At 39.0% G+C, this 247,767-nt stretch overlaps 2 protein-coding genes and 1 long non-coding RNA gene across 13 annotated transcripts; 1 reads left to right on the top strand and 2 right to left on the bottom strand.

Moving 5' to 3' along the window:
- Positions 1-103,119: 103,119 nt before the first annotated feature.
- EFR3A (EFR3 homolog A) lies at positions 103,120-205,662 on the top strand. 11 transcript variants are annotated; one of them, XM_073999462.1, is made up of 24 exons: positions 103,120-103,595; positions 135,692-135,837; positions 139,903-140,030; positions 141,648-141,798; positions 145,152-145,273; positions 148,990-149,139; positions 151,188-151,325; positions 155,007-155,085; positions 158,350-158,485; positions 160,510-160,677; positions 166,072-166,186; positions 167,104-167,155; positions 169,453-169,625; positions 169,949-170,024; positions 175,386-175,547; positions 176,197-176,328; positions 177,452-177,519; positions 178,805-178,932; positions 179,911-179,961; positions 187,898-187,989; positions 192,941-192,989; positions 193,806-193,909; positions 194,440-194,489; positions 202,565-205,662. In XM_073999462.1, the coding sequence occupies exons 3-24, from the start codon at positions 139,924-139,926 to the stop codon at positions 202,668-202,670; spliced, it is 2,409 nt and encodes an 802-aa protein (XP_073855563.1). In that variant the 5' UTR covers positions 103,120-103,595; positions 135,692-135,837; positions 139,903-139,923; the 3' UTR covers positions 202,671-205,662. The 11 variants fall into 11 exon arrangements, with proteins under 11 accessions (XP_073855563.1, XP_045254646.1, XP_045254645.1 ...); XM_045398711.3 differs by having other exon boundaries at positions 103,120-103,335; XM_045398710.3 differs by having other exon boundaries at positions 103,120-103,335; positions 135,692-135,768.
- Positions 109,750-128,593, bottom strand: LOC123575271 (uncharacterized). Its single transcript, XR_006700524.2, has 2 exons — positions 128,361-128,593; positions 109,750-109,869 (listed from the first exon to the last, which is right to left on the bottom strand). It is a non-coding gene; the product is annotated as an uncharacterized lncRNA (long non-coding RNA).
- Positions 205,663-216,215: 10,553 nt separating the features above from the next.
- OC90 (otoconin 90) lies at positions 216,216-241,656 on the bottom strand. The gene is made up of 13 exons (XM_073999933.1): positions 241,593-241,656; positions 237,573-237,638; positions 236,182-236,238; positions 233,311-233,560; positions 232,832-232,944; positions 230,447-230,575; positions 230,242-230,283; positions 228,903-228,953; positions 226,269-226,322; positions 224,521-224,646; positions 223,362-223,533; positions 220,587-220,693; positions 216,216-216,774 (listed from the first exon to the last, which is right to left on the bottom strand). The coding sequence occupies exons 1-13, from the start codon at positions 241,654-241,656 to the stop codon at positions 216,479-216,481; spliced, it is 1,527 nt and encodes a 508-aa protein (XP_073856034.1). The 3' UTR covers positions 216,216-216,478.
- Between the last annotated feature and the right edge of the window lie 6,111 nt (positions 241,657-247,767).

Below are 247,767 nucleotides of genomic sequence, written 5' to 3' on the forward strand. Positions count from 1 at the left end.
ATGCAGGAGGCCTTGGGCAGGTTAAATATCCCATGATTTCTTATCCTGGGAACTAGAGTTGGAGCCGAAGGTATCACATTCTCTGTTAATGGAAAGAAAACTTAACCTCTGATGTGTGGAGAAGGGCTAAGCCAGTCTTGACCTCCTTGAAGTTAAGGATATTCCCCTGCCTGTATGCCTGCAGGTAGCCAGCCAATGCCCCTGTGAGACTTAGAGCCTTTGTGCTAGACTAACTAAGGGCAAGAGAGAATTGGGTCTGAGATGGCTCTTTCTGTGAAAAACAAAAAGAAAAAAAAATAAGTTGGAGAGTGTATATAAATTTGGAACAACAAAACTAGAGCAAATGAAACAAAATAGCTACCATTTACTAAGAGCCTGCTGTGTTCTTGGAACTATATTAACTGTTTCCCATATATTATTTTCATGTAACTGAATTCTCAAAGCAACCCAATGAGGTGGGTAATGTCGCACTCATTTGGCATTTGAGGAAACAGGCTCAGAGAGGTTAAGTGACTTTCCCAAGGCCACAAAGCTAACAATTAAGATAATTAGGGAAAGATCCTGTTCTTCACATTTTCCACTTTCCTTTTTGATGCTATATGGTAGGCTGAAAATGCCCCCTACCCCAAATATCCACATGGTACACCAAAACTTGAAAATGCTACTATATATGGCAAAGGGGACTTGAAGATGTGATTAAATTAAGGATTTGGAGATAGAGCTATTATCCTGTATTATCCAGGTAAACCCTAAGTCATTACAGAGGTCCTGCAAGGTAAGAATGTCAAAGGAAGAAATAGGAGATGTGACAACAAGAGTGATTTAAGGAAGGCGTCGTGAGACAAGGAAGGCAGGCAGCCTTCTGAAGCTAGTAAAAAAAAAAAAACACACACAGATCCTCTCCAAGAGCCTCCAGAAGGAACCAGCCCTGCCACCACCTTGATTTTGACCTAGTGGGGCTGATACTGCACTTCTGGCCTCCAGAATTGTTAGTAAATAAATTTCTATTGCTTTAAGCCACCAAGGTTATAGTAATTTGTTACAGTAGCCATAGGAAACTAATACAAATAATAAGATTTAAAAATTAAAAGACAAATGCTATAATGTGTTTGAGATAATGTTATCTAAAGAGAATTTTTAAAAAGCAAGAAAAATCTCAAGTGATTTAGTGATATTATAGAAGACGTAGAGTAAATGACCTCTGACTTCAGTTGACAAATGAAGGGCATACTTGCCACCTCCCTCTCCTCCTAAATCCATAGTACAACTGTTTCAACTCGATCAAGGTGTTCTTCCCACTGAATTTTCACATATTCTTGCAATCTACCTCATCTCAACATTCCAAAATATCATGACAGATTATTCCAACATGGCGCAAGAAGTGAAATTGAATCACCATCCTGGTTTAGATGGTGGGTAGCTGAAAAGTCATAAGACCATTTATTTTGTGGCCACTTAGCCTGGGTGAGATAGATGCATATAGGAGAATTTTTCACAGACTTGATCCACTTTCACTCTCACCAGCAACCTCGTGTAATATGCAGAAAAATGACTATTACTAACCATGTTTTTCAGAAGGGAAAAACTGAAACTCAAAGAAATCTAGTGGTTTTCTTAATGTTATGCAAGGAGGCAGGATGTAAATGCTAGGTCCCTGTCTTAGTTTGCTAGGGCTGCCATAGCAACATACCACAAACTGGGTGGCTTAAGCAACAGAAATTTATTTTCTCACAATTCTGGAGGCTGGAAGTCCAAGATCAAGGTGTTGGCAGGTTTGGTTTATTCTAAGGCCTTCTCCTTGGCTTGCAGATGGCTGTCTTCTCCCTATATCTTCCATGGCATTCCCTCTGCACATCTGTGTCCCAGTTTCCTCTTCTTATGAGCACACCAGTCATATTGGGTTAGGGACATCCTAATAACCTTATTTTTAACTTAATTACCTCCTTGAAGATTCTATATGCAAATATAGTCACTTCCTGAGTTACTGAGGGTTAAAACTTCAACATATGAATTTGGGAGAATGAGAGGACACAATGCAGTCCATAAGAATCTTTAAGATTCTAGACTTATGTTCCTTTTTTTCTCTATCCATCTCACGGAATGGCACAATTATTCCTCTGCCAACACCATCAACTAACATGAGCCTTCCCAATGTTATTATCCCAGGGTTCTGGGTTTCTGCTGGGGGAAATGCTATGACCCATTTACATAGATCAGCTTCAAGAAGGAGATAGGAGGGAAGAGTCTGGGCTAGCAGGGCCAGAGTCTCCCAACGAAAATCAAGTTCTTACATAACCAGTGACACAGCACGAGCCCTCTTCGAAAGCAGTGAAACCTCGATTGTCTAACAAACAATTCAAACTCTAAAAGCAGAAAATCTGCAATGAAATCAAAAGGGACCTATTTTGGTGCTTCCCCAGTTAGGGCTTGCTCTCTGCTTCTCTGACAGGTGACCTTTCAGCAAATACAGTGCAGCTAGACTGAGGGGGCTCCCTCGCAGCAGGGACATTGAATGATGGGACAATGGCGCCAGACCCTGTCGTGGTTGAGGGATAAACAGACATCTCTTTATGAATGTGACCGCAGCTGGTCAAGCAATTTCTCAGTTTGATTACGTTTTCAATTAAGTTTTATTCTGAACACTATTTGGAATGGATAACTGTAGTTCTTGTATATGAAAAATGAAATTGCTTTGGCAGATTCAGATATTTCCTTTGCAGGCAGAAAACGAAGGAAAATGAAACAAGATTCATGCTCTGGATGTCATAACCATTATGGCCCTGGGCAAAGACATTTTATAGTTCTTCCCACACCTTCTCCACACTCTTATTCCCCATACACGCTGACACACAAACATCTTTTTGTGAACTTAAAGTTATGTTTCTGATAATGGCAAACAATTATTTTTTTTCTTGAAAAATTGGTCCAAGTTTTTTAAATTGAAAAAAGAACCATAGTAGGCCAGTTCATCCCAAAGACAGTGTCTAGACTTTTATTAGAAGAACAAAATGAGTAGAATGGAAAGCCATTCTTTAACTCTCTATTTGGCCTCTATCCCCATGTAACCTACGGAGGGGATTACTACACAGGAACTCATCATTATCATCATCATCCTATCTATAATTTAATGAGCACTTACTATGTCCCACCAATTGTGCTAAATACTGCATAAGTGTTTTCACATTTAATCTTCATGACAATTCTATGATTGTGATGCTATTATAAGGCCCGTTTTGCAAATGGGAAAACTTGGGCTTAGTAACTTCCGCAAGGGAGCACAGATGGTGATAATGCCTGTGGGAGGCAGAGTAGTAGCTCTCCAAAGATGCCCACGTCATAATCCTCAGAACCTGTGAATGCATCAACTGAGAATATATTAATTTATAGGGCAAAAAATACTTTACAGATGTGATTAAGAATCTTAAAATAGGAGGATTATCCTGGATTACCCAGGTAGACTCGATGTACCTCAAGGGGCCTTAAAAAGGAAAGAGGAAATAGACAAAGTAGATGAGTCAGAAAAGAAAATGTGACAGAGGTGAAAGGAATGCAATTGTTGACTTCAGAGATGGAGGAAGAGGCCACAACAGAAGCTCTATGGGCAGCCTCTAGAAGTTAGAAACGCAAGGAAATAGATTTTTCTCAGATGTCTTCCCGAGGAACACAGCCCTGCCAACACCCTGATGCTCTTGTCAGAGCTATTTTGTACTTTTTACCTCCAATTGCAAGACAATAAAGTTGTGGTCTTTTTAAGCAACTAAATTTGTGGTAATTTGTTGTAGAAACAATAAGAAACTAATATAGTGCCTGCCCTGTTCTCTCCTTTCACAGTTCTGAAAGTTGAGCAAAGAACAACCTTCTGAGTTTGCTTAGGGCCTTAGGGTACTGAAGATTTTCCACATCTTTTATCTCATTTTATCCCCATAACAAGCCTGAGTGTCAGTGGGAGAATTTGCTGAGTCTTCAAACCAGCAGTGACCTCATTACTTAGTTGGCATGGAAGAAGATGAAGGTCTCTTGGGGGTAAGGAGCAAAAAAGTTCAAAATTTGCTAGACTGTGGTCTACCTAGACCAGGCTTGATACAGAAGACACATTCAAGTAATGATGAATGTTTTGATGAATAGATAGATGATAGAAGATAGATAGATAGATAGATAGATAGATAGATAGATAGATAGATAGATAGATAGGAAGGCCAGATGGATGGACTCAAAGGTCAGATGAATGGATGGATGGATGGATGGATGGATGGATGGATGGATGGATGGATACAGATAGATGGATGATGCATCTAAGTTTACTTTGGTAGATGAATAAATAATGTATGTAAAGCACTTAGTACATGCCTAACATGCAGAAGATACTTAATGATAATAGCTACTGTCGGGCATTCTAGGTAAGGGTTGATGGCATTAAGGTCAAGGCATTAGGAATGATATATATACTGTCCTTCCTATCATTTTGACCTACCTTAGAGTTCTGAAGGCCATAAATACACACTCAAGTAATAGCAAGTGTGAATTTAAGTACTATTTCATTGTGGGCTGCACAAGTGCCTGAAGCCCATTTCAGGGCTCTCTGTAGCAGAGACACATGACTCACATTCCTACAGGACCTATTACTCTGGTTATTCTTCCCTTAACACCACCACTGTCACTACCACCACCACTTTCCTACCTCAGAAAGTAAGCCTTAGAACCACTCACTCAGGGATGATAATGCAAATGAGTCTGTGACCTAAACAATTAGACTCTGTGTTCCACTACCCACACAGCTACCAGTGAGATGGATGGAACCATAAGGGGACTTATGCAACTGAGGCAAGGAGTGGAGCTGAGAGGCTGTTCCAAAGAGTGACTCAGCCCAGTAGACCTATACACCATCAGTGTCATGAAGAACCCTAACCTACCTAATCAAATCAGCAGCTTTTCCTATATTGAAGAATCAAAAGGCTGGGGAAGAGATAGACCAGGCAGAAGAAAGGGCAGAATTATTGCCCTTTTTATAATTATTATTTGTTATAATAGATGAATGCATGGATGGATCTTCTGATATCACTAACGTGATAACAAAGAGAAAGCATGGGCAAAATTGATGAAAACAGTTTCTCTGGGGTAGCCTAAGTACACACATGGTGCAACAAGCTCAAGTATGGGTCAGAAAGGAAGAGAGAACTAACATGAACTGAATACCTACTATGTGCTAGGACCCATAGATGGTACAATTTAAACCTCAAAACAAATGCTGGGAAAAAAGCATTATCATTCCCATTTTAAGAAGAGAAGTTTAAGGATCATAGATGTTAAGCAACTTACCCAAGATCACTCAGCCAGGAACTGGGAAAGCAAAGATTCAAACAGATTTGCTAACTACAAAACCGTATTCCTTTCACTGTTTTCCAGTGGGGTAAGTTTAGGGTTAAATTTAGGTACGAGGGACCAGTCAGAAGCAGGTCATGCAATACATAGATATTCTTTTAGTAACCTCAGATGCAGAATTTCCTTTTCTTATATAAACCTTAATTTTCCTACGGGGGATTCCATCTCCTCATCTCTGGTCCTGTGATTTGCCTGGGGCTGACCTCTGCCTCTCCTCCAGAGATAATTATATCCCACAGGCCTGCTCCATCGTCCTGTGCTCCATCTCCTTGGTCACAGCGACTGATTCAAGGATAGACATGCAATTCACATCAGCACGATGGATGTCAATCGCGAAACATGTGTGGGAATGATTGGGAAATCTTTCTGTCTCATCTGGAGCTGCTGAGAAGACAGGGAATAAGACTGATAGAGCAGGGGCCACCATTAGGACTCACAGAGAAGGCACCACAGAAGAGAATTAGCCAGGAGATGGAGAGATTTTCCAGTGATGAAAGTATGAACACCTAGATGCAGCCAAGCTCAAAGCTGGTAACCCCCAGACTTCCTTTAGTTGTGTGAGCTTATAGTATATTTTCTTTAACTGGATCTGAACGCAGTTTTTACCACATATGACAAAAAGAGTCCTGACCAACACACTGCACTGGCATCATAATTTGGGGTTATTTTGTACATTTACTTAGGTTTCTAGGTGGTAACTTATGTCATAAAAAGAAGGGTCTAGACCTCTGGAATAGGGGACTGGCTGTGCAGGACATCAGTTTCCAGAAGGTATCCAGTTTGAGCCAGAAACTGGATTGCCAGGCTTTGAGAGAGAGGCAGATACCAGGGCTTGTAGATGGTACCATATGCCAAAGGCAGGAAAGGCTGCATCCTAAAGTTTAGTCTTTCCATAGGTGTACTGTGTTCAATAGCAGAAAGACTTATTTCAACAGATAGTTGGACAGAAGCAGCTGATATACCTTCTCCCCCTGTTGGGCTTGGCTCAAGAACTCAAACAACCTAAGATAGCAGATGGTGCGCAGCCACAAGCCTCATGGTGGAAAGACAGAGGCAGAAGGGGATGGATGCTGGCACTGAGACAGCCAAACAGCACAAGTAAGAAGGAACAAAAAGTGACTTTAGGGCCAACATACCCTCAACAGCCCCTGCCAGTCATAAATGACATGGTGGTAACAGATAGGAAGTGACAAGTGAGATTGTAAAGGAAAGCTGAGATCACCCTCAGGTAAATTAGCGAGATAAGGTGGTGATGCTGATAATGACGATGATGGTGGTTATTGTAGTAGTGGTGGTAGTTATGATGGTGATGGTGGTACTGATTGTAATAAAGATGGTGACTGTGCCAGTAGTAGCAGCAATGACGGTGGTAGAAGTGGTGGTGGTAGTGGAGTGACAGTCACCATTTATCAAACGCTTACTATGATGCAGCATTGTACTAGACCATTATTTTAATTAATCCTCACAAGAATGCTATGAAATAGGTATGAGAAGCCCTATATTACAAATGAGACAACATACTAAGAAAGATTACGTAATTTGCTTAAGAGCACACAGATAGTAAGTGGGAACGGAGAAATCTAAACCCAAGAGTGCCTGACCTCAAAACCAGTGCTTTTTACCATTATGCTTAAACTCAACTAAAGTAGCGCCCAGAAGCCTATACTCCCTTTCTCTCTCTACTACAATGTGCTTCTAACTCATCCTGGGCATTACAAACAATTTCGCACCTGTGTTTTCCTAAGTTCACAGCAGTTTTCAACACATCATCTCCTACCCATGTGGTTTCCAATCTTGCAAATAAGATAACTCTTTTTTAAAATCAAAATATTTTGCTTATGCCTATATGATTATACTCATTTTTTTAAATATAACTGACCAAGAAAATATATGAAAAAGAGCTGTTCTAATAGTATACAGTTTATTAAACTCTATTTGAATAATTACAACAGCTTCTACTTGTCCTCAAAAGCACTCAGTTATGCACTTAAGTCAGAAACATTACTTATTTGGGCCATAATTGAGACTCCATGCGTATGGGAACTGACTAACAACTTAGGGCTGGGAGGAAGCCATCATGGGGCATTATCTCATAGTTCCTTGGGAAATTTTATGAAGAATGTAAAAGCAAATTGTGTTGAACATCAGAGAACACCAGTGGATGGATGCTTGACCAGCTCAGCAACATTCACAGACCTGGAAGCTTTTTCTCCTCCATTCTCACCCTTGGAGCTTTTTGGAGGGGCTCTAATATTCAGCAAATGTTTGGCTGATATGGCCAAGCATCAGGATTTTTATCCTGGCCCATTTATTATTGGTGCGTGACCATGGTCTAGACACTAAATCTCCCAGGAGCTCAGTTTCCTCACTTTAAAACGAGAACCTTGATCTACACATCTACGGACCCTTTCAAGGACAATGTCTGATGCTATTTATGTTTTCACATCCAGTGTATTTCCCTAACCCTGCTTCTTCATAAGTTCCTGCTATTTGTCATCAGAAAATGGCCCGTATGTTAAAGTGCAACCACAAAAAATCTCAAAATAAGATTTTTCAAAATACAGAATTCTAGTGGAGAACTTGTCAAAAATACCACTGCCTTGGTGAATAAGTCAAACAGTTCATCATTTCTTTCCAAAAGCCAATTTGAGCATGAAAGAGCAATATATTCTTTTTAAATAGTAGTTTGAACTGTTTTAAGTCCTGGCCTAATTTTCCTCTCCAACTGCAGGAAGACATCGTCAAATGGCATCAAGGATGCAAATTTTGCCTAGCTCCCCAACCCCCCGCCCCATCTCACCCCACACTCCCTGCTTCAGTCCTGTGTACAGAACCACCTGCTGGTGGATAAAATGCTTCCTTTCACACAGAAACCCAAGCAGGGATCTACCCGCGGGTAAAAATTCATAAGGTTTGCAGCTTTCCATTCTTCTTCATTAAAAACCCTCAGTCAAATAATCCGGATCCATTCTGCAATCCATCTTCAACACATGTCTATTCCAAGCTGGCAGAGCAATGCTATACAAAGATGGTCCACAACGCATTAAGGACAGAAACTGAGAGTAAATATTTAGAAACATTAAAAGCAATTCAATAGAGTCACAATATCTGAGTGCATGATCGTTTTTCTAGTAATTCAGTTTTCATTGTATTGTACAAAAGTATTTGTCCACAAAAGATGGAAGTTTAACAACACCCAAGTCCTTCACTACAAGCAGTTTAAAAAGCACTGAGTAGATGATACGCATGCACAACTATAATATGATGGAACGATTTTTGTAATGCTCAATCCAGTCACTCAGCATAAGCCTATTCGCCATTACAATGGAGAGTATGCAGGATGGTAAGGGCACTGACTCAGGAACCAGATGGCATGGGTTCAAACCTTGGCTCTGACACTTACCAGGTAACCTTGAATGAGGTCTTTAACTGCTCTCAGGCTCAGTTTCTACATCAGTAAAATTAATACACTAATGAGAGTTATATAATTGCTGTGAAGATCAGATGAGATAAGATACACAAACTTGACCTGATGTTTTGTCTGTGGTAAGCACTCAGTGGTTGATGATAAGGAGGAGAGCTGAGTGATTGAATAGATTGTAGTCCCTATTCTCTGGAGGTAGACAACGTATGCAAATAAATGCTAGTAGTAGGGAGAGAGCTGGGACAACAGTAAGTGGGTGTATGGAGGTGGGACGGAGGAAAGAGAAGGGTGACTGCGTGGAGTATTCAGGGTGGGCTTTATAGAAAACGTGCCACCTGAGTAGGGATGGGAAAATTAAGTACAGTCTTCCAGGGAGACAACTGGGGATAAAAAAAAAAAATCAAGGAGGGGGAAGAGCATCTTCAAAGATACAGGAGTTGGAACATAATCGCGAGTTCTGAGATCCTCAGCAATTCAGCATGGCAGTATTGTAGGGAAGGGGCAGAAAGAGTGAGTCTCTTTAGAAAAGGAATTGTAGTCCTTTCTTGTAGTCTTTCCATTATTTAACACAATCCCGGCAAGAGTACTTAATTAATGCCTACAAAATGAATGAGGCTGTATGTCACGTGCATGATATAGGAGGTTTAGACTGTATCTTGAGGTCAATAAGAAGCCATTAAACGGTGGAGAAGGAGTAAAATAAATGACCGCTCTGCTCATTTGAAGTATGTATCAAGGGTGGGAGAAAGCGGGTCAGGGAGCCCAATTGCAAAACCTCTTTGAGATGGAGTTGTCCTTTTCTGGCTCCAATTTACAAGTGAGGAAACTAAAGTTACAAAATTCAATGACCTGCCTAGGGAAGGACTTATAGACTTCATAGGTGCCAGGTCTGCCTGACCCTAAATCCCATGTCCATCCTCACTTAGCCCACACAGGCCATCAACTGTTCTAACTATTCCTAATGAAAATTCTATTTGCACCAAATAGATTCAGATCTGGTGATTTAGTCTTCAATTCACTCTCAATACAGGTAGCTAAAAATGCCAAAAAGGATAAAAGGGTGGTGAAGCATTTTCAGTTACTAGAGTGCGTGTGTGCACGCACATGTGTGTGTCTATGCTGCTTTGTGTTTGAACATTAGCTACATCTCCAAAACACCCTGGCAAAGTGAATGGCACCTGGAGGCACACATTGCAGCATACATGCAGAGGAGACTTCGAAACTCAGAGACATGACTCAGGGCAGATGCATCTGAGCTGTTTGTTTCTCCATGAGGATGGAAACTCCAGTGTTCCCAGAAGAAGCTGAGAAGAGGTGCAGATTTGGAAAAGGGTGAGAAGGAGATGGGAGATGGCAAAATTCGGTGAGGAGAAAGTTGAGTAGGCTGTGACAAGGGTAATTACCAGTATCTGGAGGCAACAGAAAATTGCTGAAAGCTGGGACCAGTGGAGATTCTGGATTCTAAGCTCATCTCTGGTCCTAATTCACTGTGTGACCTTTGGGATGTGCCTTCACTTCTATAAGATGCAGTGACTGTTCCAAGTGAATTAAGGAGATGGAATAAGACTCATGGTAAACTGATAAGCTGTCTGGTCATGACTATAAAATCAGTACAAGGATTTAAAGAAGGTAGAGACAATTTGGGGCAGAGGTTATCACTTCCTGGAGGCAGTGGCATTTGCAGGACTGAAAGGACTTTGCTATGCAGAATAGAGAAATGATGTTCTATGTGGAGATAACTGCAAAAGGAAAGCCATGGAGAGTGAAGTGTACACAGAAAGCAGAGAAGATCTGTACTGTATAGGAACAAAGGGTGTGGGCTGGGAAAGATCCAAGAGAGGAAGGGATAGATGGGGTGGTACCAAATGACAGGCAACATCAAAAAGGGCAGACAGAGATATTCGGACTCAAATAGAAGCAACACTCTTGTGAATGAGATGTGCGTAAAGGAAACAGTGGAACCATTCCCCATAGTTGTGCAACAGAGGCCTAAATAGAATCCCTACAGAATCCCTACAGAATCCTTGGGTTTCACTGATCACCCACTCTACACAGCACTATCAGCGAGGCACCTGTTCCAGAACCTGGGCAACTTTCAGGCACCTGCTACTGCTGCACCCATAGGGGAAATGCACGCTTAGTTCCACCCCTTTCCCACCCTGGCTAATTCTCCTCCCTTCCTTCTCTGCTCTCAGATGTGGCTTATTTTCCTCCAGAAAGCTTTACCTGACTCCCAGGCTGGGTTTATTCACTCAATCATTTAATGTAGTTTCATTGTACCGCCTAGTACATGTACTTTTATTGTACAAGTACTTAGTACTATGTACTGTAATTGTACATATACTTAGTATTATGTACTGTGTTCTTTGCTTTTTGTTTTTGAGACAGGGTGTCACCTGTTGTCCCCCAGGCTGGAGTGCAGTGGTGCAATCAGGATTCACTGTAGCCTCAACCTCCTGGGCTCAAGCGATCCTCCCACCTCAGCCTCCCAAGTAGCTGAAACTATAAGAGCATGCCACCATCCCCAGCTAATTTTTGTACTTTTTGCAGAGATGGTATTTTGCCATGTTGCCCAGGCTAGTCTCAGACTCCTGGGCTCAAGCAATCCACCCACCTCAGCTTCCCAAAGTGCTGGGATTACAGGTGTGAGTCACTACACCTGGCCAAGGGCCATATCACATTGTGATAAGTGGCAGATTGAATGGTCTGTCTGTTCCACTGGACTGTGAGCTCCTTGAGATCAGGGATTCTATTTTATTAAACTCTGCCTCTCTAGAACAGTGCTTGGCACATAGCATATGTTCATTAAATGTTAGCTGATGTGATTAACGAATGAAGGGCTGAATGAATAAATGGATAACAGATGAGCATACAAGCTACCAAAAGACATAGATGTGCACACTAATACTGGGAATGAGTGGAGCAGGGGAAGCAGGGGTAAAAGCGGAGGCACCACCTCCTCAGTCTCAAGAATCCAGATGTGAACACTCGTGATGCTGTAGGGAGGGGTCATTTTGACATCCTGTGTCTCAGTGCTCAGACTGTGGTGTGGAAAAAAGGTCAGCAGTTCTTAGCTGAATATGGAGGAGGAGGGATTATGTTTGTAACTATGAACCTTAAAAATCAAACAACACAATGTAACAGAAAAAGTGCAGTACTTTATGGTTGAGGAAGACTGAACTAGTATCAAGTTTTTACTCTACCATTTATTACTCTTGAAAAATTGCATTATCCCTCCAAGGCTCAATTTCCTCATTTGCAAAAGGAGGACAATGATAGAACCCAACAAAGAAGCTTGGTGGAAAGATGAAATGAAATCGTGTATGAGAGGGCTCGGGCTGGTGCCAGGCGCATAGTAAGTCCTCAGTCGATGATGGTTTCAATGGTAATGAGGAAAATCAAGATGGCAGGAGGAGGGACCAGGAAAAGAGGGAGGGAGAGGGGCAGGGTTAGAGGTGGAGGGGGACTGCAGAGTTGTGTGGACTGAAGAAGATTTTGTATACCGATGTGCCTTGCACATGCCTGGTACAAACAAGCATCTCAACACCTGTTAGTCCTCTTTCCCCTTCTTCCTCCCTGCACAGGTTACGATTCATCATCTCTGAGACTGAGGTCCCCAGAGCAGAGAAGAAACAAATTTGTCAAAGGGTTTGTCAACCTCAGAAAGTTCTGAGACAGAGGCAAGAGCGCCACCTACTGCACAGCAAAGGCATTTCCCAGCTCCTCAAAGGGTCATTTCTAAACCAGCCTTGCCTCCTTCATCAAACTGGCCTGACTTACCTGTCTTTATCAGTGGGGCAGCAGAAGGAACAACAGACTGAAGAGTAGGGGTGGAGTTAGTTGTGGATGGGAAGGTGCCACACAAAACATCACCTTGGGAATACCCTGCTGTTTCCTTCTCTCACTCCCACTTCTCTATCCCTAAAACATAAGTGAAGCTGACAACTGTCGCATAAATTTGGTTATCTCAGCAGAATCCCACTTTTCAGATCAATGCATGCAAGGAGAGGGCTAGGGAAAGGACAGAAGCCATACCCAATGGCGTGCCTGAGCTAGGGGTCCAGTTTCATGTTTGTTTACTAACCCACAGTCATGGTAATCCACCAACACTCTCTGGCCTTGAGGCGATTCCTGGGCTGTTCTCCCAGGAATGCACTGCCTCACTCCCCCACTGTTTTCCCCTGTCTTTTCCTGTTGGCAGCCTACTCATCTCTGAAGCTCTCACTGGCTTCCCATTGCTGTTAAGACAGTGCTCAATGTCTTTTGTTTTGTTTTGTTGTTTGAGGCAGAGTCTAGCTCTGTCACCCAGGCTGGATTGCAATGGCATGATCTCGGCTTACTCTATTGTAAGAATGCAGTATACAATACATATTAACATACAAAATGTGTGTTAATCAACTTTATGTTAGTGGTGAGGCTTCCAGTCAAGAGTACGCTAGTAGTAGTAAAGTTTGGAGACAGTCAAAAGTTATACACAAATTTTCAACTGCAGGGAGTGTCAGCACTCCTAACTCCTGTGTTGTTTTAGGGCCAATTGTAATGACAGCTACTCCCAAGTATAGCAGTGAACTATATCCTTCATAGAAGTAAAGTTCCTCCTTTAAGAACTCACAGTCTAGAGTGATGGGGAGGGACAGAAAATTAACAAGCATTTACAATACAGGATAAATTTGAAAGCACAGAGTAGGAGCTTCCAAACCATTCTAGAATAAGGGACATGACAAGTAAATATATGGAATGACAAATGGTGAATAAATATAGGGCAAGAAAGCAAAGCAGGGCAAAAGGCATGGGGAATTTCATTTTGGAGAGGCTGGTGATGTCACATAAGATGGTCAGAAATAGTCTCTCATAAGGAAATGAGAATGCAATACTGCAATTAGTTGAGGAAAAGGAATCCAAGGCAGAAAGGACAGCAAGTGCAAAGTATGAAGCCAGCCCAGGTGAGGGTGTCTGAGGGAGACCCTTCTCTTCTTATGCTTTTTCTCTTGCATTCGCTTCCCCAGGGGAGGACCCCAGAAGCTCCTACCAAATGTATCCACTGCATCTGAAAGCAACTTCTGCCTTCAGTATCTGATGTGTTCCTACGTGCTAGCTGGGTTGAAAATCAGTTACCTGCAGGTCTTCTTAGCCTATTCTCATTTGACCGAGGAGCCTGGGCAGCAAGTTTCCTGCCTCTTGCCTTCTGGTCTTCATGATCTTCATCACTGAAAATCCTTTAAGATAATGATCTTCTAAGGACAGTGATCCCAAGGCAATGGGAGCCAATGATGGAGAGGCATTATCAAATCTTCATTTTATAAAAATAAAACATATCAGTTTGTCTGCAGTATGAACCACACATTGGAGAGAGCAAGCTAGCATAGGAAAACCAGTTAGAAGGTTGTTGCATCAGTCCAGTGAGCGATGATGGGAACCTAAATCTAAGTAACAGCAGTAAGGATAAAAGGTACTAGGATGGTAGGACGGATGGGGCTTGGCAACTGATTAAATGTGGGCCCATGTGGAAACGGGAGCGCTCCAGGGTGACTTCTGACTGTTACTTTGGCAACCAGAGTTTGGGAGTGCCACTCACTGAGACAGAGAAGAGAAGCAGAAGCAGGGTAGAGAAAGATGATGTTCTTAACCACATCCCAGGCTATCTTAGGATTTGTTAAAGAGCAATCAACAAGGATATCAGGGAATCCATATGTATGTAGTTGAACAGATGAAACTTACAAGTGTAAATAATTAGGGGATATTTTGAAGCAGGACATAATTAGTTGCAAAAATATATGCTTAGGACTGCCAACTGGTGTAAAGGATGCGGGAAGGCTTGAGGTCGTGGGGCAGTAGTAAGGAAAGCAGATGAGAGAATGATTGAGTTTTGAAGATTTAAATGAGTGGAGAGAAATAAGTGATGAGGAAATGGTGACCAGGCTTATTACCTAAACAAAGCCACAGCTGCTGCAGGAGTGAGGGAGCTGTGTTTGAGAAGCACTGACTCATAGGAATATGTAAAAATTCCCCATAGCTATAGTCCAGGGTGCACTGAAATTAATGAAGAAATCCTAATACTGGTGAACAAATATTCTGAGAATATAAGTTGTACAAGGTGGGCACTGGTAGATCTCCTGTGAGGTTTGGTTGAAGGGCGTGAGTTGTGAAGTTAGATATGATTCTGTTCGCGTCCTGGAACCACTGCTAATGAACTTTATGGTTTGGGCAAGTGAACTCATCTTTGTAAGTCTTAAGTCTTCTGTGTGAAAATGAGAACAGTAATACCTTGCTATACTCTAACAAATAAATGAGATGGTATGGAGTAAACACTCAACATATGTTCATTCCTTTCTACCACTCATTTTGAGTTCTGCTTCATCATGAGATATCTGAACAGGGTCCCCTGATATCATGCTGTATGGAATTGACCTCAGCATCAGTTGACACCGAAGGAGTTCTTTAAGCTCATGGTCGCATAAAGAAACCACTATAAACTAATTGCTTATAGGGCGAGTTGTAACCGTAAGCCTGAACATACTGAATATGCTCAATAAATTGCAAATAACTTACAGGCGTCAATGCCATGTGAGTGTGGTATCAACTGGCTGCTGGTCTGCCCTCATGGCTTGATCAACCTATCTACTTAGCCAGTAGGAGCATGGCACAGTTAGTTCCATGTTCCCATTCATTTCTGCTGCTGCCCTGGCCCTCCTTCCCTGCTTCCATGTCCAGGCATCTGTGCTGACTTCAGCTCCCTCAGATTTAGTCCTGAAAGTTACAAGCTTTGTGCAATTGGAAGACTAAATGCTATTCTGCTGCTGTTGCTCATAAACTGCAATGTTTGCATGACATGCTTGTTTTTCATTAATATGTATTTTTCTTTTTCTCCTTTTCTAAAAATTAATGTATTTATTTAATTATTTCCTTTATTTCCACACCTACTTATATGTGTTCGTTCCACTCCAGTTTCACATTTCTACAAGGAAGCATCAAGCATCTGACTGGCTCTGCTTTGATTACTATATGCAATAGACTGAATGTTTATGTCCCCACCCCAAATTCATCTGCTGAAGTCGAATCCCCAGTGTAATGGCATTTGGACATGGAGCCTTTGGGAGGTGACTGGGTCATGAGGGTAGAGTCCTCATCAACAGCATTAGTGCCCTGATAAAAGAGGTCCCAGAGAGCGCCTTTGCTCCTTCTACCATGTGAAGACACAGAAAAAAGACAGTTGTCTATAAACCAGGAATCAGGCCCTCACCAGATAAACCAAATCTGCTTGCACCTTGATCTTGGACTTCCAGGCTTCAAGACTGTGAGGAGCAAATCTCTGTTGTTTGTAAGCCACCCAGTCTATAGCATTCCAAATGAATTAAGGCACTCTCTTTCCCTAAACGGGTCAGCTTTGGCTCAAGGATATTTGGGTTGGGATGAGGAGAGTAAAAGGAACCTCCCAGCATGACAACTGGGGCAATCACTATGGGTGAAGAATGAATGACAGGAAGCACTTAGCTCACTGTCAGACACATAATAGGCCCTCAGTGCAGCGTTGCTGTGTGATGGCATTTTGCAAAATGTGAGATCCTTATTTTCCTACATGACTGTCAGGTTGCTGACACTGTACTACATTCCACAGGGCAGAGAGAAGTGTAAGAAATGGACCTGCCTTCCAGAATCTTACAGTCTAGATGAGAAAAATAACAATGCATAATTATAGGCTTGATTTTATAATACAGATTACAAGTACAAAAGGACAAGGCGGAGCACCTTAACAGAGGGAGGGGTGATGGCAAATGAAAAAAAAAAAAAATTCCAAGAGACAAATAGAAGTGTTGTAAGAAAAATAATTTGGAAAAAATTGATTTTGAGGCCAGACTAGAAAGTAATTTTCTATTCCATTTCCTGAGCAGTCTCATACCCATAACAAAAACAGACTTATTTATAACACCATTGATTGCTTTGTATATAGAGTTAAGAATATAAAATAGGAGGGGGCACATTCCATTTTGACAGATACAGAAATAATAAGAAAAACGCAGTCATCATTCCTCCACTGCTCCCTCTGGATCTTTTCTGTTTTCTCTGACTCCCTGCCTTGCCAAGCAATTTAGTTTTATCCCTACGAATGAAGCAATTTACATGATTTGAGTTTGGCTTTGTTTGTGTATTACTGAGAAATGTCCTATACCTCCACCATCAATTACCTTGAACAATATTGTGAGGATTTATTCAAAAATAGATTTAAGCAAAATGTATCTTTCATACACACAGAGAATCAGACTATAGCGTTAGAAGATAAATTAACATTTCCACTAATCTAATCCAGGCTGTCTGTGAAACATTTCTTAATAAGATAGACGAAAGGGCTGCATTTTGCTTATGTACCAGCCTGTGGATTTTCACTAGGGCTCTGCCTCGCACCTCCACTTTATGTTCTTTCTCACACAGGCATTTCAATATTGCCGCATTCTGATTTCCTGCAGTGAGAGGTGATTTCATAATGAATGGTCCTGCAGTGCAGCAAGGCCAGGGATAGCTTGGACATGACACCTTCAAAGGAAGTCTCTGTTCTAGAGCTTAGAGACTGGAGGGTGTGTGTGTGTGTGTGTGTGTCTGTGTGTGTGTGTGTGTGTGTGTGTGTGTGTGTGTGTGTGTGTGTTATGCTGAGGCTTCCTTCAAAGAGCTAGCTGGTCCAGGAAGGAAGAATAATTCTGATCTTGTCTCTTCCTTATTCCACAGGAAAGTAAAAATAGCCAACATTTTTCATGCTGTGTTCTGGAATTTGTATACCTATTAATACTCATTAAAGCTTCAAAATAACTGAGTAAGGCCCATAGGATTATTATCACCATTTTATAGATAAGGAAACTAAGGCACAGAGAGGTTAAGAAAGCTGGCCAGATGGACGAACTGGTGGTACCCTCTGGAGGCAGGTTTTGAACAGAGGTAATTTGACTCTAGAGCTTATACTCCTTTTCACTGTTTACAAGATTTATGAGTTCCTTGTGCATGTTTGCTATATGGCTGTTTTGCATAATGGTGAGGTTTGGTCTTCTACGGTACCCGTCATCTGAATAGTGAACATTGTACCCAAGCTCAGTATACAGAAATAATAATATTACAGTATACGAAAATATTATAATGTACAGAAATAATATTCTGTATATTCTTTTTACCCAACCTTCCCCCTTTTGGAGTTCCCAGTGTCTACTATTTCCCTCTGTAAACCCATGTGTACCCATTGTTCACCTCTCACTTCTAAGTGGGAACATGTGGCATTTGATTTTCTGTTTCTGAGTTATTTCACTTGGGATAATGGCCTCCAGTTCCATCCATGATGTTACAAAATGATTTTATTCTTTTTATGGCTGTATAGTATTCCACAGTTTATGCTCTTAATCCCTTAATTATACTACCAGAAGACATTTTGAAGACCCTCGTACACATACACCATCACCCAGAATATGATCCTGAAAAAAAAATAATTTAAAATGTAGTCACTAATCGAAATATTCCATTTCAGATCCTTGGCTCCAAACAAAATGGCTATACAGATCAACTTGATCTGGAATCATAACTCTGCCCTTTTATTTCCCCTCTGTCCCACTTACTGTCAATGATTTTCCATTCCCATTCCCACCAATGAATACTACTATGCTGTACAGATAGGAGAGCTGCCAACCCCTGTACTCTGCAGAAGTGACCCCATTTAGGGTATAATGGCCTGTTGTGGGTGCCATGGTTATTATTATTGTTACTATTATATATTTATGAAGTTGTTATTACTGTTATTATTATATATTTATGAAATGCTCATTATATTCTAGTACTCATATTCTAAGCACTTCATACACATTATATTACTTAAACCACATCCCAACTTCATATGGGTTACTACTGCCATCCCCACATTTTCAGTTTGAGAATTAAACGAGATTTTGCGTTTAAAGCCCATTGCTTATTTCACTTAGCATAATGTCCTCTAGGTTCACCCATGTTGTCACAAGTCATAAGATTTCCTTCTTTTTGAAGGCTGTATAGTGTTTCATTGTGTTTTTATATCACATTTTATCAGTTGATCGCTTGATGGACACTTGCGTTGCTTCCCTGTCTTGCCTATGTGAATAATGCTACAGTGTACATGGGAGTATGGCTACCTCAATTATTATTTGTCAATTAAAAATAACATATTTTTAAGCCCATTGATCAGTAACTAGTTCATAGGAAGCACCCAAAAATGTCAGCTGTTGTCATTACCATCATCTTTATCTTTTATTATTATTGTACTTTTCACTATTGCTTTAACACAGCCCATAGGGAACACAGTACATGTTAGAACTTGGATCTGTGTGCCTCCAAAGCCTATCCTTTCATCATTCCCATAAAGTCTCTGTGTGGAAATCAGCAACCAAAATGGCGAGAGGGCTATGAGCCAGCACATCTGGAATGGTTAAGAGACAGGGTGTTTTCAGTGGGGTGTAGCTAAGGCCCAGGGAAGTGGAAATAATATTCTGTATATTTTTTGCCACTCAAGGGCTTAAGTGGGGCCAATAGTTAGACTTCAGAGAGGCGATGTTTAACTCTACCTGCGGAGCATTGTCACAATCTTTCCTTACTCACAATGAAATAAGATTTTCTGCATGGTAGCTGGTATTTTTATCCCTGGGAATACTAACTTAGAAGATTTACAGCTATCTATCAGAGACTGTGAAAAGAATATCTTGAGGTAGTGTCATGAGTTAATTTCAACTACCCCCTACAAATGAAATTCTGTGATTTATACCGAAGCCTGGCAGTCTAGGAAATTTCCCTCCCTTATCCCAACCCAGACACAAGTTGCAAGCCTTCTATTCTATCCATTTCAAATGTCTGATAAAATAATGGTTTTATTGTTACTTATCTGATAAAATAATGGTTTTAATGTGTCTCATTTTCAGTGGATCAATATGTTACTCCTTCTAGTGAATTTGTTTTAAAAACAACCAAAAATATTAATTACATAAATAAAATAAGTATATTAAGGAAAATTAGAAAATATTTTAAAAGATAATTATGAAACAAAATTAGAAAATCTAAGAAAAAGAAAAAAGATAATTTATCTATAGTCTCTATCAATATGTTGATACTTATTTTCCCAACCCCTTTTTAACTTTTTGCAACTTGAAAGAGGAATTCTGAAAACACAGATATGGCTCTAAATATAGAAGTGTTCTGAAGAGTGGAAATTATACATATTTTCATTGCAGTAGACCAAATATTGAGCACTTAACCATATGCCAAACATTGTGTAAGTTACTAACAATACACAATCAAGTAAGTCAGGATCCCTTCTCTCAAGACTCTCACAGTCTAGGGTAGGAAACAGCACATAAATAAACATTAATAAAAGTATGTGTGTAATAAGAGTTGCTGTAAAAATAAGCATATATAGGTTTATTCGTGCTCCTAAAAATAATAATGGCCATAATCACAGTAACTAACAGTGATCAAAATTTTACATTTACTTTAGCTAGTTTTAACCTTAAGACAACCTCGGGAGTTGGCACCCACTTTTATCTTAATCTCCATTTTAAAGTAAACAGAGAAATATAATGGAAAAACTGTGGGCGTTAGAACAAAGGAGGTTTACATTCAACTCTAGATTCCAGTTCTGACTAGCCACATAGCCCTAAACTGTCACTTAACATATTCAACCACCTCTCACGGTTGCTTTCAGGTTTAGAATTGTCATCTGTAATGCGCCTGACAGTGGCAGGTAATCCCTAAAATGCAGCTTTTGTTACTAACCAAACCTCAGAATAAGTCAGTGATTTGTCCAAGTTCACACAAGCAGTGAACAGAGTAGGAACTCTAAAACAAAGTGTCTGATTCTAATCCTGTCTTCCTCCGCAGCACCACTTATAGCACGTAGGCAATCATCTATTGTAGGCAATGGGACGGTGTTGAAAATAGAGCAGGTGCTACATAAATATCTCCATGTATCTATATATATATATGCATTTTACATATTTTTCTCAGTTTTCTTTTTCTTCTTAAGTGACCAAAAAAAAGAAAAGGTCAAATAAAAGTTGGGGGTTTTTTTTCCACTAAAAATCTGCTGCCCAAATTCCCAGTTCACAGTCCCCAATGTCAATAGTACAGGCTGCAATTAAAAGAGGAAATGAGAGGGACTCATTATGCCTGTGGAGAAATGCATCCCACAACTGCAAAACCTACAAAGTAACTCTGCTCGTAGGATGTGGGCCATTTACCTTCTAGGCTATGATTCCACTGTCCTGTGGACTGGGCTGAAAAGCCCACCTGAGACCTCTCAAGATACCAGTTTAGTTTCCATTTTAATTTAATGGGTAATGAGTTCCCTTTATGGAAGATACTCACCTTCCTTAGTTCTCTATAATAATGAAACAGGGCTGCTAAAGAAAACACAGAGCAGTGGTGAGAACCCCAGTCAACCAGGCCACTGCCTGCTGACCATGAGTCAGCAGGTAGCAGTGTTATGTAACATGAATGCTGAAATGAGCTGCACGATCTGAGAACAACCACAGAAGCTGGAGGTGTAAGAAACCTTAGAGCATTCTTTGTCAAAACAAATTTTTGTCAAAACAAATCAGAAATACATTTTACAATTACAAGCTAACACACATGTATAAATACATATAACAAAAAACTTTCATAAAACAATTTTTATCTTTACCACATGGGATGCAGTCCAATATTGTCTATTCTGACCCATTCTCTTCTTTACTACTTGACAGTAAGTTAATTTCTCAACATGCTAATAATCACCACATGTGGTTTGGTTGAAAAAAGAAAAAAGCTGCTTTGAAGAGTATCTCATTCAATCCTCTATGCAATGTCCATGCAATTTCTGATTCATGCCAGCATGGGGTACTCTTTAAGAATGTCAAAATCATTCAAGACACGTGAGTTTACAGAAAATGATGAAAGAAGAATAATAATCTTCACCTACCATTGTGAACACTTACTAGGTACTAGGCTCCGTGCTGGTGCTCCAAATCTATATACTATTCCATCCTTACAGCAAGCCCTTTAGATGGTTCTGTTATCAGCTCTGTTTTACAGATGAGGAAATTAAGGCCTCCACTGAAGGCTAGCTATTTCTCACAAAGGGTCACTTGGAGCTCAGTTATTTGCAGTTAATCCACTAATCATCATCTAGTCCATTTAATCTTCTAATCCATTTGGTACTCTGTCATGGGCAGGAGAGACGATATTAGAGACTAAAGCTTTTGTTACATTTGCTTTTCCTCTTGGATGTTACTTGACCCCGGCACTTGAGCCCTTTTTGATCTTGCCCTACTTTCTGTAACAGGAAGTTCACTGGTGTGTACAGCAGAGTTAGTCCTGGAATGACAACATGGAATTCAACAAATCATCCCTGGAATTCTATCTGTATGCATTTCTTCCCTCCATCTTCAGCCTGTTCACTTTCATTATGAGGGCAAAAGGCTGCAACGGCTCCAGGCATCACAGTCTCACTTGACTGCAGCCAAAGCAGAGAGACAAGGGAGGAAAAGGGCTTTCTCCTATTTTTATTTTTGGTTGCTGTTGTTGGGTTTTGGTTTTGTTTTTGTTTTTTTTTTTGTTTTTGAGACAGAGTCTCGCTCTATTGCCCAGGCTGGAGTGCAGTGGTGCGATCTCGGCTCACTGCAACCTCTGCCTCCCGGGTTCAAGCGATTCACCCTCCTCAATCCCCCAAGTAGCTGGGATTATAGGCACCTTCCATCGGGGGGCTAATTTTTGTAGAGATGGGGTTTCACCATGTTGGCAAGGCTAGTCTTGAACTCCTGACCTTAGGTGATCTGCCTGCCTCGGCCTCCCAAAGTGCTGGGATTACAGTCATGAGCCACTGTACCTGAATCTCCTATTTTTGGATTGGAAAACTTTTTTCTTAAAGACCTCAAAATTCTTTCATTGGCCAGATCCCAATCACTAGCTCACCTCAGACCAATCACTGATATATCTGCTGCTTTCCCTAAGGTGGGCATTTTGCCAGGTGTACAAAATCATGATTCTGTTCTTGAGAAAGGGGGTTGTGACTGTTGGGTAAGCAGCTAACACTAGCTGCTCCATTGGCCTTTTAGAATCTGTATCATGTTCACCTTCCCAGCCATATCTCTCTCCACCTTCTCCCAACATTGAACTCCCACTCAAACTTTACTGACCTTTTTTTCTTTAGTTCTTTCAGTGTACAATGACTTACTAATCTTAGAACTTTTACTCTTGTTCTTTCCTTTGCCTGAAACATTCCTTACCTGACTTTCATCCTCTTCTACTTGTTAATCCCTGTGCTTGCTTAAGGTCTTGAATTAAATGTCCTCTCCTTCAGTAAACCATGTCTGAGTAAGGTCTGGGTTAGATCCCTCTCATACCTACTCTCTACTTGGCTGAAATGAAATTTAGAGGCCACGTCTGTCATTACTTTTCTTGTACCCTCAGTCCCTATTAAGGTTCCTTCAATGGTCTTTTGCTAAATATTTATTGAGTAAATGAGTAAAAGCCACAGTTATTCAGTTGAAAGGGCACTGTATTTTAATATAATCTATTTTGAGTACACATCAGAGACATTATCAAATTTTTATAAACCACATAACAAAATTGCAGACTGTGTTCATCCCAATTTTACTCAATAGGAAATGAGACTCAAAGGGATCATGTTCAAGGCCACACAGCTTGTGGATGACAAAGACAAGGTTCAAAACCTTGTCTGATTCTAGAGCCCAGGGATTTTCCGCTCCACCATGCTGCTGTCCAGTAAGAGACACATCAACTCAAAGTCCTCCTCAAGCCCTAGTTTTTGATATGACCTAACAAACATTTTCTGTAAAGGGACAGATAGTGAATATTTTAGGCTTTAAAGGACATATAGTTTCTGTTGCAACTAATCTACTCTGTTGTACTTTGAAAGCAGCCATGGATAATACGTAAACAAATGAGCTTTGTTGTATTCCAATACAACTTTATTTGCAAAAACAAGTGACAAGCCAAATTTGGCTCATAGGCCATAGTTCGCAAACCCTCTAACCTAGAGCAATTCAGTTCCCCAATCTTAGCTTTGTAGTTTTCATCCATAAACTGGGTGGTTTGGATTTGATACCTACTAAGGTGACTTTGTACTCTGAAACTCAAGTATTAATTACTGTTCTCAAGTAATTAATATCATCCCAAAATCTTGTTATGTTTATTCTATTAGTGATAAGAAAGCCACAATGTAAGTGTTATTCAATAAAAATGTTAACACAAATAACATGTGTGTTCAGAAAAAAACTATTAAAAAGAAACACACAATGCATACAGTGAAAAATGTAGCCAATATAAACTAAAGCACAAAAAAGGAAAAACTTTAGCCATGTATTATCATACGAGTTTTTTGCTTTATCATTTCTACTGTATAAAATAATCTAACACTTCTTTAAAAATAGGCTTTTAATTTTAGCTTGTGCTATCTCTTAAAATGTAGGTGCCATCATTCCCCTTTAAACATTTTAAATATTGATTCTTGCTTTTAGAAGGTTATAATTAACACATACGGAAATAATTTTAAATAGACTTACCCATTATAAACCTTTAGAGATCCATAAATAAATATTTACTCTTATAGCATACAGTTGTTGTAAGCATTGAATAAAATTGTGTACCTGGCAAAAACCTGACCAAAAGGAGGTGTTTCATCCATTTTAATTGTTGTGGTTATCAGTTTTACTGACTTCTATTTAATGTTGATGTCAGAAGCAATGTTTTGTACATTAGAACTGTGATCCTCAACTGGGGGCAATTTTGACCTCCAGGAGACATTCAGTGATGTCAAAGATATTTTTGGTTGACACAACTAGGTGCTGCTTCTAGCACCCAGTAGGTAGAGACGAGGGATGCTGCTAAACACCCTCCAATTCACAGACTAGCTCCTCACAACAAAGAGTTATCCAGCCTAAATGTCAATAGTGTTAAGGTAGAGAAACACTGCATTAGACCCAGTAACCCCTATTGCTAGTATGGTTCCAAACAGAACACAAAGTATTGTCAACAAATGTTTGTGATTGAATAAATGAACAAGTGGATGAATAAAAGTAGTCACCATCATGACGGGGTTTTGCTTTTGCCTTACACTTTGCTAAGGAGACTGAGTCTATCGATTTCATAGTATTGAATTGTTATACACATTAGATTATAAACTTCATATCATCTGTGACCCTATACACAGTGTTCAAGGTTAAACCTCCCATGTATGGCATAGCAATGACATGTAATAGGTGCTCAATATATAGTGACTGAATACATAGGTCATCAAAGAATAATCGGGGGTATTTCCTTTTGCCTATTGTACTAAATTAATTCATTCAGCCATTATTATTATTATTGCAGAGTCTTGCTGCATCTCACCTCTATCCTTGGTATAGGGATGACGGGGATTTCCCTCTCACCCTCCCTCTTACCCCCCCAAAAGTAGGTTTGCATGTATACATAAAATTTCATGTAACTCTCAGTTTTTCCACAAACTAGGGTAAGAAATCTGTGCAGCAAACCCTGGCAGCAAAGCACAGCCCTGCTTGCTTAACACTGACAAGTTGTATGCATTTTGATGGGGTAGAAATAACACAGAGATAATTACGCTGAAGGAGCTGAGGCAGAAAATGCAAGAATGGCTGCTGAACATGTAAGTACACAATAACAGGAGAATTCCACTGAGCCCCAGGCAGCAAAGGAGACTGCAGGTCCCCAAGGGATAAAATAAGTGTTGTTAGTTTGTTAGCTGATGGAAGAGGTTGTTATTGCAGAAGGTTTTTTGTTTTGTGTTATGTTTTTGTTTTTGTTTTAAGCCATTGCCTTAAAGGAAGAAAAAGAAACATTTAAAGAATCATCAATTTTAAAATCTCCCATCTGGGAGAGTCTATCCTTCACGGGAAATATTAACCTTGGCTTTATTAACCCTTGGATGCCCACACATGTCTGAATCCATAAGGCCTCAGAAGTTTATGTAAGATTGGTTTTCAGATTTCTGTTTTCCTCTGGACATCTCTTATCAGATTCATCACCTCCCAAAAAGAGTGACCACTGAACCACCGCTCTTGAACCCTTTAACTCTATCAATTAATGCTTTTTATTAGTTAGTATGTGCCAAGTACTATGCTTAAGAATTGTATGCATATATTCTCCTTTAATTGTAAAAATAACCCTATGAATTGCATAAAGAAAATGTGGTACATACACACCATGGAATGCTATGCAGCCATAAAAAAGAATGAGATCATGTCTTTTACAGGGACATGGATGGAGCTGGAGTCGATTACCCTTAGCAACTAACACAGGAACAGAAAATCAAATACCACATGTTCTCACTTATAAGTGGGAGCTAATTGATGAGAACACATGGACACATAGAGGGGAACAACACACACTGGGGCCTTTCAGAGGGCGGAGGGTGGGAGGAGGGAGAGGATCAGGAAAGATAACTAATGGGTACTGGGCTTAATACCTGGTGATGAAATAATCTGTACAACAAACCCCATGACACAAGTTTACCTATGTAACAAACCTGCACATGTACCCCTGAACTTAAAATAAAAGCTAAAAAACGAAAATGTAATTCTTTTACTAAGTGATAATTTATCTGTGACACTTTTTAAACGGCCTATGATGATATTTACTCCTGGCTCTGAAAGAACATTCTATCTAGTTTAGTGTCTAAGTTGCCAAAAAATAACAATAATGATCGTATGAGGTAGGCACTTTTATTGTTAACATTTTCTGGGTGAGACAGCTGAGGCTTAGAGAGGTTATAGTACTTGACTATGTGTGGAGGTCAAATTCTGACCTCAGTGGTTTCAACCCTAAATCCCACAACTCAATCATGACAATGTTGGAGTGGGCGAATTCCATTCAGATAACTATATGCCTTGGGGTGATTATTTAACTCCTCTGATCCTCTAATTCTTAATCTATAAAATTGAGTTTTATAAATAATAATAACCATTTCATCAGGTTGTCATGAGGATTTAACTAAAAAGAGTTTAGCAGAGTGTGTGTCTGTCATAAGCAATGCATTGTAAAGCAGGCAATACATTGTCAGTAAGCACAATTACATAGCCCCGAGACCTAGTTTCTCATGACTACATTTCAGATAAGGAAACCAAAGCCTCAAGAGGGCTGGTGACTTGCCACAAGGCCAGAGAGTGATCATTTAGGGAATAGATGTTAAGTCTCCCACTTAATAAATCAGGGTGATTTCTGCTATGCCAAATCTCATCCAACATCAGGGAGAACCCCCTTGTTCCCCAGCCAGATGAAAGCTACATAAAAGAAAGCAAATCCCAAGGCAGTAGGCAAAGGTGATCCCCAATTGACACATCACAACAGATATTTGTAAACCACTTAAAATGGCATTAAGCAGCTATGCTTCTTCTGTGTTTTCTTTCGCTTGTTCACTGAGATTGATCTGAGTGAAATGATAAAAGGAAAGGGAAGTTAGTAAGGCAGACATTGAATTGGAGTTCATCTCTCTATAAGAAAATCCTGACTGAATTCCTACCTAAATCATTCTCTCTCCTCAGAAGAGCTTGGAAGGATAGAGCAGTCACAGGTTCCGAAATCAGACAAATCCTAGCTCTGAACTGAGTAGGCGGTATTCTAGCTGCTCTGACACTCGTGACACTCAAGGGTAAAATGAAAGAAAATGCCCCCTTTCCAGTGTGGGCAGAAGAGTTCAATGACATCATAAGACAATTTGAAAATAAGGAAGTTCAGGCTCTGAAGTTCAACAGACATGAGTTCATTCTGACTCTAACACTTATGAGCTGTATAACTGAGAAAGGTACTTCACCTCTGTAAACCTCATAGTGTTCATCTCTGAAATAGGAACAATAATGATACCTATCTTGTAGAGTTGTTGTGATTAAGAAAGTTGATATGAATGTAAAGAAGTTGATAAATTACCTGGCAAAAAGTAAGGTTTTCAATAAATGCTAACTAATAACTATAATAAATTATTGTCCTTCATATTTTTGTACTGAGTAGAAACCAGCGTGATGGCCTCTGAATTGATCTGTGCATTCACTCATCAGACATACCTCGACTAATCACTATACACCATGTTTCGTGCAAGATTTTGCATACCACCTTTAGAAGATCAGAACTAAAACTCAAAAAAAAAAAAACACACAAAATTCAAGTGGACATAAAAAGTATCTTAAATATTTGAAAGGGTATGACCAAAAAAGGGATTAATTTTCATCTTAGCACATCCAGAGAGAAAAATGAGGGCCAAGTAGTAAAAAGTTTCAAGATGAAACATTTTCATTTTGCATAAAAAAAGACTTCTCCTTCTTAGAGATATTTAACAATGAGATAATTAACCTTGAAAGGTATCGAGCTTCCTCTTATTCAAAACAATACAGTTTTATTTTCCTCCATTTCCCTGCCACATGAATATCTTGGTTTTCCAAACATACCATGCCATTTCACATCTCTGTGACTCTGTGCATGCTGTTCCTTGTGCCTGGAAAGATTGTCTTCCACCATGTCGACACAGTCATTTTCTAGTCAAGGTTGGAAGTCCTCAAGATCCTTCCCCAGTGTTACCCTGTTCTCTGTGGTCCACTAGCAAGTTGTACACCCTCCACGAAAGCATTTCCATTGTTTTAATTTTGATAACCAATGCCATTCTTGCTTGACTGCTTTGGGGATTAGGACTGTGTCCCTCTCAATTTTGTGTTCCTTTAGGGTCTGGGACTCTACCTGAATATAAAATCCCCAATCAATATATCCTGAAAACATCCACAAAGAAATGCTCTAACCCATGTTAGACACTGCCATAGGTGGTCTGTAAGAGTCCACAGGATAGGCTAGCCCTATGTTGAGAAATGCAAAGTTCAAAAACTTCAGGTGTTAACTCATTTATTTCTCACTCATGCTGTGACTCAGAAATCAAGGCTGCTTCATTTTGTGATGTCATTATCTCAACCAAGACCTCTATAATCTACATGGAACAAAAGAAAAACTGGAAATGCTTAAAGGTAATTTTTCCTACCCAGTCAGAAGAGACACACTTCATTTCCACTCACGCTTCTGGCCAGAAGCCGTTCCATGTCTTCACCTAACTTCAAGGGGAACTAGGAAGCATAGTATTCCATAGGCCCAAAAGGGAGGGAAAAAAATTGAATTTTTTGAACTTATTTATAAGTATCATCTTTGTCACATGGTCATTGGGAGTTAGTATAAAATATTTTTAGAACGCAACTAATGTTTGCCATGCTACAAAAATAATGTTTCTGAGCCATTTAAAATATCTACGGAATTTTATTCCAATTATAATAGTATATCCATATACCTACATATTACATAAAAATTAAAGCTTACATTAGAGAAAAGACATAAAATATTAATGCAAAATAGTAATAAATAACATATATACCATGTCTTCAATTTTGCTAAAAAGGAATATGTGCTTACATATACATAAAAAAGACTAGAGGAATAGGAACCAATGAGCTAAGTCTGGTTATTTCCAAAAGGCGATAATATATATTTTTTTTCACTTTCTTCATTGTGCTTTTTAAAATTTCCTTTTTTTTTTCTCAAGAAAGAACTATTACTTTTGTTATCAGAAAAAAGAAAGTTTTTCTTCCTAATTTACCAAAACAATATACCTGCTGAGCCAAGAAACTATTAAATCACTCAAGGGTGGAATTACCTTTTAGTGCTTTGTGTTCTGAATACTCCTGAGGATTCGTAAAATCTGCCCAAAGAGAGCAGGGCCTTCTCCTAAAAGAATAGGTCTAAAATTAACACCCTGCAGATTTTAGACTTCACATCTGAGAAAAGTCAACCCTAAATTTAAAATGAAAAACCACCAGGTTGTAAAAACATGACAAGCACGGGCCGGGCTGGGCCAGGTGTTGGGTGATGGGGCAGGGACCCAGCAGAGACACAAGCCCTAGCTAGAGAGGGTATCAAATTCATCCAAGAAAGCACTCTGAGGGTTTTCCACAGGGTCAGGAGCTCAGGAGCATTTTGAGAAAAGGGTAACTAATTCAGAAGAAGGTGGGAGAGAAATAGGAAGAGAGACAAGGGAGGGAGTCTAGGGTAGAATGATGAGAGAGAATGAGTGATAGAATGTGGGGGAAGAAGGGGAAGTAAAGGTGAAAAAAGAGAGAGGGGAACAAGAGGGAGGAGGAAGAGATGAACAGTTTTGGTTTTTCATACTCAAATGAGATACTCTCAAGGTTACAAAGGTGTTTGTCAGACCTGACAGAAACAAGGAATGGAGAAAGTATTCCCTATTTAATAAATGATGTTGGGAAAACTGGCTAGCCATATGCAGAAAACTGAAACTGGACCCCTTCCTTACACCTCATACAAAAATTAACTCAAGATGGATTAAAGACTTAAACATAAGGCCTAAAACCATAAAAACCCAAGAAGAAAACCTAGGTAGTACCATTCAGGACATAGTCATGGGCAAAGACTTCATGACTAAAACACCAAAAGCAATGGCAACAAAAGCCAAAATTGACAAATGGGTCTAATTAAACTAAAGAGCTTCTGCACAGCAAAAGAAACTATCATCAGACTGAACAGGCAACCTACAGAATGGGAGAAAAATTTTGCAATCTACCCATATGACAAAGGGCAATATCCAGAATCTACAGGAACTTAAACAAATTTACAAGAAAAAAACAAACCCATCAAAAAGTGGGCAAAGGATATGAACAGACACTTCTCAAAAGAAGACATTTATGCGGCCAACAAACATGAAAAAAAGCTCATCATCACTGGTCATTGGAAAAATGCATATCAAAACCACAATGAGATAACATCTCAAGCCAGTTAGAATAGCGATCATTAAAAAGTCAGGAAACAACAGATGCTGGAGTGGATGTGGAGAAATAGGAATGATTTTACACTGTTGGTGGGAGTGTAAATTAGTTCAACCATTGTGGAAGATAGTGTGGCCTTTCCTCAAGGATCTAGAACCAGAAATACCATTTGACCCAGCCATCCCATTACTGGGTATATACCCAAAGGATTATAAATCATTCTACTGTAAAGAGACCTGCACACATATGCTTGTTGCAGCACTATTCACAATAGCAGAAACTTGGAACCAACCCAAATGCTCATCAATGATAGACTGGATAAAGAAAATGGGGCACATATACACCATGGAATACTATACACCCAAAAAAAGGATGAGTTCACGTCCTTTGCAGGGACATGGATGAAGCTGAAAACCATCATTCTCAGCAAACTAACACAGGAACAGAAAACCAAACACCTCATGTTGTCACTCATAAGTGGGAGTTGAACTATGAGAACACATGGACACAGGGAGAGGAACATCACACACTAGGGCCTGTCAAGGGGTAGGGGGCTAGGGGAGGGATAACATTAGGAGAAATACCTAATGTAGATGAGACGGGTTGATAGGTGCAGCAAACCACCATGGCACATGTATACCTGTGTAACAAACCTGCACATTCTGCACATGTATCCCGGACTTAAAGTATAATAACAAAAAAAGAATAGAATCTTTTTATTTTCTAGCTATTTTTGGCTATTTGTTAGCATGTTATTGATATAAATGTATTCAGTTTTATTCATTTTTTATATTTATACCTTAGTTTTATGCTGTTTCAGTTGATTTTCTTGGATTCCCAATAAATAATTATATTTTAAGTTAAAAAAAAAAAAAAAAAAAAAACAAGAAAAAGAAAAAAGGGACCTCAGAGAGCTGCCTTGCCTCTTCCAATCTGTGAGGCCACAGCAAGAAGGTGCCACCTACCAGGAAGCAGGCCCTCACCAGACTTCAAACTTGCCAATGTCTTGATCTTGGACTTCCAGTCTTCAGAACTGTGACAAATAAATTTCTGTTGTCTGTAAGGCACCTACTTTGTGGCATTTTGTTATAGCAGCCCAAAAGGATTAAAGACTGAAGGGGAGAAAGGGAGGAAGAGAGAGAGGGATGAAGGCTATAAGCATTCCTATAATTTTTTATTTCCCTCAGACAAATAATGCTAGTCTGGTCAGGGTGCTATCCATACCTGAAACAACCTGATTAATAGCACCATTACCTGGATATGCTGTAAGCCAAAGAGCTAAGTCAAAGTAGTGACATGCTGCTAAACTGAAACACTTCTTCATTGTTATAAACTTAGTTCTTCATGACTTCTTGCCTCGGGCCACCCCTGTAGTATCCAGCTGACACACACCTTCTAGTGCTAGAAGAAAAGGCTCACTTTGCAAACTTTTGCTCTGAGTATGTGGTTGTCCAACACAAGCTTCCCAGGGGCTGTGGCAAATAATCACGTGTCTCAGAAGATTCCTCAATCCTTGTAAACCACCCTCTTCTCGTGGGGCCTCGCAGGAGCTCTGTTAAAGTCTGGTTCACTGAGTGAGGATTAGAATGTGGAATTATACATTTCTTCACTTTGGTTCTTCACTTTGGTTCCTCTTTGACGTAATCTTGCCAAATACTTAGGGTTGTATAACTTTCATTAGTCATCCTTTAATTTTTTTTCTTCTGAATTCTATTCCCAAATATTGTTCCATTAACTCTCTCTAATTTAACTTTCATGAATATGCTTCATACAATTTGTCTTACTCTTGGTGAAATAATCTTTCACACATTTCTTTAGCAATATAGTTTAACAACATTTTAACACCATTATAGGTATATAAACACGGTCTATTTTAAGCAGTGTTAAAATATCATGTACACTTTATCTAACGAGTATTATTTTATGAGCCAATAAATGTGTATAGGCCCATGGCCACAAACCCGACAGTTAAAATGATTAAAATTGAGTTTCTAATTTAAGAACGTGTCAGTTTGACCCTCCAAGAAGCAAGGATGAGACAGAGTTAGGAGTGCAAGAAGTTTTCTGATGGTAATATTCATAAAAGAGTAAAGGGGTGGAGAAGACAGAATTGGGCAGGAAAAATATAAGATTCATGATGTAGATCTGATAAAATTTCAGCCAACTCAACAAGACATTTCAGAGCAAAGATTTTCCATTCTAGGAGGCCCTAGTACCCCTGCTTTGCTAGATTATTGGCTGCAGCTGCCTGAGAAGAATGTAGAGTTGGCTCCAGAGCTGAGGCAGATCCTAATCAGGTTGACAGCTGGTGAACATCTACATGCCAAGAAGAATACAAAGGTACATGTGTGTTTAAAGTATAATTTTAACACCATTAATTTATTTGGATTTTTAATTAAACTATTTTTATAGTCCTAATAAGCCCTTTCTTATGTTGCCCTGATATGAAAACTTCGTACATACAATCCACTCTAATCAACCTCAGGGCTCACCTGGGAAACACAGTAACGTCAAATCACTGAAGAGAGAGAAAAAGAAAAACCACTTGAAGTGGTTTTTATTGGATCAAGGTTTTCCTGACCTGAGGCTTGATCTCTAAAGAGTGGGTCACTTCCACCAGCAGACGCAGATCCAGATAACAGATGGCTTCCTGAGAACAATTAAAGTTTCTTCCCTGGCCAGTGCACCATTCTCAATGTATTTCTTGAATACATGTATACAACCTGCACCTTATCATATTTGCCTTTTTTCCTGATCAAAGAGTATGTAGTGGGTTTAAGGGTTGCCCCCAAAAATAAATGTCCATGCCCCATAAACCTCCAGAAAATAGAATAATTTTTGTTCTCCCTTGACAGTGGAATCAGTGAGTCATTGAGTCAATATTCATTGAGCATTTATTTAGCACTCAGTTCGATATTAATTGAAAAGAATAAACTTACACTTGGCATAACCTGGGAGTGTGACCTTATTTAGAAAAAGAACCTTTGAAATGTAATTAAGCATCTTGAAATGAGATTATCCTGGATTATCTGGGTGGTCCCTAAATCCACCAAGATATGCATCCTTAGAACAGCTAAAAGAGGAGAAGACACAGAGGAGAAGGCCACGTAAAGACAGAAGCAGAAATCAGAATTATGCTGTCACAAGCCCTGTCAGGCCGTTCCTGCATTGCTGTAAAGAAATACCTGAGGGGGCACGCCCAAGATGACCGAATAGGAACAGCTCCAGCCTCCAGCTCCCAGCTTGAGCGACACAGAAGACGGGTGATTTCTGCATTTTCAACTGAGGTACCGGGTTCATCTCACTGGGGCGCGTCGTGTCAGACAGTCGGTGCTGGTCCATGGGTGCAGCCCAACCAGCCAGAGCTGAAGCAGGGCGAGGCACTGCCTCACCTGGGAAGCACAGGGGGGAAGGGAATTCCTTTTCCTAGCCAAAGGAAATTGAGACACACAACACCTGGTAACTCCCACCCTAATACTGAGCTTTACCAAGGGTCTTAGCAAAGGGCACACCTGGAGATTATATCCCACACCTGGCCCAGAGGGTCCCACGCCCACAGAGCCTCCCTCATTGCTAGCACAGCAGTCTGAGATCTAACTGCAAGGCAGCAACGAGGCTGGGGGAGGGGCGCCCGCCATTGCTGAGGCTTAAATAGGTAAACAACCCCCCCCCCCCCCCCCGCCCGGGAAGCTCGAATTGGGTGGAGCCCACCACAGATCAAGGAGGCTGGCCTGCCTCTGTAGACTCCTTCTCTGGGGACAGGGCATAGCTAAACAGAAAGAAGTAGAAACCTCCACAGAGGTAAATGCCCCTGTCTGACAGCTTTGAAGAGAGCTCTGGATCTCCCAGCACGGAGGTTGAGATCTGAGAACGGACAGACTGCCTGCTTAAGTGGCTCCCTGATCCCTGAGTAGCCTAACTGGGAGACATCCCCCACTAGGTGCATACTGACACCTCACATCTCACATGGTGAGGTACACCCCTGAGATGAAGCTTCCACAGTGAGAATCAGACAGCAACACTCACCGTTCAGCAATATTCTATCTTCTGCAGCCTCTGCTGCTGATACCCAGGCAAACAGGGTCTGGAGTGGACCTCAAGCATACTCCAACAGACCTGCAGCTGAGGGTCCTGACTGTTAGAAGGAAAACTAACAAACAGAAAGGACACCCACACCAAAACCCCATCAGTAGGTCACCATCATGAAAGACCAAAGGCAGATAAAACCACAAAGATGGGGAAAAAGCAAGGCAGAAAAGCTGGAAGTTCAAAAAATCAGGGTGCATCTCCCCCTCCAAAGGAACGCAGCTCATCGCCAGCAATGGAACAAAGTTGGACAGAGAATGACTTTGACGAGTTGAGAGAAGGCTTCAGTCGATCAAATTTCTCAGAGCTAAAGGAGGAATTACGTAACCAGTGCGAAGAAATTTAAAATCTTGAAAAAAGATTTGACAAATGGCTAACTAGAATAATCAATGTAGAGAAGTCCTTAAAAGAGCTGATAGAGATGAAAACCGTAACACGAGAACTACGTGACAAATGCACAAGCTTCAGTAACCAACTCAATCAACTGGAAGACAGAGTATCAGCGATTGAAGATCAAATGAATGAAATGAAGCGAGAAGAGAAGTGTAGAGAAAAAAGAGTAAAAAGAAATGAACAAAGTCTCCAAAAAATATGGGATCATGTGAAAAGACCAAATCTACATCTGATTGGAGTGCCTGAAAGTGACAGGGAAAATGGAACCAAGTTGGAAAACACTCTGCAGATATCATCCAGGAGAACTTCCCCAACCTAGTAAGGCAAAATGGGAGAAAATTTTTACAATCTACTCATCTGACAAAGGGCTAATATCCAGAACCTACAAAGAACTCAATCAAATTTACAAGAAAAAACAACCCCATCAAAAAGTGGGCAAAGGATATGAACAGACACTTCTCAAAAGAAGACATTCATACAGCCAACAGACACATGAAAAAATGCTCATCATCACTAGCCATCAGAGAAATGCAAATCAAAACCACAATGAGATACCATCTCACACCAGTTAGAATGGTGATCATTAAAAAGTCAGGAAACAACAGGTGCTGGAGAGGATGTGGAGAAATAGGAACACTTTTACACTGTTGGTGGGACTGTAAACTAGTTCAACCATTGTGGAAAACAGTGTGGCGATTCCTCAAGGATCTAGAACTAGAAATACCATTTGACCCAGCCATCCCATTACTGGGTACATACCCTAAGGATTATAAATCATGCTGCTATAAAGACACATGCACACGTATGTTTATTGCAGCACTATTCACAATAGCAAAGACTTGGAATCAACCCAAATGTCCATCAGTGACAGACTGGATTAAGAAAATGTGGCACATATACACCATGGAATACTATGCAGGGATAAAAAAGGATGAGCTCGTATCCTTTGTAGGGACATGGATGCAGCTGGAAACCATCATTGTCAGCAAACTATCGCAAGAACAGAAAACCAAATACTGCATGTTCTCACTCATAGGTGGGAATTGAACAGTGAGATCACTTGGACACAGGAAGGGGAACATCATACACTGGGTCCTATTGTGGGGAGGGGGTAGAGGGGAGGGATAGCATTGGGAGATATACCTAATGTAAATGACGAGTTAATGGGTGCAGCACACCAACATGGCACATGTATACATATGTAACAAACCTGCACATTGTGCACATGTACCCTAGAACTTAAAGTATAATAATAATAATAAAAAAAAGAATCTGCCTAAGATCCATGAATAGCAACATAAAAAAAAAATGGCAAAAATCACAATTTTTGTACCAACCTTATCTACTTATCTAACATATATACACCTCTGTGTTCATGAGAGATTTCCATCATAAAGCTTTGTTCTACTTCTAAAAAAAAGAAAGAAATACCTGAGACTGGTTAGCTTAAAAGACTGGTTAGCTTAAGCCAGGTTTAATTGGCTTACAATTCTGCTGACTGTCCAGAAAGCATGGCGCCAGTATCTGCTCAGTTTCTGGTGAGGTCTTAGGGAGCTTTCACTCGTGGTGGAAGGCAAAAGGGGAATAGGCGTCTCATATGGCAGGAAAAGGAGCAAGAGGTGTGGTGAGGAGGTGCCACAATTTAAAACGGATCTCGTGAGAACTCACCAACAGCACCAAGCCATGAGGCGTCCACCCTCATGACCCAAACACCTCCCACCAGTCCTCACCTTCGACAATGGGGACTGCAACTCAACATGAGATTTGTCAGGGACATAGATTCAAATTATATCTCAAGCCAAGGAACTCCTGGAGCCACTAAAAGCCAACAGAGGATTCTCTCCTAGAGCCATCAGAGGGAGGATGGCTTGCTGACACCTTGATTTTCAAGTTCTAGCCTCCAGAACCATGAGAGAACAAATTTCTGTTGTTTTAAGCCACCCAGATGATAATTTGTTATGGCAGTCACAAGAAACTAATACAGATCTGGCAGAAAACAGATTAGCAGATAAAGTCTTGTACCAGAGTTAGAAAAATAGACCTTGTCAGCTCCTCATTAAAGCTCCAAAGGGTGTTTCAATGCTTCTTGCCTCTGAGTCTGGCACTTGGGATTTGGCAGGGAGCATTTGTCTCATGGTCCCATGAATGGACACAGTTACTCTGTGTCAAAGCACCAGTCTATGGTTTCTATCAGTGTGAAGTCTAAAAATTAGGCAGTAAGAAATGTCTGCTGCCTCTTTGCCTGGGGAATAAGGGTCTTCTAGCAGGCAGGAGGTGCAGAGAGTAATATCACACAGGTCTCTGAAGTTCTCCCAGAAGGTACAATAAAGGTCTGGCTTTGGAATGAGCAGTCAAATGGACAGTTCTATTAGGGGGAACTAGGCTTTTTCCCTGGAATGTTAGAAAAATAAATCCCTTAGCAAGAGCCTCAGAAAAGCTTATTACTTTCATAAAATATTTTTCTTTCCTTTTCAATGCTTAGTGAAGATTAAAAACAGAAGACAAATTGCACTCCGTTGCTTGTTTTTATGTGTGTGAACAAAAAAATCCTGTAAAGATTCAATTAAAAAAATCAATAATGTTTCCGGAAGAATTGTATGATCTGAAGTTTCCCAGTATAGAACCATAGTTTGGAGGAAGAAGTAACACAGAAGGCTTGCAGAATTGTTAATTAAAGAAATTGGCTAAAGTGGGATCATATTTCCCTGAAATGGCTCTGAATCATCAAGTCTGGGGGTTGGAGAAGGGACGCTAGAGATCACTGTCATCTCCTAGCTCAAACACTAAACTAGAAAAATCCGTATCTGTTATTTTCTATGAGCCTCCAGAAAATAAAAGAATTTTCATTCTCCCTTGATAATGCAGCCAGTCAGTGAGTCACTGAGTCAATATTCATTGAGCATTTATTTAGCACCCAGTTCGATATTAATTGAAAAGAATAAACTTGTTCTTCGCATAACTTGGGCAGTCAGAAAAGAGGAGGCATTCTGGGACTTCAGCCTAGTAGGTTCTCAGGCCTTGATCCTTGTTGTTCCCATCACTTACGGTTTTATTAGCCTCCATTTCTTCACCCCTAACATGAAGATAAAATACTGCCTACTCCACATGATTGATGAGAGGATTACAAAAAAAAGAACACGGGACTTAAAGTCAGACAGGCTTGACCAAGATTTAAATCCTAGCTTTTCCCTTTTATTGGCTTTGTGATATTGTAAGTCTCTTAATACCTCTCGGATCAGTTTCCTCATCTAGAAAGTGAATGAGCGAAATATCATAAAGGGCTGTTGTGGAAATCAGAGCTAATTTACCCAGTTTGGTGGGTACATGTCTAATGAATGAGTTACTGCTATTGTTGAAAGTACTTCATCAACTGTCAAGTACCGTATAAATTTTGGAAATCCCTGACTCCTTCCAAAGCCTTCATTGTAATCCCCATGTAATTGGTGTATTGGACTGCCCCTACTTGGGCATAGACATGAAGGGCTTTCTTTTTCTCTCATTGCTGCTTCTTCCCCCATTCACTGCTGTCACCACCAGTGGAGCATCTCTAAGCCTCTTGCTGCACGTGTCCTCTTGCCTGACTGCTCAAGCCTGAGATGGGGCAGCTCCAGCCCAATTATGATGTGACAAAAACTCACACATCTTTGTTGGCTAAACAGTGGAAGGATGAGGCTGCTGCACCACCAACCCTCTGCTTGGCAGTTCTTTCCTGCTCTCTTTCCACCTGCCTGGGTCTGTTTGTGCCAGATCCACAGGTCCAGTGCCTAAGCAGACATCCAATTAGGGCACACTCTTCCTCTCTTGCCACTGCCTTTGCTTCAACAATGATTCTCTGGAGTTCCATATCCCTTAGATTGGAACAAGGTAGTAGAGTGTAAGCATTCTAATCCCTTCTCCCCTGTTGGCATAGAGGCAATACTTGTTTCACATTCAATATGCTCCTCCTAAAGATTCCAAAGACTCTTTCCTCTTGTAACTATCTTTATTTATAGAGACGGAAGATGATGGGGTTGCAAGGACAATGACTAGCATGGCAGATCCACCTAAGCTACTTCTTAATAAGCCTGAGAGGGATATCTGGACCCAATTTCTCTTGGCTCCTTAGTGCTGCTCTTTTTTTTTTTTTTTTTTTTTTTTTTGTGGTTGTTGTTCTTAGATTTGGGTCTTGGATGCCAGTCCACCCAGCATCCTATGATACTTGACTCACTCTAATTACTCTCAAGAGATGTCAGATCTGTTGAAAGCACCATGGAGCCTAAACACTGTGGCAACATCAATAGTCTGTTTCTTTTTGTTATTCTTTTCCTTCCAATTTTTAGTTTAGGTTCAGGAGGTACATGTGCAGGTTTATTATGTAGGTAGGCTGCACATCTCTGGGGTTTGTTGTAAAAATCATTTCATCCCCTAGGTAATTAGCACTGTACCTGATAGGTAGGTTTCTGCTCCTCACCCTCCTTCCAACCTCCACCCTCAAGGAAACCCCAATGTCTATTTTTTCCCTCTTTGTGTCCTCATGTATCAATGTGTAGCTCCCACTTATAATTGAGAACATGTTTCTGTTCCTGCTTTAATCCACTTGTGATAATGACTGTCAGCTGCATCCATGTTGTTGCAAAGGACATGACTTTTCTTCCTATTTATGGCTGCATAGTATTCCCTGGTATATATGTGCCACATTTTCTTTATCCAGTCCACTGTTGATGGGCATCTAAGTTGATTCCATGTCTTTGCTATTGTGAAAAATACTGTGACGAACATAACGTGTACATGTGTCTTCATAGCAGAACAATTTCTATTCCTATGGGTATATACCAAGTAATGGGATTGCTGGGTTGAATGATAGTTCTGCTTTAAGTTCTCTGAGAAATCTCCAAACTGCTTTCCATAGTGGCCAAACTAACAACTCCCATCAGTGGTGTATAAGATTTCCCTTTTCTCTGCAACCTCACCAACATCTGTTATTTTTTGACTTTTTTCATAGTAGCCATTCTAACTGCTGTGAAAGGGTATTTCACTGTGGTTTTGATTTGCATTTCTCTAATGATTAGTGGTGTCGAGCATGTTTTCATATGATTGTTGGCCATGTGTATGTCTTCTTTTGAAAAGTATCTGTTCATGTCTTTTGCCTGTTTTTACTGGAGTTGTTTATTTTTTGCTTGTAAATTTGTTTAAGCTCCTTATAGACTTTCGTTGGATGCACAGTTTGCAAATATTTTCTCCCATTCTGTAGGTTGTCTGTTTACTCCATTGATAGTTTGTTTTACTGTAACAAAGCTCTGTAGCTTAATTAGGTCTCACTTGTCTATTTTCATTTTGGTTGCAATTGTTTTTGGAGTCTTTGTCATGAAATCTTTGCCAAGGCCTATGTTCAGAATGGTATTTCCTAGGTTTTCATCTAGGGTTTTCATAGTTTTAGGTTTTAAATTTAAGTTTTTAGTCCATGTTGAGTGGATTTTTGTGTACGGTAAAAGGAAAGTGTCCAGTTTCAATCTCCTGTATATGGCTAGCCAGCTATCCCAGCACCATTTATTGAAGAGGGAGTCCTTCCCATTGCTTGTTATTGTCAACTGTCAAAAAACAGATGGTTATAGTTGTGTGGATTTGTTTCTGGGTTCTCTAACCTGTTCCATTGGTCTATATGTCTGTTTTTGTACCAGTACCATGCTGTTTTGGTTACTGTAGCCTTGAGGGATAAATATGAAGGGGAATTTATCCAAGGGTCCTTGTATAGATGTTCTTTTTTTTTTTTTAACAAGGCCAGAATTATAAAGTCAAAATATAATACATTCAGGGCTAACATATATTTAGCTCCCAGTCCACAAAGACACTCAGATTCTTTCCCATCATCTACTCTATCTTTGATCAGCTTCTCTAATTTTAGCTTGAGAAGCCAATTGCTATTAGTCAATAGACTACATGCTTTATCAAATATTAGCTCATTTTTCCTTCACAATTATTCTGTGAAGTAGCCATTGTTATTGTTTCCTTCTTATGAATTAAATAAAAGAGCCTCTGAAAAATTAGAAAGCTAAGTGATCACAAAACTTTCATGTGAAATAGAGCCTTTTCTGATTCCATCATTTATACTCCTTTCACTGAGTGTTAATATGACTGCCTAATTATACTTCCACATTATTCTCAAAATTTGCTTTCTTGAGACAATAAAATATAGGGCAAGAGGCTAAGAATGGTCTTGGGTGGATTTTACTGCTAATATAGATTCAGCTCAGCCACAGAAAGCCACTGATCTCTCTGAAGCAGTTCCTTCATTTAAAATGAATCGGAGGGTGTCTATGTTGAAAGTGGTAGATACTAAATAAAACAACACCTATGAAAAGTGCTCCATGTGAAAGCTTTTTAACTTTGTTGCATCAGGATATTGAGTCCTAGATAGGAGGTTTCTCCACTCTCGGGCTTCAAATAAATTAACCCATGATTTCTTTTAGTACTAAAATGGACTCATTTTGTACATTCAGACACCTGATTCACTTGGAATGTATGGTATAGAATATGGATCTCCCTTTAGCTTTGTTTAAATGTCTATTCATTTCAAATATTTTTAATTAAAATTTGTGTTAATTCAAAAGAATGTATTAAAAACCCTTCCCCCAAAAAAGAAGAAAAGAAAAGTGCTGTGTAAACAGCAAAGCAATTTTTGAAAGTTAGCTACTATTTTCATTGTCGCTGCAGGGTCTCATTAGTAATCTTCACCTTACTCTCCCCACATCATATCTGGTTTTAGAGCTCTTAGATCTCTCCCCAGTCCTGGTCATTAACTGCTTGTATGTCTGTGCCTCTGACTAAACTGAAGGCTTTTTGAGGGTAGACACTTCATTCATTTTTTTCTCCCACAGTTCCCAGAGTACCATCACACACAGAGTATGCACAACAAATGTGCAATAAATTAACTAAAGAATGATTTCTCTCATACACTGCTCTTGGAGCTGTAAAGTACACACCTATTTTGGAAAACAGTTTAGCAGAATCTATTGACATTAAATATACATGTATCCAATAACAAAGCAATTCCATTTCTAGGTGTATATGCAACAGAAATGCTTACATGTATGCAGCAAAAAAAAAAAAAATGCTCTGTCAGTACTACTTACAATAGCCAAAAACTAAACATGAATCAAATATCTATGTATAGTTGAAGAGATAAATAAAATGCAGTATATTTACATAATGGAATCTTATACATTCAGTGACAATAGGTTAACTATAAATACATGCAACAATATGGATAAATCTCACAAACGTAATGTTGAGCAAAAGAAATCAGTCACAAAAGAAAAAATACTGTACACTTTTGTATAAAGTTTATGAACGGGTAAAATCAACCTATGTTGTTAGAAGCCTGGATGATACTTATCTTTGGGGGGAATTAGGAAGGTGCTGCATGGAGTTTTTGGGTACCAATCATGTTCTGTTTCTTCATCTAGATGCTGTTTACATAAATCTATTCAACCTGTGAAAACTTACTGAGTTTTGCAGTTTTCTACATGTATGTTTTGTATCAACAGAGAGGTTTGAGAAAGAAAATGTAGATTATTGAATCAATAAATGAGAAGAATGTGATGGAAAATAGTACGAGTTTTGATAGAGGTGAAGAATTTGAAAAGACCCTGAATAATCTGGTTGTTTTCCACTTTTCTAGCCCCTCACTTCTGCAATATCTTCCATACACTGTTTCTAGCAATACAAAAGTATTTGACAGTGCAACTGTATTGCATTCACTGCAAGTTCACTGCAAATTCTCCAATTATCTTGCATTCCCTGATCCTTTAGCATATGATGTTGAATTCATCCAGGATAGTCCTGCTAAGGAATTAGGTCCAAATCTTTGTTTTAACCTATATTTTCCCTTTTAGAATATGTGGATTTACTTCTCCTTTTATGGGTGAATCAAGAAACAAAAGAACCCCAATAACCTACTACTTAAACTAAAGACAATGTATACTTTTTTGTTGTAACTAGTTATTGTTACAATAAAAATATTAAACATGTAGCAAAGGTATGTACCCAGTTGTCATGACCCAGGAGTCAATATTTATTCCCACCACTTATTCCCCAAAGTGCAGCATGAAAGAAAATGCAGAGGTCAGGGAAATGCAGGTAATATATGCATTTGTGTCTCCTGAAACCATTATCTCCAGTCAGTGGCTTCATCCAAATCTTTTGTGTCATTTCTGAAACCTGGATGGCTGTCATACCAAGTGACCCCTTGCCAGTTATTCCTTGATCAGCTGAAACATGTCATATCATTTTCTTTCCTTTGCTAGCAAGCAAGGAAGGGATAGTCAATCAGAGAGCAGAGAAAGATTTGTATTGGCAGCTACCATCTGTAGAGTTGATTGATTTATTGTGGACTCATAAGATTATAATGGCAATCAAATGATCAAACAGGTCTAGGACTGTATCTTCGTGTGTGTGTGTTTCTTTGTTTTATCTTCTACTACTATTCCCACCTTAATTTTTTGAATTCAGAGCTATGTCCATGTTTCTAGATACAAAGATCTACTTTTTAGGTCCTAGAGGAGAAAGACAATGCACTTCTGGGAGTTTGTGGCAGCTCTTGCATATTTGTGTGAGTGTGCTAGGTACTAGAGATAAATGCTTTTATCCTAACTCCCAAGACCTTATTTCTTGCTCTCTGCCCAGATTCCTAGCTATTACTCAAGTTTTCCTTATTTAACAGAGGTTTCCCAGACCACCCCAGGAAGCTCTAGAGGCTCTAGGTTTGTGCTACTTTTAGTACTTTGCACCCAATTAGGTTAAAGGCTGTTAGCCCTAATTTGTACTTACCAGCCCACATTTATTTCTGCTCTCAAAAGATTCCCTATCTCTCACAGAAAGAGAATGATAATCACAGTATACCTGTTACGTAGCATATGTCCTTGGCATTCCAAAAATATCTGTTGAATTACCCTCCATGTTGAAAAATTCTCATTGAGAAAAATCAAAAGCCTTAGCAAAGTCAAAATATAATGTGTTTCAATTTGTCTATCACTCTGTCACAGAAGGAAAACAGGCCAGTTTGATGTTATTGATTCTCCACAAAGCCCTGCTATTTTTCACCCAAAACCCTGTGCTCTTACGGCTGCTTAGGAATTGATTTCTGGTGAGATATTCAGTTTGTTTGTTTGTTTCACAGTATGACACACTGATGGATCCATATCACAACGCACTATCGTGTCTATGCTTTCATGAGAATGGACTTCAAATTGCTCCTTTCATAGACTTTGATCACCTCTCCCAAGCTTCATGAATCATTTACAATCATTGCTAGTGGTTGTCATGTCCCTATTTGACCTTGGGTAAATTCAACTTTGCCAATTAAAACACATTCCTCTTACTTAAAATGTAACCAAGATTCCCTGAGGACAAATCAGCATAGTGGTTAAAAATAGGATTTTCTTAACACTAATAAAATAGTCTATTTCTGCTTCTTCCTTACACATTCCTATGATTCCCATCTGATGCAAATTCTTCCCCACACAGTATCCCTGGGGGTCACTGAAAATGTCACAGATGTTTGCATACAAATTCTCTTGGCTACCATCTGAGACCCACCATGTTCCTCCTCTCCCGCCCCTCTGCTTTGATGTGTCCTGTTGTTGCCAGCCACGAAAGCGTCATGAAGCTGCCTATGTCCCTGAGGCACTGTTAACACCCACCAAAAAGTGACATCTGCTACCACGTCTTCATGTGAGATACAGGCTAGCTCACCTCGCTCCCAATCCCTCTGCGCCACTTTCTGCCACAGCAGCCAAAAAACAGCACTGCCGTAGGGACTTAGCATCTTATGGTGCTTTTGCTTAAATAGCTCCTTCAGATTTGATGCTCAGTACTCTTTCTCTGTGATCAGACAAGAGTGTGATAATTAAGCCATAAACAAACTGAGTGGCAGACACTAGGTGCTTTTCCAGAATGACCCCAAACTCCTGTACAAACTATTTTTTTCTCTGTCCAAACTGTCTTCTCCAAATGATGCCTTCCTCAAGAGATTCATAGTCCATCATGACAACAGAGCACCAGTGGGTATGTGCAAGTGGCCTTTAGACATACTCCCATATATTTGCATCATAATGTGACTATAACTTAGGGTCAAGCTAAGACTCTCTTCACATTAAATAATAGAAAACTAGTAGCTACAGCTCTATGTTGTGTCTTCCTATTCTCCCATGCTATGTGTTACCCTGTCCATAGATTATAGGTGACATTTAACATTTTTCTGTTTTGGGGACTTCTGTTACCTAGTCAGCTCAATTAAATTTCATAAAAAGTTATTGAGCAATTCCAGTATGCCAGATATTTGCCAGTCCATGCAATATAACAATAAATAAAGCAGAAATTTCTAGACTCTAGGGTTTTCTAGCCTATTGGAAAGACACAAACAAGTATTTACCGTGTAGATTGATGAATTTCATAATAGGGTTAAATATAGATGGGAGCACAGAGGGGAGGAACTTTTGTTAGTTCAGGGATCAAAGAAAACTTCCTGAATGAGGGCATGCCCTAGTGAAGTGCTGAAGGACAAACAGACCTTATCAGATAGGTCAGGACAGAGAACGATGAGGGCAAGAGAGCATCATGAGCCAAGATTCTGAGGCCTGCAGATCTGAGGCACACCAAGCCCTGGTGTTCTTGGGAGAACTCCAAGTAATTGGAGATCATGGGATCATAAGGTGAAGTATTAAAGAAGGGTAGCAGTAGGGGATTGCATCTATTTGTGGCTGCTAAGGCTTATGACCACGTCTTTATATTTAGCTTATTCCTCATTCCAAACCATGAGGATTTGTATCTTCTCTATGGGTTTTGCAAAAAAAAAAAACAAACTTAACAATCCCAAGTATCCATTATTAGTAGTAAAACATTTGTAAGAGAGAAAAGCTAAGAAATAAACAATTCAGTGGGCTAGTATAATAATCACTTTTGCTCGCTCACCTCAGAATCCAATACAGTAGACAGCTGGCTCTATTCCACACAGTCATTCATGTATCCAGGATTCATCCATCTTGTGGCACAACTATCTTCAACAGCTGGCCTTTAAAGTTCCATGAAAGAGCCAGAGAAAGCATGGAGTGTTCCAGGGAAAGGAAGGTATTTGGTTAGGAATGGCATTATCACTTTTGCACACATTCTCGTATTTAGAACTCAGTCACATATCATAAATCTAATTGTAAGAGAAATTTGGAAACATGGTCTTCCCATGTGCCCTCAAAAAAAAAAAAAAGGAAACCATTTAGTGTAAATACATGGCACTGTCTCAGGCATATTTAGGAGCAAGGAAAAACTAGAATTGACCACTGCCTTTTGTAGTATTGATCACTGGTGCAAAGAATCATAGAAAAAACATGGGGTTACCCCACCATTATATCTTTGTATTGAACATTAAGCCATTTCCTTGTAATAAAGTCAGGCTGAACACACCATCCTAGGCACTGAGAATGGCAGATGACTACATTTTGTGCCTCTGTGTCTGGATATATATGTGCAAGACAAAGCTAAACATTTAAATGAGGCCTTGTAAGCTATTAGAGAGAATCAGAGAATGAAGTATGCAGCTTTCTAAGCAAGAAGAGTCTGTGAGTTTCATTAATGAATACTGTAGTCTGAGAACTAGCCCTTAACATTTTCCCTCTGAGTCTATAGTTTTAAGGCCGTTAGCAATTTTTTCCATATAACAAGATGTCACATTCATAAGAACACTTGGCAACGCTGTCTCCTAAGACCATTTCTCATTGGCCATGGTTGCAATAGAATCAAATTAAATTTGAGAGGAAAAAATGTACCTTTTTATCTTCCAGGAGCAAATATCTATCTAATAACACAGCCCATGTAACATTTACACATAGATCTAAAACGTTAGCTTCTTGGGAAAAATGATAGAAAATGAGGAAGGTCATTTTGGCTCATTACATCAGATTCTTGCAAAGCTCCACAGACTTTTGAGCTAATCCTACATTTTTTATGTGTATCATTTCAGTGCCTAGCTGTATTTGTGAGGCTACTTTTTCTAAAGACCTCTCAAAATATCACAAAACATCTTTTTATCAAGATTTAGATGTTATAGAGGAATATAAAGCAATAGAATAGCGTGTGAAAAGGTATTACATTTCAAGAAACACCTTTATAATGCTGGTTTAGGAATGGTATTAAAATACATTTTACAGTGGTTATCATTTCGTGTGAGATATTTGGGTTTCCAAACTTCCTTCACTTTCTACCCTCCTCCTTTCACCCTTTGGGTAATTGCAATCATCAGTATTTTCATAATGAGGATAATGAAAGTCACCTTCTTATAGCGTTGGTATAGGTATGAAATGAGGTAATATGCACATAATCATTTTGTAATAAAACTTTGCATCTGTTATTATCACTTCATCTTGTCCACGCAGAAGTGGCTTTCTCTCCCCTGCTCTGGGTGCATTTCTCCATGACAGTTTTATCCCCTTAAACTGGAATGATTTATTATAAAGTCAGGACTCTGGGATAGGTATAAGTTAGCTTAAGGATAAACTGAATGTATTCGCTCTCAAAATGAAAAGTCTGTGAGACTAGGCTTCAAACAAAACTAAATTTGGGTGCTGAAATTATATGGTCTCTCTCTTTCTCTCCCCACCTCCTTACTTTTTTCCTTCTTTTCCTCTCTCTTTTTCTCGCTCTCCATCTCTAATTACGTTTTCTTTAAGAGCTTTGGAGACTATTTCTGATCAAGAGAAAGCCCATCAAGTCTAAGCTTACATGGTCTTCTGGCTACTAATTTCAGAAGGAGAGAAACATACTCAATCAGTGTTTCTTTTGGTTTCCCCATAATAACTTTAATTGGTTTTCCTGAGTGAGTCACTGTGTCCCAGGGGAATGTGAACATTTGATTACACAGCTTAGTCATCCACTCCAGCAGCAGTGGAGTTGGGGATCCCAAATTGACAGCCCCAGCAGAATCACATAGGCTGGCAAAGGGGTGATTTTCAAATGGTATGAGGGGCAGACACAAAATGGCAGATATTGTATCATATTCTATTCCATATTAGACTGTGATCTTCTGAGGAGAGGCAAGTTGGACAAAACTTAGTACTGAGCAGATAATAGTAACACTTAAAAATATTAGTGGAATAGAAGAACTGTCCATCTCACTTTTGACTAAATGCAGATTAGCATGGCTAATGGAGAAGATAAGTTTGTAAAGCACGGAATGTGTTGGTATGACACATAAGCAACCAAACCTAGGTATTACCATAACCTGATAATAATCTCAGAACCTTTCAATTACCTTAGTAGTACAAAGCAAATTTAGTAAGTAAATTGAAACTATGGAATTTGTATTGAATTCCAGTGGAATAATAAATAAGAGGGAAAAACAAGCAGATTCCTCAAAATCATATTAGATCTCAGCAGTTCAGTTTTTATTTTTGATCTCCAAACCCAAGGCCAGGTGCACTGGCTCACACCTGCAATCCAGCACTTTAGAGGGCTGAGGTGGGCACATCTCTTGAGCTCAGGAGTTTGAGACCAGGCTGGGCACATGGCAAAATCCCATTTCAACAAAAAATACAAAAAAAAAAAAAACTAGCTGGGCATGGTGGTGTGCACCTGTACTCCCAGCTGGCCAGGAGGCTGAGGTGGGAGGATCATTTGAGTGCAGGTGGTTGAGGCTGCAGTGAACCTTGATCATGCCACTGTACTCCAGCCTGGGTGAGAGAGTGAGATCCTGTCTCACAACAACAACAACAACAAGCAATAGTTCTGCTTCTAGTATACAAATGACATCTTCAAGTTAAATTCATTTGAGGTGAATTTATTTGAAGAGGGAGACTAAGAGCAACTTCAGGAGGTCCACCTTTAAGTGGAAATGAGCAATTCTGTAAAAGTTTGAGGGCAATATGTGCATTACAAAACACAGGCTTTAGGGGCAAAACTGTGTCACTAATACAGAGGCATATTAGGTAGACCATGAAAATGAGTTGGAGAAAATTAAGAAGAAACTGATGAGGATAAAACCCAACAAGAAGGATAGAAGCATGAGAAGTCTCATTCCTAATTAGCAAATGAATACTTCAATGAGAGCCTTGGCTTTATTCTCCTCATCTAAGTCAAGAGAAATGAGAAGAACTGTAAGAAATGTTGGACTAGACCTTTGAATCTCTTCCTAGTGTCCAAACTTCTAGGAGAGTAGAGTATTCTGTATTCCCCAGAGGTATTTTCAGATCTTTCTGTTAGAGATGGATTAATGTGGGCTAGTCTGTTTTAGATACAAAGCTCCTATTTTGCAGTGATCACTACATACCTTTCAATTAGAGGCCCACACTATCTTCTTATTTATACTCTAACATCTGTATCCCCATCACTATCATCAACCATCCTCCACGATTCATGTTGTTTACCACCCTGTCTCCGTCAGTAGTGTCAGCCAATTCACATCCACCCTGATGATCCATCTGCTGTGTTGACTTCATGGTCATCTCAATGTCCTCTCAAATAATGTCCTCCTCCTTACTCATTTCATCTAGCTAGTAATGTGCATTTTAATGGGGGCTGTTTGTATGTGATACCTAACACACAAAAAGTGAGTTTTCAGTTCAAGCATACTCAATACTAAGGTAGAGACCATCAGGAAAGATATGTTGAACTTAGGGGATCTTTTAGCACTATCAAATTTGTCATCTTACTTTACCACCCTCATTCAGTCATCTATAAATGCTCACCTCACAGACCCAAACATATAAGCTCTTTTGTACCTTTGTACTTGTCTGCTCATATTATACTTTCAAAGTTAAGACTCATAGACTCTATAAATTAATTATTGTTTTGTTGTGTAACCTTGCCTTCACCTCCCTTTCCAAAACATGAGCTAAATTTAGTACCAAGATCTATTCTTTATCTTCACTCCTTGCCAACCAGGTAAAAACGAATTGTCACAAGATAAATAAAAAGCAAAATGTTATTTCACATATGAAAATTCAAGGAACTCAGAATAGTAAAACAATTTTGAAAAAAAAAAAGTTGGAGGACTCACATTTCCCAATTTCAAAACTTATTACAAAGTTACAGTAATCAACACATTATGGGAAGGATAAACATATACATTAATAGAATTGGATTGAGAGCACAGGAAGAAACCCTCACATTTATAGTCAACTGATTTTTGACAAGGATGTGAAGATGACAATTCAGTGGAAGAAGGAATAGTCTTTTTAACAAATCGTGCTGGAACAACTGAACATCACATTCAAAAGAATTAAGTTGAACCCCTACCTTATACCATATACAAAAATTAACTCAATGAACAAAGACCTAAATGTAAGAGCTAAAACTATAAAACTCTTTGGAGAAAATAAAAGGTAAGTCTTTATAACCTGAGATTTGGCAGTGGTTTCTTAAATATGGCACTAAGTGAGCAAGAAACAAAAGAAAAAATAGATACATTGGATTTTGTCAAAAGTAAAATCTTTTATTCTTCAAAGGACATCATCAAGAAAGTGAAAACACAACTCACAGAGTTGGAGAAATTATTTGCAAATCATATATCTGGTGAAAGGACTTGTATCCAGAATATATAAAGTGCTCTTACAACTCAATAATTAAAAGACAAATAACCTAATTAAATATTGAAAAACAAAGAAAAGGAACAAAATAAATGGAAAAGTATCTGAACAGACCTTCTCCAAAAAGATATACAAATGGCCAATAAAGACATGAAAAGATGGTCAGCATTATTTGCCATCAGAAAAATTCAAATCAAAACTACAATATCACTTCATATCCACTAGGATGGCTAGGATAAAAAAGACAAATAATAAAAAAATGTTGAAAAGGATGTGGAGAGATTAGAACCCTTATATACTGCTTGTGGAAATGTAAAATCATGCAGCCACATTGGAAAACAGTCTGGCAGTTCTTCAAAAGGTTAAACATAGTGTTACCTACCATACGGCCCAGCGATTCCACTCTTACCCAAGAGAAATGAAAATATATGCCCACACAAAAACATGCATATGAATGGTTATAGCAGCTTTACTCATAATAGGTAATAAGTGGGAATAATTCAAATGTCCATCAACTGATGAATAATGACACAAAATGTGGTATACCTATACAATGTAAAATTATTGTACCACAAAATGGAATAAAGTACCAAGACATGCTACAGTATGAATGAATCTTGAAAACATTATGCAAAGTGAAAGAAGACAATCACAAAGGCCCATATACTATATGATTACATTGATAAGAATGCCAAGAATAAGCAAATCTATAGAGACACAAAGTAGGGTCCGTTGTTTTCTAGGGCTTGGAGGAAATGGGGAGTGACTGTTAATAGGTACAAGATTTCTTTTAGAAATGATAAAAATGTTCTAAAATTGATGGTGGCAGTTGCAAAACTGTGTGACTAGACCAAAAACTATTTAATTATATACCTTAAATGGGGGAATTATATGGCATGTGAATTATATCTCAATAAAGCTGTTATGTAAAACAACAACAACAACAACAAAAACAGTGTCCTGTCATTTTTATTAGCCCAGAGGAAATTGAAAACTATCACAAATTTATCAAAAATTTGTCTTTTTGATCCTGGCTTAGTAGTCATTTCAGACTACATGGTTTCCTTTTATTGATATTCTATTGGTGAGGTTTGTTGATGCCATAGTCATCAGGGTTTGAAATTCTTAAAAAAAAAATCACCAAAATACCCTGGTTTGAGGGTCCTTTTTGCAAAACTCTTACAAACCTGTCTGCATATGTCATACTGAATACTCTCTCAATAGATAATTTCTATTACTTGAGAATAGATTTGTAAATTCATTTTTTGTTGTAAAGATAACCATGTACTATGATAACACATGGTGGCTTCTTTATTACTTCAAGTATCAAGAGCTGTTTCTCTTGTTTCTACTACTTGTATCACTGGACTCTCCCACTGAAATTTTTGTGTTATTTAAGAGCTATTTCTACCACGGGGAAGGTGATGAGAGAATAACAAGTTGAGCTTCCTGGTTCTTGAGTTAATTGGGAAAGTATAGCTCTATTCTCTAGAATTTGCCCATCTTATCTTCCTCACTACTTGCCTTTTGGAAGGAGATTGTGATTCTTCATCGAAGACTTCAACCCCACACCAAATCCCTAAGGCGCTATGGCCTAATGTCCAGAAAGCTCCTCCCCACAAATGCAATCTAGAATAAGTCTGACCTTCCTTCACCTCTGAAATTCCGGGAATAAGCCTCATGCTGCCATCTGTCTAGGTCAACAACTTTAACCACTGCCTTTTGATTACTCTTGAGGTCATAGGTTTATTAAAAAGAAGCTCTGACTTCTCACTCTGACTGAAGGTGTCTAAACGAGAAGCTTAAAATTCTGACTAGAATCTAACCACATGACTAACTAGAAATTCTGACTAGATTATTTGACTACATAAACCACCAATGTGTTTGTGGTGGCTTGGGGAGTGCTGTAATAACACTGTGGGCATGCATGGTAAATGGGATAGCCACCAAGTATGTCATCAAGACCAATCCGTATCCCATGTGAAAATAGAAAGTATGTTTTCAATATCTTCCATCCTTAGACAAGAGGACATTAAATACCTCTAAGCCCACTTTCCGGCCTCAGACTATGGACAAGGAGACTTTCACTTTCATCTCAGCTACAGAAATGTTGGAGAGAAAACATCTAATCTGGTCTCTCTTTATCTTTTACTATGCCCCATAAGAGACTGTGAGATTAGAAAGAGTAAGATATGTTTAAGACCATAGCTACCTATTTTCCAACTTTTTCTTTTACCCTCTTTGTTCTTTGCTCTGCGTAAAAATGGGTTGTGAGACAAAATTAACAATTTTCCATATACCTGAATAAATAATGGGGCAGATGCAATCCAGAAGCAGATCTTAATTTCTCAATTTGGAGGAAAGGAGATATTAGGAGAACTTCACTTTAATCTCAGCTTCTAGCCATAATATCTAACCCTTTATTAGAGAGTTATCAGCTATATAATTAAGGTTAATGGTGAGATTATTGTTTGGCTCCTCGTATTTTCTCTTCATTGGTTAGAACCCAGAGAGGAGGATGGGTGAGGAATTGGCTCCAAGCAAAGCAGACCCTATGGTGGAGAGTGTCTGTGATTACACATGTTCAGGGCTGGAAAAGGCAGGGGCTAATAAAACCAACCACAGTGCATTTCTGTCAACTCAACAAACATGCCTCAAGTACCTAAATACGTAGACAAATAACATAATAAGATTATATCTAGCACATTTATTGTAAGATAAATAATTGTAAGAGATATGGCTACAGGGTAAGGAACTTAACTCTTGATACTTTTGGTGTACCATCTAGATGATCCTTCCAACACATTGGCCTCTCAGTTCCTTGCAAAATCTCTCTTCCAATGATCTTGTTCCTCATGCTACCTCAGTTACTCAATCCCATGAGCTTATCCTAGATCTCATCATTACCAGTAATGGCAACTCTAGTCATTTCATGCCTTCAACTCTCTGACTACCACCTTCTAATCTCCACTCACTCTCTTAGTAACCTATCTCCAAAAATCTCCACTTTATGGATCCTTCCATTAACCTACCCCCATGATGCTTTCTCTCCTTCCTAAACCAGCTTAAATGTCATGGTCAATTTGCATTGACCCTTGATGTCCTTGATTCCATTGCCACTCCTTCACTTCATATTACTCACTAGATAATCCACAACTTAGTTCAAATCAACTCTCCACCCACTCATGATTGGCATTGAGCAGCATGTCTAGATATAAACACCCAACCACTGCTGACTAATATCAATTTAAATCTATGACTGGGGACTCAAGAGGGCCCTTAACACAGCTCAGCAATTATCTTACACTTCCCTAGTCTATTCACTCTTCCATGTTCCTAAATCTCTATTGCAAAATATCTCCTCTCTCATCAGATCTTCAATGTTGCCTTTCCTAAATTCATTTTCAATGAATAACTTTGCTTTCTTTGTTGAGAAAATGGAAATAGTCAGATGAGAATCACCACTCCCTCTGACCTATCTGCACTTTCTTCTTATTTGTGCCCACAGATGGACTTTCCACAATCCTAACGCCAATTCTTCCTATGTTCTAGATCCCATCTCTGGTACCTATTCAACAATACTGTTGCAACAATTCCCTTCTGTCTCCTACAGTTTCTCCCTCTGTCCTAGACCACTCCTATCAGCATACATACATGTTAATATATTTTTTATTTGTATTTACTTTAAAAAGAGTAAATAAATCTAGACCCTATATCCCCTAATGGCTAGTGCTTTATTTGCTTGTTTTCTTTTGTAGAAACTCTCTTTTTTAAAAGTTTTATATACTTGCTGCCTCCATTTTCTTTCCTTACAGTCTCTGTAATCCACTCCCATCAAGTTTGCACACTTACTCCCCGTTAGAGGTGTTGTTCTCAAGTTTACACAGAGACACACACATTATTAAATGTAATGGCTCAGTCCTCAGTCCTCTTCTTACTTGACTCATCAGCTAAATGAACCAACCTTTTTTTTTTTTTTTTTTTTTTGAGATGGAGTCTCCCTCTGTTACCCAGGCTAGAGTGCAGTGGCACAATCTCGGCTCACTGCAACCTCTGCCTTGCAAGTTCAAGTAATTCTCCTACCTCAGCCTCCTGAGTAGCTGGGAATACAGGCATGCACCACCACGCCGAGTTAATTTTTGCATTTTTAGTAGCAACAGGGTTTTGCCATGTTGGACAGGTTTCTCTTGAACTCCTGACCTCAGGTGATCCACCCATCTCAGCCTCCCAAAGTACTGGAATTACAGGCATGAGCCACCGTGCCAGGCCTGAACCAACTTTTAACACAGTTGGTTTACTTCTTTCTTCTTGACCTTGATGTTTGCTTCTTTCTTCATTCGGCTTTCAGGATACCACACTCTGTGCTGATGAACAACTTCTTTACAGTCTTCTTTGCTTGTCACTCCCAATTTCTTCTTACTGGAGTGTCCTTGTGCTTGGAGTTTGATATCCTTCTCTCCTCTATATAGACACCTTCCTATGGTGATCTCATCCTATCTCATGACTTTTGATGCCAGCTGTTTCCTATTAACTCACAAGTTCATCTACCCAGCCTAGACTTCTCTTCTAAACACTAGACCTACATATTCAACTTAAAATTTGCAGTGACTTGTCTAATACATTTATCAAATACATGTCTGAAACTCAATTCCTAATCTTCCCCACTCTCCCTAAAAAGTTTGCTCCCACAGAGTGTAAATTAGTTCAACCATTATGGAAGACAGTATGGTGATTTCTCAAGGATCTAGAACCAGAAATACCATTTGACCCAGCAATGCCATTACTGGGTATATACCCAAAGGATTATAAATCATTCTACTGTAAAAACGCATGCACATGTATGTTTATTGCAGCACTATTAACAATAGCAAAGACTTGGAAACAACCCAAATGACCATCAGTGATAGACTGGATAAAGAAAATGTGGCACATATACACCATGGAATACTATGCAGCCATAAAAAAGGATGAGTTCATGTCCTTTGCAGGGACATGGATGAAGCTTGAAACCATCATTCTCAGCAAACTAACACAGGAACAGAAAACCAAACACCACATATTCTCACTCATAAGTGGGAGTTGAACAATGAGAACACATGGACACAGGAAGGGGAACATCACACACTAGCGCCTGTCAGGGATTCAGGGGCTAGGAGAGGGATAGCATTAGGAGAAATATCAGATGTAGATGATGGGTTGATGGGTGCAGCAAACCACCATGGCACGTATGTAACAAACCTGCACGTTCCGCACATGTATCCCAAAACTAAAGTATAATTTAAAAAAAGAAAAAAGTTTGCTCCCACATGTAGCCCCTTTTATCTCAACCAATGGCAACTCCATTATTCCAGTTTATCAGACCAATAACATTGAGGCTGTTCATGACACCTTTCTTTTGCTCTCATATGACATCCAATGTCAGTAAATTATATTAACTCTGCCTTCAGAGTATATCTAATATCTTATCACTTCTCACCAACTTCACTGCTACCATCCTGATCTGTGCCCCCATCTTCACATATCTAGATTGCTGTAATAGCCTCCTGAAATGGTTTGGATATGTGTCCCCACCCAAATTTCACCTTGAACTATAAACTCTAATATTGGAGATGGGGCCTGGTTCGGGGTGATTGGATCATGGGGGAGGATTTTTCATGAATAGCTTAGCACCATCCCCCTTAGTACTGTCCTCACAATTGTGAGTGAGTTCTCCCAAGATCTGGTTGTTTAAAGGTGTGTAGCTCCTCCATCCTCTCTCTCTTGCTTCTGCTCTTCCTATGTAAGACATGTCTGCCCTGGCTTTGCCTTCCACCATGATTGTAAGTGCATTCTGAGGCCTCTCCAGAAGCCAAGCAGATGCCAGCATTATGCTTCCTGAATAAACCTCTTTTCATAGTAAATTATCCAGTCTCAGGTATTTCTTTATAGCAGCATGATAATGGACTAATACATCTCCTAACTCATCTCCTTCTTCTACACTTGATGCCCTAGATTCTGTTCTCGACATGGGAAACAGAGGGATTTTATAAAAAATATTAAGTCAGATTTCAGATTATATTTTTCCTATGCTTAAAAATCTCTTCCAGATCCCAATTTTAGAACTCCTAGTATTCTTTACTATAGCATTCTACAGGTCATACATGATCTGGGCCTCTGTCACTTTCTTGATCTTGTTTCCTTTTTACTCTCATTTTTATTCTTTATATTCCAGTCCCCACAGCCTTTTTACCCCTCTTTAAATATGCCAGACCTACTCTCACCTTGGCCTTTGTACCAGCTGTTCCCTCTATCTGGATTATTCATCTCCAGACAAGTGTGTGGCTCAGATTCTCATTTCCTGGATGTCTTCACTGCAATGCCACTTTCTTTTTTTAAATTTCAACTTTTATCTTAGATACAGCGGATACCTGTGCTGGTTAGTTACATGAGTATACTGTACCCAGGTAAAGAGTACAATACCCAATAGATAGCTTTTCAAGCCCACCCTCTCTAGTAGTCCACAGTGTCCATTATTCCCATGTTAATGTCTATGTGTGCTCAATGTTCAGCTCCCATTTAAAAGTGAGAGCATAGAGGATTTGGTTTCCTACTATGTTAGTTTTCTTAGGATTATGGCCTCCATCTGCATCCATGTTGCTGCAAAGGCTGTGGTTTTATTCTTTTTAGGGCTGTGTAGTATTCCATGGTATATATTTACCACATTTTTTAAATACTGTCTCCCACTGATGGGCACTAGGTTGAGTCTGTGTCTGCTATTGTGAAGAGTGTGGCAATGAACATACAAGTGATGTGTCTTCTTAGTATAATAATCTAGTTTCCTAGCATGGTAGCTCCATTTTTAAGTTCTTTGAGAAATCTCCAAACTGCTTTCAATAGTGGCTGAACTAAATTACATTCTCACCAACAGTCTATTAACGTTCCCATTTCTCCACAGTCTCACCAGACTCTGTGGTTTTTTAACTTTTTAATAATAGCCATTCTGACCAGTGTGAGATGATATCTACCTCACTGCAATGCCACCTTCTTAATGAGTCCTATGCTGGCCACTGTTTAAAATGACATCTGAGCCCCTCACATTTTCTATTCTCTCGCCATGCTCTACATTTCCTTACTTTTATGTAGCACTATCACCTTATACTTTGTAAAATGTACTTATTGCGCTTATTATTTAATTTCCCTCTCACTGGAACATAAGCTCCAAAAAAAAATACGTTTGGTATGTTTTGTTCACTGATGTATCCTAGGAACTTAAAACTGTGTGTAGCATATATTTGGTACTTAATAAACATTTGTTGAATGCAAGATTTGTTCATGCATTGTATTGTTGAATGCAAGAATGAACTCACAGGGGCATGAATGAAAGATAGATAGGAATTTATGTGTAATGAGAACAGCAGTGAGGCAGAAGCCTATGAAGAAAAGTGTCAAGTGAGAAATGCCTGCGAGTAGGGAAGCCAAAGGACTTTTAAAAATAAAGGTATGTGAAATAAAATGTGGTTTGGTTTGCTTCACTACACTGTAGTTCTTTCTCTGGTGGTGTTTTTAAAAACATCCATCAATTATTTAACACTTCTGTTATTGACAGGTGGGAGTCTACGTTCCCTCTCCTTGAATAAATACTCCCCATCCATACAAATAGCAGGAGCGAGGCTGTGAGACTTTTGAGGCTGAGTGAAAACAGATCATTCAGAGGCCAGGCGCGGTGGCTCACATCTGTAATCCAGCACTTTGGGAGGCCGAGGCGGGTGGACCACCTGTGGTTAGGAGTTCGAGAACAGCCTGTCCAACATGGCGAAACCCCGTCTCTACTAAATACAAAATATCAGCCAGGCACAGTGGTGCATGCCTGTAATCCCAGCTACTTGGGAGGCTGAGGTTGGAAAATCACTTGAACTCAGGAGGCAAAGGTTGCAGCAAGCCGAGATTATGCCATTGCACTCGAGTCCAGGCAACAAGAGCGAAACTCTGTCTCACCAAAAAAAAGCATCGTGCAGCTTCTCACTGGTCATCCCGAATGCTTGCTTGGGAGACACTGGCTCTTGGAACCCAGGCACCACTCTGTTCTGTGAGAAGAACAAGTCACCGTGACAGCCCATGGGTAGGTGTCCAGTTGGCAGTCCAAGCTGGGCACAAGCCTCTGAGTCACACATGTGAGTGGAGACTCATTCAGATGATTCAACCTTCTGCTGACTGAGTCATCCCCTGTGGAGGCCCCAGATAGCTAGGAGCAGAGCTGCCATGGCCACAGTGCACTGTTTGAATTCTTGACCAAAAAACAAACAAACAAAAAAAGTGCACTTAATAAAGTGATTGTCTTTTTATATCACTAATTTCCATGTTGAGTTTTTAAATGCGGTGATAATAACTGGAATAACCTCCATCCTCCAAGTCACACATATGACCTGCAAGACTAAGTTATATGTTTGTGGAACTCTAGACCAGGATAGGGCAGACAGTAAAGGGCAAACACAGAAAGTGAAACTCTGATTTAGAGACCAAGCATCTGGCAGGAACAAAAACTCAGAGGCAGAAGCAGCTGAGCAAAAGGTCTCCAGAAAATCTAGGGAAAGCAGACAACTGACCACAGATTGTCAGATGGAGGCTTGAGATAACTTACACCAGATGACTTAAACCTGAGTCTCAGGGGGGAAGTAGAGGACCTTTGCATGTTAATTTCCCTGCTAATTACCAACTAGGATCTAAAATGTAGGATGTCAACTCTAGGCATCAATATCCTAGAATTGTGTCTATCAGCTGACCTTGTGTCTTCAACTTGAAATCTGGATGTTTTTTCCCAACTCTTCTCTTTCCTTCAGCCCCACATCTAATACTGGAAGCCGGGAGATTAGAATTAGATTAAATGAGTGACTTTGGACCTAGCTTTCTGGTTTTGATTCACAGCAACTCCACTTTCTAGCTGTGAATTCTTGGGAAATTTGCGTAACTTCTCCAATATTCTGCTTCCACATCTGTAAGTGGAGATGATAAAAGTGCTAACTTATGGGATATTCCAAGGATTATATAAACTAACATGAGGAAAGCACTTTAAGAGGTGTCTGGGACACAGTAATTCCTCAATAAATTCTAGCTATTCACCTCATCAGTGATCAAACTTCGTTAGCCCCCCTTCTCAACAGTCTTTTAAATGTGCCTCCACTGCTCCGTCCATTCCTTCTTTTTTCCTTCCTTCTTCTCCTCCTCCATCCTACTCTCCAGAAAAGCTCCTGTATTATCCATCTATAAAACAGGTCACCAGCCAAAGTAAAAATAACCAATGACTCCTCATTGCCTTACAATATCACATAGCCCTTCCCAGTGTCACCACCCCAACCTCACCACTATGATGCCTGTAGCCTTTTCTCTTGTAACTGCCTTTTTTTTCCCCCACAAATTTGTTTCCTTCACCAGCAATGACCTTTGCCTGCACTTTCCTCATTGTCTAATGTGGTCCTTTATGACGGAATGTTCTTGGCAAGGCACACTGAAATCTTTATGATAACCACTGACAAAGACTTTAATTCTAAGAATTTTTTTCTGCTTCATTCTGAAGTAAAAGGTGGGGAAAGGAATGTAAGTGAGCTCACTTCAGGGAAACTCCTTTTAATAAATGATTTTCAGGTTCTTCTCTAAGAGCACTTTAGGTTAAACAGTTCCCTAACTACTGCAGGGCTGCGCTGTCACTCTTTCACTTCTACTTCCCAGCATACGGCCAGGAAAAAAAAAAGTGCCCATCTGCAGCTCAGCAATTGCACCCATTCCTCTAATTCACTGGAAGGGAAGAGATAGGAAAGAGGGAAAAACAGCTCAACAAAAGGAATCATGATAATGAGAAACCTTTTAATATTATAATTATTGGTGCACGTTTGTCTTTCTACCCGAACCTCCTTGACACCCACCCAAATAGTGCAAGCACACACACGCACACACATCGTGTGATATTACCACCCCCTGACATACTAAGTATTTGTGCTGCTGTTGTTTCCTGTCTGTCCCTTCCTCCTCATGACACAAAATGCAAACCCCCTAAGACTTAGGTTTTTGTTCACTGTTACATATCTAGTACATAGTAGTAGCAGCACATAGTAGGTTCTCAACAAATATTTGATGAATGAATAAATGATGAGTGAGTGCATATTGGAAAGAACTCACTAAAATTATAATCAGTAAAAGTTTTGTTATTTCTTAACTTCACAACCTTAAGTGAGGTGTTAAACCCAAATGGGTCTCAGTATTCTCATCTGTAAAAAGGCACAACAAGGATTTTAGAAGGAAGTCACAGAAGGAAGAATCCACTCTACCCATGTCTCAAGGATCAGGTCCACACCATCAACCCTATGAAAGATTTGCCCATTTCTCCAGATAGCATCTGGCATCCACTCTTCTAGATTCATTTCCTCTACACTTTATACATATATTTACTGCAATTGATCACTGAGGTCCAATAATGTGCTATAGAGAAGAACAGAGTTTAAAGACTGATTGAGTAGAGACCCCGCCTGGAAAACTAACAAGGGCTAGAGGTAAAAACTGGAAATAAACCAGGGGTATTGTAAGGATTCTGACAAAAATAAGAAATTTTGCAAGAATAAAGGAAAATAGAAAAGGCAGTAAGAAGGAAACAATGATAAATGTGCCCTGACTTCCACAAAATCAGGAAATTATCAGCATGGAGTTAGCAGGTATTTTTAGAGCAAGGAGGTTATATGCTGAGGGCAACTGACAGTTCCACAGACATCAGATCCCCCTGGAAAGGGCCATACCGACGTCGTTCATTGCATCGAGGCAAGGAGGAGATGCCCATTTATCAGTGAGTCACCTTTGTCCCAGCAGATATGCTTACACTTGGAAAGTGAACAAACTAGATGCGATGTTGGAGGTGGATCTCAGGACTTAACACAGTGCTGAATAAGAGGGGCCAGATACATGGTCATTGATGTCATAGCTGAAGAGGAACAGTGCCACCCAGTGTTCTGAAGATTGCTCCTGTCTACATGTAACGTTTTTCATGACTGAAAGAATTTTAGAATTTCTTTCTGTTAAAACATGCTTTGAGCTAAAGTACAGCCAGTTGATTCATTGCCAAGTACAAATGTTGCTGTCACTCATTTCATGCTTTGAGAGAGGAAGGATAAATTAGGAAAGAAAAAAAAAAGAGGTTGTTGGGAGGTCCCAATTATGCATGAGGATACAGCCCTGCTGAAACTGCAAGAGAAGGCAATCAACACAGAGAGCTGGTCTCAAAGACGTCTGCTTCATAGAGGGCTGCCAGTTGACGGGGAAAGGACAAACAGAAGGTACACACTCAACTGATTATGCCAAAGCAGACAGCACAGGGGGAAGCTATGCCATAAACCTACAATAGAAGTGAATGTCCCATCTGTGGGAACAGAGAAGGGTGCAACTAATTTTCCGTGTACAAGAGGAAGACTGAAATGCTGGACCACTGGGGTCCTAATCCCAGCTATCATTTCCTCACCGCAGGTCTTAAGAAAAGCTACCTTAAATCTCTCTGAATCTCGGTTTCCTCTGTGAAAATGGGGATGGTGATAATGACCACACCACACTGCAAGAAGGATTATATAACTTAATGCATTTGAAAGAGCCTAACACAATACCTTTACCGTTGAAGAAAAGACTTCAGGAAAGGTTTCACTGGAAAAGTAACTTCGGAGCTAGACCCCAAAGAACTACCACTTCCACTTTCTTGACTGAAGAATTCTTATCCTCTTTAATTGGGGGAATAGTTCAAACCCCCGGGACTAAGTTTTTTGACAGATGTATATAGAGCAGAAAGGACTGAGGCAGTCTAGCCCTCCAGCCAGCCAGATCAAGTGACTCATTCCAAGAGGTCAGTGGGTGATGGCTATCACAGACAGATCACCCAGATGTCCCAAAGAATGTGCAAGTTATCAACATAGAGAAAGACTGAAAATGGAACAAACTCCCTGTTCCCGAACACCTTTTTCTGCAGAGCTGAGGCTCTTTCCCTGAAGGCTCCTAAGCTGTGGCTGAAAATTGCAGGTCAGGGAGGTATTCGTTAAAGACGGCAAGAAAGGTTATTCTTGTAACTTTATGAGGGTGATCTGCTCCTTTTCAGCTTCTAATGAATTCAGAAGGCTTTGTCCCTGGAGAAGATTAAGCTCATTCTATTCTGAAAATATCAATTCCCAGAAATGCCTATGTTTTCCTGGCTAGTGAGCAACACATGTTTAAATATTTCTCAGCCCTAACACTGAAATTTACAGATTCCTCCAAGTCCCAATCAACAATCACAGCAACACTTCAGGTGAGAGGAAATAGATATCTATTATAAAAATGAAAAGGCTTCATTCCCTACACACAGTTAAGTGGAAGCAAACGCTTCTGTGCATCCTGATGCTTTGCTTACAGCACCACCTAACGTTCTGGATCAAATCCTTTCCTATGCAGGAAAGATCTTTCTTTTAGGACTCTTACAAAACTGATGCTCTTTTACCTTGCATTTGGCAATCACAATAAAATGAAAATCAGCATTGCACAAAGCAACAGAAGTGAAAGTGACACACTCAACCTAACAGGCATTTTTTCTTCCATTTAGAAGGGCAGGAAGAGACATCAGAGCAGAGGAATAAACTTGTGACTATGTGAAAATTAGATGTAATTCAATATGAAAATAATAATTGAATGCCTACTATAGGCCTAGCATTGCAAGGTCCTGATGCTATTGTAGTGCTAAAGAGGGCACAATTTTTACCTTCAAAGAGCTAATTTCAAAATAGACGATTAAAATACAGAGTGATTAAGTATGTGACCAAGTTATAAAGAGGGTCGTAAGGACACCAAGGGGAAGACGCACCTATGAAAGTCTAGAATCGAGCCAGAGGAGTCCATGTTGAATCTTTAAAACGCTAGCCAGATAAAGGCAAAAAGAGGAAAGAGAAGGATTGCTCAGGTTGTGGGGCTTAGAAGATATAGACAAGGGTGTCAGCCAAATCTTGGGGTCACCCAAGAGCTGCCTACTTCACTGATGGGATGGCTCTCCAGTTGCATTGCTTGCATGACATCTCCCCAAGCCCTGCTTATGGCTGAATGGGCACTCTTACCCAACTGGAGCTGGTAAATTTAGAACTGAGATAAGGCAGTCTCTCAGTGGGAAGAAAGTGACATGAAACGTAAGGAGCTATGTGCAATCGACATGCAGATCAGGAGAAAATATAGTTTACCTACTTTTTACCACCCTTCACCACCAGCATCTCTCTCCTGGATTATGTAAGGGCAATCTAATAGAAGTCCCTGGCTTCTGCCCTTCACCCTCTCAGTCGGTTTTATAAGTACACATAGCGGTCAGGGTGATTTAGTTCCCACTTTAGTCAGATCAGGCCACTCACTTCTCTCCTCATCTGTTGGCTTTTGATCTCAGAGTAGAAGCCAAAGCACTTACATTAGCTCACAAAAACCAATATGCTCCCCCTCATGATCATCATTATTTCCCTGATCTAACCCCCTGTTAACTCATCTTCCTTGTCTTGCCCTTGGCTCCCATCTCTCTGGCCTCCTTGCATTTGCTCAGACTTGGACTTGCTGCCCCAGGACCTTTGCTCAGACTTGGACTTGCTGCCCTAGGACTTTTGTTCGAACTTGGACTGGCTGCCTCTGGACCTTTGCACTTGCTGTTCCCTTGGCCTGGAATCTCTCCTTCCAGAGAGCCACATAACTCACTGCCTCCTTTAGGATGCGCTCAAATGTCAACTTTTTGGTGAGGTCTTTCTTGATGACCCAATTAAAAAGTAAAACACTCTACAACATTTCTTACCCCATTCCTGCTGTATCCTTCTCCATAGAATTTATCATTATCCAACATACTGTATATTTTCATTATTTATTTTACTTATTGTCTCTCTTAGACCCTATTGTGACCCCCCACTCTCATTAGAATATAGGAAAGATATTTTAATTGGTTACCTAACTAATTAATGAATGGAGTGGGTCCCTAGTGCCTTTCTAGCTCCTGATCTTGATCTCTTTCCAACCCTAGACATGCCCATCACTGAATTCAGGGAAATACTCCTGCATCCTTTTATGACATTCTTCTCTTGTGGCTTAAGGTTTTAAAACAGCTTTAGTGCATGTTTCTTAGAGATGTTCAAGCTGAATGCTAACTGATACAATGGGAAGACAGCCCCTAAACTTGCTGTGTCTGTAGTTACATTCCCATATATCCTTAGGGCTTGCTTTGTTTCTTCCCTTAGGTCTCTGCATAAGTATCTCTGTATCATTGATCCCTTCCCTGACCACCTTATCTAAAATAGCACGCTGCTCTCTCCCCATCACACTCTATGCCTATCCATAGTTTATTTTCTTCCTAGTACATATGTCTAGCCTAATATATATTGATTTGTTCATGGTCTAGCCTTCTCACTGGAATGCAAACCAGAACAGGAACTTCACGCTTTTATCACTGTATCTTCAGTGTTTAGAATAGTCTAATATATAGTGGATACTCAGTAAATGTGTATTCATCTATTCCACAAACACGTTTAAATGCCAATCACTATTCCAGCTACTGGGGAAATTTGTGCCCTCTTGGAATCTACATTCTTGTGGGAGATTTTTTTTTCTAGAGTATGAATTCAATGAACTCAAAGGTGAGAAACAGATGGAGCCTGCGCTGAAGGTGCTGCTGGACCTGAAGATTCACATGGGAGCTAAAATTAGAAATCACTTCAAGGGGCCTGGTGAGTTGTAGGCTTCGGCTGGTTGCTTCCAAATCATCTCCCTCCAACCCCTGACACAGGATCCGGATTTATGTTTGAAGAATTACCCTTCTTCCATTTTCAGCAAGAGTCTGGACATGAGTGACCTGACCTTCAGCTCTGGGGGGCTGGCCTTGGCTGACATAAGCAATCAGCATGTGACCCTTTGGACACTGACACTGGTTTTCAGAAAAGCCTGTGACTCAGTTAAACCAGGAAGACAGAAGGAGACATTTGTTGGAGTTTAAGGAAAGGAAGTGTCTGTTTTCCATGGAAGGTGAAAGAAAAGACTTCTCTCTTGCTGTGGACAACTGTGTGTTCTACAAATATTGCAGCTAATATTGTTACCATAAATTAAAGGGTTAACAGTATAAGGTGACATGTGGAGGTCAAAGCAACATATAGAGAATGACAGAGTCCAGAGACCTGCCCTGATGAAAATCATGAACCGTGGAAGCACAATGTCTGACTATTACTCCATTTTCATACTGTTATAAACATACTACCTGAGTCTGGGTAATTTATAAAGAAAGGAAATTTAATTGACTCACAGTTCCACATGGCTGGGAGGCCTCCGGAAACTTACCATCATTGCAGAAGGCAAAGGAGAAGCAAGTACCTTCTTCACAAGGCAGCAGGAGAGAAAAAGGGCAAGCAGGGAACTGCCAATCACTTTTAAAGCATCAGATCTCATGAGAACTCACTCACTGTGATGAGAACAGCAAGGGGGAAATCTGCCCTGACGATCCAATTACCTGCCACCAGGTCTCTCCCTTGACACATGGGGATTACAATTGCAGATGAAATTTGGGTGGGGACACAGAACCAAACCATGTCACTGACATTTTCATCTGATGAGGCAATCAACTACCTTTATGGATTAAATTCATTTTATAATTTTCAAGCTGTAAAAGCATACATGTTTGTTGAAACATGACAGACAATAAAAATACTTATAAGACAAAAACTAACCTTTTTTCCATATGGCTTCCCTTCCCACCCTCTGAAATATTTCATATTAATGAATGGATGTTGTTACTGGCTGAATTTCATTCCCCCGACCGCATAACAAAAATTCATATGTTGAAGTGCTAACCCCTTATACCTTAGGATATGATCATATTTGGAGGTAGGGACTTTAAAGAGGCAATTAGGTTAAAATAAGTTCAGTGGGGGTAGTCTTTAATCCCATGTGACTGGTATCCTTGCAAGAAGAGATTAGGGCACAAACACAGAGGAAGGACCACGTGAAGACACAGGGAGAAGATGATCATTACAAATCAAGGAGAGAGGTCTGAGAAAAAACCAACCCTGCCAACACTAGGATTGAACCAGGATTAGATTTGGAGGCTAGAACCTCCAAACCTATAAGAAAATAAAACTCCGTTGTTTAAACCACTGTTACAGACTGAAGGTTTTCATCCCCCAAAATGCATATGTTGAAACCTAATCTCTGATATTATGGTATTTGGAGGTGGGCCTTTGGGAGACAATTAGGTTTAGTTGCGGTCATGAAGGTAGGGCCCTCATGATGGGATTAGGGCCCTTCATATGGGATAATAGCCCAGAGTTCTCTCTCTCCACCATGTGAGTATGCATCCTGAAGACAGCTGTCTGCAAACCAGGAAGTGGAGTCCCACCAAGAACCTGAGCATGCTAGCACCCTGATCTGGGACTTCTAGCCTCCAGAATTATGAGAAATAAATTTCAGGTGTTAAGCCACCCAGTCCACGGTACTTTGTAATGGCAGCCCTAGAAAACTAAGCAGATTTGTATTTTTCTACCCCTTCCTCCTTGCTTTTCCCTATACCTACAATATAGCTACACATAATTAGAGTTCTATGCTTGTTTTTGTCAAAATAGAGTCACACTATACTCATTATTAAGCAATTTTCTCTTGTCAAAAAAGCATGGAAATTGCTAAAAAACAATTTAAACCAATCTAATTATATCTGTTTTCTAATTTTATAATGCATGTACATAAATATAATTTTACACAAATATAATCCTATGCATGCTGAGGTTTTGAAGGTATTTGGGGTTTTGTGGGATTTGTGGGCTTTTTCTTTTGTTTGGAGGTTTTTCTTTACGTGCTATTTTCTTTTTAGTTTATTTTTCTCTGGACTTGTCCCACCGTCTCTTTCCTCACACCCAAGATAAATCAGATTAAAAACTTCAAGTTTGTCCTTTTAGCCATAGTTTTCTCTGTACCTTATTATTATTATTATTATTATTATTATTTTAGAGACAGGCTTTTATTCTATCACTCAGGACAAAGTACAGTGGCATGATTATAGCTCAGTATAACCTCAAACTCCTGGGCTCAAATGATCTTCCCACCTCAACCTCCAGAGTAGCTGAGACTACAGGCCCGTGCCACCACACCCGGCTAATTTTTTATTCTCACTTTTGGTAGGGATGAACCCTATCTTCTTCACTTTGCTTAAGGTGATCTATCTTCAGCAGGGCAAAGACAAAATAGATTAGAGAGACCAGATCCAGAGAAATGCTGTGAAGAAAGCAGTGGACTTGCACACAGGGTGGTCTCCAGATCTATGCCGTTTAGGAAGCAGCTCTGTGGTTGCTGAGTGCACACCGTTTCATGCCACACACCAGCCTGTCATCAGCTTGTATGTGCCCTACCATGCTGTTCTATTTTCCAGAGCCTCTGGTTTCACCTCTTCCTCTGGCTTAGGCACACGTTCAAGACTCAAACATGCTAGAAATATCACGAATCTAAGAAATGGGTCATTTTACAAATCTGTGGGAAAAAGACAATCTCTTCAAAAAGAGATTATAAGTAAAGAATACACACAGGCTCTGCCAGTGCCCTGTAAACAGATGAAAAAAACTAATGTTCATCTTTAAAAGTAATCAATAAATGCAAATCAAAACCATAACTAAATATGTTTTGGACAACCAAAAAGTAAACTAAAAAATACAGTGTTGGTAAGTATGTAGGGAAACTGGATTGTCATACACGGTTGATCAAAGTATAAATTACTACAAGCTTCCTGAAAGGCAATTTGGCAATTAATAAGCAAATAAAAATGTGACTACTTTTGACCCATAATTCTATCTCTATGAATATAAATTATGACATCCAAGTATTTTATTATCATAGAAATCTGTTCACAGTACATGAGATTTTTTAAAAGTATGAATAGAGAAAACGTATTCTAAGAAAAATGTCAGTATACGCATGTGCACACATACATAAAGAAAATGCTGGAAGAATGTACATAAATTTTAACAATGGTTACTTTGGGGCAGTAGACTAATAGATAATTTAATTTTTCTTTTTGCTTATCTATTTTTATATGAGCATGTATTCATTACTTTTTGTTTAAGTTTTTAAAAGGTTAAAATTGCAAAACAGAAATGGGGGTAGCATTCTATTAAACAACATACCTACGTTCAAGGAGGAAAGAAAGAGACTAGCTTTCCCATATGCCTTATGCTTTTTCCAAATTTTCTACAAGAAATATACATAGCATTTGTTTTTAACTAGGAAGGAAGGTTGGGAGGCAGAGCAGAGGAAATATGGCACAGCCCTCACCGCATTCTCAATGATGGTCTCTCCCCAGGTTTTCCTCCCCTCCTGGCTCACCACCTTCCTCCCTCCAAGTCCACAGCCCTCATAACTGGGACCATACGCAATGAACTGGATGGTTGTGTGCCTCTAAAAGTCATATGTTGAAATCCTACCCCCCAGTGCGATGGTATTAGGAGGAGACCTCTTTTGGAGGTAAATTAGGTCATGAGAGTGGAGTCCTCATCAATGGTATTAAAGGGACCCTAGAGAGCTCTTTTGTTCTCTTTACACCATATGAGGATACCACAAAAAGTCAGTAGTCTGCACCCCGGAAGATGGCCCTTAGAGAACCCGACAATGCTGGCATCCTCATCAGGGATGTCTAGCCTCCAGAAGTGTTTGAAATAAATTCCTGTTGTTTATAGGCACCCTGTCTATGGTACTTTGTTATAGCAACCTGAATTGACTGACACCATGCTAGAGATTTCACCTCTATTAACTCTGATTCCTGCTTTTGCATTCTGCCTTATGTGTGAACTCTACTTTGACCTCCAAATTCTCCCTACAGCTAACCCCTTCTCCAGTCATGAGCATTTGGCTCTGATTCAAAATACCTGGTTGACTGAATACAAGCAATACCTTTTTTAAAAGAGCTTAATATAAAACAGTGACCATTCATCAAGCACCTGCTAGATGGCTGATACTATGATAAAACAGATCAGATTGCATCACTCTTCCACCCTAATGTCTACACTAGCCTCCAATCTCATTCATAATCAACCTGTTATCACAATGACCTACCAGGCCTTGTGCTTCATGGCCGTTGGTCACCCTCTAACTGCATTTCTTCCTACTCCTCCCTTTGCTTACTATTCTCCAGCTACCCAGCCTCTCTGCCACTCCAGAGTATACATGGACACTCTGCCTTGAGGGTTTTCTATTGCAATTTCCTCTGCTCTGGAATTTTCCCACAGATATTCACTTGGCTCACACTCTCAGTTCCAAGGCTTTGCTTAAATGTCTCCTTCTTATGAGGCTTTCCCTCATCCTTCAAATTAAAATTGAAACCACCCCGACCTCAGGACCTTGTCCCTTTCTTACTTTTTCTCCATAGCACTCCCCACCACCTAACTCAGTATGCATTTCATTCATTCATTTATTATCTGTCTTCCCCCTAGAACATTGGCTCCCTGAGGACAGAAATTTGTTTCCATTGTTGTATCCCAGACCCTTGAAAAATGTCTGGCATATACTGGGCTCTGAATAGATATACATAAAATGAAGAAATTGGTGATTTATAGACAATATTGTTCATTTTCATAGCCACTTCTGGAGGCAGGCATTCAAAATTCCATTTACAGAAAAGCAAACTGAACCTCAAATTAAGAGTGTGAAAATGTCACTCAGCAAGAAACAGTAAACTAGATTGCAAATCCACAGTCATCAGGCTTCAAGGCCAATCTTCTTTCCACTATGACTGCCTTACAACCACCCTAATGGAACATATTTTCCAAAGGTTGGAGGGACTGGGATCATTCTAGCGCCTATTGTACCTTTCAAAATCCTACTAGCCCTATTGATAACCATATGCCAGGTTTAAGAAGCTTAAATCAACAAGATGATAAATAAACATCTATTCCATTTGTAGGGCATTCGTGCATCTTGCCAGAGCCCGGTACTCTTGCTCCAGATGTTCTTTTTGGCAGTGCTATACCATTGACCCTCATAAAGCAATTGGCTTTGCAATTAGACATATCTGGGCGCCAGCCCCAGACCCAGCGTGCACTATTTGAGTGGCCTGAAGCAATTTTCCTCCCTCTCCTGAGGCCTCAGGTTCTCATCTGTAAAAGAAGGTTAATATTCCAACCTCAGGAGATTCTTGCTAGGATTAACTAAAAGCATGCACAAAACGCCTAGCGCAGTGCTTGGCACTTAGTATTAAATGTGCAATAAACGATCCCTGTCTTCGTCAGATGGCAACAGACAAGAGTAACAGTGAATTTCTTGGGCCCATGGTCAAGGGGCTAAACACACAGGTGAGAGCATAGTGATGACAAAGATGCCCTTAGGCCTTTGTTGTCTACAAAGATGCTCCCATTGAGTTCAAAGACTTTTAGTGAATCATTGAAAGATATGTTGTTGTCTAACTTTTTGCAGTCCCCTCATGAGTGAAGAATGTAATGAAGACAGCATTCTCATGCAGGGGATCAATGGCCATGTCTGATGCTTCCATTTATCCTTTTGTAGCAGATTCTTAACAAATTAGAGTATTTGTATTTTGTCAGAAAAAATGAATTGCACAAATATTATACTTCGTCCACTTTTTGCTTCAGCCTCATGCTAAGGTAATTTGATTATTACGAAGTATGTGTGTGTGTGCATTGATGGCACATTTACTGTGTGTAATTATTCATATACTATGTCTCAATGTTTCATATATATTACCTCATTTAAGAAGGTAGTGAAACACCCATTTACAGATGAGTACACCATGTGATTTTTTTTTTTTACTATGTCACTTAGTATTTGAAATTACCTTATTCACTTATTTAAGTATTTATTATCTTTCTCTCCTAAACTATGAGCTCCTTGAGGGGAAAGACCATGTCTGTTTTTCTTCACTCCTGCGTCGCCAGTGCCTAGATCAGTGTCTAGAACATATGAGGTTGGTTAATTAAAGTTTACTTTTAATGGTGAAAACCTCAATTGCTTTTGCACCAAGCTATAATTGGTGTTGAATACATGTTTGTCAAAGAGAAAATGTAAAATACATTTTCCTGAAAAGAATTCACCAGCCTGAACCAGAAGTAACCATACACGAATCCCCAGCAATACGCTTTTCTGAAAAATTACTTGATTACTTGGTTACATTATGTGATATACTAAAATCCTGAAAATATTTTCTGGAAAATTACTCCACTATTATGAATATTTAAAACCCTAACTTGTACCATAAGCAACTGATACCACTTCTGAATGATGTGTACACCTTCTTCCCACCAACTTTACCCCTACTACCCAGTCTTCCTTAGGAGAACAGAAAGAAACATTTTTAAAACCATCTCTGAAATCCCAACTATATACTCAGCAGATCCTCTTTATTCTTTTTACTAAATTCTTGGAGGTTTATATTGTTAAACCATGGTGAAATTTCATTTGTGTTGTTTATAGTGTAATAATATTATAATGAGATCTACAAATATATAGACAGCCTAAAAATATATTTGTGCATGGCTCGGAGAGGCATCTTCAAGAGTATCCTTTGAGGTATTCTTAAGAGTAAAAATGCTATGGAGTTATACCCTTACTGTTGTTTTCTTTCTTATTATTCCCACACAGGTGAGAACATATTGATGACAAAGATGCCCTTAGGCCTTTGCACTCTACAAAGATGCTCCCATTGAGTTCAATGACTTTCAGCGAATCATTGAAAGACATTTTGTTGTCTACCTTTTTGCAGTGCACTAGGGCAGTAAAAGATTTTCAAAATCTTTTTAATAGTCTAACCAGATCTTACAAAATATGCAAACTGCATTTTGAAGAATACAAAAAAAAAGCTCTAATATGTACTAAAAATTGAAAGAGGAAAAACAGTAACAAGCAAGAACAAATAAAAATTGCTAAAGCCTTCCTTTATTTCCTATAAGGATTTGTTTTAAATTTACTTTTTTATAAGGATTTGTTTTAAATTTGTTTTAAATTTTACTGTATATATTTGAGGTTTCCAAAATGGTGTTATGTGATACACAAAGATAGCAAAATGATGACAATAATGAAGCCGATTAACATATCTATCATCTCACATAGTTCTTCTTGTGTGACAAGAGCAGCTAAAATCTACTTATATAAGAAAAATCTCTAATAGGAAGAGTCCTGTAAGGTTTTAATTAGACCCAATTTTGTTAAGCCTCAAATGGGAAGAGAATAATTAGCTTCTATTTTGGGAGGTTATGATAATCAGAAATTCCAACAATACTGATTTACTGCAAGGCACAAGAAAGGCCTGGTCTTAGATGGTGGAGTGGAAGGGCATGCAATTTCAATCTCTGTGAAAAGGGATTAGGTGCTTGGCCAACACACTAAAGCTGTGTGCAAGAGCTCATGATCACTCCAGTCTATAGGAATGCAGACACTTTTTTCCCATCTTCTTTGATATTAAAAAAATAAATAAATCCTCTCGTTGATACAGTGGGAAAGAATTTCGGAGGACATGCGATTTACATCCTTTTTTCAACCAATGGGGTTGAAGCAAAGAAGGATTTTCTGAAGTCCAATAAATGAAACAGACCCATAAGAAGAAAAATAGCTCTTTTCAACTTTTAGTTGTTGAAACGATAAAACAAATTAGCAAATTATGAAAAAAAATTAAAAATCAAATTCTACTGTCTTAGTAGTTTCATTTCATCTATGTAGGCATAAAGATTTTTGAAGTTGAGATGAGCAAGAAGCATCATCTCTGGATGATTTCCAGAGACTTATTTTATTTTATTTATTCAATTTTATGTTTTATTTTTATGACTACATCGAAGCTTTTATTTTCAATAGAACTGATACGATTTGATCATAAGATTGGATGTGGGGATAGAAGATAGAGATTGAAGATTCCCAAGAATCTGACTTGGGTAACTGGGCAAACACCTTATGTAAACACCATCAGCCAAAGAAACAAAGCAGAATCTCATTTTCACAAACTATTCTTAGTGAATACTTGGCTATGTGAGTCCACCAATAGTTTCTACCAATGGACGCACTGGTTCAAGATGTCTATTCAAAAGTGAACAAGGGGAGGCGGCCACCAGGACATAGAATTCCTTTCCCCAGAGGTTTGGGAGTGAAGTAGCAGAGGTTCAAGTGCATAGAGGTTAGCATCCTGTGTCAGTGTCCGGGCATGGTATCAGTGAGGTCTACTGTATCAGCCTTGCATTGTGGTTTAGGGAACAATTTTTGAAAATGAAGCTTTCAAACCTGATTCTTTTGATTTCCTTAGAGTCCCTAGGTTACTTGTTACTGTAATACATTTCTTTTCTGCTCAAGCTTACTAGAAGGGTATAATAACTGATCCCCAAAGATGGCCCCCCTGTGAGCCTTACCTCTCAGTATCCACAAACTTGTGCTGAACCCTCCTCTTGAATCTGCGTTGGCCCTGTGACACACTCACAGCTGAATGTAGTGCAGTGACACTATGACTTTCACAATCGAGTCATAGGAATTCTTGAACTTCCGCCTGTGCTCCTTGAAATGATGGCTCTTGGGAAGTTCTCATTTGGAACCCAGCTGCCATACTGTCAGAAACTCAAGCCACCATCCTGCTCCCTCCAGCTAGGAGTTGGAATTTTTTAGATTCCATATGTAAGTGTGATCAGAAAGGATATTTGTCTCTCTGTGCCTGGCCTATTTCACTAGTGTAATGTCCTCTAGGTTCATCTATGTTGTCAAAAAGGACATAATTTCCTGTTTTAAAGGCTGAATAGTATTCTATTGTGCATATATATTATATTTTAAATTTCACTCATCCATTGATGAACACTTACGTTGTTTCCATATCTTGACTACTGTGAATAATGCTGCAATGAACATGGATGCAAAACTATTTTCAACACATGCATTTCAATCCCTTTGGGTAGAGACCCAGAAATGAGATTGCTGGATCACGTGGTAATTCTAGTTTTAGTTTTTTGAGGAAGCTACATGCTGTTTTCCAAAATGGCTGTTCTAATTTATAATATCATCAGCATCGTACAAGGATTTCCTTTTCTGTACATCCTCACCAACACTTGTTATCGTTCCTCTTTTTGATATCAAAAGCTGGGAAAGTGAGGTGAACAGGGAGAAGGGAGAAGTTACTCAACTAGTACAAAGTTTCAGATCAAAAGGAGGAATAAATTCTAGTGTTTTACTACACAGCATGGTGACCATAGTAATAATGTATTGTATAATTCAAAATAGCTAAAAGAGAGGATTTAAATGTTCTCACCACAAAGAAATGATAAATATTTGAGATGATGGGTATGCTAATTTACTTGATGTAATCATTCCACAATAGATACATGTATCAAAACATCACATTGTACTCTATAAATACATAGAATTATTATTTGTCAATTAAAATAAAATAAAACTAATGAAAAAGAGAAACAAGCCATACAGAGAAACTATGTATAGTGTCAGGATAAATGCAAATTAAAAGTAAGAGGCTTGATTCTCCCGATGGAAAATAGGGAATAAATTTCCTTCCCCTTCTTTTCATAGCACTTACTTTGGAAAAACCTGTCATTTTAAATGCTTTCTCCTTCTTTGGGGGGAGAAGTCCTTTCTTCTAGATAAATCGTTTTAAAGACTAGGTAGGCCTTTTCTCAGCAGTATGATCCAGTAATGCCTTTCTCTAGGGACTGGGAGCCATCTATTTGAAATGGAACATCAAGGGAGGCAGCACCCTTACCTCCCAATTTCTGTGAGAGAATAGTAATCTAACTTTGGTGGGTATCTTGATCCAAGTTGCAAAACACCTCCTATTACAGAGATATAAGAAGTTAGCTACCACAAACGGTCGCCCAATTACCAGGTAAAGTCAGGATGAACTAAATATGACATATGGTACTGTCAAGTTGTCTTACTTGATGGCTAGTTATTGTTTATCTTGAAAACAAGTATGCAATGGGTGATATTTGCTTGCTATATAAAAGTGTGATTTTTTTTTTCACTCTTTGCAATGTCTTAGTGGATTGTCTGTGATGTACATCGTATTCTGGTTTAATGTTTACTCAATAATAAAACTTTTATTTATCTACTACCTTTGTGGACAGATTTTCTGGGTTGAGAAAATAGATTTGTTTTAAATTATGTTTCCCCAACAGTAGATGCCCTGTGTCAGCCCCAGTGGAGGTCCCAGATGACAGCCAGCATCAACCGTCAGCCATGGAGTGAGCAGTCCTGACACCCAGCCTGGTGAGCCCTCAGATGACTGCAGCCCCAGCCCACATCTGACCATTCAATCATAGAACCATGAAAGATAACAACCAATTATGGTTTTAGGTCACTATGTTATGAGGTCATTTATTACACAGCAAGAGATAACCAAACAAATGACTTGTTCTTGTAATTAAGAACTCTGGCTGATACATATAACCTTGCCTCTCCCTGGTGAAGAGTCCTGAGAAATGAGAGTGCTTTCCACCTCTGAATTCCCCCATTGAAACTGGTGTTATTTTCTTCACAGAGTAGTTGCTAATAATTTTTTTTTTTTTTTTTTTTTTTTTTTTTTTTTTGCTTAAATCTCTTTTTGGACAGATTGGGATTTAAACAAATAAAAACCACAAGTTGGATGCAATGCTTGTCAGTCGAATGGAATATTTTTATCTAACAACTGTCTCTGCAAAGCATTTGCTTCTGTTTGTTTATACACTCTGCAAATAATTTTCCTACAGTTGAAAGCCAATACAGAGGAAATTATGTTTAGAAAGTGCCAACGCGTTTTCAAAACCATTTTCAAGCTCTGCCCTTGGTTCACTGGGCATTTCACGCTTGTGCTCATTTCAGGTGACACCATTTTGGGCTTGTGTGCCCACCTTTCTTCCATTTTAATGGTATAATTAAAAGCTCCCTATTTGTTCACCACAGGGACCTTTTTCATAAGCATCCACCGAACACTGTAAAGACTGAAACGAAATGATTAGGCGCAAAAAAAAAAAAAAAAATGCTCTCTGGAGGGATTCATTGTTCCCTTTCTCTAGAGCGTCAGCCTGTGCATGTAACAATTATTGGATGATGTTTCTGCAGATGCATACTGTCTCCTGCCATTTGACTTTCCCATTCCCCTGACAGATTACTGACTCTGAAGGTTTGAAGATGAAAGCAATTCAGACATAGTCTTCATGCTGTTTTCAGGATTGGCAGATGCCTTTTAGTTGAGATTTAAATTGAACTTTGGAAACTTAAAGCTGCTTTCCTTTGCGGATCTGGATCTTTCCTAATGTGATTAGTCCTCAACTGAGATGCTCTGGAAGCATGGGCTCGAAGCATCGATTGCCCATCCTTCCTCACAACCAGTTTTTAAAAGCTGCACATGACAGGAATCAGCAGACCAGTCATTTACACAGAAAAGACTGTTGTAAAGGAGATGTACTGAATGAAAACCAGACTGCAAAGTCTATTCCAGGCAACTACCTCGTGCCTGGCTTGCTGAAATCTCTGACTTATTTCTGTTATCCATGGAGCCTCAGAAAATGACCTCATGACAGGGAGTAAAAAGTACTTGAGCAATTTAGAAGAGAAAGGTGGGCAAGTGAGGTCAGGTAGAATTCATTCACAGTCTCAGCAACCTCATCTGAAACAAGACAACACGTTAGCATGTATCTCCCAGAGTTGGCAGAAAGTCTAAAAATGATAAGCAAGTAGGTAATAGCCCCAGCATTGTGTCTGGCTCCTTTTAAAGTACTGAATCAATGTTGCCTTTAAGTATTGCCATGTCCAGGGTAACAAATGGGAGCAATGCATTCTGTTTTCGGCACTGTGCTTTTTTTTTTTTTTTTTAAATTATACTTTAAGTTCCAGGGTACATGTGCACAACCTGCAGGCTCCTTACATAAGTATACATATGCCATGCTGGCCCGCTGCATCCACCAACCCGTCATTTACATTAGGTATTTCTCCCAATGCTATCCCTCCCCCCCGCCCCTCACCCCATGACAGGCCCCGGTGTGTGATGTTCCCCACCCTGTGACCAAGTGTTCTTATTGTTCAATTCCCACCTATGAGTGAGAACATGCAGTGTTTGGTTTTCTGTCCTTGTGATAGTTTGCTGAGAATGATGGTTTCCAGCTGCATCCATGTCCCTGCAAAGGACATGAACTCATCCTTTTTTATGGCTGCATAGTATTCCATGGTGTATATGTGCTACATTTTCTTAATCTAGTCTATCATTGATGGACATTTGGGTTGTTTCCAAATCTTTGCTATTGTGAATAGTGCCACAATAAACATATGTGTGCATGTGTTTTCATAGCACCATGATTTATAATCCTTTGGGTATATACCCAGTAATGGGATCGCTGGGTCAAATTGTATTTCTAGCTCTACATCCTTGAGGAATCACCACACTGTCTTCCACAATGGTTAAACTAGTTTACAGTCCCACCAACAGTGTAAAAGTGTTCCTATTTCTCCACATCCTCTCCAGCATCTGTTGTTTCCTGACTTTTTAATGATCGCCATTCTAACTGGTGTGAGATGTTATCTCATTGTTGTTTTGGTTGGCATTTCTCTGATGACCAGTGATGATGAGCATTTTTTCATGTGCCTGTTGGCTGCATAAATGTCTTCTTTTGAGCAGTGTCTGTTCACATCCTTTGCCTACTTTTTGATGGGGTTGTTTGTTTTTTTCTTGTAAATTTGTTTACATTCTTTGTAGATATTGGATATTAGCCCTTTGTCAGATAAGTAGATTGCAAAAATTTTCTCCCATTCTGTAGGTTGCCTGCTCACTCTGATGATAGTTTCTTTTGCTGTATGGAAGCTCTTTAGTTTAATTAGATCCCATTTGTCAATTTTGGCTTTTGTTGCCATTACTTTTGGTGTTTTAGTCATGAAGCCCTTGCCCATGCTTACATCCTGAATGGTATTGCCTAGGTTTTCTTCTAGGGTTTTTATGGTTTTAGGTCTTACATTTAAGTCTTTAATCCATCTTGAATTAATTTTTATGTAAGGTATAAGGAAGGGATCCAGTTTCAGCTTTCTACATATGACTAGCTAGTTTTCCCAGCACCATTTATTAAATAGGGAATCCTTTCCCCATTTCTTGTTTTCATCAGGTTTGTCAAAGATTAGATGGTTGTAGATGTATGGTGTTATTTCTGAGGCCTCTGTTCTGTTCCATCGGTCTATATCTCTGTTTTGGTATCAGTACCATGCTGTTTTGGTTACTGTAGCCTCGTAGTATAGTTTGAGATCAGGTAGCATGATACCTCCAGCTTTGTTCTTTTTACTCAGGATTTACTTGGCAATGCAGGCTCTTTTTTTGTTCCACATGAACTTTAGTTTTTTCCAATTCTGTTAAGAGTCATTGGTAGCTTAATGGGGATGGCATTGAATCTATAAATCACCTTAGGCAGTATGGCCATTTTCATGATATTGATTCTTCCTATCCATGAGCATGGAATGTTCTTCCATTTGTTTTTGTCCTCTTTTATTTCATTCAGCAGTGGTTTGTAGTTCTCCTTGAAGAGGTCCTTCACATCCCTCATAAGTTGGATTCCTAGGTATTTTATTCTATTTGAAGCAACTGTGAATGGGAGTTCACTCATCATTTGGCTGTTTGTCTGTTATTGGTGTATAGGAATGCTTGTGATTTTTGCACGTTGATTTGGTATCCTGAGACTTTACTGAAGTTGCTTATCAGCTTAAGGAGATTTTGGGCTGAGACGATGGGGTTTTCTAAATACGCAATCATGTCATCAGCAAACAGGGACAATTTGACTTCCTCTTTTCCTAATTGAATACCCTTTATTTCTTTCTCCTGCCTGATTGCCCTGGCCAGAACTTCAGAATTTCCAACACTATGTTGAATAGGATTGGTGAAAGAGGGCAACCCTGTCTTGTGCCAGTTTTCAAAGGGAATGCTTCCAGTTTTTGCCCATTCAGTATGATATTGGCTGTGGGTTTGTCATAAGTAGCTCTTATTATTTTGAGATATGCTCCATCAATACCTACTTTATTGAGAGTTTTTAGCATGAAGGGCTGCTGAATTTTGTTGAAGGCCTTTTCTGCATCTATTGAGATAATTATGTGGTTTTTGTCAACAGTTCTGTGATGGATTACGTTTATTGATTTGCGTATGTTGAACCAGCCTTGCATTCCGGGAATGAAGCCAACTTGATCGTGGTGGATAAGCTTTTTAGTATGCTGCTGGACTTGGTTTGCCAGTATTTTATTGAGGATATTCACATCGATGCTCATTAGGGACTAAAATTCTCTTTTTTTGTTGTGTCTCTGCCAGCCTTTGGTATCAGTATGATGTTGGCCTCATAAAATGAGTTACGGAGGATTCCCTCTTGTTCTATTGACTGGAATAATTTCAGAAGGAATGGTACCAACTCCTCTTCATACCTCTGGTAGAATTCGGCTGTGAATCCATCTGGACCTAGACTTTTTTTGGTTGGTGAGCTATTAATTACTGCCTCAATTTCAGAGCCTGTTATTGGTCTATTTGGAGATTCAATTTCTTCCTGCTTTAGTCTTGGAAGGGTGCATGTGTCCAGGAATTTATCCATTTCTTCTAGATTATCTAGTTTATTTGTGTAGAGGTGTTTATAGTATTCTCTGATGGTAGTTTGTATTTCTGTGGGGTCGGTGGTGATATTCCCTTTATCATTTTTTATTGCATCTATTTGATTCTTCTCTCTTTTCTTCTTTATTAGTCTTACTAGCAGTCTATCAATTGTGTTGATCTTTTCCAAAAACCAGCTCCTGGATTCACTGATTTTTTGAAGAGTTTTTTTCTCATTCAGTTCTGCTTTGATCTTAGTTATTTCTTGCTTTCTAGTACCTTTTGAATCTGTTAGCTCTTGCTTCTCTAGTTCTTTTAATTGTGATGTTAAGGTATCGATTTTAGATCTTTCCTGCTTTCTCTTGTGGGCATTTAATGCTATAAATTTCCCTCTATGCACTGTTTTAAATGTGTCCCAGAGATTCTGGTATGTTGTATCTTTGTTCTCATTGGTTTCAAAGAACATCTTTATTTCTGTCTTCATTTCGTTACTTACCCAGTAGTCATTCAGGAGCAGGTTGTTCAGTTTCCATGTAGTTGTGCGGTTTTGAGTGAGTTTCTTAATCCTGAGTTCTAATTTGATTGCACTGTGGTCAGAGAGACAGTTTGTTGTGATTTCTGTTCTTTTATATTTGCTGAGGAGTGCTTTACTTCCAACTATGTGGTCGATTTTGGAATAAGTGTGATGTGGTGCTGAGAAGAATGCATATTCTGTTGATTTGGGGTGGAGAGTTCTGTAGACGTCTATTAGGTCTGCTTGGTGCAGGGCTGAGTTCAAGTCCTGGATATCCTTGTTAACCTTCTTCTCGTTGATCTGTCTAATACTGACAGTGGGGTGTTAAAGTCTCCCATTAATATTGTGTGGGAGTCTAAGTCTCTTTGTAGGTCTCTAAGGACTTGCTTTATGAATCTGGGTGCTCCTGTATTGGATGCACATATATTTAGCATACTTAGCTCCTCTTGTTGAATTGATCCCTTTACCATTATGTAATACCCTTGTCTCTTTTGATCTTTGTTGGTTTAAAGTATGTTTTATCAGAGATCAGGATTGCAACCCCTGCTTTTTTTTTTTTTTTTTTTTTTTTTTCTTTCCATTTGCTTGGTAGATCTTCCTCAGTCCCTTTATTTTGAGCCTATGTGTGTCTCTGCATGTAAGATGGGTCTCCTGAATACAGTACACTGATGGGTCTTGACTCTTTATCCAATTTTCCAGTCTGTGTCTTTTAATTGGGGCATTTAGCCCATTTACATTTAAGGTTAATATTGTTATGTGTGAGATTGATCCTGTCATTATGATATTAGCTGGTTATTTTGCTCCTTAGTTGATGCAGTTTTGTTCCTAGCATCAATAGTCTTTACAATTTGGCATGTTTTTGCAGTGGCTGGTACTGGTTGTTCCTCTCCATGTTTAGTGCTTCCTTCAGGAGCTCTTGTAGGGCAGGCCTGGTGGTGACAAAATCTCTCAGCATTTGCTTCTCTGTAAAGGATTTTATTTCTCCTTCACTTATGAAGCTTAGTTTGACTGAATATGAAACTCTGGGTTAAAAATTCTTTTCTTTAAAAATGTTGAATATTGGCCCCCACTCTCTTTCTGGCTTTTAGAGTATCTGCCAAGAGATCCATTGTTAGTCTGATGGGCTTCCCTTTGTGGGTAACCTGACCTTTCTCTCTGGCTGTTCTTAACATTTTTTCCTTCACTTCAACCTTGGTGAATCTAACAATTATGTGTCTTAGAGTTGCTCTTCTCGAGGAGTATCTTTGTGGTGTTTTCTGTATTTCCTGAATTTGAATGTTGGGGAAGTTCTCGTGGATAATATCCTGAAGAGCATTTTCCAACTTGGTTCCATTCTCCTCATCACTTTCAGGTACACCAATCAAATGTAGATTTGGTCTTTTCACATAGTCCCATATTTCTTGGAAGCTTTGTTCATTTCTTTTTACTCTTTTTTCTCTAAACTTCTCTTCTTGCTTCATTTCATTAATTCGATCTTCAATCACAGATACCCTTTCTTCCACTTGATTGAATTGGCTATTGAAGCTTGTGCACCATGGTTTTCAATTCCATCAGGTAATTTAAGGTCTTCTCTGTAGAAGTGGGAGAACCACTGCTCTCTTCAGAGCTGTCAGACAGGGACGATTAAGTCTGCAGAAGTTTCTGCTGCCTTTTGTTCAGCTATGTCCTGCCCCCAGAGGTGGAATGCACAGAGGCAATAGGCCTTGCTGAGCTGTGGTGGGCTCCGCCCATTCGAGCTTCCCTGGCCACTTTGTTTACCTACTCAAGCCTCACCAATGGCAGACAGCCCTCCCCCAGCCAGGCTGCTGCCTTGCATTTCAATCTCAGACTGCTGCGCTAGCAGTGAGCAAGGCTCCGTGGGCGTGGGACCTGCCAAGCCAGGCGCGGGATATAATCTTCTGGTGTGCCGTTTGCTAAGACCATTCAAAAGGCACAGTATTTGGGTGGGAGTGTCCCAATTTTCCAGGTACAGTCTGTCATGCCTTCCCTTGGCTAGGAAAGGGAAATCCCCCAACCCCATGCACTTCCTGGGTGAGGAAACACCCCAACCTGTTTCGGCTTGCCCTCCGTGGGCTGCACCCACTGTCCAACCAGTCCCAATGAGATGAACCAGGTACCTCAGTTGGAAATACAGAAATCACCCATCTTCTGTATCAATCACGCTGGCAGCTACAGACTGGAGCCATTCCTATTTGGCCATCTTGGAATGGAAGTTGGGCACTATGCTTTAAGGGGGACACTGCAAAGTGTAGTACTACAAGAGAGGGAGGAAAAGGGGAGGAGAGAAAGGAGGAAAAAAAGGTGCAGAGGAAGGATAAGGGGAAGACAGAAAATGGAAAGGAAAAGAAGGGAAAGGAAGATAACCAGAAGGATGAAGGACTTTTTCATAAAGCCCAATGAGAATGTCTGCAGGAAACTAGATACCATGCCTGGAGCATATAAAACACAGAGATCATGAGACTTGAAATGCCTTATGGTTAAGGGAACAGACTTTGTTCATTCAGCAATTACAAATGTAATGCTTACTTTGTGCCCAGTGTGCTATGAAGCAGTGGGGATACAAACATGGTCCCCGCCTTCATGAAAGTGAGAGTACAGCAGAGGAGACAGGTAATTTGAAAGGTTACTGCTATACCATGTATTATAATACTGGGACAGTAGAAGTACAGGTGGCTGTCCTGGAGCACAGCATTTAAGTAATGTTTTGGGGGAAGGGGAAGGTGTGGGTTTTCCAAAAACGCTTCCACTTGGCACTCACTAGGACTAGGATACCTTGGAAATTACTTAACCATTTTAAGTCTCAGATGTGCATCTGTCAAATGGGAATAACAATTCCTGCTGCCTTATATGGGTGTTGTGAAGAATCAATACAGCAACCTGTGTAAAGTGTTTTGACCAGTGCCTGCCACAGGACAGAGTCCCATATTGTAACTCTGTTATTTTCATTTAGGAGGGAGAAGAAACAGAGTACTCCAGGTTCCTCTAGAGCCCTCCTTTCCTAAATGGTCGCCTGTTCCCCAGAACATGGATAATAGGAACATTCATTTCTTCATCCATTTGTTCAGCAAGCATTTGTCCAGCTCCTACAGACCTGGAAAGTTGACAGTATAGCAGAGGAAACAAAGAAGTGAACATTGTCATTCTGAGAGATATGCGATTATTATGGGAATACACGATTACATCTCATTATTATAAGGCAGAGAGTCAGATTTATGCTCAATAATGTAAGTAGACTTGCCCCAAAATAAAATATAATTCACACTATATTTATTATACAGGCTGTGCTTTAGGTTTTCCTGGGGAGCTTTTTAAAATGCAAATACTCAATCCTCAGACCAGAGCAATCGAATTCAAATATTGGACCATGGTATGATTTAAAAGCTACCCCCACTTTCCGAAAATGAAAGGCAATCCAGGTGAGTTCAACACGCATGCAGGGTTATGAACAATTTGTTTAGAATCACTGCCTGCCTTTCAAATGTCAGCATCCTTCAAAGCCGCCCACATTTTCCTCTTTCCTCCTATTACCTACTGCATGTTCTCAGCCTCCTGCAGCTTCAGAAATCTTTCCTTCAGCTCCAGACACACGTGCCTCACGGCATGATGGTCCATTCAGGGAGAAACAGGCAATTCCACCCTCTGCCTTTATCATCTTCCAACCTCTGTCCTCACCCCAGTGAATGGGGCCCGCCATCCACCACATACACCCTTTCCACGCCTGGTCCATCAGCCGGGCAAGTCCATGTCCCCCAGAAGCCTCTCCCTCCAACCAATCTTCTCCATCCCCTCTGCCTCCATTCCCCCTTTGTTCCCTGAAGCCCTGATCATGACACCACATTTTCCCCAACTGCCTTCTGACCGGTCTCCCATCAGCCACACTTCCCAAATGCACATCTGAACATGGCTGCCTCACTGGTAAAAATGCTTTCTTGGCTCCTCATGGTTTTCAGAGTAAAATCCAGGCTCCTGGGACAACCTGCACAATATGCCATGGCCTGAGCAAGGCCCGGCCGGCAGCCTCATCTTTGCCATTCTCTCACCTGTTCCATGAGCTCTGGCCCAGCTCAGCTTCCTCCCACATGCTCCTCTCTATCTGGAATGTCTTTTCCATAGCTGTCACTGGACAACTACTTTGTACCTTTTAAAACTTCTCCAGAACTCTCTTCCTGACAGGCAGGCCCTCTTCACAAGCCAGAGTTGAGGGGGAAGTCTCACTCCACTGTGTCCAGGAGCCCCTGTGCTCACCGCTGCCGTATTCATTCCACTTGGTTCAACTATGACTAGTCTATTGCCTTAGTACATCTGGGCTGCCCCACAAAATACCACAAATTAGGTGGCTCGTAAACAACCAAAATTTCTGTCTCACAGTTCTGTATGCTGGGAGGTCCAGGATCAAGATACTGGAATATTCAAACTCTGGTGAGGGCCCACTTCCTGGTTCATGGATGGTCCTCTTCCCACTGTGTCTTCACCTGGCAGAAGGGATGAGGAATCTCTCTGGGGTCTCCTTTACAAGGACACAAACTCTGTTCCTGGGGGCTCCTTTATGACCTAATCACTACCCAAAAGTCTCACTTCCCAATACCATAACCTTGGGGGTTAGGGTTTCAACAAATACATTTGGGAAAAGAGGGCAGAAATATTTACTCTATGACACCCATAGTAGGTGTTTAGTAAAATTTTAAAGATGCCTGATTGATTTGAACTACAAAGATCTTTAAGAAACAGCTGAAGGTGTTTCTGTTCCTGAACAAATGCAGACAGCCTTGGAGAGCATTCAGGACTCTAAGCCGCCCCATCTGATAATTCTGGAGTATCCACGCAGCATTGCGTGTCCAGGCATAAGATAGGGAAACCAACTAGAACAAAAAAAGAACTGGCCCCAGTCACCAATGCAAATGTGGCACAGTTAACTCTAGCATGAGTCAAGTGTGAATTCATACCAAAACAGTAATTCAGAGGTCTAACACTACAGTCAGACAGACCTGAGTTCAAATCCCAAGTCCATATTTAATAGCTAAAGGGCCTGGTGCAGGTTACCTAACATTTCTAAGCCTCAGTTTTTTGACATATAAAATGGGGGTTAATAAATTAGATGCCTCTATTATAAGACTATTGTGGGGATTTAACGAGATTACTTACCTAGTATCTAGCACATCATAGCCCTGCAAACGACATTATGGGAATGGGACAGCATCAGGCCACCAAGGCAGGAGATTTAGATTTATGAACTTTCTGAAGAAAACAATGCCAGGGTGCCATTTCTAATATGAATGAAAACTGGAAACCAGGAATCAAGGACCGAGCACAAGACCACTTTAGCTGATGGGCCACTGTAGAGTCTCCCCTTCTACTAATTCTAACCCCTTTGTTAAAATGACCCCAACACAATCGAGAAAGGGCAGAAAATGCCTTAAGGACACTATACTGCCACAATTCCTGGTGTATTTGTTTGCAAGGGCTGCCATAACAAAGTACCATAGATAGGATGACTTAACAAACATATATCATCTCACAGTTCTGGAGGCCAGAAGTCCAAGATCAGGGTGTCAACAGGGTTGGTGTATTTTTTGACCTCTCTCCTGGGCTAAAAGACCACCACCTTCTTATTGTGTCTTCACATCGTCCTCCCTCTGCATATCCCTGTGTCATAACATCCTCTTTTGGTAAGAACACCAGTCCTATTGGATTAGGGCCACCCCAATGACCTCATTTTAATTTAATGACTTCTTCCCTTTCCCAAATACAGTTGCATTTTGAGGTACTGAGGGTTAGAGCTTTAACACGTGAATTTTGTGAGAACGCAATTCAGCCCGTAACAGCTGCTTACCAAAATCTTTCCCAAAAGCCATGGATCCTGAATTTCACTCTATTCACGTTGATAATTACACCAGGAGGCTGGTGCTAGAGGGGTACCATACCCAAGAACTTCTAGCTTTCTTAGGCTCAGAATAATCCCTTTTATCTACACCCTAAGTCTCTCCTCTCATGGATTTATCCTTTGTCCACTGCCAACATCTATCCCAAAGTCCTGCCTGCCTTTCTTCCAAGGTAGAAGTTGTTAGACTACGGTTGCTCCATTCTAAATTATTACTTCCTTTATTATTGAGGAGTTTTCTCATTTTAATATCATTAATATGGGGAGAAGGCCTTACAACCAGAGCCAGCAGAAGAGCAGGTCTCCAAACACTGCCCCTGCCAATGTCTCAGTTCTACCTCCCACTTTCTACTTTACCTGTCTTCTCTGATCGCCCTGGGCCTTGGCTGCTACTCAAACGCACAAGCAAGTTCCCACTACAGAGACTTCGAACTTATGTTTCCCTGTGTATCCAACACTCTTGCCCCAAATCGCCACTGAATTCAGTCTTCACTTCATTTGGTTCTCAGCTTAAATGTCACCTTCCCTGAGAGAAGCCTGACTACTCTATTTAACTAGAAAACCACCCATCTCTCCAACAATACTTTTTGAACTTCTATTCTTGATCAGGCTGAGACCAAGGAGCAGAAAATTCACAGAAGCATGAGGCACAACACCAGCCCTGCCCAGAGGATCTTACAGTCAGGTGCAAACATCATGTTAGAATAGTATAATTATATATATAATACTATAATGAATAAGTCCAGCTGGGCACCTGGTGGCTCACTCCTGTAATCCCAGCACTTTGGGAGGCCGAGGTGGGTGAATCACTTGAGGTCTGGAGTTTGAGACCAGCCTGGCCAACATGGTGAAACCCCATCTGTAGTAAAAATACAAAAATTAGCTGGGCATGGTGGCACACACCTGTAATCCCAGCTACTTGGGCGGTTGAGGTGGGAGAATTGCTTGAACCCAGGAGGCGGAGGTTGCAGTGAGCCGAGATCACACCATTGCACTCCAGCCTCAGCGACAAGAATTAAACTCCATCTCAAAAAAATAAATAAATAAATAAAAATCCTGACTAAGTCCTAGTAACAGCCAACATTTGTTGAACACTTCATGTTGAACTAGTTGCATAGTCATAAACGTGAGCACACATCTTAGAGTAGAAAGGGAAAGAGAAGCAAAAAGGTGGAAAATAACCAATTCTCACACTTCCCAAAGATATCGGGTAAATATCCACATCTCCCCAGCTGGCAACATATAGGAAGGAGGAATAATGAGCGCTAAGAATTAGATAGTGATACCTTGACAGACCCCCTTGCAGGACATTTCCTGTCTGGAAATGGGTCCAGGAGCAGCCATGTGTTGGGAGCAGTCATTTGACATAGTTTAATAATTAGATTTCTAGCATCCCAGGACCCCGTGTTAGCTTCCTATCATATAGGTATCTGATACACCCTGGTAAATTGAGTGTGATGGTTAATTTTATGTGTCAACTTGACTGGGTCATAGGTGCCCAGACATCTGGACAAAGACTATTCTGAGTATGCCTGTGAAGATATTTTTGGATGAGATTCACATCTGAATCAGTAGAGAAGTAAAGCAGATTGCCCTTCCCAGTGTGTGTGGGCCTCACCAATCGACTGAAGACCTGAATAGAGCAAAAAGGCTGAGTAGGAAAGAACATGTCCTGTCTGACTGCTTGAGCTGGGATATTGGTCTTCTCCTGCCCTTGCACATCATCGATTCTCCCGGGTTTCTAGCTTGCTGACTCTTTGCAGATTGTGGAGCTTCTCAGCCACGCGTGAGCCAGTTATTATGAGTGAATGAATGAATGAATGAATGAATGAATGAATGAGTACTGTTGGTTCTGTTCTCTGGAGAAAGCTGATACAGCAAGTGTGGAATCTGATCTGACTTCTGTAGCTTCTGTGACCTATTCCCCACAGGAATAAGGGTGGCTGATGAGGGTGATTCTATGAAGCCACATAGGGAGCTACAAGGACTGCCAATGACAGTAGCAACCTCTGCTGTGGGCACAGTAAATCCCAGCCAGCCACTTCACGAGATGACTACAGCCCACTCGGTGCAGGAACTGTTCCACAGTACTTCATACCTGTAATAGCTTGGAGAAGGGGCCCCTAACCACATTTCACTGTGGGAGAAATAAGTCAGGTACTTGTCCAAGGTGTCGCAGACCTATTCCTCGGACAAATTAACACTGAATATTGTAAGTCAAAGTGCTTAACGATTTCCCATAGTCCAGCAAGGAGCTTGACCTGGTGGTCTGTTGGGAGTTTTAACTGACATGCACTGACGTGTGCAATCAGTGACTCAAAAGGAAATGAGGTGATAATGTTTAAAAATTGAGAAATTTCACAAGAAATTTGTATTTCCAGCTTATCATGGAAAATGGGAAAATCCAGCAAATGCTCTCACAGTCTTCGCATAACAGTCGGCTACAAATGAGTAACGGCTGACCTTCTGGGCACAGTTTTGGACCTTCAGTTTGCCATGGGCTCTTATTTCTCTCTGGCCCTGCAGGCTTTTTTTTTTTGTGTGTGTGTGTGTGTGTGTTTGTTTGTGTGTTTGCTTTGAGACAGGCTGTCACTGTTGCCCATGCCAGAGTACGCTGGTGCGATCTCAGCTCACTGCAACTGCCTCCCAAGTTTAAGTGATTCTCCTGCCTCAGCCTCCCAAGTAGCTGGGATTACAGGTGTGCATCACCACGCACAATTAATTTTTGTATCTTTAGTAGAGAGAGGGTTTCACCGTGTTGCCAGGCTGGTCTCAAACTCCTGGCCTCAAGTGATCTGCTCATCTTGACCTCCCAAAGTGCTGGGATTATAGGTGTGAGCCACCATGCATGGACACCCTGCAGGCTTTTGAATTGACTACTCTTTTTCTTGCCTTCTCCCTCTTCATTTTAGCAATACTAATGCATTTCCCTCATGATCTCTGAGAGCTTTTACGCTTTCTCTTGCTGTTCTCTTTGCCTGATGGAGGAAGAAGAAATTAACTCTTGCTGAAGGGGACTCAAATCACATTTTCAAGTGTGGAAGGATTTGGCTGGACAAAGCCGTAGGACAAATGACGCATCATCCTCTGGATAGTTTTAGCCTATTAATTCAAAAGAAAACAAAGGGGGTGGTGGTGCTTACTGTTATTGTTAAAAACGGGAACATTTCTGCTCTTTATGTGTTGTTTCCCTCCAGGTGGAAGGAGCACCATCACAGTAACACACCTGGGGTCTCCCAACTTTCACTTAACTCTTTCAGGGAAGATTGCATTTGGGTGAGTTAAGAAGGAAGACTTGCAAATTCACAGCCCAGCCCCTTTGTCTCCCCTTTTCTGCTATGGGCTAATTTGCCTACAGAAAGCATATGTTTTGTTTTGTCTCTGTCACATAAAGGAACTTACCTCAGGAAAATTTAAAAAAAAAAAAACAAAAAACCCTGCAGGTTCCCAGCCCTCACTGTGTCTAGGAGGGCAAGGCTGCGTGGTAGATTATTCACTAAAATGGCTACAACTACTCCTTGCCCTGTATGCAGCCCAGTTAAATGGTCCACACACCTTCTTGGGGCAGAGAACTCGGGGCAGAGTTGCAGGGGGCGAGGGAGAGATCATGAGGTTTCTGGATATTACCTTTCAATTCTAACCTTATTTCTGCTTGGAGTGATTAGACTCTTCATTCTGAAGAGGACAATCTGTGGTCTTTACCCATCCAACATTTAAGCTCTTCACAGATGAAGCAGCAGCCACCTTCCACTCTGGAATCTGAAATGCCAAAAATTTGCTTTTCCTTCCTTCCCTGGAGCAAGATGGCCCTCCCCACTCCAGAATCTGAAACAAAAGTCTTCTCTGCCCAGAAATGTTCTGCCAGCAGGTCCAAAGAATTTCCAAACACCTACTCATCATCAAACCATTACACTCCACATTGCTTCTGAACAAGAACCGTATTTTACAGTGAAAAAACCAGAGACATTTAAGTCCATGGGATTCACTAATCTTGTCAAATACCCTATTTCCTGAGCTCTCCTGACCTTCTTGGACTACCTTAAAAGACTGAGTTGCAGTTATGCGTATAAAATGTAGTATATGACTATGAGCCAGATAGTAATATATCAGCTGTTTCTTCTACAGTCAGAGTACATTGCATTCCCTTACCACAACTCTGGACATCAATGGTTTAGGAAATTTAGTGTCCAAGGGAAGAATGTTCCCCCTAGGACACATAACACTATTTTATGGGAAGCTGAGCTGCCACCTCCCTATGCAGGTTCCTTCACTGGAGAAGCAAGGGGAAATGAGAGTTAAGGTGTTGGTTAGGGTGATTAATTCTGTCAAGCTAAGCTAGGCGGCACTAATTACCCCACAATGGGAAATGGGCGATCAAAGGCAATAGGAAATGTGTAGCAGAGAAGTCATAAATGCATAAACACCAAGCACAACCTTATAAAGAGTTACAGTAAATAGTTCTCAGCATCTACTGACACTTTTTGCTCGTTTTCTTGCATGTACAGAAATATATTGACTAATTTTCTTCTTTCTTCTCTGTCCTGCTAGTTTTATGAGGTGGATGAGTGATAGTTAACTTCAGCATTTACCTCCATGGAAGGCAGAATATTGAGATGGGATTGTGACTGGACTGGAATAAGAATAAAGAACCTTCAGACACCCTAGACTTGAAGTTGAATTCAGCAACTTAAATGGCATTGTGTTGGCTTTTGCATGGGAGGAGATGAGAATATTGTCAAGTTTATGAGGCATGTTTGCATTATATTAGGTGATATGTTTGTTGACTGGTTTATTTTGTTGTTTTCTCTTGTTGACAGTGAAAATGTAGAGAAAACAAAGTGGATGTGGTATGTTGAGCAGTCAAATGGGTGTGCATTTGTCATAATTTTCTGCTGTCCAGCATGTAAAGCCTCCTTTGTATAGAAAATCTGCCCTGGTAAGGCAGACCCCCTCTCCTGTTAGAATCTTAATATACCATCTGTGTGCTTTCCCACCATTCTTACAGCTAGGTACTTGACTTCAACATTACCTACCAGGTTTAACCACACCAAACTTTGAATTAGAAGGTAGTGGTGCGAAAGAAAAAAAGGGCAGGGCCTCTCTGAATTTCTGCTTGTGGTGGGAGGCAGCAGCAGTAGCAGCAGGCACCCTGAGCAGCCAGAGGCTCTAGGAGCAATGTCCAGTGTCAGTGAACAGTGCTAGTGACAATCGTGTATCCATAAGCAGCAGCCTGGTGATGCTTCACAGCTCAGTCTCATGTAACTTGTCTATAGTCACTGAGCTGAAGTCTCAGGCTTTCCTGACTACTCCAAGAGTTACCCAGTTATCATGTCCTGAATTCCTTTTTTGCTTGAATCAGTCAGACTTGCTTTCTATCGATTGGAATTTAGAACTCTGACTAATACATATCATGTATTTAATGAAGATTAATTGAACTTTTATCATGTGCCAGGCACTAGGGACTATCAGATGCCACAGTTACAATAGTGAACAAACGAAGATGTGGTTGCTGCCTACATGGAACTTATAGGCTAGAGATGGAGATATTAATATAATAATTATGCAAATACATTTGATATTAATTCTGTTGTTTTTTCCACCTTTACAGTTCCTTGAAGTTCATGACATTACTTTCTCTCGGCATTAAAGCAAGAGTATTTAGATCAGAAGGAAAGAGGCAAAATGTTATTCGTGACTAGGGAAGAGGTGAATTAGACATAACTAGTATTTTTAAGAATACTTTTCTGCATTTTGCAGTTTCTGTATAATTGGCATGCATGTCTTCTTAAAACATCATTTCCATTAGACAGATTGGACTTTGCTCTCCAGCTGGAATCACTGAAACCTGCAAAGAGTTTTAGTTAATGCTATCAAAAACTGCTTTCACTAGCCTGCATCATTATAACAGCAATTGGAAACTGTAGTTGGTCTATGTGAGATTATACTAAATTTGTTAACATAATATGTCTTAATATGATTTAGAAGATATGCTTTATTTTCTTGTTAGCACTGTTATAAAACAAGTAAAGCAGGTCAGACTATATTAAGAACAATTTTATTGAATATTGGAATAAATGACCATGGAGAAAAATTACCCTTAAAAGATTTGCAATTAAATTAGATGATTTTAGAACTGACTTATTAAATGTCTAAGCTCTGTCACCTGCTTAGTTATGTAAAATTGTATTATTTTACCTCCATGGTGGGAGAACAGTGATATCAACAGAAATCAATGACATTTTTCTGTCTTCTCTCTCCCCACAGCTCATTCTTCATGCTGTGCTTGTTTATTTGAGTTGTGTAATGATCCCTTATGTTCAGACTTCTGCATCCTACCAAGCTTGCCTGTAGTGGTGCCATTTAAAAGTGTACAAACTTCACTGTGGTTTTGGACAATTAGTTCAAAACTAAGTTTGAGAGCAAAGTGGGAAATTCCACGGGCCATATATTATGAGCTCATAGGGTTTCCTTGAGTCAACTAACCCCTTTGTTGGGAAATTAGATTCCTTTCCACTTTGCTGCTAAACTTCTATTTCTATAGCCTTCTTTCCTTCCTATCTTGTTTCTGTTTCATTTATTTATTGTGAGTTACTCCGTTAAAAAAACTCACTCTGTGGTTACCAGTTATATTTTTTCTCTCTCTTTTTTTTTTCTTTTTTTTTTTTTTGAGATGGAGTCTCATTCTGTTGCCTAGGCTGGAGTGCAGTGGTGCAGCCTCCGCTTATTGAAACCTCCGCCTCCCAGGTTCAAGCGATTCTCATGCATCAGCCTCCTGAGTAGCTGGAACTCAGCCTCCTGAGTAGGTAGTGTGAAGCACACACCACCAAGCCCGTCTAATTTTTATATTATTATTAGAGACGGGGCTTCGCCATATTGGCTAGGCTGTTCTGGAACTCCTGGACCTCAAGTGATCTGCCTGCCTCGGCTTCCCAAAGTGGAGGAATTACAGGCATGAGTCACCACATCTGGCCTCTCAATATCAGTTGGAAGTATTTAGCCATAGAACTCTGGGTGATGAATGGTTGCTTGCTGCATGATTCAGTCACACCATCTCTCCTAGCTTTGAAAATTATCTATTATTATGCTCTATTACCTGTAATCTAAACAGATCTGTGATTTAGGGAAAGTCATTTTTTACTGACTTTAGGCTCATTGCCTGCACACACAATAACTTTTTGTTTAAATGCTGCATTATAGTGTGGTATTTTTGGACCAATTTAAGGAACAATTAGATTTGATTGAATTCAAATTTACATTAAAATTCAATCACGTGTGACGACACTAGCGAAAATAACTGTTGGGACAATTGCCTGGATCTAGGCATGGTTGAGTCAGACAGAGACAGCTACAGTGCTAGGGCACAGAAATTTATACCTTTCCCTCCATAGCTGGCAAGTTTCAGCTGACATCAAATGTCAGGTGTATTCTTATTCCAGAAACATTTAAATGAGAAAAAAAATACATCTTAGAATTGGGCAAATCTGGTGTTTCAATTTTACAACTTAACTCTTTGAGCTCTGAGCATCTCTTGTGCTCACATCAGACATCTCCACAGTAGGATACTGGCTCTCGGATGATTCCATCACTTCCCTGTTACCTCAGTGCATGTTTCTGGATCTAGCAAGGCAGTTCGATTCATGCACTTGTCAAAAACATTGGGAATTTATTTTGCTGTGTTAGGCCTAATTCTTGCTCTTTTAAAACAAATACTTTGTTGAAAATCTAGGACACAAAGAGAAGTGGTCTATAACATAACAATGCCCCTGATTCTCTAATAGAAACAATATGATACAACAACCAGAATTCCACACTAGTGTCAGCAATCTGCTTGTGAGATGTATTTTTTCATATTTCATATTTCCAAGCAGGTCTACCACCTCTCTCCTTTATTTCATTAGGTATAAATAGGATTTGGTTGAACTGGGTTTCTGTTTTAAAGGTATAAAGTGTTCTGGCTTTACTTCTAACTACTTCCTACCCCCATCCCCCAACTACCCCTGCCAGTTCAAGATTCAAGGTAAATATAATTAGTAGTGATAAAGCTAATCATAACTCTATTACCTTATTTGAGGCAAATTTAATAACTCTCCTCCTCCCACTTATCATTTACTAGCTACATTAAAGACCAAGATGGAACAATGTATGGACAAAGATTTCTCATAGGAATGCACAAGTATTGAATGTACAAGTATTGCAATATTTTAAAGTTTATTTCCTGAGAAAGATGAAGGTTGATACAATTAGAACTTGCTTGAAACAATAGTTATAGTCTGAAACCAATAGTCAACAGTCACAATTTCTAATTTCTATCTTTTTCCCAAATGAGAGAAAAACAAACGATTACATGATGATTGTAATTCAGCTTCAAGCCTTTAAAAGGAGACTCAATACAAAACCTACTGGCATTTTTTAAGGAATTAGAAACAGATGGAAAGCATGATTCTTCCTCTGGAGGGTTTGACATTCTTTCTGCAAAACAGATTGGAAAAAAAGACAATAATTGCCTCTAAATCCAACCATTGTAAGTATGCATCTCCTACTGGGCCTTCTAATTTGCTCTTCAGATGACTTTGCATACTGTCTGTGGTGAAGATCTTGGGTTTGCCGGGGGGTGGGTGGGGGGCAGACAGGCCTGAGTTCAAATTCCTGGGTCATGACTGACTTGTGTGACTTTGGGGAAACTAATCTCTCCATGCTTCAGTTTCCTCATATTAAAACAACGGGTATACTGAAGCTTATCCATTCAGTTTTGTGAGGATTATGTCAGAAAATAAAGGTACTTAGCATGATACTTGGCACATACTAACAGCTTGATAAATTACACCACCCACGATTACTTTTATATGCTAATGATTATTAGCGATAGTTATAGTGAAAACTAGTAATAGTGATTAGGGGATACATAACTAACCACTCCAAAACTTAGTGGCTTAAAGTAACAGCTATTTCTTCAGCTCATGCTCCTGTGTGTTGACCATTTGGGCTGGTCTCAGCTGGGTGGTGCTTATCTGGCTTTTGGCTAGGCTGACTTTTGAATCCTTGTTGAGCCGGGTGACCAGCAGGGGCTGGCTGATATATGGTGGCCTCATCTGGGATGGTCAGTAGGATTGGGGCCTCTGCCTTCAAATAGAAAGATCAGGCTTTTTCACCCTTTTGAAGTCTCTGCTCACATCATGTTTGTCACTGTCTCTTTGTCAAAGCAAGTTACAAGGACAATGCAGACTCAGGGATGAGGAAAAAATTATCTCTTCAAGGGAGGTATCCCCAAATCAACTGCAAGAGTGTAGATACAGCCAGAGGTCAACACATTAAAGCCATTTTTCTAATCTACCACAAAGATCTCCTTTCAACACTTCAGTTGACCTCTCTGTACTGCTTGTCTTGATACCCTTTATGTTTTTCCCCTTTCTCCCTTCCTCTCTTCCTCAAATTCCCACTCTTCCTCAAATATTTATTAAATAAAATATTTCACGTACAGGAGATACAGCAATAAATAAGATGTGATTCCAATTGTCATAAAAGTCGTGTAAAAAATCTCACTGCCTAGAACGAGTCCATATTTAGAAAATTTTTTTTCTCTCCTTTTAGCTGCTCCCCTACACTGTGTTAAATGCTAAAGCTAGCTAACATTTTCATAAATAACAATGAGAGCTAACGCTTTCCTCTAACTGTTTAAAATGATAGTGTTTCTAAGGAAGGGTTTCCAGCTGTTTTGTCTGATTTAATCAAGAACTCTTAACCTGATTATCTCAAGATTTTGCTCCACCCATTTGCAATTCTCTTTATAAAGCAGAGATGACTGAGACATTTGGCTCATGGCATGATCAGGAGTGTCTGCCTTGCACAGTGTCCTAGTTGGCACCGAAAAGGTTGGGTAATGACCTTCTGGATTTGAGGCTGTTAAAAAGTAAGCTGGCTGGGCGTGGTGGCTCATGCCTGTAATCCTAGTACTTTGGGAGGCCAAGGCGGGTGGATCACCTGAGGTCAGGAGTTCAAAACCAGCCTGACCAACATGATGAAACCCTGTCTCTACTAAAAATACAAAATTAGCTGGGCACGGTGGCACATGCCTGTAATCCCAGCTAATTGGGAGACTGAGGCAGGATCATTGCCTGAACCTGGGAGACGGAGGTTGCAGTGAGCCGAGATCATGCCATTGTACTCCAGCCTGGGCAACAAGAGCAAAACTCCGTCTAAAAAAAAAAAAAAAAAATGTTAACTGAGGCATAATAAAATTTTAAAGAGTTTATTTGCACAAATAGCGATGCATGAATAGGACAGCTCCGGAACCACTTCTGAAGGAACACCAGGGGAAGGTTTCTATAGGATGGACATAGAAGTAAAGCAAATAAAATATTTGATTTATTTTAATTATACAGTCTCCATACTTGGTTTATTCTGTTAGAAAGTCCCTAGTTACATAAATTTGTTGGTAACTTCTGATTGGTTGAGCTTAAGTTCTGTTTTACTTGAATTTCAGCATTTACAAGAAATAGCTCAAGTTAATTTTTACTTATGTTTGCAAATCAAGCAAGGCTTAGTTCACTTACGAGACCTAACTGGTTTTATCTGCTCAGGGGTTCTTTAGACCTGGTCTGCATCTTAATTTACTTTAGCAAGACTTATCTTTTTCATATGTTTTCATAAGTGTTTCCAATTCCTTTGGGGGGAAAGCAGAATTCAAACTCAGGTTTTCTATGTCTAAAGGGTGTTTTTTATGCCTCATAACAACTGGAAAGCCTTAAGTTACGATTAATCAATGGCAAAATGAAATGGAATGAAATGAAACGAAAAGGGCATATTATTGATATATACTGTGAGAAAAAAACTAAGCAATGAGAGCATCAAATTGCATCATTATGACTTTTTTGGAATAAGCTTTTAGGAGGAGTGAATGTATAGCCTTATTAGTTATTTCCTACAAACTGTAAATTTGCTGGCAATTACCTTTGAAGCACTAAAATGCATGCTAATTAAAAGTGAATTATCTCAGTGCAGGATTTAGAAATTGGAACAAATACTACACTAAACTGGAAACAGAGCTATTTTGGACAATTTGAGCTAAAAGCTAATGCTCTAATAGGATGTCAACAATGACATTTCTAATATTATTTTGACCTCTTATTTTCTGAGAAGGAATAAAAGAAGGGACAAAGAACTTCTATTTTTAATGGCATGTATTCTGAAAATGTGCCAGAAAACATAAAAAAAGAAAGGACTCTCCTATTTAAGTGCTAGTGAATGTCTTTCTTGATTTGAACGCAACATTGGCTTTTGAAGAGTTTAAACAAAATAAACAGGTACTATTAGTAATGATTAATATATAGGTCATGAGGTAACAAATGTTCCAGTCCTGACCAGCCTGTAGGTATAAATAAGGACAAGTTAACGCCCACATTACCTTGGTTCTTTATCCCACCTGCACATGCAGGCCTCGGCAGCCCTCCTTAGGATCCACCCCAGTTACTGGGAGTCCCCACTACCTGCTATGTACCATAAGAAGCACTAGGGCCCTTTGGAGACAAGATGGAGGTATGCAAATTAGCTCTGGATCTTGAAAGAAGCACCTCAAAGCCAACTTAGAGGTCTTGGAAGGTTTTTTTGTACTTAGTGATATTTGAAAATAATTTATTCCTTTTTTTAAAAAATCAGTTGCAAAGACTACAGCAATCACACTCCTTTTTCATTGTACATTGTCATCTTTCTGTTCAAAGCCCTTTTTTTGTTAATTTTATTTCCCTATTCTCACTCCCTTTCCCTTCACCTCCTTATATAGCATTGTTAAGATCCATGTTTTCTATGTGCATGCTTTTTAAAAAATTGACACAAATAGTACCATGCTATAAATATTGATGCCTCTTAATTCTGCCTTTTTTTTTTTTTTTTTTTTTTTTTGAGATGGAGTTTCGCTCTTGTTGCCCAGGCTGGAGTGCAGTGGTGTAGTCTTGGCTTGCTGCAACTTCTGCCTCCTGGGTTCAAGTGATTCTCCTGCCTCAGCCTCCCAAGTAGCTGGGATGACAGGCGCCCACCACCATTCCCAGCTATTTTTTGTAATTTTAGTAGAGACGGGGTTTCACAATGTTGACCAGGCTGGTTTCGAACTCTTGAGCTCAAGTGATCCACCCACCTTGGCTTCCCAAAGTGCTGGGATTACAGGCGTGAGCCACTGAGCCTGGCCAATTCTGCATTTTTAAGATCAAGCCATGTTGCTGATGTGCATCCACAATACGTATGAATCCACCATGTTCTGCAAGTGACAAACGCCTAGGTGGCCTCCAACTCCCCATTAGCATGAAAGACACTTCAATGAACCTTTTATCCATGTTCCTTGTGGACCCTGATGAGAAATTTTCCAGGATATACTCCCAGGAGGATGATCTCCAGGTCATAGGGCATACTTAATTACACTACACACTCACAAGGACTTTGGAAGTTAGCTAGAGCAGGGGAGAGAAAAGCCCACTCCAGCAGGGCAAAGAACATGGACAAAAGAATGGAAGAGTGCTACAGCAGAGTGGTTTCTGAGAATTGTGCACTAATGAGTGTAACTTGTGATGTGGGGGAACTGAAGAGCTCTCAATGTCAGGCCTTGAAAGGCTTCCTGTGCTAAGCTAAGGGGTTTGAATTGTAGATTGAACACTCTACTGAGCCATAGACAAGTGTTAGCAGGTGAGAGGTCATAGTCCATTTCCATTCCTACAAAGGAATACCTGAGGCTGGGTAACTTATAAAGAAAAGAGCTTTATTTGGCCCACAGTTCTGCAGACTGTATAAGAAGCATGGTGCCAGTGTCCGCTTCTGGTGAGGGTTTCAGGGAGTTTCTACTCATGGTGGAAGGGGGAGGCAGGTATCCCATGGCATGAGAGAGGGAAAGGAGGTGCCAGACAATTTTTAGCAATCAGATATTGCAGGAACCGACAGATAACTTATTCATTACTTTAAGGAAGGTACCAAATTGTTCATGAGGGATCCACCCCCATCACCGAAACACCTTCCACCTAGGCCCCACCTCCAATTTGGGGGATCAAATTTCAATATGAGATTTGGAGGGAACAAATATCCAACCATATCAGAGGTATCATTAGGTTTGCATGTTAGAAAGGGCACTCTGCCTGCCCTGCACCCTGACAAAAACATCACCTCAAATACCGAGCTCAAACACTAAAGTGGCTCAAATACCAAGGCAGTGCATCTTCTCTTAAAGGGTGGCTCATCTCCATGTCTACCACACACAAGTCCAGGACAAGAGCTGGGCAGTGTGGGCACCAAGGGAGATGGCTAAATCCTAGTTCCTGCCAGCCCAGACTGGGCTCCAAGAGAGGAGCACTGACACATAGGGGATAGACAGGGGAAGGGTGTTTGCAAAAGGGGACAGAAGAAGGTGCCCCAAGAGGGGCTAAGACCAAGTATCAAAGATGATGGCAGACTCACTGCTCTCAGAAGTAGGGGGTGGAGGGCCAGGCGTGGTGGCTCACACCTGTCATCCTAGCCCTTTGAGAGGCCAAGGCAGGCAGATCACTTGGGGCTGGGAGTTTGAGATCAGCCTGGCCAACATGGCAAAACCCCATCTCTACTAAAAATACAAAAATTAGCCAGGCGTGGTTGCATGCACCTATAGTTCCAGTTACTTGGGAGGCTGAGGTGGGAGAATTATTTGAACCCAGGAGGCGGAGGCTGCAGTGAGCTGAGATCGCACCACTGCACTCCAGCCTGGCCGACAGAGTGAGACTCTGTCTCAAAAAAAAAAAAAAAAAAAAAAAAAAACCCCAAATCAAAAAAGAAGTGGGGGCTGGCTGCAGGGGATACACCGGCAGAACTCTGATCCAGAGAATAGGTTAGGGAAAGGGTATGGTCACATTGCTACCGATGTGCACAAACTAGGGGAAAAAAAACCATGTAGGTACTGTATATATAATCAAAACATTATGACACTATTATTCCTGACATTCAGCTGTCCTTCCTCAGAATCTTTGGCTGCTGATTTTTATTTCTGGCAACAATACAAAACCAAAAGACCAAGAGGATTAAAAACAGGAAAAACAAAAACAAAAAAAAAAACAGTATGTGCAGGACAATTTCAGGGCCTTTGGGATCTGCATCTTTTTCTAGGTAATGTAAGCAGAGATGTCTGCCTTTTGGAGTTGTGCCTTCCTTGGCTCCTGGGGCACTGTGCCCTGTAGATCTCGTCTCTCTCTGTGCCTTCACTGGCTCCACATCCTCCCTAAAAGGGCTCTCTTTGACACCCAGCTTCAGTTCCTGTCCCAGGACCAAATATTTCCAAACCTCCCACCCTGAGATCCCTCAGCCCACCTTCATCCTGGCTTTCCCAGCTGCCTTCAGATTCATTCACTCGGATGTCTCCCTCTGATGTCACGTCAAGCTCAATATGTCAAGGAGAAACTCACATCCTTTCTTAACACCCCTTCCCTAAAACAGCATTTCTTCCTGACTCGTCTACTGCTCTCCAGCACCACCACTTTCCTTGTTCCAACCTTGGAGTTACATAACTAACAGATGCCTCTCTATTACTCCCAAGTCAGCAGCCAACAAATCCCAGGGATTCTTTTCCTACAGTAAGATTCAGTTCTTTCTTTTTCCAGAGCCACCACCAAGACTAAATACCTAACACTCTCTCCTGTATTGAGGCCTTCCGATTTGACTGCCTACCTCCACAGTTTCTCTACCACACACCATTCCCCCTGCAAGGCCCTGTTTCTGATCATTTAATGCTACTGTTACGCTTTTTGTAAAAATTACAGAACAGTTTCTTAAAAGACAAATTTCAAGGTTGAATGTAAAGTTGATTATTAACTAGTTTTATTTACCTGTTTTTGTTTTCACGCTCTTGAATCAAATCCTTTATTTATACAGTTATTGAATTAATATACTCTGGCCCCCGACTGTGTGCCAGCCAAGGATACATAAATATGAACAGAATATGGCTTTTCCCATTTTCTGAAACGCATATAGGCCCATGGTAAAACACAAGCACTCATGACAGTTTATTTAGGATGCAGTGGGAATCAAAGATAATGCCAAAGTCTTAGGGAGAAAACTGGGAGCAGGAAAGATTTTATAGATGATAAAATATGCAACAGGACATTGAAACATGAATAAGTGCTGGCCAAGCACTTGGTAGTTTGGTCTTTACTGTTAACAAGGGACAGTCTCTTTATTTATTTATTTATTTATTTATTTATTTATTTATTTATTTTTGAGAGGAGTCATATTCTGTTGCCCAGGCTGGAGTGCAGAGGCCCGATCTCGGCTCACTGCAACCTCTGTCTCCCGGGTTCAAGCGATTCTCCTGCCTCAGCCTCCCAAGTAGCTGAGTGAGAATGCAGGCATGCGCCACCACGCCCGGCTAATTTTTGTAATTTTAGTAGACACAGGGTTTCGCCATGTTGGCCAGGCTGATCTCGAACTCCCGACCCCAGGTGATCCACCTACCGCCGGCCTCGGTCTCCCAAAGTGTTAGGATTACAGGCGTGAGCCACCGTGCCCCGCTGGGCAGTCTCTTTTATAGGTACAGTACGCACTCTCCTCTCCCCAGCTGCTGTGACTCACTCTAAATTACCCTCCGCCCTCTCGCCAGCCTCTTTCAGGTCTCCCTTAGGCTTTGCTAATTCAAATTCTGCTTTCTTCCAAGTCCACCTCAAGCCAAGACTAATTTCTCCTCAGCGCTTCCTGGCTCTGATCTTCATCTTCTTCATCTTCTCCTCCCAGTACTGCACAATCTCATTTCTTAATCCGAATGTTAGCGCTACTTTTTAGGACAAAATTTCTCAAAATTAAAATTGTATTTAAATCATCTGTATATGTGTTCGTAGGTTTGGTTCAGCACCTAGGAATCTGCTTTACAACAGGTCCCCAGGGGATCCAAGCACAAAACGATCCTGGACCACTTTGAGGAAGGCAGTGTTAGACCTCTGCGGTTGACTTTTATATCTCCATATGGGCTGTCCTCAGCCCACGGCGCCTAGCATAGTGTACGTGCGTTGCTCAGCTCTCTGGCTCCGGGTGTCTGCTCAACTTGGTGACTATTAGATATCTCAATTATTAATGACACCCAGAGTCAAGAAGAGTAGCTCAGCCAAGTGCACAGTACCTGCCCTCTCCAGAGGAGACTAACTCCTGAGGCGTAAGGTCGCTCTGAAAGTCACAAGAGCAAAAGGAAATTACATTTTCTGTCTTCTCAAAAAATGAGCAGCCATCACCCCAAATGACCTTAGTGCATCTCAAATAAACCATGCTTTCAGAGTATGCAATACGCATTGCAAGTTAAACCGATTGCAAAAGAAAAAGCCCACAGATACTCCGTGCGCTCAAAGCCATCATCCTCACAAACGTAAAGTGATGTACTCCAAATAGAGATCAAGGAAAACGAATGCAACTCAGGTCACCAGGCTTTGGCAACAGAAAGCACCCGAAGTTGTTCTACGTGGCTGTCCCCAGTCACTCAGTACACCCGCTAGACAAGGGATCCTGGGCCGAGCCCGGCCGTCCGCGGGGGCGGAGCCGGGACGGCAGCGGCGCGCTGACGTAACGGGCGTGGGTCGTCCGTCGCGTCGCCCGGCGGGGACCGGGCTGGCGGCGGTAGCTGTCGCCCGCTCGGTTGCGTGACCGCGGGGTCCGCGTCCGCTCCCTCCGCCCTTCGCCTCGTCTCGGCCTCCGCGGCCGTGCAACGGCCGTCATGGTGCCGTCGGCGCTCCCTGCGCGACCACGCTGAGCCTCGGTGCCGCGGCGAGCGCGGTCGAGGTCGCCATGCCTACCCGTGAGTGGCCGGCCGAGGGCCGGGGGCGTTAGGAGGCGGCCGCCTGCGCGACGCGCTTCGGCTGGGTCGTCCTCCCGGGGCGGCTGGGGAGGCTGGGCCGCGCTGAGGAGAGCCAGGAAGTGCCTGCGAGCGGCGGAGTTAGTTTCGTTTCCGCTCAGCCTTCCGGGGATGGCGTGAGCCCGTTGCACGGATCGGGAAACTGAGGCCCAAACGTTAAGGCAACTGCTGGGACGCGCTGTTAGGAGACGGCAGAGCTGGTGGTAACCTAGACCCGTGGGATTTCAAAGTTAAAGCCCTTTTCCCACGGCCACACGGCTTCGTGGGACTTTATGGAAATACTGAAAATAACTGCGGTGCCGTTGTCAGTCCCTTCTCACTTCAGGGGCCGGACGTCGCTAGCGGACGCGCCGGCCCCGAGCCCCTTCCCGCGGTCCCCAGACAGACCCCCGACAGCCTAACGGCGTCCGTATCGCGGCCGGGGCGGCTGAAGTCGGCGCCCTCTGTGGAGCTTGTTAGGCGGAGGCGCCTCGAGTGTGGCTTTTTGGACCACACTTCGGGTTCACCTGGGCAGATGATTAAAAATACTGGTTTCGAGCCCCTCCCTAGTCCCATGGAATTAGAGTCTGGAGTTTGGGCCCCGGAGTCTGCACATCTAATAAGCGTCCCTGGGGTTACCAAGGCACCCCAAAGTTTAAAAGTCACTCGGTCTTGGAGGATTTTTAGACAGACGCGATACTACCATACTACTAATGACCTATTTTTAAATGACCCAGATAATCGTAGTGTGACTTTATATCCACTGGTCAATATGGACATGTGCAAACTAGGAAGCTCCTGATCTTGGGTAGAGAGGAAGCAACTTGGTCATTGATTTGAGAATTCAAGTAGGACTCTTTTGACTAAATGTTCAATACCATAGAATCTTTACACACTTGTGAATATATTTCCTAGAATTCATAACTACTTCTAGTTGTCCTTATTTTTGTAGCCATATGGGACACTGAATTTCCAGGTCAGTCTCAAATGCCCTTTTCGTCTAGCGGTGGGAAAAGATGAGTTATTTCTTGATATTAGAAAGATTGATGTTTTCTTGATATTTAAGGATGTTAAATTTAAATTGATACCAAAGATATTTAAATATTTTCTTGAGATTTAAAGATTTTCCTGTGGCAGATCTTTAGTCCTAATGCAGATTACTTTTAACTCCTCATACATACGTGGGTACTGTGAATTTTGTTTTCTTGACACACCACTGTGTGTCCTTAACTCACGTTCTTGGACTTCGTATCCAGTAAATATGTCCAGTTTATATTTGTTTTATTCCTTTTGGCTGGAAGAATATCATTTACAATCATCTTCATTGTTATTGCCGGTTTATTACTTCTAAATTCGTGTTCACGTCATTCAGTGAATATTTGAGACTAGTGCTATGCTAATCTTTTATTTTCTGAGAAACCAAAGGGGAGGAGGTAAGCACCTATTGAAAGTTGAGGCTTCGAGTAGAATTTATTGGTAACATGCCAAAATTATCCTGTGAAATAAAATTTTTAGTTATGTTCTAGGGTTATCTAGCTTCATAGAGTGAATATAGTAAACTTGTTTCTTTTGAAATGTTTAGTTTACTCTGCAAAATGATTTTAGGATGGGCCATGGTGGAGTTTGCATAGTTAAAAATGCAGATTTCACACCCTGACTGGAAGACAAGTTTAATGTTTGCTTTATCTGTCATTGTTAATATTTGTCATGGTACATTTTTTATGACTGAATAGAAGTGTGCTGTGGATTGATTGACTGGGGGTACCCGTGTGAGGTGCATAGTGTTCATATTTGCCTTTTCTCTTCTTTGGCTGTCACAGCTGCCAGAATTGCTGGGATAGTGCAGTGGACAATAATATCTCTTTGAAATTCTGTCTGTAGAATATATATCCAACACAGAGATGGCACAGTTGTTATTCTCTGAGGGAATTTAGGAGGAAGTTCAGAGCTCTTAGGAGGAAAACTATGCTCAGATAAGCTAAGTGTTTTTGTTTGATTGGTTGTTTTAATGTTAAATGGTTGAGAGGCTCAGTGATAAGCCCAGGCCAGTTAATCCCTAAGAGTTTTAATTAAAATCAAAGGGTTGGAGGTGGTCACTGTGGTCTCTCAGACTCTCCAATTCTGAGAGCAACCCTTGCTGTAAGTCATAGAATTATTCTACTTTAGCTATTTTGTTGCTTATTTGGAATATTGGTACTCGTCGAAACTGTTGTTAATAACTAGAATCCAGTGGAGCATGCAGTAACCCCACTGGCTAAGCAATGATATATCTCATGAATATTAACAGCCACTTCACTGGAATTATTTTGGAGATCCATAGACTCTCTGAGAAAGCAACCACCTGGAAGGATGCCTGACAGGAAACTGCCAGGACACAGAAACAATTTTGTGGTCGTGTTACAAGCCTGTAGTCTGAAACAATCCTTAGGCACAGATTTCAAGACTATGTCACTGAATGCTATTTCAAACCTGTAAACCTATAATTTGACACGTCATTTTTCTAGAGGCCTTTATTTCATTCTCCATTCAAAGGACCATTAAGAAGCATTCTCTTTTAAAGATTTTCAAACTCTGAATCGGAATGTGAGTTGGAAGGACTGTTAAAGCTTCTTAATCATTTTATTTTGTGTATCGGTAAGCTGAGCCTTCTGTGAGTTTCCATGGAGTAAAACCATGACTTGAACACAGAACTGGACCCTATAATCAGTAACCACAGCGAGCATAGTAACATTAATTTTTCTCTAGCACTAAATTGATGATAGTTTAGCCTTTTTTTCCCCTTGCGTTACATTAAGACAAATGTAAGCTTGGTCAAAATTTAAATCATTCCGTGAACTTACAAGAATGTCTTTGCTTCCATCCTGTGACAGAAATCTTGGGAAAAGCTGTGGATCCCACTGGTGTGCTAAGTAGATTCTTGTTTACATAGACACAAACTTAAACTTTTAGTAAACTCCTTATGTGAAAGTAGCTCCTGAGTTCACAGATAACTTGCTTCAAAACAGGTCCAGTAAAATGTGCTCTTTTATATTATATGAGAATTTATTCTATATTTTCTAGGGAAAACCAAAACTCTCAAATGTTGTTTGCTGTTAAACTATACTTTGAGTGATTATGTGTGTTGAATGCTTTCTTTTCTTGTTTAGGTACTGACGTTGATGTCTAGGCAAATTTCTCAGGCTGTAGTAATAATATGGTTACTCCATATTTGTTTTTCTTTTGATGACGCTGATTATATTTAACTTATTTTTAAATTCATTTTTATGAAAGAAATGCAGAATGAATTATAAAAGTGCTGACTGAAGTGTTTTCCTTTTAGAGACACATTACATGCAAACTTGGCCTACGCTTTCATATTACTGGATTATTAGCCTTTTGTGTTCATTCATATTCTCATTCTTTCTCTCCTTTTTTCCCCTCTTCCCCCCTTTCCTCATCGTCCCCTTGCTTCCTTCTCCCTTCCCCTCCCATCTCCTTCCTTCCTCCCTTCTTCTGTCCACCACCTGTGTGTCCTGCCAGAGCTGTAGCTGATGAATTTTCTTTTTTGCAGTGACCTTTGGCTTGCCACTGCCCTGTTTGCTGCCCAGATCTCATCTTTCAGTCTGTCCCCACTCATGGGGACATGGAGCTACATTAAAGATTATGTAGGTAGTAGGAGATAATGCTGGAGAAAGAGAAAGCCAGAATTTGAGGTTTTTGTTTCTTTTAAGACGGAGTCTTGCTCTGTCGCCCAGGCTGGAGTGCAGTGGCACGATTTCTGCTCACTGCAACCTCCAAATCCCGGGTTCAAGCCATTCTCCTGCCTCAGCCTCCCAAGTAGCTGGGACTACAGGCATGTGCCACCACGCCTGGCTAATTTTTTGTGTTTTTAGTAGAGATGGGGTTTCACCATGTTAGCCAGGATGGTCTCAATCTCCTGACCTCGTGATCTCCCTGCCTTGGCCTCCCAAAGTGCTGGGATTACAGGCGTGAGCCACCGCTCCCGGCCATTTGAGGGGTTTCTATGCTCTCACAATCACAGTTATAGTGGCTTTTTATAGGCTTAGTAGCAGTTTCCAACTTCTTGATTGCTTTATGAAGACTTACAGTTTGCTATTAGTAATAGGAAGTAATTATTGAATACTGATTGTGTGGTAGGCAGTATGCTTTGTGCTTTACCTGATTTATCTTATTTAACTCTTGCACTTTGAGGGAGGCCCTATTTGACCTGTTTTAGAAGATAGAGAGACTGAAGTTCAGAAAAGGTAAGTAACATTCCTAATGACAGTAAGTGGTAGAGCTGGGATTGCAACTAGATGGGTCTGACCTCTAAGTCCCAGCTCTTTTTTCATACTATAGCGCTCTGAGCCAGGCAGGAGTTGAATGGGATCCCATCAGTTTAGCACTGTTACTTTTGCTTAACACTGTGCCTGGTTATATAATAGGTGCTTGGTAAATGTTGAATAAATTAATAATTGAATCTTTAAAAAATTTTTAAATTGATACATAATATTTTCACATTTATGGGGTAGGGTACATGTGATATTTTGTTATATTCATACAGTGTGTAATAATCAGGTCAGGGTATTTAGGGTATCCATCACTTTGAGTGTTTATCGTTTCTGTGTGTTGGGAACATTTCAAGTCCTCTCTTCTAGCTACTTTGAAATATACAGTACATTGTTGTTAACTATAGTCATCCTCCTCTGTTATCAGATGTTAGAACTTACTCCATCTAACTGTATGATTTACCTATTAACCAACCTCTCTTCATCCGCCTTACTCCCCCACACCCTTCTGGCCTATGTGTAGAATGGATTGAATTGTAACTGGAGTCAGATAAGTTATTCTCTGGATACCATAACTGGAACTTTTTTTTTTTTTTCATAAAGATAGTGTTATAAAAGTTTTATAATTTGGCGAGGCGCAGTGGCTCACGCCTGTGACCCCAGTACTTTGGGAGGCCAAGAAAAGAGGATTGCTTTTGGCCAAGAGTTCTAGACCAACCTGGGCAACACAGACCCTGCCTCTACAGAAAAATGAAAAGTTAGTCAGGTATGGTGTTACATACCTGTAGTCCTAGCTACTTGGAGGCTGAGGCAGGAGGATTGTGTGAGCCGAGGAGGCTGAGGCTGCAATGAGCTATGATCTCACCACTGTACTCCAGCCTGGGCAACAGAGTAAGACCTGTCTCTAAAAAGGAAAAAATATATATATATAGTTTGTGATTATGTTCTTTGCAGGCCTGTCTGTACCATATTTGAGGTCTGCGACAAGAATACAAATGGAGGTCTGCAAATCATAGTTTAAATCAGGGGTTTTCAGTCTTTACACTATTGATGTCTGGGACAGGTTTAGGGGTTTAAGGGACTGTCCTATGCACTGTAGGACATTTAACAGCATCCTTGGCCTCTACCAACTGGAAGCCAGGAGTAACCTTCCTGCCCCAAGCTTGTGACAACCAACAGTGTCTCTAGACATTGCCAAATGTCCTCTGGGGGACAAAATTGTTCCCGGTTGAGAACCACTAGTTTAAATATTTAAATGTTATAGACCATACTATGCCCGCAGCCTGACCTGCTTTCCCATGCAGGGTCCCCAGACTGCTCCACAGACATTGCCTTCTCAGTGCAGAGGTCCAAGTAGCTTGTAGGCTTGATCCAGTCAGTAGCAGTCTGTTGGGGTACAGCAGAGTCTTGCCGGACCCTGACCTGGGATTGACTGTCAGTTTCCTTCAGGAAGCCAGGGTGAGCAGGTTCCCTCCTTTGGTACTGTAGTTTTCCATCTCAGGATTTCTAGATAGTTAGTTCTAAGCACCTCCCAGAACTATACTAGCTGAGTAGCTGGACAGATGGAAGGTGGAAGGAAGCCCAGCTTTCTGGGGAACTCAGTCTGCTTAGACTCCAACTTTAGGTGTCATGGAATGGGAAACTTGAAGCAAAAACAGCTGCAGCCATCTTTCTCTGGTGTTTTGAGATGGATTCTCACTCTAGACCAAGCTGGAGTGCAGTGGTGCGATCTCGGCTCACTGCAACCTCCGCCTTCTGGGCTCAAGCTATTCTCCTGCCTCAGCCTCCTGAATAGCTGGGACTACAGGTGTGTGCCACCACGCCTGGCTAATTGTTTTGTATTTGAGTAGAGATGGGGTTTCGCCATGTTGCCCAGCATGGTCTTGAACTCCTGAGCTCAGGCAGTCTGCACGCCTCGGCCTCCCGAAGTGCTGGGATTACAGGCGTGAGCCACCGCGCCCAGACATTCTCTGGTTTTCTAGGGCAGTGATTTTCAGTTATCACTACCGCATGCACTGTCCCACCCCCACACACCCCTGTAAAAGGAGAGACAGTCCTCTGTGTTTTGCAGGGCAGAGGCCCTTTTTTCATGGGTCAAATAAGATACTGATTTTTAGGATGAAACCACATTTTACTCATTACGTGGCTCGACTCTGGTGTGGAATGATCCAGTTATCATTTGCAGTGTGTCTGTTGTGGTGGGATGGATTGCAGTGAATGAATCTTCATCCTATAGTGAGAGTAGAGAGGTTTTTATTGGTACCATTGAAGGAAAGGAGTCCCAGACAGTCTCAAATAAAGAGGAGGGCACAGAAAACCCCAATATGGTCCCCAACTGCTTCAGAGAAGAAAGAGTGGACCGGAAGATAGGACATGAGTCGTTTGTCTAGGTTAAGGAGTCTTCAGTTTTTTTGCTAAATGAACCCTTTTGAGAATCTGATGAAAGCCATGATTATTCTTCCCCAGAAAAATGCAGATTCTTGCCCAAAGTTTTGCATATAATTTGAAGAAATTCAAAGGCATACTAAGATGGAAAAATGAAGTGAATCACCACAGTGGCAGTTCTCTGAGAAAAGGACCCTAACTGAGGTTGTGGAAGAATATCATTTGCCAAATATATGATGCCAATATAAGTATGTCTTTTTTCTACTTTTTTGTCTGTTTTCCCCCTAACCTTTTAACATTATCTTGTTTTTTCTTACCTTCTCTGTTAGCCTACTGAAATCTTTAAAGTATTATATAGTATATAGATGGATATTCAGTAAGGCTTTTCTAAAATTGATATCTATGAAGAGAGTTAGTTTAAGAATTGCAGGATCACCAGAGAAGGAACTTTAAGAGACGGAAAAATGAAATTGAATAGAATTTGAACTTAAAAGGCCGTTTTATCCAATCATTAAGGGGAAAGTGAAACCAAAGTAATTTTGAGGCCAAGGGAAAAGTTCCCTTTTGCCCTCTGAAGGTTCACTGAAAAATCAACTGACTTAGAAGGCAGATTAATTGGAGAAAAGGCATACAAATTTATGTAATGTATGTATGCACGGGAGCCTTCAGAGTGAAGACCCAAAGATACAGGGGAAAATGCCCATTTTTATGCTTAGGTTCAACAAAGTATGGACATATTGGCCAAAATACGAACGATCTAATGTTAACAGACTGAGTGGGGAAACTCAGCAAGGCCCATCTAGATTTTTCTTGCATTCTCTGAGCATGCATTCTTTTCTTCTGAGTCTGGAGCAGGACCCTCTCTGGCTTGGGGTCTTGTGACCCACAGTCAAACAAGATAGGTCAGGTAATTTCTTTATGATCAGTTTTTACACAGAAAGACCGAGGGAAAGTTAGAGTAATATTTTTCAGTTTTATGACTGGGTTTGGGGAAAAAGGATTCTGGTTTTTGTAACCCACCTTGGGAAAGAGTGATTCTGGTTTCTGTAGCTAGTCCTATTGAAAATAGGACTGAGAGACAGGAAGGCAGGAGAAGATAGAGAAAAACTTGGTTTTGAGGCCTTCAGTTTGGAGTATGTTTTCTGAGGCCCAGCAATAGGTTAACTGTGTCATTCAGCTAGGTAATGGTGTGGTACTAGCACCCAGCTCATCTGAATCCTGGGTGGGTGTGCTCACAGCCACGTACTTCCTACAACCTGCATGGCACATGGAAGGGGTGGGAGATAAGCATGATAGAAACCATGGCTGACAGTATGAAGAAGGATTCAAAATTAATATCAAATAGGAAAGAAATTATTATTTACAGCATTTGTACAGATCTGAAAGCAAAATACTACGAATACTACGAAGTGGTTAGAATGTATTTTTGGTCTCTTAGATTACCAAAAGACTTAACAATAACATGCAGAGGCAGTGAAGTACAGTAGAAAAGGCAGAAGTTTAAATTGGTACAGCATTTTTGGAAAGCAGTATAGCAATATATTATCAAATACTCAAATAATTCTTAAACCATTGACACAGTAATTTCACTTAGGGGATCTATCCTTTTTCTTCCTATAATTTGTGTTTTCCTTCTATAGTTAGCATTCTACAAGCAGAGAAGAAGATTCTTAAGATGTTTTTACAGCTTAACATAATTTTTTCAACATTTTTATAATTCAACATTTTATAAAACTTTTTATAGTTTTTTTCCAAAACCTTGAAATGACATGTTAAAATGCTGCATTGAACTGGTTTTTCTTTAGCCTGTAGAAAAGAACTTTGAGTACCGGTCTAGTGGTTTTGACCATAGTGGGTTAGGAAAACAGTGCATTAGCTGTCTGATTGCTATCATGTAAAAATCTGTGAACGACTTTGAGCAGTCACTGGCGGATTATATTGTTCAGGAATAGGAATGGGGCTTTTTTCTTATCACTTATATTTTTTTTTTTTTAAAGGAAGAGGAAATAATTTCTGCCTTATTAAGTGGTGGTTTAAATCATGAAAACCTGGAAGGTTGAGATGAGTCATGATGTGGGGTTCAGTTTATTGGGAACTGACAGGTTTTTATTTTTCTGTTTTTTTTTTGTTTTTTTTTTTTTTAATGATCTTGTGTTGTAGAGTTGAATTGAATACAGTTCTAGGGGAGTATGATCACGAAATGAATGTTGGCAATTCCTCCTATCATTAATATGTCAGACTTGTCAAAATTCTCTCATCATGTGTATTTGCCAGGTTTATTCAGCTCTTGAAATGAGGCAGCTCTCAAGTATATTCTAAAGCAAACAGGAACTAGTATTTTTCTTCTTTCCATGTAGAGTATCGTCTTCTCCCTTTTGCATATGTATTTCTTGCTCTTTGACTTTAGGTGTTATTAGATAGTGTGATTCTAATTTTTATGGAGGAAGGAAACACTAGTCAGGTTTTTGTTTGTTTGTTTGTTTTTTTAATTTTACTTCTGAATCAAGAGTTTTCTGTATTCTTAAATTAGGCATTAAGCCGTTGCTTTGTGGTCTTTAAGAGGAATTCTGTCCTCCTAAATGCTACTTTTGTTTTTATTCTTAGTTGGTGAGTTATTCAGCTGTACCTTTTTATTGTTATTACCGGAACTCCAGGGTATTTCTGCTGCAGTAGTTTTCTGGATAATGCTAAGTGCTCTTCACATCCCCGCTATTTAATTCGTGTTTTTGAACAGCTGTCTTGGCAATTAACTACCAAGTTCCCTTGCTGTGGTTACAGTTAACTTTAAATGAATTTCACTCCTGATGAGCCCAGTGAAATGTAAGGTGTCCAAGATTGGCATTGTCAATTCCTGGAATCTCGTAAACTTTGCAGAAGGTACTGTGCCAGGCTAAAGGAATGGCCCATTTATGACATCTGACTTAGATTGTTTTATTAATTAAAAATAATTTTATTAGCTTTTTAACCCACTAAATGGAGAAGATTATATCTCCTACGGATATTTAGATACAATAGAATTTGCGTAACTATGCTTTAGAGGTGGAAATGCTTTATGAACATGTTGTTGGAATCAGCAGGTTATCAGTTCTTGCATTATCATCCCACCATCTGCTGCAGCTGGCTCTGGAAGGGCATCTATAGCGGGGAGGACACTCTGGGCAAATGTATATAACACCTAAGATTCTGGCTCTAAGTCCCTATGGCTTCTCCTGTTTTCTTAGCTGGGCTGGAGTATGTGGATTTCAGAGGTCCGATTACTTTTCATTTCACAACTCAAATTGGAAGCAGACTTAAGTGACTTGTCATGACCCCTTTTCCCTTAGTTCCATCTTGCTTCTTTGTTTGGTCTTCCAATAATGGGGGTATCTGCCTCAGGACAGTTCCATCTCTAATACCTATACAGAAGCTCCTTCCCCTGGCACAGCATCCTCATTGTTGGTTCCTGAGGATTCCATGTTGCTCTTGACCCACATTGATGCATACAGTCAGTGAGGGTGGCCCAAGGGAAGCTTGAACTGCCTTTAGAGCCAGATTTTCAAGATTTCTTCCACAAATCATAATAAGGGCTGTTGTATGGGAAGGATCCCGACAAGACTGTGCAGGTGGCCCTCTCTATCTGACCAGCTTCAGCTGGAGCAGCTCTATTTTTTTTTTTTTTAACTTTTATTTTAGGTTCATGGGCACATTTACAGGTTAGTTAATAGGTAAACTCATGTCACAGGGGATTGTTGTAATATTATTATATTGTGGTAATATTATTGCACCCAGGTACTAAGCCTAGCACCCAGTAGTTATTTTTTCTGCTCCTCTCCCTTTTCCCACTCGCTACCCTCAAGTAGGCCCCAGTGTCCATTGTTCCCTTCTTTGGGTCCATGAGTTCTCATCATTTGGCTCCCACTTATAAATAAGAACGTGGTGTTTGGTTTTCTGTTCCTGTGTTAGTTTGCTAATGATAATAGCCTCCAGCTCCATCTGCTTCCACAAAAGATATGATCTTCTTCTTTATTGTGGCTGCATAGTATTCCATGGTATATATACACCATATTTTCTTTACCCAGTCTGTCATTGATAGGTATTTAGGTTGATTCCATGTCTTTGCTGTTGTGAATAGTTAAGCAGCTTTATTTTTATCTCTTTTATTTGTGACATTCTGCATTTGGTTTCAGTAGGGAAATAATGTTGGCTACTTTTAAAAAGTTTGAGGTTTATAGTAGTAGACATTAGAATATGCCCTCTGACAAGAATTTAAGCTGTTTTATAATCAGTAGCTCAGGAACCTAGAGGCAAAAATAAAAGCTATTTAGCTGATAGTGCCTCACCTGTTTTGCTCTCATGCTCTCCAAGATTGGAGATTTTATAGTCTCTTCTTGCAGTCATTTCAGTCATAGGTACTGTCAATATGTTCCTAGATTCACAAATGTTCCTTCAGTTTTTCTTGTTTTCCTATTGGATTTCTCTTAGCAAATATTTTTGGGCCTACATTTGTAAGGCAATGCTGGCTGGAGAATATAGAAGTGAATGAAGCCGTCCCTAGCTTCAACAAGTTTACCTTATTTATAAAAGGGTATAAATTGCTGTAACACAGAGAATGGGAAGCACAATTAGAATGGTGCCATTGGGGGCCCAGGGGAGAGACTGCACCTCTGATTGGAAGAAGAGAGGAAGGGGAAGATGAGTGGAGGACAGCTTTCTAAACCCGGGTACCTTAAAGTATGCTACAGATACAGTGGTCAAAGGAGAAATGCTGGTTTGGGGAAAATGTTTGAGATGAGTTATGCAGGTGGAAATAACCGTTAAGCAGTGTAATGAGACGTAGTGCTAGGGAAGGTGAAGAATTTAAGGCTGTGTATGTGTGCACACATGCGCGTGGTAATTTTGTCTTTTATTCACATGTTTATTGAATACTGTGTGTCATTTATTATGCTGGACACTGAGGATACAGTGGTATCCTCATACAGGACATATGGACACTAACAAGGACGTCATCCCTGCCCTCATGGAGCTTGGTCTGATGGGGAAGAAAGGTGCGCAGCACGTAGTTACACTGATGAGACAGAGAGCTTTAGAGGGCCTGTGGTTTCTTTCCTTTACTGCTGTGTTTGTAGTTTTGGTATAGTGTCTGGACCATGGCACACATTCAATGTATGTTTATAGAGTGAATCAAAGAAATGTAATAGATGTTACTAAAAAAAGAAACACAGGTTGCTATGTAAACATGTAAGTGAGGCTGGAGGGAGAGCAGTTAGAGGTTATTAAAATACAGTAGTCTAATTGGTAGGGTTTGGACTTGGATGGTGGTTGTAGGAAGGACTGCAGTGAACAAATGTTTACACTTTTGAGGAAATACAGTTGATAGGATTACTTGGATCAAAGGATTGAGGGAGAAAGGGGAGTAAGGATTTACTCAGGTTTCTGGCTTTATCATATGGGTGAATGGTTCTGGTTTGCTACAGGGACTTTTTGGAGGCGGAGCAGTTTGGGGAAATTGAGATGGAAGATGAGTCCATTTTAGGATATGATGAGTATAGTGCCTTAAAGACATTCAGGTTATGTTAGTAGGAATAATACTGCATAAAATTACAAAAGGATAAGTTGTATAGAGGCCAAAGAAGCTGAGGGCAAACTCTTAAGGAGCATGCTTATTTCAAGATGGAGTGAGGCACAGGAACCCAAGAGGGAGCAGGTGGGTCATTTTTTAAACAAATACCATTGCATCAAATGTTTGCAGGATGAGAGTTATGCAAGACTCAAATGACTCACACTTATTTTTAGTAGCATTTGAATATTCCAATGTAGCAAGAAACAGAAACACTGGACAGTCTCTTACAGTTTGATCTGCTACGATGACAATAAAGGTAATTTATGAAACAATTTTTTTTAAGCTTTAGGACTTAAGAACAATTGTTGTGTCTCATCCATGGCAGTTCTGTCCTATACGTCTGGCCTTAACTATCTTTTCACAGCTTCCTAGCTGGGGGAGGTGATTGTCAAATTATAATTGGGTGAGAGGATGTAAACTGTAAATTGTGCAGTTTGCAAGTAGAAATTAGGGTGGCTCCACATATGTAAGCTAAAATAAATAATATAGAAGTAAACTGTTAGTAATTTATCAACCCCTTGCCATCTTGAGAATCATAATAATGTATATTTGTGAAACAACTGAATGATTTGCAGGCAGCAGATATAATGCTTATGCAGAGTTGCTGGGAAACTGCTTTATTCACACAAGGAACTGAGGGACATTAGAGACTTGAGCTGTCACCTGAGAGTATCACTCAGCTCTTGGAGTTTTCAGTAAGATTTCTTTCCCCTTATACAGCGAATACTGTTCTCCTTTCCTCCCCATCCATTGATTTCTGGGTATCTACTTGGTCTGACACAGTAAACAGGCTCTATTCTCTTTTCTCAGCAACATAGAAATATTGTTCAGCTTGTCCTGATAGAGTACAGCAACCTGCTGATTAAGGGATGAACAATTTTAAAAGTATTTTGTACAGTGGTTCAGAGAAGATTAGAGAGGATTGAGTATAATAGTGTGGTTTGGATGCTTTGCTTTTGCCAAAATTGGCAGTTGTTTCAACCATTCTTAATTTTTTCATCTAAAATTGCACAGTAATTCAACCCTGCTAAACACTTTTAAGTATTTGCATAGAGGTGAGATAGTTTTCTATTGATTCTTTTAATTTGTAAGAGTAAATTAAGTTTATTTTTATAGTTTCAGTAATAAAATGAATTCTACAAATATATACAGATTTCCAGGTTCTTTGTGTATAATGCTACAGAAAAACTGGTTGGTTTGGTTTTTTTTCCAATGCATCAGTAGTAGTAACCCTTATGTTTGAACTTGAGGTAATTTTGTCGGTTGATAATACATTGAATTCTTAGGGTAGCATCAGATTTTGCTTTATGAGCCATTTAAGAATATTGATTAGAAAAGATTTGATTTTCTTCTTAGAGGCATGTGATTAACATAAAAATACCTTGTTTGTGTTGTGACCACACTGTGTGTTTGTGATAAATTAAAAGAATAGGAGCCTGGTGCAGTGGCTCACTCCTGTAATCCCAGCACTTTGGAAGGCAAAGGGGGGCAGATCACAAGGTCAAGAAGTTGAGACAAGCCTGACCAACATGGTGAAACCCAGTCTCTACTAAAAATACAAAAATTAACTGGGTGTGGTGGCGCGTGCCTGTAATTCCAGCTACTCAGGAGGCTGAAGCAGGAGAATCACATGAACCCAGAAGGTGGAGGTTGCAGTGAGCCGAAATCACACCATTGCACTACAGCCTGGGTGACAGAGTGAGACTCTGTCTCAAAAAAAAAAAAAGAATAGGTTAAAATTTAAAGAAGTCTTAGGCTTTTGACTTTGTGTTATTATAATTTAATGTATAGAGTGAGTATAAAATGTTTAGGGTTTCTTGGTTTTAGTTGGAAGATTGGAGAGAATATATCAGGCATTGAACTTTGAATGTTTACATTAGTAGAATAATTTTTTAATTGAATATTTTACTTAACTAGTCCTGCTCAGCAAATCCTGTGTTATGTGTTGCTATCTTCAAATGTTGGATAGAGAAATCACTTAAAATATATATTTTATTTAGATACGTAATTAGACTGCTACTTATCTTTTCAGTTACTGTTTAATCAGAAAATGTAATCATCTCAGTTCAAATGAAAATCTCTAACATATGGCATAGATGCTGTGGGTGTTATGGAATCTATAAGAAGAATCAATGCTGTTGGTATATTAAATGTATTTCCTCTAAAAATAATTTTGGAAGTTACAAACACTCCTACAGATTTAACACTTTTGTTGCTCTGTGACTAATGAGGAAATAATTTTTTTAAAAAAATTTATGTAGTTAGGGTTTTAGAGCTGTTTTAAATTTTGCCTGAGATAACTCATATCCTATTTGTGAATTATTTAGAGGACTTTTAATTAAAGTAACTCAAACCAACTTGGTTAGCTAAGAAAGATCCTAGTCATGGCCTGTGATAGATTCTTTATGCTCATAATGGTAGCAAACTAATATTTTTTGATTTAGGGGTTTTTCTAAACAGTGGTGTCTTACTTTGTTTAAGCAGACACTGTCCTTTGTCAGTGATTCTTTTTTCTAAAAGCTTAGCTAAAAATCTGCGGAGAGCCCCAAATCTATCTTTTTTTCCCTCTATATTCAGCTTTTCATTTTGGACAACAGGCTAGTAGAATTTTAAACTGTGACCTTAGTATTACTAATGCATATTAAGGTCACAGCAAGTATACAGAAGGAAATGAGTGATTTTTTTAAAAAGCTTTATTGATATATAATTTGCATATCATAAAATGTACCTGTTTTGCTGGGCGCGGTGGCTCACGCCTGTAATCCCAGCACTTTGGGAGGTCAAGGCAGGCAGATCATGAGGTCAGGAAATAGAGACCATCCTGGCTAAACAGTGAAACCCCGTCTCTACTAAAAATACAAAAAATTAGCTGGGCGTGGTGGCAGGCGCCTATAGTCCCAGCTACTTGGAAGGCTGAGGCAGGAGAATGGCCTGAACCCGGGAGGCAGAGCTTGCAGTGAGCGGAGATCGCCCTCCAGCCTGGGCAACAGAGCAAGACTCCGTCTCAAAAAAAAAAAAAGAAAAACAAAATTACCTGTTTTAAGGATATGGAGATACTTGATTTTTACGTTAAACAAAATCCCTGGGAAATCACCTAGACGGTTACTTTTAACAAATGCGAATTTTCAGATGCTCCACCTTTTCTTCTCCCTAGATTTTGGTTCATTAGGACTCACACTTTTCTAAGTATTAGGAGACTTGTGAAAACGAAAGTCTCTGAAATCCCCGTCCTTTTTAACCTTTTAATTGTAAGGAATTATTTCTGGATTATATATATATATGATATTTCAGTTTAAAAACCTGAAAGCTTCCAGTATCAGATTACTGTAGTGAGAAGCATTTTAATCTGTGCAGGAAAGTGTAAATGGACTTTTCTGCATGCTGAAGTTACAGTACAACAGAGGATTCTCACTGTAGTTTTACAAAATAAAAATTGGCCTTAGCTTTAAAACCGGATTTTGCTTGGGGATGGATTTACTGCTAGAATTTTGTAAAAGGTTATGTAAAAATATTTCCATTATTTTCCTTGTCAGTTTTGTGATACTTGTACCGGAGTGCTTTGTTATTGTAAGCTGAAACTTCAGTGCACAGTGCACTGTGGGTGGAAAAGCTTTAAGACATTCTAGACCCTAAACAGCCATGGCCATTTGACTGTTGAGTTTGTAAACAAAAAACGTTCTCTCCCCTTTTTCCTAAGGTGTGCCTGTAGCAAGGACAGCAGAGTCCTCCCTGTAGCTCTTGCTTGTGGTCTTGGTATGCGGGGAGTTTACCAGGAACTTCTTATGTGGACCCTCTAACGGCATAAAAGCTTCTTTTTTCTTTCTCACATGTTCTTGTATTCTTAGGGACATTTTTTAGCTCAGAGTAACCTATGATAGGAAAAGAAGATAACTTCTAGAAGTGGGAAGTTTTGTAATATGACAAATTCTCAAGCAGGGTGTCACTTCCTCATTCTCTACCATCTGATTTAAGTTTTGTACCTCTGGAGAACAGTGGCAGTAATTGTATAATTTTTTGGCAGCTGCACAATGTTTTGACTACGTTGCTTTAGTCTCCAAAGTAGACAGTTCAGATTTTTTTTGAAAAGAACTTTCTCAGAAAGGCAGTATAGTGTATAAAGTGTTGAGAGTACAGGCTTAGAGGCCCTTAAAGAGGTCTGTGCTCCATGCTTCTCATTGTATGGTCTTGGGGATGTTATTGTCTTTCTGATTCTCTATTCGTAAAGTCTAAATATCAATACCTACCTCATAGGGTCATTCTGAGGATTAAATAAGACCAAACCTAGAATTTAGTGGAGGCTCAAATATTTGCTAAATACATTTTGAAAGAATCAGACTGGTAGATGAGGGATAGATAGGAGCAGGGAATTCCTGGAGTAGATTGGATCTTGTTGCCATTTGGTTAAGTCTTCTGGTTTCCCACTGTATTTGCACAATATCCATGAAGCCAGATTTTGTGCCTTTGAAAAACACTTGGATTAGAATTTGGTGTATAAGTTTGCTGAAATGCTGTAACAAAGTGCAACTAACTGGATGATTTATACAACAGATATTTATTGTCTCACTGTTCTGGAGGGCAGACCTCTGAAATCAAGGTGTTGGCAGGGTGGATTCTTTGTGAGGGCTGTGAAGGAAGGATCTGTTCCAGGCATCTTCCTGACTTTTAGATAGCCATCTACCTGGAGTTCTGACTCTAGGTGCGTCTGTCTCTAAATTTCTCCTTTTTATAAGAATACTTGTCGTACTGGATTAGGACCTACCCCAATGGCCTTATCCTAACTTGATTGCTACTACAAAGACCCCCCCCCTCTCTAGATATGGTCACTTTCTGAGGCACTGGAAATTATGACTTTCACATATGAATTTTGAAGGGACACAATGTAATCCATAATAGATATATATCAGACGTGAAAATGAAACAGACTTTTACTTCCAACATTTTCATTTTTTAAATTGTGCTTATTTATTAAACTTTGATGTAAATTAATGGTATAATCTTTTTTCTTTTACTGAGACCAGACATTCATTTACCTAAACTTAAGTGAAGTATATGTAGCACTTGAAAAAAATTGGTGTAATTGAACAAAAATTCCTTATTTCCTTGTCTTAGTTACTTTGTATGTTACTATTGAGAAGGGAGGAATGTTTGAGTTTGAGTGACTGAAGTATCAAGGAAGGAGTTGAATTCTCTGGAGGCTGACTTAAAGTCATTTTGGCATTTAAACTGGTTTCAGGAATGGTACATATATGCTAAATATAGAATTTACTGGTATACATGTTGTGTGAAATCTTACGTGTATTAGTTTTCTAGGGCTACCATAACAAGGTAGCACAAACTGGGTGGCTTAAGATAACAGAATATTTTTCTCTCACAGTTCTGGAGTCCAGAAATCCAAAATCAAGATTCGGGCAGGATCACGCTTGTGAAAGCTCTGGGGAAGAGTACTTTTTTGCCTTTTCCAGTTTCTGGTATTTACTGTAGTCCTTGGAATTCATTGGCTTGTGCAAAATAATTCCCGTCTCTTCCGCTGTCTTCATGCAGCCTTCTGGTGTGTATCCATATCTTTCTTTTTCTTATATAAGGATACCAGTCACTGGATTTAGGGCTTAACCCTAATCTAGTATGACCTCATCTTGATTATATCTGCAAAGACCCCATATCCAAATAAAGTCACAATGGCAGGTATAGGTTGAGTATTCCTAACCTGAAAATCTAAAATGCCCCCAAATTTGAAACTTTTCAGCTCCTTTTTGAGCTCTCAAAAGAAATGCACTTTGGAGCAATTTGAATGTCAGATTTTTTGATTAGGGTTGCTCAACTAGTATGTATTTTGCAAGTACCCTTAAATAAAAAAATGAATGAAAATTCTGAAACACTTCCTGTCTCAAGCATTTTTAATAAGGTAAATTCAGCCTTTACTCGGGTTAGGACTTAAACATATTTTTGGGGGAACATAATTCAACCCACAACACTTGTCCATTGCTTCTTAAAATCACATTTACTCTTAATTTCTCTCTTAAATTCTCCAGTTGTTCTGACTAGTAAATGGACAGCCTTGTTCCCACACATCAATGTACTTGAGTGTGACAACTGAGAACTCTCCCACTTTCCTGTATGTTAGCCTGTTGGCTTGGTTTTCCAGGTACATAATCATGCTTCATGTTTTCACTCTTTGTCCTTCTGTTCCAACAGTTTGTTGGAAATTCTTAGGTTGTTTTTGGTTTCTTGTTTTCTTTACCAACTCAGTATCATAAGTTGTATTTAAAATTATTGAACTTCCTATTTTATGACTTATAACAGATTTTATCTCCAGGAACTTTTTTGTAATTGGAATGCATATTGACTTACTACTGAATACTTATTACTAATACCACTTTCTGTTGAGACAACAATATTCTCCACAGAATGAATGGTATGAGCAAATGCATTGGAATAAAAATGTTTGAGACTTGATTTGAAAGCGTATTCACAGCTTTTGCTGGCTGTGAAAAATGTTATGCTTTATTGGGAAGTAAGGCTGAAAAGGTAGAGATTTTGCATAGGTTCACCTCCAAGACCGGCCTGTCAATGAAACATAAATAAATTGGGGAGATCGTTATTTTGACAAAGTATTACGTGACTTTACTGTTTAAAATATGTTGGCGTGTGTGTATAAAGCGAAAATAAGCTATTGATCATGTATACTTTTTAAAATAAGTGATTTGAGTTTTCGTGGGTATGCACTGAAGGAACTATCTTTTAAATTGTCTAATTGTGGATATTAATTACCTTTTCCATTCTCAATATTTGTGTGACATATAATAAAATGTTTTGTTCTCATTTTTTTCTAACGTGTTCATTTTGCTCTATAAACTTCATGGCCTTTTAAAAGGCATCTGGGAAAATGTCAGGGTTGTTTCTTTTTCTTTTTCTTTTTCTTTTTTTTTTTTTTTTTGACAAATTGGAAATGCCACATGCAGATGCTTCTTAGGAAGAATAAAACGTTGTTATTCTGAGTCTAGGTTTGAACTTTAAACATTCATCTCGTTTTAGTATAAAGTGTTTTATTTACCAAGAACTTCAGGAGGCTTTCTTGTCACCTGAATGGCAAGTTAATTCGGAAGGAACATATCAAAATATTAAAATGAGAAAAGTTGGGAACCAGCATTAGCTGAGTCACAATCTCCTGCTTAACCTCATTTGCCAGTGCGCACTGAGAAGAACTGCTTCTTGCCAAAACATCTCTTCAGCTTTCAGTAGGAAGCAGTGTCCTTTGGCTTACAAAGAAGTGGTAACAGAACTAAGTGAAGATGAATGAAGCAATTTGAAATTGGCATTAGTAGATTTAGTTTCCTCTTTTTTTAAGCAATTAAAATTTAAAAACCCGCAGCACTGTGATTGGCATTTTTGACATTTAGCTTGTGCTAAACTAAGTATCAGGGACTTAATGTAATTGCTGTATCTTGCTAAGACCTGCTGTACAGATACTTCTTAGGTCATAAAATGAATGCTTATTAGATTGTTTCTCATGAACACTAAGGACCAGTGTAGAGATCATTTATTACCAAAGTATGATTATTAGCATTTTATGCCAAAGGAATTATTTCTGCATACCCCCTTCAGTATTTTTATATACTCAGAAATGACATTAATAAATATCTAATTAAACAGATGAAGGCAATTTCAATAGAAATCTGAAAAGCTGGTTATATTTTATAAAGTTTACTCTTTATGCTGTATTAAGTATAGTAAATCCTTTTAGGTAAAGTTGTCTTAAAAGAGATTTTTAATAGAAAGATCTCCTTGGCCGGGCGCGGTGGCTCAAGCCTGTAATCCCAGCACTTTGGGAGGCCGAGACGGGCGGATCACTAGGTCAGGAGATCGAGACCATCCTGGCGAACACGGTGAAACCCCGTCTCTACTAAAAAATACAAAAAACTAGCCGGGCGAGGCGGCGGGCGCCTGTAGTCCTAGCTACTCGGGAGGCTGAGGCAGGAGAATGGCGTAAACCCGGGGGGCGGAGCTTGCAGTGAGCTGAGATCCGGCCACTGCACTCTAGCCCGGGCGACAGAGCCAGACTCCGTCTCAAAAAAAAAAAAAAAAAAAAAAAGAAAGATCTCCTTACTGTACTTTGTCCTTGACTCTGCATTTTTCTTCATAGTTATTGATATAATTATCTTTAATTTTTTCACAAAGTAATTTTTTATCCTTTGACACGTGAAAAGACTAATCACATAATTACAGTGTTTTCATCATGCTACTGCCCTACTCTAACATTTTGAGTTGTTTACAGTGCCTACAAAGTCCAAGCTTAACATCCATATATGTACAAGGTTGTCTAAAGTTTTGAGGAGAGAGAAGTATATGTTATCATATATGCTTGTACAGCTACTGCTAATTTATCTTTCTGTTTCTTCTTCTCTAGGCTCCAGAGCTAAATCTGCAGTTCAGCTGGGCTAGTCATTTTATTACAGCAGAACATCCTGTTTCCCTCAGCCTTTCTAGAATACCCTGTTCCCTCTGTTTGTTTTCTTCCTTTCTTCAAAGGCTAACTCAAAGCTCAGGTTTCTTGAAAGGAGAAATTTGTCCTAATCAGTCCAACTCAGAAAAGTCTTTTCATCTTCTGGTCTCTAAGAAATAATCTGTTCTACTCATTTCGTGTTCATGCTTGGCTGAGCTCATCTTTTACATCCTCTAAGAAGCTTTTCTAGACTTCGATTTTTCTTATTTGTCTTATATCTTATTTGTATTGTTTATAGGTGGATCCTTCTACTCTTTCAAGCATGTACGTTCTTGTTAAATAATATTTTGCGTTACAGTTTTTTTCTTTATCTTCCACAGTACCTTATATACTACTTTCAACAAAAATTAGTTAATGTTTGTTTGCATTTGAGTTGGAATGTCATGTGCTTGAGAGAATAAACCTTAGAGAGATTCCTTAGTCTGACCTCTGGTTTGAGTCTCAGGAATATACTTACATCCAGGTTCTGTCCTTTGAGGATATCACAGACTAGTCCCTTTTTCACATGATGTCCTTTAAACATCTGAGTAATACCTGATACTTTAACATTTATTATGTGATATGTCCTGTGCTAAGCATTTTGTAACTAAAATAATGAAGATTTTTGTTATGCATTATAAATTGTACTTAGTAGCCTTCAAATACACCACAATCTGTGCAGTTAGTCAAATTCAACAGCAGTTCATTTTTGCAGAATCTATGAAGTGGGGCAAGCGTCCTTCAATTATCAGTAAATTTAGCTCTTGCAGGCAGGTAATGCATTGCACTCCATTTCCAATCAATAATATGTGATGAAGAGCATCCAGAGAACTATATAAAAATTATTATGAAGAAATATCTTGATTTGATTTGAGGACATTAAATATGAAAACACAGAAGTATAAAAATGATACAAATATATTGGCTTCTGCAAAAATCTGAATGAGGAAGCTCTTAATAAGTAATATGTTTCCTGTGGCAGAGGGAAGTAATTTTTTTTTTAATAAGGTCTTCTCTCCCTGAACACCTGATTATAATTTTTAAAAGATAAGTCTTTATGCTATATTAAGTATAGTGAGTGCTTTTAGGTAAAGTTGCCTTAAATTGGGTTTTAGTAGAAAGATCGCCTTCCTGTACTTTGTCCTTGATCCTGTGTTTTCCTTCACAGTTGTTAAAATAATTATCCTCGTCCCAAATTTTGCTAAGGCCTAAAACAGAACAGTAGTATATACAGTAATGAATATGCCAGGCTGATGTTGGTATTCATTGTGGCTAGATTATTTTATTTTAATTTTATTTTATTGTGTATATATATATATATAGAGAGAGAGAGAGTTTTAAAATAAATGCAGCAAGGTCAGTAATCACACTGTCAAGACTAAAACCAGAGTAGTCAATGAATAAAATAGTTAAAATCTATTATAGGGTTATAGTTGATTATTAGCTTTCTTGTGTTGTAAGACTAGAAAAAAATGTATACTATTAGCTTCATGTTATAAAAATTATAAACAATATACTTCAAATATTAATGTGAATTGCTGTCTCAAAGGCTAATTCATTGATCAAGAAATGCAGTATATTAGTCACAGTTTCAGAATGTATTATGGTGACTTTAAAAAAACCGTTTGTATTATCTGTGATTTCAAATTTCTTTGTAAATGTCTATGATGTACTATATAGTTAAAATTAACAGACTGAAGTATTTTTTGGGGGGGGTGTAAAAGTAGCACATTTTAAACACAAGAACCACATCAAAAATGATGAAATTGAAGAAATAAAAAAAAATTTGTATCTTATTATTTTGTGTAGTCAAAGCTTTATTGTGGCACAGTGATGTAAAATGTGTGGTGCCAGATACTAAAAATTACATTTTAAGATATATGTCTACTGACTGCCAAAATTTACTTATAGCTCAAGAAACACACCTGTAAGTTGTTTTTTTTAAAAAAAAATTTTGGAGGGTTTTTTTTTTGAGACAGGATCTTGCTCTGTTGCTCAGGTTGGAGTGCAGTGGCATGATCATAGCTCACTGCATCCTCAATCCCCTGGGCTCAGGTGCATCCTTCCTTAGCCTCCCGAGTAACTGAGCCTATGAGTGTGTGCCACCATGTCCAGCTAGTTTTTATGATAATCAGTTTAAACTTTCTATGTATTTTAAGTGTGGGAGTCAAATGGTGTTTTCACTTTTTATTATAGCATTTTGACTATAATTAATTGCAACTTATAAAATGATTAATATTTTAGTCTAATATATTAGAGAGGACTTCACATTTCCAAGGTTGCAATTTTCTTTCACAGAGGGGAAAGATGTACATGGTAACTTTATTATAAAATCATGTTTTCCTTTTTACTTGCATTTTAAAATGTTCCTAATTTCTTTTTCTGATGTTTCCTCATTACTGGAGCATTCTTTAAAGTCCATGTATCTTATCTGTATATTGTGCAGATGGTGCAGATATAGATTTGATGCTTACGTTTTAGAGCCTACTAGGTTCCTTTTTCCAGACTCATGAGTAAAATAAGTCACTTTTCCTCTCTTACAGCAGAAGTCTTCTCTAGGGAAGACAGGAACAGGTGAATAGAATAGTTTATCCAAAGGTGTAACCTGTTCTCTAGTCATTGCATGTAAAATAAATCCCAAGGACTGATAATTTTAAGAACACAATGGAATGAAATACAGAGAAACATATTAGCACAATCTCAAGAAAAGAGAAAATTTCAAAGGTCTGGTCATGTTTTAGAAAAACGTGGAAAATTTGATCATGATAATTTCACTTTTCCTTTACTGAACTTGAAATACTTGGCTTAGGATTTTAAAGACCATTTAGTCCTGATTTATTTCTGAAGTGAGTCTGCCAAGTATTCATTTATACAAATTACTTAAAAAATCTCCTCCCCAATGAGGTCTGGTGGCAGCATTTGAAAATAATAGGGAAATTCTAGTGGTCTTAGTCACAAATACCAGCTCCCTGTTGCCAGTGATAGGTCTTTATCACATCAGCATCTCCTGTGAAGTCTTTTTTCTCACTCATTTGGTCTCCTGGTTCTTTATAGTGCTGTTTATGATTCAGTTATTATAATATATAAGATGATATTATGAGGTGCAGTCTATATTATAACTTACCTATTGCATGACTTAGATAAAGACAGTTTCCCAAACACCTGAGGTACACAAGAAAAAAAAGTCATATGCTGAATTCTCTACATCGTTTTACAAGGGAAGTGGTTCTCTAGAGCAGTGGCTGCCGAATGAACGTGCGTGTGCATGAGGGCCATGATGGGAGGGGAATTTTTAATTTACCTTAATAGTATTTTTGAATTACAGAAAGTTTTAGTTGTCTCAAAATAATTTGTTCTTTTATAAAGTGGTTTAGAAATGAGTGACAGTTCCGGGGTCATTAGCTTATGTTCAAGCATTGATATAACAAAAGCAGTTTTCAAAAAGACAATTTAACAGTGCTCCTTGGTGTTTCATGAATATTTGTTCAGGTTGTTAAAAGTCCTTTACAGGAAATATTTAGCTTATAAATAGGCTAATAAAAGGGAAGCTGTAAGTTCAGTTTCTTTTGTGCTCTTAGTATTAAAGGAAGCTGTTACCAGAAACACAGATCTCCGTTTTTAAGGTAAAATACTACTATACATGGCTAGCTTTGTTACTTTGTGTATTTACCAAGATTTTCTCTGAGACATGGAAGTAATTTCCTATAGAAAGCTCCAAAGATATTGATTGATTGGTTGAAATGCACTCTAGAAATGGAAACTGTCTCCATAATGACTTTGCCAACTGTTTTCCTTACAAATATAGGGAAACACTTTATTTTTGCCAACAAGTGCTTTTGTTAGACTGCATTTTAGTAGGACTCTTAGAACATGTTAGTGCTTAGTACTATTGTAAATTCACTCTCAGTTCTATTATAAATTGTGAATAGTCTGATTTGCCTTATGCCTTTCCTCTGTTTTTCTCCCTCTTAATCATGATCCCTAACGTTTATCTTAGACCGCTACGTAATTACTACCGTCCTCAGAAACATATTAATTATGCAAAGTAAATTTCAATGTAATAGTACCATGGTTTGCATTAAAGAAGAAAGTCACTGCTTACATCTTTTTTAAAAAAAATTACAACAATGAAAATGTTCTGTTTTTAATTCTAAGAGTACTACTGACATTGTAGAAGACATTAGTTAATCTTTTATGTATTACAAAAGGGAATCACATACTGTTTCAGTTTTTATTTTTGCATCATCTGATTACTTACCTCTGTAGATTGGGACACTGAGGCGGTATAGTCTCCTTGCCAAGACTCTGCCAGCTGAGCGCATTGAAGATGGTCTGTGACATGCAGGGTCCAGGGATATGGTCTTGAAAATAGGGATGAACCATGCAGTGTTGTACAGTGGTGGGGTAGAGGTATGAGTACTGTTCTCTCCTGGTTGCAGCTCTGGTTTCTCTTTCATCCATTGGGTTGTTTCCTATTTTGCAAACTAAGCCAGGATCAGATGAAATGAAAAGGGAATTATATTATCTGACTTTAATATTTGTGTTGTTTTTTTTTTTCAAATGATGGTTCTAGAAGCTTTTCCAATGAAATCTCTCAGAATAATATTTTCCAAAAGCCGGGATTACTCTGTATTTTATTGCTCTAGTCTTTGCGTAACTCTGCTGAGTAATATTTTTTTCCAATAAATATGATAAAATATAGTAAAGTTAAATCTAAATGTAAGTCTGTAACTTGACTACTAATAAGTAGGATAATGTCTAAAATTAAAACTTTTTACCTTAAAAATTGTAATAGTGGGAAAAAATCAGATACAGTGTATAAACCAGTTAGTTGCCTCAGGAAAAAAAGGTGCTGTTTTATTTTTTTCTACAGTTTCCCAGAATTGTTTGGAGAAGTGTACAAGAGTTTTGTCTGTGTTATGCCTATTATAGAGCAAAGTTATTGCAATGTAAGGAGAAGACCATCTTTTAAAACAGAATTGGAGCTTTAATTCCATTTATTGCTTTGTTGTCCTCTTTTTCCATAAGGTTTATGTGCCTAGGAATTAAAATCAAGTAGTGAAATTGAGAATGAAAGGAGAGAAGGTTTACGATTATATGTGGAAAGAATCGTGTAATAAAATACTCCTCTAATGGATTAAAATCCTTTTAAAAGGAACACTTTTCTGAAGATAAGATTATTTTGTTCCTTTTCTTTTGACTCCATATCTAATTAGTCACCAAACTCTTTTCATGTTTTCCCACTTTTCTTTCAAAGCTCTGGGATACTAGAATATGCATTTTGTTTTTCCCATGTGCCATCCTGCCTAGTGTTGCTTGTGTTGTTCCATTTGATTACAGTTGTCCTTCACTGTCTCTAGTTTATTCCTTTTAGTTCAGTCTTACTCGTTCTTCAGGGGAGTCCTCAGTATCCAGTTCAAGTTCCATGTCCTGGGTAAAACTTCTTTTCACTTTAGCCAGAAGTTGTTTTCTCTCCTTTGAACCTCTGTGGTGCTTATGGCCGTGCAGTCTATTTGACATGGGAGAGCCTTTGTCCTAAAATGGCCAAATTTTGTTTCAAAACTTAAGTTTTAAACCTTTTTCTTTTAAAGTATGTAGTCACCTTTTTAAGTCCTTGTAGTTGTCATTTGTAGCATAGTGTGCTAAAATAACACCTATATTACAGGCTTTATATATAATATGTGTGTGTGTATATATGTATAAATACAGAATTATATATAATACGTGTGTGTGTGTGTGTGTGTGTGTGTGTGTGTGTGTGTGTGTGTGTTGCTCTTGTCTTTGGGTAGCTCTGCTGAGTAATATTTAATTTTTTTCCGGTAAGATAATATGCAGTACACATACATATTTAGCTTTACTGCGTGTGACATATATGTGTATATACACACATGCACACATTATATGTAAATTGTTTTGGTACCTGGAAAGGATATGTGTGAGTGGAACTGTAATATTGCTAAGTATTTTTGATTGTGTGAAGTAAATGTCTTGTTCTCACATCAACTGAATGAGTAACTTGACTTTTAATTTTAACCTTGCGGGGAATATATGTGAGGCAGACTCTTTTAAAGGGTTTTGGACACCACAGAGCTAGAGTTCTTGAAGTGGTTAATTTTAGAAATCTTCTAATAGAAAGTCTGTCTCTTTTCACCTTGATTACTGGTGGCCTCTGCTAGACCTAAAAATAAAACCTGAATTGTTCAAAGTGATTCCTTTGACATTGTCATCTGTTTGTCGGAAAAAATCATATCATTCTGGCACTTAGTGTTTTATGGTGGGCAGTGTACTTTATTGATTTTTATAGCATATAGGAGCAGATGTTAAACTCACTTTATATTTTGTTGTCCTTATTTATTTAGGAAAAAGCATTTTTATAAATGTCTGCTTTATGCCTGACATGCATAACAATGAGTAAGATATATGGGCTTTGCATTTGAGGGATTCATATTCTGGTGGTGAAGACAGACACGTATATGTAAATAAGAGCGGTAGATTGTTACAGGTGCTATGATAGAAATATATAGTGAGGGCATAAAGGACCAAAATCCTGTAATCATAAGCACTGTCATTTAAAAGTATGAAATCTAGTGAGCCATACATATGTCAGTGAATTTCTATTATGTTACATGTTAGAATTAAATGAGGGAATTGCTACATAGAAGGTATAGATACTATTATTGTATGCTTTTATAGATTATGAAACACACTTAATTCAAAGCCATCCAGTCGGTTTCCATAATATTAATACAATCTAAGCATTCTTCATCTCCAGTGACAGTGTTACTAACTTAGCATTTTTGTTTTGGAGGATAGCTTTATCCCAAGTATAGCCAGTGGCATGGTGGCAGTTAGTGGTTGAGACATCAATATTTCCAGTTAAATTATCATTGAATAATATAGTCCCTTGAAAGTGGAAGTTGCTTATTTTTAAAGGGGTCTTTTTTTTTTTTTTTTTTTTTTTTTTTTTTTTTTAATGCTCCAAGTCCCCAAATTTATAGAATTGCATAGGAAAGCAAATGTTGTCACAAACCAGAAGTACTCACTGGTCAACCAACCACTTACTATATTGGTTCCCAGTATTCAGAATTCTCCTAGTACCTTTGAGTGCCTGCCTGCCTAATCCCCACTATCAGTTTCACCTTGAGGTTCTCTATGCAGCTGCTCAAGTCCTTCTATGAATGCCTCTTTGAAGCAGGATGGATTGGAAATTAGCTGTAATACCTCATTATTGAAGGAGGAGGATGTTTCCTCTTCTAGAGGTCAATTGGCATCACTGCTGTTTAAGGACTAAGAGGCATTGCTGAATCTATATGAGAATGATGTTAGGGGAGCAAAGGAGAAGAATTTTCTTGGGGTATCGAGTAGAAAAAACAAACTGCTTGCTTCTTCTCCTATACTGTCACAACACAGAACACTTCTGTGATCAGATGTGTGGGAGATTTTCCCCAAGCACCGAGCCAGCAGTTCTCCAGCTGGGTGTCCTCTAATGTAATTCAGTTCTTAGCAGTATTTACCTGGAGGTGGTGTCACAGCCCACAGGTTGAGGGCTCTGTCTCACAGGACTGCCTCCCCGCTGCCCCCCTCCCCCCCAGTGCGCGCGCGCACACACACACACACACACACACACACACACAGTCTCTCTCACGTACACACACACACTCTCTCTGTCTCTCTCTCTCTCTCAAGATGCCAGTTGGAAGCCCCAGGTTGTTTTTCCTGTGCTTCTGCCAGCCATAAATCAGGATCCCCACACTCCCTTTTGGGCTCAGCTAATTTCCTAGAGTGGCTCACAGAACTTAGAGAAATACTTTACTTACATTTACCAGTTTATTATAAAGGGGATTAGGAAGGAGACAGATGAACAGCCAGATGGAAAAGATACAAAGGTCCAAGTATCGGAGAAGGGGTGAGGAGCTTCCAAATATATTCTCTCCAGATAAGTCACCCTCCAGGAACTTCCATGTGTCCAGCCACCTGGAAGCCCATCCACACCCAGTCCTTTTGGGTTTTTTATAGAGGCATCACTATAAAGGCGCGATTGATTTAAATCATTGGCCACCCATAACCAGCTTAACTGTCAGCCCGTCCCACATCCTTAGAGGTGAGGGGTTATGGCTGAAAGTCCCTACCCTCTGGTTATGCCTTGCTCTTTACCGTGACTAACCCACACTGGAAGCTATCCTTGAGCCCCCAGCCATCAGTCAACTCATTAGTATGCACAATGACGCTTAGCACTTTGGAGAACCTAAGGCTATCAGAAGCTATTTGTTAGGAAATGGGAAGACTAAATATATATTTCACAATATCACAGATGTCTTTAAAGAAATGTTACTTCAGGAGTATGTAAAATTTGCTCATAAAAAAAGGGCATATTAAGTGTGTTTAGGTGGCTTCTACACTCTAGGCACTTTTTATGTATTATTAATTTAATACCCTTAACTGTGAGAAGTAGGTAGTAGGATTTTCCTGTTCACTGACTAAGGCTTAGAGAGCTGTATTGAATAGATTACTCCTGAGCCTATGTGTACACTACTATAATATTCAGCCTGGCACTTTTTTGGTTATAATTTATCCACTGTGTCTGAATTCTATTTTCCCAAAGTTACCCCACTTGAGCCTTCCTATTTCATATTTTTCTAATGTATCATAATCAGAGTTCTGAATGCTACATGCTGTAGGGGGAGAATAGTGGATAACTTTCTCCTTTATATGCTGGAATTAATTTATTTTTACTGATAATAGTATTTATTGAATATTTCCTAGATGACAAATACTGCAAAGGCACTAGACATACAATTGGAGAAAAGAACTGCAATATAGAATTAAATTTAAAGGAATAATTTATATTGCTTAGACGTGCCAGTTGTTGGAGACTTTCTGTGATATGCTCATCCCCCTCTTTTTTTTGCTTTTGGGAAAGAGGAATTTGGGATGAGGTCACAAATATGTTAGTTTTAGGACCTAAGTGAGTTTGTTGGAAGGGATCAGAAGCTAGGATGAGGAGGAACTGAAAGAATGCCTTAAGGAAAGGGGGTATATGTAGGCTTGCTTTCTTATTTAACCTGTATGAAAAACCTACTTTTATGAAGCCAGCAATATAAGTACTTTAATAGTATCTTATTTAAGCTAGTTGGCTTTGCTAGCAGAACTTGATATGGATATTATCAAGTTCTTGATAGCTTTATATTTGATGTCAGTGACAAGTTAGATAAGTTCCAGTACTTTTGTGCCCTCTGCTAATTAATTAGAAGTAAAGTGAACTAGGCACTTCCTCAACAGCAGGTAAGAGGATCTCGAGTCAGAAAGATCGACCAGAAAGTAGTCTGATACAACATGAAGGACTATGTTCAGGTACCTGCAGCTGAACTCGAAAAGCCTTATGAATTTACTTCAACAAGGGAGTCAACTACATTTCTATACTTGAGTAGGTCCAGTGATTTTATTTTACTTGTGATATTTATAAGTAGAGTATTCTTATTTATTTAAAAGTCTATACAGTAATTCCTTTTGTGCTTATTATTGCCAATTATTTAAACCTTATATTGTCTTTGATATAATTTTATAAAAACCTGAAATTGTAAATTAAAAATTTCAATCTATATGCCTTCTTTATAGTGGGTAGTTTTTTATTTTTGGTAAGTGGTCAAAAAGATGTTTTTGTTTTGTGTTGACCTTCCCGAGAAACTCACGGTGATCATTTATTTCCCTATGTGACAATGCATCCCTCATCTGTTAGGCACATACATTTCTGCAATTATTTTCATTGGTCATGATTTATAGAAAGCTAAAATATTTAAAATAATTTAGAAATTTGCTGGTACTTGAGTTTAGTGTGGCAGTTACTCTTTGAAGTCATCAGGTCTGGGTTGGAATTGCAGTTCCTCAGATCCTCCCCAGCTGGGTGTTACTGGACAAAATTGGCCTTTCTAAGCTGGTCTGCTCATTTATCCAATGGAGATGATCATGACCCTCAGAGAGTTGCTAAAGGAGTGAGTGAATAATGGTGTAACATCCTTAGTACAGTGCTGCACATGTCATCTTCAGAAAGTGGTAATTGTCCCTCCTGCTACTGATGTAGTTACGGTTGTGAACCGTATGTAAAATTTGTGATTTTTCAATTATGGGTTTACAACAAAGGTTTTTATGCTATTGGGAATCCTATCTTAAGGGCCCTTGATCATCATCTGCTTACCCTGATTATAATACTCTTCTTACTGCATTACTAATAATAGTTACCATTTTATTGAGTGTTTGCTTAATAAGAGCTTTATATACAATTTTATTTAATTCTCATTATTATGAAGAAGTCATTATTACATCTGTTTTTACTGATGGGGAAACTTGAGTGTAGTAAGACAACCCACCCAGCCCAGCTGGACAGAGGGAGACTGATTCGCTTCAGATCTATCTGTTCCAAACCCATGTTCTTTAACCCGTGGCTGTCCACTGGACACTTCACCATTTGCTTATCTGTCTCTCCTGATAAACCTAAGCTTCCCAAAAGTGGGAACTGGACATTGTTTGCATTCCAAGGTTACATTTATATTTCAAGCTTTTTTAAACTAAAAGCAGTGTATAGTGTATAACATCAGAAATGTGAAATTTAATAGCTTATTAAGAATCTTTCTTATTGAAAATAACAACATTTCCCATTCTGATAGAAAACTTGAAGCATTAGGACTTGTTTTTTAGACGTATGGCCAGTCTCTGCCATGCTAACAATTTGAATTTACTATATTTGGCTTTGCATTAGTGTTCACTAAGTACTCACTTAATCTTCTTTTCAGGTTATAAGCTTCTTTCATCATTGCAATACAGGACCTGGCTCAGTGCTTGTGTGCTTAATACATATTTGGTTTTAATTTATTTCAGTGTCAGTATTAATGTTGATCTGAAGTATTTTTAGATTATTTCAGTTGTTTGGAATTCATCAGTGAGCAAAACAATGATCCCTGCCTTCATCTGAGTTTATGTCCTGGTGAGGGTGCACAGATGAGGACCAGTAACCACAATAGAAAGTTTATTTAATGTGTTAGGTGATAAGTGCTATGGGAAAAAGAAGGTAGAGCAGGGTAAGGGTGGTCAGAGAGGCTTAGATGAAGAATTGAAGAAGGTGACAGAATTATTACAGCTGTTAGTAGATACTTGGGCATGCCCCAGGCAGAGGGAACAGTGAGAGCTAAGATCCAAAGGAGGGGGCCTAGCTAGGTAGAATTAGCAGGGAGACCACTGTGGCTGGCGTAGAGTGGATTGCGACAGGTGGGTGGGAGTATGACGGAGTTGTGGGAAGATGACATCAGAAAGGAGGTAAAGGGGGCATGGACATTGTTTTCACTTTGTCAGATGAATTTGGCAGGACGTGTATGCATGTTAAACAAAAATTCTTAGAAGCTGCATGTCTTTGGAGTAAGGATAAGAAATTTAACTTACTCTTTTCTTAATCCCTGATTACATTTGTATATCTTTATTTGTGGCAGTTTGAATTTTGTATTTTATATAGCCCGTTAATATTCAGAAACTTGAATTTCCAGGTCAGTTTACAATATTAATAATCTCTGTATTTCTTGATTTTTTTTTTTTTTTATACAGGAGTATGCTGTTGCTGTTCCGCTTTGCGTCCTCGCTACAAACGCCTGGTGGACAACATATTCCCTGAAGATCCAAAAGTAATTTGATCTACATCTACTGATCCTTCTCTTTGCTGACCCATTCTGCCCCCCGCTGACCTCCCTAAGGTTTCCCTAATTTCATTTCTCTACTTTTACCCCTACATCTCATCATTTGTACTACTTTTTTTGTACTTTTCCTTTTTTTAACTCTTAAATGACTCATGCTTGCTTGTCTAGTTTTCAGATCCTTTTAGTAGATTAGGCAGAAATCTGGAAAAATGGACAGTTGATGTTCTTTTATAGTTTATGTAGTGTCTAATTTAAGTAACACTGTCTCATTAATTTATGTTCATTAATTTATGAACCAGTACCAGATTAAACTAAGTGCTCATGATACCACTGTGAACAGAGAGAAGGTTTTCTACTCTCATTATGCACATATATAAGTAAATTGGTAATTACAATTTGTTGTGAAAAAATGTTGTACTAGGCTAATGAAGTATGGGCTGCTACTGGAGTAAATAGGAGTGATACCCAATTTGGGTTGAGAAGAAAGCCTGGAGGAGATAAAATCTAAGCTAAGATCCAAAGAATAAATACAGATTGACCTCACAGTTTTTAGAAGAGAACTGAGAGGTAAAGAAAGATGGTTTCAGGCAGAGTTTTTCTTTTTGCTTAAATACTATTTAATTTTTTAATAACAATTATTTTATTTGTGAAGATTACTGGTTTCAAAGCAACTGGTTGGGGTGATTTTGTTTCACATTGCCTCAACCTTTCTAAGACTTCTGTAGTCTCATGTTAAATGAATATGAACAAAAAAAAGTTACCTGGCTTTTGACTTCCAAAATTTGCTTTATTTTAAAATGTAACAACCTGTATAAAACTTTTGGTTATCTTAATATTAACTTAATGTTGATGTATCTTATTTTTAACCAAATCTGTTTAAACCTTCAGTTATGTAGAGGAGGTTAATCAATTAAATATTATTGGCTACCAGATATCCTGGATAATTTGTGACATATTAAAAATCCTAAGATACAGTACCTGCCTTTAAGGACCTTTCCATGCAGTAACTGACATAAAGCAGAAACATACTAAATATGAAATTACAATGCATAAATCGTCAGTAAAATGCTGAGTAAATCAGGTGGAAAGTTTTTGCCTCTAAAGCAAGTCGGTATCACTGTGAGTTGGGAACCTCCAGGAAGCATTCACAGAGGAAATGAGATTTACTGAGCTTTGAAGGATGTATACCATCTGGAGAGGTAGACAAGATTAGTCTCTTTATTGCAAGTGAGGGGAAAGAGAAAAGACATGGGAAAGCAAGACATATATTTGAAGCCTAGAGCAAGTTATCCATCAGACTTAGCAAAGGTTTATATAACCTAATTTTAGAGTGTAAGGGTGGTAATCGTGTTGACCATGATTTCTCATTTGAAATTTCAAATGTTATCAGTTAGTACGCTGAATATCCAAATAATTATTTTCCTGAGAAGTCTAGGACATATGGTTACTGAAGGTAAGGTGGAGGCCAGATTTTAGAGGATTGTGAATGACAAGCAAGGCCTCTCTTTAGTCACTTTAACTCGTAGGCAGTGAGGGAGCTTTGTACACTTGATCATTGAAATGACCACAGGTAAATTAGAGAAAGAATCCTTGTTTTTGGCAAGGATTTGTATAAGATTTATTTAAATAGCAGTCTTTAAAGTTAGATTTTTTAAAAGGAAAAGATCTGCATGAACCTTGAATACGTATGGCAAACATTACTCAATTTGCCATATTTCTTATTTTTAATTTATTAAAACAAACATCTTGTGATATGTCCATAATGGGTCAGACAGTAGGTACCCAAACGCAGAAGCAAACATGTCATAGTCCCTGCCTTGAAAGAGAAATCTAGTAAGGGGGACAGATAAACAATTTCTCAAAATTAGTAGCCAGATGATCCTGGGCAAGTCCCTTGATTTCTCATCATGTAATGGAAGTAATAAATAGTAGCAGTCTCATAATGTTCTCATGAAGACTAAATGAGTTAATGCAACTCTTTGCTCACTGTTGCTTTCCTAATGTCTATCATAGTGCCTGGCACATTGTTGGCATTCATTTGTTTAATGAATGAAAAGATCTGATAAAATATAATAGTGGAGATAAGTACTGTGAGCTAAAAGAACATATAGTTGGAACATCTCACCCAAACTTGAAGCGGGGGTTGTTGGGAGGGCGCAGCACATTTTTGGAGGAAGCTAAGACCTAAAGGATGAGTAGGAATTATCCATGTGAACTGGAGAAGGGTTCCTGGGCAAAGAGATGAGTTGAGTGAAAGAAATCTTGCACAAAAGATATGATTTGTAAACTGTGTGATTCTATTTATGTCCGATGCATGCTGATTCATAGTGATAGCAGAGCAATGGTTGCCGGAAGAGGGAGAAGTGGCCTGCAGAGGACATGGGGAATCTTTTGTAAATGATGAAAATGTTCTGTACATATTGAACATCCCTAATCCAAAAATCTGAAATCTGAAATGCTCCGAAATCCAAAACTTTTTGAGCACTGACATGATACTCAAAGGAAATGCTCACTGGAGCATTTTGGATTTTGAATTTTTGAATTAGGGTTATCTAAGTGGTTAAGTATCTGCAAATATTTCAAAATCTGAAAAAATAGCCAAAGTTGAAAGCACCTCTGATCCCAAGCATTTTGGATGAGGTATCCCCGTATCTTATTTTTAGCAGTGTCTTCACAGATATATACAACTGTCACATTTCTGATTATATACTGTAAGTCAATGCAGTTATTTATATATGGATTATCACTCAATGAAATTAGTAAGGGATTAAAAATATAGGAGAGACACAATTGTATTTAAATGATGATGTGGAGGAACTGATACAGAGGGAGAGGTCGAAGAACTAGGAATAAGAGAGGCTAACTGATAGAGCCAGATCATGGAACTGTGTGTGGAAGACAGCTAGAGCAGAGGCAAACCAATTCCTCATAGACAGGAAAACTAGATTCCTTCACTTTGCCTAGGGCAGGGTTTCTCAACTTAGGCTTCAGTTGACATTTTGGTCTAGATAATTACTTTTGGGGGCTATTTTGTGCATTGTGAGATATTTGGAAACATCCCTGGCCTCTACCTACTAGATCCCAGTACCCACCTTCACCTATCTATGACAACCCATAATGCCTTTAGACATTGCCCTGGAGGGGCTCAGTTACCCCTGGTTAAGATCTACTGGCCTAGCAGGCATTGAGAAAGCAGGGATGTTTTGCCAGTAAATACTAATCTGATGGTTTCCACCTTCTCCGAGAAAGAGAAGAGCTCATTTGCTGTCTGAGAGAGGAGAGAGGCACAAAGTAGCAAGTTTGAGGAAAACGGAGTAGGTGCAGAATATGAGGTGGTGACTCAACTAGGAAAACAGCAAAATAGCCAAAGAACATAGAGGGACCAGTTGAAGGTGAAAACACACATCTACATGATTTTTGTTGTAGATTCTAACATAGTTTTCCCTTTTTCTCTTCTCACCTATTCCAATATTCCTAAGCAACACTTACTTGGGTTATATATGGCCAAGAAACTTAGGTGGTAATTGGAGAGAATGTATGCACCTGTTGCACATCATCTTTTAAAAGGCAGCAACAAATGACCATTTTAGAATCCCATATCAGGGACCTGTTGTTGCTTTTTAAATATGTTGAACAAGTATAGATTATACAGCTCTGAATACCTTCTCGTTTATTAATTACAACAAAAACTTATAATGATATCACTGACTTCTGAATCATTAAAAAAGCCATATGTTGACTATCATGTAAGTAAATGAGTAAAACAAGCTTAATAAACATTTCACATTTTTAAACTGAAACAAATTTTGTTTGAAATCTTTTTACATCTATATCCCATTCCCTATATACTACAGATAATTGAGCTATGTCTCTATAAAGGAAGATGTTAAGAGTCTGATTTACTGTTTGTGCTTTGTGTAAATGGGGCATTTTAAAAAATGTTTTGAAAGTTCTATGTATCCATCATGGTGAATATTAGCGCTAAGGAGGTTATGTACAGAAGGGTTATTCATAAATATCATTTAATCCCCAATCCAAAAAGGGAAAATGTAAAGCAGGCAACACTTAAAAATATGATAAGCATGAAAATATAATCTATCTTGTTGTTATTATTATTTTTAGGATGGCCTTGTGAAAGCTGATATGGAGAAATTGACATTTTATGCAGTATCTGCTCCAGAGAAACTGGATCGAATTGGTTCTTACCTGGCAGAAAGGTTGAGCAGGGATGTTGTCAGACATCGTTCTGGGTAAGGAAACTAATGGCTGCTAAAATAGTATCTTTGGAAAATTCTTTCTAGACTTTTAAATCATTCTATAGATTATTTTGCCATTTAGTGCAACAAAGATAATATATAGAGGATAAAACATGTAGTATTATACAAAGAAATGTATAATACTCTGATAGATGCTGTGGCTTTTATTACTTTCCTGGTGGTCAGGTTTTGTGAGTAGACTATGTTAGTTTACTGAGTTACCTTTAGCTTGTGACTATTGATTTTTGAGACTTTTCTAATGGGAAATAGTAGAAATTGACTCACTTAGTCTATCAGTGCAATACTGTAATTTTAAAATCAATCTCTAAATTGAAAACAAACAGAAAGATCCTGTTAACCAGATGATTTTTTTTTTTCCACACAGCTTCAGTTTTACCTCTCAGAGGAGTAATAAGAAAGAACCGTGTTAGGCTTAGATATCAAGGCCCAGGAAATTCAAGCATGCTGATTTGGCACTGTGCTAGCTACACTCCTACTGATAAATAGAAGTCTACCGTCCTACTATAGTCTCTGTGCTCGCACAAGAATAACTTTGCAATTTGGATTATAAATACTTTCTCATTCTGTCATTTTATGATCCAAGTTTTCAGGAGTATTCTGTTCTCCAAGTGATATATTAGCTTTCTGTACCTTTGCATTGTTACCACTTAGAATATTTTAGTAAGTCATGGCACACATAGCTTTATGGTTGATTGTTGAAGGAAAAGTGTCTAAAGACTGAATTTTAATTATTGTTTAGATTTACCCTTTAAAAATTGATACATGATATTTTACATATTTATGGAGTACATGTGAGTATTTGTCACATGTACAGAATGTGTAAAGATCAAGTCAGGGTATTTGGGCTATCCATCACCTCAATTTATCATTTCTGTGTGTTGGGAACATTTCAAGTCCTTTTCTAGCTACTCTGAGATATACAGTACACTGTTGCTAACTTTAGTCACCCTACTGTGCTACCGAATATTAGAACTACTACTTTTATCTGATTTTGTAAGTTTGTATTCATTAATCAAACTCTCTTCATCCCTCCACACCCCGGCCCCCCCAGCCCCACTTACATGCTCTTCCTAGCCTCTGGTGTCCGTCTGAATTTTAAGTACAAGATGTAAAATCTGATGAATTGTAAAGTAATATTTATGAGATTTTAAAAATAATGTTCTGTTGCTGGTAGTGTTTTATCTACTCACATTTAGACATCTAAGTAGATTATATTGGAAATTGTCACATTACCATAATATTATTATTTTGGGTCAGATACAAGTAAATATGGTTAAAAGTCTGGAAAATAGAAAATGTCCATATTTACAAAGAAAAATATACACAAAGTTAATGTTAAAGAAGCTCAGATAATTAAGGAGAAAATGGAGGAATACAGTGTATATTTTCTGTATACTTTGATAGAAGGATTATTTTATAACCAAGATATTAGTGCTGTGTGAGAATTAAGATTTTACTTAGGAGTTACTAAATTTGCATTTCTTTCTTCAGTGTATTTCAATAGAATTATTTCAGTTCTTCCAATGGAAAGCACTTAGGAGAATTAAGAGAGGTAGAAATGCTTTGACGTTCTTTTTCTCCTACATGTAGGTATGTTTTGATAGCTATGGAGGCACTGGACCAACTTCTCATGGCTTGCCATTCTCAAAGCATTAAGCCATTTGTAGAAAGCTTTCTTCATATGGTGGCAAAGCTGCTGGAATCGGGGGAACCAAAGCTTCAAGTTCTTGGAACGAATTCTGTGAGTAAAACTATTCTGTTGCTAAATTTATGCTTAATTAGCATATCTAGAATTAATTGCTTCTTAGAATGACTTTACCTGGTAAAGACGAATTCCCTGAATAGGGCATTTGAACAGTCAACACAAATTAAGATAATTAGAATACTTTGCCTCTCACTCTTTCTGCTGTTTCTTGTGAAATCTGTGGTATTAACTAATCATAATAGAATATCTGCCTGTAAATGAATGCATACCTGTCATTTTTATTTTCTCTTGGTCTTTTATTGCAACACTAACTTTGTGTCCTACATTCCTTTTGAGTTTCATGCCTTTTCATTAATTAAGGTTGTTTACATTTTTATGGCTAGTATGAATAATGCTGCTATGAAGATTTGTGTACCGTTTTTTGTGTGGATGTGTGTTTTTCATTCTCTTGGATATATACTTAGTAGTGTAATTGCTGGGTCATGTAGTAACTGTATTTAACTGTTTTCCAAAGTGGTTGCATTATTTTATATTCCCACCACCAATGTGAGTGTTGTTTCTCCACATCCTCATCAGTACTTGTTATTGTCTATCTTTTTTTATTTTAACCATCCTAGAGGGTCTGAAGTGGTATCTCATTGTGGTTTTGATTTTCATTTCCCTAATGACTAATGGTAAAACTTTGCATGTGCTCATTGACTCTTGGGTATATTTTCTTTGGAGAAATGTCTATTCAAATCCTTTCCCTCCTTTTTTCAATCGTCTTTTTATTGTTGAGTTGTAAAAGTTCTTTATATATTCTTGGTAAGAGTTATTTATCAGATACATAATTTGCAGATATCTTCTCCAATTCTATGGTTTTCTCTTTTCACTTTCTTCATGGTATGCTTTGAGTCACTAAAGTTTTGATTTTGATGAAGTCCAATTGCTTTTTTTTTTCCTTTTGTTGTTGGTGTGCATGGGTGTGTATGTGTGTTGGGGGGGTGGTGGACAGGTATGCTTTCAGTTTCATATCTAAGAAACTATTGCCTAATCCAAAATCACAAAGGTTTACTCCTGTAGTTTCTTCTAAAGAGTTTTACAGTTTAGGTTTGTATTTAATAATCCATTTTGAGTTAGCTTTTGTATGTGCTATGAATTCAGCATTCAGCTTTATCCACATTTTGCATGTGGATATTTAACTATGCCATTACTATCCGTTGAAAAGGCTATTCCTTTGAATGGTCTTGAATGGTCTTTGAATGGTCTTAAAAATAAATTTACCATAGAAGTTAAGGTTTGTATGTTTATTCTTTTTTAGACTGCTTCTGAACTATTTCTGCTCGCCACATTCATTTTCTTACATCTTGAACCATTGTCCCTTAAAATAAGTTTGGGGAAAGCATACCTACTTTAAAAAGAAAATACAGTGGTAATATTTATTCTCTTGTCTTTAGTTTCATTGTATCACCTTCAGTCTTTCAGTTCCAACTTCTTCTCTGAGAAGCTTTAAGGCGTTCAACCTACATGAATACTGTATGTTTCCATTCAGAGTTTTAATTAAAAAAATAACAGAATCATATATTACCTGCTATTGTTTATGGATAATTATTTTCTGGTATAGGACAGGAAGAGGAAGTATACGAGGTGCTGACAGTACGGATTCCAGAGTCTGACCACCCCAGTTTGAACTACGCCTGTACCGCTTTCTAACTGTATACCTTGAGCAAGTTATTTACTCTCTCTTTACCTCAGTTTTTCATCTGTGAAATGAGGATAATGAGAATACCAATCTCACAGGATTGTTGTGTGACATGAGTTGATATATATGAAGCTCTTGGAAGAGTGCATAGCACTGTTAGTTATTACTGGTAGCAAGAGCATTAAATGAGCCCTAATTCAAAACTCTTAATATGATTTTTTTCACTTACTTCAGCAGGAATATATTGGGTATTTCCAAATGCATTTAGATGATGTGACAAGCTTAGTTTCAGGCAAGGTAGCTACTTAGGCTTCTCCTGTTTTGTTTACATTAGGTGAGGAACGTTTTGGGGAAGTGGCTTACTAGCTAGGGGGAGAATTTTAGTATACATATCCAGAAGTGTCTTTACTTTCACCCAGCAATGCCATTAGATTGTTTTAATGAGTCGTTTGGGCAAAAGACCAATTTCCCCAGTTACTTACCTTAATTTGAGTGAATTTTATTAAATGAAATGCCATATTATCTTGACCAACATTAATTACCTAGTATTTACTGCTGGTCTGATTTTCTTAGTGGTACTGAGTGCCTTATGTTGTCGAGCCCGACCAGTACTAATTTAAAATTTTTTAATGGTCTTCCTACAGTTTAATTTGTTGACATTTTCCTCTTCATGCTAATGCCAACTCAATATGACAGTAATAGATGCAATGTATTTCGGTTCTCCTTTGTTTCAAAAACTGTGCTAGATACTTTTTGTTTTTACCTCTTTTTTTATTGTAAACTGTTTCAAATATAGAAAAGTGTGGAGCATAATATAGTATAGCTGTATACCTACTGATTCAAGAAAGAAAAATGTTAAATAATATCAATAAATAACATATAATTTTGTTATAAATAATAATATTGGTAATACATGTTAATGGCATGCAACATTGGTTCATGTTTTTAAAGAAATAATATAGTATATGCTAGATATTTTACCTATATTAATTATATCATGATTCTCGAAAACCCTTCAAACTTAGAAATACTATTTTCATTTTATAGATGAGGGATTACAGCTAAATAACTTGTCCAAAGACACAGTGAAGTAATGCTGTATATAATAGGGGGATTCAATCTTAGGCCTTTCTTACTTCAAAGCTTGTGTTCTTTGTGCAATGATAAATACATTGTCATTATTATGGATTAAGATTTAGGGAAAGCATAGATTACGTTTCTTCTTTTTTCTTCCTCTTGTTTTCTAAAAGTTTATTATTAAAAAGTTTCTTTTGGATTGGGTGCAGTGGTTCATGCCTTTAATCTGGGTGCTTTGAGAGGCCAAGGCAGGAGGATCATTTGAGGCCAGGAGTTCAAGAGCAGCCTGGGCAACACAGCGAAACCCCCATTGTTACAAAAATAAAATTAAATCAAAAAATTAGACAGGTTTGGTGGTGCATGCCTGTAGTCCTGACGCCTTGGGAGGCTGAGGTGGGAGGATTACTTGAGCCTAGGAATTCGAGGCTCACCACTGCACTGCAGCCTGGGCAACAGAGCAAGACCCTATCTCAAGAAAAAAAGTTTCTTCTGTATTAATGTCATATTTGATATTTTGTTTGTTTCTTATTTTTATATTGCTTGTTAATATGATGGTGTATGAAATTAAATGTATTTGGTCCACACTTTCAAGAAGGTAATATATATTGTTTATATTATTTGTGTTTTTTAGTTTGTCAAATTTGCAAATATTGAAGAAGACACACCTTCCTATCACAGACGTTATGACTTTTTTGTGTCTCGATTCAGTGCCATGTGTCATTCCTGTCATAGTGATCCAGAAATACGAACAGAGTATGTATTATTTTACTTTATGATCTATAGTAAGTAATTTAGAGATGAATATTATGTTTATATGTTACATAATGATTACCAGAGGAAACAAGAATATGGCTGAAATATGGCTTTCCATTGCTGTTAGAAGCTATAATTACTGACTGAAGTAGCAAAATGAGAATGGCTTTCCAGCTCACTAAAATGCAGTCTTTACTGTTGCCTAGAATGTCTCCTCATGCTCTGCTTACTCTGTCAGATCCTGTCCTTCTATCATTTCTTCCTGCTTGCGCTCTAATCCTGCCACGTGGATCTCCTTGCCATTTCTTGAACACTTTAGTCACACTTCTCCTCAAGCCCTTTGGACACATTGGTCTTGGTGCAAAAAACAATTCTCTAGTGCCCACATGGCTTGTTACCTCACTTTGTTCAGATTTCTGCTCAAATGACACCTTATCACAAGAACCCTCCCCAGCCACCGTCTATTAATGTCACCCTTCTTATTCCATCCCTAGTTATCTTTATCTTTTTATCATGTATCTCTTTGTTTCTTGCTCCTCTATGGAATATAAATTCCAGGAGGGTGAGGACTTTGGTTTGAGGACTGCAGTATTGCCAGTACTTTGAATAGGGCCTGGTACATAGTAGGCTCTCAGTTTGTACTTTTTGAGTGAATAAGTAGATCAATGGAATGAATGTATATTACTGAATCACTATCCATCTGAGGTTGTCATGACAACTATCTTGGACATTTTTAAACATTTCTTCTAGATGTATCCTACTAAAAATCTGGAGTCAAATATTTTATAAACTCAATCTGTAGGTGGATAGAATGAGAAATACAGAAATGAGAAACTTTAAAGTTAAGAATTAAAGTCAAAATGACTTTGGGAAACATAGAAAGTAATTTGAGCATTACTATCTTACATCTAAAAACCAAGAAATCTGCCAGGATTTAAAGTTACTGTGGGCAGTTGATAATCAAGATATAGAATGCTTTATAATTTTTACTTTTATTTTAAAATAAATAAAGGAATGTACAGAAATATAACTAGCTTTTAGTTAAAGCATACAAGCTACAGTGCTGGTTTACATGAAACAAAAATAAGTATAAATGTTATTTTAACTTGGAGAAAGAAAGTTTAAAGGTGATTAAATAGTTATTTTCAGGTATAAAATTTATTTTTGTCTGTGATGCTGCTGGTATAATTTTTGCTCAGTAGAGTATAGGCCATTTAGAGTCCTGCTATTATTCCTTTATTACGAAGTGTACAGCCTTCTCAGAGGTGAAAAATACTATAATTACCTTATAAGAATTAGTTTCTGTTTGTCTCCATCACCAGGAAAATTCTTTTTTCTCTCTCTCAAGGATATTTTTTAAATGTTTATGAGACTGTTCTCTCTCTTGAGAGGCTGATAATAAGTTTTTAATGGAGCAAAAAGATACAAAGATTAGCTAAAGAAAATGGCAATTTTTTCAAGATTTTAACATTTTTGCTTTCTTTCAAAATATAGAAAATATCTGGAATGTGGTATGTTTTTTCTAAATATTTATCATTCCCTAGTGAAATATCTTGTCTTTTGAATATATTTTTACCTGTTTTTCATTACTGCTTCCAAGAAAAACTTTGAAATTTTCTATAAACCAATGAAAGGACTTACAGTACATTTTGCTAATTCTATGTCTTTCCAATATTATATCATATTTGAAGTTCCATAATACCCACATTTTATTTGAATTCCTGTAAAACAAATGAGTAAACTAAAATGCTATTTAATATAAAATACTTAGTTTGATTATTTTGCTTTACCTTAAATAAAAGCCCTTTTGATTTTCTTTAAGTATATTTATATTCTGAATTCTAACTTAGATAAATCATTAGTCCCTTTATTTTTTTTACCAAGCTCTTATCAAGTAGAACTCCAGGGGACATGGACAGTAGGAGATGGAGCTGGTAAATATTAGGATTTTCTTATTTTCCTTGAAGAACTGGTTCCCACTTGTAGCATCACAATCTTAATCTCTAACTCTGATTTTCTAAAGAAACTTCAGCTGTGGTAGAAATTACCACCACCACCACCATCATTGTCATCATCCTCATCATGGTTAGCAGCAAACGGGAACAGCTAACACTGAGTGCTTACTGTGTGCCAATTATTGTTTAACCACTTTATATGAATTAACTCATTTAAATTACTCAACATTTCTATGCTGTAGATGTGACAGTTGTTCTATTTTACTGATGGGGAAACTGTAGAATTCCTTTTGGGGGATCATGGCTAGAATGTGCTGATTAGTCTAGATGTTAGATCTGGATAGGATGAAGCCGTGTAGCTATAGTAGCTATTGGTAGTTACCACCGACACCACCCTTTAACCTTGAACAAGGGCACCACTATCTGCTGCTGCACCATTTAGGCTGCTGTCTCACAAGGCATGATACAAGTTTCATCTTGTTTGTTCATGTGCTCCATGCCACCTTGTGCTTGGCCTTCTCATCACCCAAGGTGTAGCAGCAGGTACGTAAAGCAGGCACCTTTTGTAGCAGTGTTAGCCTTGCCCACTGTAATAGCTGCACGAGAATCTCTCTCATAGATCTTCTTTATGTTTTAAAAAGTAGCATGTATAGACACAGCTTTGAAATAGGCAAAATGTGCCTTTGTGTCTTCTAATTCATTTTTCTCACCTGTTCAGTATCATATTACTGCCACCTCCCGTTCTCCATCTGCTACTCTTGAATGCCTGCATTATTTTGCCATGGGGATGTAAAGCAATGTCACCTCCCTCCCCATATCTTCTATTCTTTAAACCTATTTACTGTTTTTGGAAGACAATGCTAGGTAAACTGAATGAACATCTAATTGGTGAGTATTTTAGACAGCAGAAAGAAAGGAAGTAAATAGCCATCATATTTGACCAGAAGGAAAATGTTTTGAGACTAATTGGGCCACCAAGTTAGCTCTGCTTGAGACTTTGTTCTGTTGCAGTTTTTAGAAACTGTTTACAAGTCACTTTTCTTCTCATTCTTGAACCTGTAGATTTTTATTTTCTTTTGCTTTTTTGAAGAAGTATAAGGAAGAGCTTGAGGAGGTTTGGTGATGTGATCTGGGATGGGAGGATAAGGCAGCATTCTCTCACTACTATATTGATACATTTTAAGTCACATCCGATTATTATATGATAATGTATATGTGTTTATAGACACATTTGTATATATATGGCTGAGGTTATCTGTGCTCCATTTCGATAGTTCTTATTTGTAATACCTTTTAAAAGAACCAGCCTAGTCTTCTGTCTAGGTGGACTAAGGGAGTTGAAGGGCTGTTAGGGAGGAACAGTGAGAAGTGTGAAGAAGCATGAAGGGTGTTCAGAACAGGGAAATCCTGTTTTCACTCAGCTCTTAAGACTTCTAGGTAAGAAATGGAGTATCATTATCATTTTAAGAAAATCTATGTTGTTGATTTTTTTAAATAGAAAAATAGATATTTCTGTATTTTAGAGTCCTTTTAACTTTTTAAATGCTGATTTTAAGAACATGATATTTAAAGTAAGCCTTTTTGGGGCATATCTCTGTGTCTTGAGATTTACTTTCTTAGACTTGTGTGTTATTTTAAGATATTTTATTGATAAGATAACAGTATTTACTTGATATCCATTCTCTTAGGCAAACAGACTTATTCAAATAATTTTTTTATGGCTCATTTTCTTCCTTTTTTTTTTTTTTTTTTTTTTAATAGGATACGAATTGCTGGAATTAGAGGTATTCAAGGTGTGGTTCGCAAAACAGTTAACGATGAACTTCGGGCCACCATTTGGGAACCTCAGCATATGGATAAGATTGTTCCATCCCTTCTGTTTAACATGCAAAAGATAGAAGAAGTTGACAGGTATTTAAAAAGATACTAATGTTGAGACTGTGTTACTTTTATGTATATGTATGTGTGTTTGCTAGGATAAGAATGTTTTGTCTTTAGTACTGTGTAAGTAGTCTCATAAAGTTAAATGAGTTTAAAAATATGTACCTTTCTGAAAAAATTTTTAGTCTGTGGTGATCACATTAGGCTTATAGTAGACTACAGAATATTACTCATACACTTAAGCCTTTCTTTTAGAATAAGTTTACAGTTTATTTGCCACTAGTTATTGAATATTCAAATTGCCGTTTTAATGAATACTACTTAAAGTTACAAATGTGAGAAACAGAAATTATAACTTTACTTTTGTTAATCTAAAAGATCCAGCATACTTTTGCACAGGGAGTTAGAACTAACGAAAATAATAATGATAATGATAATAATAGCTACCTACACTGTATTTTATTTTTTCAACAAAATAGTTAGACACTGTTCATATTTGATTTGTCCTAAGATATTTTGAAATTGAATATTGTTTTGGGATTTATGCTCTTTTTTTCTTTTTCCTCTACAACATTCACTTGCAGTTAGAATTCTGTACTTTATTCCACTTTTTCAAATACTAGAAGCATGCTTGTCCCCCACATTTTTGTTACCACACACAGAGATAATGAGTTAATAAATGAATAGTAAAATATTATAAATCCCAGCACTTTGGGAGGCCGAGGCGGGCGGATCACAAGGTCAGGAGATCGAGACCACGGTGAAACCCCGTCTCTACTAAAAATACAAAAAATTAGCCGGGCGCAGTTGTGGGCGCCTGTAGTCCCAGCTACTCGGGAGGCTGAGGCAGGAGAATGGCATGAACCCGGGAGGCGGAGCTTGCAGTGAGCCGAGATCGCGCCACTGCACTCCAGCCTGGGCGACAGAGCGAGACTCCATCTCAAAAAAAAAAAAATATATATATATATATATATATATATATTTCTAACATTTAATGTAAATAATATATTATAAATATTTCAGAAGCAGTATTCTCCAGTGGCTTATTATCCTGACTTTCCTGGTTCTTGCAGTTTGAGGAGAAAAATTTGAATCAAATTTAAAAGTGATCCAATCTGTAGTTCTAAATTTACATTTTATTTATGATTTTAGTGATTATATGTGTAGTAGCAACATAAAAGTAGTCTAGAAATGATAGGTAGTTGATAACTGTATGGTAACACTTAAACATTGATGTTAATTTACAGTAATTACAGAAAGGATTCATGCTTAATTCCTTAGATGTGACTGCCTCCAGCTTTGGGAACCTTTCCTAAAGTGTGAAAGTTGATGTACTTTAGCACTATCTGTATTTTCCTATTCTTGGCACTGTAGCTGAGGTGAAAGTTTCCTTATCTCAAATATTTACTATTTAAAGGTTCACTAGCTAGTTGGGAACCCATTTTCCATAATTATGGCTCTTGAGGTCCAGAATTAGCATAAGTAAAATACAAGAAACAGCTCATTGGTTGTCAATTCTTAAGAAATTATGTTTTTTCGTGATATAATCCCAGTGCCACATATACATTTTTAGAATTATTATTCATAAATTCATTAGCCTAAAATAATGTTTCAGGATGTGAATAGAATATTGTCTGCTGAAGACAGCTATGTATACAGATATTCTAATTAGCTTTTAAATTTTATTTTTTATTTACAGGCTATGTCATAGGTTTTCACTTTATTTTTGCCCATTTACAGTTAAATGAAGGATACCTAAAGACGGTCTCTGGGCCCTGTGTTCTTACTAAGATTTTGCTATAAATATAGAAAAGTTGAATGAAAGTGAATAGCAAGCTGCTGAGTATAAGAGACATTCTGTTAGAAATAATTTGCACAGCCAAGTTTATTTCTTCAATTTGAAAGAGTGTACGATTCATTTTGGTGGTGTTAAATTCATGAAATTAGAATTAAGCTTTATATTTGCTGGAGGATAAAAAGAAAATGCCATTTTAACATTTCTAAAAAGTAAAGTGTATTGTTTATTAGAACTAATGTTAAAATTCTTGTGTTTTTCTTTATCTCCCTTTTTTTTTTAGTCGCATAGGCCCTCCTTCTTCTCCTTCTGCAACTGACAAAGAAGAGAATCCTGCTGTGCTGGCTGAAAACTGTTTCAGAGAACTGCTGGGTCGAGCAACTTTTGGGAATATGAATAATGCTGTTAGACCAGTTTTTGCGTAAGTAGTTTTTCCTGGTTATTTGTGACTTTGCTGTGTTAATTCTGTGTTAACTTATTTATAGAGGACAACTACTTTTTTACTTGCATGAGTGAGTTATTAATGGAACCAGTGTAACATTGTAGAAGTAGTACAGGACTGAGTCATGCATGATATGTTTGAACAGTGGTTCAATTACTTAATTAGCTTTTTCCCTTTAAGTATGAAGTGTAATAATATGTTTAATATCATGGGCATTGTTTAACTTGAGTATCTACTTACAGACCTTGAAATGCATATGTGCAGTGAAATATTTAAACAAACAGTGTCTAAGTATGATGTATCTTCTTCTACTAACTTTCATGGTCAGTTTTTCCTGGTCACTAGCTTCTATTTATTGGCTGTCTTTTTGCCATGGCTGGGCTACCTTAGATCACATTCACATCCCTGAGTAAATTCATCTTTTACATAGTGATTAATCAGAGCAAGAATATTAAATATCTCGTTGGTACTTTCATGCTCTCCTCCCAGCAAAATACGTTAATGAGCTTTGAGTTTCTCCACATAGACATGATCTCTCAAGCCTTGTCAAGCCGTTGTGTTTCTAACTCAGTCACCAGATGATAGATCTACTATAAAATATTCTATGTAATTTCTAGATGTTTTTGCTAGTCTTTCTTTTGTTAAAATTCACCTTGTCCTTTTCTCCTTCTGACTGTAATAGTGGCTTTATAGAATATATACGGTATTCCTAATGTAACATCCAGAGTTCTTTAGGACAGATGGATGTTCGTAGCCTAGTGTTCAAAGTTGAACCTTAGTTACAAGAATCTATAAATCATAAAATTATATTAAAAATTAGAGAATCATTAGATTTTCAAAGGGATCTATGTTTCCTCCCACCTCCAAAATATTGAGATCCACTGTTTAAATGTTCTGTAAACTTACGGAAATGCTGCTAAAAATTAATCAGAATTATGCCAAATATACCAAGGGCAAATTTATTTTTTTAATATCCAGCTAGACATGCTGACTTAACATCAGAATTCCATTTTTTTATCTTAATACTCTTAGAACTAATCTATAAGACCTTAGAAATCTACAGAGCCAGCTTGGAAGAAAGAATTTACCAAATAAGCTGTACTTGAGTTGAATAACATGAACTGAGTTATGTTCTTTTCTACATAGAACTTAAAATTTCTGATCATGTATTAGTTGATTAAATTAATCTTAAGTAAACATGTGATTACACATTAGCCGTTTAGTTAATTAAATATTAAATGCCCTCTGCAAGCGAGGTGCCAGATATTTTGGGAATATATGCATGAATAACAAATTTGATGGGTGATTGACGTGTATAATATTTATAAAATAATATATGAATTATGAGGAAAGGACAAAAAGTGCTCTAGTAGTTCAAAACAAATAAATCATGTCTAATTTGAGAATTTAGGGCCAGTGTCTTTTTTTTTTTTTTTTTTTTTTTTTTTTTGAGACAGAGTTCACTCTTGTTTCCCAGGCTAGAGTGCAATGGCATGATCTCAGCTCACCACAACCTCCGCCTCCTGGGTTCCAGCGATTCTCCTGCCTCAGCCTCCCGAGTAGCTGGGATTATAGGCGCACAACAGCATGCCTGGCTAATTTTGTATTTTTAGTAGAGATGGGGTTTCACCATGTTGTTGAGGCTGGTCTCAAACTCCCAACCTCAGGTGATCCGCCTGCCTTTGCCTCCCATGTGCTGGGATTACAGGCATGAGCCACAGCACCCTGCCAGGGCCAGTATCTTTTAATGTAAATGAAGGTAGTTATCAAAAACTGCTCTGGAAATTGTATTTTATTTGTAAAGAATCCTTTTGTTTGACATTGAAGTAGATTTTTAATTTCAATTATTATTTGATTGAGTAAAGAAAATAAAGGATTTAAAAGAAATTTTGAATATCATATTTTTAATCAATAGTAAGTACAAGACAGTGATAATGTTGGCTGGAGTGTTGGATGTAGTTTAGGGGTTTACAGTGACATAAGAGGGAAAATGTTTAGGCTGTACTGTAGAGATCTTAAAATTTTATATTTAAGTTTATAGATAATCAGTGGAGACCTTAGCTCAAAGTATAAAGTGGCTGAAATGTCCCTTTGAGAAAGTTAATCAGATAGGGCTATATAGGATAAATTTGAGCCAGGACCAGTGTGTTAGCAGGTTACTGTAATAAAATTCTTGACAAGTAAATTTGCGAATTCTAAGTAATTGGTAACGTGCTTGAAGTGGTAAATAAAGTTTGTTTTTCTGCCTCTTAGCAGATAAATATTGTATTGGACAATATTTAACTTGACTATTGGGTAAGAGTCCGTAAGATCATGATAATACAGGTCATATTAGCGTTAAAGATTTATTTTATATCTTCTGAGAGTGAAGATGGAAGAATTTGACTCAATTATAAGACGGAAACTACCCAGTTTATCAGATTCAGGTTAACTGTGCATTTGTTTTCTGCATTTTGTTCTATAAATTTTCTGAATGTGTTTGTATCACTGCTTCTGTCCACTTTATTTTAATTAGTGGGTTTCATTTCTGCCTTCTACTCTTCATTCAGGCTTCTTCAGAACAGGTAGCCATGTTCAAATGCTTCTTCGAATGTCTAGAGCCTAGAGCATAGTATAACACATAGTAGACCTTAATAACCATGATGATTCAAGAGGGATTTCATGTCTTTTGTTTTGTGCCATTTCCATTTTTAATGACCCAAAAAGTAATTATTATTTTCAAGGAAATGAAAGTTAGAAGAAGCAGCACAGATGTTAATATAGGTCATATCAGGATGTGCTGTTTATTAGTTGTATGAACTTGAAAAACTCATTCAACCTCTCTGAGCTCCAATTTTTTCACCTTTGAAAAGATTTGAATGCATGCATTAAGTGGTTTATTTATATATTAAAATAGAAGCTACCACTTATCAAGTGCTGCCGCACCCTGTGACTATGCTAACCTCATGTACTTTATCTTACTTAATCTTTTTACCCTATGAAATGGATGTTGTTGTTATCCCCATTTTCCAGGTCAGAGAACTGATCCTTAGAGAAGTCAAGTAACTCGCTCATGGACAAGGACATATAGGTAGAAAATGAAGTCAGAATTCAAATTCTGATCATTTTATTCCTGAACCCATGGTCTAGATTAACCATTAAGATTAATAATATATGCCTAGCATAAAGTATATTTTCAACAAATGATAGCTATAATAAAGCTGGTTTTGATGCGGAGGACAATTTTTAAAATTTAATTTTGATATAGTAGGTAAGAAGTAGATCTGGCAATCTGTGAATATAATCTAAGGCTGTTCCCCTGGTGTTTTCCAGCCTTATATTTTTCCTTCATTCACCCTCTTTCATTCAGATTTACTTGTTAGTTAAAATTACCCTTTGAGAGAAGTAAATTAATAAATCACAACATCAAAAAAACCAGTGAATCAATAAATATTTGTTGATTAAATGTTCATGAAACTATTTCTGGTCCACAGCATTGCTTTAGAAATAGCTTTAATTGCAACATATATTTCATGAAGTTCATTAATTAAGAATTAAATTGAAATCTTGCTTTTCTTTTCAGTAGTATTCTCACTATTAAGCTTTTCCTATTGTTGAGGTTTCTAGAGGAAGAAAGTATAATAAAATAGAGAATTTTAAAGTAATTTTTGTTATTTGCAGGCATTTAGATCATCACAAACTGTGGGATCCCAATGAATTTGCAGTTCACTGCTTTAAAATTATAATGTATTCCATTCAGGTAAGGTTTGATTAACTATTTACTATATATAAGTAATTTTGGTTCTGTATAGATAAGCACATTATCAAACAGATGTGGAAAGCTGTAGGATATAAATCATTCCTCTTAATTTAGCTCTTTTTTTCTCATACATTTTCATTTGCTACTTATTTTCTTATTTGCTAAGATGAAAAGATGGATCTAATAAGGATAACTAAGTCATTCTGTCATGGTTCCTCTCAGAGCCAAGGCCAACACAGACAAGCTTCTTGACAGTCTCCTGCTATCCCCTGATTCATTGAGGGTGCTGTCTTTTAGGGGTTCTGAATTGTCACAGGGATATCTGATCTCATAGCCTACCTTTCCTGGATGGCCCCTAAGCTTTGTATCTAGTCTCCTATGTATACAACCATTTAAATGAGTAGCTTTGGGCACTGGAGAGCTGTAGATGTGCCTGGGACTGCTGCTGGCCTCAGTGTGCACTCACCTTTCCAGATGCTTACCTTCTTGTGGAGTTTAGACTAAGGGACTTTCCTTTCTTGTCGCTTTATCTGGATATCAGAAAGTCTTATATGTAGCTGACCCTTGAATGACATGAGTGTCAACTGTGCAGGTTCACTTACAGTATAGATTTTTTTCCCCAACAAAATGCAGATCGAAAATCTATTATTTGTTGGATTCAAAACCCCACGTATATGGGAGCTGATTTTTTTCCTCACAGGGCCAACTGCAGGATTTGAGTATGTACAGATTTTGGTGTGGGGTGGGGCTGGAACCTATCCCCAAGTATATCAAGGGATAGCTATAGTCTAGTATTTTACTATTGTGTTATGACAGGGTTTGGCAATTTGGGAAAACGTGTAATATTTCTGGAAATGGTAGTATATACTAGAATAGAAATTTCTGTTTATTACCATTGTACAATTAAAACTTTGGATAGCTTTGATTGTTTTAATTGCCATTTACCATAAACTTGGTGTAGGTATCACTCTTAGGTAATATTTCACCCTCTCTCCATAAAACAAACTAGCTAGTCTTGACTAGGATTTATATCCTTAAGGGTTTACATAGACATAGTTTCAAACATAGTAAGGCATTTGTGGTAAAGGGAAAATATTTTACTTAAAGCCTATCTTTTATGCTAAATTTATTTCTTGAGGGTAACAAGATGTGATTAAGAGTTGTACTCTGAAATCAGACAGAATTCACTTTTAGGCTCTTTCTTAATAGTTTCTGCATGACCTTAGACAAATTACTAAAACGTGCCTTATTTATACTGTGAAGGGCATGGAGTAATTGAGGTGAATCTACCTCCTAGAACTGTTTGCGTGTATAATACATATAAAGTACTTAGAAGAGTGCCTGCTTCTGGTCACTTCTGAATGAAATACTCTTTTGTCGTCATTGTTGTTATGTTCAATGTTATAGTCATATATTAGCTCAGGAGTCACCAATTGAAAAGTAGTAATAATAACTAATACATATTAAGCATTTTGTCATACAGTAGACACAATTTGGGTGCTTTATACAAATTAACTTATTTAATTGCCCCAAGAATCCTGTGAATAATTGTTATTGTTTAAATATTATAGATGAGAGAAACTGAGTTACAGGGAGATTAAATAATGCTCTCTTAATCTGAGAGTTATTTAGCTATTAAATGATAGAGTCAGAATTTGAACTTGGGCGAGTTTGACTCCAGGGCTTAAGTACTTAACCACCACTGTATTACGTTGTGTCTTAAAGCAATTCATCTGTTAGCATTGCTTTAAACTTCAGTGTAAGGGCAAATTTTACGATAGATAAATGAAACCTCAGTACACGTGACTTCAACATACTGTATAACATCTTCGCACTTTCCTTCCTTTCACTCCATATTCTTTTGTTTAATACATGATATCGTTCTTGAGTTGTTCTTTATAAGTAGAATGAACACATGCCCTGGTTTGCTTAGTGTAGTCATACTTTATAATTATCGACAATACCTCCTTCACTCTCTTCAGTGTCCTCATTTGGACAATAAATCAAATGGCTACTCTTACCTATAAAGGCAGACTAATAACTGCACAAGGTTCACACATCAGAAGCGTGCAGCTTCCTGGACAAGAAGTTCAGTTTCAGGTTTTGTGTGTGTCTTCCTGCCTAACATTCATCTATTTTAACATAGCTTTAAATGAAAAAAAGTAAAGATGAAAACAAACTTAGTTTTTACCTTGGGTGGCTTTAAAAGTAAAAGTAGATGTGTATTATGACAAAAATTTGAGAAATACCTAGAGATGAAATCTGTTACTTGATAGAGAAGGAGGGAAACTTTTTGCATTTGAGCAGAGTAGCCATTATGCATAGGGCACTTCTGCTTCTTATCAAACCACACATTCCAAAGGAAAGAAAGTAACCAGCCTGAAAACAGAGTGGGGGTACCTTTCTGAAGGCAAATACAGACAGGGAGATTGAGAGCCACAGGCACTTTTTACAGCTTGTGCTTGATAGTAGACTGATCCTTACTCATGAGTGTAAGTGTAGGTTTTAAAAAAACAAAACTTTGCTACTCTTCAAAAACAAAAAAATCTATTCACTGGAATTAAAAATAAACATTTTTTTGGCTATCCTTTTTCTGTTTTAGGCCCCAACATCATTTACTACAGTTGATCAGATTTATTTATATGTGATAAAATTGCCTTTGTTAATTGTACATCTTTTGATATCTCCTTGATTTAAATTTTGTCAGGTACACATCAATAATATTTTCATTTTGACACTAGCTCTTGATTAGGTGAGTGTTTTGACTGTTCAGATTGTTAGGTGTCCATGTTAAATAGTATTTATCTAGTTTGGGTATGGGAAAAATACTGTGAATGTCATAATTTATGTTTTTTACAAAATTTTGTACTATTATCAAATCATAAAAGTGTATAAATGTACTTTGTGAAATTACAGAGAATATAAAGATAATAAAAATTTCTCATAAATCGCTTTCTCAGAGGTTGCCAGTGTTAATCTTTTTATATATAATTCTAATTTACTTTTTAAAAACTAGATTGAATTTTATTAAACATAGTATTGTGCAGTATGCTTTTTTTCACCCAGAATGTCATAAATATTTTCCAGCATCTGTGTTTATTCTTCAAAAGAATGACTTTGTATTGTGGCTATTTATTGTCTCATAACATTACCACCAGTCACTAATTGGACATTTATGTGTCAGGTGGTTTTTTTCAGTCTTAGGAATTCTGCCAAGGTACATGTACTTGTTTATACATCTTTGTACTGTTTTGTCTCCTTCAGGCTCAGTATTCTCACCATGTGATCCAGGAGATTCTAGGACACCTTGATGCTCGTAAAAAAGATGCTCCTCGGGTTCGGGCAGGTATCATTCAGGTTCTGTTAGAGGCTGTTGCCATTGCTGCTAAAGGTTCCATAGGTGAGTGCCAGTAAATAAAATGTGCATTAATCTGGTTCAAAGTGTTCTTTCAGTAATTATAGCAGTGTATGAAGAACTCTTTAAGAATATTTCTATACGTTTTTAGATGTACAATAATTTTTTCTTTTTGAAATTTGGGTTTGTGCAATTATTTTCAGGCTTCTTTAGTGCACAGTTAAGTATTTTCCTCCACATCAATTCCTCCTCCCTTTCCTTCTTCAAGGATACTCAAGGTTTTTGAGTATTCACTATATACTGAACATTGGGAGAATGCAGAGACAAGAAACTGATAGTGTACTTGTGATTTGACAGCTCCACCTAATACTATAATATGTGGCAAGCTTTGATCACATATCACAAAAAAAGCCAGGGTTTATAGAAGGGAGGGAAAATGGATTAGCATGAGCAAAATTTTATGTGGTCCTTTTTGGGTAGAATGTATGGTATTAGTTTAGAAATCAGAGAAGTGGCTTTAAAATTAAGTCGTAGCCAAATTGTGGACATATTCCTTTAGCTGATTAATAGTCCTTAAAGATTTAATCTTCATGAGAAATGTGCTATAGGATAATTTTTCTGGCAGCAAAATGTAGGGCACATTAGAAATAACGAGTTAGTGTCATTGTATCCATGAGGGAAAGAACTTGCCCTTGCATGGAAGCAGCAGGAATAACAATGTCAGGTTGATAGGATTTGATAATGGGTTAATGAGAAGTAGGGGTAGTTCAAAACTTATGATATTATACCTACATGTAACTACAAAAATGGAATAGTGCATATTAGAAATACAGAAGTTTGAAGGAGAATCTGGTTGTGGTTTCTTTGCTTGAAACACAAAGTGGAACTATATTATGTAATGATATAGTCATCCCTCGGTATCTGCAGGGGATTGGTTTAAGGACCCCTGAGAATGCCTAACTCTGCGGGTACTCAAGTTCTGTGTATAAAATGGTGTAGTGTTTGCATATAACCTATGCACACCCTCCCATATACTTCACATCATCTTTAGATTACTTACAATACCTACTGCAGTGTAAATGCTATGTGAATAGTTGTTACACTGTATTGCTTTTTTATTTATTTATTTTTTTATCGTGGGTTTTTTTTTCCCGAATATTTTCAGCCCATAGTTGGTTGAATCTGTGAATCCAGAAGTGCAGATATGGAGGACCAACTGTATTCTTTTGTTCTTTTATTGTCAAATAAAGGTGGGCATCTTGGATATGAATTTTCTATTTTATCTTGTAACTTAGAGAGATAAAACAGGTTATTTAATTGGAAAGTTATTTAATTGGAAATATGAAATAAAACATAGATGATACATTGAATCATCACATTGATTAATGTCTACTGTGTGTTAGGTACCGTGTGCTAGGCTCTATACATTTGAAGAGGCATTTAAACATGGCTACCTGTCCTGATGAAGCTTGAATCAAGAGTAAAAGGCAGAAATGAAATCCACTCATTAAAATAAAGTGGACAGAAGCAGTGATAGAAACACATGCAGAGAATTTATAGAACAAAAAGCAAGAGAACAAATGCAGTTAACCTGAATCTAATAAATTAGGTAGTTTCTGTCTCATAATTGAGGCATATTCTCCCTTCCTCAGTCTCAAAAGATACAAAATAAATATTTGATGCTTCTGTGAGCTATATTATATAATTTCGTGGATTCTTACCTAGCAGTTAAGTTAAATATTGTCCTAGTACACATTATTGTGAACAGATAAGATTAAATAGGTAGAAAGTTTTTGGTAATTCTTGTATGCACATACACATTTTTTAATGGTGGAACCAGAGATTCAAACATTGAGTTGCTCATAAATGCCCAGTGTTTATTGGTATAATGAGGGGGCTTTCTTAATTATTTCTCATTTACTCTTTTTTAAAAAAATGAAATAGTTAATAAATTACTATGGATTTTTGACTAGAAAATTACAAAAACAATCTGTGAAGAAATAAGATAATTGACTTCAAATATGCAATACTAGAAACATGTATCTTCTCACATAAGTGATCCTTTATAGGTCCAACAGTGCTGGAAGTCTTCAACACCCTTTTGAAACATCTGCGTCTCAGTGTTGAATTCGAAGCAAATGATTTACAGGGGGGATCTGTAGGCAGTGTCAACTTAAACACAAGTTCCAAAGACAATGATGAGAAGATTGTGCAGAATGCTATCATCCAAACAATAGGTGAGTACATTTCACTTTTCAAAACTGTCATATAAAACAGTGATAGACAAAGCTCTCACATAAAGTCCTGGACTATTTTGGTACATTTGTCAAAGATGAATGATAGCTTAAACTTCTGAAAACTTTATTTTCGAAAATAAGCAAGCATGACAATGGAACAAAGAACACTATGTTGTTCCATTAAATCTTCAGGACACGAATTCATCTACTGTTAACATTTTATGGCATTTACTTTTTCATTTGCTTTTACTCTGTCTTGCCTGCATCTCTTCCTCCCTTCTCTCTCTCCCTCTCTGTTTCTTTCTCTCCCTATGTGTGTCTCTTTGTGTATGTATGTATATGTGGGAATACACACATACACATGCGTATTTTTTTCTAAACCACGAGATACAGGAAGTTGCATACATCATGGCCTATTACTACTACATACTTTGATGTATTTTTCCAAAAAATAAATGTATTTTTTAATATAACCAGAGTTAAATTGTCAACATCACTAAATTTAACATTGATCCAGTACTTGAATCAACCCTTCCTATTTCAGTTTTATCAGTTGACCCAATAATGTACTATATTGACTTTTTTCCTTAAGTCCAAGATTCAGTCTAGGATCATATATTGCATTTAGTTGTAATATTTCTTTAAGTCCATTAGTCAGGAACATTTCCATTATGACATGGACATTTCTTAAGAGTAAAGTCGGCCGGGCGCGTTGGCTCAAGCCTGTAATCCCAGCACTTTGGGAGGCCGAGACGGGCGGATCACGAGGTCAGGAGATCGAAACCATCCTGGCTAACACGGTGAAACCCCGTCTCTATTAAGAAATACAAAAAACTAGCCGGGCGAGGTGGCGGGCGCCTGTAGTCCCAGCTACTCGGGAGGCTGAGGCCGGAGAATGGCGTGAACCCGGGAGGCGGAGCTTGCAGTGAGCTGAGATCCGGCCACTGCACTCCAGCCTGGGCGACAGAGCGAGACTCCGTCTCAACAAAAAAAAAAAAAAAAAAAAAAAAAAGAGTAAAGTCCCCCTCCCACTTTTTTAAAAATAGAAAATTCTTCGTTTGGTTTTGTAATGGTGTTTCCTTGTGATTAAATTCAAGTTAAATATTCCTAGCTGGAATACTACATACGTTATATGTTCTTCTCAGATTAGCACATCCAGAGGTACACACTGTAACTTGCTCTTTTTTCATTAAATTAATTTTGATCACTTAAGGCATTATTATATTCCTCCACTGTATGGTTTTAGTTTTTTCCATTGTAAATAATAAGCAACCTCTGAAAAGGCACTTTCAGACCAAGGGGGTATTCTGCTTTTCATCCAGACTTAAGGTTAGATTTAGCATTCGTTCATAATTCTTGTCTGAATTAGTCTTTACCATGATGGCTGCAAAATGATGGTTTTTAAACTCTAGCACTCCTTCCAAAACTATCAGTTGCCTCTCAATGTTCTCAATGTTCTATTGTAAGCAGGAGCCCCCTTTTCTACCTTTCTATGTATGTCAGAATGCATGTATTTGTTTATTGGCATGAACTCAATGGATTTGTGTTTTCATGGTTTATAATTCATTACTATAGTTAATCATTTTGATGCTCAGATTGTCCCAGATTTGGCTCATGGGAGCTCCTTCAAGACATCCCCCAACCCCCCTGAACCTTTTTTTTTTTTTTTTTTTTTTTTAAAGCACTGCCTTACTTGGGTAAGCTGTTCCAGACGAATTCTATACTTTCTGCCCCAGCCCTGGAATTAGTCATTTCTCCAAAGGAGCTGTGGTTACTTTTAGTGGGTAATAGTATTAGAGACTAATATCTGGATGCTAGTATCTTGGACTTTAATATCGTATACTTTTCTTTCTTTTTTAAATTTTCTTTTTTGTTTTTGTCCTGACGATGGTCAAAGTACAAAGAGTGAAGAGCTTCCTTAAGAAAACAGCCATGAGAATTCACATTTCTGGAAATGAAATAATCTGACTGTGTATAAATACAAATTCAAGCAAGCAAGCTATTTTTCTACTTTAACCTTTTTCTTTCAGTATTTTCTTCAGGATAGCCAGATCATATTTTAATATAACCACCTGCTTGCTATGATAATTTCAGAATTTCACAATTGTATTCCTGGGGTTTAGTACATAATTTCTAACCTAATAATAGTTTCAATTAATAGTAGAGTCGTATATAAATTTCTTCTGAAACTAGGCTTATGCCTTTTATCTGGGTAAGTTTTTCACTTGTGGGCTACTTATTTATAATAATCCTTTGGGATACTTAATACAGACTTTCTCTTGGTCATCTTGTTTTTAAAGTTTTATGGATATGCATACATGGATTGTGCATCTCCATTGACACCACCTATTTATTTATTGGACATATGCATACACCATTTCTTGTACTAGGGCTTCATGATACATGGGGCTCTCACGTTGTGGAGGCATTTGTTGATCTGCTTGGAGTGGTACCTCTATTTCATCTAGTTGCCGTCTCATCACATGTCTAGAAATTGTGCTCATTAAGGAAAATACCCAGGAGTGTCTCATTCAACACACTAACACAGAGTAGGCACTTAAGATTTTGAGACTGACTGAAAAGACAAAATGTAATAAACTCCATCGTTACCATGGAGTCATAATAAAGCATAGACATTCTAGTTATTGCTTAAAACAATTAGTATTAATGTATAGTGAACCTCGCTTCTGTGGTGACTTTTACATTTATTTGGATTATTTATAGATTTTTTGTGATATTTGAGGATGTTAAATCAGCTAATCTTGATTTCACAGAATCGATTTAAATGCTTTAATGACTTCTAATTAATTCAGTGTTACTGTTTCACTCTAGAATATTTAATGTATTGTTTCTTAAGTATTTTATTATAAAGCGTATATACAGAAGACTCAAGCCATATTTCTGTGATACAACACATTTAGAATAACATGTAAGAATTTAAAAAAGAGAGGAAAGAAATGCAGTGTGGCACAGTAAGATTTCTCTTTTAAAATCAAACTTTAACAAAAATCTGGTTTCCTTAATAGTTTCCTTTTTAATTTCTCAGTATTCTGGCAGTTGTCAGATCATGCTGTAGCTTTTGCACTTCCAAGTTATCAGGCTGTTGGCCAATGCCTCTTTCTTTTAAAATAGTGAAGAACATAGCTACCTGCTTTGTTCTTTTCTTCTGGACTCATTTCTGTTCAGTAGTTCAAATACAAACAGTAAGTGTAGAGAATGAGATGCTTTTGGTGACTGTCTGTCCTTAGAGCTAGTCATATTGAAGACTCCTACCCAATTTTAAGTTAAAAAAATAAAGCAGTTCTAAAGCATACATTAGTTGCATTTATTTCCTACTGTTACTATTTTTAGGTCTTTAATAGTCTTGTGTCTAATTAACATCAGATATAGTGGACTCAGTTGACCGTATGCTTGGGAGACAAAAATAAGAGTTTTTCCTTAGGACAATGGTTCTTAACTTTGTTGCACATTGAAATTACCTCAGGATCTTAGAAAAGCACTGATGCTTGGACTTCCGAAACCCCCAGATATTCTGACTTCATTATTTTGGTATGTAGCCTATGCATCAGCATGTTAAAAGCTCCCCGAGGTAATTCTAATGTGCAGCAAAGCTTGTGAACCACTGAATTAGAGAATACTATTCCACACATTTGAAAAGCATGAAGAATGACCTTGAATCAGAGATACAAATGTTGTTGAATACAGGGAAGTATGATAGTGCTTGTTAACTCCAAACTTTTACTGTAGTTAGGTGCTATGGTAAAGAGAACTGCAGGGTACTTCATGTCCTTGTGGTAATAACTAACTTGTTTGAAACAGAAGGTCAGTGTCCAGTTTTCTGCAAGACTGGGAATGTATCTAGTTGTATGGAAGAATTATAGAATAATAATAATAGCGTAGGCTTTGGAAATAAATAACCCTTATCTCAGGCCCTAATGTTAGCTGTGTAATTTTTTGGTGAGTTCTTAACTTCTCTAATCCTCATTTCCACAAGAGGAAACTGAGACAAATAAGAGAACCTAGACTCATAAGGTTATTTTGAGGATCCAAGTACAAAATAATTTCTTATTTCATAAATATGTATTCTGTAAGTGTTAACTACAGTAATATACTTTATGGAGATGGAGTCATGTTAAGGTTATGAGATTTTTGACTGCTAATGTACGTGGTTGTGGGAAATGACTTTTACCCCTAGGTCCAATCAAAATGATGAATAGAACAGTTTGAATTTGTATAAACAGATCATTAACTCCAGTAATAGAAGCTGAACAGTTATATTGAAAAGTCAGCTTGTTCTTAAAAAATACTAAAAATGCAGAAAGTTTCTGTAATGATGACATTGAATTTTAAGAAAGGAACATAACAGCCATGATTTGATAGTCTGTTCCAGTCTTTCAAAGAAATAAGAAACTTTTAAAGTGTGAGTAAATAATTAAAGGTTATAAATCTTTTGTGACCAGGAAGTAAGTATCAAAAGCTACAGCAGATAAATTTAAAATATTCTCAGAAACTAGACTGCATCAGAAAAATGACAGGTAAGTTATTTACTTATTTTTTACATCAGTTGAATTATGTATGTTGAATTAATTCACAGGGTTTGTAAACTATAAATTTGGCTTATTATAATGACATTCAGATATTTGAGCAATCCTGGAAAACCAGAGTAGTGACTAATTATTGACTTCTTTACCAATGTGTGGCCTGATTACTGGAACAAAAATTTAGGCTCACAATGTGTGAACTAGAGTTTCATCAGAAATACTACCAAAATATTTTTCCTTTTCTTTTCTTTTTTTTTTTTTTGAGGCAGAGTTTCGCTCTTGTTGCCCAGGCTGGAGTGCAGTGGTGCGATCTTGGCTCACCACACCTCCACATCCCAGTTTCAAGCAATTCTCCTGCCTCAACCTCCTGAATAGCTGGGATTACAGGCATGTGCCACCACGCCTGCCTAATTTTGTGTTTTTAGTAGAGATGGGGTTTCACCATGTTGGTCAGGCTGGTCTCGAAGTCCCAACCTCAGGTGATCCACCCGCCTCAGCCTCCCAAAGTATTGGGATTACAAGTGTGAGCCATCACACCCGGGCAATATTTTTCCTTTTTCTAAAATTCCAGTCAACTCAAGTCAGTGCTGGTTTGTCACTGTTATAATTATATAAAAAAGACTTTGATAAATTTATCATTTTATCTATCAGTCCATTATACACAGTTTATATTGTACCTAACTAAATGATTTTGTGCAAATGAAATTGTAATATTCTTTAATGTTACATGTAGCATACAGACTTGTCAGTGATTATTTTACCACATGTTGAAAACTTTGGCTAAAAATAATTTTGTACTATATGGAAAAGTAGACTTTTTCAATTTCTAAAATTTATCTTAATACTTTCATAGGATTTTTTGGAAGTAACTTACCAGATTATCAGAGGTCAGAAATCATGATGTTCATTATGGGGAAAGTACCTGTTTTTGGAACATCTACCCATACTTTGGATATCAGTCAACTAGGGTATGTTCTCAGACTGTAAATTTGAACTTAATCTTGAATTACATTTTATCCTAATGAAATCTAGAAAATGTTTAAGTTTTGTTTTTTTAAAAATCATTAGTAATAAAATTCCTATGGAAAACAGTTAGTATTATTATGACAGTAGATTGCTAAGCAATTGAATTAACATTTTTAGGCCTTTAGATTCATTTTCAGCTTATAAATTCTCAGATTTTTCCATCTTTAGAAATTGTTTGGCCTGGACATTGTGTGTGTGTGCACACACATTCAGGGTTAAGCTTCAAGTTTCCTGTATAAATTTTAAAAATTAATGTCAGTATATCAGAAATAGTGGCTTATTCCTAGAATTTTAGAACTGAAAGTGATTTTAAAGATTATGTGCTCTGACCCGCTTATTTTATACATTTTATTTGGTTTTATAACATGCTAAAGTTTTTGTTTGTGAATGTTTTTGTTTTTTTAATTTAATAAGGAAGTAATAGTATCTTATTCGACTTACATTTCTTTGACCATTAATTTGTTATTTTTTAAAATTGTTCTTACCTGTTTATTCATATTTGTTAAAGAGAGATTATACTCATCAGCTATGTTTGCAGTAATTATTTTCTCCAATGTAAAATGTCTTTTAATTTGGGTTGTTTAGTTGTCTGTTTATATGATTAAATTTTCTTATCATCACACGCATAGGACTGTTTTGAGAGCCAATAACAGATTTTTTAGTTTGATATTTTTGAAGATAATAGTTTTAATTCACATGAATTTTACTTTGGCATGTAAAGTGAGCCGTGACTTAAAACTGTTATGAAAATAAAATCTATTTAGCCAATAAGAATAGAATTTTAAAATCAGTAATTGGAGTAAATGAAGTAATATAAATGCTAATTAGTATAATAATTCCAGCTTTTTGTATATTTTAGGGATTTAGGAACCAGGAGGATTCAGATAATGTTGCTGAGATCTTTGCTTATGGTAAGGCATTTAAGCTAAATAAAGGACACACTTAACCTTAAATTACTGTAAGCATTAATTGAATAGCTTCATGTTACAACCTTTCTTTTCTTAAGTTACTGTTTATGGTTAGTATTTTATTATGTTCTTCATTTTAAAGATTATCCTATAAAAAATATATTTATTTCTCACTTCTTCTGTCATTGTGTTTGATCTTCATAATGATGAAACATACACAGGGCAGAAACTATTGCCGTCTTATAGATGAGATACCTGGGCTCAGAGACTGTGAGTAGAAGGAGTTGATGAGGTCCACCAAAGTCACTGGGCTGAAAAACAGAACTCAGATTTGAAATCCAAAGTTCTTTCAACATATTATGCTAATTCTTTCTCATACTGACCAAATAATTGCTTCTGATTGGGAAAATAATTCATTAAAATGAATATTTGCCATTTAAAATTTGAAGTGGCTATCAATAGCTGAAAAGGAAAAGTATACCCAGAACGAAAGGTCCTCTGATTATTTTCTAGCAATTGTACTCACATTTGATTCAACCATTGCTAGCACATATGTATCCTTTCGAAATCAGTATCTTTTAGATTTATCCTGGAAATGTTTACTATACATGATCTCATTTTTTAAACGGACTGTCTCATACCTAAGTGCAGAAATACCTCGTATGGTTTTATTTTTAATTCTTTTTAATTCTGTTTATGGCCCTTATCATATAGAAGTTTTGAATTCTAATATAGCCAGATTTATCAGTTTGTTCTATATGTTTTGTACTTTTTCATTTGTATCTAAGAACTCCATTCCTCCTCTGATGATATAAACGCTTTTGTTTGTATTTTCTTATAGCAGTTTTAAAATTTTAGCTCTCTATATTTAGAACTTTAATCTGAAGTTTATGTTTATATGTGGTATGATTTTCCCGGATGGGTAGACAGGTGTCCCACCGGTTTCCCAGCTGACTTATAAAACTACCTCCATCCTATAAATGCCCAAATGTAAATGTTAAGTATTCCATATATGTTTATAATCCTGTAAATATGTTGAGATCTCCCACCTGCAATTTAATTTGATCCTAAGCCTTTATTTATATTAGACAAATTTGCTAAGTAAATTATTTTGCCTTGCCATCCTGATTATACCATATAGTCGACTGAATGAATATCTATGTGGTATGCTTAAAATGTTTAATAGCAGCCGGGCATAGTGGCTCATGCCTGTAATCCCAGCACTTTGGGAGGCCGAGGCGGGTGGATCACAAGGTCAGGAGATCGAGACCATCCTGGCTAACACGGTGAAACCCCGTCTCTACTAAAAATAAAAAAATTAGCCTGGCGTGGTGGCAGCGCCTGTAGTCCCAGCTACTCGGGAGGCCAAGACGGGAGAATGGCGTGAACCCGGAAGGCAGAGCTTGCAGTGAGCAGAGACCACACGCCACTGCACTCTAGCCTGGGTGACAGAGCGAGACTCCGTCTCAAAAAAAAAAAAGTCAATCAAGTAACTAAGTACAACTTCCCAAAATGAAAATGTATTCCCGTTAACCAACTGCCTAATTTAAAATGAGAGAATAATTTGCAAACTTAAATTTAAAATTTGCAGGTCTTACTTTTACTGTTTGTCACCTAAGCTCCTTATATCTCTTTCATACTAAGCTTAACTTCTCTGGGCCTCAGTTTCTCCTTATGAATGAGATTCGCTAGAGTATACCTTACAGGGATATGGTGAGGACAGTTAATACATATGCAGTGCTTAGAATCATGCCTAACACGTGGTAAATGTATGCTGTTATTAACTTTATTCTCATTATGAATGATGTTTTTGTGAATTCAGCAAAATCCTACATTACTTTTTTTTTTTTTTTTTTTTTTGAGACAGAGTCTTGCTCTGTCGCCCAGGCTGGAGTACATTGGCGCGATCTCGGCTCACTGCAAGCTCCGCCTCCCGGGTTCACGCCGTTCTCCTGCCTCAGCCTCCCAAGTAGCTGGGACTACAGGCGCCCGCCACTGCGCCCGGCTAGTTTTTTGTATTTTTTTAGTAGAGACGGGGTTTCACCGTGTTAGCCAGGATGGTCTCGATCTCCTGATCTCGTGATCCACCCTCCTCGGCCTCCCAAAGTGCTGGGTTTACAAGCGTGAGCCACCACACCCAGCCAGAATCCTTCATTACTTTGCACATTTCCTTTATGTCTTCTCTGCAGGCTTCTGTCCATATTTTCTTTCCTAAGTTTATGGTTCTTATAAAACAATATGAGAATTTTACAAAAAAAAGGACTCGTGACAAAATTGTTTGCTTTCTTCCCGATAATCAGGTGACCTCTGGATATAAAGCAAAGACGATTGTTACTGCACTGCCAGGGTCTTTCCTGGATCCTTTGTTATCAGCATCTCTCATGGAAGACTATGAACTGAGACAGTTGGTCTTGGAAGTAATGCATAATCTCATGGATCGCCATGACAATAGGGCAAAGCTTCGAGGGATCAGGTAATATGCCATTTTGAAATGGATCAAATGATAATGTTTTTAAATTGCTAAATTAGTGTATTTAAGTATTGTGATTTTTAAAAATCTAGCATGTTCGGGTTTTATTAATTCAGAATTTTATTTAATTGGTATTGAGATAATTTAATCAATATATTTTAAGATAGCAATTTTTTGGAAAGCACATATGTACTCCTCAGAAGCAATTCAGTAGTATTACATACAGGCTTATCAAACTCTTAAGTGTAAATACAATTTTCCATATAAGATGTGATATTGTAAATAAATGTGCTATTCATTAAAAATGATATATTAATTTTCTCTAGAATAATACCGGATGTAGCTGACCTAAAGATAAAAAGAGAAAAAATTTGTAGACAAGATACAAGTTTCATGAAAAAGGTAAGACATCTTCTAAAAAAAAAAAAAAGCGTAGTGTAAATTACAGCCATTTGAATTGTTAGGTGGTTTTGTATTGATCTGTGACCTTGAAATGAAGCCATAGAATTTTGAAATTGAAAGACCTCAAGATGCCATCTTCAACCTCCCTCAAGTATAACATTCCTGGTGGTGTCTCCTCCAGCCTGTATTTGAACATTGTATTGTTGGGCTGCTGTAGTAGTTCTTAATTTCTTCTCTGAGTAAAACGTCTTCCTATAATTCTTGCCCTGGCAATCCTCTCCCACTGAAAAACATAGATACTGATTCCTCTTTTAGCAGCTCTTTTGTAGACAGTTTCAAGTTTCTGAAAATACCTGTTACCATCGAATAAATTAACTGTGGTGAGTTTTTATTGTCTATTAGGCATTGTTTTCTACACTATTTGGGATATAAAGATGAGTTGGGCAGGATCTCTGCCCCTAATAGTGGTTTTTGCTGGATTTTCATGATGATAATTTAAATTCTGTAGGTCTACTGGCAAATGGCTGAATTTAGAAAATTATGATATTTATGGTTATTTGCATGTTGAGTAAACTTTCTTTGCAGTTATTATTTGTCCAAAGCTTGGGCACCTAATATTTGCCAGACACTTAGTCAACATTGAGAGATATGATAACCATGACACTGCCAGCTGCCCTTATAACGAACACAGTATTGCCAGCTAAGGGAGCCTGTTTTTAGAGGTACGGGGAACAGGAGACAGCCCCATAGGAAGCTAGGTGCAGAGACCTGTAATCCATGTTCTTTTTTGCCTCTTTACTAGCCCATGCTTTCTCCCTGACACCGTCTTTCGTGTTACTATCTGTACCTATACTATTGATTGCTGTGTTTCAAGTTAACTCCTTTTTAAAACTTCATTTAAAAAATAATTTACAAAATATCACCGTTCCTACATTAATGTGATTCACTGAATAAAATATTTAAGTGAGGTTGGCCGGGCATGGTGGCTCACACCTGTAATCCCAGCACTTTGGGAGGCCAAGGTGGGTGGATCACGAGGTCAGGAGATTGGGACCATCCTGGCTAACACAGTGAAACCTCGTCTCTACTAAAAATACAGAAAAAAATAAAAATTAGCCGGGCGTGGTGGCGGACACCTGTAGTCTCAGCTGCTCTGGAGGCTGAGGCAGGAGAATGGCGTGAATCCTGGAGGTGGAACTTGCAGTGAGCTGAGATTGCGCGACTGTACTCCAGCCTGGGTGACAGAGCGAGACTCTGTCTCAAAAAAAAAAAAAAAAATTTAAGTGAGGCTATACTGTATATCAAAAAACTGGTTAATAAGTAGGACAGATACATTAATACTTCTCAATTTTTATTTTTTATTTCTTTATATCACCTAACTAATGAAAGAAGTTATTCTACATAACTGAGGAACTTCAAACAATTTTTTAAAATATTTTTTATTGACAAATTATAAATATACATTTATGGGATACAATGTGGTGTTTTGATTATATGTATACAATGTGGAAAGTTTAAATCCAGCTAATTAACATATCCATTTTCTTGCTTACCTATCTTTTTTTATGGTGACATATTTGAAATTTGCTCTCTTAGTTATTTTCAAATATACAATACACTGTTAATGACTATAGTCACCCTGCTGTGCAATAGGTCTCAAAACTTAACTCCTTCTATGTGTCTGAAACCTTGTAACCTTTGATCAATAATCTCTCCATTACCCTCCTCCTTGCTCTCAGGCCCCCGCTCTTGCTAACCACCATTCTCTACTTCTGTGGGTTCAACTTTTTTAGATTCCACATACAAGTGAGATTATGCAGTATTTCTTGGGACTGACTTGTTTGACTTAGCATAACGTCCTCCAGGTTCATCCATATTGTCACAAATGAAAGAATTTTCTTCTAGTGTAAGGCTGAATAGTGTATATATATATATATAGTATATATATATATACACACACACACTACATTTTCTTTATCCATTCATCTGTTGATGGACACTTAGGCTGATTCCATACTGAGGAATTTTTAATCATTACTGATATAATGAATTTTGAAAACTCAATTGATAACTGATTTTTGAGTTATTGACTTTATACAATGACATTAAACAGTCACGGACATTGAGACTGGATTTCATTTTATCCGTTATGAGTTATAGAAATAATACTTCTGCTGTTTATTTTGCTAGTCAACCAATTTAGAAGGCTGTAATTTAACAGCAAGATTAGACTATTATTCATGTTAGATTTTGAATCTTTAAACTATTCTCTGAATTAGTTATTCCTCTGTTTTATAATTCAGAATAACTTTCCTTGCTAAGCATTTGTTATCATTAATGTAAACCATTCCTTTTTGGGTCTTTCTCTTTAGAAGCAATGTGTTCACACTTTTTTTCCTTTGTCAAAATTTTATTTTTATAATTTGACACCATTTTTCATTTACCTTCCAATTTGTTTTATCAGTAAAAATGTTGTTTGATTTCCATATGAAAACTAGCAACTGAGAGAAGTTTCTGCAAAGAACTAAAGAAAAAAAAATGGGTTCTGTAGCCACAGGATAATGGACTGGCCTTTAGTTAAGAGAATCTTAGTTTAGCATAGACAGTATATTTTCTGTGTTAACATTGTTTGTTCAGGCAACTGTGTCTGAGATTACTACCCAGCCTAAAACGACTCCATCTGAATGTTTTAGGGACGTCTTATATACGGAGTCTGTTTAAAAAATGGTTCCAGGGCTGGAATCCCTTATACATTGGGAGGTATCACTTCACCTGTAATTTCCTAATGAAGTGTATTCTTCCAGAGAAAACAGCGGCCACCACTGAGTCTGCAACTCAGTATATAGTATATAGTTTCTCACCATGTGAAAGGGCTCTTGTTAATGTTTCACCAAATCTAGGAATTATGTAGAAAAGAGTACTTTTTATTATGAAGTATAAAATATATGGAAATTATTACTTTAATTGTTTTAAGGTGAACAACAGTATAAACAAAAGCATCCCACATGTTCTGTCTTCTTCATAACTCCATCCTCTCTCCTACAAGTAATCACTATCATTGCTCTGACTTTGATGGAAATTGACTCCTTCGAGTTTTTTTTACAGTTTGATAACCTAATATACATTACGTCCTTGAACTATATTGTTTAGTTTTGCCAGTTTTTGTTATTTGGGTGAAGGGAACCATACATTGTGTATTCTTTTAAGTTTAGTTTTTTTTATTCAGCTCTATTTTGGTAAAATTCATCCGTGTGTGGCTTTAATAGTATTCCATGATATGAATATACCACAAGTTTTCTTTTGTTGGCACACATTTGAATTGTTTCCAGTTAGTGAGTGTTATGAACTGTGCTCCTGTGAACATGCTCGTACATGTGTTATGCTGTGTATTGTAACTCCCATTTCTCCAAGGCCTGTAGGAGAGGAATTGCTGAGTAATAGGTTATGTATTTTTCAGATTCACTGGATAATGCCATACCAGTTTGTAAAGTCATTATACCTATTTGTATTTTTACATTACATATTACAAATTTTTTATTTCATCTAATATGGTATGTAGTAGGTAATTTTTAAAAACAAACTTATTACTTAAGGAACCTGAAGTCTAAATTCTCACATATATATGTACCACTTTAATATTTGTTAGTGATGTTTAGAACCATAGAATTTAAGAATATTCTTAGGTTTTGAGAGGACCCAATACATAAAGTTTTCTTTTCCCCACCCAAGTATAGAAACTATATGTGTTTGAGAGAGAGAAAGAATGAGAGAGACAAACTCTGAATTCAGAAAGGTGGAAACCAAAATAACAACTTCAGAAATAAAGGAATCTGGAGGGTAGCTTTATATCTGTAGCCAAAAAAGGCTAACACTGTACCACAGATTTATGCAGACTTAACCAGTCAGTCATTGTCACAGCTGGAGAACTACAGGCCACCTTACTGAGATGGGACCTTAGTGCATATTAAATAGAGAACAGAGCAGAATGCATACTTGTTACAGGCAGGCTGGCTTCAGAAGAATCTGTGCTGCTCTTGCCCAGTTTCTTTTCCTAAAATGATCCGAAGAACCTTCTGAGAAACAGGCTTGGAATATTAAGCCTGAAGTCTCTCCACATGGGAAAAATGAGTGTTCTTAACCCTGCCTGCACATTATAACCACATGGGTAGCTTTATACTTGAAAAATACTGATACTCTGCCACTGACCAGTTACATGATATTAAAGGAGGGTGGACAGTAGTGAGAAGTGGGGAGGGCAAGAGCATGGTGGTCATTCCAGTCGTCCAGTGATTCCAGTGGACAGTTAGGGTTGAGAGCTAATTGAGTTAATGTCGCCACTGTGACTGGAAATGGCATTGCACCTATATCCAGGAATGCTTTAGAAAGGAAAGGCTTTAATAATCTCTTATTATAATAATAAATAATAAATCTTTATTGTAATGATCTTTTTTTTTTTTTTTTTTTTTTTTTTTGAGACGGAGTCTCACTTTGCCGCCCAGGCTGGAGTGCAGTGGCCGGATCTCAGCTCACTGCAAGCTCCGCCTCCCGGGTTCACGCCATTCTCCTGCCTCAGCCTCCCAAGTAGCTGGGACTACAGGCGCCCGCCACTGCGCCCGGCTAGTTTTTTGTATTTTTTTAGTAGAGACGGGGTTTCACCGTGTTAGCCAGGATGGTCTTGATCTCCTGACCTCGTGATCCGCCCGTCTCGGCCTCCCAAAGTGCTGGGATTACAGGCTTGAGCCACCGCGCCCGGCCTTATTGTAATGATCTTTACTTAAATCAGTCCAGTTTAGGGGAAGCCTCTATGCAATACCTGGGGAGTTTCTGTAACCTCTTCCCTGTTAATAGACTTGCCTTCAGAGACTCCATGCCAAAATGTAACAGAACCTGCAGATGCTCTTCTCTGTACGGCTAACCTACAGGGCTTGTTCCCCAGTCAAGAGAGCCTGAGTACATTTCCTCTCAGCACAATATTCTTTATCATTGCTGAGGCTGTATTGCCAAAGTATCTCTCAGGATTCTGCCATCCATTTCACTTTTTTTCTCAAGTCAATCCATAATTTGCTTTTGTTTTTTCAAATTACTATTAAAAAACATTTTCATCGTTAGCACAGGAACTATTTTTTACTGATTGTTTTTATTTAAGGTTTGTCTTCAATTTTAACATTAGCTTGTAGTTACATATTAGCATGTTGACTGATGTTAATAATTGGAATTTGACCATCTGATCATCAATTTAAATTTCATTTCCATGTTAAGCTATATAATAACATAGCTACACTGTCAAAGTGTATGCATGTGAAATCTGCCTTTTTTACATTTTAAGCAAAATTACCTTTTTCCTCTGTCTTTTATCCTCAGAATGGGCAACAGCTATATCGGCACATATATTTGGGTTGTAAAGAGGAAGACAACGTTCAGAAAAACTATGAACTACTTTATACTTCTCTTGCTCTTATAACTATTGAACTGGCTAATGAAGAAGTAGTTATTGATCTCATTCGATTGGCCATTGCTTTACAGGTATGCTTTCATAACCATTCACTGCAGAATACATTTTTTATAAAGCAGACACCATCTTTGAAGTATTGCCTTTATCCAAGGACATGAATTTTAAAAGGGAGTTATCTAGTTGTAAATCTAAAATACTCAAGACTATGATCACATTCTTCATTTATTCCTTTTACATATGTTGCATAAGCATCAACTTGTGTGCTAAATATCCTTCAAGGCCATAGGGATATACTGTGATGAAGAAGACAGACACAGTCCCTGTACCCCTGTACCCACACTTCCTACCCTGGGGGGATAGTCATTAAATAAGAATGACATACATGCAGTGGTTTAATTAGAGTTGCATAAGTGTTATGTAATAGAAGGACAGTATGCAATGGCTATATGTGCACGTGCGCACGCGTGTGTGTGTGTGTGTGTGTGTGTGTGTGTGTGAACAGGAAAGGCTTTCCTAGGGAAGAGAGTTTAAGTTGAAAAATTTAACTCTATTGTAAATGAACATTTATTTTCCTCTCAGAATTGTTTTAGAAAATAACTTCTGATAAAGTGGCATTTTTGTTAGCTTTCCAAACTACCTGCAGTTTTCCAGTGTAATCAGAGAAAATGCTGGTGGAGCATAAGAACTTGATCTCTCTGATGTGTTTGTTTCTCATTAAAGGACAGTGCAATTATCAATGAGGATAATTTGCCAATGTTCCATCGTTGTGGAATCATGGCACTGGTTGCAGCATACCTCAACTTTGTAAGTCAGATGATAGCTGTCCCTGCATTTTGCCAGCATGTTAGCAAGGTAAATGTATTTAGAAAAGTCCTTAAACTTGAATTTTGTACAAAATTGCTAATTTTATTCCAATGATGATTATTTTTAACTTTGGTGATTATGTATCAAATTAAGATAATTCTATAAAAATATACAACCAGTAAACTGAAACTACAGCTAAAACTGTAACTACTGTTTTTATATTTTCTTAGATGAATGTTGTTATAATAGTTTAATGTAGTGGTTGAATGCAATATATGGTTTTCTTCTAGAATACCTTATGTAATTTATTCTGTGACTTTTTTCCTTTGAACCCTTATGAATCTTGGTATCTAAATTTTCTTAAATTACACTCTTTTGTTGTTTATTCTAAACTACTTGAGGCAGATCTCAAAAGTTCAATAATTAATGTGCATCCCAGAGAATTGTCCTATGTCTTTCAAATATATTTAGTTTTCTTTAGCAGTAACTCTTACATCGTTATTTGCATAACTTAATAAACATTACAGTGCCCCCAACTTACCTAGCAGAAAAAGTCCACTTTTAAAGACGTCTGTAAGAGAGAACTTTATTTTTCTTAAATTGGAAGCACATCGTTTAGTCCTTACTAAAATGTAGGCTTTTAGTGTAATCTAAGAAACAAAACTCATCCATTCATTAATCAGATATTTGAGTGAATAATTGATGCCCACCACTAGAGAATTAAGTATTACAAAAGCAGAGTACCTCTTTGCTCACAGTTCATTGGAGGAGCTAGACCACACAAGTGCCTGGAGGCCTTGTACACAGGCTGCAAAAGGTAATGCAGCAGGTGGAGGATGGTGATTTGTAAAGCGATTTACAAAATAGTGCATTTGAGAAAATAGATATTCTTGCTTTATCATACTAGGCTTAATCAAATGTAATGTGTCATCATTTTTTGCTTTATATATTACTTTATTGTCACAGTTTTATCTGTTAAATTTTAAAAATAATAAATGTGAAAACAGACTGTACACTTGGGCTGTAAACTTAGCTTAAATTCAAAAACAGTGATGGTATTTCTTATAAATGTTTAAAGTTGTTTTGTTTTTAAACTGTTTTCCAAATTTTTATAGCAAGGTCCTGAGGGGTGGGATTTTTGATTTTTGTTCTGTTTTTGAATATTTTTTAGGTTATTGAAATTCGAACTATGGAAGCCCCTTATTTTCTACCAGAGCATATCTTCAGAGATAAGTGCATGTATGTTAATCTTTACGTTTTAAGGATGGGGTACTGACTTGATAAACCAATCAGTAATAATTATAAAGGAGTAAATATTGTTACAGTAATTCCTGGTGCTTTATACTAATCATCATTTTGTGTCTGTCATTTAATTCATTTAGTTATTTCCCTTGTTATAAAAGGGCCTGCACATTATGGATGTTGACTCATGCACAACATGGAGTCAATCTTGAAAAAGTTTTTTAAGAATAAGATTTGGCCGGGCGCAGTGGCTCACGCCTGTAATCCCAGCACTTTGGGAGGCCGAGGTGGATGGATCACCTGAGGTCAGGAGTTTTAGGCCAGCCTGGCCAACATGGCGAAACCCTGTCTCTACTAAAAAATACAAAAATTAGCTGGGCGTGGTGTCATGTGCCTGTAGTATCAGCTACTCAGGAGGCTGGGGCTGGAGAATTACTTGATCCCAGGAGGCGGAGGTTGCAGTGAACCAAGATCACACCACTGCACTCCAGCCTGGGCAACAGAGGGAGACTCCATCTCAAAAAAAAAAAAAAAAACCTACCCCACTTTTTAAAAAATGTTGGCTGTCTCTCTTAAATATAGCATATTTTATGTTCTCATATGTAAATGATCAAACCTTTAAGAGAATACGGTATCCTGTTGAAGACGTTCAGTAATAGGTAACAATACTCAAAATATTGTGGAAGAAAGAATGTATTAAGGAAAATCAGTGTTATTTCCTGCATTATTTCTTGTTCTCTAAAGAAAAGTATATATATGAATAATTTTTTGTGTGAACTTTTGGGCTATAAAAGCAGTTTATATTGAAAGTATCAGTAAGATAATATCAAGCAGTTTGAAAGGAAGGTGAAACCTTATGTGGGTGGGCAAGTACTTCCTAACACTTAGCTGGCTAATACGGTTTTCATTAACAGTCAGTGGGCTGCATTTTTATTTTGTGTCTCAGTACACTTTTTTGTTAACATGACAATAAAAGCTACATTTAGTGTTCTTTATTACTTAACAAGTGAAGATCAGCAGAGTAATATAAGGCTAAATTCACTACTGGAATGTTACTGGGAGAAGAATCACTGCAGAATGGTTAATATATGGGACCGCATACTATGTGTTTTTAAAGAGCTCAAATTAGTTGCCTAAAATATACTGATTTTTCTGTTACTACAGTTTACATTGTGTTTATATTTAGAATATTGAGGCTTTTGCTCTGGAATGTTTTGCATAGTAACTAATTTTTGCTCAGTAATTTAATACTGAATGATTGTTGCTTTGATGAACTTGGCAGGCTTCCAAAATCTTTAGAGAAGCATGAGAAAGATTTGTACTTTCTGACCAACAAGATTGCAGAGTCCCTAGGTGGAAGTGGATATAGTGTTGAGAGATTGTCAGTTCCGTATGTACCGCAAGTAACAGGTAAGAGGAGGATAATTAGAACTCTCACTCTGGTGATTGCTTATGTTATAGTAATTTTTTCATTACCCAGTTAGCAATGAAAATTAATTCTGGTGTGTGTCCTTACTATAGCCCAGCCATTTTCAAATGCTTAAGAGTATTTACTTCTGTTTTTTAATTTTGCTATTGAAAACCTTCAGTAAATCTCTAACAACATAGATATGATTTTACCACGAGCAAATCAAGTCCTTGAATATTTATTGTTACAATACTTAATATTTTATTTAATAGTATATTTTAAAGTGAGATCTTTTCTCATTAAATGATACTCTATTTAAGTTATGGAAATTGATGAAAATTGTTTAATGATAAGTGATTATTGAGGTTAATGAATTAGACAACTTTTGTTATTTGAAAGAGTACAGACTGTTGTTATATAAATAAAACTACAAACTTTTTGAGTTAGGGATTTTTTTTTCTCTGTGACCTATATAGTCCCTTCTATTCTTCCCATTGCCTGAAATAATTCTGTTTGAAGGTAAAATTGCATAGTGTCTTGTATTCAACCTTTACTGTAAAAATTAAAATCAAAGAATTTATGTCTTATGCTTTCATTTTCATTTGGTGACTATATAAGTAGATTTTGTGAGTTAGTTCTTTCTTTGGGCATACCTCTGTTCTACAAGAGAACCATTTGATTTCACTTAGAAAGATTTCTGGATTAGTCACTACAAGTAGCGCAGTCTTTGTAAATGGCTTTTTTTAAACAACATGGATCCAAAATACATACATTTAGTACAGTAATAATTGTTCATAACAGTCTGAGATGTTAATGAGTGCTTTTGCGTTTTCTTTTTAATTTTATGCTATAAAAGATTGTGTTCCTCAGGAACTCCTTGAGGAAATAAAAGTGCTAAGAATAAAACATTATTAGAGCTTTATAATTTAAAAGACTAAAAAAAAATTTTAAATATTTTAACTCTTATAATTTGAATTTAGCTCTCTTTCCTTCAAGCAAAAAACCTCTTAAACCCAGGCACAAGCACAAAGGTAAATCCAGTTGTCAGTTTGGCCTGCCCTTTCCCTCACCTGTCCTCTAGGAAAATAGCTTAATAAAATGTGCCTTTTAGAAAAATGGGGCCAGTGGCCTACATATTTTCTGTAATTAGTTTAATTATTATTTTCCTTTATCTTCCTTATAGCCATAGTTTATTTTTACCCCTGTTATTTCTCTTTACCCTGTTCCTTTAACTCTTAACAATTTTTAATGAAAGCTCTGGTACTTTTAAAATTTTTAACAAATGGTCTGCACTTCCCTGATTCCTCCCACCCCTAAAAAAGATGTATTCTCTCATAATGCATCTCTGCCAATGACTGAAAGAATTCTGAATGTTTTAGTGTCTACTTAATTGTATAACTGCATAGAAATCTTAGATTTTTCTGATTTGTAAAGACTGATAGTTTAGAACCTGTCTGTGGCGTGAGTATCCTACCTTAATGCAGAAACAGAATAAACAGTGATATTTTATGGGATACTGAATCTGTTTTTCTGTTTTTTTTGTTTGTTTGTTTGTTTTTTGAGACGGAGTCTCGCTCTGTCGCCCAGGCTGGAGTGCAGTGGCGCGATCTCGGCTCACTGCAAGCTCCACCTCCTGGGTTTACGCCATTCTCCTGCCTCAGCCTCCTGAGTAGCTGGGACTACAGGCGCCCGCCACCGCGCCCGGCTAATTTTTTGTATTTTTAGTAGAGACGGGGTTTCACCGTGGTCTCGATCTCCTGACCTTGTGATCCGCCCGCCTCGGCCTCCCAAAGTGCTGGGATTACAGGCGTGAGCCACCGCACCCGGCCGGGATACTGAATCTGTAATTAAATTACCTTTTGCTATGTAACCATCAGATAATTCATTTAAAAACTTGAAGGGATTTAAGAACAATGTATTAAAGTAAAAGGCAGAACATATTTAGTTTGTTGTGTATCATGCAATACCCATCATCATCACAATAGTAGCTACCATGTATTATGCACTGTGTGCTAGGTACTGTGATAAGTGCTTTGTATTCATTTTCTTATGTAATTCTCATAATGGTTTGGTGAGGAAGGTAGCATTATCTTTGTTTACAAATGAGGATAGTGAGGCTAAAATTGAATTAAATGATTAGGTGACACCACTACCAGCCTCTCCAGTTAGTTGCTTAATAAATTATTTGATTTCACTATTTTTCAGGGGCTCAAGTATTGTTCACACATCCAGAAAGATCCATATTGATTTTTATCATTTATTTCTCTAACTTCTACTGGGTACCTACAATTTAATATATATCAGGCACTGTTATGACTTTCATAGGGTAGCAAGATGTTAAGATGCAATTCTTATCCTCAAGGAATACAATCTAGTGGGAAAAGCAGATGAATGATTGAAACACAATGATAACTGGATCTAGAGAAAGAATGATGATCTACCTCAAGTTTATTGAACTATTGATGCCTGGCATCCTAAAAATGTGGTTGATAAATGTTAGCAGATTATTGTATTTTACTTTAATCAACCTAGAATTCAAATGAATAGTGTATGTTTAGGCCTGTGCCAAGTACTGCTTTATGAAAACAGTAGTGTCCCCCATCTGAATCATTCAGAGGTATCAGTGGCTTCAGTCAGCTCATACAGTTATTTAAATATTAAGTGAGCACCTCCAGTGTGCCAGCTGCTGTGCAAGCAAAAGCCAGAATGAACAAGACAGGTAGGTCTCTGACAGAGCTTACAGTCTCTCTTAAATGTATTGTTTACTTGAACCACAAAACACAGCAGATGATTGGTATTATTCTAGGTGCATAGGAAATAAGTTAATTTCATTATATAATTTTTCTCTAAGAAGATAACCAGGCAATTGTAATATGACTATACGGCTATGATTAGGGACATTTTGGGTCCTCCAATAGCAGGTAAAAATATTTAATCCAGGTTTGGCGGGCCAGGGATGTCTTCCAGAGGAAAAAGCCTCTAAGCTGAGCTTGAAACAGGTGTTAGGCAAGTGAACTATGCTTCATATGGTAGTAACAACATGTGTGAAGGAATGAGGTAGGCAAGAACAGGATTTGTTCTGTGAATTAACACAGAGTGACGACAGACTTCAGGGAGCGGAGGTAGGAATTGTAAAGCAAGGTGAACTAAACTCTGTTCTGAAGGCAGTGGGGAAGCATGAGTGATTTTAATCAGAGGATAACATGATCAGAGTTGCATTTTAGAAATAGTACTTTGGTTGTAATTTTGCAAACTGGGGATGGGGTGACTATTTATTTTGATGGCATGTTAGTCATCCTTAGGAGAAATGACAGTGGCCCATAATAAAGAGGCATCAGTGAGAATATTGATTGGTATGGAGAGACAAGGAGAAAGCCAGGGATTTTGTCCAGGTTTCTGGCTTGGGCGCTTGAGTGGATGGTGTAAAACTGAGGGGACACATAGGATTTACTTACCATTTCATTTGCTTGTTTTTTTGTGTACGTTTTGTTTTTCTCGGAGGGATGAGAGATAAAGCTGGTGTATTAGTCCGTTTTCACGCTGCTGATAGAGACATACCAGAGACTGGGCAATTTACAAGAGAAAGAGGTTTAATTAGACTTACAGTTCCACATGGCTGGGGAAGGTCTCACAATCATGGCAGAGGGTGAAAGACACTTCTTACATGGCAGTGGCAAGAGAGAATGAGGAAGAAGCAAAAGCAGAAACCCCTGATAAACCGATCAGATCTCGTGAGACTTACTATCACGAGAATAATGTGGGAAAGAGCAACCCTCGTGATTCAGTTACCGCCCACTGGGTCCCTCCCACAACAGGTGGGAATTCTTGAGATGCAATTCAAGTTGAGACTTGGGTGGGGACACAGCCAAACCATATCAGCTGGGCTGAAGTGAAGAAGGAAAGAAGTACATATTTCAGCTGCAACTCTATAAGTAGTTTTGAATCTGGGGTGGTAGAAGGATAGAGTTTTTGTTAACAGAAATAAATAGGAAAAAGTGGCTGGTTTTGGCGATAATCCTCGTGTTGAGTATCTTTGAGAGTGGAGCATGCAAGTAGCTTGAGGCAGTTAGGAGTTAGGACTGGGTTTTGTGTGAGGGTTAGGAGGTTATACATGCAAATTTTGAAAAAAGCAACATAGGGGATTTTGCTAAAGCCTTCAGGGAGGATGACTTCTCACAGTGAAGGCATGGAGATAAAGAGGATGGAATGGCTTTAGACAGTTCTCTTTTCCTGAGGAGAGGCCGTATTGGGAAGGAACGTAAAGCCCCAAAGCTGAAAGTCTCAAGAATGTGAAAGGAAAGTAAGGTAATGTTAGAATGTGGGTGCTAGGAGGTTGGGGGGTGAGAAGGCAGCTGTAGAGGAGCTTCCAAAAAGGGAAAGGTAACTTGGCACAAATTGCTGAAGCTTCAGAGAAGTAGAAAATTGATTAAGACCTTTCTTTGGATTTTCCTGGAAGGTGATTATTGATCACCTTTGAGACAACACTATATTTCCTTTTTGTTCTCAATGATTTTGCCGCTCAGGGACCCCTTTCCGGCCCCCATACTTCTCTTTTCTTTTTTTATTATTGGCTTCAACATGACTCTCTTTCTGCAACCCCTCAGCTTTCATAAATTAACCCAGAAATTCTTTTATAGCCTCCTTTGAGAGAAGTCCTTATTTTTACTTCCGGAGAGACCTTGAAAGTTAGTGTGCCTGGATGCTATAAGCAGATCAGCAGGGATGACCGCATACTGCCTTGGGCAATTCCACTGATGTGTTTATGTCCAGTTACTTATATCAAAGCATATCATTATGAAGGAAAAACAAAAAATACAGGATCTAAGTTAACTTAGCAGTAGCCACATGCAGGATATAAAATATTCTCATCCTGAAAATTCTTGCACAACAATGTGTCCTGTTTTGTTGCAGTTGAGTATGTACTGATTCTGTACCTTCAGCCTTCATGCAGTAGAACCTGAGTGACTTTTGTATGGTAGATACAAAACCCAGAGTCTCACTGAATTTCATGCATGGATATATAGGTCAGACATCAGTGTACATGACGGTAGTACAAGGCTGAAGGATGATGGAAGGGAAGTTCATTAATAACTGATAGTAAGTTTTTGTAGCTCAGAAGAAAGAGGGGCAAGTGGAAATAATTGGAGTAATATTTAACACTTAAGGAAGCGATGTGATGTTCAAATAGGCCTTGAAAGATAAGAATCTCTATAGTGAGGAGGATGGCAAAGAAAGACAGGATAACGACATGTTTCTAGAAAGCAGATATCCTACAGCATGCAGAGAGGTTAGAAAACAGGCATCTTTGAGTTGAACACTAGATTAATTAGGGAAGGCTGAAGTTACTGTTGGTAAGATCTGATGAGAGAGCCTAGAATGTCCTTTTAATTACAAGCAGTTGGGGAGCATAGCTTGGGGAGTTATGTGGTTAGTGTTTTAAGAAGCTTAGTTAACATGGTGGTGACATACAGGTAAAATTGTAGAAAAGTCTGCCATTAGGATGCACTGCGTTACTGGTTCTCAGCTAAGGGTGAATTTTGCAATCTTGGGGAAATTTTTAGTTGTCACAACTGGGACGGAGAGAGATGGGATAGGCCTGTTGGCATCTAGTGCGTAGAAGCTAGGGATGCTGCTGAACATCTTATAATACAAGGGACAGCTTCCCACAACAAGAATTATCTGGCCCAAAATGTCCATAGTGTCAAGGTTAAGAAACCCTAGCTAGGTTATGCTATAGTAGCAAACAACTCCAAGTTCTTAATGGTTTGAAACAGTAAAGATTTATTTATTGCTCAGACTTGCTGTACATAACTATGCATCATCCACATCCTGGAATTCAAGCTGATGGAGCTACCACTGTCTGGTACGTTACTCGTACTGTATTGGCCAGGACTTATTACAGAACCCCTCCTAACCACAGAGCAAAATATTACAGTTTGCCCTTTCTGGGGATGTGACAGGAATTGCAATCCTGTCACATCCCCAGAAAGGGCAAACTGTAATATTGACTAACAGCATTAGTTACAACCATGGAAGGCTACCTGGGAGTAGAGGAGTAGTCAGTAAGAGAGAAACCAGTTTCTTGCTGATTGCTTTTAATTCGTCAATCTTTGCTTCTTTAGTAAAGTAAAATCACAGTATATACAGAATGGAATTAGAAAGATGGAGCATAGGCTGGGCACAGTGGCTCACACCTGTAATCCTGGCACTTTGGGAGACCAAGGTAGGAGGATTGCTTGAAGCCAAGAGTTCGAGACCAGCTTGAGAAAAAAAAAAAAAAATACCCCGTCTCTACAAAAAGTTAAAACAAAAAATTTAGCCGGTTGATTCCATGTCTTTGCTGTTGTGAGTAGTGCTGCAATGAACATACACGTGTGCAAACCAACACAGGAACAGAAAATTAAATACCACATGTTCTCACTTGTAAGTGGGAGCTAAATGATGAGAACACACAGACACATAGAGGGGAACAGTACACACTGGGACCTGTTGAAGGGTGGAGGATGGGAGAAGGGAGAGCTTCCAGAAAACAACTAATGGATACTAGACTTAATATGTGGGTGACGAAATAATCTGTACAACAAACCCCCATGACACAAATTTATGTGTATAACAAATCTGCACGTGTACCCCTGAACTTTAAAGTTTAAAAAAATTAACCGGGCATGGTGGCACGTGCCTGTAGTCCCGACTACTCGGGAGGCTAAAGTGGGAGAATCACCCGAGCCCAGGAGTTTGAGGCTGTAATGAGCTTTGATCACACCACTGTACTCCAGCCAGGGTGACAGAGAAGAGACACTGTCTCAGGAAGAAAAAGAACAATGAAGTGTTGCCAGATGATACAGTAACTCTGTGCTGTTAGGCTGATTCTAGACCTGAACTTCCCTACTGTTTTGGGGGAACTTTATAGGTGTGTCTGGGTATTGTTCTCCTTTGCTCTTCAGGTAGCTGGAGAGGGCCTGGGGCAGTCTGAGCCTGCAATATGAGCAGGCCCTTCCACTTACCTCTGTGTACCATGCATGCATTATAATTCAATATGTGCAGTGAGGTAGAAAACCTTGGGAACTCGGCATTAAGCAGTGGGCTGCATTTGTTTAACAATTCTAATTAGGACTGAAAATGATCTGTTTTTGAAACAACTCTATTGGTAGTACAGAAGGGAGAAACATACTAGGAAGACCCACTGGAAAGCTATCCTAAGAGTTTAGGTAAGAAAAAATGAAGATTTTGAAAGATGGCACTCCTGAAAATAAATAGGACAATGTGGAGATAAAGATGGTTTATTTAGAGATGTGGAATTGGATTTAGAACATGTCAAATAGAATTGATTAATAAGAAATTGGAAATGTTGAACTCAGAAAAGGAGGCGCCAGAATCCTGCTCAGTCACACAAGTATTTATAGATCACCTAGTGGGTGCCAGCTGCAACCCTAATAGTACCTGGGAACTCTCTGAGAGAGTTAGAGGTCCTGGGATGTGACCTGGGTGAGTACATTCCTTTTAGGACTGGGAGTAGAACAGTAGCCAACTTGGCATCATTGTCACCCTTCCTGAATTCTCTTCTGCGTCGTAAAGGAAAAATTGGGAACTGTTTTTTCAGAATCAGAGACTGACAATGAAAAGCGCTCAGAACAATCTGCAAGTAGAAGAGGAGAAACTGTTATCTTTAAAAGACAGTGTAGCATTCAAATGGGTGGATATCAGACTAGCAGCTTCCAGAAGCTTCTTGAGAATTACCGTCTCCATGCTGCAGACTGAGAATATCCGATGGCTAGCCTAACTTTTACTCACTCAGCTTTCCAAGGGTTGAATAAGCCTCTAATTCTATATATTGGAATACACAAAGTGACTTCCTTTTTTCGGTTGTAATCATGATTATTTGATATTTTCCTAGCATCCTGTACTCTCCATCATACTTTAATAATTTGTGTGATTTTATTGTATATTTTTCCTGTTAAACTGGAAGCTGCACGAGGTGTGTAATATCTATTCAGCAGACTGTCCGTAACACCTAACAGGGTCTCTAATCATTTCCTAGATTTGATGAGTATTGAATGCTAAAGTAGAAAAACAGAAGTAGAAAAGAATGTATGTAAGGACATTATGATCAACAAATTCAAATGTTCATAAAGTGGTTAAGCAGAAAATGGGCTAGGACTAGCTTTTGAATTTAGTGATTTGGGAGACCGTGGAATTTTATTTAAGAGCGCTGTCAGAAGAGTGGTTGGGGTTGGGATTATAATTACAGGAGTTCGGCATAGTCAGTAGTGAAAAATCAGAGCAATTTGTTCAGACTGTACAAATGAATTGGGGGCAGAAAAGTAGATTAGCTAGAGCACTGAGGTAAAGGCAACATCTTTCTGGAGAAGTGATCAGTTATAAAGCAAAATAACAAAATAACAACAGCTGATGGAGATGACAGAACGGACAGTGCTGGAGGAGATACTAATTGAAACAGCAATTGCTTTCAGTCCACAAATTGTAATGCACTGTAAACACCTTTAAACATTGCTTCCCAAACTGTCATCCTAGAACCAGAGTTAGTTGACAGCTTTCACTGTTTGGTGAAAATATTAGAGAGATAAGGGCAATATTAATATTGTCAGTTTTGAGTTAGGATAAATGTACTAAGTTTAGATTATGTACTTCCTTTGTTTGCTGTTACACTGACTTGCTTTCTTAAACTATTCAGTAGTGGTGGTGGTTGTTGCTGTCCTAAATGCCCCTTTTTGAAAAATAAAAATCTGATAACCTTATTTCAGTTCACCCCATCAATCTTACTTTTTAATCTGCTTCACGAAATATAAAAGTCCGAGAACACACTGCTTTATGTATTTAGAAGGAACAAAAAAGACAAACTGTCTTAATTTTTTGACAGTTTTTGAAATCTGAGATAAGTAGAGTTTATAAATGAAAACCAACATAACATTTCTAACAAATAATGGGAGGAAAACAATTTTATTTCAGATGAAGATCGACTTTCTAGAAGAAAAAGCATTGTGGACACCGTATCCATTCAGGTGGATATTTTATCCAACAATGTTCCTTCTGATGATGTGGTAAGTTACTAAAAGTTTATGGTAGAGTACTGTCTTGGTAGACATCATTTAAAAGAATTTTTGCCTTCCACACTTTCAAACAAGAGAAAATACAACTCTAAATTATCCTCAAATCAACTAAACTATTAGTAGAAATTAATCTGATTTAGCTTTGAATTTATTTATAGTTTATTTTACTGAACTCATTTCAGCTGTCTGTAAAGATATATAAACCTAACATTATATGTTACGATGTTGTCAGATTTCACATTATAATTTAGTGTAAAAGATTTTTTTTTTTTTGGTAAGAAACTTTATACAAAGCCTGTCATTAAATTAGTGGGCTGTCTAGATCCTACTTATTTTTAAAAATTTAGGAAATGCAAATTACAGAAATAAATATAACTATACATCCTCATGTGAAGCCAAATGCTCACTACCTTTAAAAAGTTTTAAAAGTTCATCTCTAAGGTAAAATGTTTTAATTATTTTGGATAGTAAGGATGTAGTTTAAGCTGCGTTAGTGAGCTATGTACTCTGTAAGGACTGTGGCTTATTTAAAACATAGATTTCATGCTCTCCTCCCGTTTCGGAAGAGCACAAGAGCGTACCCTCCTGAGTTATAGGGGAAAAAGCAGCCAGTATTCTCTAGGACTTATTCGACACAAACCACCAGAGAATTTTTTCATAGTCAAGTAAAAATGCCAAAATGCCAGCATGTCAAGTCAACCTCCACCTTGTGGTTTATCCATTGTCTGCCTTCTTAAGTATTTATTTCTCATTGGTACAATATGCATAATTAAAAGAATATCCCTATAGGGAAAGGGAAAGGAAGTTATCTGAATTTATGCTTTCTCAAGCCTCCCTCCTACCCCCTTCCAATTCCTATTGATTTATTTGTCTTCAGGTACTAAACCTATTTAGTGGCCAGAGTACAGCCAACTGACTTATGTTTTCTATGCCATTCAACTCCCCATTACATAGAACTTATCAGTTTTATTAAGAAATTATCAGCACGGCATCAAGAGTAGTTGAAGCAGCATTTAGTGTTCATTTTGAAACTCGACGCCTTAAAGCTAAAGTTTCTTACCAATTTAAGGCTTAATAACCACCTTGCCTAAATTCACCTCTTTCTTCAGAGCTATTTAATTTATACACCCCTTACTAGTAAGAACAGTATCTTGCTAGTTCTGTCCTTTTAATGATTATGAATTTGCCACTATTACCTTTCTAGGGAAGAAGTTCATCCAAAGTCTTAGTTTATAAACTTAATTTTGTTAAGAGTACACTATATGTTATTGACTGCTATTTTCACCTTTCTCCTTTTGTTAACTATTCTTATTTTTTTCAAAAATATATGGAGAACACTTGAAACTGTTGGAAAGAGTCAGTCTATTTTGATAAAATCAACTGAAAAAACATTTGCATAAAGACCCAGTGTAGGGGAAAGATTCTTGTCACAAATCTTACATTAAAAGTCCGTTAATATTTTTATTAACTCTTACAAGATCCTGTTGTTTTTCATTTACTATAAGTCCTAAGTCAAATATGCCTCACACCAAGCATCTGAAAAGCTAAGTACAGTTTAGTATCACATTTACTTGAGCACATTTGAGTTTCGGACTCATTTACCATTGTGGAATCTGCTTTTGGATATTAGAGATGTTTGTTCAAATACCAGAAGACAGAATAATACTATCTTCTAGGCTAAAACTAATTAATTACTTTCATACAACAGACAGAAGAAATTCACATCAAATAGATATTTACCAGTTAATGGTGCAGCAAAATATCAAACTATTTTCTTACAATGAATCAGATAAGAAAATTGCTCATAAAAAATAACTTTTTTATTTGATCAAAATTATTTATAGTTTGTATGTATAATCCTAGTTTATCCTCAGATGTATTTGCTTTTGCTTTTTAAGCTTACAATTTAAAAAAAGAGAGAGAGGCAGAAGGTTGTTTAGATGGAGACCATCACAAACTTTTGTTTCCCTAAACTCTAGTCTGGTGAAATACCTGGTCCACTTGAGATGTGCCAGTTCTGACATTTGCAATTCCGACCTTGGCCTACTGAGAATCATTTGGTGAACTTTTTCTAAAAATTGCCATAGATAAAAAGATGTATATTATTATTTCTTCTAAAAATGTGCTCATGGCATAAAATGTATTACTGATACTTTTATCATAAAGCAGTTGATTTTATACCTTTTACATATCTCAAAGCAAGAGGGAGATTTGAGAGACTCAAGGTAAAAGTTATTTTTAGAGAATATAAATTGGTAATTGACTTTAGAGGAATGCTTCCCAATGCATATATATATCTGTATATATATACGCATATATGCATACACATATATACACATGTGTATATGTACGCATATATATGCATATATATACATATATATGCATACACACATTTTTATAACGATACCTAATTTAAATTAACATATTCAAGAAGATATATGACTAAAATAGAACAGAGGCATCTCTGTCTCCCGAGATAAAATTATCAGCTTGACTAATAGAATAAAGCACTATAGGCATGATTTTTTGCTTCCTTATATATGCATAATTGATATGAGTAAAACCTGAAATCATCACACTACTCTTCTCTCTAAAAGCTTATAGTAAGTGCTTGATTATTTAAGGCCATGGGTAGGATGTTATATATATTAAATTTTGAGTATATGTTAAATTTTTTGGTACAAAATTAAGTCACTGGTTGACTGCAAAAGATTGTTGTTTATTCTGGTACAAATAACAGATCTTTGTTTTATATCCATGTACTCCTGTCTTTTTTCCCCAAATACAACTGGAGATACTGTGTGTATGCTAACATCTAGTCAATGTTAGTCACACTGTGGTGCTAGATGCCATCAAATTACTATGATATTTGTGGAAGTGACATAACAACTACTATAATTAGAAAAAGATGAATGGTAGATTTTATGTAGGCCCAAGGGCATTATATAGTCTAGGTTAGTGTTGTAGATCATAGATAAAGCAAAAGTCCTAGATTATAAAGGGAATGTTGAAATTCCTTTAGGATGGTGCCTTTGCACCACTTCTCTATAACTCCAACATAACCAGTTTTTCCTCTAGAGTTGGAATAGATTGTAGTTTGGTAGATCACCAAATAAAGTATGTAGCTTGTATTTACCAGCTATGGTATATAAAAACATGAATCATTAAATGCTAGTATAAAGCAGTTAGTCTTAAAAAAAAAAAAAAAAAAAGATTCACGAAAGGGACAAGTGGGAGATAAGACTGAAGGAACATTATAGAAAGTTGTATACTGGGCTGAGGGCTTTGTATGTAACTTCATAGGAAGTAGGTAAACACCGAAATTTAGTCAGTGTCATTATTAGAAATGTGTTTTCATAAAAAGAATCTCTCAAGTGTGACAAGGCTAAATTAGAAAGAAGAGACTGGAGGTAGAGGCAGTTAGGAGATCCTTGTAATAGTCCACAGTTGATGGAATGAGGATCTAGAGTAGCCAGGCTGGAGGTAACAAAGAGGGACAGGAGGGCAGGAATACTCTACTTTAAAGTAGAATGAATAGGACCAACAAATGACTTGAAGGGATTTAAAGAAAGGAGATGTTAAAAAAAAAAAAAAAGAAAGAAAAAAGGTGGACACTGATGGCGTGAGTTGGGGGCTCTTGATGCTAGGAAGCTGCATCATAATTATCTGAATTAAGGCAAACAGGGACAAAAAGAAGAGTTAATAGGGTAAGGTATTTTACCTCTTATCTGAGATTGACAGGTAGTAAGTAAAAATTATATATATCAAGAATGCTGGCCTTCTGACTTCTCCCATGTTCTTTTTCCTATACTGGAGTTGTATCTCAAAAGTCAGAAGCTCTTAGCTAGTTCTAAGAACAAAAGCAATTTCTTTTTTTCACTGAAGTACTAGAATGCTTATAAGTACAAATAATTGACCAGCCAGAGTCTAATCTTATATGTCTGCTCCAGATATCTAGAACAAAACAACTGAAGATTCCCAAGTTTAATCTGACTTCAACTAGAAATATGAACCCTCAGTAGCAAAACTGAGGGAGTGGAACTCTTGCTGCTTGATTTCCAGCTAAAGCCTTTGTATTACAGAGAAGCTAAGGTGCAGAGAATGAAATCTTTTGCTTTCGTTAGTCTTGCTGCCTTAGACTTAGCAAAAGAAGCTCATGAGCTAAAATTAGGGATGACCAGATTCCCAGGCAAGTACCCATGTATCGTTTCTTAATTTTTATTCAGAGATACTATAGGAACTAGATATATTATTTTTCCTGAAAATGTGCTGATGCCATAAAATGTATTTTTGCCTTTTTTTAAAGCAGTTGTTTTCATACCTTTTTACATATCTCAAAGCAAGAGAGACTTGAAAGACATAAGTTAAAAGGATAGTTTCAGAGATTATAAATTGGTGATTGACTTTAGAGAAATACTTCCCGAAGTAGTGGTTTTTACTTTTCAATCGTTTAAAATCTTAGTTTCACTTTTGATTTGTAAACTGTGTGTGATACCAAAATTATAGAGGCTGTAGAGTACTTAGTTGTTTTTTATCACATGTCTAAAAATGTATTTATATATAATCTCAGCCTTCACTGTCTCAGAGCATCGTTTACTTACAGCACAATGTTCAGTCAGTGAGACTTAAATCTTCCTGTGCCTCACCGAAGTGGAGACTGAGTTCTGTAATTCAAGGTGGTTTTGTTGCCTAGAGTATGTTAATTATTGCAGTCTAATGCTAATCTATAGACTTGTTTTGGGGAACCACTGCAGTAGGCCATTGTTAGAACCAGTGAAAAAGTGGAGATTATTTGGTACTGCAGAGTATAATCACAGCTCAGACCAACACAAAGAAGAAAACAAATCTGAAAAACTTCTTAGATGACTTGTAACTAGGTAAAGGTATTACTTATATTGACCCTTTTTAACTCTCGATTTCACTTATAATCACTTTTCTCTAGGTTAGTAACACTGAAGAAATCACTTTTGAAGCATTGAAGAAAGCAATTGGTGAGATATTTTGCACTTGTTAGTACTACCGATATTTAACTTATCTTTATCTGCTGCTTTTTTTCAATGACAGAATAAGTAGAGGGGACATTACAAAAACAAAACCAAAAACACTTGGGGGCTTCTATAGAAATGTATCATTTATTTAGCTACATGTTTTAGGCTTCAAAATTGTCTTGTCCCATCAGGGTCATATTCCTGAACAAGTAGACACAATTATGGCAGTGATATAAAAGAAGACATTTATTAATTTACTTTCCCACAAACTTTGGCCAGACCATACATCATCATAAGACCAAGAAAATTCCTTCCCAAATTATGGTAAATAAATGGAAAAGGCTACAACAACATGGTTCCAAATGACCCCGTTCGTATTTCAGTTATTCCACTCAGTACCAAGATTCAATTTAGCAAATATTTTATATAGTACCTCATATATGCAAGAACATGTTTATATAAAAGAGTCATCCTTCGGGAAGGACCGCGAAGTAGTTCGACTTGTAGGAAGCTCCCATTCCCTTGCTGTTTTTTGGTAAGAGAGACAAAGGCATTCTATGAAAGGGAATCTTGTGCTGTGTAGTACTAACCCTTAGTTTTTTGTTTTGTTTTGTTTTGTTTTGTTTTGTTTTTGTGCATGTGTTTTCTAGCCTTAAGATATTTCATGGATGTTAGGCCTTTTTATTTTTTTCTTGCAAAAGTAGCCCTGTAAATTGCCCTTAATTTTTGGATGATATATCATTAGCTCTTAATGGTCATTGACTGGGTTCTGTGAAATTATGTATTCCCTTTAATGAGTCTTTATAAATATTTATATAGATACCAGTGGAATGGAAGAACAGGAAAAGGAAAAGAGGCGTCTTGTGATAGAGAAATTTCAGAAAGCACCTTTTGAAGAAATAGCAGCACAGTGTGAATCCAAAGTAAGTGAACAAATGGTGAAGGGATTGTGGGTGGGCTGTTGTTTTGTGGAAACTCTTACTTAGTGATTGGTTGATAAGTTCCAAGCTTTAGTCAGATCAGTAGAACACAGGAAAATATATCTGATAAGGACTGAAAACTCCGAAGGCATATCTATGAGGCCTAAATAATTTCTTTGTGTGATGTAAGCTGATGGAAATGGTGGAACTGGTTTCCCAAATTAAATATTAGTGATTGTTATTCTTTTGATAGTTTTTTTCAGTGGTTTTCATGATTTTGCTGCAGGTATTTTGTTTTATGTGTTTGTTGATTTGTTTTTAACATCAAGACTAGGAAAGGGAGAAAAAGACAACCCTTACATTAAATTCTAATAGGTAAGACAGATCAAACCAAAATGTTAAAGCATTGTGTACTTAATAATTAATCAGCTTTAATAGTCACAATTACACTTTGTCTCTTAAATTACATTGCTATTATTATATATAGATTCTTAGAAAATAATCCGTTCTTAACATTTTTTTCTTTTTTGCAGGCAAATTTGCTTCATGATAGACTTGCTCAAATATTGGAACTCACCATACGGTAAGGGTTTTGTTACCACAGTAGCAATAACACACATACGCAAATAGAAACTGTCGGACCCCTATGAATTTGTGGTTCATTATGTTTAAGTTATGTTAAAGTAATGCTTTGCATTTAGGATTAACGTAAGATCATATAGGTGATCCTTTGCTTAATAGGGATTCTGTTTTTTAGGCAGAGTCTGATACCCTTTCTTGACTAGTTGTCCTCTAGCTTTTTAGCTGCTTTTTTAGATTATTCATTCCTTCCTGATGATCTCATAAGGACATCTGGGTAATTTGAAAGACCCATATTCTAATATTATGCTTAATTAGGAAATTGCTCATGTTGAATCGTTTTGTCCTGCAGAAACTGCATTTTAATATGTCAGCCTCATGGTTCTTTTCAGGGCGGTAATAAGTCTACCTATGCAGATAGCTCATTTGAATTATTGAACTTTCCTTTAGCTTTTTTACATCATATTCATTTCAGTTCTGTTGTGAATTATTGTGCTCTTTGATTATCCTATGTCTGTACATTAGTAAGAAATGTAGCACCTGAAGGAAGGAGAGGCAGTGTGGAAACCTGCTTTCGTGAGAGGCGGCCAGTAGATATGTCTATGCTTCTGGAAATTTTTTCTGTATCTGCCATATCTTTTATATTTTTAGCTTGATTAAGTAAGTCTGTTTTGCTTCAACCCTGTATTATATTAATATTAGATAGGTAAATGCTCTAGGCAACTTGCTTTTTTATTTCAGCCTTTTTTCTGCTTTGATAAGCAAGGACATTTTTGTCATTATATATCTTACTCTAGACATTTCCCTCCCATACCTGCTACACTCTCTAAGTTGAGAATCACTCATTTACAAAATTTAAGAACAGAAAATCACAATAAAATATTCAACATGTGCTAGAAAAGGGGTCCCCAACCCTTAGTCCAGAGACCTGTACTAGCCCATGGCCTGTTAGGAACCAAGCTCCACAGCAGGAGGTGAGCGGCGAGCAAGCGAACATTACTGTCTGAGCTCCGCTTCCTGTCAGATCAATGTGGCATTAGATTCTCATAGGAGCGGGAACCCTATTGTGAACTACTGCTCATGCAGGGGATCCCATTAGATTCCTGATGATCTGAGGTGGAACAGTTTCATCCTGAAATCATCCCCCCAGTCCCCATCCATGGAGAAATTGTCTTCCACAAAACTGGTCCCTGGTGCCAAAAAGGTCGGGGACTATTGTGCTAGACTTAGGATTCAATTAAAATTGCTGGGTATGGGCATTTACTTCTTTGATGACTAAATTTCAAACATTTAGTAGTAAATGTCTGCTGTGTACTTGATCTTATGCTACATGGTTTATATCTGTTATTTCTGCTAATCCTCACCATAGCCCTGAAAGGTAGGTAGACACTATTTTGTTCATTTTTCAGGTGAAGACACCAAGGCTTAGAGAAAAGTAAAATAACTTGCTGAAGGTCATATGGCTAGCGAGTGACAAAGTCAAAATTCAAATCCATAACTGATGTTCTTAAAAGGCATGTTGCTAAAGATCACCATATTACATGTAGTCAAACTAACATAATTATATGAATTTAATATTTTAGAGTAAGTATTATAACTAATTCTGTTTCATTGGTACCACAGCTACTACTAATACTTACATTCATTGAAAAGTTACTACTAATAATTAACATTTTTAAGCACCTGTGTTGTTCTAAGCACTGTGCTAAATGTATTATTTTATTTAATATCTGCAACAGACCCTAACAAACAGATAGTGATTATTCTCATTTTACATGTTTATAAACAGATACATGGAAGTTAGGTAACTTATACAGGGTCACCTATTTAGGAAGCAGTAGCTCTGGAACAGCTTTATGGAGAAACTAAACAGACTTTATAGAAATGTGTCTTCAGAGTTTTCAGGTCCTGTCTGATACATTTCCTCTTGTTAATTTGCCTCACCCTAACCATCAGACAGTGGAAAGAGTTTGTATTCTCCATAAAAGAAGCAGAACACACAATATTATACTTTGCTCCCACTGTTCTTTCATTTACATTTTAACCATACCTGAGTATGGTTAAAAAAAACAAGAAAGGCAAAGAAGCTGTAAAATACAGTGAGAATAAGCAGCCTCACAGATAACCCAGTTATTAGAATTAGTAGAAAAGGCCCTTAGAACACCACACACCCACACCTCCCACCAGACCCCACACACACATGTCAAAGAATTTAAAGGACAAGATACGTATAGTATGGAAAGAAATGTGTGTGACACTGCTTATTCTCATGATACTTTACTGTTTCTTTGCATTATAATTGCAAATTTTAATGTTCCTCTCATAAGAGTACTAAAACATAACCAACAAGAAGACAAAAATGCAGAAAGGATATAAGATTTGAACCATTTCAGTCAATTTAAGTGGCCTTTAGAAAACACTATGCTAGGAAAATACAGAATATAGTTTCTTTTGAAGAGCACATACAACATTCACAAAATAGAAAAATATGGGACTATAACAAATGTAAGTAAATGTCAGGAAACTGACATGTTAAGACATCATGTTGAGTATGTTCTCTTGCCACAAAAAAAAATATGTAATTCATTAACACATATCTAGAAAAATTTCAAATGTCTGGAAATTAAAACACACCCATATCTTAAAGAAGAAATGAAAGGAGGAATTAGAAAACATTTTAAACTGAAAATACCTATCAAAGTTTTGTAAGATGAAGCTAAAATCTTGCTCAGGAGCAATTTTATATCTTTAGATGCTTTTGCTTGCAAAGAAGAGAGATCTGAAAGTAGTGAATTAATTACTTTTGGTAAGACATTAGAGAAAGAAGAACAATGTAAGCTAAACTAGTATATCAGAAGTCAGTGAAACAGAAAATAGGCAATAAGACAACAAGAAATATTAACAAACGTAAAAGTTTGTTCTTTGAAACAGTTGATAAAATTGGTAAACCTCTAGTCAGTGTTAAGGAAGAAAAAGAGAGAAAACACAGATTACCAATATTACAAATAAAAAAGAATTATAATAAAGGAATGTGATAAAACAATTTTATGACAATAAATTCAACAATTTAGATGAAATGGGCAAAAATCATTGAAAGTCAAAACTAACTAAAATTGACTCAAAAAGTAGTAAAACATCCAAATAACCCTCTAACTGTTGAAATAGATTTGAAATTTAAAAGCATCCTACAAGAAAATGCATTTAACTTCACTGCTTACTTTTATCATACATTTAGGTAAGAAATAATACCAGTTTCATATATATTCAGGAAACAAAGGAGGTAGAAACATTTTCTAACTCATGAGGCCAGCATAACTTCAACATAAAATGAGACAAAGATAAAAACCACAATGAGATACCATCTCACACAAGTTAAAATGGTAATCATTAAAAAGTCAGGAAACAACAGGTGCTGGAGAGGATGTGGAGAAATAGGAACACTTTTACACTGTTGGTGAGACTGTAAACTAGTTCAACCATTGTGGAAAACAGTGTGATTCCTCAAGGATCTAGAACTAGAAATACCATTTGACGCAGCCATCCCATTACTGAGTATATACCCAAAGGATTATAAATCATGCTGCTATAAAGACACATGCACACGTGTGTTTATTGCAGCACTGTTCACAATAGCAAAGACTTGGAATCAACCCAAATGTCCATCAGTGACAGACTGGATTAAGAAAATGTGGCACATATACACCATGGACTACTATGCAGCCATAAAAAAGGATGAGTTCGTGTCCTTTGTAGGGACATGGATGCAGCGGGAAACCATCATCCTCAGCAAACTATCGCAAGAACAGAAAACCAAACACCGCATGTTCTCACTCATAGGTGGGAATTGGACAATGAGATCACTTGGACACAGGAAGGGGAACATCACACACTGGGGCCTATTGTGGGGAAGGGGGAGAGGGGAGGGATAGCATCAGGAGATATACCTAATGTAAATGACGAGTTAATGGGTGCAGCACACCAACATGGCACATGTATACATATGTAACAAACCTGCACGTTGTGCACATGTACCCTAGAACATAAAGTATAATAATTTAAAAAAAAAGAAAATTATAGACAAGTACCCCTCTTGAATATAGTCATAGAAATCTTTATCAAAATGTTAGCAAATGTATAAAACTGATGATATGACCTAAATAAATGGGGTTACTATGAGGAAAGCAAGATCAGTTTTACATTAGAAAGTTGATCAGTCAGCAAAATTCACATTAATTAAGAGAGTAAAGTTGCATGATCACACCAGTAGCAGAAAAAAAAAGCATTTCAAAAAGCTCAATGTTCATTTAAGACAAAAATTATCAGAAAATTTGGAATAGAAGGGAACTTAATCTGATAAAGAGTAATAACAAAAAATCTATTGCTGGTGTTATATATAATGGTGAAAGTCTGATGCCTTTCACCTAAAACTGGGTCAAGGATGTCTACTCTCACCATGTCAACATTGTATTGGAAGTCTTAGGTAAGTAAAGTGAAAAAAAGGAAAAATATAAAGATGAGAAAGGAAGAAATGAAACTATCTTTTCACAGATGACATGGTTGTATATGTGGAAAATCTTAAGTAATCAAGACAAAAAAAAAAAAAGAACCCTACTAGAGTTATTACATGAATTAAATGAATTTTAGTAAGGTCACAGGATTCAAGGTATTCAAGGTCAGTATTCAAAATTCAGTTGTATATCTATATGTTAACAACAAACAATTGCAAGAGTAAATTTTTAAACATAGCATTAAAAAAAATTTTAGCCATAATTTAACAGTATGTAAGATTTCTGTTATGAATGTAAAACATGAATGAGAGAAATTAAAGAATACCTAAATGAAGGAGAGATATACCATGTTCATGGACTGAAGGATTAAATATTGTTTATATGCTGTTTCTTTCAAGTTGATCTGTAGCTTCAATAAAATGTCAATCAAAACCCCAACAGACTTTTTTTTTTTTTTTGTAAAAACGTGTAAATTGATTTTAAGATTCAGATGAAAGTACAAAGGACCTGGAGTAGCTAACTGTTTTGAAAAGGAAAAATAAAGTTGAAGAATTTACATTGCCTAATTTCAATACTTGATTTATAAAGCCAAAGAAGTCAAGACATTATTGATATAAGAGTACACAAAGAGATCAAGATAACAGAATAGAGAGTCCTATCAAAAACTTAAGTGATTTTTGATAAAGGAATCAAAACAATTTAATGAGGAAAAGAAAATATTTTAAACAAATGTCCTGGAACCACTAGATAACCTCAGAGAAAAATACTAATCTCAATCCCTACCTTCCACTGAACACAAACATTAATTATTAAGTTGGGTAATCAATGTCTATGTAAAATCTAAAACCAAAACTTCTAAAACAAAACATAGGAAAGAGTCCTTTCAGTCTTAAATGAGCAAAAAGATTTCTTAGGACACACAGAGTACTAAACAAAATTGGTAAATTGGTCTTCATGTAAATTAAAAACTTACCCTTAAAAGACTCCAGTAAGAATATGAAAAGGCAGACCACAAACTGAGAAAATACAGTATACACAGTACCGATATCTGATAAAGAACCCCTACAACTGAAAAATAAAGACAATTTTCAAAATGGCCAAGACAGTAGACATTTTACAAAAGGAATGTTTGAATCGCCAATAAGCATGTGTAAAAGTGTTTAAAATCATTAGTTAACAAGGAAATGCAAATTTAAATAGCAAGATACGATTTTGTGCCCATTAAAATGAGAGAACTGAGTATATTCACAAAAAGACATGTGAATGTTTATGACAGCTTTATTCATAGTTGCCAAATGTCCATTATCACGAGAACAGACAAATGATGATAATATAATGAAATACTATTCAGCAATAAAAAGGAACACAATTTTTGGGATAAATCTAAAAAACATATTAAGTAACAAAAATCAGACATAAAAAGACAGTTTGTTGGACTGTTCATAGAGCCTGTATAGACCATTTACATGAAGGTTAAGAACAAGCACCACTAATCTTCAGTGATGGAGATCAGAACATAGTTGTTGCATGAGGATGTATGTGTATGGGTATGTCAGAGTGGGGAGAAATTGACTAGTTAGGGACATGAAACATTTTCGGGGTGATTGAAAGTGTTCAGTATCTCTTGAACCCGGGAGGAGGAGGTTGTAGTGAGCCAAGATCACACCATTGCAATCCAGCCTGGGTGGCAAGAGTAAAACTCCATCTCAAAAAAAAAGAAAGTGTTCATTATCTCTATTGGACTATGATTTACATGGGTGTGATGTACATGAGTGTATACATTTGTCAATTTTTGTCAAACAGTACACTTAAGATCAGTGTATTTCACTCTGTGAAAATTATCCCTTAATAAAAAATTTAAGTGTATTATAAATCTGGAGCAATTCCAAAATTATTAGTTACCAAAAATAGATATATCAGGAAAATAGAAGAAAACCAACTGAATAACTTAACAATTGAGGATAATTTACAGTTAAAAATAATTATATGAAATTAATATCTGTGCATTTGTTAAAATGAAAACATTCTTAACCATGAACTAATAAATTCAAAGAACTATATAAGACTTAAATGAAGAAACTATATATCTCTGAAATATGCTTAAGAATATTTATACAAATGAAAACATCTTATTCTTGAATAGGAAGTTGATATAGACATCAGTTTTCTGTAGATTGAGCTATCATTTTAGTAAGATAATTTTTATTAAGTATTTGAACAAATGATGCTAAGGGCAATGTGAAAGAATCCACATGCAAGAGCAGTCAGGAAAATGCTGTAGAAAGAAACAAGGGAGCATTTGTCTTGCTCGGTAGAAAAACATATGACAGATCTTTGGTACTTACATCAGGTTGGACCTGCATATGGGTAAGTGGAAGAGAGGAAAATTCAAGTATAGGAAGGTATCTGTGGTAAAGATAAGATTTCAGATTTTCAAGGAAAAGAGCAACTGTTGAGTTAATCTCGTTTGGACAACTGCTAAACACTACTGACCAGTGAGGGAGGGTTGGGGGAAGATTTCCACTTCACTGCTTTTACCAAAATAGACAACTTCACTCATTGTTTAGAAAAATACATAAAAACAGTAGAATTAATACAGCTGTATTTCTTGTAATCTTGACATAGAGGGAACGCTGTTCTTAGCATAACTCAAAAACTAAAAATTACAAGGAAATAATTGATTTTCTGGTAAGGTTTTTAAGCATTTGGCAACAGAAAAAGTTGAGAAATAATGAATTAGAGGAAAGCATTTGTATCATATGACAAAAGGTTAGTTTCCCAAATTGATAAGAGAAAAATATCTGAGTAGGATTAGAGGCAGTTTACATTTTCAAAGAAACCTAAAATGGATACTACAAAGATACTTGCCATTAATAGTAACATAAAAATTAAAAATGAAAATAAGAAAGAATTACCTCCTGCCTCTCAGATTGGCAAAGCTGTTTTAAAAAGACTGACTATATCTAATATTTGTAACAGTGTAAAAGGTACACTGAAAAGCTGAAAGTGTAAATTGCTGGTATTCCGGTAATATGTATGTACCAAAGTCAAAATTTTGAATACACTTCGATGCAGAAATTCTGCTCGTAAGACTATAAACCAAGGAGACAACCAGTCAGAATAAAATTATGTATGTGTAAGAACAGACTTGTTAACATTATTATGATGAGAAAATGAAAATGAACCTGCATTTGTTCTCTGGATTAAATCAAGTATGATATATCTGTATAATGGAATACCATGCTGTCATCAAAAACATAGTATCTGTATACATGAAATAATTTTTTACTAATGAAACAAGGCAGCTTACAAGAATGGGTAGAGTATAATCGCATTTAAAATTGTATATACATATTTTCCAAGGAAAATGTCTGCTTTAGACTTAAAAACAGTTTGACACTACTGTGGTCTGTTTCCCATGCAGCCTTGTAGTTGGCCAGTAACTACAATGTCATTGATCTCTGCAGTTGAGGAGTCTGACTTTGATATTTGCAGATAGTAGACAGAATACTCGGTGACACGAACAGCTTGTGAGTACACCTGCTGACCATGTTCCTTTGTTCTTTTACAGTCCTCCTCCCAGTCCATCAGGAACACTGACCATTACTTCTGGGCATGCCCAATACCAATCTGTCCCAGTCTATGAGATGAAGTTTCCAGATCTGTGTGTGTACTGATTGGCTCATGAAGACCTCAGCATATGATTTGTAAAGCCTAAAAATTACAGCCAAGCTGAGCTTTCAGGGTTTACATAATGTGTATTAACATACTTCTTGAAAATAATGATGGAACATATCTTTAACCAAATGCTTGGCATACCATATTAGAAGTTTTGGAGCTATATATAATTTCAAGTACTTTCAAAGATAGATTTATGCCATGTTAATTTGCTTTGAGGTTCCTGTTGCCTTTTAAGTTGAACATGTTTTGGTTTCACTTTATTCCACTGTTAAGTAGTATATTTTAAACTTTTCACAAATGTAATGTTTTTTCAAAAGTAAGCCTTCAGAGGATTGAAACTGTATAAATTGTTTCTCTCTTAAACATCTAGGCCGGGCGCGGTGGCTCAAGCCTGTAATCCCAGCACTTTGGGAGGCCGAGACGGGCGGATCACGAGGTCAGGAGATCGAGACCATCCTGGCTAACACGGTGAAACCCCGTCTCTATTAAGAAATACAAAAAAAACTAGCCGGGCGAGGTGGCAGGCGCCTGTAGTCCCAGCTACTCGGGAGGCTGAGGCCGGAGAATGGCGTAAACCCGGGAGGCGGAGCTTGCAGTGAGCTGAGATCCGGCCACTGCACTCCAGCCTGGGTGACAGAGCGAGACTCCGTCTCAAAAAAAAAAAAAAAAAAAAAAAAAAAACATCTACACGGCCGCTTAGATGTAGAATTTTTGTTATTGTTTTCTACAAAGGCAGATACATTTAAATATATTCCTAGTCCTGGGGCTGTAAAACTGTTCAGTGGCTTTTTGTCCCCATGCTTTAGATAAGCTGGGATAGGCACCCTGCTATTCAGTTACTGTAATAATATGTGATAGGCATTCCTCATCTTCACAATAATAGGATATCTGTTGAATAGCATTCCTCGAAAATGACCCTAAAAACGCCATACTTTAAATTGTCCGGTTCTTGTAATACTGGGTTTCCTGCCAAGAGTTTGACCATTCTGCTTGAGAAGTGTAGAGCTCACTCTTGGAGTACCAAACTGTGCAATATTTTTACATCATAAGATGTATTAGTTTACAGGCTGTGCTTTGAAATTATAGTAGTATTTTGCTGTGGCTCCATTAATTAAATGAGATATATATTTAGTGCAGAAAAAAGACATTTAAAACAGCTATTAGTTCACCTGTGAAGAGTCTGTACATTTTGATTTCCATTAAGAGTACATTTATTTACATTTGTATATTGTGCATTGTTTTAGATCCTCATAGTCAAAAAATTCCCCAGATGGACTTTTAATTTGTAAGATTTGAACTGTGACTTGTACGCATCTGTTTAGAATCAGTTATATTATATTTGAAAAGCTGCCTGTGTTTTAACAATCAAGTGTGCTAAAGTTCGTCAATTTAAGCTGCTTTTGATTTCAGCTACCAAGATCACAGGTGCACTCTACACATACACTGACAGACCCATAACAGTACTTACATCTTAGTGAATTCTATCACGTGGTAAAATGAACAGCTTTCTTTGTAACTCAGAAAATTCTCTTAGGACATTTTTATAAAGTCACCTGTTTATAGTTCTATCTTTTCAGATTCCATTTCTTTTTACATAAAACAGCATACATATCAAAAACTGTAGCCTAGAAGAGAGTTTAATTTTTGGCTTTTGTTTTTGTTTAAAAAATTGCAGTGAAGAATGGGATGTTTGTGTTTATGGCTATTTGGGCACCTGTAGTAGAAACGGAAAAAAGTAAGGAAATGATAATAGGACAAGCATACTTGAAAATTTCTGAATATTTAAAGAAAAGCGCAACATCTTGAAAACCAGTCTAGTCATTGAAACGTATGAAATGACACTGAAAGATCCTGGGCTGCTTCTTAAATGTGGATCAACAAGATTTGTTTCAGAGTGACAGTGGAGTCGTTACCACTGGAGGACTGAAGGGCCCTGTGGCAGTTGTCACTGGAACTTTGCCTCTTGATCAGGTAAAATGCTACACCAGTCAGTAAAGCCAAGTTGTATTTTTTTTATTGCCCTTTTTTCCTTCTGTATTTTTAAAGAAGGATGTTAATTTTTGACTATATATTTTAAAAAAATCTAAGCAGGGGGACATGCAAAAACAATCATCATCCACTTGGATGTCATTTTATAGATTAACACTGTGTGCTTTTGTATGGAAAAATATATATAATTTAATAGTATAAAAAGTAAAATATTCATTTGCACTTCTGTGAAACACAAACTTTGCTCTACAAAATTTCATGTTTCTTAGTGATTTTAAAATGCATGTATTGCATGTAAAGGAAAACCATTACAATTAATGTTTATCACACCTTTATCTTGGTCTTTGTTGATTTGGGTTTTGTTGGGGTTTTTGTTACTGTTTTTAAATTACAGTAGGCTTCTTTATATCCTGGATTTCTGAACTGGTCTTGTTGACAAGGACTCCCAAGAAATGGATCTGTTCACTGGCTGCCTCTCCCATATCTGCAGGAGATTCTGCAGGAACGAGGTGTGCACATGGTGGTAGCCAGTTCAGGTAGTGAACATTTAGGATTTGGTGAAGTTCACTGTATTGCTATATTTTTGTAGATATATAAAACTCAATAAATTGTTAATCATTCTCTTTTTGCTGTATTGAGTTGCTTATATCACTCTTTCTTTCATGACATTAAACAGTTAACATTTAAATGTTCCTCCTGTACTTGTGTTGTCTGTGACCACTTACAGAGTTTTATTGTTATTGGAGTTTACCTGAATACCTATGCGCACACACCCACATACTTCCTTAATATTTCTGAACTCATTATCTTTTAGAATAATAGTACTACACTTTACCAGCAATTAACTTCTCCCTACCCAAAATGTTTTTCTTCCTGTCTGAAAATGGAACTAATTTGTCTTATTCATGCTTATATCTGTATTAAATGTAATAAAGTTAGTTTTTGAAATGTAAAAATTCACTGTGCAATTCGTATGTAAGCAATAAAACATAAATCAGATTACTTGTATTTAAGTTCATTTTTTATAATAGCTATTGTTACATTTAATTAAATTTATTCAATATTTGCTTAAATTAAAAATGAAGAGCTTCTTTTGAGCCCAATAGTTCAAGGCTGCAGTGAGCTAGGATCATGCCACTATACTCCAGTCTGGTTGACAAAGCATGACCCTATCTCAAAAACAAAAAATGAAGAGCTTTAGTAGAAATCAATTTGCCAAGTGGATTCATTCCCATGTACATTGGAATATCAGAATGATAACTGCTAATCATGACAAGACATAGTAAGGTAAAGTTCACAGTGTGTGCTTGTGAAAATGTAGTTGCCATCTCTGTGTCAGTCTTAATGATTGTCTTTTCAACCCTACCTCTTTGTCGTATAAATTACACAAAGCAGCTCTTAAAAAAAAAATAAGAGATATATATATATATATACACACACACACTCTCAGTACCCTCTCTCTCCCAACCCCCGGTTTGCTTATTCTACCACTTACACAGATGTGCTTCATAGCCTGAACCTCCTTTGTTAGGCAATGTAGCATAGCGGTGAGGAGCTCCGGCTCTTGTTCACAAATTCAGCACCACCACTACCTGGCTGAGTGACCTTAGGCCAATGACTGAACTTTGATCCATGAAGTTCTCATCTGTAAAATGAGTATGGTAAATTCTGCTCTCCAAGGTTAGCTGTGAGGAGTAAGTGAACCACTTAGAAGAGGTTCCCTGTGCCACACCTACGTGACACAGAATAATCATTCAATAAGTGATTAATAATCATCCTAAAGTTCACTACACTGGGACATAAGCAACTGGGCAGCCCTCAGCTCTGCAGTCTTAGGCCAGCCATTCCACGTTTGTGAACCTGTTTGCATGGGTATAAAATGAGCACGGTGTTTGCTGTGCTATCCCATATACTTTCCTTCCAACTCTTGCTGTGATCCTGTTACCTGTTCTCTCATCTGATAAGCTATTGATCTCAAGTGCCAAGTTCAAATAAGTTTTAAGCAGAGGCGAGGTGGAACATCAAACTCTGCCTCTTAGTTTTGCCGTATTCAGCCTTTTACCTGTATGTTGAATCAGAGGCAGACTCTTAGGAAGGCACTGTCTTAGCCTAGGTTTCTCTAAAGCAGAGCCTGAGACAAGAGTATGTGCAGGTATTACTTTCAAAATTGATCTAACATGGAAGCAGAAAAAGCCGGTTAAGAGGATTTCTTGATTGCCTATCACTTGAGGTGCCTGCATAACCATTCCACTGGACATTCTAAGGAGTCTCATAAAAATAATCTCAAAACTTCCCAGGGGATGAAAAATTGGGAAAGCATCTATTATTTGGCTTCTGTTCATGGCTGAAGGTGGCCCTGTGGTCATTAACTCCCCCACATTTTTGGACTGTTTGTGCTTGAGTGCTGAACTGTTACCCCAGGTTTCCCATACCTCTTTCTCGGGGAAGTCCTGTGCCAAAAGGCAGGAAGTACAGCAGTACAGCAAGCACGCAGGCATTGCCATTCCACTTCTATGAGGCAGCCAGAGTCTGTGTGGAAACTGTTATCACAGCAGGGTCTGAAGGGATATGTGAGGATTAGAGGATGTGAAGTCAAGCAAAAAATGTCCAAGATAGCACCATCTAATCTGGTATTTAAGAACAAGACTAAATCTGGGAGCATTTGGTTTATAATTTCATGTGTCTCCCATCTTGCTCACTGGTTTTGGCCATAATACCTCTTGCACTGTTCTATTTGCTGACCCTTTGCTTTTCTTATCCTACTTCACCTGCATAAAGGTTACAGCTGTACACGTGTACGATTCCTGATTTAAAAGACTTAACAGCTGAAAGAATCTTAGAGTCAGGTTCATTCAAAGCTTACATTTTACAGATGAGTACATTGAAATTCAGACTTAAAGCTGACAGTAGTCATTCACCAACTAACTTTAAACTAGTAAACTTCTCATTATGACATCAACTTTAGTGTATCTGAAAATTAGAAATACCATTCCATGCCCTAATATAGCAAGAAAATATAAAAATCATCTCAAATATAATTGTAAGTGATCTAAATGAATAAAGAAATTGAAATTAGGGATCCAGGGCATTCAACTCAGTCCATAGTAGTCTACTTTTAAAAAGAAAAAAAAAAAAGGTTTTACTGAGATATAATTCACATACCATAAAATTCACATTTCAAAGTGTACAGTTCAGTGGCTTTTAATATATTCACAAAGTGAAGCACTGATCACCACTATTTAATCCCAGAACACTTAAATCACCCAAAAAGAAACCGCATACTCCTTACCAGTCACTCATTCCCCTTCACCACCAGGCCCTGGCAACTGCATTTCTCTAGGGACTAATAATGTTGAACATCTTTCCATGTACTCTTTGGCCATTTGTATATCTTCTTGGAGAAATATATATTCTGAATCTTTATTTTTTATAGAGTTGTCTTTTTTGGTTGTAGCTTCTTGTCCCTAGTCTGCACTCTTTCCAATTTTTTATTTTGCTGCCAGATACATCTTTCTGAAGTGTAGGAAGCACTGCTTAAAATACTTCTCAGACTTTCCTATACACAATAGGACCCAGACTTCCTTGCCCAACATTACAGGGCTTCCATCATCGTTATAACACCAGCCTTTCTGCTTCCTGAGGAAGTGACTCTAACATGAGTCCTGTTTTGGATGTGTTAAATTTAAGATGCCTGGGGAGCATCCAAGTAACATATACTAGCATGAGGTTGAATATTCAGGCCTGGAATTCAGAGATTTGGTAGTGATTCAGAAGTCAAAAACACATTGACAATAATTAAAACTGAAAGTGAATGAGCGTGTCCCAAGGAAGAGAGGGTTTGTGACGTGAAAAGCTGCTGGCCCCACATAGACACCTGGGAACACATAGCTTTAGAAAGAGGGGCTGCGAAAGGGACCAAGAGAAAGATACCAAGAAGTTAGAAGAGCTGCTTGTTCATGTTTTGCCCGTTCCCTTTTTCAAACTATTAGGATTTGAAATCTAAAAATGCCCTAGAAGCCATATAAACTCAAAGTGGGGTAAAAAGTCTTTTTCTCCACCCATTATCGATTTATACTGTTGGGGGAGAAGTTACCATCAGAATCCTGTAATCTCAGGGAAAGTATCACCTTTAAAATCCCTTTCAGGTCCAGCTTTTTGTAATTCAGTCTACAGTGTAGTGCTATGAAGACTGTTTTCACTGAGTCAGACCTGGAATAATGCTTAGGAGTCATCAAATCTAACGCCTTCACTCTAGCCTTCTGGAGCAGAATGGGACTGTCCCCTCCCTCCGCTACGCAGCCAGCAAGATGGGCCCAAGGGAAAAGACGTGAAATGAAAAGTGATTTAGGAAACTAAACAGGATAGAAGCTGGTGCTTACTCCAAGACACACAGCGGAGAATGGGACATGGGGGGACTTTTCAATTCTAGTTCAGTTAAGCACTGTCAGAATCATCTCTTAAAACATAAGTTCACTACTTCTGCCTAACAGTATTTATAGGGAGAACCATTAAAGATTGTTAAGCAGAAGCAGTGAACTTGATGTGTTTTAAAAGAACCAATATGCTCACTTCTTAGCCAGACACTCAAGGCCCTTCACAATCTAAACCTACCCTGCAGATTGTTAAGCATAAACCCAGAATCTTTTGTAAGATGGTATTTTTACCAGGGATCTGGAATGCCTGAATCCTGCCTTTACCAGTCAGCCAACCAGGGTGAAATTCTTGATAAGCTATTAACATAAAACAAATGTACTTTATTCCCCCATTATCTGCAGGGGATATATTCCAAGATCCCCAGTGGATGCCTGAGACCGTGGATACTACCAAACTCCATATACCACTATGTTTTTTCCTATCATACACACCTATGATAAAGTTTAATTTATAAATTAGGCACAGTAAGAGACTAACAGCAATAAGCCCATAGAAAAATTAATAACAATATACTTCTATAGACATAAAATAAGGGTGACTTGAACACAAGCACTGCAATACTGCAACAGTCAATCTGATAACTGAGATAGTTTCTAAGTGACTAAGGGGCATGTAGTGTCTACAGCAAGATATGCTAGGCAAAGGGGTGATTCACATCCTAGGTGGGATGAATTGGGGTGGTGAGAGATTTTATCACACTACTTAGAACAGTACACAGCTTAAAAACTCTGAATTGTTTATTTCTAGAGTTTTCCATTTAATATTTTCAGACCTGAATTGTCCACAGGTAACTAAAACCACAAAAAGCAAAACTGCAGATAAGCGGGGGACTACTGTAAATATAAAGCAAACTACCAGTTTAAGCTGTACCTGACAGACACTGCTAGACACCCCTTTAAACAGCTCTCCATAAAGGCTTCCTAGTCCAAATACGGCTCTCCCTGGCAGGACTTTTCAGGAATCTAGACCTACTTCATTCTCAGTACCTGAGCAGCTGGTTGTTGCTGGTGAGATGTAGACCAAGGGAGGTAGAGCCAGGAGAGTGTATTGATGGGTTGAATTGGTAAGATACAGGAAAAGTTTCCGAGGTTTTAGGACAGATTAAGTTTGATGATTGGCTGTGTCATTCACTAAGGCAGGAAGAGTGGGGCAAGAGCAAGTTCATAGTGGGAGAGGATGCATCAGGCTAGGAATCAAGGGGTTTGTTTTGGCGAAGTTAAACTTCAGATGCTTAAAGACTATCAAGCAAAAATCCAAGTGACTATTCAAATATACGAGTTTGGAGTCATGGAAAAGGTCAGCATTTGAGCCATAAATATGGAAATCATCAGTAGATTGCATGAAGAGAGAAGAGAATACTGACAAAGACTCTCTCCTTGATCAAGGAGATCAAGTCAGGCTCCTCTGAGCCCTCTTCTCAAGTAGGCCTCAGACTAGGCCTTTGAGAACTTCCACTCTCACCACAAACAATTTTGTCCACTCCCCACACTAGGAGTCTGGAGCAAACACCAGTATAGCTCCTAACAGCTCAAGGCCACACCCTTAGGATAAGGACCTCAGCCCCACTTAAGTCCTGGTCTGGGAAAGTTCGATGCTGACAAAATAATTTACTCTTCCTTCCAGTGAAATGGAATTATTTTCCCTGATCCTTTGAGATATAAATCTTCTACCACTCAGAAATGTCTCCTCACCGACCTAGGAACCATCTCTTTGATAGGCCAATGTTGAGGGAGATAGCTCTCCTGTCCCAATTCCTGAGGGTGGGTAGCCTCAGGAACTGAGACAGCAGAGCTATCTCCCTCAACAGTGCTCCAGTTTACAAAAGAGCTATCTCCCACCTTGCTCTCATTTGCAAAACTGCCTCCTGTCTTTAACACATGAGAAATTTGTTCTGCCTTCAGATAACCACCAATTAACAAACACAGATGGCTAATCACATAGACCAGTCCCCCTTACATCCTTCAGTACGTTTCCTTTAGCACACCGCAGCCAACAAACTATGCTAAGGGGAAATTAAGAAAATAATCAGATTTACATCTGTAACAGAAAATAAAATACTTAGGAATTAACCAGAGGTGTAAAAGACCTATTTAATAAAAATTATGAGACACTGATGAAGGAAACTAAAAAAGAATCAAATAAATGGAGAAACATTCTTCAAGAATTGAAATAATTAATATTATTAAGATGTCCATAATACACAAAGTGATCTACAGATTCAATGCAATCCCTATGCAAATCCTTATGGCATTTTTTTTTTTTTACAGAAATAGAAAAATCAATCCTAAAATTCATACGGAAGCACAGAAGATCCTGGATAGCCAAAGCAATCTTGAGAAGAACAAAGTTGGAGGCATCACACTTCCTGGTTACAAAGTACATTACAAAGCTATAATAAGCAAGTATGGTGTTGGCATAAAAACAGACACAAACCAATGGAACAGAATAGAAAGCCCAGAAATAAATGCACAAACTAACGGTTAGCTGATCTTTTACAAGAGTACTAAGAACACGCAATGGGGAAAGGACAGCCTCTTCAACAAATGGTGTTTGGAAAACTGGATATACACATTGAAAAAATAAAGAAATTAGAGCCACATCTCACACCATACACAAAAATCAACCCAAAATGAGTTAAAGATTTAGACACAAAACTTGACACTATCCTAGAAGAAAAAACATGAAAAACCTTCTTGACATTGGTCTCGGCAATAATTTTTTTGGAGATGACCCAAAAAACAAAGGCAGCAAAAGCAAAAACAATCAAGTGGACTATGTCAAATGAAAAAGCTTCTGCGTACCAAAGTAAACAACAGAGTAAAAAGACAACCTACAAAATGTGAGAAAAAATACATTCTTAGGCATTTTGGTTTGTATCCAACATATATAAGGAATTCACATAACTCAATACCAAAAATACAAATAATCTAGTTTAAAAATGGGCTAAGGACCTAAATAGTTCTCAAAAGAAGACATTCATATGGCTAACAAAGCATATAAAACAGTGTGCAACATTTGTAATCATCAGGGAAATGCAAATCAAAACCACAATGACATATCACCTCAAATCTGTTATGGTGGTTAGTATCAAATATACAAAAAAGTGTTGGTGATGATATGTAAAAAAGTGAATTCTTTTATACTTTCGGTGGGAATTTAAGTTGGCACAGCCATTATGGAAAACAGTACGGGGATTCCTCAAAATATTAAAAATAGAACTGCTATATGATCCAGCAATCCCACTCCTCTCTCTCTATAGAAAGATAGATGATAGATAGATAGATGGTAGATAGATAGATAGATAGAGATATCCAAAGGCATTAAAAATAGGCTTCAAAGAGGTATCTGCACTCCTGTATTCATTGCAGCATTATTCACAATAGTCAACATATGGAAACAACCTAAATATTTTTTGACAGATTAATGATTAAAGAAAATGTGGTGTATATATGCACAATGAAATATTCAGCTACACCCACAAAAAGAAAATCCTGCCATTTGTGACAGCGTGGATGGAGCTAGAAGTCATTATGCTGAGTAAATTAAGCCAGACACAGAAAAATTCTGCATAATCTCACTTATATGTAAAATCTAAAATTCTCAAACCTGTAGAAGCAGAGAAGAGGGACTTAAGGGAGGAAAGAATGGTGTGATGTTGGTCAAAGGATACAAAGTTTCAATTGTGCAACATAAGTTCTAGAGATCTAATGTACAGCATGGGGACAATAATTTACAATATTGTATTGTATACCTGAGAAAAAGGCCTCTCACCTTTTGTTTTGGCAGAGTTGAGCTCAAGTTGCACAGAGATCTCTCCTCTACCGCAGTAGTACTGAATAAAATCTGCCTTGCCATTTTTAACAAGTGTCTAGTGCAAAATTTTTCTTTTATAATGCCTAGGACTGAGCACTAAAGTACACTAACATTTAGAGCGATTGCTAAAGAAGGAGGAATAAGCAAAGAAGACTGAGGGAAAGTAACCAAAAAGGTAGAATGAAAACTAGTAGAATGTATAGTCATTGCTAATAAGAGAAAAATGTTGAAGAAAGAAGGAGTGGTCAGTGTGGAATTATACTGGAAGATTAAAAGGTGTCCAGTGGTCCAAGCAGCAATATGGAGGTCATCTGTGACTTTGACTGGAACAGTTTATGTTGAATGATGTTATGTGCCTGATTGAAAAGATGACAGGGAATGTAACCATTTTTTGAGAAGTTGTCTTATAAGAACAAATAAATAAATGGGGAGTGATATCTGCAGCAGAATGTAGAGTCAAGGGAGGGATTTTTATAGATGGGAGACTTTAGGCTGTGTTTGCACGCAGATTAGAGTGATACAGAAGAGGGAGAGAAATTGATATAGAACAAAGAGGAGATATTTGCAGGAATCAAACCCTAGAGAAGGTAAGAGGGCATTGTACTAGTTGATAGGTGGAGAATTTGACCTTCAATAAGGACAAGGAACACTTACTTCATTGTAACAAGAAGGAAGAGAAAGACTATGTGGGGAATTTTGTAGTTTTGATGGCAGGAAGATGAAAGTATTCCCATTGGAAAGCTTCAATTATCTCAATAGAGTATTAGATGAGATCTAATTAGAAGAATATTAGATGAGATCTAATACTGTACTGAGTATTAGATGAGAATCGTACTAAACAATTCTCCATGTGTCTCCTGCATTTCTGCATGTCTTGTGAGCTGAGACATAAACTACCTTTATTCTGGACTAACTTTTCAAGGATGCAGTATAGCAAACAGACTGGGAAGACAGGGATGATGTTTCCCTTTGACTCCACAGGCAGACATACTTATTTTCCTGTATTTTAAAGATAATGTCTCCTTCTGGGATATAAGACAGGCAGTCTTAAAGCCCATTATAAAACATCCAGGTTCCCTAAATTCAGAATTCTCCTGTGTAATTAAAACCACTGCATGTGTAGGTGTCCCCTGGCCCTCTCTGCACTGCTTCAGGTTTCAGGAAAGCAACATGAATGCTGGCACTCAGGCTACTGTCTTTGCTGTAAGTAATAAAGTCCTTTGTCTCTGACCCAAGCATCTCAGGTCTTTTGCCAGCATCCATGAAACACAACCTTGTAAGGTTGTAAGTAAGGTAAAATTTCAAATTCTTCAAAGTTCTTGAGTCCTCAATTGAGAGTGAGGGGGAGGCAAGGGGAATTTGAGGGCAGAAGAGAAGATACCAAATAGTTGTCCTGTAGAGCAGAAGAGTCAACGAATTAGGAAAAGTCTGAGCATCCATTTGAGGTTTCATGGTTGTAAACTTGAAGTGAAATGGGTCAGCTCAGTTTCGTTTTTTTTCCTCCAGTCACATTCAGCTGCCTCTAGTGAAGATGTGGAGAAGGCAGATGGTCATTATACTGTGGGTGACCTAACACAGTGACAGCCATGGTGAGTGGACCTTTAGTCAATTCCTCCTGGATTAAAGGGAGGGAAGAAGGAGCCAGCCAACAAGCAATTTATTACTTGCAGCAAATGCCATGGGGGCATGCCTCCATCCTTGCCATTTTAGTGCATGCTGGCTGATTGTCAGCTGCTGACATCTGCATTTCTTTGCCTAAAGACTTCTCTGGACACCAGAGCCCATTTTGTCCCCAACTGTGCAGCAGGCCAGAAGGAAATATCACCCTCCTCAGGAGCAATGACTGATGGAAGTTTGTCTCCCTCCATCCCTCTCTCTCACTGTCTCTGTTTGTCTGTCTCTCTCTTTCTCTGTGTGTGTGTGTGTGTGTGTGTGTGCGCGTGCGTGCACGTGTGTGTTTTTGTGCATGTGTGTGGGTATTCCACTTTTTTCCCTTGGATGAGATGACTTTGAAATGTGCATCCTACCCTTGCTCCCAAAGTCTTGGATGGCACTTCTAGTGGGAAGTGGTCTAGGCCTCCACAGTGGTATTTGGCTTGATAAACCACATTCACTGGCTGCCTTTTCTTTCCTTTCTTATTTCTTCACTCTCCTCACAGTGTTTTCTTCAGTTTCCAAATAAACTACGTGCCCTTAAGTCCTTGTCTAAGGGTCTACTTCTGGGACAACCCAACCTTAGGCTGTTAGTTAAGATCATGTTGTTGAAAAGATTCCAGTGTGTTGTATTCATCAAAAAAAATGATTATCACATGGTTTCCCTAGAAGGTAGGGAAGGGTTTCAACTGTTGGTTTGGCACCATGACCTTTTGATTACTTAAGGTGTTGTCAACCTTGGGATATTTTCATGCCATGAAAGTCAGCAAACACTGAGCTCTTTAGAAGTTCTGCTTTCCTGTCTGAGGAGAGGGAGAAAATGAAATATCCTCTCACTACAGGATATCTGATGCATGGGGGTTGAGAACCAAAGATATGATAGGAACCAAAGAGTTTGTGTCCCCATAGAATATTAAGGGCAGTTCTGGTAGAACATTGCCTTTTGCCAGGTACACCATAAAAGCTCATTAACTATTGGGTGGGTGAGTGGATAGATGGATGGATGAATGGATGAATGGCATTTAAGTATTTTTTTAATCACCATAATATTAAACTGCCTGTATCAGAGTGGGCACCTGCATCCCTGGAACTTCCAACCACTGAGATAAACCGTATTGAAACCCCGTCTCTACTAAAAACACAAAAAATTTGCCGGGCATGGTGGCGGATGCCTGTAGTCCCAGCTACTCAGGAGGCTGAGGCAGGAGAATGGCATGAACCCGGGAGGTGGAGCTTGCAGTGAGCTGAGATCATGCCACTGCAGTCCAGCCTGGGCAACAGAGCAAGACTCTGTCTCAAAAAAAAAAAAAAAAAAAAATTAAGCCTAGGACCCAGGACAGGGTGATCAGCAATTTCTCATGGTGGTGGCTGTGACACAGGGCCACCATCTTAGGGTGCCAAGTGTATTTTTTAGGGCACACACCAGAAAAGCTGCCATCTCAGTCCTCAGCATTCATGGATTATTGGTGGTAATCTCATAAGATTGATACAATATGCTCATATATATGTAGGTTTTTTAAGAAAAGGAGAAGTAGCTTTCTGTGATTAGGGAGTTGAGATATTTTTTCCTTCATTGTCTCTATCTCCACTTTTATAATCTACTCATGAGACAGTATCTAAACATGTCTTAAAAGCAAAACTATCAGAGCACGTTGATTGGAGTATTTATTGAGCTTCCACAGTGCACTAAAGGAGTATAGAGGTACCGTGGTCTGCCTTCTCCAAATGCACATTGGCTTGTGAGATGACCACAGCTGATGGTGCATGGGCAGAGCTCACGGCCTCTGTTCCCTCCTGGCCTCTGGGTTAAAGGAAGGGAAGAAGGCTCCAAGGGACAGAGGAGGCTGAGAGCTAAAGAGCTGAAGTTGGAGCAGGAGCTGCGCTACTGGGGGTGTTCACCATTTTCTCTGGGCATCTATCTTCCATGGAGGGGCCTGGTCCCCAACGGACCCAGTGACTTCTGCAGAAACCTCTTGGCTCTGCCAAGGTCCTCCTGGGGAGGGTCCTCCTGGCTGTCCTCCTCAGAGCTGGAGCCCAGGGTGGGGGCTGCAGGCACATGGTGCAGGATGTCTTGACAGGTCTCTGGTTGCCCAGGGCACCCGAGTCTGCTTGGGGACTTGAGACTTTGGTTAAAGGAGGCAGAGGCCATGCACTCAGCTGCCGTCTGGTCACAGGCACAGAGCAACTTCTCACACAGGCTTTGGCCCACACCTTAGAAGGAAAGAGCAGAGTAGGAGATGTGAGACCTCTGAAGGTGGCACTGGGAGCCCCCCACAGCCCTGGCCACCCCTCAGCCCTTCTCCTTCCTCCCCATCTTCCACATGCCCTCAGGGTGTGCGCCGTATATGGCTGGCAGTTTTCCAACTTTCTCCTCCTGCAGGGAATGATCCCTCTGCCAGGAATGCTCTCAATGCTCTCAACTGGTGCCTGTCAAGACTAGGCTGGCTTCTCCTCCTCCAGAAAGTCTCCCTGAGCCACCAGGCTAAGGGAAGTGTCTTTCCTGCGGGTTCCCATGGAATCCCACTTCATGTTTTTGTCTATCACTGCAGGTTATGTGTTAATCACATTGTACAGTCATTGTCAGTTTATGTCTCCATTTTTTACCCTGGTGTTAGAGTAGGTAGATAGGTAGATATGAGCAGGGCAGGATAGGGCCCCAAAGAAGATCAGGCAACTGTCAGGTGACTGTCAGGCAATTGTAAGGCAGCTGACAACAGGGAGGAGAAAATTTCCTAACAAAAGAAGACATCTTGAGCTTGTGGGAACTTCCCAATAAAAACTGAAAATGGCGAGTTCGACCTTCTTCTGGGGACATGTCCAGACATGCGCAGTGGCCTTCTTCTGAGGGTGCTAGACCAGTAAGGGGAAATTGCCCTAAGAGAGTATGCACATAACTTCAGCCAGCAAAGGGTGCCTGTGGCCCTTCCTAGATACTGGCAAGTCATTGTGCATGCAGTGATTAGCCAACAGCCTGCCCAGGGGGAGGGACGAGAGGAAGAGATGAGGGAAAAAGACAGGAAATAGCAAATCTATAAGAGCCCTGAGCCAACTATCAGGCAGGACACTCAAATCTTTCGAGTTGCCTGCTTGGCCCCTTCCAAGTGTACTTTACTTTGCTTCAGTAAACTCTTGTTTCTGCCTTAGATGTACTTCTGTCTCTTGGCTGAATTCTTTCTCCCAAGAAGAGAAGGATCAAGGACTGCAGAGCCTGCCTGGACTTGCTGCCGGTAACAATGCTGGACAGAGAACCTTGCTGACAGAGGAGAGTCCAAGCACTACATCAAACCTTGACAAATATTTCCCAAGTTAGTGCTCAGGAAATATGTGTTACATTTGATGGTTATTTCTTCCTTCTCTGGGCCAGAATTTCCCTATTCATCATTCATATTGCCAGATAAAATACAGATGATCAGTTAAATTTGAATTTAAATTAATATGTTTGAATGTATGTACATTTAGGACATACTCATACAAAAAAAATGTTCATTGCTTATCCGAAATTCAAATTTAACTGGGCATCATGTATTTTTATTTGCTAGATCTGGCAAATCAACCCTATTTTTTTCAATGTATGAGTTGCACGCAGTGGGAGTGGTGTGACTCAAATGAAATAATATCTTTGAAGGTGCTAGACATACATAAGCTTTCTACAAATATTATCCTTGTTATCTGTGGCTTCCAATGAAGCTAAGGGATTTTTCTTTTTTGCATCTAATCCTACTTTGAAATGTTCATCAACCAGATTTTTTCCTATCACATACCACACAGACCTTCCAAGCCTCCTAAATTGGTCTCCACATCAGCCCCAGACATGCCAGTTGCATCTCAGCAGCAGGAAGTGACAAGAAGAGCAGGCAAATGTACCAAGTGTGAGAGCACAGTGGAGATATGCAGAGGTCTTGTTCCCCAGAACCACTCTGCCTTCCTCCCTGTGTTTGTCTTATGACAGCACAGGCCAGGATTTGAGATGCCCTCATTTCTCATCAACTAATACCTGGCACCTGGTACAGCAGGCTATGCTTAAATCTCACAGAGAGTCAGAACTGGTTTACTGAAGCTCTGAATCAGTTCAATCTCCAAATGCAGTGTTCCTGGATTCTGTGATACTGGAGGAATGGAGAATAAGCCTTCAGCCCAGCAGCTGAGACCTCCTGGCATGATTGCATCATGTGACAACTCATGGGCTCTAAATCCTCCCCTGGCTCCCATCCCCTATAGGAAAAAATGGAAATGCTTCAATCTTGCACATAGGTTTCTTGGGCTCATGATCTGGCACCTGTCTGTCTCTCCAACCGGGCCTGCCACTTCCACTTTCTGTTCCAGTAATACAGAACCACAGCTCAGTTGTCCCTACGCTGCCCAGCATTCCCCAAACACCACCATTTTCCCCTTTTCCCTTTGCTTGGAATATCCGTGCCCAGTATGTCCATCTGAGAATGTAGTAAATCTTACCTCACACCTCTCCTGAATTTTCCCAAATTATCCTGTTCTCACTGCCATACTGTAGACTCAAATGCCTTTACCCTCATTCCCAGGGTCCCTGTGCTACCTGTTAGCACATATACTACATGGGATTAGAATAGTTGCTTCCCTACATCTCTTCCCTCCAAGCTGTGAGCAATTTGAGGCAAGGATCATGAAAGTTCGTTGGTTGCCTGATTCCTGGTGAAGGTTTGTTGGTTAAGCGGATAATAGAATGAACAAATGAATGAGTGAATGAATGAGAGAGTGATATGTAAACACAAAGCTCCAGGATGTGACAGACATACCTGATCGTACAAAGCAAGATAATATGGCAGTCCACGCACTGTGCTGAGGTTGTGTAGAGGAAGAAGAAGGGATGGACGGTCCAGCCAGGGGACTTCCCCAGACGAAAACAAAAATGAGAACAAACTCTTATAGGGCCCCTGTGAAATTCTAGGGCAAGTGTTTCCTTTTAAACTGCAAAGTGTAAGGGAAATGCATCCACTGATATGAATGAGGAAATGGAGCTGGAGAATGCAGATAAAGTCAAGTCTACAGCAGGTCTCCATTCGCTTTCAGGGGCCTGCTCATGGAGATTGCAGTTTTCAGAGTGCTCCCCACCTGAGGCCCTGAAGGGATACAGAGGAGCTTCTGGTTTCCACTATAGGGAGGAGTGGAGCTGCAGGCACGCCTCGCTCTTCAGCCAGGGCCTGTCCCCCTTTTTAAAATAGTATTCCTCAGATCTCCCTTGGGAAAAGGATGCTGCTTCTTAGAAAAAGAAAAAATACTTAGAAACTCTCTAGTGTGGTGAAGAATCAGCTTTAGTTCTGAAGTGATATGGTTTTACAATTCAAATCCCAATTCTCCCACTTATTTCTATCTGTGTGATCTTGGGCCTCAGTTGCCTTATCTGCTATATGGGAAGAATAATAGTGCTTCCTCATGATACTGTTTTGAGGATTAATTCTGTTAACACACATCAGGAGCTGAGAATCAATAAGCTTGGGCTCTTTATGTTAGTCCCAGTCTGCTCGTCACCGGCTCTGTGACTTAGGCAGCTCACCCCCTTGACAGTGAATCTCCCCATCAGTGGAAGTCGTGTGATAATACGCGCCTCAACATTAAGAAGAGTATTGGCCAGGCGCGGTGGCTCATACCTGTAATCATGGCATTTTGGGAGGCCAAGGCGGGCGGATCACGAGGTCAGGAGACAGAGACCATCCTGGCCAACATAGTGAAACGCCGTCTCTACTAAAAATACAAAAATTAACTGGGCATGGTGGCACGTGCCTGTAATTCCAGCTACTCAGGAGACTGAGGGAGGAGAATCGCTTGAATCAGGGAACCAGAGATTACAGTGAGCCAAGATTGTACCACTGTACTCCAGCCTGATGGCCGAGTGAAGCTCCATCTCAAAAAAAAGAAAAGAAAAGAAAAGAAGAGTATTAAGTCACAGTACAGATGAAGACGTGCTTGGGAAAGCATCCACAAGTCTGAGCTACAGTCACGATGCTGACCTGAATGAAATAATAACTCACTGTGCAACCAACAGCACTTACACTTGGGCGTATGATCCACACACACCACCGGTGACCGAGGAAGCCTCTCAAGCAGACAGCCCAGCCTTCTCACTTGCTCTAGGCAGCAGTGATGGGACAAGCAGCACCTAAGACCAAGGAAAACCGTTTACTTCTCAGAACTCCCAGCTTCCCTAGGAACCCCCTCAAGCATAGCCTGCTTCTCCCACATGCCCTATAGTAGTGAGGGAAGCCAATGCCTCCTTTCCAGTGCACACAGGGCTGACTCATATACACACCAACGGCCATCGTGTATGGTTATTAGGGTTGTATACTGCACAAAGGCCACATCTAAGGCAGCATCAATCATACTGTATGCATCTTATTATTAAAAAACATTATTTTTGATTTTTATTGTAACTGTTCATGGCAAAGATAGGTTATTTACATATTTATTTAAACGATTTTCTAACAGATGGAAATAGAGTCTTAAGGAAGGTTAAATTTATGCAAAGGTACCATATGGGCTAGCAGTAACCTTACTCCCTCCAGTCTTTGACATGGAAGAGTTAATCACATCCACAGTGCACTGTCATTTGTCCCTAGCCTTAAAAAAGAACCTAGTAACCATCCTGAGCATAAATAAAGAACTGCATCTAGAAAAGTGTCCAGCATAGATCAGGACCTCGTAAATACATGAAAAGGAATCACTGTCTTGCTTTTTATATCCGCCCAATACGGCCTCACAATATCCAGTGTCCCTGCCTTGCCAGGTGGACATCCTTAAGAAACTTGTGATGACTTCAGCCAATAGGGAGATACAGTTGCTCCCCAATTACTCCCTTTTCAACTCTTCCGTTTCTTTTAATAACTCTCACTCTGTCCGGGAGGCCACAGCTCCAGCAGGGATAAGTCATAGACTCTTGTGGCTTTTTTATTGCACCTCTTCTCAACCAGTTATCTGCTTATTAACTTTTCCACATTGCCAGCAATCAGAGGAACAATCCCCCTCGTATGCTCACAAGACCACTGGCTGGAGGTCAGCGTCTGCCTCCTTCAGCTATTAGCACAAAAGAGCCACACAATCTTGTGTGTGTATTTGGCAGGGATGGGTGGGGGTGGATACTTGATATAATAGTTAAACTCTAAAGTCAGTCAGTGAATCAGAAATCATATATAAATCAAAATACTCATAAAATCACTGAAACTGTCTATAACGTACAGTATACGTGGTCTTGAAAATACATTCTTTAAAAAATTATATTAGTTTGACTAACTTTTCCTTAGTCAAGGGTTTTCTCCTGTTGACCTTGAGTTTTTCAATTTCTTTCTACAGATGTGAAGTAGCCATATCATAACTTCCCTGTCCAACTGGTCAAATTTAGTATTTTTTTGAAATATGGTCAGTCATCAGGAAACATCTTTAAAATCATCCCCACTTTTTCCCAAGGGGTTCAACAGAATGCAAAGACTGCTACTGGCTACGTTTCTATCTGTTGCCTCGTCTCATTGAGAGCTATGTACTAAAAAACCTTGACACTATTTAAATTGCCCTCTGTCACAGAGAGCAGCAGGCATATGGTTGAACCTCAGAATGTAAACATGCTTGTGACTCCACAGTGTGACATAACCTTCACTAGAGTAAAAACTTCTTTCGGGTTCTCTGGTGGGAGGTAGGTTTTGAAGGTTGCCTGTGCAGCAGAGCCTGGATTTCCTTCGCTGAAAACCTCAGAGGAGGATAATGAAGCCAGGATAGCTGAGAGGTAGAGGCAGGGGAAAGAAAGTGAATGGGTAAAAAATACAGCCACCCACACATCCAACCTGCGGCGGACATGCTCCATATTCCTGCCATTACTGTGTCCTTTGTGTTAGCTATGACAAGCCTTGTCTTTTTGTGTGTCTAAAATTCATCGATAGTTACTGATTTTGCTTTGCAACCACACCACCCAAGGAGGACATGTGTCTTTTGAATGCAGGTCTCTCCATTGGCTGTGGACTGGGGCCGTCCCCATGTGCAGTCTTTAAACTTGATCAACGCTACTTTGAGAAAATTCCTCAAACTCAGGTTGAGTCCTCCGTGGTTTCCTCTGTTTACCCTACTGTATTTATTATACTGGGTAGTACTATTGTTTAATTGTCCATCTCTTTCACCAAATAAGCTTCTACTGGGCAAAAGTAGTTTGTTTTATTTTGCTTTGTGAGGGCGGAATCATCGTTGTATCTTTGCCACCTAACATAGTGGCTGGCACAGAGCAAAAGCTCAAGCAGCATGGCTTGAATGCACATTTAAATGAATGAATACATTAATGAGTGCACGAGGTCAATGAAAATTCTTTCAAGTGGTAGATGTGAAAATTAAAAGGTGTTGAGAGAAGTTATACTTAAAAGACTGATTTTAATGTGGCCTTCTGCAGGGAAAACCAAGTGGAGACCTTAATTCTACATGTTGGTTATTGCTAAATAGGTGGACTTGGGGTCATTTGAAGGGTATTTGTAGATTGGCCCTCTTGGGGTAGCTGGGCAGTATTTGTCAAAGTACTGAAAGGGCTCTAGGCCCCCAGATCAAAAGATGTGGATCTTTCTGGCTCTGCCTTTTCCAAGGTGAACGACCTCAAACAAGTCAGTCCCTGAGCCTCAGCTGCTCACCAGGAAAATGGGCCTAAAATGCTCAAGAGGCTCCTGAGTGAGCTACTGTGTGCACCAAGCTTTTAGTGAGGCCCCAGGTGCAGCCTGGTGTCCAGGAGAGCTGTCACCACTCCCTGGTGCAGACAGCATCAGCACTGCTACACTAGAGCTGTCACCGCTGGCTCTCCATACCTGTCCAGGTCATCCCTTGGCTCGCCTCTTCCTTCTTGTCCACAGTAACAGCCATAAGACTCAAATTCCTCTGGGCACCGGGAGGTCAGACAAAAGAGCATCTCTCCAAGCTGTGGCATCACCTGCATGTTGTCCCCACTTCCCAGGTGCAGGAAGGTGAATCTGTCACAGGCTGAAAGGAACAGGAATTGTCCGGAGAGCAAGGACTGTTGGGGCAGCCGTCGCAAGAGGAAGGCCATGTGAGCTTCCGGTTTGTATGTGGACAACTCTAGGTTCTTGCGAAGGAAACCCATGTCCTACTCCTTGGCTCACCATTCTTCTGGGAAAGCTGTTATGGCTCATCCCCTGCTTGGGATGCATTGTCTTTCAGAGACCAAGTCTTTTCTCTCTAGGCTTCTAATGCTCTATGAGACTCCTTATTAAATCCCCCTAAGGGATAGAGACTTCTCAGGACCCAAGATGCTCTTTGGGGCCACGTCTTATTACGGAGTAGACCTGGCATCCTGGGAGCATCCCAGCTGAAATCTTATGCTCTCTGGTGGCATCAGGTTGGCACACCTGGTTGGGCTTGCCTTTCTCTCCTCTGCCTCTCCGTCTCCCCATTCCTCTCTCTTTCTCTGTCTCTATTTCTCCTCCTTCTATCCTTCCTCCTCTGTCCACAAATCTCAAATGCAGCTTTCTCCATAGCTCTGCATTGGACACCATGGAAGCCATACTCAGATACTAACAAAGCCCCTCCTCTGTGGGCCCAACAGGCTGTGGCCTCCTTGCAGGTGCAGAGGATTTTTCAAGGCATCAGAGGGAGGAGAGACAAAGGAGGAAAATGATCAAAACCCAAGTGCTTAATTCTTTCCAATAAAGCACGGTGTGGACGACGTGAAACTCTTTCCCTCTGGGCCAGTAAGAGTGGTGGCAGCTCGAGGTCAGGGGCTCAGAAGACTGTGGCTCCTCCCCCAGGCTCAGCCTCCCAGTGACTGAGTGGCTACAGGCAGCTTACATCTCCTCTGAACCTCAAGGTGCTTATCCAGTCAGGGGGGTTATGTCTTCTAGTCACACGCCCATGAGAAGGTCACAGTGTGAAAAGGTGGCCTCCAGTGATTCTTCATAGCCTAACCAAAAGATCCCAGCAGTGGGGAGGACAGGCACTGCTTCTGCTCACCTTTTTCAGTTGTCTCCTCAGGGCCATTTTCAACAGATGACACTGCCAGCCCCAGAGATTTAATGCCAGCGGGGACAAGGGTTACAACTTTAGCTGTAACCCTTGTTGCAACTATCTCTGCAGATCCTGAAAATGAAAAACTTCATGGTTCGGATTGAAAAAGTGGCTCAAGGAGAGATTTGCAGATGGACACATGAAAACCAAATGCAAACAGATAGAACAGCATAGTGTTAGGACAGTGTTCCTCAAACCGGGTTTGCAGATATCCAGGCAGATTCTTAGGGATCCATGAATTCTACATGAGAATGTCCAAATTTTCTACAGCAACCTTAACACTGTCGGGAGCCTGTGCTAGACCACCTGGATGACATCCCAGGGAGGAGGACTGCGGAGGCTCCCAGGCTTGTGTTTATGTCACGTTTAATATCACATGCCTGCCCAGTGAAGAGGCAGTATGGCGCTCACAGCAAGTGAAGAGGTAAAGAAACTGGTGGAGAAATTAAGGCAACTCATGGTACACAACAAGGTGGGCAAGCAAAACCACTCCTGGAAGCCCTTATTTCCTCGTTCAAGTGCAGCAACAGCTTCTCATTATTTGCAGACTCTAGTGCAAGGTCCTTCCTGTGGTCTGCAAGGCTTGCCTGTGACCTGGCCCTACCTTCCTCACCAACATATCTCTTACCACCTGCCTAGCACTCTCTCTGGATCTCCCTTTGCTCTGATGCTCTGATGTGTCAGTCTCACCTGCCCTCTTAGCTGGAGGCAGCAAAGTCTCCCGTCGACAGACCAAATCTCCAGCCTTCCCAGCACAGGGAAAGGGAACAATAGCAGGCTCAGCCCCACCAATCTGCTGACCCAGGCTCAGTTTCCAGAGTACTGGGTAAGGTCTGGCATGTTTGTGCCCGCTGGATTGCAGTCTTTCCCCAAATCCACCATATTGGTTTGCTTCATGCATCTGGTCATCTGCTTCCTCCTACTCAACTCCAGTTCCTGTGAGACTAAAGCCCTGTTGTAACCTCAGTCTCCTAGGTTTAGCACCCTGCCCAGTTCCGTAATCCCACAAATAGAAGCAAGTTATCTGGTTTCTTTCTATCACGTTCTCCACGTTGGAAACTCACCTAGTCAGTGGAAAGAGTTCATGAGTTAGTGTTAAAGAGATCTGAGTTTGAGTTTCAGCTTAGCTACATACTAGGTGTACAACCCTGGGTAAATCACTTCGCCTCTCTAAATCTTAATGTCTCCATTCGTAAAATTATACTAATAATACTTCTTTCGGTATTTGAATAATCCTTGTAGCTAAATGCCTAGCAATTAGGAAGTAGTCAGTAGTAGCTATCAGAACTGCTCAGTGAATGAGAAAATAACCATACATCTAATCCAGGATTAAGACTCTCCAGCTAGAACGTTCTACAAGCCAAATGAGCTGCCAGAGCCCAGTGTCTTCTCTGTGCTGAGTCTGAATAGCCAGTAGCCCTCACTTCCTGAGGAAGAACTTTCTGGATTATTGGTGCTAATCTAATTTCAGATCCCCTCACTCTCTTTAGATCAGGGCATTTGGTGTTAATCATCCTGCCTGGGCCAGCTGCCCCATTTGGGGAATAAATGCCTCTGATTCTTGCCCTGTCACCTCCCATGCCAACAAGGTCACAGTGCATCTCATTTGGAACTCAGTTGATGTCATGAATGTGTCAAGGACAAAGGACATAAATGTGGCATGAACATAGGCAGGCAGAGCCCTGGATGCTTACCTGGAGGGGACGTAGCCCTAGCAGCTCCCAGTCCTTCCTGATCTTGGCCTGCTTCTGTTCCCCAAAGAAGAGAGATGGCATGAGCATCCACCCCAGCCTGTCCCACCTGGGTTTCCAGAAGCGCTTCCCACCCACTGCACACAGGCCGCCATGTGCTCTTCACTCTGCCCCTGGCCAACCTCCCACCATGAGATTTGCTAGGAGAGCTGGTGCGACCCGGGCTGCTGCTGAGCCAAAGGGAACTCCCAGACACAGGGTTGCTGGCAAATGCAGGCGCAGCTTGTCAGGCTGGAAGCAAGTGAGTTTGTGCAAATACTTTGGGAATGACAGCTTCTTTAGAATTTGGAGAAAAACCGAAAAGTACATTTTGGAACAGAGGAGCATTGTAGTACAGAGACAGCAGAATTGCGTGGTTGACGTTCTTTGCTATGTGACTCCAGGAAAACCACTGAGCCTCATTTTCTCTGTAAACTGAATTTGTTGCTATTGTTACTTGAGTTATTAAGCTCCTAGTACATGCTAGGTATGGTGGCAAGGGCTTCTTGTATTAACTTACTACAACCCCTTGAGTTGGTTCTATGCTCACCCTCATTCAGAGATGAGAAAAGAGACACACAGAAAAATTGGGTCCCTTTTCCAAGGTCACAGAGCTGGGAGGTGGCTACAAACCCAGGCAGCCTGGTTGAAGTTGGTATGCTTAACCACTAGGCAGACTATTTCATTTCTGGCTGTGTCACACAAAAAAATGTTAGAGATGGTGACTAAAAAGTTCTTGGAAAGACAAAAACTACCCTAAGTTTAATGTGTTCAAAGATCAAGGCTATGCTAGTGTTCTATGAAAACCAGGCTTTGAAGTTGACTGATATGGACACAATTGCCCCATGAAAGAGAGAGATTCTGGACCATTCTAAACTGGGACAGATTGTTCTATTCAAAAGCAAAACCTATAGACTCAGAACGAAAGGACTACCAAGCTGAACTACCCTGGGCAAATGACTCTACTTCTCAGAGCTTCTTGTTTGTCTGTAAAATGAGGATAGGCCATGGAAGACTAACTCAGAGGATGTTTGTAAGGGGCTTGGGAATGATATGCTGGCACATCAGAGACCCTCAACAAGGTCACTGCTCGTTAACCAAAGAACCCATTTACTTACCTATTCATTCTGAGTAATTGGTAAATAATTATCAGCTATTTGTGCTTATTAATAAAGGATCCATGGTTTTTTACACAACAGTTAGGTTAACTCTGCTGATGAAATTTTGGCCTAGATATTTTTAGGAAAGACAGTGTTCTCTATGAGCCACTATTGCATAAAGGAAAGGAAACAGTCTTACAGCCTAAAGTCTGGGCTTGGAGAACAGCCCAGCAAGTTACTTGCTGAGTGACTCTCAACGTGTATTCTTCCTGAGCCTCAGTTTCCTACGTATTCTGTAAAATGGGAATAATAATGTTTCTTTCAGGTTCCATTGAGAAGTGGTCACAGGACTGAGCACAGATATTTAGATATTTGAAATATTTCTCCACTGGATTCCAGGCTGTCCTTTTCCAAATTCCCCTGTGCTTACTTGTCTTTGAGAGAGTGGTCAGTCTGTCCGCCTCAGTCTCTGCAGCCACTGTGAAAAGAAATCACCCAACTTTAATGATCGGTTCAGCTAGGTGCCAAAGCCAAAGAGAGGAAACAGATTTGGGGGCTACGGATGGAAGCGAGGAGGCTTAGGGTATTCTGATCAGGGCATATGGCTGCACAATGGTGTTCAGCAAGGTCTCAATTCGGTAGGAAAGGGGCCAGACTAGAGCCAGACCTGTGTTTAGGCACAAAGACTGGCAAATGCCATCTTCAGGGGTGAAGGGCCATTATTTCTCTGAGGTTTGGAACAGGTCCCTGTGGGAAGGCAGCTTAAGAGAGGGTTTAGAAGGAAAAAGCCTCTACTCACAGCTTTGCCACTCAGCTCTGTGTCTTAGACAATTCATCTCTAAATCTCAAGCACCTGCCTTAAAATGGAAGTTGTAGCTATCATTCCATAGGGATGTGTAAGCATTAAATGAGATTATGTATTTTAAGCAAGCTGTCCAGTATCCAGCCTATGATTTGATAGTGTGTGCTGTTTTCTATAGCCACATCTGGGAGAAGATACTGATCTAGAGTCTCCCCATGCTCGCTCTCACTTAATCCTTATGCCACTCTAAAGGAGAGGTGTAATCATCCCCTTTCAGGGATTAGTGAATGATAGACCAGCTCTCAGTCTGGTTTGTAAATAAAGTTTTATTGGAACACAGCCACTTGCATTAATTTAGGGCTTGTCTGTGCCTGCTTTTGTGCTACAGTAGCAGAGCTGAGCAACTGTGACAGAGACCCTATGGCTCACAAAGCCTAAAATATTAACTGAGATAGTTTGGATATGTGTCCCCACCCAAATCTCATGTTGAAATGTAATCCCCAGTGTTGGAGGTGGGGCCTGGTGGGAGATGATTGGATCACGGGGGTGGATTTCTCATGAATAGTTTAACACCATCCCTTTGATGCTGTTCTCATGACAGTGAGTTCTTGTGAGATCTGGTTGTTTAAAAGTGTATAGCACCTCCCCACTCTCATTGCATGTCTTTGGGTTCCACACCAGTTCCTTTTGACTCACCTTCTCCTGAAAGGGCTGTCAGGCTGGTGTCTGTGGGCTCCACAGGAACCACTGGAAAGAAAGAGCTCCCAGTAGCAGTGACTAATGCAACACAGTGTCAAAATCTAGCACAGGCTGGGGATTGCTGGCCCAAGGGAGTAAAGGGGCTGAGAAAAGGGTTGCTAAGAAGGGTTGTTCATCCTGTCTTAGGAGTCACTTGCCCCTGTTACTTTTCCCAGAACATGGTGTGCCCTGCAAGAACCCAGCTCAGAAGGGAGCACAGCCACAGCTGGGTTCAGGTTCAGATCCTGGCTGAAGGCAACGAAAGAACTGAAAACCTCAAAGATATCCTAGCTTCAGAAGACCTCTGTTCCAAAGGGAGGCAGAGGTGTTGAGGATAAAAAGAGTGCTGGACTCAGAAGATACATAGAGATATGACATGCACATATGCACACACTCATGCACATGCATTCACACTCACACACATGTACACACATGCACACCCCATACATGCCCATGCACACATCCACACACACTCATGCACGCACACACACACCTGCTTTCTCTTTAACAAACACCAAACACTGCATGACTAGTTCTGGGAGAGAGACTCCGACCCCAGGAGAGGAGGGATACTCCGCCAAGGTGTACCTTGTTGGGCTTCTTATCCCCAGATGCCTAGAGGTGTTGGGACTGAGAGATCATGGAAACTGGTGAACAAGGAGTGGCAGGCATAAACCTGACTCCCATTTTTGGCAAGATCCATATTTTAGATTAGGAATCATCACTTGCTTAGTTCAGTGGACAGTTATTAAGCACCTACCCTGTTCTGAAAAGAAGCATGTGAAAAGCAGCCTCCCCTTCAAAAAGCCTGTTGGGCTCAGGCTGCCCCTTCTGCTGCAAGTTCTGGAGAGTGCGTGGAGAAAGGGGAAGAAGGGAGAGGAGGAGGTAGTGGGTCTGCTCCTGGGAAACTGTGGCAGCCAGGAGCTTCCTTAGCTAGGAGAGACCTCACTCCACCTAAGCGCTACGTCCTGTCCCAGTCACACTACATATCAGGGCTCTGACTACAGAGTGAGAAAGAGGAGAGAATGAACTTGGGATCTACATCCACACTGGAATAAATTCACACCTGTTCACACAGTACGGGGCTGAGTTTGCACTAGGGCCATTTGATGTTGGGCATTTGAATCGGGTATATCAGAAGTAGCACATCTCCTAGCCAGGGAAGACAGGATCACTTCCAGTGTCACAGTCACTCCAGCTCCAGTGAGGCAGGCCTGGTGGAGGAGGTGTTTCTACCAGCTCCCGTCAGCATCTGGGCCCTTGTGGTTCAAGAGCCAGCAACCCTGGGAGGCCTTACCTCTGGGCAGAAGTGTTGTCGACTCTTCCTTGATGGCTGTCTCTGAAAAGAAAACACATTGGAAAGTCTGTTGAGAGCAGTGGGTTTCAGGGAAGGTTTGAAGATGCTGGACTTGGCACCTAGAGACATGCACCAATGACTGGTCCCAAACCAGCTCCTGTCCACATCCTCAACCCCACGGCTGATGCAGCCAGGTTCTTCCTACCTGGAGTCTGAGCCAGGCAGAAGGAGGTGTCCAGAAGGTTCAGGGAAGAGTTGAGGCTGGACCGAGCCAAGCACTCTATGGCAGCCTTATCACAGGTACACAGCAGGTGCTCACAGTGGTCCCTGGACTCTGCACAGAGCAAGAGCACAGCAGGTTGGAAAGATCTCACCTGGAATCCCAAGAAGTAATGCAAGCTCCAAGACTGAGTTCCCCATCTCCCCCGCCAAAACCCCACTCCCCTTGCAATCTCCATCTCAGTCATGTCAGCTCTATCTCTTTAGGTGTGTAGACCGAAACCAGGCCCATACCCACTCCTCTTCTCTCACACTTGCACCCAGGGCAGCAAGCAATTCCATTGGCTCCACTTTCTTTCTTTCTTTCTTTTTTTTTTTTTTTTTTTTTGAGACGGAGTCTCGCTCTGTCGCCCAGGCTGGAGTGCAGTGGCCGGATCTCAGCTCACTGCAAGCTCCGCCTCCCGGGTTTATGCTATTCTCCTGCCTCAGCCTCCCGAGTAGCTGGGACTACAGGCGCCCGCCACCTCGCCCGGCTAGTTTTTGTTTTTGTATTTTTTAGTAGAAACGGGGTTTGATGGTCTCGATCTCCTGACCTCGTGATCCACCCGTCTCGGCCTCCCAAAGTGCTGGGATTACAGGCTTGAGCCACCGCGCCCGGCCGGCTCCGCTTTCAACATGGAGTCTGACCACATCTCCACGCCTGCACTCTATCACACCGGGCAGAGGCCCTGTTGTCTGGTGCCTGGTCATGGTAGTGGCGTCCTAACTACACCCCCCTGTTTCTGCCCTGCTGCTCAATCTACTCTCATCCAGGAGTCAGAACAATCCTTTAGAAATTCAGGTCTAACCATGCCTTTATTCTGTTCAGAACCTTCCACCGTCTTCCCACCTCAACCTACAAGTCTCATTGTCACCTAGAAAATGTCACATGATTGTTCCCCCCACCCACAGCCCCTATTCCTTCTCAGGTTACATCCTCTTCCACTCCCTCCTCATCAACCCATCTGTGTCTCACTTCTCCCCTATTTCTTAACCACACCAGGCATCTCAAGCCTCAGGGCTGGTCCATGAGCTGTTCCTCTGTCTGCTTTGCTCCTCTCCCATATATCTGCAAGGATGCCTTCCCACCCATTCTTTAGGTCATCCTCTACTCTCGTCATCTCAGGGAGGCTTTTCTTGACCTTCCCATTTAAAGAGAACCCCCCGTTTCCCTCCACAGGCCTTTCCCCTGATTCATTTTCCTCCACAGCTCTTGTCCCTCTCTAACATACTATACGATTTGTTTTGGATAGCTTCAGTGTCTGACAATGGTGAGGACTTTCCAGAAGGTCAGGCTATCTGCAACACAGAAGACTGTCTTGCATTGGTGTAAGTGCACAATACATATACGTTGAGTGGATGAATGAATCATGTTTTCTGGGTTCACTGTGCGTCCCACCTGGTGGTTCATACCCACCTCCTCCCCTCAGTTCCTCCTTGATGCTCCATACTCCAGCCAGTCCATGTTATATAGACTTGAGTGTTAGTCAGATCAGAATTCAAACCTTGACTTTGCCTCTTTGCAGCTGTGTGGCTTTGGGCAAGTTATTTAAGCTGCAGACAATGCCCATATCTAAATAGGGTTGTAAGGAAGGTCGGAGTTTCTGTGTATAAGCCTACGGCACATAATAAACACACATAAAGTATGGCTCTAATACAGGACCCCCTACATGCTGTGTTCTGTTTTCCCTCCGTGTCTTTGCATATTCTACCTCTTCCAGGGTTGCCTAGAGACATGAAATAAAATTCCTGGAGTCACACAGTAAATAAGGTGGGAGCTGAGATTTGAACCTATGTGTTTCTGATTCTTACTGGTAACCACCACTGCAAGCCTTATTCACATATCACTACTTCCACCTCCACGTCCGTCTCTGAGTTCTTAACATACGCCAGTCCCTGTGCTAACCATTTCACAAGCATTGTGTAGTTTGATTTTCACAACTAATCTCTGACGTAGGTTTCTCCTCCCCTTTTTGAGCGTCAGAAGAGTTAAATAATTCTGCAATGCTACACAATGTGTAAGTAGCAAACAATTTGCCCTTCCCAAGGTCTCAGGGTTGTAGAAGTATAAAATTATACATCAAATAATTTGCCGATCAGCTAATATTTCAACTCAAACACATTTATCGTGCATCTACTCCATGAAAGATACAGATGCCACTGATCTAGCTCTCGTGTGATCCAGCCCTCGTGGGGCTCTAAGTGCTGCCAGTGATGCTGCCAATGGCGATGATGATGTGGGAGGATCACAACGCCCTCAGCCTGGTCCAGGCTTGGGGTCCCTGGACTGTCATTTCTGGGCCCAGGCCCCGGGACACCTGGAGATGCTTACCACATATGATCTTCTTGCCGACACAATCGACCTCTGTGCTCAGCTTGGCAGGGTCTTGGAGACAGTCCATCTCAGCGGCCTCCTCATAGCACCTGCGGTGTTGGAAGCAGCAGCTGCAGGAAGGCAGGGAAGAGGCAGGGTGAGAGTGTGGGTTAGAGTGAGGGAGGGCAGGCAGCTCATGATCTCTCTGTGTCTCTGGATGGATCCTGGCAGTGGTTTGTTTTGAATATTCAGTGCACTAAAATGAAGTTTTGCATAACAGACATAACATAGGATCTTAATAACTTTCTAGAGCGAGAGCTGATCACAGATGACATTGCCATGTAAAGATGTGTCACCCAACTAGTAGGTAGAGGAATTAAACCCTTTCCTGAGTCCCAAGTCCGGGGGCTTTTCCGTATTTGTGCTCTTGCCAAGGTATCAACCAGACCTCCCATGAGCTCACCTTTTGGTCTTGCTCACCTGTGAAACTCACTTACCTGTCAGATTCATCCACAGGCACCCCTTCCATCTCAAACCTGCAGGCACAGCCATAGTCTTCAAAGTCTCGGGGGCAGAGACCAGCCACACACTTCATACCATTGACGAACTGGATCAGCACGGGGAAATTGGTGAAGACAGCCTGCAGCCAGGTGAAGTGGGGGCCCAGGCAATCTGTGGGGGTGGGGGACAGGGCCTGATGAGCACTGGGAACTAGATCTCGGAGGGAGTCCCTGACCCCTGGACTTCCTATACCTCAGGCTAATGATGCCGTATCAACCTAGTAAGCACCTACTATGTAATAAGACTGTTTTAGACTAAGCCATCATCCCTGCTGGTTTTCTATCTCACAGCCTTTTATCCCTTCTTCCTTACTAACAAAACTAGTAAGTTCTTAAGGAAGGTGAGCCTTCTCCCTAAGTTCCTGAGGGTATTTCATCATCATTCTCGGCTGGTCATGGTAATCCCATATCACCAACTGATTGGTCTATGGTTATGCATGTGACCGAGATTTGGCCAAAAAACCTTAAGGGAAAGTCTGTAAGTGTTGTCTGGGAAATATTTCTTTTCTAACTAAGAATAAAGGCATGTAGGACGATCCCTTTGATCGACACCTTTTTTTCTACCTTGAATGTGGATGAGGATGTGCTAGCTGGAGCTGCAGCAACCACATTACAATCAGGAGGGCCCAAGTCTACAGTTGAAAAGCCAATATGCTCAGGGTAGCAGTGGAGCAAGACAGACAGAACCTGCCGGGTCTTTGATACCTGTGTTGAGCTACCTCATGCATCCTGGTGACTTCACACCACTTGAGGTAATGAAATGTCTTTATTCTTGTTGTTATTTATTTTTTAAAAAAATCAACTTTTATTATAGATTAAAGGATACACAGGCTGGTTTGCCACATGGGTAAATTGATACTGAGGCTCAGGTTCCCAACAATCCCCTCACCCAGACAGCACGGTACCCAACTGGAGATCTTTCAGCCTATGACCGCCGCCCTCCCTGACTAGTGGTCCCCAGCGGCTATTGTTCTCGTCTTTACGTTCATGTGTGTTTAATGCTTAGAACCCATTTATAAGTGAGAATATGTGGTATTTGTATTTCTGTTCTTATATTAAGTTACTTAGGAGAATGGCCTCAAACTCCCTCCATGCTAAATACAAATCCAAACTACAACGAGACACCATCTCACACCAGTCAAAAAGGTGATTATTAAAAAATCAGAAAACAACAGATGTTGGCCAGGCTGCAAAGAAAAGGGATTGCTTATACACTGACTGGTGGGAATGCAAACTAGTTCAGCTACTGTGAAAAGCAATTTGGAGATTTCTCAAATAACCTAAAATAGAACTACTATTTGACCCAGGAATTCTGCTACTGGGTATATTCCCAAAGGAAAATAGTTCATTCTGTCAAAAAGGCACATGCATCTGTATGTTCATTGCAGCACCATTGACAATAGCAAAGACATAGAATCAACCTAGGTTCTCATCAACAGTGGATTGGATAAAGAAAATGTTGCACACATGTCTTTATTATTTGAGTCACTATTAGTTTGTGGAATGGATCTCAAATGATATGGTGATGACACTATAAAACTATAAGCCAATATGCGAAGAAATGTGGTACAGACATTCACAACTTTCGAGCACCCATTAGGTGTCAGAAGCTGCACTAAGTGCTTTCACTAGCACAATAGTTCAGCCTGGCGGAGTGTGTAATGCATTGGAAAGCATTTGCTTTGTCTGTTGTCCCATAGGCCTCCTGTTTAACCCTGTAAGGCAGATGTTTTCTGTCACTGCCAATTCATAATAAATAAACTTGCTTTACATTTCACAGTAAACAAACTGAAGGCCAAAGACATGCCCAAGGCATCAACCAGGGATAATGATTTGCCGTAAAGTATACAGCAAACAAAATTGGCAAGAAAACCATATCAACTCTTTTCAACTCTAAAGCTGGCATTCTCCTCCCTGTTCTCTACCTTTCTGACTAGAGGATCCTTGAGGGCTGCATGGGTTACCCTTCACTACTGATTTAACATGCACGGGGTCACAAGACAGAGCCTAAGGGGATCAGGAGTAGTTTGTGAGGACCAGTTCCACCTCATTCAAACTTCCTTTCCCATTTTTTGTACCCACAAGGCCTAATTAGAAAAATAAAGACAGAATTCTATGCTGATTGAAAAAGCAACATTAAGCTTTATGCATGTGTGTATTTATGTAAATATGCATTTTCATTCAGAAACTTACAAGGCACCTGCACTTAGCTATATACACAGTTTAAGCGCAGCCTTATGCCCAGCATGGCCCAACCCAAAGTAATTCTGAGTGTCTTTGTTCATGTCAATTGTATTATAGTCTTATTTTTTTTGGTACTTTTAGGAACCATCATGGTGTCCTGATAGTCACATAATAGATTTTCAGTTGATAAATGGGATACTTAACACACTTTGACATTCTTAAACTTTATATTTACTAGTCAGGGAAGAAAAATAAAACTACTTTGATGTACAGGACTAAGCTCTAGACTCCAAGGAGAGCTCCTCCCTTCTAGTTGGGTGGTCTCGGGCAAGTCACTCAACTCCCTCAGGTTGAGTTTCCTTTTCTATAAAATGGGGATACCATTCCCCTCCTAGAGAGTTTTGAGTAATGAAGTAAGGAATAGGAAGGCACATGGTAGCTCAGTGGCTCACCCTGCAATAAAAGACACCATTACTCTTGTCAGAGCTTGGGTCACCTTTTTGGGTGGTAGCTGTGGAGGCCATGGGAACTCCGAAGGTTGAGACCAAGGCCCTTCAATTTCCTTAGATTTTCCACACATGCCCTGACCTCTGGTGGATAAAAGCAATTTTAGACTTAACTTACCAAAAATTTCAGTCACACTTTCCACATTTTTAAACATTCCACTGAAGAATGTGATATCTAAGTGTGAGAAAGAAAACAAATGAGAGTCTTGGTTTTTCTGTTTTTTCCCCTCCCTGTCCACCCTCTAGGTAAAGTGTACATGAAACCTTTCTTCATTCTCTAAAGACAAATTTGACCTTGGGCTAAGTTAGCTTTCTACTAACAGGTTACCATGGAAACCTGATAGAGATGAAATGTGAATTCCGTTACTGGGCAGCATTGCACAGTGGTAGAAATGACCCCTGGGTGGTAAGGTATATCTGGACTGGCAGGAATTATGGGTGAACTATAAATACCTGGTAGGAAATCATCATAGTGGGTCTTATTCAGTGTGATGACTCTTATAAACGGTCATCCTACTGGGTGTCCTAGAAATTATACCCGTGAAGTCATTACTAGATATACTGATTCCTATGGAGAATGAAGCTTCTAAGCTGGGGCTGGTCATACAGCTGCTCCATGTAAGTCCCATTCTCTTGCACCTGAGCTGTTTGTTAGCTGGGATCCCCAGATAACTGCTGTGTAGATTGCTGTGAGGGCTACTCTTGCTGAAGAGGAGTGGTTGCCGTGGCCTGCGGGCATGCTGTGTTCCTTAGCTTTGATTCTTCTAAATGCAAAGTGTGGCCTGTGAGTCTTAATGTCTAATTAAAGAAGGCCTCCTGGTGGGCATTGCACTTCCTCTAGAAGTTATGCCATTTGGAGAGGCCACTTGTCATTTGCATCTGAATGGGACTGATTACTTTGCATGTATGGACTCACACATGAATAATTCGGTCGACCCAACTCACTGCTCTGAAAGGTTGGAAATCAACGCTTGATTCAGGGCTGACATCACCAACGAATTCACTATGCATTATGGTCTTCAGCCATGCCCACCTTCAGGGACCCACCTGAGAAGTGTTTATAAACTATCGCTGAGAAAATTTTCACTTCCCTGGGAAATATATATGGATCCTCCTTTTTTACAACCAGAGCAAGCAATATATCATTTATCCCTCTTGGTCTTGCCTTCTTGGAAGCTCAGAGCTCAATCTGAAGCTAAGATACAGTTAAGATACAGTTAATATATAACCTTCACATCAGCCCATTTCTTGCCTTCTCCTGGTTTCCCTTTACAGCTGACCTTTGTCTTTGACAGAAATGTTTAGACTTTGTCTCACCTGAGAGCCAAGCAGGGGTCAGACACCAGGGGAGGTTGTTGGGGAGATGCTTTGAGTCCCACTTCAATCCCTTTACTTAGAAATGCCACAGCAGTGAGTGGCTCTAAGGTGTATTCAGAAGAGGTCATTTTCTCTGCCAATATCCTAGACAACTTTATACTCTCTCCTAAGACAAGTTCCAAGAATCCTTACTGATATTGTTTGGGAGTCCTGGAGGCAGCTCCTGTGGAAGGTGTGGGGTGTCCAGAGGATGGCCCCCTATAAATAAGGAAAAGAAAGTAGGGTAAGCACAAACACTGATACCATTCACTTACTGGACTAAGGCCAGAAGGTGACAGTCAGGAAAACAATGGGAATTCACATAAATTCAATTCCACGCACATTTCCTAGAGCCTGCTATGCACCAGATTAGGAGGTAGTTCCTGAAGGAAATAAGGGGATGGCTGGGGTAGCCCTGGTGTCTTATATTGGTAAGCCTTAACAGTGGTATTCTGGTTGGGGATGGAGAGGTTTGGAGACTTATCTTGAAGCCATCTTCGTGTATGAAATATCCTGTTTTACTTAGATTGCAGGTTTGTTTTGGACTTTCTTAACATAAAGCCCTGGTGGAAAGAGGTAAATACACGAAAAATACCCCCAACCTCCAAGGAGTTTATATAATAATAGAGGATACGGGTTTTCCCCAGACTATCAGCATGGGAATCACCTGGGATGCAGACTCCGTAAACATTCTGATTCCTATGCTCTCACTCAAGTTTGATTCAGCCGCTCTGGACTGGGACTCAGAAAGAAGCAATTTTAGCAAGTCCCCAACTAGTTTTGAAGCAGATTGTCCTGAAACCTCACCTTGCGAAATGTTGCTTAGCGTTATAATAACAATATTGTCCTAGTACTACCAGTACCCAAATACAACCAGCACCTTCAGCCAGCACTTCATCATGCTGGGGGTGTGAAGATGCAGCCTGGGCGAATGGGACAAATATATGGGAGCTAGAATCCCAGGTTGAACACAAATTTGTTCCCTAAAAGCTCTGAGAACTTACAGACTTGTTCCCGCTCGTATTTTCTTTCCCCAGCAATATAAAGCTTGTAAGTAGTTGGAAATGGCCAAAAGAGTTTTGTCTTTCTTCATCATGTACAGAGTTATGGAGTCAGCACTGTCCGTCTGACACTGTGTGGAAGCCCTATCAATCTGAAAGTTGCAAAGGGCCATCCTTCACAGAAGCATGTTAGATTAAATCTGTTCAGGAAGATGCCCCCAGGTGGTGTCTGAGTTGGCCTTGCTTGGCTTAGAGCAAGTTTCTCAGCTTCACATTATTGACATTTTGGGTTGCGAAATTTTCTGTTCCTAGGGATTGTCCTGTGCATTGATATTTAGCAAGATTGTTCTATGCTGTATATTTAGCAAGATCCCTGGCCTCTAGCCACAGATACCAGTAGGAAATCCTTCCATACACAGTTTCCTCTGATAAAACTCATTCCTTTGGAGTTTCCACAACACATAACTGAGAGAGTCACTGAGACTCACCGAGTCCTTCCTAGTGGAGACAAAACCACCACTGGTGAGGAGTAACAACAGTGGGTGCTTGTCCTGGCTACCAGTACCAGGACTGGCACTACCAATATACCATCCCCACAAGGTTCCTCAAACTTCAGTCACTAGCATATTGCCTCTACTATTGTTTCTTAATGCACACTTTTAAGTCAACTCGCTTGTTTTTTAAAGGGGAATTTGATTTACTTTTCAATTATAAAAAGGTTTATTTCATCTGGGAGTTACAGTGACTCTAAATTTGTATGCACATAATAACATTTCTTAATGCAACATTTTAAGTCAACTCACTTTTTTTTTGTTTTATTAGAGGGTAATTTGATTTACTTTCCAATTATAAAAAGTTTGTTTCACCTGAGAGTTCCAGTGGCTCTAAGTTTGTATGTGCATAATAACATGATCCAAAATATATAAAGCTAATTTTGACATAATTGAAAAGAGACAATTTTAAATCTGTCAGTGTGAGATTTAAAAAAAAAAGCCACGTTGCTTTTAAAAAGGTAAGTCTTTTTATTTTTAAAGGAAACTTTTATTTGTAAACGGGAAACTATGGTAAAGTGCTGATTAGAATGAACAAAAATAAGTTATAAAAATTGTGAAACAGTAAACATTTAAAAATTAGAATTATAAAATGATCATCTATGCATTATTCACTGTCGTCAATGTACCCTGCTATGGTTTGAATGTGTGTGTTCCTCCAAAATTTATATCTTAGTACTTAAACCTCAAGGTGATGGTGTTAGAAACTGGGGCCTTTGAGAGGTGATTAGGCCATGAGTGTTTTGCGTTCATACATGAGATTAGCATCCTTTTAAAAAGGCTGGAGGAAAATAGCTAGGTCCATTTGCCCTTCCGCACTTCTTTCATGTGAGAACACAGCACTCATCCCTTCTGCCATGTGAGAATAAAAGGAGAAGGCCCTCACCAGACACTGAATCATTTGGTGCCTCGATCTGAGACTTTCCTGCCTCCAAAACTGTTAGAAGTAAAATTCTGTTCTTTATAAATTACCCAGTCTGTAGGATTTTGTTATAACAGCATGGAAAGACTAAGCTAAATTTGACAGAATTGAAAAGAAAAACTTTCAAATATGTCAGTGAGAAAAATTGTTTTAAATAAGCCACCTCACTTAAAAAAGGGTAAATATATTTTTCTTTTAAAGCAAGCTTTTATTCATAAATGGGAAACCATTGTAAAGGCCCAGGACCCAGGGCACACAGAAGGAACTGAGAGCAATTCGCGATGGTTGGAGTATGGAGACCAAGGTGGGCATGGTCCCAGCTGCACGAACCCGCTGTGGTTCCCCAAACACGCCTCACATTTTCACAGCATTAAGTCCTTGCTTTTGCCTCTTTCCCATCTTTCCTGACTGAAAAACCCTTGTCCTCTAATGACTCTATGCAACTTCTCCCAAAACCCCTTACCCCCTTAGCCACACTCTGCACCTTAGCTGTTCTTCTATCAGCATCAATAAGTATCATCAAGGGAATGGACAGAATGACCAGGGTCCTCGTCCTTCAATCTGGAAAGTCTCAAGGTGACTCTTTTGTCCCCACTCCCCCCTCTTTTACAGGTAAAATATCGGAGGTTTAGAGAGGTGGCACCTGCCACGGCCACAGAGCACAGCAGGAAAGTGAATAAGGATCAGTGTTTGGCCAACTTCATCACAAGGGAGGGCTGAGGCACAATCTACAGGAGGGCAGCTGTAACTCCCCATGACCCATCACCCCAAAGGGCCTGCCTGCAGGGGGCCTGAGGCTAAGGCACCAACAGGGTGTGTAGGTTAGGAGGCTGCTCTTCAACCTGCTAAAGGTGTCTGTGTCCCCAGAGATCATTCCATGATGAGTTTGCCCCCCAAGATAATTCCACGGTGAAATGATGAGGTTGATGATTAAGGTGATGTCCAATAATGCAACCCACGCGTTAATGAAGAGGGGAAAGGGAACAGTGGACGTAAGAAGATGTTAATGATAATAGTAACAAATAACTGGCATAACCTTTAAGCACCTGTAGCATGCCTTCTGATGTCATTTCCCTCCACCTTTACAACACTTTTTTGTGTCAATGTTATCAAATCTTGCAGACCTAAGTTTGTCTCCTACCACTCCAGTGGTCCAAACCTTCTGTAATTCTCTAAGATCTCCAGCTTCTTAATGAGTAATCAAGGCTCTTGGGGAAGCAGCCCAGTCTAGTGATCAAGCCTGGAAAAAGACCCAGTCCAACCAGCTACGTGCCTGAAGATCTCATGCAATTCAAAACTTGCATCCTTTATGTTTTCACAGTGGATACGTGCAGAGTAAAGGGCTCCAGGTCAGGATGTATGAATGCATAACGGTGATTGTTTAGAAGGATATTAGGGAGCAGGAAGGAGTGTTAATCTTATAGCCATGATAGTAGCATTTTTTTCTGTTCTCCCACCCTTTCATTCTCTGAAGATGTAAAAGTGTGCCTGCTTTAAAGCAGCTTTTTGTTCTCTCAGAACATTGATAGTATTTTGTAAAATGTTCTCAATTAATAGCCTGATGTACCTGAGGATGGACAGCCGTTTCCATAGATTTTTTAGCTGTATAATCTTCTTCACAACTTCCATTCCCAAGTTATTGGTTTGAGGTTGCATTTCTCAGCATGAGCTCAAGCCAAACCATTTAATGAACAATTACCTGTCGCCATGGCCCTGTGACATGGCTGTAACGTATCACAGATGATAACTTCTTCAGCTGCCATCTTTGGACTGCTAAGATGGGTGCCAGTATCCATTATTTTGAACTATTTGTATAAATTGATGTGCCATTAGCGTTTTCTATTGTACCATCTCACCTCTATATGATTCAAATTCATGTAAGATATGACTGCATTATAAGGGTTTTTCGTCCAACAGGCCTGACTTAAAACCTTACCTCTACCATTGTGTCACCCTAATAAGTCACTTAACTCTCAAAGCCTCATTTTTCTGTTGGACAGAATGGAAGTAATAAGCCTTACCTCACTGGATCATTACAGAGGCTTTCTAGGTAAAGGGTCAACAGGAGCAAAAGCCGAAGGGTCTGGAAGCAGTTGGCTGTGGATAGGGCAGGCTGGCAGGAAAGAAGACTGCAAAGGGAGGAGGATGTCAATGATGTGGACCTTGGAGACCTCACACGGGGGAAGCTGTGGAAGGTTCTAAGTAGGCACAGTGACGGTGGAGTCATAAGAATGCATGATCCATGAAGACTTGCTCACTAGGGGTGGGTAACTTTGGAATCTGTCACTCATGTTCTCAGTAACATAAGCCTCTTCCTGGGACATGGGACATGTCCTACCTCTAAGTAAGATCCCAGGGATGTTCACGAAACTCACTGAAGCCACCTCTGGCTTAAGGATTCTGGGAGGCTGCAGTGGATGGGAATAGACACTGAATACATCAGGAGACCAGGTTAGAAGCTTCGCTTTCCTACATGCGGGCTGTGAGACTTTGGGCACGTGGTCTTTCCACGTTGAGCCTCACTTTGATCCTCTGTAAAATGAGACAATTGTATCTGCCTGGCAAGATGCTCCCAAACACAAAATGACTCAATGTATATAATATAACTGCACAGGCCAGGCGCGGTGCTCACACCTGTAATCCCAGCACTTTGGGAGGCCCAGGCAGGCAGATCACCTGTTCAAGACCAGCCTGACCAACATGGAAAAACCCCATCTCTACTAAAAGTACAAAATTAGCTGGGCGTGGTGGCACATGACTGTAATCCCTGCTACCCAGGAGGCTGAGACAGGAGAATTTCTTGAGCCCGGGAGGTGGAGGTTGCTGTGAGCTGAGATCAGGCCATTGCACTCCAGCCTGGGTAACAAGAGTGAAACTCTGTCTCAAATAATAATAATAATATTAATAATATAACTGCATAATTCCGGGCTCATGGATGATCTCAACAGTCTGCATTTGTTTTTCACATTGAAGAAGGGAAAACCAACAGGGTTTAAAGAGATCTAAAGATGATCCTATTCAGCCTCCACTCTAGAGATGAGAAAACTGTTGGATAGAACTTGAAGGCAGGCTGGGAACTGCTATCTGGGATTCCTGACCCCCAGCCAAGTGCTCGCACTGTTATCCCTCCTCTGGCTATGCTGTTCCCTGCAGCCCTCACACTTGTCCCTACATCCAACTTTATTTTCTCTCTTCTCCTTTTTTGAGGCATCCTTTACTCACCTATCTAACTCCTATCCAATTCCTGCCTTCTCTTTAGCCAAGCTCAAGGACACCTTCTACAATTATTCCTAGGCTAATGAGACCTTCCTTTTGTGAAGCTTTGGCATTAATGTGTATCATGGCACAGAAGAAAAAGCATGGGCTTTGGAGCACAACGAATGCGAATCCACATTCCAGCTCGGTAACTTCTTGGTTTTGTGACCAGGAGCAAAGTTCTATATCTCTCTGACTCCAGTCTTCTCATCTGTACAATGGGGATAACTATTTGTGTGTTTATATCACAGGACATTGTGAGATTACATGAAATCTTACTGAGAGATGACATGAAATAACATGTGGACTCTTGGCGGTAACGTGGGAAATGGGGTCCAACTTAAGACCGAGGAGTGCAGACCCAAATCTTTGCAGGGATGGGCAGATAATGTAAACAAGTAGCAGTCCAATGCTGGGAAGCAACAGGGAATGGTGGGGACTGTGGAGAACCAGACAGACCCAAGTTACAGCAAGACAGGCAGTTGTGACTCAGCACCAGGGCTTGAGAAAGGAGTCTCACCGTTTTTATTTTTCAAAAAAAAAATTTTTTTTGAAATCTGAGTATTTTGGTAAAATCTTCCAATTTTAAACTCTTGGCTCAAATTTAAAATAAAATATTTTGTGGACTAAACAAAACAGGCTGATTTTGGTTTGAAGGTGAAAGGAAGGTGCTTTGTAAGGTTGCTTGGGAGGGCCGGTGCTCCATCTAGGGGCAGGGGTGGGAGCTGACCACGCATTTCTCAGGTTCCAGTGCCAGCCATGTATTCCCTTTGCCAGGTTCTCGGAATGGTTCCCATGAACAGGGAATTCCCTCCCACCTGAGAACTACAGGCTTTGAGGGGGCTGTGGCCTGTAAAATGCAAACTTTCAGGCAGGGAGGGAGACTCGTGACTTCAGTTCCATTTGAGCCCTTGTCACAAAACCCATGTAATAAATCTGGCACATTTTTCACTGGGCATAATTGCCTTGGAAATTAATCAGCATAATAACCCACAGCTAAGAATACCTGCGGCCCACTTCAGCAGCAGTAGTAAAATCTTGCCTGCTCCTTGGCAATTACTGCGCTCTATTCCTCTGTGCAACTGATAATTAAGTTCCTCTTCGGGAGGGTGGGAGGTAATCTTATTACCTACAGATGTTGATAAGGTGTGCTTTCTCCCCCACACTCACACTTCCTTTCAGGATATAGATGCCCACACGTTATTGTCAGCAATTAAAATAGCCACTCTGGATGTGAAACTCTTTATCCCCAAGGACTAAATTAGTTCACTCACAAAGTCCAACAGTGCAGTTTAGGGAGATGCACGGTCAGAGGCAATGTAAGGACAAAACTCACCAGAATGTCACTGATTCTGATTCAGTAAGTTTGATACATGCAGAAGATGATGAGCATCTGTCCTGTTCCAGGTGCAGGACACTGTGTTTTGCAGGCATCACCTTGTCTGATCCTCTCCTCAGTACTGCGAGGCACATTCTGTCATTACCATTTTACAGACAATGAAACCGAGACTCCTGGATGAAGCTATAAAGCTTTTTCTCACCCAGTACGTATGGCCTTCCTTGATCTGGCCCCTGCTGCCTCTGCTGAATCATCTCCTACCTTGAACTTCATGCTCCAGAGATGCTGGAAAGCTTAGGTTTTCTGGACAGCAAACTACTTGCCATCCTGCCTTTGCTTGTATTGCACCCTGGGGCCTGGAATGCCTTCCTCTTGTCTGTTCCCCTCGCTCTCACTGACATTTTATGGTTCCATTCAAAGTTCAAGGAGCCCTGCCTGACCCTCAACCTGGCCTGGGTCTGGGACTCTGCCCCTGTGCTAGCATAATGTTGCGGACATCCTTTTCTCATTGCACCTGTCACTCCGTGTTGCAATGATCTGTTTATGTAACCGTTTCCCCACTAAACTAGGGACTTGAAGGTAAGTACTGTGATGTATGTAATATATTGATATATGTATATACTTACATTATACATATATAACAGAAACCACAAGTTCAATTGATAACTGTTTAATGAAGGACTGAACATGCAATAGTTGAACCACACCCTCAAATGGCCAGTGAGAGGTGGCCTGCTAGAGTCAGAGAATCTTAGTCTCGCAAACTTGAAGCAAACTTAGAATATAACATCTTTAGATAGTGGAATGATAATGTCTATTAGTGCTTTAGAATGGGATTTCATGGTATTATGTATTCTACCAAAAAGATCAACCAGGATTGCACAAAACCCACCTTTTTCCTCAGGTCCCTTCTCGGAGGATCTGGAAGGAAACAAACACGCAGAGGACAACAGGGAAGTGGGAGCCAACACATGGTGGTGTGATGTGGGGACTGCAGCATAAGCTTCAGTGCAGAACTCCCAGACAAAGGAAGCATGTGCTTAGGTGGGAAGGCCAAGGGATCTCCCTCTCCTAATGCAAATGTGGCCACCATCCCACTGGCTGACGCCTGCCCTTGGAAGTCACAAGGCAACTCCAAGTGAGAGGAGAGGAAGCACAGCTGTTGCCCTGGCTGTGTTGAGGGAGCCAACGTGCAAGCTGCTCCCCGTCCTGCTGCAGGGATAGAGACCCCTGGAGAGACCTCACCATGCACAGAGGCCCTCCCCATGGTCAACACGCACATTGTCTTGTATCTGACTCAGATTGCCACTGGGGAAGCCATGAGAAGGGACCTTGCTGCAACTACAGGAAGCATAACTGACCGAGGGCCTACGGCTATGCTTGGAAGTCCAAGGCAGGGTTCATAGAGAGGCCTCGTGCCCCTCATGCCTGCGACCAGCCAATGTCCCAGGGCAGGTAGGTATGCCACAGTGGGCAAGGCTCCTGGGGCACACGGGACTCCTCCGGCTCCTCTTGGATGACCTTGCCAGCTTACACATCTAGGGCACGTTCACCTCCCCTCTGCCCGTCTCCTTCACGTGCAGAACTTTCTGAAGGTCTCTGCCTTTCACAGTTGCCACTCCATGTTTTTCCTCACAGGTGTTTCCTCTACTGAAATCTGCACACTTGATCTAGTTTGGGCTTCTGTTTCTCAGAAGACCCAGATTCAGACACCACTCTCACATCTTTCAGTCAGAAGCCTCCACAACAGACCTTCCCTGCTACAGTGTCTGGGCCCAGAGTTGGTGAATTTGTTGGGCAAGCAGTCTTATCTCAGTGGTGGTCACAAACTTAGCCCTGAAAAAATTGGGGCTGCACGTACAGCATGTTCAATTCATACGTAAGTGGACACGATTGCACGTAAACTTTCTATGATTGTAATTTTTTGAAAGGTAGGTGTCAACATTTGAGAAGAAAATCCCTTGGGAGGTACCAAAAATGTTTGTAAACATTTATAATCGTAGAGCATATAATTGTCATTTTTGTCACCACAAGATAGTTGCAAACTAATAAAAGAGGGAAGAAATAAAGCAAGAAGACAGAAAGGAATATGTTTAATTATCTCAATTTTATAGAAAAATAAGGACATTTAAAAGATATGTAGGAAAGATGGTGGGGATGGGCATGTTAAAGGGACAGTATTCATATCAAGTAATTATATGCTAAGCTGGAACTATGGTGTAAAATATCGTTACTCACCAGCACGGGGGATCATCAGCACACTCGTGAGGAGAAACGCAATCATAGCAGGAGAGCAAAGGATGGGGCTTAGGCAGCAACTGGGACAGACTCCTGGAAGAGAAGCCAGTGGAATAGGATGGATGCATTTTCAGAATTCCCATGAAGGAACCCACAGGACCCCCGTGTCCTTTCTTGGTCCCACAAAGCATGTGGTAAAAGGAGAAAGCCCTGACAGGCTGCAGGTTCCCGTTTTACCACTAACTGACAGTGTGCCTCTAAGAAGACTATGTTCCCTCCTTGAGACTCAGTTTATCCATCTGTAAAATGGAAATGTAGCCATGAGCTCCCTGAAGACAAAGCCGTGGTTTTCTGTACTTACTGATTGATTCCATGGTCATTTATTCGAGGCCTGCCTCGTGTCAGGCATCTAAGGATTGAAGATCCAGGAATGCAAAGTGAGGAAAACACACTCCTTACCTCTGAGTTGCTCATAGACTAATGCGGAAGGGAGGCAAGGTAACAAGTGCTGTAGTTTGACTTTTGTTAATTGAATTTTAAACAGCCCATATATTATGATATTCCAGCATTCCCAATACACCTTTGACATACACGCTTTGAACCTTTCAATGATCACTTGACTTATAAATAAATCCGACAACCACATGGTGGCGCTGCATGCTAGCAAACAAAGCTTTTCCTGCAGCATCTCCCTCTTCCTTCCTTGGCTTTTGAGAGTTTTGAATACTTTGTTGCGGTCCTGAGAATAGATACGCCTCAGAGGATGCTTTGGGGACAACGGGGCGAAGTGGGCAGAGTCCAGCAACCCTACTGCTTTTCAACTGTAGCTGCCGTCTGCTGAGATCAGCAAATATTTAACTTCAAAAGGCCCTCAACGGACTCTAGCCAGTCCATTATATATTTAATGGGGGTGAGGTGGTGATTGGGGGGGGGCAGGGAAAAGACCACAGGGATTTTAAAATAGTTTTTGCCCCCTTAGAATATAACTCCATACATAATGTAAATACGGTCGGTTGACTTGTGCATATTTCTGCTTTTAGAA

This window comes from Macaca fascicularis, chromosome 8, assembly GCF_037993035.2.
Source record: "Macaca fascicularis isolate 582-1 chromosome 8, T2T-MFA8v1.1".
NCBI lineage: Eukaryota > Metazoa > Chordata > Mammalia > Primates > Cercopithecidae > Macaca > Macaca fascicularis.

Excerpts from the sequence above, each read along its gene's own strand:
- EFR3A (XM_045398710.3), top strand. Across the intron at positions 160,678-166,071 it reads TGCTATCATCCAAACAATAG|GATTTTTTGGAAGTAACTTA; the intron begins GTGAGTACATTT and ends ATACTTTCATAG. Across the intron at positions 176,329-177,451 it reads TTTGCCAGCATGTTAGCAAG|GTTATTGAAATTCGAACTAT; the intron begins GTAAATGTATTT and ends AATATTTTTTAG.
- OC90 (XM_073999933.1), bottom strand. The coding sequence starts at position 241,656 with ATGGCAGCTGAAGAAGTTATCATCTGTGATACGTTACAGCCATGTCAC. Across the intron at positions 228,954-230,241 it reads GACAACACTTCTGCCCAGAG|TGGTTCCTGTGGAGCCCACA; the intron begins GTAAGGCCTCCC and ends CTTTCTTTCCAG. Across the intron at positions 223,534-224,520 it reads TGAGGAGACAACTGAAAAAG|CCTGTGACAGATTCACCTTC; the intron begins GTGAGCAGAAGC and ends TGTTCCTTTCAG.